Source organism: Thunnus thynnus, chromosome 15, assembly GCF_963924715.1.
Source record: "Thunnus thynnus chromosome 15, fThuThy2.1, whole genome shotgun sequence".
Lineage (NCBI taxonomy): Eukaryota > Metazoa > Chordata > Actinopteri > Scombriformes > Scombridae > Thunnus > Thunnus thynnus.
The window spans coordinates 17,380,124-17,668,481 of record NC_089531.1 but is presented as its reverse complement, the minus strand read 5'-3'; the positions used below and the strand labels follow the sequence as shown (position 1 = coordinate 17,668,481).

The following is a 288,358-nucleotide window of genomic DNA, read 5'->3' as shown; positions in this document are numbered from 1 at the left end:
AAGTTCAGAACACTTTCAGATCATTGCAGCAGATTTGCTCGTCCCAAATGAACGACCCGTCTTGTATTAGACTAGCATGAAAGAAAAAAAGGATGATGATGATGATTAGAGCAGATGAAAGAGTATAATGAGTGGTATGAAGAAAAGTGAGGGGGGAAGAGTAGAAAAAGTGGCAGATACAAAACGGGGAGGTGTGAGGAGTGAAAGGATGACAGGATACAGATTTTCCTGTCCCTGTTGGTTTTGACAGTGGTTTGGTGGGAGATTTAGAGTGGGTGTCCAGACTGCAGACTCAGCCCCTTTGTGTGCATGTGTGTGAGTATATGTGTGTGTGTGTGTGTGTGTGTGTCTCAGGTCCGTGCAATATACCGGTCAGCGGTTGAAGTTCCCGACTGAGGAACCAGAGAGCATGCCGACGGTTTTCAGGCCGACCAGAGATCAAACATTGTGGTGCTGCCATGGCAACAAAGATAACCTAAGAACACAATAACCAATGTTATAATTTAAATTTGAGTTATTATGAATAGTTTGAAATAATCTGACTGCTGTCAGTGTAATGCAAAATTATTATTTTTTTCATGAAAATTCAATCAAAATTGTTATTAGATTTCTAAATAACTTGTGGAGTTGGAGCGCCAATAACAGGACTTTAGGTAAAATCTAAGGCTGGACCACATGTTCTAATATGTGTATCATAATAAATTGTTGTATTTACCTTACCTATAATGATAAATGTAAAGTGAGATATTCATCAGTGGATGATATTTACTTTCATGAGTTCTGATGTTTGTCCTGACTGTAGATTTGTATGTTTCTGTAATATTTACACTTGCTGTTTCCATAATGTGCCAAATACATGAAATACACACAGAAAAATAGAAAAGTTCCAACAGTAAAAAAAAAAGGGCAAATGTAAATAAATTCAAATAGCCATGAGAGGGTTTAAACTTAAAGATTAGAGTTTGTAATTCATGTGATGTATAAAGATAAACTGTATGGCAATGACTTCAATAGAAAGAGCTTTATTGTAGGTGTGTCAGTGTTAGTGGGTGTTATCTAGTAGACAAGGTACTTTATGGTGTCGTCAGTTGTAAGTATATGTCCAACTTTCCAAAACATCCAGTGTTCTCAGCTGGATTATAAAAAGCTTTTTTAGATGTGTTTTCTAATCTGGTTATGAAATAAGGATTTGGTGGATTTGGGTTTAGTCAAAAACAGCCAATTTCTATTCCTAAATTCAAACTGATAAAAATTATTTCCACATTGTGGTATCTGAGAGTGGAGTAATGATCTAGTGAGGTCATGGGAAATAAAGTATCTGTAGAATTTTTTTTTTCTTTAATGATGTGTTTTATGTATTTTTACATATTTCCAAGACCTTAATGGTCCCAAGATGTTAAAAAAACATAACCCCTCCCCCAAACACACACAAGACATTCAATATAAAACTAAATAATAAAATCCTGAAATCCAAAATCATATCACCACAAATTAAATAAAAAACAATAATAATGCTCACATCAAAACAACAAGGATAATTTGATGGCTTTTGTTAAAATGTCCTTGAAAAAATTCCTTGTAAATCTGTGACCAACACTCCTATAAGTCCCTTTCCTCTTTCAACAACTGGATGTGTAGCGGAAAGCTTTTCCACAACACCATACAGTCTGTTTCTGTAAATATGAACCTCTGACTATAATAACTTTCTGTTTCAGATTGTAGCATAACTGGTGTCGAGAAAATGGGACATATCTCTCTTCACCAGGACAGTCGAGCTCGGTTGATATTAGACATTACCTCTTCAGGTCTTACACAGGGTCAGCTAATCTCCACTCTACTCAAAATCTACTCCACTGCCTTTTACTTCACCTACCACTCCACACTGCTGTTGAAACACAAGTACTGTACTCCTGTCGTCAGCTTTTGTCCATGCTTGAAGACTGAAAATAATCATAGAGAAAGTTAAAAATACTGAGATTACATTTGGGATCACTCGAGTTACATGCAAAACCATGAGCACAAGATTTGAAAGAAAGCAAGTATTAAAAAAGGAAAACAAGAAAAGTGCTACTATTTCATCATGTCTGTTTCTTCTTCATCTCAAAGTGCCTGATGAGTGTGATGTCAGGATGAAGTGTGTACTGTGTATGTGTTCTGTAGGCCACAATAAACTCCTAAACATGTGACTATGGGGTTATTATTACACTGTACACAACTTTGTGTTTTTTATTTCTGTCAGGTTCACACATATCAGATCATGGTCACTTTTGGTGACATTACATTGACTTACATTAATTTCCTGGAGACTTACCTTAACCCTAACCATCACCACTACTTTCCTAACCCCAACCTTAACCACTCACCCAAAAATCATCTTTTTCCCAACTGAGGACACGGCTTTTGTCCCCAATTGGTCAAGTCATCCCCAGTTAACTGGTCCTAAGTTTGAAATTTGTCCCCAAAAGTAGCCTATGACAGACACAACGGACGCATTCACACACACTGTATTTCAGATTTCACCAGTGAGTGTGTGTGTGAACAGTGCTTGACCTTTTGTCAAATCTCGAGGTGTGACTATGACCTGTGACCTTCACTCCTGACAATCAGGCTTTTATCTTAATTTTTAACCAATGTCCGTTCCACCAGCCATAATCGTCTACTTCTCTGTGACATGTTCCAAAAATGTTGAAAAACAATAAATGAAAGGAGATGATAGATAAGTACGGGCGAGGGAGAAGTAATAAAACACATACAGTAAAAACAGGCAGGACAGAAAGCGGACGCAGAGTCAGAGAAACAGTAAGACAGAGGGAATGTTCCTCTGTGGGTTTTTAACATCGCTGTGTGATAAACTGCACAGAGACTCAATGTTCAAACATTATTAAACAACTCAGTGTTTCCTCTGGCTGTCTCTCTCTGCTCAGCACAGCCCTCCAGACCTGATCAAGTCTAAAAAGGACCCATGCTGTTCAACTCCATCCGCTCCTTTCTATCATCTCTCTGGGAATTTTTATTGGCGTCTGAGTCAAAAATCAATTATTCCCAACTAGTCGCATTCCCAAAACCAGTAACTGTAGTATTGTGATGGTTACTCATGAAATCTGATGTTTGGGAAGTTATTTTATTGTAAAAATGTCCATTTACAACATACACGGTTCACAGTGGATGAATTAATTCATAAAACAGTAACAGTAACAGTAAAAATATTTATATCTCTATTACCATCGTTCTTGTATCGTTTAGCCACTATGTTGTATGTAAATGCCTCTGAGCTGCATATTTAGTGCACAAAATAAGAATCTAGAAAAATATTCAGGATGTGGAGCTGCAAGTAAAAACACAGTGACCAATCAAAGCCCCTTACAAAACCCAATAAACACGAGCAGTTTTTTTTTCCAGTGTTAAAGCTTGCTTTCCAATGTGGGCTCTTCATCCATTTCCAAGAACTCATCTATAAACTCCACCACCTCCCCCTGCAGACACACAGACACAAAAAAGAACAAACCAAAGATAAGCATCTGTTTTATTTCATAAGTGACATTTGCACTAAGTGAATCAGCAGAAATCCTCCCACTCATAGTTCTATCTCAGATTTCTCATACCTGACATTACTTAAGCGATTACAGTCAAGAAGTGAACAGTATTTACCACATGCAGCATGTAATCTGGTTTATGCTGGGTTGCCCTGATGGTCACACTCCTTGTGCTGCATCATAATAATTTAAAGAAATGCCAGTGTCATGCTGCCACCCCATGGAGCTCTGTGATATCGCAGCCTGATAAAAACAGGGCCCACATTGTACTGCAGGGAGTCATGTGACCAGATGGAAGAATCCAGGGTTTTTCCATCATTTACGCAACGACAGAGCTGCAAACAAACTAATCAAAACACTAACTGACTTCAAGCAGGTGTATTTTTAAGGATGAACTGTATATTACCTTCCCTTCACTTGACCAAAGATAATCTCTAAGGCACAAACACACTAAACTATGTAAACACAGGCACGCACCTCATCGTCGCTCACCAGGCGCTGTTTGGAGAACTCCAGCATCTGTAGCTGCATAGTGGTCTGGTTGTAATACCGCACTGCCTCCTGTAGTACACAGAGGCACAGCAGACAATGAAGAAACTGTGTTCATGTTTGCATTTTGTAAACTGAAGTAGGAATATGAACTGTCTTGGTTTGAAGTGTGTAATCATTAATGTGTCTCACTGATCTCGGGAGGAAATCCTCATCTGTCAGCCCCCACTGCTTTTTGTGGAACTTGTAATAGGCAACATTATTGTTCATGACATCATCGCTGGGGTCAAAGAGCATGTAGCTGGCTGCGCATGGCACCGCGTTTTTCAGGTCATTCACTGAAAACACAACAATTAGAGCTTAATACAGGGATAAACTTTATAACTCCAAAGAATAAGAGTGCTCCAGTGTGTGCCAAATGTGCGTCAGCAATGGCAAAATGGTAACAACATGATACTCACGTTTGTAATAGGCGAATTGTAGGTAGTGGTACATGGTGGCCACAAACTTCTCAACGATGAACCCCCCTACGACAGGTGTCAGCTCACTCTCACACCTTACCTTCCTCTCTAGGACCTCTATGTAGTGATCTGGAGAGGAAAGAAAATAAAACTGTGCATTAGACTTTCAAAAAAAAAAAAAAACACCACTAACTGCAGAGATAACCAACTTATTGACGAAGTGGTCAAATGAAAAACAAAAGAATGAAATGCAGTTATGTACTGTATCAACCGAGGAGGGGGCATAGAGGCAGGACATGATGGGGATTAACTGACCTGCTATAGAGGGGTAAAAATCTTTAAAGTCTTTGACGTCCCTGGGGCCTTCAGACGCAGCAAGACACTCATCGTAGACCTTGAAGAAGTCCCGCAGAGCCAGCTCCATGTCTGACACAGAGGTACGGAAGTTATCTCCGTTATACGCCCTCACGGCACGAACGAACAACATCTGCAACAACACATGACAAAAAACAGTCAGAAATAACTTATGATCATTTTGGGTACGATTGTATTATTGGGGCAACTCACATGGTTAAACAGGACTTTCTTGTCAAATTCAATATCATTTAAACCATATATTAAATTATTTTTATCACTATTGTTGTCTGTATCAGCAGCACAGATCTTCCTTTGATGAGATTTTACTGAGAGACAAAAATATGATTGAATTTTTGTATTTGCGTAATGGAGCTGAACACCTCCTTATTCACTGGGGCCACTGATGTTTCCCTAAAACCACTTCGGGAAGCACTGGTTGTGTGTGACTCCATATTACCACAAGCTGGCATCACATTATATCTGGCACAACCATCTCACAGAGTCAGTGACTGGATGGTTGTTTGTGTGTGTGTGTATGATGGCATGTGGGTATGAATGTGCCTTCCTGTGAATACCAGAGATCATAAAGGGGATGTGTCTGTGTGTGTATATTTATACCTCATAGGATTTCGTTTCCAGGTCTTTGAGGTATTCCTCGGCCCCGGGCATGCTCTTGTAGTACGCCATGTTCCTCTGCATCATCTCATCATTGGGGTGCTTCAGCAGGAAGGTGTGGGCAGCAGACACCGCCTTCGCCAGGTTGTCAGACTGCGAGAAAGAACAAAAACACGTTGTTAACAGCTACTTTACATTTGAACTCATCAATATAGAAGAAAATGAAATTGGTAAAGTGAGATCCTCAACTGATTTCTAAACCTACTCATGCGGAAGACATCAAAACAGATGAGCACAAGCATTAGATGGTGATAATATCTGATCCAAAGAAGCCCCATCTTAAGATTTCTACTATTATAATATAAATGTCTATGTAGGAGGGAGGAAACATCAAGTTATAGTCTATCACTATCTAAAGTGAGATTACAAAACTTACATTAGAAGACTACATACTGACTGGTGACAAATTAAAGAAAAATACAACTTAAACTGTATCAGTCAACTACTGGAGACCTGGTCACCACTCTCCCAAAATATATTCCGTCATTTGGTATTTTGATGATGGAAGTTTGGACCTGTGGGCCTAAAATCTCCCTGTTTTGAAATCAGGTGACAGCAAAGGCCGTAGTTTATGATTCAAATAATTTTCATACTCATCAAACCAATTCAGTGACCAGTCTAAAGGAGCAAGTGGGTGTCACACACCTGTATGGAGGCATGTTAAGGTGTTATGTTTCTCTATTAATTTGCACACATCTGTGCACACACTGTATGATCGTTTGAGTTAATTAAAACAATCACTGTTACATAACTCTAAATATAATTGTAATTCTAACCTTTGACCTGAGATTTTAAGAATAGATTGACTGTGATCCAAAGTTTAAAGCTAGATCACAGTGAACCCTTGTAGAAGGATCAGCACAGTACTAATCTTTGTCCCCTTCTCAGGACTTTATTTCCTCATAATAATAAAAGAACACGAAAAAACAAAAATAAAGGGTTCCCTCCCCTTTTGCAGGACCGAGCCTCTGTAGCCAACCTGTGTAGCCGTGGCACGTACGTGACGTCAGAACGTATTTCAGGAAAAATCACAAAGTGAGGTTTTGGAGAAACTCTGGATGCACTAGCACCCACAATGATTTGGTATGACATTAAAAAAAACAACAAGAGTAAACCTGTCACCTAACTGTCGGTGATCACTTAACATCCTTCTATGGATTTAACCCCACATATTAAACATGTTTGCTTACTTTGAAGTAAGCGTACTGCAGGTATCTGTACGGCTCCCTCCTCTCAAATTCATCTATGGTGTCCCGGCTAGGCATGGCCTGTCTGAAAGCAGGCAGCCCCTGTTTGCAGCGCTTCAGGCACTGCGCCCTCTTCACGACGTTCCCAAACGCCCGCAGCTCTGGAAACTCCGCAAACTTCTCCTCGTCGTCCAGCCGGACTGAGCTGCAGTTAAGGTTGCAGAAGGCCTCGCTGTCCCGCAGCAGCCTGTACAGCCTCAGAGACATCTCCATGTACTCCACCGTGTCCTTCCACTTCTCTCCGGTGTACTGGTCCAGTGCGTATTTGTACGCCGACTCCAGAGGCATCAGCTCATGCTTGGGAAAGCTCCTGAAGCTGTATTTTTCATATTGCGAGTTCACCGCAGCGATGGAAAATGCGATCAGCAGCGCAGACAAGAGTCGAGAAGAAGTGGAGGGTGCCATGTTAAAGTTTGGTAAATGGTGGAGGGGCTGGCTGGGATGATCCCGGACGGTCGGCATGCGTAGGACCGCCTCAAGTTCCACCACGTATCCGGATAAAGCCTCACCTCCCCCGGGCGCAGGACAGGAGCAGGCGCCCCCCACCCGCTGGAGCTCCTCCTCCCACTAGATCACAAAAGCATAAATCACTGCTGTTGTTCCTTCCACAGACAGTGCAAGGAAAACCTCACAGAGAAATGACCTTTTATAACTTTACATCATAACTAAAGGATAAATTAAATTAGTTTTTAGGGAAGGGGCAAGTTGAGTTTGCAGTTTTGTTCGATTTTAAGGACCAACCAAAGCATTATTCCAATAAAATACTTCTCTTTAATGTTTAAATCTTCTAGGTTACTAATTAGACCCCTGGTGAGAAGCAGTGTCCCTCCCCCCCCTCCCACTGCCACGTAGAGACATTCCTGCCTGCTCTGCCCCCCCTCTATTCTAAAGGCCTACACCACCAACACATCGGGATCCATGCGTAATATCACCCAAGAGCAAGCTTTATAAGTCCTGCTCATAGTTAAACTTTCGCTGCAATTCAGAGGTTTAGCCAGATGTGCGCGTTATCCTTCAATGGATCCAGAGGGGGATGTGGCTGCAGGTCCACAGAGGCCCCTACGTTACCACGTTGACACATCGCAGAGGGAGGCTTCACTGCGCAAGAGCAATACGTGGTGCCCAAAGCTATCCCATTCAATCCCCAAAGTGCGTCAGTTTAACAACAAAGACGCGGAATCAGACAGGAAGTACGCATTGCAGTTTCAAAATGTGAGCACCACTGCCTACTTAAACTTTGTTTTTATTTGTTTGTCTCACGCACATTGGTTCATGCATCTCGCATCCTTATATGTTTTGCTTTTAATTGATAAAACAATGCAGAATGTGGTGTTCAGGTGATCAGTAGAAGCTTTATTTTTAAAGTGTAACAGGATGTGGTGTAGTATTTTGCCTGACTTGACACGTGATCATTCCTACACTGGGACCGGGGGCAGGACTTCTTATCCAAATCCGAGTAGAGGAAACCAAAGTACCGGAGAACGGGGAGACAGCGCGCACACAGTTTACAGGCCGTAGCCACACTTATCTCCATAGTTTAGAAGTTTGTCGGTAGTGAACATGATCCAGTGCGCGCGGGCCGTGTTGTATCTGTCGGTTCTGGTGGCGTTCGCCGCCTGCAACGCTCCTCCGGTACCGTTAGACGACATCTTAATTGAGAAAACTTTCGTGCCAGAGCAGTGTGTGCGCGCAGTCAAAGACGGGGACTATGTCAGGTATCACTACAACGGCATGTTTCCGGACGGCAAGAAGTTCGACTCGAGGTGAGTATGACGCAGCTGATGACTTTATATTGTCGCTTTTAATCTCAGCGTGCAGGTCAGACCGGGTGCACGGTGGGAACTGCGTGCGCGATGCGTAAAAGTGCGCGTTTAGTGATTCGTCCCTGTGAGCCACGCAAGCAAGCAAGCAGGCTGACTGCAGCTCTGGATCCACTTATGCTTAATCCAGAGGCTCCAAAACCTTTTAATATTAACGACCCGCAAATGGATTGTACAAAAAACTCTCATTTCATCAGATGAATGATTTTGCAATAAGATGAGAGTTTGTAGAGTTACGTTCACATTGGATACTCAGTCCTCATTCATTTAGATGGAACCCACTTCTCTGAAGGTCCCTTGACTCGACTTTGGGAACCATCACCCCTAGTTATGAGTAATAATAATGTAACTGTATGATACACTGAAAAACTCAGTTAGTTGCTGGTTCAAATTAAATCTCTCATTCTGAATAGTTTTTATTTGATCCCAAAATGATAATAAGAATAAAAAATATTCTATGCATAAGGGCTGCAGCTAACGATTATTTTCATCATTGATTAATCTGCCAATTATTTTCTGTTTAGTCTATAAATTGTTAAAAATTGTTGAAAAAAATTCACCTTCACAGTTTCTCAGAGGCCGCAGGGATGTCTTCAGTATGCTTTTTTTGTCCGGCCAACAGTCCAAAACCTAAAAATGTTTAATCTACTGTCACATGTGCCAAAGAAAAGCAGCAAATCCTCATTTATAAGAAGCTGAAACCAGAGAATATTTGGCCTTTTTGCTTGAAAAATGACAGAAAGGATTATTCCATTATCAAAATAGTTGCAGATTGTTTTTCTGTTGATCGACTAATTGATTAATCGACTCATTGTTGCAGATCTAATATGAATGAGACAGTGTAAGAAGATCTTGGTGCATTTGAGAGTCTCTTGATGAACGGTTTGCCCAAGCGAGGTTCTAGTTACATTTGCAGTATCTGGAATAAGGCGTCAGATGTACTATCAGTCACCAAAGTCCTCACAGGTGCATATAAGGAATGTGCATGTTTGTGTGTTTCCCAGTTATGACCGTGGCAGCACCTACAATGTGTTTGTTGGCAAGAAGCAGCTGATCCAAGGGATGGACAAAGCTCTGGTGGGGATGTGTGTCAACGAGAGACGACTGGTGAAAATCCCACCTCACCTCGCCTACGGAAAACAGGGATATGGTAAGTATGTCGGGTGTGTGTTTTTAACTTCCTGCTACTCAAGCACAGCCCTTTGTCCCATCAGTTCACTGAGCGATTGTCTGGACAGACTAAAAGATGCTCATTACAAAAGTTTGACGACAGACTGGAGTTAATTCCTCTGGGGAGTCATTATAAATACACAGATGAGTGAGCACACGACTGGCGCAACTCACCATGACAATGAGAGAATTTAGTCAGACATTGGCAGAAGTATGAGCGACAAAAATGACAGTACTGTGTTGTGTTATAACAGAGTCAACCGAGGCAGAGAGGAAGTAGGCTGTTCCTAAGCGTCCATGTTTAATGATGTCAGAGGGACATCACAGACCAGGAAGCAGGTCAGACGATCAAGACTTTCAGCTCTTAGTGACACTAACACTGCAAAGGTCAGAGCATCCCTCTGGAGACTTGAGACAATTCAATTTTGTACGATCTGTAAGTGAACATAAACTATCCACAGTAGCGGATGTTTCTCTTAGAAATAATGTGTTTTTCATGTGATTGTAGTGATAAGAGGAAAAATGTTAAGGCTCTGTTTACATGTTGAGACCGGTGTGTCTCTGTGTGTGTGTTTTAAATAGTTTGATAATGGGAGAAGCAGGAGAGAGGGGGGACATGTGTAGACAGGTAAAAGCTGAGGCTGTGTCCTCTACCACCGGTCTGTATTAGAGGGAACATGAGAGAAAAAAAGAAGAAAATAAAGAGAGAGGGAGAGGGAGATTTTGGAGGAGGGAGACAGATTTAAACTGGAAAGAGACCTGCCACCTCAGCAGTAGTAGAGAATTAATGGCTGCTACCCCCACTGTCCCTCCTGCTTCACCTTCTCCTCCTCATCGGTGTCTCCTTTACACTCTCGAAGCTTCTAAAGGCTCTCAAGGCACATTCACATGATGGTGGATCCAAGCAACATTTAGGGATAAACCGTTTGAAACATTTTATATGCAGAAAAACATGCGAGCTGACATCAGTAAACTGCTCATGTTTGTGAACAGCTGGTTAAGATGTTGCATAAATCCTGGTGAGAACAGCTTTAACTGGACAGACATTGATGTTCAGGAGCTTCCACTGAGGACACAAAGGTCATTTTTAGGCAGTTTTTTTAACTAAATAAATTAAAATATAAAGGGTTTAGTATTTACCAGACACATGTACCTCGCAGTGTAAAGAAGAGATCATACAATTTAACTGTTAAATACATAAATAAAATGTTAACTTTTTTGCTTAAATAGTCAAAAAAAAATTGCACACAATTTGGTTGATGGCTCATCAAAATTTTCTTGGGTGGGTGGGGTTATGCTGAGGGGGATTTTGACTCATTTAAATTCAAATTTTATACATAATCTATATAAAAAGATTTGTCAGGAAGCTTAAACAAAAAACATTCATCTCAAATAAGAAGGGGGCAGAGATGTTTTGTACCAGATATTATCATTATTAGCTTCTTTCCTTCTGCAGTCAGCTAAACACAACCTCATGATCTGAGTATTTCTTAGTTTATATTCAAGTTTTAAGGTCTGTTTTACCAAATGCTATTAATCCTTTAATTTGGGCCGGTAGGGTGATGAGTATTTACACATAAACCATATCTTGTTTAGTTGTAAGTTTAAGTAAAATCACCCAGGTGTTCAAAATTTTAGGTAAAACTTGTTAACTTTCAAAACCCTGAAAGTTGTCAAAAGTTGGTGCATCTGAGAAAAATAAAGCAACAACCTAAAAAGTTTTTCAAAATGGATGGACACTCTTGCAAGTACACCATTTTTGTTTGAATGTAGAATATAGCACCCACATCTCAAAATGTCTCATTTCATTAAGGAGAACTTGCTGATGTAAATCTTCGTTTGCAACGCAGCTGTTTTAATCAGCGTCTTCCCCCATAGCACTCAGTCTTATTTTCCAGAATTTTTATGAGGTAGGGTTGGAAATTCTGGCACAACTTCATCAAACACTTGCAAGTTGCGTGAAGAAAAAGAAGAAAAAGCAGTCAAAACTCAAGCAACACTTGTAGTATCAAGAAAAACTTTATTTTCAAACCGTTTCAGCTTGTAGCCTTAATAGGAGTCAATAGACAATACTCAGAAAACATTTAAATACATTTTTAAGCGGAGACGCAACACATAGCCTAACGGGTGACAAATTAAAGGAAAAACCAGTACAGGTCTGAATGCTTGACCCCTACAGTGAGGGGATCTGGTGGCTCTGTTATGCTGTTGGGGCATTTTGCTGACATGGTTTGGGTCCACTTGTCCCCTTAGAGGGAAGGGTCACTGCTAATCAATACAAAGTTGTTCTGAGTGATCATCTTTATCCTATGATGAAACATTTCTATCCTGATGGGAGTGGTCTCTTCCAGGATGACAATGCCCCAATTCACAGAGCACGAGGAGTCACTGAATGGTTTGATGAGTATGAAAATGATGTGAATCATATGCTTTGACCTTCACAGTCACCACATCTCAACTCAGTTGAACATCCATTGGAGATTTTGGCATGACGTGTTAGACAGCGCTCTCCACCGCCATCATCAAAACACCAAATGAGGGAAAATCTTTTGGAAGAATAGTGTTCATCCTTCCAGTAGAGTTCACAGACTTGTAGAATCAAGGCCAAGAAGCATTGAAACTGTTCTTGTGGCATGTGGCGGCTCAACATCTTACTAAGACACTTTATGTTGGTTTTTCCTTTAATTTGTCACCCGTCTGTGTATACCAGAGGACATGCAGTAATTATGGTTTCTCACACAGTGATAGTTTGTGGCCATATTGTAAACAAGAATATAAAGAGGGAACACAGAGAGGGCTACGTATTTGGAGATTTATACTGTATATGCATGTATATGTGACACTAGACTAGACAATAAACCAAATACAGTAAATTGATTTACTGACATTTGAATCTCTTAATATATTTCATAATTTTTATCAGTTTCAATAAATGTACAGTATATCACCTGACATCCTTGCTCCAATAATCAATGGCATCTAACCAGATGTTCAGCCAACAGCCCAGTATCTTTAACTGGTCATTCTGTAATTAAACAGGACAAACATTACAAAAGTGAGCCAAATGCAAATACATGACAAATACATGCACTGATGTGTGAAGAATAACAAAGAATTGTTACATTTAGTACTGCTGTTTGAAATAGAAACTGACTGACATGTCCTCCTCTCCCCCATCAGGTGACATCATCCCCCCTGACTCCATCCTCCATTTTGACGTCCTGCTGCTCGATGTGTGGAACCCCGATGATGGCGTCCAGATCAACACCTACCACACCCCTCAGACCTGCTCCAGAAAGGTGGATGTTTCTGACTACGTCCGCTATCACTACAACGGCACCCTGCTGGACGGGACACTCTTTGATTCCAGGTTTGTTCCACGTTATCCCTTATACACACACAGACATTCTCACATATCACACACACACACACGCACACACACATAACCTCTCTCCTCTGCTTTCCACTACAGCCACACCCGCATGCGCACCTATGACACTTACGTTGGGATTGGCTGGCTGATCGCAGGTATGGATCAGGGCCTTCTGGGAATGTGTGTTGGAGAGAGACGCATCATCACTATGCCACCATCACTCGGATATGGCGAGAATGGAGACGGTAACGACTTCTTTATTCTGATTATTTGTTTCCTTTTGAGTCTAATTACACTGCTGACAGTGACTTCAAGTCTTTAAAGCTTCCACTGCTTGGGGAATAACTTGACATTGACAATTGCAGTGGAAAGCAACAGGTGCTGTAGTTGCACACTTGGAGCATGAGGGGGCAGTACAGCACACACATCATGCATCTCCAGAGTTTTATCACTCTTGTCACACTTAGAAACTTTTTTTTGTTTTTGTTTTTTGCAAAAACAGCAACTTTTCACATCTTCTTACCTTCACAAACTTAAAAAAAAAGTAATTTCCACAATTGATTTAGTCCATTTTCCAGCACATCACACTTTCTTAATTTGGGTACTTGAATTTCTAGACTCCAATTTGCTTCTTGCTCACCACAAATTAACAACAGTAATAAAATCAGGAAGATGCTTCCTCTCATGTTCCCTCAGCACACCTCAAAGCTTGTAACATGGTTGTATGACCACTTTAAGTGACAGTATTTACTCACAACAGACAATATTTTTGAACTTGAGTGTGAAAGTTAATTTTTTAATTATTATTTTTCCCAGCTCTACCATATTTCCAAATAACCTCCATCAGTACAGGAGCAAAATATAGTCACATCCGGAATGAGGGAGCGTATCAAAGTGAAATAAATTATAGTCCAACATTAAAATTAGGCCTTCCTTTATACAGTTATGCCAGCACAAAACATAAATAGATAAAAATATGTTTATACATAAAAGATCCTCTTTATCTGCGTCTCCGTCTCCTAACTGTTTTTGTTTTGTCTCCTTTTCCCCGGCTCTCCTTTCATCTTCCACCCTTTCTTCTTCTTCTTCTTCTTCTTCTCTCTCCAGGTAGCGACATCCCAGGTCAGGCGTCTTTGGTGTTTGACGTTGTACTCCTGGACCTCCACAACCCCAGAGATGGGATCGTCGTGACCAATCAGATTGTACCCAAGTCCTGCACGAGGAGGACTGTCGCTGGAGACTTTGTGCGCTACCATTATAATGGCAGCCTCCTCGATGGAACATTTTTTGATTCCAGGTGTGTGTGATTAATTTTAGTTATCTTACTTAATTACAAAAAAAAAAGGTTAATAGTAAATCTTTGGGTCACAAATAGTCTGTTGTTCCTCAAGTAGCCTCAGGGTGGCAGCTTTTCTCTGTGCACTGAAGACATATTGAGAGATGAATCGAAACTTAAAACCACCAGTGGAAATTTTCTGTGTGCATCCTCTGAATAGTTTCCTTTCTTTTATTAAGTTTTTCCACCTTAATGTTTTTGGAGCATCAAAGAATACAAGTCTGAGAATAGATTATTAGAATTCTTGAAAAGTATTAAATATTGCAGGTATGCAGTTATCAACGTTCTTGTTTTCTTCTTCAAGTAACATTGTGCATGTCAGCTACAGAGAGAAGATGCAACAGTATGTACAATATGATAAAAAATAGGTTGAGGACTCTCGATACACTGATCATTTCCAATACAGGTAGAAAAAATATCACAAAAGTGCTGCAAATATGTATGTATGCAGAAAATATTCACTGACTAGTTCACTTTTTGAGATAAAGGAGTATTTGCTTGAAACACCTGCTGAGATTATTTACAGCTCAGGAAGTTCTCCACATTTACTGAACACATTTGAGATCTTTTTTCTCATTATGACCTTCACAGCCTTGTAGCCTTTCTTGTTACTTTTAAGAAATTGTTTTGCACAATCTGTACAGAAGTCAAGGACTCTCTTGCTGCACACTGAGACAAGACCAAACAGGAGGCATCTTTTCGCAGAAAGCACATATGTTTCCTTCTTGTCGCCCACAGTGTTAATGCCGTCATACAATTATTTTTCTTAGTAAGTCGAAGCTGTTGGCAAAATTCTACCATATATCTGTTTAACTGTAACATGCACATACAAACCACAAATGTTCGCACCTGAAACACAAACTGCTGGTTGCAGTTTAGTCACAGTGGTTTTGGGGGTAATAATTTCTCCAAACCTGCTACTGACAACAGACTCATTTTGCATCCTGTACTTATTTATATAAGATTTTATATTATAGTACCCCGAACATGTGATTTAAGACTGTGTACTGTCAGCAAAAGGCAATCTTGATCTTCAGTTCCTAGCTTGTCTGTGATTGTTTTCTATATGATGGTGTTAGTATGACTTTTATCTTACCCTATGTACTTTACTGATTTTAGGTGTTGGACATGTGACATAAACATTCCATAGTCTGCATGTCACCTTATGTAATATGGTATAGCCCTTCTGGGGGGCCTTTTAGATACAAACAATGGATCCATGGTCAAGATTGGAGCCGTTCCAGATGTGGTATGTTATGATACATAATATGTTGTAAGGTAGCTGTCAATCACTTGATGGATGGCCCCTAATTGAATTAATGCCCATGGAGAACCTATGTTGTTCATGTGATAAGATACAGATGTGTAACCCTATATAAGTTATGCACCGACAGTGGTACGGTGCCCAGACCATCTTTGTACATGGAATGGACCCGATGGCCATCGTCTAATAAACGTCTTCAAAATAAGAACTTCACCAGCTCTTCCTTTGAACGATACATCATCACACATCCTTCCTTTCAGATGGTATGATGATAATATTTTTGTTAATATTTTTTGTTCCACAGCTACTCTCGTAATCGTACCTATGACACCTATGTGGGTCGGGGCTACGTGATCTCTGGCATGGACGAGGGTCTGATTGGAGTGTGCATTGGAGAGAAACGCACCATCACCATCCCCCCACATCTTGCCTATGGAGAGGAGGGCACAGGTGTGTGTGAAAGGCTTCCATATACAGTTATATGTATCAGAAACAGTTGAGGTTTTTCATATCTGATCCTTTCTTTATGTCTTATTGCCTTCTATCTCTCAGGCACTAAGATCCCAGGTTCAGCTGTGCTGGTGTTTGACGTTCACATCATCGACTTCCACAACCCATCAGATAACACTGAGGTCACCATCGTGTTCAAGCCAGATGAGTGCGATAAGCAAACGAAGAAGGGAGACTTTATCAAATATCACTACAATGCATCTCTGATGGACGACACATCCATCGACTCCACGTGAGTGAAAAAAACAGAGAGAAAAAGAGAGAATGGTAACATCATCTCACATTAAGTGGCTGAAGTCTTGTGTTGTAAACAGTGCACGAAGGTCAGTTGATAGCATAGTTGGGAGTTTAAGAAAGGACGATCATAACTCATAACTTGTGTGAATAATAAGCGAGGTGTACCAGCTCCCGTATGAGTCAATTTCTCACTGTATACTCTCATGCACACTGCTTTTTCCTCAGTGCCTTTAAAACAACATATGCACTTTCTTAAACATCACCGTTTAGGGTAGTAAGAAATCTGTAGACCGCTGTACTATGATGTTGTACATAGGATGAGGTAAAAGGGTTTATAAATGTTAAGGGGAAGTTGTGTCGGGTTACTTTTATTGTTATTTCAACAGATAACACTGTAGTGAGTGAGCTCATAGTGCAAGCAGGACAGACAGGACAACACTGAATACTTATAACACCGTCACATGAATAAAAACATTAAAATACACAAAATGTAATAATTATGAAAGATAATCTACATCTTTAAAGAATGCTTTGAAAGTCTTAAGCTGTCCTTGACAACGGTTCCACCCCAAAACTATTGCGGTTTCTGGATTCAACCCACGCTGTGGCCTCTGACTCACTGAAACATCTGATAAGATGTATGCCTGAACTCCTCCTCTGACCTGGTGTCACAAATTATCATCCTGCCCTTGACAAAGCAACAAAATCAACAAAAAAAGTTATACTGACTTGATGTAAATTACTATGGGATGTCAGGAGAATAAACCTGTCACATTCTCACACAGAGAAATTTAGGAAGGAGTAAGAAAATTATCAGAAATTATGATCTGGTAAGTGCATATAAATACAGTTATTCCATATGTATCTGTTTCACTCCCACTCCATTTATTTCAGGTATAATTATGGAAAGACGTACAACATCGTCCTGGGAGCCAACCAGGTTGTCCCAGGGATGGAGGACGGACTGATGGACATGTGTGTGGGAGAGAAGAGACACCTTGTTATACCTCCTCACCTGGGCTATGGGGAGAGAGGAGTCAGTAAGTAATGCACACACATACTATACATGTACACACACATACATATAAAATTTATTGCAGTTATTTGTGGTGAAATGTGTCTCTTATTGGAGAGATAGTCGCGTTGCATTGCTTTTATGTGAGATTACCTTAAATTTACCTTATCCAGCTATTAAAATAAGTTATAACCTCTAAAGGTCTCAGAGATATCTCCAGAATATCTCTGCACAATCCTCTAAATTTACTATTTTTGAGAATAGAATATGCTTACATTTGGTAGGGATTTACATCAAAATAAACATAGTGACAAACGCATTTCAAGTAAGTTCAGTCGGTCATGAAAAAAATAGCAAAAATCTTCAAAAACCACCTGTTTTGCAACAGCGAAGCTTCTATGCAAAAGAGATGAGTCTCATTTTTCTACAGACAATGTTTTTAATAATAATGTAATGATAATTTGTTAAAATTTTCAGAAATCTCTCATTCCTTCATTTTGACTGAGAGAAAAGACTCGTACGGCGCAAATAATGATTCTTGAAGAAGAAACAAAACACTCGACTTTTGTACAGTGGACTAAACAAGACATACTTAAATGTTAAGAGGAAACAGATGCTGTCTCTTAAAAAGAGAATCAAAGAAGAATTGTTATGTTAGTTATAAAGTCTGCAAGATTTTATGAACAGCAACCATGATTAGGGTAAAAACAGATCTATGACTCATGTTGCTGAACAGACTTCTGTGTCCAAACACTTTCTTACCAATTAAGAAGTTTTAGCATCATAGCAATAGTTTGACATTTTGGTAAATGGGCTTATTCACTGTCTGTTGTTGAGTTAGAAGATCAACACCATCTGTCCATTAAATATGAAGCTATATCCAGCAGCTGGTTAGCTTAGCTTAGCAGCTAGCCCGACCCTGTCCAATACATCTGTACAAAAATCTAAGTGTAAAAACAACACGTTTTGGTTTTATGTGCTGGTCTATTTCTTGGAGGTTAGTGACTTCTGTGGTAGAAAATCTTCAGATGGGCCAATACATCTTCAGGTCTCCCACAACATTTTTAAAACTCACAAAAACTCACAAAAATAAAATTGGGCCTGCTGGCCTTTAATCATACATCATAAGCAGTTTACCAAAATATCATATTACTGATGAACCCTTCTGTGTACTGTCTCTACAATGACTGCACACTGTTGATTCTTTAATTAACTGTCCTGTGTAGTGTCTTTTGTGCTGACACTGACATGACTATTTACACACTTCCTTGAGTCTTTTCGTCAATTGCCAACCAGTGAAGTTGTTACCTTCGGGCAGAGCCAAGTTAGCTGTTTGCTCCTGTTCCAGTGTTTATGCTAAACTAAGCCAGAGGAGGTCAAAACTCCAGCAATACCTGTAGTGTAAAAAACAACCTCAATGTGAGACCAAAGCGTTTCAGCTTGTAGCCTCCAGATAGCTGAGCTAACCAGCTGCTGGCTCCAGCTTCGTATTTATTGTACAGACATGAGAGTGATATTGATCTTCTCATTTAACCCTCATCAAGAAAGTGATTAAGTGTACTCCTCAGCATGTTGAACTATTCCTTTAACGACCAACCCGTCACAGTAAATTTGTGTGTGTGTCTGTGTAGCTGGTGAAGTTCCAGGGAGTGCTGTGCTTGTGTTTGACGTCGAGCTGGTAGACATGGAGGAAGGACTTCCTGAAGGCTACATGTTCATCTGGAATGATGATGTGTCACCTGACCTCTTCACTGAGATGGACATGGACGACAACAAGCAGGTGGAGCCCTCTGAGGTATGTCCCAACATATATCTGAAACATTTTACCTTTTGGCTCCTGTCTGTTCATCCTCAATTTACCCTTTTCCTTTCCTTTCTTTGTCTCTATAGTTTACTGACTACATCATACGGCAGGTGAACGAGGGTAAAGGTCGCCTGGCTCCTGGTTTCGATCCCTATCGCATCATTGACAACATGTTCTCCAACCAGGACCGTAATGGAGACGGGAAGATCACAGAGGCAGAGTTCAAACTTAAAGCAGATGAAGCCGCCGCCCATGACGAGCTATGACGGGAATGAGAGTAAAACTCCGATCAGGGTGTAGGGTGAAGGGTCAGACAGTCAGCGAAATGGGAGGGGGGCTTCAGGGATACGTACTGTATGTGGGTGGTAGAGTAGAAGAGGAAGGGGTTGTATTTGTAAAATAAGCAAGTGTGGAGCGGGAAATGTGCCAAGAGAGATTTTTTACTTTGAAGACTGAGATGATGGTCTAAGGACATCTTGTCCGTAAAGGATAAGGCTGGCGATTGTCTATATTTTTCTTATTGTCAACAAATCTCATGTGCAGAGCCAAACCAACAATTAACTGATCTACTAACAAGTATTGTGTGTTTATCCAAAGCCTGATATATTGTGTTCCTCTGTGAGAAAAACACTGCTGAGCTGGGTGACATGTTTCTTTACCCCGAAGAATACGGTGACGGTAGTTTGTTTTGAAACGGCTCCAGAGAGTATCAACAACGATCACATTTCCAGTCTCTAGAGAGTAGTTCTGTGTACTGCAGACGCCACTGCTTGACTTTGTGCTACATTATAAATTTATAAAAGAACTTCAGTACAAAGTCAAGAGGTTGTGATATGTAGCACAACAAGCTAGCGAAGCTCTGTAAACAGAACCACGTTGAAGCGCATGCACAGTGGCGTCTGCTGTACATACAACTACTCTCTGGAGATTGAAAACATGATCACTGTTACTGTCTTTGGAGCCGTTTCCAAACAAATTATGCTGCTCACTCTCTTTGGGTCAAAGGAACATGCCACCCAGTGTGACATTGTGGCTCATTAATGTGTTTTTTATTAGTTTTTGGACAATAATGGAGGCCTACGGGACAGAGGAATAAGATGTATCAGGCTTTGGAAACACACACAATACTTGTAAGTAGGATCAATTCATTGTTGGTTTGGGTCTGCACATGAGATTTGTTGACAATAAGAAAAACATAGAAAATCGCCAGCCTTGTCCTTTAAAGAGCCAAATGAGTCTGAGAAGAAAGAGGGAAGATTAACATATGAGAAGATTGTTTTGAGAGCTAAATATTGGAAAGAAATCACCTTATTTGAGGTCAACAATGATAGTGAATGACTTTTTTTACCTCCTCTCTCATCAAGTTCTTTATGCCGTGTTGTATGTGACTTATTTTTTTTTGAAGGGTACAAAAGCACTCCTGTGTGAGAGAACAAACCAAGGCCTCACCCCACAAAGTCCACATTCAACACTCCTGCATCCTTCCTGACTTTTGTTGTTTTTATTGTTTTGTGGTTTTGCATGAAACATTTCATTTCTGTCCGCTGGGTATCAGCTTGTCTCTGAAACATCTGACAGTCTTCCAGGAGCAATGAGTCAACCATCACTCACTGTAATATACTGTGATGGTGGAAATTTAAATTGTCTCTGAAGGTTACCACTCATTTATTATTGAAAATAGGTGATTATTTTAAGTGAGAGTTTTAAGTTAGAGTAACATTTTATTTACATGGTTTACAGCTGAAACCTTCCACTGTTTTACTTTCAAATGTCAAGATGCCTTCTGTGTTTTCTACTGTTAAAAAAATCCTAAAATGTAGTTCCATGGCCTGTTTTTGTCTTCATCCAATGTCAACACCCGATTGCAATTTAGGACTTTGTGCTTTTGTGTGTGTATGTGTGTGTGTATGTGTGTGTGTGTGTGTGTGTGTGTGTGTGTGTGTGTGTCAGAGAGAAAGAGAGAGAAAAGTGTGTGTAAAGGTTGTTTTTGTTTTACCTTTTCATTCAGGAGAATACTGAGGCTTGATCATGAGAATGTCAGTGCAAAGTTTAATTTGATTAAATGACCTGACCTAAAAGAAGACTAGATTGTGTCTCTCCATTTGTCTTTGAATTTGTGCCTTAAACTCTTATCTGCTTCAGATATTTTTCAACTTTAGTTTTGTTGCATCAACAAACTTAACGCATAACAGGACAACTTTAATTTTTTCATGTATTTATTTATGAGGAAGTTAATTTTCAACTGCAGTCCTTTGGCGAGATGTTCTGAAACCAATGAAGTGATGGTTAAAAGTTATAGACAGAAGACGACATGATGCCGTAAAGACAATAGCAACAAAATAAACATTCTCAAGACAGTGCACGAGCCATGTAGTGCAACAGGAAACAGCCAAACATCTGTACAATAATACAGCAACAATATTCAGTGCATGTAGCCATGCAGCAAGACAAAGCAACGAAACACAACCAAGTAATACTGATAATAAGTTTATCCCTAGCAAAGTTCATTATAAATTTGTAATCTAAATAAATTTAAATCTCATGTCAGCCATATCTCAAGGGGGCACCCTCTAACCTGGAAGGAGATACTAGAAGACCTCAGAGATGAGCACAAGTCAGGAACTTTGGTTGGAGTGTACAAAAATACAAACCAGTTTTATTTGGTTTTTATAAAAATGAGTAATACTGTAGAAGCGTGTGGAATTGTACCAAACAATACACAGAGTACTTCAGGTTAAATAAACAGCTGCATAACCAGAAGAGTTAGATAAGGTGTTGTTTGAACCAAATACTACACAGAGCACCTCATGAAGAGATAGATGAGTTGTTTTCGAAAGGTCCGGTTACAATCTCTGGAGAAGCAAACGCTCTTGTTGCCAGGTCACTTTTACCTATGCCGATCATTGACACACCCAAAGAATGTCAGGCCACCAGACAATCAGGAAATATCTGGGAATAGACTTTGCACACAGCGTGCAAAGACGAAATTAAGAAATGTCCTACTCTTATTGGTCAAAATCCAAGTGATCATTTACTCACGAAAGTGCCAAAAGTCACATCCGTTTTGTTATAAATACAGGTTGGGTGTGAGTTGAAAGGCTGCTGCATTGGTGATTTTCTGAGTTTTGTATATTTGTGTGTAATGAAATGAACTCCCGTTGGTTGTTTGCGCAGCTCTCTAGTCTCAGCATTTGGTGTGAACATCTCAATGTAGCCTGATTTGAAACCCCTGTAATACAAAATACAAAAAGTAAAATACAAAAGCTTGAGTAAAAAGTCAAAAATGCAAAAAAAAGGCAAACTGACAAAAGGACCTCAAGTGACGACCCAAAAAGGAAGCCCAAAAAGAGAGACCCCCAGTCTCTCTTGGCTTTTCTTTTTATATCAGTACATCTCCCCCTTCTTACATTCCTACACCCATATATGGTCTTCCCCCAGGACACCTACCAGCTACATGCTCATGACTTTGCACAAAACTGTGACCTTTCTTTGTCTGTCACTTACAACACATTCTGTGGAACATTTGAAACTTCTACTTTTCTAGGTTTGAGGTTAAAATTTTAGGGATGTTTGGCAGTTGCTGGAAATCACAGCTTCTCTTAGGGCCTCAAGTTCTCTACCGGTTGTCTATGTCTTAGGTGATTGTTAATGTTTGTTTAGTCCACTTGAAAGTTCAGATGTAGTTCAGTAAAAATGGTGTAAGACATTTGGCCATGTTTTGACTTATCACCAATTATAATTAAATAATTTAGTCAGAAGTGGGTTTGAGTGGAGTTTGTCTCGGCCACTTATAGTGGAGCTTTCAACAATATCATAAATTAAAGGGGCTTTTTTTGTGTGAAGTTTTTCCAAACTTTAATTGACAGTCTAAGAATAATAAATGTTGTGATTTTTGACAATATGAATACGCTTAAGTTGACATAAGTAATAAATTAACATAAAAATCTTGTGATTATTAATGGAGAGTGGTCATTTCTTCATTAATATTTATGTTTTTATGAACGTCTCCATGGCATAAACCATCTTAACCCCTTTTTCTCTCCAGTGCTCAATATTTGAAGATTGTGGCTTTAACCAAGAGACTGTGATCACTGTCTTTGCTATCCCATGCACTAATTTTCTGTTCTGTATCCCTTTAGGATATTCCTCTGCCATTACAGTCTTCTTCTTCCTTTCCATCCTCTCCTTTGTTCTCTTTTATTTTTCTCTCAGTGAATTTTACTGTTTCTAGGGAAGAAATGTTTACATATAAAACGAAATAATCTGATCACTGGCCTCTAAGAGTTTGATTGTGGGGAACTACAGATGCAAATTAGCTTCAAGCTAACTCCAGTGCAGTGCATCTTTAATGTTTAAAACTGCACACTGTCCCAATCAATAAATCAATAATAAATCAATTTAACTCAGTAATGGAAGTTCATTTCCTGCCTCCTTTGAAGCAGTAATGGCAGAGTCATCCTTGCCTCACAAGCAGACATGCACAAGTGCAATCATGTGGAAATGTTAAAGATCAAAGCTTAAGAAGTGTATCTTCTTGTTCGGTAAACCCAGGTGCCAGCCACAAAAGTGCAAACAGGAAGTGGGGGAAGAACCTTTATACAAATGTCTATATTATGTCTAGTTACTGCATGTGAAAGAGTGAATATAATTATTTTTTCCTCAACCTTTAAGGAGAAGCCTTAAAGAGGTAGAAGTTAGTGGTTTTTAACTCAGCTAAGCAGGTTGCTAACAAAGGTTATGACTCATGATGAATTGAAAAGATAATTACTTGACTGTGTGTGTGGTTTGCAGCATTCAGACTGTGGAAACTGAGTGGAAAATGATTCACTGTGTGTCACCATTCACTCTGGCATTAAAGATGCGGTTTCAGTCTGTTGCGAATTCAGTCCGAAATTAGGCCAATAAAGGGTAAACGCTGTTTGTCAGTTAGCTCAGCCACCGTTTATCTGCAAGTGGTTACCACGTCATGGTTACCTCTGTCTGTTCTGAGGTTTTTCACTTAGGTTTTATTCAGGAAACACATGTATCTGTATCATATCGGGTGATGCCTTCAAATACTGCCTTCAGTCACCAATGAACAGATCTTGAATGCGAAGAAGCTCACTGCGTAGGACTATTTCCAAGTGAATACAGTCTTATCAAGTGGTTTATTCAGTTTATAAATCTCTTAGAATATGTGAGATATTCACTGATCATATTTCAGGTGTTTGAAATAAAACATTAAGAATTTGTGTCTTATTAATCCCTTACTGCCAAAACTAGATTTTCTTTGACATAATTAGTACACAGGAGTAGTAGTGAGGAAAAAATGCCCATTGTGCACTGCATTGTGGGACACTAGTGTCAGCATCACACACAATCATCAGAGTGATGTGTAATCAATGGTATGAAAACTGACAGCTGAGTTTGACCTGTCTATCACTTCATTCTTCAAACCTGCTCAGGATTAGTATGCAATATGAAATTGGGACACAAATGATGTGCGACAAACTTATGACGTCGGTTTCATCTACATATAGCACCAGTCAAAGGTTTGGACACACCTACTCATTCAAGAGTTTTTCTTTACCTTTACTATTTTCTACATTATAGAACAATACCAAAGTCATCAACACTATCAAAAAACACATATGGAATAATGTAGTAAACAAAAACATGTTTAACATACCATGATATGTTCTATATTTTAGATTCCTTAAAGTAGACACTGTTTGTTTTGATGACAGCTCTGCACACTATTGGCGATATCTTAACAAGCTTCTTGAGGTAGTTACTTGGAATGGTTTTCAATTAACAGGTGTGCCTTGTCAAAAGTTAATTGGTGAAATTTCTTGCATTCTTAATGCATTTGAAACCATCAGTTGTGTTGTGCTGAGGTAGTGTTGGTATACAGCAAACAGCCCTATTTGACTGCTTTTGTAATCCATATTATGGCAAGAACCGCTCAGAACATTTCTCTTTACCGCTATGTAAAGAGAAATGTCTGAAGTCCATCATTCCTTCAAGAGGTGAAGGTCAGTCAATCTGGAAAACTTCAAGAACTATGAAAGTTTCTTAAGTGCAGTTGCAAAAACCATCAAATGATGAGTCATCAATAATGGAACTGGCTCTCATGAAGACCACCCAAGGAAAGGAAGACCAAGAGTGACCTCTGCTGCAGTGGATAAGTTTAATAGAGTTAGCAGCCTCAGAAATCACCAATTAATACCTCAGATTAGAGCCCACATCAATGCTTCCGAGAGTTCAAGTAGCAGACACATCTCAACATCAACTGTTTCAGAGGAGACTGTGTGAATCCAGCCTTCATGGTCAAATTGCTGCAAAGAAACCACTACTGAGGGAGACCAATAAGAAGAAGAGAATTGCTTGAGCCAAGAAACTCAAGGAATGGACATTAGACCAGTGGTCTGATGAGTCCAAATTTGAGATTTTTGGTTCCAACTGTCTGTGAGACACGAAAAGGTGAATAGATGGTATCAGCATGTGTGGTTGTGATGATGTAGGATGCTTTACTGGTGACACTGTTGGCAATTTACTCAGAATTCAAGGCACACTTAACCAGCATGGCTACCACAATACTTTGCAGTGACACGCCATCCCATCTGGTTTGCACTTAGTGGTCCCATCATTTGTTTTTCAACAGGACAGTAACCCAAAACACACCTCCAGGCTCTGTAAGGGCTATTTGACCAAGAAGGAGAGATGTTGGAGTGCTACATTAGATGACCTTGCCTCCACGATCACCCAAACTAAACCCAACTGAGATGGTTTTGGATGAGTTGGACCGCAGAGTGAAGGAAAAGCAGCCAGCAGGGGCTCAGCATATGTGGTAACTCCTTCAAGACTGTTGGAAAAAGCTTTTGTAATCACCAGCTGTTGTTGAATCACTCTAATTCAGGCCTATTTAGTCAGGAATGCCTGACAGCTGGATTACAACGAAAATGTGTGGGTGCAAATAGGTGTTGGAGGTTTGAAAGTGCCACAAGATGACCCTTTCACAGGCTATCTCTGAAGGAGGCCCACTCTGTCAGCTGAAGGCACTCGCCCAGTTTTATAGGGTGGCTTCATGCCCTGACCCTAACATTTTTTACAAATTCAACACATATAGTAAACCTTTCAATCAGAATATGCTTATTATAGATTCTGTACTGAACTTACACCTCTATTACAGGTGCAGGTTTCAATCAACAGATCTAAAACTGTCCAAAACTGTCAATTAATAAACACTGCATGATTATCCTTATCCTTATCCATGATCAGTTTTCAACACGAGCCAGGAACTTTGGTTGGAGTGTATAAAAATACAAACCAGTTTTATTTGGTTTTTACAAAAATGAGTATTACAAAATATAAAAAGTAAAATATAAAAACTTGTGGGTATGTACTGTAATGTAATGTAGTGTAATGTAATGTAATGTAGAAAAGAAGAAAAACTCTCTAGGACTTCAAGAAGTCAAAAAAGCCTTAGAGGAAAAAAGACAAAAAGGCCAACTGGCGAAAGGACCCCCGAACACCACCAAAAAATACCCTGAGGCTGTCCTGGTTTTCCCTTTTATTTCAAAATATCTCTTGCTTCTTACATTCCAACACTTATATGTGGTCATCTGCCAGGTTACTGTTTGCTGGCATTACACAAAATAATGATACTTCTTTGTTTGTCACTCACAACACAATTCGTGGAAATCTGGTAGTTAAGATACTTCTACATTTTTAACAATTGAGGATAAGAATATAGGCATGTTAGCAAGGTACAGGAAACCACAGCCTCTTCTAGGGCCTCAGGCTCTCTACCGGTGTTTGTTTATTTGCACAGTGACGGTTTGTGCCTTGTCCATGCCTTGTACAGTTATAGTTCAGCACAAACTGTATAAGACATGTTTCCATGTGTTAATTATATCAATTTGTCATCAATTTTGTCAGACGTAGGTTTGAGTGGAGTTTGTCTCGGCCACTTATGGTGGAGCTTTTAACAGTTTGACACTTTTGTGTTTACTACATGATTCCATATGTGTTACTTTATAGTTTTGATGTCTTCAGTACTGTTGTACAACGTAGAGAATAATAAAAATAAAGCCCTTGAATGAGTAGCTGTGTCCAAACTTTTGACTGGTACTGTATATTTGAACTACTTGGCTTTCCATACACACACAACATCATTCAACATATTTCTGACCATCATGCTTCCTGCAGCATGACACCAAATCCAGGGAACAAATGGAACAGTGGCTTTCAGGGGAGCCCTATTTTCCGGTGTGCTACTAACCATGTCACATGCACACACATACATGGACATGTGCAGTCAATTGAAGGGTTACCACAAAAAACATTCTACTGTTACTATATACACACAGTCAATAACATTTCACTTCACACAGAGAAAATCTAGCCATGCAGGTACCACAAGGAGACAAAAACATGTCACTGTTGCAGTGTTTTTATATCACTTGAGCAACAACAACAAAAAAACTCAACACAGGGAATCAACCAATGGTTGTACATCTAAACAGACCAGACTTAGGTTACATCACATGATAACATCAGAACACCTGTTGGTCTTACACGAAACATAGGCTAGCAAGACAACAGCCGCACTCTACACAGTGTAGAGTGTCAGAGCAGCACCAAGAACAAGGAGGTGTTATTTAACGCACTGTCTGTAAGAGGCCTTTTCTGTCTCTGTTGACTACAGCCAATGTTTGGATCTATTATCTGGTGACAGATCTCTGACTTTCTTAATGAGGGATGGCTCCGCACTATGTGTTGAAAGCTCTGGACTTATCAGTTGAAGAACTGCTATCAGACATCTTTGTATGATGACATGTTTTCGACACTGTCAATTTGACATGCAGTTGCTGTGTTCAACCATTATTAATTACAACTGCTGCTAATCGTTCATGTTCAGGGTTTTCCAGAGAACAGTATACTTCTGTCTCAATGAACTGAACGACAAGAGGATCTTTGTTTTAGTCACTATTGTAAAGATGGCCTTTTTGATCTTTTTCCACATTAGCTTCTTATGATATCATCCTTATGTATATTTTTGAATATTATAATGTATGCATGTGCCACAAAACCAATTAAATGCTTTTAAAAAATATATGCATGATGTGTGCAGATATTTGATAGGACAATTGTAGGAAGACCTCCCCTTTAACCCTGAGTACTAAAGGACATTTATTCTTTGGGGAGAGGAGTTAGAAGCCAGGCTTTGAGTTTCCAGCAGAGCTCTTTGGTGGATTTTTTGATATTTTTGCTTACTGTTTTTTGTACTTTTGTGCTGAATAAGTTAAAATAGATCATTTTTGATCTCCTGAAAGACAGAAACTTCTCATATTTTGAACTCCTAAACTTTACTCATCCAAGGCTTCTTCAACTACATTCTGTTAAGGCCTCTTGCATACTAACTATTCTCTAATGTGTTAGTAGTGCTGATTTGGATCTCTCAAGAGAAGGACCAGCGTTAAGAAGGGTTAACGTATCGGGGTAAAGCCTAGAAAGAGAGGTGTACCTGCCTGTGATGCTGGGGCTCTCTATCAGATTGTAACACACTTCTAGGAGGAGAAGAGACCTCTTTAACACATACTAATTTCACTGATAATAATAATTTACTGTGCTATTATAATTATTTTATTCAGTGATTGGAGACACTGGAAGATGGTACTTGTTCTTGCTCACCCCTGGTGCGCTACTACATTTGTGTACATAAATTCTTGACAAACCTGACAATAAACAAGCAGGCAGTGTAGTAACTCAAGCCTCACCAATAGGAACAGTACTTCACTGGTCTGTGACCTAGGCTCCTAAACAGTGCCCAGATTGACCATCAGAACCAGCTAACAACATGTTATTTTTTTTCTCACTGGGATTCTGCAAAGACCCACCCCTACTCTGCCTCTGATTGGCTCTAACCCTGATATTCAACAGGTTTACAATGAATCCAATGCTATATTTATCATGTTCAAAATGTGTAATGACATTATTACACTCAATTTTAATATTATAATTAGTTTTACACAATATATAATCTTTCATTCAAGTCCAAAAAGTAACTAATGTATACAAAGGTAAAATAAATGCATTAAAGATTCTGGTTCATCACTGCAAAAATTACATTTGTTTTCAATATCTAAAATTTTGGAGAAATATAGATTTGTTGGATACATAGTGTGTAATATTTTGAGGTGTACCTCTTTAATCTTATTGGTAATACAGAATGTAAATGATAAAAGCCTCTGTCAATCAGTAAAAATGTCCCAAAAAGCTTTTCCTCTGGGTACACACACACACACACACACACACACACACACACACACACACACACACACACACACACACACACACACACCTACTGCATAGTGAAACATCCTGGAGGCAACGTAACAATTCACTACCTCACTGCTTGAACGTAGTGACGTAAACGCACGGTAGCTATTTGTCCCATGGATGTATAATAAAAGCTGGATAGGGCGCCGCTGCTCAGCCTTGCAGCCAATTTTCCCCAGTGGCCAGTATTGCAGCGAAAAATCCCCCTGCGGTCCAAAAGGGATTTTCCCAATAGACCACCATTGTAAAAGAGACGCCTGTGAAACTGCTGCAAACAGCGTTAAATATGACTCTTTCTGTTATGAACTTTTGATCCATGGAGATTTTATGTTTGTAAAACTTTCCTCGAGCCGAGAAAAGCGATTTAAAAATCCGTGACTTCATCACAATGTAAAGTCTATGGGTCGAGCGGGAGCTCGCGGGCGGGGCCAGCGGGGGAAACACTGTGGCGCACATTCAGCATGGATGTATTAGGAGAAGAGAGGTTCTATAAATCCATGATACATCCATGATATTCAGTGGACCGCACAACGCGGAAGCAAACCCGGAAGCTTGAAACTTTTTTTTGGCGTATGCGCCAGGGCACCAGGTGAGCAATTCCTATAGGACTGAATGTGCGCCATCATCCATGTCATGCACTGATGACCACAGCAGGAATAGACACAGCGTTGTGTTTATTATAGTGGAGACAGATGTTGGGGGACTAGAATGTAATGAGCCAATAAACACAACATTGACATATTTTTGCTAGCCTATTATTATTTATTTCAGGAACCTCAATATGCAGAAAATCAAAATCTATTACCTGTTACACAAAAATCGACGACTTTTTTTTTTTAGAGCTCCCCCTAAATTTCTCAAAGTGGCTTTCAGTTGCTTTTGATACTTGTAATTTGAACCCTGCTGACCTGCAGCATGACCCCTAATGTGAGGTGAGCTTTGAAGGAGGAGGAGTCACTCATGTCATCTCCCGCTTAGAAAACTACAACAGCTGCAGCGGACCTGATTTACCTCACTTGTTTGAAGACTGTCACGGAAACTTTCAGTTGGAGTCCCGCCCGGGCGTTGTCGTACGAGGGTATTTTTCGTCTCTCCAACCTTATTGCATGAGGCGATGTTGTTGCAAGTGTCAACTTCTTTAAGTCCATTTCCTCTCTGGGTAGAAGGGTTTGTTTTCTGCATGGTGCTGCGGCAGTGACTTCAGAAGCAATGGAGCACATCGGCTTAGCCTGTCAGGTGGGTGGAAATGCGCTCGCCATATTTATTTACTTAAATAAAAAATTGTAGAGCAGTGGTTCTTTGAGTGGGGTCTGGGGACCCCCAGGGGTCCTTGAGGGGGTTCCAGAGGGGGTTCCAGAGGGTCCCCATCAAAAAGGGAAATGGTTTATTTTCACTATAATTTCATCCATAAGTAAAACAATAACAGAGTGTTTGACTTTTGGTCATGGTTTTCATACACTTCCTGTAATAAAACATCTGAAGGCAAAAATCTTCATCAAATGGGGGTCCGTGGTCTAGTTTGTGTCAGTTTAAGTAGGGGTCCTTGACGTGAAAAAGTTTGAGAACCACTGTTGTTGCAATGGAGCAAATAAATCCCCGCTGAGCATTTGCTCAATTGCTCAGGACCCTATGACCTCTAAAACAGTGGTTCTCAAACTTTTTCACGTTCAAACACAATGACACAAATTAGACCACAGACCCTCATTTGATAAGATATTTACTTTCAGATGTTTTATGACAGAAAGGGTATGAAACCCATGAACAAAATAGTCAAACAGTCTTTCATTGTGTTAGGTATGGATGGAATTATAGTGGAAATAAATTATTATTTATTTTATTATTTTATTTATTTATTAATTATTATAATTATTTTTGCTGTGGACCCCATTGAATACCCTCAAGGATCCCACATGCATCCTTATTATTCAGTCAGGATGCATTTGGGGAGCAAAGTTATGGTTTTGCTACCTCACTTTTTGTCTCTTAAAATGTATCATACAGTCGCTGCAATCAGATGATTGTACTTAAGCAATGATACTATTTTCAGCAACTGACAAAAACAAGTAACGAAAACATCACACATTTGTGGATCTCCTTTGAGTTATTTTAGTCACACCGTCACAAATCGATCAGAGGAGAGTGATAGCTCAGTAAGAGGCAGGCAGGGCGGAGCTTTTCCTGTTTGATTTAACAGTCTGAAGTGGAAAGTCACTTATTCAGACTTCCACAGACCACTTTGCTTTAGTTTAAGTTTTAGTCAGACTTAAGATGGAATAATTTGTAAATATGAGGATGCATCGCTGCGTGTAATGATCTCTCCTTTTATCCAGCCGCTCTGCACTGTGCTTTCATTATCAGTCGTAAGTTAACTCCAGTAGGGGGTTCTTGCAGTAAGGTCTAGTCCTCGACTAAATTAAGTCTTGAGGAGCAAAAGTCACTTGAGTTGTACATTAAAATAGTCCTTGATTTGAGATAATGTAGGCTAAAAATAATCTGCTGTTGAAGTTATGATAATTAATTCCTGTATAACATTACAACTACATCAGCTAGTGGTGATATTGAGAATAGCTCCCTGTTTGTCCTTGTTTGACCTTTTTGAAGATGGCCTAGTAGCCTGCAACCTACTACCGTTTTAGGCTACGTAATGTTTTTATAAATATAATTTAAAATATGAAATAGCCATTCTTTTAATAATCACTTCCTGTCATGATCGACCTAATTATATACTGTTCGTGATGCATTCTTGTTTTTCATAGCACTCTCAATCTAACTAATCTACACTAGTGCAGGTGGCTGTTTCTTGACTGTTGAATATCAATCGAGAAACTGGATGTTAAAACTGAGAACAGGAGTCAGTGAATTAGTGGCAATGTTTATAGACTAGTCAGACATGGGGTCTATTCCAGAAAGCAGGTTTAACAAATTCTGAGTATAAACCTGAACCCTGAGATGGGGAAACTCTGATTTTGGTTCCAGAACAGCTGATCAGAGTCAGGTCAATCAACTCTGAGTATGTTTATTCTGAGTTAAGCATGTGTGTGGTGAATGGGGAAAAAAAACACTATCAATGGAGCTCTGATAATATGAGTCACCATGGCGACAGGTGAATAAAAGGCAGAGTCTCCATTTTAATCCAGTGGACGTAGAGATATTAATGCATGTGTATGCAGATGGTGCACATTTATCTTAAAAAAAAAAGAACCTGAGTCAGACCAGGAAAAGTATCAATAAGTTTCATAAAGTTTCACTCGGTATTGTCCATTAATTCAGCATTTACCAGACTTACTTTTAAATATATGTGTTTAGCTTTAATCTGAAGGGGCCAAAACACAGGAGGAAGCAACTGAGATGAAAAATATAGTCGAAGATTTAAAAAATATATAGATCAAAGACACAGAGACATGACTGTAACCTCTCAGTCTGATCCAATAATCTTTGATGATTTTGCATTTTAAAAGGCGTCAAGGTTAAAACACAGTAGATTTTAAAGTTTTAGACATCTATTTGTATCTTGGCTCAGTCTTGCTCACTCAGAAATATTAACATATGATCTCCAATATTATAGGAATTATGTTCCATCGGTGAGACCAATCACATTGTTAAAAGCTCCACTATAAATGGCCAAGTGCCCTGAACTGACAGACTGGACCTCCTCTAGAGAGAGCCTGTTAAAGGGTCATCTTGGAGTACTTTCAAACCTCCAGCACCTGTTTGCATCCGCACATTTTCGTAGTAATCTAGCTGTCATGCATTCCTGACTAAATAGGCCTGAATTAGAGTGATTCAATGACAGCTGGTGATAATAGAAGCCAAGCTGAATATTGCTCCCCTACGCGGGCTAAGGTGGTCTCGTGTGCAGATTTTGGGAACTTGTTTGACACCTAGGTCAGAGGTAAAAGACAGGCGTCTGCCGGTGCCTTATCCACACTGGCAGGGGGTATCGGTTATACAAGGCAGACACCATTACAACCTCATGAGTGATACAAATAATTATCAATTGATCCTACATGTCTAAAGCTTCATACCAATTTTCTAAATTTAAAGTGAGATTATTCATCATGTGCTATAAATGTTTCAGTGCAGGAGCTGCTCTGACAGACTGACAGCTGTCTTGTGTGCACAGAGTCACAGTGTTATAACAGAAGGACATGCTGAGGTTTTATTCTGAGCTGAGGGAGACTCGACACTGTGTAATATTTGAATGTGAGGGCAAAAATCAGTATTCAAAGAAATGACTGTATTGGGGTTTCAAACCAGGCCATATTAAAGATGTTCACATCAAACGCTGAGACCAGAGAGATGAGCAGACAACCTACGGGAGTTTATTTCATTACACACGAACATACAGAACTCAGAAAATCATCAATGCAGCCCTCCTTCAACTTCATTCCCACACCTATTTATACCAAAAGCGTACGTGACATCCTGCCTATGTTTTTGGCACTTTCGTAAGAATAATGATCACTTGGACTGTGACCAATAGGTGTAGATGTCTCTGCACCATTTGGACATTTCTTAATTTCTGCTGTGTTTGTGTGGTGTACTTTGCTCCCCCTTTCCTAATATTTCCAGGTGTCTCCTGTTTATCTGGAGACCTAATGCTTTTTGGACGGGTCAATGATCGGCGTAGGTCAAGCCGATCTGGTAAAAGTTCTGTTTCCCAGAGATTGTAACCAGATCTTTCGAAAACAACTCCTTTTTTAAAGGAGATCGTTTTCACCTATTCATTGGTGTTGTGCAACCCTTAGTGTTTTGTGTATTACTTTCCCACATGCTCATCATATTTTCGCTTCTACAACTGATGTGCATAAAAGCAGTTACTTAGATAGTCCTTGAGTAACTGATGGATAAATTATCAATAGACTGAGGTTGGTTGAAGTCAAGCATCTCTTTAATTCAAACAGAACATATGTTGCAGACACGGAGAGTCCGCAGAGTCTCCGTGGAGAATTCTGACAAGACAAAGGAAAGTCACTAGTATATATTGACGGCCTTGATGCCCTTGGGAGGCACCTTTTAGTTGTTTACAGATTCCTTCTAACAGACCTAGACAAAGCTTTACAGAGCTCTCCCTTCCACATGATGACCATGATGTCCATATGACTATCATAGTGTTCCCCTCAAGGCCCTGCCGCCAAATATATACATACATATGACCATACCTACTTAACTAATACATGGATTTTTCTATCATTTCCCCCCTGTTTATACTTTGTGAAACAAATGAATAAAATCAAAAACATAGAAAAATGTATAGTGAGGACTAAATGTGTAATTGATTAGGATATTCGTAATACAGGACAAAGCAAATCAACATCAAAATCATCATAAACGAGCATGGTTAAAGAGTCGATTCAAAAAGTGATTACATGGTTACATGATTAAATACTACAATCATAATGAAATCAACTAACAGTAGCTATCTCTAAGTTAGTAATTAATTACTAATTATTAATAATGATAAAAAATTATGACATTTTCGATTATGCCATCATAATTGACAGAAATGATTAAAATACATCACAGTTGTAAGTTACGTTTCCATCAGAATCATCAGTCAAAGCCATAGCTACAGACTTCTTTATCAGCATACCATGGACCGGTTACAAACCAGGACCTGCCAAATTTTGAATCATGATCAACAGCATCACGCAATGAGGTCAGATTAGCAACTGCCTGCTGAAATGGTTCCTCCCTCGTCATCATTAGCAGGAATATATGTGCGGCATGAGGCACCTACGAGTGCACACACACCTCCAGTGGCTGCAGTGAGCTGATCCAACACAATGCGGTTCTGAAGGACAACTGCCCTAAGGCCTTGCAACTCCTCTGGTTCAGCCCGCCACATAGCCAGCGTGGTGTTTACAAAGAGATGGGAAAAGTGACAGCATGACTTTTTCACCCATGGACCACAACTTATGGTCTTCTGGAACATTAGAGCCCCAGACAGGATCATGCGGCTGACTTAAATCTCTCCTCATACGCTGCTCACCCGGAAGTTCACCAGAGTGGGGCATAGCTGAAACAACCAAGGAGTGATCAGTCGGCTCTACAGCCACACAGCGACCCACCCAGCCCGGAGGAAGTTGAGCATACATGTAGGACCCACAGAGAAACATTACATCAGTCTGTGGATATGTCCCAAGGACATCTGGCAATATCATCAATATCAATATACATCCAGGATTTTGATTCTGACATGCAGTAAACGCTAATTAATGGATAGACTTCGATACAAACTGAATGAACGAGGAAGTGAAACTCTGAGGGGAGAGACAGAGAGACACTCAGGGTTTGTCGAAGAAAACCTGCCAGTGAGCAGGTTACGTTCACAGAGTCAGTTTTTTAAAATCTTGACAACTATTTGATTGCTAAATTAGCTTTGTTTGTAGTTAGGAGAGACAAGCTGATGCCAGACTTTGTGAGAGTTCTGTCTCCTTATTATTGATCAGTGCTAGTCAGTGCTACATATGAATGGGTGAAGAAGAAAAAAACACCTGAAGTTTGTTAGTCAGGTATTGAAGAGCTTCAATGCTCCTTGACATAGTCTGTACAAGTCTCTACAACTCCACTGCAGGATGAAATATCATTCTTCCAAAAACACATCCTCTCATTTGGGGTTTTGATGATGGTGGTAATGTCAGTGCAAAATCTCCCATTGGTTTTAACTGGTTTTGAGGTCTGGTGACTACTAAGGCCGTAGCATTGGGTGTTGATTACCTCATTCTATGATGCAGTACAACTGCAGGAAAGCATCTGCATTCATTATGTTTCTCCATTCCTTTATTCAGGGTTTTTCCTGTTTATTTGTCACCTGTCTGTAATAAACCTGATAGGTAATGTCAAACAAAGCTTGAATTGACGGTTAATGCGTGCAAGAGAGAGACCAAGTTATACTGCGCAAGAGAGGTTGAATTGGCGTTTAATGCGCGAGAGACTGAGACCCCGTTTACACTTGGTTTTAAAATGCGTCTTGGGTGATCGGATTACAAGTGGACAGCGCTAAATACAAGTGTAAACGACCACCAAGACACATTGTGATCCGGTCACTCAAACCACTTGCCGAGGTGGTCTGTGACGCATTTGACCACATGTTTTGTAGTGTGAACGCTAATGCGTCCTGATGCATCCCCTGCAAGGACGTAACAGGAAAATACATCATCAATGCAGGACGTGGCGGTTGTTTTGGTAAAAGCGCGCCAGTGGTTGAAAAAATGGAGAGAAGTGCAGATGTACATGGTTGAAGTACAAGTGAAACCAGATGTCTAATCTCCATCTGGGTAGAAAATTCAGTCCAAAGAAAACTAGACAACTCCTTTCGTAACTGGGGCGTTTAAGAGGATATTGCTAAGAAGATGGAAGAAAATGGCTACAGCCGTAGCTGGCAGTGATGCCAGCGTAAAGGCCTTTACACACTGGATGCGATTTTTTTCGTGCGATTAATTCGCACGTCAATATATTTTTTCGAACTGTTTGTGTCATGAGTACTGTTGAGGCCAACTTTCAGCCAACCTCCCCGAGTTGGTTGATGCGAGAAGAACGAGACCACAATCGAGTAATGTCCTTGTAGCAGCTGGATTTATTTATCGAAGATATTCGGAGAACACTCTACAGAGAAAATCTGCATTTGGCCAAGCGCCCTGTGTTCTGAGATTTGTCTTTGTGCCAGAGCATTTTATACCTTGTCTTTACCCCCTTTCTGGGTGTATCTCTTGTTTGGACCCCAGTTGGCTTGTTGTCTATCCTCTCAAAAAAAGGAGTTGTTTTCTTCCTTCCCCAATTCACCACCCACGCTTGAGGTTATGTTTGTCTCCCTCATTCTGGTCTGAACTGGTTTTCTATACCTCTTTTTAATTCTAATCCCTAACCACATCCTTCTATAGACATGCTTATGCGCCAGATACTCAGAACACAGTGTACTTTTGACTTCTATTTATTGTTGCATAACTCATCCTGTTTAAAGCGACAGTGGCAAGCAAAGCACGCGACCTTTTGATATCACACATAGCAATTGAATAAGGCATATGATGCATAATTGATTATCATATGGTTAATCTAGTATTGTAATTAATATGGCAGTGTGTGCTTCCCATCACCTCTCACAGTACTTTCACACAGAATGCGAATATTATGAAGCGAAAAAGCGACGTGATTTTTTTTCGGAATGAGGTCGATTTTTCTGAGTTTTCACACAGCGAATAAAAGCATCAACCAATCACAAAGCGTAATCTGCACAGACAGCTGTTTCTGGTGACGGCCCACGTGGGGTGTTGAGTATCCTGCTGTATGTGTTTTGAACTTATTTACCGTATCTACATTGATTGATCAGCTCCCAGTCTGTCTGTGAGCACTGCAGGCAGACAGGTAGGTTCACTTGCTACAGTGGGCGGAGAAATAAAGCCAATGAATCAATATATTGATGTATCATGTATCATATACATCATCACCATGTATTTATAAATACAAACACTATGGATTTATTCCCATGGAGCCGACATGCAAACTGTTTTGGTTCAGTAACTCCCTGCAGTCAGTCAGCCTGGTGAAGGCAGTTTGTCCTCTCAGCTTCCCAGGAGCTGCAGCTGACAGGCAGCTGCTTCTGTGGACATGAGATGCTGAACGCAGGTCAGAGATCATCATCATCATCACTGGAGGATGATGTCAAGACCACAGGCAACATCACCTCCAGTGATGATGATCTTGTCCTTCTTCTCCTCACTCGACAAAAGAAGAGGAGAGCGTTATATCCGTTCAGTCCACACCGGCTCCGACCTGTGTTCAGTGTCTCTGTCCACAGAAGCAGCCGCTGGACAAACTGCTTTCACCAGGCAGACTGACAGCAGAATGAGCTGTCGCAAATTCTTTCACAAATTCGTGTTTCTGTGTTTCTGTCGCAAATTAGTATCACTGCCAGTGTGAATAGTTTTGATGTGAACTATTCGCAGGTGATTATTTCGCAATTTCGTGTTGTTTATTCGCGTCGCTGTGTATGTGCAAAGGCCTTAAGATCAAACATTTGAAGCGAGCATACCGCAAAGCCAAAGACAACAATAGCAAGTCTGGAAGGGATCGAATAACTTGCTTATTTTACGAGTGACGAGTGCTCAAGATCATTATAAATGCATGTTTGCACACAGTCTCTTCACCACCTTCACCTCTTCACAGGTTTTTAATTTCAATTAAATACTGCTGCAAATCATTGCATTGTGTCATGTGAACTAGAATGAGTAGAGAGAGACACTTCACGGCTAAGGTGTAGCTGTTTCACCCACAAGAACTAAACGGTCCGTCAACCTCTCTTGTGCTCAATAATAGCTCAGTTTCTGTTAAAAGAATTTCTTCGTAATGACCATTAAACAATAGAGACCGGAGCCGAAGTATCAAAATTTAACAGAATTTATTTCTTGTACTAGAAGGAGCATTTCGCAGTGCAACACACAGGATGAGGTTACAAAGAAAAAGGCTCTCCGAGGAGCGCCTACAACAGGGTTTTATACACCTTAAGTGGGCGTTACAGTTCTTTTCTTAATCTATCAAATACAGACTCATAGATAACGTTGTTTCCTCTCGCAATTTTCGCTCTGCTTTTGTCCGCTCTGGCACCTCATACTCCTGCTGCTGCTGCTGGTCTCAGACCACGGATGTATTATAAGAGCTGGATATCAGATACCATTCAGTCGTATAAGAATTACTAGCCTGGTGCCTACGCTAGAAAAGATACTGACACAGACATTGAAATGAGGGCAGAAATATAAGATCATGAACTGAGTTGGCACTGTGAGTTCAGATGTTAACAGGCAGTGTAATATTGGCTTTTGATGAGGACATGTTGAAAAAGTATGAATACTTTGGGATATTGGTTAAACAACTATACAGCAGTCTTCATGGAGACTATAAATTCAGTAGAAAGTAGCTCCAAGGAAAACTGTTCTGAGGATTATTCAGTCACCAGAACATCTTTCTGGAAAATGATGGTGCTGTTGAATTGAAAGAAAAATGTAACTCATAAATGTTGTAACTACCACAAGCAAAAATTTAATTCACACAAAGCCAGAACTGTCTGCATGGCTAGATACCACTAGAGGTTAGTGACAAAATTAACGTTTAAACCGTTTGCCAGCAATGACGGATAACTGACCAGCGTCACTCAGCTGACCTGAGTGCGAGGCTGCCAGTGTTTAGAGGGAACTTGTATATAAACAAATGTAAGTGAGCAATTGACAGCACAATTTGAACTAGGTGAAGAATGCCACAGTATCTGTGCACCAAATGCCCCAGAGAACAAATTAATTTCACAAAGTATCAACTGTTAAACACTAAAAATTCCAGCCTGCTGTTAGTGCACTTATTGGCCTGCCATCAACATTGTAACTGAGGGCAAGAGGGGGAAGAAATAACTAAGATTGAGATCATCTTTCAAAGGCAGAATAACAAAATGCAATTATTATTTGGTGCATTTTCCTTACAGGGTACTCCAGCAATTTAGTATTGCACTTCTGTAAAGTGTTGAGGTAGCCTTTCAGCCAACCTCCCCGAGTTGGTTGATGCGAGAAGAACGAAACCACAGTCGAGTAATGTCTTTGTAGCAGCTGAATTTATTTATCGAAGATCTTCAGAGAACACTTCACAGAAAAACCTGCATCTGGCAAAGCACCCTGTGTTCTGAGCTTTTGTCTACGTGCCAGAGCATTTTATACCTTGTTTTCACCCCCTTTTTGGGTGTATCTCTTGTTTGGACCCCAATTGGCTCTTTGTCTATCATTTCTCCGAAAAGGAGAACGGAGGAACACGGTAGCGCTAAATCTATTACAGAACAATTCCTCTACCTGCTCCACTGGCCAATTTGAGCAGATCACTCTTGCCTTGGGCCAGATGCACCAAAATGAATGCCTTGCTGAGACTATCCTTGGGGGGAGCTCTCTGCTTCTATTTGACCCAATTAGGAACCCAGTTACTTCTGCGTCGCAAAAGATCGTGACAATATTTAGCATTAGACTTCCCAACTTCTTTGCACCGTTTGACCTGATCCAATCGATATGCTCCAGGGACTTCTCCACTTGATATAGGGTTAAGAAAGGGCATGCCTGAATGATGATAGTACTGATAAATCAAATGAAGATGTAAAGGTGTTGGGGGGGGGGGGGGGGGAGGGGATGTCTCTGGCCGTTTCAAACTCTTCCTGGTAGTTTGTTAGGGTTAGGGCTCTTTCTCTCACTCGTCTCGTTACGAGCTGCATATAGTTCTTCTTCCTGTCGTTGGTTGGATGGTGCGTGATCTCTCCTCTTCGGGACATAGGGGTAGACTGCCCTACGTCCCCAAGGAGCTTTCCAGGGGATTATTTTGCTCCTTTCTGGGAAAGCTCGGTCTCAGGACCAGCCGGTCCTGAGCTCTGGTTCAACAGGTCCCCCTGGACCTGTCTCGGCGACCTCCTGGGCTCCTCTGCTGCTGTGCACTGGCTCCAATGGAACCAGGTGTCTCCTTTACCCTGCAAGCGGACCGCGTGGGATGTCCTCTCTGTAACTCGATATGAGCCAGTCCACGTTGGCTCCGGCCACTTCCGCTTGATGACTCTCAACCGAACCCAGTCGGCTGTGGGCACCACCTCTGCTCTCTCTTGGCCCTGATCCTTCTGGAGGGCCTGGGCGGAGTATTCTGAAAGCAAAGCTTGGAGATCATTAAAGTAGGTCCTGGTGGGTATTATGTTCTCAGTTTCTGCTACTCCTATCATTCTTTCCCCAGGACCTTGAAACATCCTACCGGTCTGTAGCTTGAATGTTGTGTGCCCCGTACCCTGGTTAACTGATGCTCTGATGGACATTAAGGCTAGTGGCAGGGCATCAACCCAGTTGAGTTTTGTCTGATCACATATTTTTGCCAACCGTGTTTTCACAGTCTGATTCATTCGCTCTACCTCTCCCTGAGAGGTCCCAGCAGTCTTTCTACCTTTTGTAGGTCTTGGTTTTTGAAGTGGGTCCCATTATCGGATCTTATCTTTTCGGGGAACCCGTGTCTTGGTATGTACTGATTGATCAAGAATTTCACTACTGATTGGCTGTCCTCTCTTTTCGTGGGAATTGCCTCTGGCCAACCTGTATAAGCGTCCACACACATGAGTACATACCGATAGCCTTTGTGCGTTTCAATCATGTCTGTATAGTCGATAACGATCTCTTTACCTGCCTGAGTAATCAGAGGGTACCTTCCTGCTTCTGGTTTAATGGTGGTTCTGGGGTTGCGTCTGCTACACACTTCGCATGTCTGTATCATTTCTTTTGCCATTTCTTTCATAAATGGGTGCCACCAATGTTTCAGATTTCTCATTATCTGAGCTAGTCCTACATGACCTACCCCATGGGCTTCCTCTAGAACGGTGCTTCTCATACCGGGGGGCAGAATTAACCTTCCGTCAGTGTTTCTCCATACCCCATCTTTCTCTATCACCCCCCTCGCTTCCCACATAATTTTCTCTTGTGGCGAGGCTTGTTTCTGCATCTTGGAGACGTTTTCTAGACTCATGTCTAACCTTTCCTCGTCTTCTGTTCTTACTAACATTGCCCTGTCAGTATATCCAGCGGCCTCTTTTGCAGCCCTGTCTGCTGCTGCATTTCCTCGTGCTACCTGGCTTCTACTGGTGTCATGGCCTTTGCACTTGATCACCGCCACCTGAGATGGTAACATTAAGGCTTCCGCTAATTCTTTCATCTCCTCTTCATGCTTTATTGGTTTGTTGGTGGCTGTCAGGAACCCTGCTCTCAGCCACTGTCCCAGTTCTACATGCACGGCTCCTGTTGCATATGCTGAATCAGTATAAATATTTACAATTTCTCCCTCTCCTGCTTTCAGAGCTTCGATTAGCACCCTAATTTCTGCTCTTTGTGCTGATTGTTGTCCTTGTAGCCTCCCTGCTGCTCTCACCTGAAACACCCCTTCCTGCTCCTCCACTACGGCGTATGCTGCTTTGAGTCCCTCTTTTTCATCTCTGTAACAGCACCCATCTGTGTAGTAGTTTCTTCCCCCTTCTATGGCTTCTGCCTGCAGGTCTGTTCTAGGTTTAAGCTCTACCCAGACCCTCTCTGTACACCTGTGTGGTTCTCCAGTCCCTATTCTGTCTGCCATATTGATGCCTTCATGTGTGTACGTAATGTTTGGAGCGCCGAGTATTTTGCTTAATTTTTGCTGGCGCAGCGATGTGAGGGTGAATGCTTGTGAATTGACGTAGGCTACTACGTCGTGTGTTGTCAGTACTTGTAAGCCATGTCCCATCACTATGTGAGCTGATGTGAATCAGTTTTGCCAACCCGGCCGCATATTGTGTGCATGTGGGATGTCTTTGTTCCATGTTATCTAGCATGACACTGGCGTACATTAATACCTGTCTAAAGTTAGGGGACTAACAAGAGACAAATTCAGAAAAACAATGATTAAAATTGAAGCTGAAGAGGCCGAGATGTCCTTACTTTTAGTTTCTGGTTTGGGTCAAGCTCCAGAAGCTGGATCCAACAATTCCCAAAATGCAATGTAGTACTAGAATAACCTTTTAATGACATTTATGGGCAATTTTCAAACAAAGAAAGCTCCCACCACAGCCATAAAAGAAATGATACTGTTTTCACAGGCTCAGTATTATCCCCCATGAAGAGTAAACCGCATATCTTGGTTAAAATTGTTGGAGTCCCTCCTATTATTATTTGTCCTTTTGTTCTTGTTAGTGTTTTGATATTTGCATTATTTCTGGATTTAGAGCCCATTTTTCTTTTGGTTACTATGTGTTGGATTTCTGTTATTACTCTGGCGTTGTCTGGTGCCATTGAGAGCATCTTGATGTTTCACGTTGCTGCGTGGTACAACAGACGGTCTGCTGCCAACAGGACGGCTTTACGACAGAAGTGAAGACTCTCCAAAGCATCGCCAGTGTCAGCCTACGAACCGTGACGGTCATCTGCACTGAATGATCTCAGAGGAGGGCCGACAACATCATGAAGGATCCAACCAACCACACTCATCAAAGAGCATCAACGCCAGGTTCAAGAACAGTTACCACTCTCAAGCAGTCGGCTCCAGCCTCGACCCCATGATGACTCTTACAGCAGCTACTGGACAACTTCTTGTCTCTAGCACTACTACACCCTTCAAGCACATGCATCAGCATTTTGTGTGCTTGTCAGTATCTCTGCCATAAATTGACATTTGTATCCAGTTTTTAGGCCATATTTTACGCTACTGGCTGTTTTACCCATATGTTTTTATCACAATTATCTGTTATGCAGGTATATATCTTTAAGCTTGTATGTGTATACATATGCCTGTCTTTGTGAAGCACTTTGATGCAAAACCTGTTTGCTTTTAAAGTGCTATATAAACAAAACAAACTTGAAACTTTGTTTTTGAGACACTTTTGCTTTATGGACAGTTTACTGCTGATTTTATGCACATCAACCTTGTGAGCACAGAACTTGATGTTGTGTGTTTAATATTGTTTGTGTTCTTTGTTTTGATTACACTGTCACATGGTTACGTTTTAGTTTTCCTTTGTACAGCTGCATCTTGAATGTTGATCTTTTCTTCAGGGTGAGACCACTGATGCTGAGACCGTCCAGCTTCTGGTGGGAAGGTGGAGGAGCGTTGTAGTGCAGTTAAGGACAATTGTCTTGGAAAAGCTTATGAACAGTAGAACAAATGCACAGGAGCAGCATCTGTAGAGTGAGCAAACCATTTGCATTGGAGAGCACCTCTGTACAATGAGCCTCCTTTATTTGATAGATAGGCAAAGCATTGCATGAGACTCGTTAATGATTTTCTTGTGACAGCAGACTAACACTGGATGGATATAGTATATGCAGTCAAGTTGAGAGGTGTGTGGCTGGACACGCAGAGCTGGCTAAAACGCTCAAATTTAAACTTAATATTGATGACAGGAAATGTACAGATATGGAAAAGTATGATAACTGTAGTGATTCATATCTGAAAAAACACCATTTTCTCCCACACAAGGAGGAGAACAAGTTGCACATTTGACAAAGATGATGATGATGATGATTGGTTTACTTGTGACTATAAAAAAGGGACAAAATTAATTGATTGACTTAAAAATTAATGAAGGAAGACAGGGAATGAAAAGATGGATACAAGAGTCACTTAAATTTCCTTTTATTGCATTTTTTGGAGATAATTATAGTCTTACACTCACTGGATGAACCAGAATTGATCAGTTTCCAGTTCAGATCGTCTGTTACTGCTCTGTATCACAAAGTAACTTCCTAACTTTGAGAACTTACTTTACTATTCAAATAAAAAAGGAAAACATGTCATACAACTCCTCTCCAGCACACAAAGCTTTATTCACCAAACTTGTCTTGTACGGTGTTCTGGAGAATAATTGTGTGACATGTTTTAAAGTAACGCCATTAATTTTGAAGAATTAAATGCAGTCTCAGGCACTGTGTGAAGATGATTTCTGGCGTTGGATGTGAACAGCCTCCTTGATCTTAAGTCATTCACTGACTCTTAGTTGAGCTTTTGAACTCTGTCAATGGAGTGATGTGATTCTTTGTGTTCAGGCAGGGGACTGCTTTATTCAGCAAGACAGTTGTTCTTGTGTCACAGAGTGCAAGGTGAAAAAATACTTATTTCAGGTTTTTAAGGAGATGCAGTGCAGATCAAACTGCAACAGTCAATGCAAAATAAGAGACTGGGAAAACCAAATGTTTTGTCTCCCCCTCATGTGATGTGCCTACGGTCTTCACTGGGCTGCGAGCCCTGCTTTTCTGCCCTGCTCAACAGGATTAAAAGAGGTGGGGCATGGGTCCCCTATTTCACTGACGTCTACTATTAAATGAAGACCTGAAACAAGGAATTATCCACCATGCACTGTAAGTGCTGGTAACCTCTCCGGGGTGGAAGGCTCTCAACTGCGTGCAAAAAACACATGGGCCAAGAAGAACGTTACAGGAAGCCACAGGAAAAGACCAAAACAGACTTTTTCACACATGCTTTGCTGCTGTGTAATGCAAGTCATGTGAAAGAACCCAGAAGGTTTAATGTTCCAAGAAAGTTGGTAACTTGGTGTCTTTTACAGTTGAAAGTAATAAGGTTTCAAAGAACCATTGTGGAAGGATGTGAAAAACAATATATGCATTGCTTTCCCATTTATCCTGCCGTACACTATACCTATGCTTGCTGGGAAAATATAGTGTTGTATATGACTGTTTAGTTGCAAAGAGGGGAATTATGTGGAATTGAAATAAAATATAATTTCATTTCAATTAACCAAAAAGCATCATTATCATGCTTGTAACTCTGTGTAAGGTCAGTAAAGGTGCAATTATAATGGAAAACATATGGAAATGAAATTCACTTCATTACAATGTAATGAAAAAGGCTGCACTGTGTAACTAATAGAAAAGTAAAGGGTGCCACAAAATCTGGAAGAAGGTTGATGAAGTTCATGAAAGACAGGATGTTCAGAATCTGTTAACATATTGTACAATCTACAAGTACGTGACAGGATGCAAGCTGTCAAGTTTGAGCAAATGACATGATTAGAGGTCTGTATTTGGGAGAGATAGCTCACAAAACAGTAAGATAATGGGACGCAGGATTAAGGGTTACATTGAACCTGACGCCACACCTGGCAGACAGGTCAAATAGAGGAAGAGTGAGGGGAGGTCTGGTCACCTACATGGGATGGTCTTATGACAGTATGAACAATGAAGGCTGTGAGAACTCACTCACTCTTAAGACCAGCTCAGTTTATTTTATTTTCTACTAAGACCTACCAGTGGACTGGAAACCAGCCCGACTCCTGATTCTTCTTTATTTAAGGTGACAGTTCTGTCGGCGTTAGCAAGTCAGCACTTAGTAAAGATTAGATGTGGTAAGAGAAAATCTTCCACATTTCCTAGATCCTAAATCACCTGCTATGCTGTTTATGCCAACGACAGTATAGAAACAGAAGTGTAATGTAGAGCTTTACCAGTGGGGGTTCTGTGTCATATAATACCAAAAACACAACTATACCCATTTGGAGTGAGCATGAACAAGATTTGTAGAAGGATATTGTCCAAATCCTGGCACATGTAAACAGCAAACAAATGTCCCTTATCTGACTCTCTTTCTGAGTGCCTGATGTACTTTTTCCCCCTTTTTTTCTTGTTGCAGGTCTGCCTCGTGAAGTTTAAATGTTTTTTTGATTTGAAAAAACATGTGCGCTCAAAGGAACATCATAAGGTGGGCATTAAACTTGATGTAGACTCAACCTGGTTATGCTCAGTTTATTTTAGTCAGCACAAAATTCTGAACCATTTAACAGCTTAGATAAAAACAAAGGTTTTTCCTATTAGCCACTTTATACCCTTGAATTAGTGATGACATACTCATGGGGACTTTTTGAGTTTCCATTTCACATAAATTGCATGTCTTTGAACTGTTGGGAAAACCAGAGTGCATGAAGCAAACCATGTGAACAAATGTAGAACATGCAAACTCCCCATAGAATGGGTTTTTTTGTGATGTTATAACCACCTGATGGCAAAATACACTCACTGGTGCATTAGTGGCTACTTCAAAAAGTTTTTTAAAAATTTGTCTTATAAGCAGTATTAGAAGTTAGCTGGATAACTGTTTGAATTAAAGCTACATGGAAGCCCTGGACCAGGGAAGTGGAAAGACCGTACTGTTGTTCAGTTAACTGTAGTCCTGCATCATGAGGTTTCTGTTGCTGTGTTTGCCTCGGCTTTAATAAACCGCTCTGTATGTTTTCTTCTTTACCTGCAGAAAATGGAAGAAGTCTTTCAGAAAGGTAATTCTTATTTTTCCTCCTTCCTTTCCCTATACATTTAATTTCTTTTTTTTCTGCATGAGTAAATACTAATAGTCAGACTTTATGTCCACTTCATTAATCTTTGTTTTGTTCTTGTTAAACATATAGACTTGTAACATCTTGCATTTTTTACCTCTTTGTAGATAAGTTCACGGGTCCTGGTAAGCATGCTTCTTCTCATACCTTTTTGTTAGTGTTCAAGGTTGCCTGTGGAGTTTTCTGTTTACATTCAGTGTTACCCAAACACATTGTGTGTACCCTTCAGACCTAAGAGACGTGTTGAATATATTTTACTATTTACTAGACAGGTACTATCTGTAATTAGTACCTGTCTGTAATTACCTGTATCTGTAATTAGTACCATCTGTACCTGATGCCAACCTACTTTTCAAGACGATCCAATGATTATGTTGTGGCAGAAAGAGGTGGATGAAAGAGGAATCAGATGGTTGAGACACAGGTGTCAGATGGGGAATCTCTTTATTCATGACAAACCTACAAACAACGTAGTCAGAGATATCTTCCAACGTTACAGAATGTGACATGCCTTTTTATACTGAAGACAGGCTGTGTGTGTGTATGTGTTCATGTTGCGTGATAGGTTTCATCCTGTTTACCAGACTTTTTGACTATCCCAAATTCTAAAGAAGAATGGGACATTTCTCAATTTCACTTATCTTGGACTTTGACCAAATGTGAGTGGGTGTCTCTGCACTGTGTGTGTGCGCGTGTGTGTGTGGAACTTCGCCATTCCAGATGTCTCCTGTTTTGGTTTGGTGGGCTGACATGTTTGGCATCGGTACAGGTCACAGTGACCTGGCTCTCATCCCCCTACATTTACTTGGTACTATCTGTAATTTTTCCTTTACAGATAGTAGAACTGAAATGGTTCAAACCGATAACTAAACTAAATTTCAGTGTCATTGTCATACTGCCAATGTCTATTATTCTACCTGTCAATTTGAAGTGTAATATTTAAGTAACGCTGGATGTCCTGAGAAGCGCAACTGTAATCATTTTTTATTTCACTTTATTTCACTATGTTTTCTCTACAGCCTCCATTCCCTACATTATTTTTATGGATAAACTGGCCAAATGTGACATCAAACAACCCATTATAGGTTAGTAAAGTATCTTTAAGTGCACATGACAAATCTTGAAATCTATACTGAAACAGGATTGTCCACCTTGTGATGAACTTATTGTATCGTGTCATTCTCATTACAACAAATGTAAAGATAAACCAGTGAGACGATGTACAATGCTGCTGCAGATATGAAAGATTCATCATGTTTGGTGTAATTTTTTCTATATTTTCTCCTAGGCTTGTCTCTGCTGACTCTGTGCTTCAGTCCACGGTCGTCGACCTATTTTTACCTGTGCCATGTCTGTGAGGAAAAGTGTTCATCAGACAATATAGTATGCCACCTCAACTCTGGTGACCATGGCGTCAACTACTTTGTGAGTGCCTGACATCATTAAAAATGAGCCCATGTTTAAAATTTGGAAGCACAATTTATATGTGTTTTTCTAAAAAATTTATTTTAGAACTACACAGACCCTAATGTGCTGAGTTTCAGCTGGATGCCCAGCATGGATATGAGAGTCATTCTAAGGCCTCACATCACACAGGAACCAAAGCACAGAGGGCCTGAACACCTACAGGTTTGTACCTTATGTAAATATATATTGAAATTAAAGTAATTTTTTTAGGGATACATTTTAGAAGTTGTACCAGGTTAGAGTTTTAAAGGTGTGGTGTGTTCTCCTATGGTAACTGATCTGCACATAATGCTCATGTTTTTTAGTTTATGTCTTCATATAGCAGCAAAACTGAGTGTGTGCTTTAACTTTGGAGAAACCCTTACATGGTCATGCTATCCTTTATGGTTACTGTCAGATAAAGAGACTGTGGTCCAATATTTGTGTTTGTGGGGTGGTAGTATTTTTAAACAATAGGCGAAGTTATTTGTTTACATTGTTTTTTTGTCTCTTTGCAGTTGTTGGATTTGCCTGATGAGCTGTTAAAAAAGTGTGAAACAAGCACCTATTCTGAAGGTAAATAATCCTGAAGATTTTGCTGCATAATATTTGCTTATACTTTATAAAATTGTATGTTAATGAAAGTGATCTGATACTTCTCCCCACAGTGATGCTCTCTTTCAGTGAAAATGAAAAGCTTCTCAAGCTGTTCGAAGGTGTGTGCACTTTTTTTCCCTCAAGATTAGTCTCAGGATTAGGGCTTAAAAAGTTGCAGAGTTCAATAAACAGTTCAATCTACCCCCTTCTCCAAAGTCAAACATTATTTTGACCCCTTGATGTAATCACTATTTGTATGAATCACTCTAACCAGCTAATATATGTATGCTTAAATTCAAAGAAACCACAGTCAAGAAAACAATCTGACCACAAGGTCCATTGAGTTCTGGAGCTTTTAGCTATATCATGGTTATGATCCATGTTTGCTAAAAACCTCAGCTTTTATGCCAACATGGATGAGAAGTCTAAAAGTATTCAGAAAAAATGTTAATTTGAACATCTGCTATTCAATGACAACTGAGAAAATGTCATCTGCTGATGAAAATCATATGAAATGATCGAAAGCTCCACAACGGCTACTAAATGCACCTTGTGGTCAGATTGATTTCTCAGTCTCTATCTGCATTCATATTGTGGTAGAAATAAAACTTTCGGAGACGAAGTCTTCAGAGGAATCAACAATATGGCAGAGTTATTCTAAGCAGAGCAACTGAAAAGTGACTGACAGTATAGCATCATATATACAATAGATGAGAATACATCTCTTGACCCTTCCCATCAATTTTATTGGTCCTTTGTGTTGTTACAGTGCCTCTGCATCTTATTATTGGTCATAGCCAAGTTTGGATAGTGGCTACGCGAGCAGCCACTATTTAATTATGTTTGACAGGGTGTTAATGACCTGGGAAGGCTCAGGTTCTCCTTTGGCAATACAAGTAGTTACACAATATTTAATTCATACAAGGGCTATGTGAGATTTAAAAGACATGAATAAGGCAATAGTGTATAAGAATATATATGTATGGTTATATGAATTTCCACCACAATATCATACATTCACTCTCCTCCTTCAGTCCACACTCCTTCACTTGTGCCTTATTTTTTTCTAGCTGTCAAGCCAAAGAAGATGATGATACAAACATACCACAAATTGGGCAACAGGAAGCATCCACTTCTCGGTCAGTAAATCACATGACACCTTATACAACAAAATGACATTTCTTATAGTTTGAATTAAAGCAATACAGATTTTTGGATGCAAAATTCTGCTGGTAATGACTTTTTTTTTACGACATCATTGGCCTTCTTCAGTTTTCTTTTTGTACTAAAATTTTTTCCCCTGTTGTAGGCCTGCAGCACCTTATTGAATGCATTTGTGTTGGACAGACTGAGAGGAGACACTTCCTCTGCACACTCTGCAACCTAACTTTAGCTGCCCACATGATCATCAAACATGTCCTGAGCTTCGATCACATCTTTTGTTACTTTGTAAGTAGCTATGACACTATTGAGAATATTAATAAAAACAGATATTGCCACACAATCTTGAAGAGGTCTAATGAGGCAAAATAAGCAAAAAATCTGTTGTGGTTGAGAGACAAATGTAATGAAAATGCCAAATTATATACATATTATATACAATAACTAAATAAAATCTAAAAAATATAAAATAGAATAAAATAAGAATAATAGAAAAGAGAGAAGATAGGACTATAATGTTAACTACTATATGCTGAACACACACAGTGCAGTGATGGTAACAGACTATTCATTAGTGCAAGTCAAGTAGATGTAAAAGCTGTACAGTAAGGTGCAGAACTGTCACTGTGCTTGTGTTGACGGATGCAGTCATACCTCTCTGCCTGCAGACACCTGTTTCCTGCAAGATAATCAATATGGAAGTGGAACTGGAACTGGTTGTCTTGTACAACTTCCAGTTCTTGTATTTAGCTGCCCTTTTCCAACAATGACCTCACTGAATCGGGGTTATCGTGTATCATGCAATTCAGGTATCCTTTCCTGTTTCTTCTTTCCTAACAAACTAGACATTAATTTGTAGGGGTGCACCGGATCGTACTTGATCCGGGATCCATACGGATTGCCCCCCACAGTTCGGCACGCATCTGAACCGCGGGTTAATTGCAAAAGTGAATGTCTCATTTAAGACAACGTAAACAAACTCCTGTAAGTAAAAGTCATAGACAGACAGCGCGTCGTTAACAGGGATTTTGAAGAGCAACGACCAAAGCATTAAACGGGTCCGTAGTGACACCTGCAGGTATGTTTACACGCTGTTTAACGTGAGCAGCTAATTAGCATCTAGCTGCTAACTGACGTTAGCTCGTTCAACAAGCTGCAGGACAAGACGTGTGTTCATGTTTGTAAGTTATCAAGTTTTGATGATGTGGATACAGGCTGTTGTTTCATTCACTACCATGTTTAAAAGAGGAAGGTATCAGACCTCATATTGCAATTTAATTTAACAATTGAGCATTGAATATTTTATATATTTTAAGATTTTATTTAAACATTCGACATCTTGAATGTTGTTTTCATTTAAGACCATGGGCAAAAGTTACTTGCTGTAAATGTTTTACAGAATATATGGAAAGCAAAGTTTACTAGGTACTAGATTGATAATCATTAAACATTAATATCATAACACTGTTTTCTCCAATAGTACACTTCTAACTATCATTCTAACTATCATAATTTCCTTCACATATGCATAATATAGGCTACATAATTTACACAGTATATACTGTATACAGATGGTTATTAGAAACAGATGGGATTGGAAGCATTAACAGCAGATCAATCAGTATTATAGAAAGATGATGACTAAATTCAAGCAAGGAGCAGTCTGTCCTTTTCATATACAGTAAGTGAGATGAAGCTTCACTGCTAGCAGAGTCCCCTGTCCCAACATACGAGGAGACTCGTTGAACAGGCTGATGGCAGTTGGCGGGAGGTAGCAGATAGCTTTCTTTGTCACTGCAGAGCTGAATGAGTCTCTTAATGGTTGTGTAGGACCTTCAGAAAAGTAGAAAAAAAAGTATATAAGGAATCATAATTCAAAGGAGGAAACCATAAGATAAAATTGAAAAGAGTTTCAAAGGAGCACCTTGACTTTGCACATATCAAGACGCCTGGCAGCAGCATTCTGTATTGACTGTAGTTTGCTGAGAAAAGGAAAAAGTGCATCAGGAATAAAGACCATCACTGACTGAATCACTGTAGTATTTGTTGCATGAATATACCCTTAATATAGCTGTTTTGTTCCGGTGTCAGCAGTTTCTGGTATGTTTGAGTAATGAATCTACTGATGAATGATGAATCTACAGCTACTATTGGTAATGTTAGTCTTTCTGTGGGGCAATTGTGAAATTCATATTGGTTTTAATTTGTGCAGAAAGCATGGCACCCCACCACTTTGCTGTCAAAGGAATCCTACATACGTTACAGCAGCGCCTTTGCCGCAATGATGCTCAATTTTGCAAAGCAGGCAGAGAAAATTCATGGATCTGCAAATACTGATATAAAGGTAATATTGCTTACAAAGTCCTTTTAATGTATGTACAGTCTAATACTCCCTTGTTTTACTATTCCCTAATTGATGCTTTTGTTTGTGTTCATGTGAAACTGTATGGCTTTGTGTTATAGCAAGTGAACCTGGAGCCTGATGTATTCACATTAGTAAATTCCTCCGGTTATGCAGAAGGTTGGTATTTTACTTTTTATGCTTCAGCTATGTTGTATTTCTCTGGATGTACTGGACCTTCAGTGGAACCTAGAATGATGTTTTTACTAATTCAACCTATGGTGGTTTTTAGCTTTGAAGAAACTGGAATCCACCATGAAGGAAAAAACGGAGAGCAGCTTGATTACAAGCGTCACACCAGGGAACAAGCTGAGTATGTATTATCTCATCGCAGACTAGTTGGAGTTTTTCCACTGGACCAGTTATCTTGTTTGGGACTTATCCTACATCGAGATAGTCAAGACAAATTGTTTTTCTGTTTTCTCTTCAAAAAGTTCAAATTAAAGACAAAAGGTAAACTGTAATTGTATTTTTTTTGTTTGTAAAGTGCACTTAAAGGTTGTGAAAGTTGGCTTAAACACAGCCCCTTTTGCAGAATGGATTATGTATATTAGGATCAAATTGAAGTGATAATGTCAACAGTTTTTGTGGGGATGTTCAATACTTGTAATTGTCAAACCAGTGTCAATTAAATTGTTAGGCTTTTAATTACCATTGAATGAACTAACTTTGTTTTTTCTTTGTAGCGCTTTCTACTGTATCAGTGTGGCCTGTAGCATCACCGTACACACTACGTTGTCAGGTGAAAATTCTTATTTCCCTACAATATCCTGAATATTGTTACTGTACCAACTACTATCCATGTTGTGGAGAACAAGCTCGTCCAATACACCGCTTGACTTTTCATTAGTTTCACCCTTGTTGTCTCATGACAGAACTGCAACGTGGTCTTAATGAATGTGTCTCAGTATTTCAAGCATGTGTTTAAGTGGGAACACCAGCAGGTATATCAACATTTTTATATGTTCCAACAGAAAGTCTTAATAAAAAGATTTATTATTCATGAAATACTACAAAATATGACCATAACGTAAGATCTTTTTGTAATGTTCTTCCCCAGGTGTTGAAGAATTTATTTGGCAAAGGTATCATTCACTTTTCTCATTTCCTGTATTTTGTGTGATTTGAAGGTGATATAAGTGTGACACAGTGTTCATTGTTTTCACTCTTACTTACAGATGAAATAGCAGATGGTTACGACCAATCAGGTACGCTTTTCTCCTTTTGTTAAAGCAGGCTGCAACACTTTATTAGTTAAAAACAATACAGAAAACAGTGTTAAAAGGTCTGAAAATAAATTTTATCATTGGGCTGAAGGTAGCATCACACAATGGGCTGAATTTTAACATTATTCTTAAATATTGTCTCTGATTTTTTTTTTTCTCTCCAATGATTAATGGTATCACAATTTCCAGAAATTGATCTGTGTTCATCTGAATCATCTCTGTTAAATGTTGGAAAATGGGGCACAAAGTTCAAGTTAATTTTAAAAAGTTGTTCATGTATTAGCTCTTCTTCACCTTCTTTTCTGTCAATGTTATCAGGTCGGAGACCCAATCTGGGCTTATTGAGGTACCTCAAAAATAGCGAGAAGCAGGATCGGCCAGTTATTGGTGAGCTGACCCACTTGTTATCGTTGTGGCATTTTTACGAGTTTAGCTGTTAAAGGAAATAACAGAAATATGTAATTTCTTACTTTCATTTGTATTTTTGTGTGTTTAGGCATATCCCTGGTTGTGACTTGTCTGTGCGCTCAGGTTCCACATGAACCTATTTATGTGTGCTTTGCTTGTGAGGAGAGTTTCTCAGACTCGTTTCTCACACAACACCTGGAAGGCCGAAAACATCTCATACACACATTGGTGAGCTTTCATTAAAGTTATTTCCTCAAATGATTTGTGTCGACCACAATAACGTGCAGGCGATGCAAATGGTGTTGGAACGGCGTCACAAATGTGTGTGGATTTGCAACTGATGTGTATGTGTTCTTATATTTATACATTTATATTACATATTCAGTTAACTATATTCAGTCTGTAGCTGCCACATTGTTTGGTGGAGTCAGTGTATCAAAGTAAAAGGTCCAACCTTTCCTCCTGCTGCTGGGGAGTGAACTGCTTTCAAATGCATTAGGTGTATGTAGTCTTTATTAAGTAGTTTTTAAGTCATCTATCTATCCAAGGAGAAGTAATCCATCACAGTCAGCAGTATATAACCTGTTATTTTTGCATTATTACTATTGCATGGTAATACGGTTCAGACTGGCTTAAACACATGATATAGTGTGGGGGGGGAAACAATGCTAGTTTGTCACAACTGCTGAACACAGTAATGTAATTGACCAGCTTTTTTACTCATTTCTTAGTTGTACCAGAATCCCTGGCAGCTGCCGTTTGCATGGCAGAACCATCTGGATGTGGAAGCCATGACTTTAGTGGCATGGGAGGAGGAGAAGAAAAGAGGACTACACCATTTGACAGTGGAGGTAAAAGACCAATTCATAGAACATGAACAGGCCTGTTTCTTTTTTCTTTACTAAAGTGTTCACATCTGTTCAGGGATGTACAAAAGCTTGTTAATGTAACTAACAATAACTAGGTTAGTCTAACTTGCAGTCAGTCATAATTTTCATGATTGAGAATCTTTCCTTTCTCAGATACTTGATGTTCCTTCCTGGCTGTTTAGGAACCTTAACCCACTGAGTTACCAAACAGGTAGGTACCCTAAAGTTAATCACAGCTAGTTGCTCGCTGTATCTTTTCTCTTGTTTTAGACAGAACAGCTTGTGTTGTGAGATGCCACTAATTAATGCACAGACAGAGGACTTGTACTTTTTACCCACATTATTTTATAAAGTAAAGAGAGTGATTTGTGCTCAGCGAGATTATATGAATTGCCTCCGGTCATGCATCCAAACATGAGATATGAAGCTGAAATTGTCTCATTCTTTACTGTGTCTGCAGTGATAGAGAGACTTGACCTACACCGCACTTTCTTAAAGCGCCAAGGTCAGTGGTAAAAGCATTGCTTCTCTGTAATTAGATAAATGAAATTCTTTGCACTTTGATTACGTTTATCTGACTTTTTGCCTGTTGTATGTCTGTGCAGTTCCACCTTGTGAACCCTACAGCAAACTCAAAGAGAACGAGAGATTTCCTCTGCTGGGTGAGTACTACAGGAAGGAAAGTCCTTCCTGCACTTTGAAGGTGATTACTCACTGATGAATATGTTTTCTTGATTTTGCCTACTAATTTCACACTCATAAACAATAGTAAGTGTCCAGTATGAGACGATGACAAGAACAATGAAAAACACCTCCAGCTTGCATTTCAAAATGCAACAGATGGAAAAGTAGTATTAGACGCACTGAACACAATCCACAACCTTCCGCGTGGATGTTTCTGACTCTTCTTCACCTCATTATTGCAGGTAAGCAGTTTCTGGTCAAGCACAACGCGTATATCAGACAGCATCAATCCACAGAAGTGAGATTTCTGTGTTTGCTCTGTGAGAGGAGGCTGTCAAAGGATGAATGTTACGCTCATTTGTTCAGTTGGGAACACGTTGCAACATTTCTGGTGAGTGTTTTTTTGTGAACATTTCTCAATGCATTGTTTCTCTATTAATGGTGATTGCTTGCTCTTTTTATTGCTCAGTGCTTTGCAGTGCAAAGGCAGGCAAAAACAGCGAAGTATGTCATGTCAGAAAGAATCCAATAATCTTATATAAAATGACACATAATGTCAGAGGCACTGCAGTGCAACTGCAGTGGTCCATTTGAGCCCCTGACGGTGCCTCATACTTTATATTGGTGAGAGAGTTCAGCATCCTGACAGCCTGATGGATAAAGCTGTTACACTGTCTGGTGGAGCAGGTTCAGAGGATCTTCTCCCAGATGGTAGGAGACTGAAGAGGCTATGTAAGGGATGGGCTCGCAATGGTGGTGGGTGTTATAAGTGTCCAGGAGGAAGGGGAGTGAGGCATCTGTGATCTTCCCAGCCATGTTCACTATGCCCCGCAGGGTCTTATGATTAGAGGCAGTGCAGCTCCCAAACCACACAGAGATGCAGCTGATCAGGATGCTCTCAGTGATGCCTTGGTAGAAGGAGCACATGATGGGTGCTGGGGCTCTTGCTCTCTTTAACTTCCTGGAAAAACTAAAGAGAGCAAGAGCCCGGGCAAGAGAAGAGGAAGTAGAGATGCTGCTGGGCTTTCTTGGCCAGTGATGCAGTGTTATCAGTCCAGGAGAGGTTCTCGGTGATGTACACACCCAGAAATTTGGTGCTGCTCACCTGCTCCAGAGTAGTACTGTTGATGGTCAGCGGGGGTTGTTGGGTGTGGGCTCTCTGGAAGTCAATAATAATCTCCTTTGTTTTCCCTACATTTTGTACCACATGGCCAGTTGGTTCACCTCATTTCTGTAGTTCAATTCGTCATTGTTGCTGATGAGACACAAAAAAGTCATTTAAAAAAAAAAAAAAAAAAAAAGATAATTCAGTTGGCTTGTTTTTTGTTTTTTTTGCCAGTAAAGTTATTATCCAGATATTTCTCAAATGATTATTAACCTAGAATTACTTACCCAATTCATTCTTTCTCTACTGCGAAATGCATTTGAAGAACAACATTTGCAATAAATGTGACCTTTTTGTGACCTGTGCAATACTGTAGAAGCTACAACAGGTTGCAATAGATTTGCAAGGTATTTTGGGAAATATTTCATGACACCTCCCTTTTTTTACCAGTAATTTCAGACAAGGTTCAGCCACCTACACATCATTATACTGATGCTCTATGTACTAATATACCACCCACTCACCCACATGGACTTACAAAACACCAGAATATAGTTGTATTTTCCCCAGCACTGGGGAAACATTTGTCAAGCATAGACAAGAAAAAAACATCTTACATTACAAATATCTCCGTTGTCTGCATCAAGCTCTACAAATAAAATGAGCCACAAAAAAGGTTTTCCTCCTGAAACACAGCTCAGGTTGTTTTTTTTTTTTTTAGAATAAGTATTCATCCACAAAAAATCATCAGAAATTAAGGACATTTTACTAGATAGTGTAGCCCTTAATCATCATATAATGAGCAATAAAACATAAAATGTACTTTGTCTTCATTCTTTCCTAAATCACACAGTAAACAGTCTTTTCTCTTCAGTAAACCTGGCTGTTTCCATAGCTGATGGTACCTGAACCAAACTGTGCACACAGAGATCTTTATCTTTTGAATAAATTCTGCTTCACAAAAGCTCCACGCTGTAGACAATATCTGCAATACAAACAGATGACAGAAACTTACTATATTACAGATCAAATCCATAAATTTGATTCCGTTTTTCTAATTAGAATATGAGTAATGACCTTATGACTCTCTCAAGTGTTCATCCTAGTTTTGAAAGAAAGTAAAACAAACTGAATCCATCATGGATATTTGTAAAATATACATTTAATGTATTTCTTGTAATCTTTTGAAGAGACTACATTCTGAAACACTGGAAAGTCATAGAAAGGTGTGTGAAGATGACAACAAAGCCCAACAGAAAGTGTGTGTATTTTATGTTGGCCTGATGGCACCTTGTGTTGTGTGAAGTTAGTCAAGCCAATTTTATTTGTATAGCCCAATATCACACATCACAAATTTTCCTTAGGGGGCTTTACAGTCTGTGCAGCAATACAACATCCTCTGTCCTTAGACCTCGATTAGAATAAAGAAAAAATATATAAAACCCGTTTAACAGGGAAAAAATGGAAGAAACCCCAGGAAGAGCAACAGTAATGGATTTATAACAAATATGAATGAATGAATGTGATGAAGAGGAAGCTGAGCAGTTTCCACGTGCCACCGATAGGTACCTAAGGAACGCGACGCCCATCACCATGGAGAACTGTTATATTTCATCTTTTCCAGTAAGACAGGAAAGGAGGTACAACAACTAACGTTAGTTAAATCAAAAATGACTCTACTAAAAAAAAGTGCCAGCCACAGTTTCTCCTAGGTGAGTCTCAAATCGTCATCAATGTCATCAATATTCATCATACCAATTTATGGTTAAACCGCATTGTGATGCGGAGCTAAGCTAGCTAACGGTTAGCACTTAAAGTATTAGCTAACAATGAGTTGATTTCTTTATCGTTAATCAAATAGTTGACAGAAAAAATAAATTGGCAACAGTTTTTATAAACTATGACTATGTAAAAATCCATAGCTTCATAGGCCAAACATTTGCTATTCCAGCTTCTCAAATGTGAGTATTTGCTGCTTTTCCCAGGTGCAACGCGCTAACGTTAGCATCATCATAGTAATGATAAATTTAATAGATCTGGACTCTTGGTTGGGTTAAAAAAGAAGCTATTTTCAGTCTGCTTGTGTGCTGGAAAATTAGCATTTTTCGCTATTTGACATATTATATACTAAATGATTAATTAGAAAAATATTTGAGATTCATATATGAAAAAAATAATCGCTAACTTAGCTTAGTTAGCAGTAGCTTTAATTGCTAGTTTTAAATGTTAACAGGTTCTTGTATTTTGCTTTAAATGATGCAAGATGAGAATCTTGTCCCATGTTTCACATTCTGTTATAGTTTTGAATTATGTTGGTATGTAAAAGAGGATTATGGAGTCAGAAATCCAAGCGCAATTAGGAAATTATTGAAATTGTCAGCAAGTGTTAAGAATAAAATGTCTACTGACAGGAATGAAATGGATAACACTTAGGTCAAGAAAGTCATTGATGGTATTATAAAGCCAATAACTTACATCTGTAACTTGTCAGTCAAAACTGGTACATTTCCATGTAAGATGAAAACTGCTCAAGTTATCCCATTATATGAAGCTGTAAATTATTAGACCACAAAATCTGCTGGAAACCTCATAATATGAGATATGAGATAATATGAGATATGAGATAATGTGCCAGCAAAGTTGGTGTTATGAGAAAAACAAGGCACATTCTGAATCATAAAGCATTGTACGTTCTGTATTGCTCACTTATATTACCGTATCTGAATTACTGTGCGGAGGTGTGGGGCATCACTTACAAAAGCAAATTACAATTGTTAAGCATACTACAAAAAAGAGCCATGAAGGTAGTAAACAACGTAGGATTTCGTGAACACACTAACAAGCTTTTCAAGTCACATGCTTTGAAGTTGATGGATCTGGTGGAATGTAACACTGCACAAACAGTGTTCAAAGGAAGAAATAAATTACCTCCTGGAACATACGAAAAATGTTCAAGCACTGCTGTTGCTATGTGCTTGCTCATGGGGGAATTGTTTAGGGATGCACAATATTATCAGCACGTCATCAGTATCGGCCCATAAAAGCTCTAAAATGAAATATCGGCATCTGCAAATTCTACCGATTATGAGAGGCCGATATGTCGCGTTCCCCTCTGCCGCCTGACTGTGCTTCCCTCAATGGACTAACGTTAGCCCCGGCTCTCCTTGTGGATCTCCATGTGGATCCAACCGCAGCACCGAGCCCTGGTTTGTTATTCAGGTTAAAGTGGGAAGAAGCAGCGGGTCTGACGGGCAGCTGAATGAAATTGAGCCTGCGGAGGATGCACCAGGACCATCAGGGTGACACAGTCCGCAGAGGAGCTGCTGTGTTCAGCTGCACAGATAGGAAAGACTTCGGCTGCCAGGATGTACCACTCTGTTTGAAGAAAAAAAAAAATCTTCTTTTTGGTTTATACCGGCAGTTGGCAACCAGCGTATTAGGTGCATTACCGCCACCCTCTGCTCTGGAGTGTGGACCAGAGATTAAATCCTACACATTAATCCTGTCTGTCTAATAAACTCAAAGAAAACTCTACTGCTCCACCCACTTTGCAGGTTCATTAAAGTTTTAATGCTGAGCTCCTGAACTCCAGTCTTCCTAAGTTCTTCCTTCACATATTGTCTTTCTTGATCATACTCAGTACAGTCTATGCTTGCATGCATAATAGTCTCCTCAGCCAGCTGGAAAAAAATATGTGCATATATCGGTATCAGCATCAGCAATCGGCCCAATGAGTTGGAAATATCGGCATATTGGATATCAGCAAAAAATCCATTATCGTGCATCCCTAGAATTGCTGGGTCTCTGTAAATTAAAGTAAGGTCTAGACCTGTGAAAAGTGCCCAGAGATGACTTGTTGTGATTTGGCACTATATAGATAAAATTGAATTGAAAAAATTGAAATGTTACACTCACCAATGGTGACGTTGTTATTGGCTTTCTTTTTTCCTTTTTTTTTTTTTTTTTAAATTCTTGATTTGGTAGTGTTTAATTATGTATGAAGAGGAGGAACATAGAGACCTAGTTGTGTATGATGGACACTGAGCCGGATAGTTGGACTATGTGAATCTTTAAGTTGATTTGATTTGATTAGAATAGGAGCAGGACTAGACAAGCATGCTTCTTTCTTCTCCTTAAAGGACATGAAATGTTTATTTATTTTTCATATTGAGAGTCTGTTATATATTTTCATTTTTAATTTTATTGGTTATTTTGTTTTATTTATATAGTTTATTCAAATTTTATTGTGAGAACAGATATTTCTATCAACTTCATATTCAAACGCCTTGCCCACAAATGTTAAAATTGTAAAGGAGGTTAAAGTAAGCTGCATTTGTCGCAATACATGTACTGCTTCATTACATCTTATTTGTTCATCTTTCTCACTTTGCATCCATAGCTGAGTTGAGCTGTAAATACAGTAATGATTATGGACGGTGACAATGCTGTGGTTAATTTAACAGGGTGCTTTCTAAACTACTGTAATTCATTGTACATGATACATAAACCACTGAATATTTGTTTTGCACTGCTCTCAATCATAATATGATTATTCGCTGTGTATACAGTTGGTTTCCCAAATAGAAAAAAATATCTACACTGTAAAATGTCACGGTCTAATGCGAGATATATCATATATATTGTTTTATATGTGTATTCTGTTTGTAATTGCTAGTATTTTGAAAACACGCATATAAATACAGTAATGGAAAGAAATTAAAGTCTGAATATCTATGGTAATTAGACATTGTATATGGATATTGACCAACAACAAGTTTTAACATGCAGCCAAAACACTGATGAATATGTATGTGTTTGTGTGTGTAGAAGCTTTTCCACCCAGGCTCGCTGAATGCCAGCACTGAGAACGCAGAGACATTACTGGACTTGGCAAAACAGGCAGCGAGTATTCATTCCATACTACCTGCACAGGTATTCTGCTGCAAACATTGAATTTGTGCACCAGAATTGAATTTTAATGGACTGTAGCAACTCCTCTAGCCATGTGCTTATGATTTTGTTTCAATATTTTCTGCCTTCAAAGGAAATATGGTTGGAAAAGCCCATTTGGGAGCCCTGCAAATACCACAGAGGTGAGTATTTGTATTGCAATGAATGTTCCACATTGTAAAGTATATTTTGAATGGTTTTCCAGACTGTTCTTGTACTGGTTTGTTCCAGCAATATCCATCCTGGGATTTGCAAAGAAGAGAGCGGGCAAAGGAAAGCTTAAACCTCCAATTATCCGTAATGTGAAGTTGGGTAAGGCAAGCCATATATTTTACGTAGGTTGTCTTATGTGCATGCTGTACCCTGACCCCAACTAGTGCAACTATGGAAACATCGCATTTAGTAGTGTTTGTAGGAATGATTTTTCATTTTTAAACATTTTAAATGAGTGTACATTTGCTTGCCTAAAAATCTACAATATTCTTTAAATAACTGATAATCACTAAAAAAAGAACACCACAGTGAATCAGTGAAGATAAACATTGCCGATGATTGTGATTAAATGCATTTCTAATGTTTGTTTCTCAGTCCCCAGAGAAACTCTGAAAGAAGCAGACAAGAGCCCTGTGAGAGAGGACAGTCCAGAAAACAGCAGGATAATGGAGGCGTCTGATAAAAGCAACAATGAAAGTGGAGAAAATGCAGAAAAGGGAGCCGCTAAGGAGACTCATCCAAAGAGTGAAAAAGAATCAGAGAAAGGAAGAGAGGTGTTGTCAAAAACCAGTTCAGAGGAGGTTAAGAATGAAGTCAGTGACAAATGCCAGACGATAAAGGAGATGATGCAGGAGCCTACGGAGCTGACATTAAGAAAACCAAGTGAGGAGACCCCAGAAAGCTCGCAGAAGACAGGCCAAGATGACAGAGCAGTGACTGGAAAAGAAGGGAACAAAAGTAGCAAAGATGTCCTGACACAACTGAAGAATTACGTCTACAAAGAAAATAAAAGAGAGAGGCCAAGCGATATGTCTGAATATTCACAGGTCCATAAAAGACAGCGACCCAACTCCGAAGAAGACGCATCTTGTGAAGAACCCCAAAAAATGTCAAGTAGTGGACAAAAGGAGGTGACGGCAGCAGACAAGGGAGAAAGTTGTAAATCAGGTCAGATCAATAAATAAATACCATATTTAAGTTTGTAGAAGTTTTCTGAGTGTTTCTGTGAAAATATCTCAGCTTGTGGTTGTCTGTGTCTCACTTACAGTGACTTCTAACGGGAACCAACAGGCAGCTCAATTGTGGCTGTACCTCAAGAAAAAGAGCCGAGAGCCTGTGATTGGTCAGTGTTTTCTTTTTCTTTCTTTTTTCTGTGCTCTGAGACCTTACTTATGAGGAATAATTGTGAGATCTGAATCTTCCTTTGTCTTGTGATTGTAGAAAACTCTGTCAATAACTGTCCACTGTTAATGCTGCCATTACAGTACATTCATTGTCAAGAGTTGATGAACCTGGCGAGTTCATCACTAGGCGAGTCTCATCCAGTCCATTAAAAGGGTCAATATGGTGTTAATTGTTGGTTTGCTGGTTTGTGAAGAGGCAAATAGAAGTTCACGGAGGAAAAGAGGAAAATTTGCACTTTTAGTTTCTTTATTTTATTAAATGTTTACATATACTTGAGCTTAATTCATTTTCTAATCACGTCATTTCTGTGAAGAAATCTTCTACCCGGTGAAAGATTGATAACACGACTTTAATGGTGAACAATATATCTTCAGGCTTAGGTGCACTTCTTGAATGCTATGGTGATCAGCATGGCCCCATCTACCTTTGTGAGTGCTGCTCTATGAAGATCCAAGAGAAGGATATCGTCAGCCATGTTACCGGATTTGATCACCAGAAGATGTATCTGGTGGTGAGTAAATGTTAGAGGATGAGATCAGATGCTGTCCATAGTACAATACTGTCACATGTACACTGAAAGAATTATTGGTCCATGTAGTCATTCCTCCTCTCCACACCGGCCATGAAGAGATCCCTACGTAAAGCAACTGCATGAATGGAGGGAAAAATCAACAGTCCTCTGCAAAAATATATTCCAAGTTAGCAAAAATGACAGGCAACTTGAAAAGTTCAGGTAGTTTTAGTCTTGATGTTCCCACAGACAGTGTTTCTTTGCTGAAATGCGACTGAGGAATACATTCTGGCAGTTATGTAGGTTTGTTGCTGGGAAAACCTCCATGTGACTGCCAAATTGGTTTGGTATCTTTGTCATGGCAAACTGACACTGCTGAGGCCGCATATTAGCTTCAATTTATCTTCACAATGTAGTCAGTCTAAGCAGATTATCAATCCACGGCCAGTAACAACAGGACAACTAATTGATGATCAATAACTCTTTCAGTGTACATATAGCATTTTAGTATTATATTAAGATAGACTTGAGAAAATCCAAATCTATCCTTTAAGACACTACTTCCCTTTCTTTGTTGGGTATATGTTCAGTCATTGAAGTCTTCCTGTTACCACTCTTACATGGCAGATAAACTGTATATTTCATAAATAAGAGTGGCACACTTCATGCTAGGATAAATGCACAAAGGGGATATGCTATTGTAGCACCTGAGTGGTATAGAAGCTGTAAAAAAAACTGATAATGTTGACTCACAGAAACGGTTTTTGCCTGTAAGGAGCTTTGGGGTTTCACTTGATCTTATTTTACACATTGTACAAAATTGGTAATTTGTTTACTGTCAACTTATTTTATGAGCTCATATAATATATAACCATATAATTTAACATCTTCATTACAAGATTAAATGCATGCAAGAACAAGACAATAAACAATATGCAAACCTAAAATTTACTATTGTTGTCTAGACTTACCAAGCAATTGCAGAACTTCTTCCAGTGCCTTGTTTCTACCATGTGCCATACATATACACAGGTGGCAGCCATATTTTTAATTTAATCCCCTGTATATGTTCCTGACATTAGGGGTTTCAGAAAATCCCGCCTCCACAAGGGAATGACTGGAGGAAGAAGATGAGAGATATGGCTGTTTTGTTTGAAGAAGATAAAGGATATGGAGAGGCTCAGGTTTGGTCCTGGTCTAAATTCTTTCTCTTGTAGAAATGGTTGTAAATGTCAAGCTGAGATCAAATATGTGACCCATCTCCTTTGGTCAGTCCTGGACAGAGTTGGAGAAAAGATCAAGGCAAAATAACAGAAGTGCTAGAAGATTAGAATGTATTTTTTAAATGTTGTTTATGTCTGGATTTCAGGTTGTTGATCTGGATGAAGAGCTTTATAACAGCATCTCAAAACAAAACTTTCAGGCAGGTAAGGGTACATTTTCCCTTTATTTTGAGCCCATCTAGAAAAAGTGTGTGTTTCTTTTTTAATTGAAGCTAATTTGGTTAACAGGTGACTACAAAAGTGTGAACTTGTACGAAACAGTATTTCTTCTTTATTTTCCATAATCTTCACAGCCATTAAGACTGTGAAGGCGCATCAAGCTCAGCTGGACTGTGGGTGTGAAATCTCTTCAACCTCAACTCTGTCAGGTGTTCAACCTGTAGGTACCTCCGTCACCCTCATTACTCAACATGAGTCCTACCTTGGGATGGACAACCACCAAGTTAGTCAAGTTGTCATTATTCAATCAGAAAAATCATTTTCTACTTGTTCCTTTTGTCATTCAGAAGTCAAATTATGCACTGAGCTGATGAAACACATAACAGTAAAATGTAGGTGTTATACTTGATGTAAACGTAATTGTATTGGAACTTTCCATGTCATGATTATGAAAAGGAAAGCCTTTGGTAATCTAAATCTAATAATACCAGACAGTCAGGTTAACAATGCATGTTTAAATCTTGAATAACAACAATGCTGCAAGTGGAAACAAAATGTCATTTCTTACTGTGTTACAGTAAAATAAAAGCTTTATACCAAACAATGAGATTTAATTCAAGTAGAAAACATTTAAAACAACAAACTCCTGCATTAAAGGATACCTGGCATTTTAACTCTCAGTCCTAAATCTTGAGGACATGATTGGAGGTCAAAGAGTCAGAAGCACTTAGCGCAGACACACATTTACTTTATTGTCTTAGTAACAGAGTCTGTTTTGTCTCACACTTGTTTGGAGGCAAGTTGTCTAAATGTAGCGGATGGTGGCTGGCTTGTTTCTGTTTTCTTTATCTTTAGCTGTGGCCATTTGTTCAGGAGGAGATCTGTTAAATGAACCCCCTCCTCCAAGTGCTGGGGATGAATTCTCTGTAGCTCAAGTCATGGGCAGTAAATGTTTTGGTCTGTAGCTCCTTTGACAGTGTTCTAAATATGGTTGTTTGATTTCAAAGGTGTTGCCAATGGAGATTGATAATGATTCAGAAGACTCAGAGAGAAAGCCATCGTCAATATCTGCAGCCACGACTGTAATGACTGAAAACACCCCCAAAACTACTGAAGTCCCCCCTGAACCAAATGAAGATGTCAAAATGACCCATATCAAAGTGCCTGAGTCTGCTGACAACACAAAGAGCTGTCTGACTGCATCCAGAAGTAGTAAAGACGCATCAAGTCTACACGTGTCCAAAAGTGGGACAAACACACTGTGTTTGCATCCTGATTCCACAGGAACCAACTCCAAAGCTGAAATCACTCCAACCACAAGTGATACACCATTAAACAGAACCACCACATCCAAAATAACGGGGACGTGTCAAACTGCAGTATCTTCAGATTCTATAGTAACAACTCCCGCCAAATCCATGACAGCCGTCTCCAAGTTTACAGCTAAAACCTCCGGATCTTCTCCAGACACCAACAACTTGACAGCAGCCGTCTCCAAACTTGCAGCCACCACCTCCAGTTGTACTGCAACCACCACCAAATTGGGAGAAACCACCAACAAATGTACAGCAGCCACCTCTAGTACCCCTGCAACCACCGCCAAATCAACGGTACCAACCTCCGTCTACACAGCAACAACCTCTAAATTTACAGCAGCCTCCTCCAAAGTGACAGGAACCACCTCCACCTCTAGTGCAACCATCTCAAATACAACTTTATCAACTAAATCAGCAACAGCATCCAAACCAATGGATCCCAGAACTGGAGCTGCACCCAAAGCTGCAGCCACTTCACAAAAAGCTGCACCTGCCCCACATGTAGGATCCACAGTGAGGCGCGAAGCCACCTGCAGAGCTATGCCTGCCTCCAAGATTGAAAACTGCTCCAAAAATTCTGAAACTGCATTCAAAACCACAGTCTCATCTCAAACTGTGGTGACATCTGCTAAAATGACAAAAATGTCAATTAAAGGTGAAAATGCTGAAGCCTCCGCCAAGACTGTACATATGAAGAGTTCAGTGGGGTCAAAAGCTGATGTTGCACCACACATCCATAAGAGTAACCCACCTGCTGCTCCCCATGGGACCATGCCCTTGTCTGTCAGTTCTGAACATAAGAATCCACCGACAGAGCCATCACATACCTCCATGAGTAAGACCAAGTCAACTGAAGGCCCTCCTAAACTCGGTAAGTGTTATTTATATAGAAAAAACACTCAGTAAGTCTCTATGAATTGGTCTCCTTTTGATTTGATTGGATGTTTGTGTTTTTGTCTTTATAGGCGTAAACCACCTAATTAAAGTGTTCTGCAAAGGAAGGACGCAAGTCTACTGTGAGCTTTGCTTAGTCAGGTTGAAACGGTCCACTCATGTATCAGGCTCCAGCCACCACTATAACTACGTGGTTAGTGCTTCATGAATCTTTTCTTAGAAAATGTTCTTTGAAGCTTGTAAAGCTGTTAATATCACTGATGTTGTCTTAATATTCTTACTAGAAAATGAAGTACCCCGGGTGGAGTCCCAGGTCGTCACAGTTTGAGGAACAGTTTGACAAGATAGTGGCCCACTTGGCAGAGGTTGAGAAAGGTGAAGAACATCAGGACATCCAGGTGACCCACTGCAGTCTTCTCACAGTCTAAATTGTTCAAAATTGACTGTCTGTATGAGGTTATTAATTTTTGTACAAATTTGTCACATCATTGAAGCAGACTTTATAAACTTCAAGATATAAGCCGTGAATTACTATTTTAGTAATTTAATATGTGGGGGCATGAAAAACTCATGACAGAGACTCATCAGCTCTCTCTGTTAAAGAGCAGCTGACATTGACACTAAAATGAAAATTGCTGGTCCACCTTAAAAGTCAGTCCACCTTAAGAGAGCCTGGTCAAGTTAAGCTAACACATTGTTGCTAACTTCAGGGCTAACCCCCTTTGATAGATGAGTATTTTCTTTGTCTTGAGGAGCTGCAGCATTTATTAACTGACACACAGCCTGTAATGTACATTTACTGCCAGATTGACAACTCACTGATAAACCTTTCCTCTGCTCCGCTCGCGTTCACGTCATGTTTCTGCCGCTTGCCCTCTGCGCTCGTACAACTGCACACGCACGTTTACACACACATACACACACGCACTGCCTTATTCCTTAAGGAGCTACGCTACTCTTGTACCTTTCATGTAGATGTCCTTTGAAGAACGAAGAGAGGGAGGATGACTAAAAAAATCCACAATAACGTAGGGTGTTATTGTGCTCATACAGTGTGTGAGTGAAAATCTAGCCTGTTGATATTAATAATCGTCTGAAATTTTAGCAGCGGCGCTCATAATTTTCAACGGCGGTGCACCGCTGCTGAATGAATGTAGGGGAAACACTGTGTAATGATAAAGGACTGTTACATATTTAGGTCATTATTAGGAATGTCAGTTGTGGTTAATTTTGCCTTTAATAGACTGACATCCATTAACCAGTAACTAACCGGTTCATTTTTAAGAAAAATTGAAATGTAGCTTTCGTTTGTGAGAGCTGTCCAGCAGGTGGTCATAGCTAGCATGTCTGACCTGTCTAGCTTGACTTTTAGCTCTTCCTTCTTCTGATCAAAATGTTTTTCAGTGGGTTCAGTCACAGTAGCTCTCGATGGCAGGTTCACCAATGATGACAAATGATCTAAAGTCTTTAGTTTTTGATCGTTTAGAGTCATCAATATTTTATTAGACTCAGTAGTAGTAGCATTTCCCTGATTTGATTGGTCTGAAATTTACAAGGTTTCCTTTAATAATCTCAATATTTCTTTGGGAGAACTCTTCTGTGTTCTTTGTCGATGTGTTTTGAAGCATAGTATTTCAGATAGTTATACTAAAATGAGGTTGTTAAATGTGGAAAAATGAAAATGGAAAATGGATGTGCTGAGAAAACCATTTGATTGATATCAAACACTGTGACCTTGAATGAGAGCCAGGTCACTGTGACCTGTACCAATGCCAAACATGTCAGCCCACCAAACCAAAACAGGTGCCACACACGCACACAAATAGTGCAGAGACGCCCACTCACATTTAGTCAAAGTCCAAGATAAATGAAATTGAGAAATGTCCCATTCTTCTTTTAGAATTTGGGATAGCCAAAAAGTTTGGTAAACAGGATGAAACCTATCACGCAACACGAACACATACACACACACACAGTCTGTCTTCAGTATAAAAAGGCATGTCACGTTCTGTAATGTGGGAAGATATCTCTGACTACGTTGTTAATAGATTTGCTGTGAAAAAAGAGATTCCCCATCTGACACCTGTGTCTCAGTCAACTGATTCCTCTTATCCACCTCTTTTCTGCCACAACATAATTGACCTTGACAGTGTCAATACTGAGTGTTAAGGGGTGCATGCAGTTTTCAGCAGAACTGATTGATGCTGCCGAGTAATGCATCGCCTATTTTTCAGCTTAGGTCATTATTATACATTGGTGGGGGGTATTAATGTAAATAGTATATAGTAAAACCAATATAAGAGATGATAAAATATCCAGTAGTAGCTAAAAGCCTTGCTGGGACAACAGAAAGAACTGGTAGTAAAACAGATGCATAGAGCATACATCAGTAAAGCAAGATGGCCAACTTGTATATTCGTATGTTTTTTAATTACCATTGTATGAGTGTTTTTGTCTTTCTTTCTGCTAGACGTTGATTGTAAAGAGCGACATGTACGAAGAGCTGGCTACTCTACCGGAAGAAAAAGGTAAAGATGGACTAATATTCCTCAGAAAAATGTTGTTCTATTTGACTTACAAAGGTAAAGATTAGTTAGAGCAGGCCTGATGCTACAGTACCAGTCAAAAGTTTGGACGCACTTTCTCATTCAAGGGAATGGGAAGGTGTGTTCAAACTAAGTGTCCAAACGTTTGACTAGTACTGTATTTTGAACTGTTTTGCCATGTTAGCAGTTGGGCCAGAGGGAAACAACAGAGAAATTATTCTGGCAAAATAACAATATTGCAGGAACTTTCAATGTTTTAAATCCAGAGAAGAAATTAAATATTTCTATTGAATTTTGAAAACAGAATCAGACTGTTTCTCAGACGTTTTGTAACTACTAAATTAGCTTAATTCTAAATTACATTCGTAAATTGAATTGGTTTAAATGTAAAAAAACAAACAAACAAAAAAAACTATATTAGTTCCTCCAGGAAATCGCAATCTTGTGATGGCAAAAATTAATGTAAATTCAGCCAATCTCTTCAGTATTTGTGAGGACTTGCAACTTTGTAAAATTCCCATGATTTCTCTGCTTTAAAGGTGCTGCTGGGAAGATTTTGACTTCAATATATCAACCCAAATTTAATGTCTATACCTTGTGATGAGAATGAAAGACAATGTGTTTTGTATTGATATTGTGTGTGACCGGGTCGGATCCACAGGAGTTCTGCTGAAGACGTCAGATACAGTAAAAAGGCTCTTCAACCTCTTCTCTCATCATCAAAACAAACCCCATGCTGGTTGACCGCAAAAAAATGCAAAACAGGAAGTGACTAGGTTTATGGAGAGTGTGGTCTTGAGAATTAGGCTACCTATCAAAGTGCTTCCCTGCGTCAGTCTAATCAAAACAACCAACATGACATGTCACTGCATTCAGGTGAAATTACATGACGAAAAAAGTGAACCCCTCACATTTGGCAACAAAAATAACTGTAAAAGGCCATAAAAAACAATTTCCAAATGTTTTACACAAAAGTGGAGGCAACTTGAACTTGAAACCTTTGCCAATTCACACAACTTACTGCTATATATATTAAAAGAAAATCACTCAAATCACCCAATCATATAAAAGTAACAAAACCATAAATAGTTTCTAAGCATATCATGTCAGTAAGTAAATTACAATCAATTGTCTCAGATCAGCCTCAGAGGACAGCTGTTCTCCAAGTTGTCAAAAAAAGATGCTAATAGACACAAATATTTCTCAGAAAAGACTCCCACTTAATTTCCCACAGTAGTAACATCCCTGAACTCTTGCCACTGTGTCCATATATGGACGTGGTTTTCTTCTGGATCTGCGTGCATCGGCTTTGTGTGTGTTCTTGTAAGCAGCAAGTCTTCATTGGGTTCATACAGAGTTCAGTCCACAGCAAAGTTGCATGTGACTGTTTCAAAATGATCGGTCAAGACGAGCACTTTCCTTCCTTCCTTTGTTGAGCTCTTGCACCTACACTCTCCCCAAATGAGTCAAATGCGCCATGAGGTCAGATCCCATGGTGCTTTGCAGAGCAGCTGTTAGGACTTGCAGTCTCAGCCCTTGTTGTTCAATGTAATGTGACCCATCTGAGGTGTTCACTCTCATCATGTCACATACTTCTCATTATTCATTGTTAATGAACGGTGGGTAATTATGCAGATCCATTATCAATCTAGATGGCAACAGTTGAGATGTGGGAACAGTTATGTTAAATTTTGCAACCAAAAGCTAATGCCTATGAGGGGAATTCCAACAATGTTACTCACCAAAGTCTGTTTATGGGTCTTGGGGAGAACTACTGCCGATGTGGGAAAAAGTTATTTAAAGCCTCTGTGGCTTCAGAGGGAGCTGAGTGAAGTCTGATATATTTCCTCAAGCGATGTCACTCCTGCCAGCGTCAGTCAGGGCTGAAGACTGCAAGTGTGAAAATGAAAAGAAATCTGGAGGTATGGAGATAGAAAGTAGTGAGGTTACCAGACCTCTGTAGTTCAATAATTATCTCTGCCTGAGGCTAGTGGCTCAAGACAACATTAGACACTTTTAACATAACTCACCTGACTCTCCGACTGAATTGTCGGCAGTAGAGTTGCGTTGTGCATAACGCAGGCACCAGGTTTTGACCACGAAGAAGAATGCGTGAAATTAAAAATAAAACATCTCTGGTTCTGCTGCATCAATTTGATTTTTTTCTTCTGATAGTCTATAATATCCCACGGTGTAATAGGTCATTACTGCTCTATGGACAAAAATACTTTGCTCTGTGATGAGGAACAAGAAATTCCAGACTCATTAATAACACTGAACTTTATCTCAGATTGAAGGAATTTATTACAGAGTATCAAGTCAAATTAATATGAACAACGAACAGCGATCAGCAAACAGAGACAAAGTCTCACTATTCGGCCCAATAGGGTGCAGTCTCTCTCAACCAAGGTGGCATCAAGAGACTGAACACAGGTCGACTGAAATGACTGACTGTCCTTAACCCTGCACACATTTCAACTCCATCCACCGTCCCAGATGCAGGGGTGTCAATTTGTTTAAGACCAGTCATTGAGTTCAGTGCTATTTAGTTGAGCAGTTCATTCAAACATACATTGTCCTTACAGAGAGTACATCATTCTTACAATTTATAACACATCAAATCAGAATAACAGATTAAGAAATAAGATTTCCCCTACAACTGCAACAAAGATTTGAACTGTTTAAGATTTTCTTGAGTAAGTGACAGCACAGACTTATGAAATATGTTGTCACGGGGAGCTGCACCGAAAACAAATTTTACTTAAATGCATGCTACAAAATATAACCATTTAGTTTAGAGCTGAGTAGTAAGTGTCCTGTTGAGCTCTCATTGTTTTGTTTTGATGTGTAGGTCTGAAAGTAATATACTCCTCTTCTTATCATGTGATAAATGAGTATTGGACACAGTGCATGCAATGCATCTGTTTCCGGTATTTGAGATCTTTTCATTTTGGAAATGGATTGATTGTTTCGTAAATACAGTCATGTTTTTGGTCTTAATTCCCTCCCTCTTTTTTCTCTTAGCTGTTGAAAAACTGAAAGCATTGATGAGACAGATGGGCATGCAGATCTCATCATCCTCCACAAACAATACTGCAGAGGCTTTAGGACGGCACCTTGCCTCTGCCAGTCCATCTTCAAGCCCAGATGATGGTAAATTCAACTTCGAAAAACAGACACATTGTACCATGCAGGGGATTTCACCACCAACACAGCATACGGTATACAGGGATTACATGAATTATGTAGGAGAGGGGGAGACAATTCATCCATATAATTTGAGTCATGGAGTGGGGGGGGGGGGGGGGGTCATGAGCTTGAACTCCAGGGAAGGCCAAGCCAGATCCAGGAGAACCAAGAAGTATATTGTATAGCAGTATATTATAAAACAAAGCAGTGAGCACAGAATGATTCATACATGACATACAATACATGATATTTTCATATTCCTTCCACATTTTCTGAATGGCATTTGTAAAATGAATGGGGTTTTCAGGAGCATGTAAATTAATTTGAACTTGAAATTTTGCACTGGCCTGCACATGGTTCTGAGTAAATATTGCTATCTTTGGTTATATTGTAGCTGCACTTAAGAGAGTGTAACTTTGTATATCTGATGATCCTGAATAGAGTGAGACACACAGAGAAGCAAAGGTTGGATATGGCTTTATTTCCGGCCGGGGTCCTGTCACATGCAAATACAATGAACAACAAGCCAACCTGAGCTGGGATCTTTTATACCTTGCCATTTCCTCACCATATGTTTCCCATTATCAGTGGATTTCTTCTTCGGACAATGAGTTATGATATGTACCTCTCAACCTGTCAGACATCTTGGCGCCGTTCCTATCAAGCTAATGAACTTACACATTAGGGCCCCCACACCAGATGTAATTCCACATTTGTCTTTATGACACATGAACATGGTGCCTCAACTAAAGGTTTCTTACATTCCTTAAGATGCATGCAACACAAGGAAAATACCTCATATCAGAGATTTTCTGGGTCTCTATTTTGAATGACTTCAGAAACTCATCATGTGTCTCTGTGATGTGTATTAAAATACTGCAATTTTGTCACTTAGGGATGCACATGACACACAATGAAATGCCAGTGAGAACACAAATGCCTACACACAAAGAAATGTTTCCAGATTTTTAAGTCTATGCTATAAGATGTTACAGTACAGATAGATAATTATTCCTCAACAGAAAATCTAACTATAACAAAATTAACATGTTAACAGCTAGACTAATACTCTGTTTGTGTCCGTGCTCTGTTTAGTCATTAAGCAGGAGAATTTTAAGCCTGATGTGGAGACGGAGGCTCAAGTTGAAGTCACACCTGCCAGTACGAGTCCTGGTAAATACTGAGCTTTCCTTTCAGCTTTTGTGCCTGTAACATATATCCTTTACCATACAATCAAATATTGGACTCTTTCACTCTTAGGTATTTTTAGTCACTTTTATGTGTTTGCTATTGGTGTGCTGCTGTTTTACAGAATTAACTGATTGCAGATTCTGTACATAAATTTAGATTTACAGGGTCTTATTTTGTCAGTCTGTGAAATCTTACTATTGGTATGTTTGTCTCTTTCTTCTACATCATCACCCATTTTCACCATCTCTCTCATTCACAGTCACTGTGGAGAAACCTCATGTTTGTGCAGATCCTCTTGCCACTGACTCAGGCACATTTGACGCAACTGCTGATGCACACCAAGAGACTCTTGAGAACAGACAACAGCAAGTGAAGAGTGATCCAGAGTTACAGGACACACGGAAGGAGCTGGAAGGCACTCAGAGGAAGTCACCTTCAGTGTCCGTTGGCCCAGACCCGGTCTCTGCTCCTGCTGCTGCTGCTGCATCATTGACCACAGAACAGCAGAACCCATCAAGTTCTAACGAGGAAGCAGAACATGCAAAGAAAAACTCAGGATGCAGACAAGGACCTGAGCAGCACAGTCCATTACAGGTGGTCCTAATAGGTAGGTGTTGAGCATTTACAACTGTATGAATCAGCTGTAATGGAAATCGTCTGAAAACACTGAACACACATATGAAATAATACACAAAACACTGCTGTAATAAGGTAACAAACCTTAACTCTAAGTCAACTGCAAGTTAGTCTCAAAGGAAGGAAAATAAAATACACCTTATATAAAGACAAAGAAACAACATCTGATTGGATAACATTCTAAAGTTACATATATTCAACCAATTGGCATGAAACCACGAGATTCCCATGAGAGATCACACACTGTCCACACACTTCGTACATGCAGAGGAGAAGAATACCCCCAAGAAGATTAAAGGTGACAGGGCCCATGGTTTCCTGACAAAAGGCTCTTGGTAAAGCACAACATAGTTTGGACTCAAATAAGAACAAGATTGGACAAGGTTGAATAAATTATAAAACTATGTTTTTAGCTTACTTTACTTTCACACAGCAGCTTTGGTAATATTTTACTAAATATGTTGTTGAACTGATTTGTTATTATATGGCTGTTACAGGGGAAAGAACTCAGGACTGCAGTCATTTGTCAAAATTCTTGAAGGTGGTTAACAAGGGGCCAATCATAGGTGAGTGTGTCTATCCTTCCACAACAATCACTCCCATTATTTACAAAAGCATGCAATACATTTAAAGATAACGTCTCCTCATCAGGTCAGAGCTGTGTGTGGGAGTGTCGAGGGCTGTCTCAGGACACATTCTACTTGTGTGAGAGCTGCAGTGAGACGGTCTCTTTCAGTGATATCTGTCAGCACATGATCAGCTCTGATCACCAGTACAATTACATGGTGAGTGTCTCACACACTCATACAACCCCTGCAAAATGACTCGTTTGATTATCTGAATTTGATCCATTTGGCCTGATAACATTTGGAAAGTCTAGAAAAGCCACACAATTAAATTATTTTATCCCCATTCAAGTTAGCAGAAAGCTAAGAGAAAAGTTAGTCGATTACCATAATTACCAGTAATGCAGCAACAAAAAATTAACAGAGTGAAGAGAAGCAGATGAGAAAACAAGGAGGCTTCATACTAAAATATGAGGAAATATCGTTATCAAACAGAGGGAATTAGAAATGCAGCCTCTCTCTAATATAAGCCAGCTTCCAATAAAGACCTAATACCCTCTGCAGTTGATGTGAATAAAGGCCCTGGCCACTATTAGAGGAACTGCGGTAATTTTGTTTACTATTGTTTACACTGGTCTTAAGAGAAGTGTTTTTTATTTATTTTTGTTTACTTAGTTAATATGTAGACTGGTCCTCAACAAAATGTATTTATTTTTGTTTACTTGCTTAATCTATGTGAAGTTAATTTATAAAGTTAGTCTACCTTCAAATTGTTCTTGATATTACAAATTGTAGTTGAAAAAACTGAGAATTGTTTCACCCCTAGTGAGTGGCGTCTCAGTAATGCATTGAAAACCTCTAAATAACAAGATTGTTTAAAATTTCAAAGTCATTGACATGTTGCTTCCAAATATTTTTTAATATGATTTAAATGTTTGTCTTTCAGCAAAGAGAGTACCCTAATCATCTGTCGTCATTGTGGAAAGCCGATCTGTTCCAAGAGATGAGATTGCAACTTTTAAATGAAGTTGCCAAGATGCTCGCAGAACGGGAGCGTTGCGAAAACATAGATGTGCAGGTACCCTATTAGGTCTTTGTGTCCTTGTTGGAAAAAACACAACCAACCAAAGATCTTGAGGGCAGAGTTTGTCTTAAGCAGTCTTCTTGGAGAGTGCTCGGGAGACAAACTGTTTCAACAAGCAGTGTAACAAAGTCAAAGAAAATGGCTGAGAAGAGGGTAGATTTAGGAGCATGTAAGGGAGGGGGAGTGATGTCAGTGGAGCGTGATTATCAGCGCAGGGGAACATGATGTGGGGAAAGTCAGGAAGAGCTTTGCTATTTTGATACCTTGACCTTCCTCTTTCAAAGAGCACAGACGCTCCTGTCAGTGAACAAACATCTTGTCTTATTATGCAGAAAAACATGTTTTGCAGTTTCAAAGATACAAATGTGGTCAAAAGTTCATGGCATCAAAGATCAGTTACATTTAAGTAACACATAAAAAATACTTTTTATGTATGTTCTCAAATGTCCTTGAGCTAATTCAGACAAAACATGGTAAATTATGTGTATGTATGTATTATGTGTATATATATTTGATTATATTGTTTTTTTGATTAGCAGAGAAAGGAATCACATCCTTTGTGGTGAACATGATATGTTTAAAGGTATACTCTGCAGAATTTCCCTACAAAAGAATGAATAGACTCATACAAAAATAATCTCTCTCAATCATCACTTATGACCCACTAGAAGTGTGTGTCAAAAGTGTGTGTTGCTGTGTTGCTGTGTCGCTGTCTCCCTCTCCCTCTCTGAGCCAGGGAGGAGGGGCCAACTTTGAATGCTTTGTTTACAAACTAACCAAATCCTGCATAGTATACCTTTAACTGCTCCTCTAGGCAGTTAAAACAAATTTGTGAAATCTTAATGTACAAAGTAGAAATACACATTCTTTATGCTAATTGTTTGTGTTTTCTCTTTCCAAGGGGGTCATTCTGGGCAAGGACTTATATGACTATGTTCAGAAAGCTCCATTCAGTAAAGGTAGTAGTCAACTTAATCTTCAACAGTCTAGTTTATGGTGTGTGTGGGAGTATACAGATGAGTATTGTGGGGGCAGTTTCTGTAATAAGACTCACAAACCAGAGAATTTCCGTCTGAGTTTAATATCACACTTGCAAGTGGGTACAATACCAACAACAGATAGAGAAAGCTGTCTTAGGTAAAGTACAAAATCTGGTTCTGAACAATCCATTATTATACCTTCAGCAGATAGGTGCGGCCAGCCTCCCTTTCCATTATCTTTATACACACACACACACACACACACACACACACACAGTTTGTTATTGTACTTCTCAACAGACAGTGCAGCTGGCCTCCTTTTCCTGTGTCTACACACACATACACACAGTCCGTCATTGTACTTTGAACGGACAGGTGCAGCTGGCCTCTATTATCTCTACAAAGTAGTAGCACCCATACACAAGATCATAGAATATCACCAAAGTATAAGTAGCAAAGTATCAGAATAAGTATAACATATTGTATTTAAGTATACATATTGTACTTTTCCTTTACAGTAACAACTGTCCTTTTTGCTTTTTATAGCTCTAGAAATGGTGCAAAACATCAAAGAGCAGAAAATGAACATCTGTCTACCCCTTGGCACTCCACAACAAAAGGGTGAGTCTCTCTAGCCCGGTCACAAGGTCTTGTCTTTTTATTATTCTTATACACAGCTAAACTTAAGTGATTAATACAGAGAGCATATAGGTGTGAGCTGCTGTGTGAGTTTTGGTTTCTGTTGCACAGACAAGCAGCCTGAGGACTGGCAGAGTCAAGAGGAATCTTTTCACAGAGAGATGCAATCATCCCCAGCATCTAAGACAGACAAGAGCAGTGACAACGGTATGCATTTTCACATTTCTTACAATGTTGACATTACATGATTGAAATAATTTCTTGTGATATATGCAGGACTCAAAAACAGGGCTTATCATTTTCTTGCTCTCACCTAAAAGTGTAGTGTTCTCTCATTCTTCTTCCAATGTTTTTTAGGTGTAAGACAAAGAAAAAGGAAACATAGGTTGGAAGAGGTTGCAATGGTTGGAGATTTGGATAGCGTCAAACAAAGAAGAATCTTGAGTCCTCCAGATGTGGGCAGTGTCCCCTCAAAGGCCAATTCTGTTGATCCTTCTTACCCTGGTGCTAGCACATGTCTGAGTCCCCAAGAGACGTGCAGAAAACTTTCTACGCAAACTCACACACTCAGATCACTGAACAACCAACAGCAAAATCGTATCTCACAGCCTGATTTGCAAGGGAAACAGGCAGAGGTGTTGTCAGAATTCTCATCTTCTACTGTTTGTCCAAAAACCAGTCAAACACTGTCCCTGTCTCCTAGTGATGAATACTCTCCAACCAGGAAAAGGCCAACTGTTGCTTCTGTTGAAACACTGGTCAGACCTTGCACCAATAGCCCCAAACTCCAGGATCCTTTAGCAGCCAAACGAACAGACAGCTCACTGCAACCTATCAGTCAGCCCAGCCCCAAATCAACGTCTTATTCCACTTCTGTTAACCCTGCTGCGACCCTTGCACCACTTTCTTCTACTGGCCAAGACACATGGCTTGGACCTGATGGACTAACCATGTCCATGGTGGACTTGACAAAGTTTGAAGGCTTAAAAGCTCTGATGAGAGAGAGGAAGTCTAAGATGAGCCCTTGCAAGTCAGATCTAGATAATGCTGAGATTACTACCTCTTGCGCTACCAATTTTTCCAAAGGTGTGACAAATAGACAAGACTCAAAATGTGTACTGGCTGGATCTCAAGTGGCAAAAAACCAAAAGAGATGGGATTCAAAGATTCAAGTGGTTAAAGCTCAAGTGAAGAAATGTCCACCATCCACTAACTCATTGGAGGGAATGATTTCAACAGCAGCACCTGTGGTCTTGGGCTATGAGAACCAACGAGTCAACCCTAATGGCAGCTGTGCCATCTCTGCCATTAACTCATCTTTTGAAGGCTATTTAACCGAAGGCAACCAGGCTGCTGGTACCATGTTACCTACTGCTGGCACTGCCAACTCCAGTGACCAAAAACACCAGGGAAGTGATACTGCTCACAGCATGTTTGGAAATGTGAGCCAGATCACACCTATTCTGGGTTATGGTCGTGTAGCCACCAACCATAATTCAGGTCAGATGCCACAGCCAAGAGGCAACACTTATAGCACTGAGGTTTGTCAGTTTCCCATTAAAACCATCACAACTGTCATGCCAGACCCTACAAACCAGCAGTTTATGGGCGGCTATAACAAACAGGATCACACTGAGGTGCACAGAGGTGCTCAGCCAGCCTCAGGAGGTTATGGTCATTTTAGCTACATGGCATATGTCACAAATGGGCATTCAGGTTTTCCTTCATCTGAGGCTGCTGCAGGTTACACGACACTAGACACCCCTTCTGTATACTCTGGGAGTTTACACCAAAGTAAGAATTACCCAGAGCAGGAAGGAAATGGGTTTAGTCTGCCATCATTTGGACACAGTTTAGCAACTCCAGTGCCCCCAGGGTGGATGAGCCTGGAAATGCAGAAGCAACTGATGGTGATGCAGCAGCAGCAGCTGGTGACACAGCAGCAGCTGATGACGACGCACCACCAGCAGCAGCAGCAGCAGCAGCAGTTGATGACGACACAGCAGCAGCAGCAGCTGATGTCGACGCAACAGCAGCAGCAGCAGCAGCAGCAGCTGATGACGACGCAGCAGCAGCTAATGACACAGCCGCAACAGCTGATGACACAGCCGCAACAACTGATGACGGTGCATCAGCAGCAGCAGCAGCTGATGACGACACAGCAGCAGCTGATGATGCAGCCGCAGCAGCAGCTGATGACACATCAACCGCAGCAGCAGCAGCAGCTGATGACACATCAACCGCAGCAGCAGCAGCTGATGACGCATCAGCAGCAGCAGCAGCAGCTGATGACACATCAACCGCAACAGCAGCAGCTGATGACGCATCAGCAACAGCAGCAGCAACAGCTGATGACGCAGCAGCAGCAGTACTACTCATGGACACTTGCTGCCCCGACTGGCTGGAGTAGTGATTGGAACACCGTCTAAGCAGGCATCATCATTGGTCACTTTTGCATCTCCAGCAAATCAGCATTCACCTGAATGAATACAGCAACCAACAGAATCGTTCCAATGCAGAACAGTCACAACATAATAACACAGAGCACTCCTCAGGTTTTCCTTGACCTTCTAGTCATTCACTATCCTCCTACAGCCAACCTGTATCAGTATTCAATACAGGATATTAACCAGTGCACTAGTGTCATCTCAGGAAAAGATGTCCCACCATGCCAAATGTGGTGCAAATGATTTATTAGTGTGTTTTTATGTGTGGCTAAGAAGGCACTCGTGCTTCTGAGCTTTTTATCTGGATGTTGAAAGGAGAAGACACATTTCCATTATTCCTTACCCCTTCAGCTTGTCAAGGTGTAACAGCTGGAGCTGTGACAGATACAATTTGTTTCAGTGTTCAACTTTAATTTCAATGAAGTATTACATTTTTTGCATCTTCGTAGCATTAAATGCTCAAGTTTTATTTGTTTTCAAATATTGGGTAGTTTTTCTTTCTTGCCACAAGCAGTGTGTCATGTTTAAATGGACAGTTTTCATTTCACATCTGTCATTCAAAGGGACAACATTGTTCTACTGTTCTTTTTGAACTTTATAGTTGGAAAGATTGGTACAAAATCCTGACACACCTTAAACTGACTTTTTAATAGACTTTTTTTTTTTTTTTTAAAGTCATCTACTGTTATTTTTGTACTTTTATATTCATATTTTGTTCATTTTAATAAAGTTGCTGTAAAATTGAGATCTTTTGTTGAATGTGAATATATTTGTATACTTGTATACATAAAAATGGCTAAAATTAGTTTACTTAAATTTCTCTTGTATTTTGTTCACTTGTATTTTGTATGTTTTTGTAAACAGAAATTACACTGAACATGAAGTAAATCTCATTGTTTAAAGCTCATGAATCTTGCTATGGTAACATCTGCTTTCTTCAGGGCAGTTTGATTTAGAGATGTAAACAGATGCTTGTTTGATGAAGTGGGATTATAAAATCATAAATCCTCTGCTGCCTTTAGTAGTTTTCCAGTCCACTGCACAGCCTCCACTCTTTGAAAGAGACTCCTGTATTTAATTAGAGCATGATGTTAAAAAGAAAAAAAAAGTAAATGAGTCTGATGAATCGGATTTCTTCGATAGAAAAAGCAGGACTAAAACTTTCTGTCAATGCTCATGTGCCCATCATATGCACCATTCAATCTACACAGACCCTCTCACTCATTAAATGTTTGTCTTGGATTTCTTTCCAGCCTTATCTGTCAGATTTTTCATCTATAATTCCTAAGATTGCTCAGCTACAACAAAATATTTAATTTTGATTTAACCTTGTGCTCTAGTTACTAAGTCTGCATCACAATCAACCACAGTTTGCAGTTAGTTATTGGTCAGGACTGTAAAAAAAAAAAAAAACGAAAAAGGATTATTATTATGAAGACTGTAGAGTGAGGAAAAAATTCTATAATCACAATGCTAAGACTTAAAACTGTGTGTGTGCAGGATGGGAAAGTGTGGAGCATGAGAAAGCTGTCACCTGTGAGATAACGGGAGTGGGAGTAACAGACAGAGTGTGCACAAGTTGACCTCATGGTGTCAGATACTGTGTGTATTGTTCAGCTCTGTGGGAAAAGTTTCTGAAATGAAGCAGCTGTCTTTCCCCAAAGAATTTCCCCGAGATTAAACAAGAGAATCGGGTTGTTGACAAATCGGGAATTAAGGATTGGTATTGAATCTCATGTGGTCAGTTCAGGAGCGATAAAACTGACTACATATCTAAGATGTTAAATTTATGCAATGCTACATATGAAATAAGTCATTCTAGCATATGTATTATTAAATATGCTGTTATGATTTTGACATAAGGCAGGAGAAGCACAGGTGGAAGATATGCATGTATGACTGTGTATGAATATTCCTTTACAGTATATGTGGGGACGTCTGGTTCTAGACTTCCTCATATTGAGATATATGCACACAGTCCCCGAGAGTAGCATAAAAGTAATGGTGGGGAGTAGAAGAAGCATAATCTGTTCATGTTTTGTTTCATCAGTCAGGTTTTCAGGTTGAGCCCGTCCTGCTCCACATGTGTGGTATTTGTCAGAGAGTCAAAAAAAAGTCATGCAAGGAATCGCATCAAGGCCAGAGCTCTACAAGAAATTAATCATGACTGGTTTCCTGATACAGCTACTGGAAAATTGAAGATCAACGTGTGTGTTGTGGGATGAAGACCCATATCTAAATGTGTGTTCATGGGCAACAACCGAGATACATGAATTATCACAGTTCCTCAATGTGTGTGGTGTATTTTTTAAGTCAATAAAATACAAGTGTGTGATGCAATATACAGTAAGAGGGTTGGGGTCAGGGGTCAGGAGAGAGTAACTTCCTATGGAATACAATAAGGCAGGAGATGAGAATAGAAACTCATGGTAATGATCATTAAAGGTCCATGTAGCATGTGTGTAAGCAACTCATTGCTAATCATACAGGACAATGTATGTGTTTACTGATGAAGAATATTTTCTTGTTATGATTGATACCTTTGCTAAAACATAATTGCAACAAATAAAGTCCTTGATTTGCGATGGATTTCTCAATTTTTCATCAGTAAAATTAATAACATCCGTTCCACTATTTCACCTCCTGCCTACAATGCCCCCGCCTTCACTTGTTGGGCCCATCCTATTCACCTTATACATGCCCCCTCTTCGCTCCATCTTCAATAAGCACTATATCTCCTATCATTGCTACGCAGATGATACACAGCTATACCTCCCATTAGAACCTGGTGATTGTTATGTGGTGATGGAGGGAAAAATATGAGAGCCCAACAGCATGTTTTCTGTTGTTTTCTTCCAAGTAACTTTATATTCCACAAAACCCTATTACAGGACACTTCCAGTCTCTGACCAATAGGTGGCAGAAATGTACCAAAACACAACTGATAACACTACATCTCCCTTTCTGGGTACTGTACTGTACTGTACAGTCAAATAGCTATATCTGGGAATGCATTCCTTTTTAATAACTATGTTCAGCTAATTAGAGTCCCACATCAAAGTCCTGTATCTGCCGAATGGCGGGATAAATGTTGTTAAGAGCGCAGATTCTTTGGATAAGGGGATCTGCCAAAATCCAGAGTTGGCGTCGAGCTTTGAGAACACCTTAGCACCCTCTAGTTGTCCAAGTGTATGCTCGACTGAGGGGAGCATGTGCCTCTCTCTCTTGACTGAGTCATTCAGTTTTGTTAGGTCGACACATCTGCGCACTTCTGTGTTATTTGGTTTGGGTACAGGCACCATTCTGGTGCACCAGTCTGTGGGTTGTTCAACCCTTGAGATTACACCCAGGTCTTCCAGACGAGCCAGTTCCTGCTTCACTTTGGGCAAGAGAGGTAGAGGGATTCTTCTTGTAGTGGTCAGGGAAAATGATTTCACATCTGGCTTGAGTTCAATCTTATATTCCCCCTCCATTTTGCCAAGCCCTTCAAAAGTTTAGGATACTGCTCTTTAACTGATGCAGTGGAGTCCAGGGAATGGCATGCACTCTGGCAACCAGTCCAAGTGCTACACTTGCTGTACCCCCCAAAAAAACCTGACTTCAGACCTGAGACTACATACACATCTTCCACTGTGCTCTTGTTGTGTGTTTTCAGTGTGGCTGTGAATTTTCCTCTCACCTGCAGGCGGTTCCTTCCAGCTCCATAGAGACTTTTATCTGACTTGGCTGTTACATCAGCGCCTGTATCTATTCTGAACTCAGATTCATGGCCATTTATTTTCACTTCTGTGAGCCAGCTTTTGTCACCACCTGCACCCACTGAGCCCAAAAAGGCAATGTGTCACTATATGCTCTCCTGCTTCTTGTTGTCTCTGATTGAATTTGGCTTGCTCAAATATAATATTTCTGTGAACTACAAAATGTCCTTCTAGCTTAGCTTTGACTGTGCTGTACTCACTCATCTCCTCCGCTGTCAAGCGAAGTGAAGTTATCATGTCCTCAGCTTCTTCTCCCATGGTATAGATTAGAGTGTTTACCTGGTTTTCTTCCACCTGTAATTCCAGACCAGAAGCTATCCGGTAGGGCTGTAGTCTGCTGGTCGACTGGTTGATTAGTTGGTTGATATGCTCTCGTCCGACTAAATTCTCATTGGTCGAATAATCTCCGTGTTATTTTCATAAGGAGAAAAGTGCTACATCAGTAGCCTTCCAGGAGTAATCCATTATTTCCTGCGGCGGGAGGGACAGACTAACAAATTACCTGTGAAAACGGGTGTATTCAAAACACCCCCATTGTTTTCAAAACTTTGAACTCGCCCAACCTAAAGGAGACCACTGGGTCTAACTCTACTGAACGTTTACTGAATCTGTTTCTCCACAATGATAACAACGAAAACCCCCGCCAGGCCAAAAAAAATATTTAATATTTGATATCCGAATGAATATCCATTCATTTAGAAATCGACAGCGTTTGGGAGTCTCTGTGCAGCGCAGTTCCGGTACAGGAGTCAACCTCTGTCGTTGCCTGGGAAGCTATTGGTAGCGCGGCTCCGTTAAGGAGTATGTTTGCGTAGCGAGTGGGAAAGAGCGAGGGGCAGAGAAGTGACGGTGGATGCAAGCGGGGCAGAGGAAAAGGTTAGTAGTAAGTTGTCAGTACAGTACAGTCAGTTAATAAATGCTAAAAAGTCACGTCTGTTCGGCTCTAAAATTTGATAAACAAATTAATTCTGTTATGAAAGGTTGTTATTTCCACCTACGAAACATTGCCAAATTGAAACCACTCCTCTCATTCAATGACTTGAAGACTGTCACAACCGCTCTGATTTCCTCCCGTCTGGACTATTGCAATGCCCTTTATTTGGGTATTAGCCAGTCTTCCCTGTCTCGTTTGCAACTAGTGCAGAATGCTGCTGCACGGCTAATAACTGGCACAAGAAAGAGAGACAGCATCACACTTATACTGGTCTCCCTGCATTGGTTACCAGTCAAGTATAGGACTGAGTTTAAGGTACTTTTATTTGTTTTTAAGGCTCTACATGGCCTGGCGCCCCAGTACATGTCTGAGCTCATCTGCCCCCTTCACAACACCAGATCTCTTAGATCCTCTGGCCAACTGTTGCTCGCTGTCCCTCGATCGCAGCTGAGGGGTAAGGGTGACAGTGCATTTGCTGTAGCTGCCCCAAAACTTTGGAACAGTTTACCTCTTGGAATTAAGTGTTCCCCTTCCCTAGACACTTTTAAGGACAAACTAAAGACTCACTTGTTCGCTAGGGCCTTTGACTGTCGTTAAAACCCAGTGTTCCACTATTATTTGTTTTCTATTTGTTCTTGTTTCTTGTTTGCTGTTACCCTGTTGTGTTGTTTTAATTTATTCCTGATATCTTATTGTACAGCACTTTGGTCAACTGTGGTTGTTTTTAAATGTGCTTTATAAATAAATTTGATTTGATTTGATTTGATTTTGATTTGCTTTTTAGCAAAGAGATTTTATAAGCTTATTTTTAATAGAGGTGTTTTAGATATTAGATCCATTTTTTATACTGTGTGAAAGAAAGCTTATTATACTGTATTTGAACATTGTGGACTGTGAAGTGGAAAAGTACTGGACGTAAGAAACTTACAATTCACATGTTCCCAGAATTTAGTAATAGGTCAGCTTAACTTCAACTTCTGCTCTCAGCTAACAAAACAGGAAGCGTGGGAGTGGGGTGCATTCAACTGTGAAAAACAATGCCACGTGTAGCCTCAAGTTTTTAAGCTGTGCACTCTAAGAGACAGGTGATGTTGATCCATAGGTTGTGCAAAGCAGGATGTTTGTCTCTTGACGATTGAAGTTTCAGATCACCTAGAGGCGTTGCCGAAGGTATGGAGTCAGATACCACGAAAAGGAGAAGCAGGATGCGGTCAACCAATGAGAAGACGACAACACCCCGGTTGCACATTTCTTGATCTATGTATTATAAAATACTGGGTCAGGGAGATATAGTGAATCAGACTTCGTGAACTGACAGACACTCTATTGCTTGTCAGGGAAACTATAGTCAGACCCAGAGCTCTGTAATATTGCATATTCTACTGGTATTAAAATAAAGCTGATTTTGAGCCTAACAATATCTTCTCCTATTGCTTATTTAAAAGAACACGCGAGGACCAGATCAGGCAGAATAGCATCAGTCCTCAACACTGATCATAAAAGGCCTATAGGCCCCTCATTTATTTTCATAGTAAAGACCAGAGATAATGGTGGAAAATAAGGTTAAGTTGGACTTCTGCCAGCATTCCTGACCTATGAAGTCATTATGGGCAGATTGTCAATTTGGAGGAAATTGTAACTAATGGTGGATAATTCCTAGAATCTGGAAAATAGGAAGTACCCTATAGGGAATAGGGTCTACATTGGGAGGAGCTGCATTAGGTATATAAGAAATTGTTCTGTTTTGCTTTAGTGTCTGTGTTCATGAACCAGCCTCAGTTTACTTGTATTTGCTTGAATACATAGCAAATCTATTATTGCACGGAACTCTGCTTGATTAAGTGTTTTTCTTCAGCCTTGAAGTATTTTTTCAACAGATTTTCTTCAGGACGTGCTTCGTCTAATGTTGTGTGGATTGTGGACACAGATTTGTGTTTACAGAATGGAAATATGTTGGACAGTCTCCAAACGCATCACAACTGTTGATGAGGGAGTGAATTTGGCCTGTGTTCTAAAGGATTCTTCGATCTCTCACCATCATATCTCCTGAAGTGTTTGATTTAAAGGTGTAGTGTGTAGAATTTAGTGGCATCTAGCAGAAAAGACTTGGCAGAAATGGAATATAATATTCATAAGTATGTTTTAATTTGTATATAATCACCTGAAAATAAGAATCGTTGTGTTTTCATTGCCTTAGAATGAGCCCTTTATATCTACATGGGGAGAAGTTCTTCCATGGACGCCGCCATGTTTTTACAATAGCCCAGAATGGACAAACCAAACACTGGATCTAGAGAGAACCTTTTGTGTTTTTCACGAGTTTCTCTGCCATCGTAGGTCCTCCTCCATGCTTAGAAAGGGAGAGGGAGGTGTATTCAGTTTGTTGCAATCTGTAACCTCACCACTAGATGCCATTAAATCTTACACACTGGTCCATTAACTAATAACTCCTGTAAGCACCTGATGAAAGCTATGCCAGCCTAAGAGGCAACATAACCTCTCATAACCAACTCTGTAGATAAGGACATTTGTCACAGTGTATGTATCCTTGAGACAAAGCAATCCGACACCACTGTCCTTCAGCGTGAGTTTCTCTATTTCGTGTATTTATTCTGATCTGAGTTCAGCTGTGAAAAGAATCAAATTTTACACTGCACTGTTAGATTTCAACTAATGTATGACTCTTTAGCAAGTCTTGCATCTATCTGAGAATGAAACCTGCCTCATAAAAAGTTTTCAGTGATCTCACCCCAAAATGTTTCCTGATCCGGACAAAACTACAAGAAAACTTTGAGTCTCAGTTAACCTTTTTGACATTTACATTTACAACCTTGTGTTATCTTTCTCTCACAAAACCAAGACGCTGTACTCTTAACATATTGTCTCTGTGCCAATGCCAAAGAAGACATCTGGTCAAACACTGTAAAAACTCTGCCTTTTCCTTACTCAGCAGCAGACACAGGTGTCTGACTCTATACTGTGTGGTACCAAAATATTACAGCGGGTGTTTCCTCAGTCGTAACCCGAGACCCAAGAATTTCATAATATTGGAGAAGAATGTTTGCAATTGGTGACCGATATTTGTTTTTTTCTTAAGGTTAAGACTTTGCAGGAGATGCTTGCTGAAAAACTGAAATAATGTAGGAATTAAAACTAGAGTTTGGAACAAAAACAGAGACGTGTAAGTAATCAGAATGTGGCGGGTCAGTTTAGTTTTAATTATGCCTGTAAGTTTAAAGTTCACAGGGTCAATACATGCAGGCTTTCAGCTGTCCAAGAGACAAGGAACAGGAAACAGATTGAGATGCCTGAACACAACTGCACCCATTAATCCTGACCGAGAAACAAGATGTCTACATCACAGGAGAAGTCGTAATCCAGAACCTGAAGTACTCAGCAGTTCCCACAAAGAAACATGTCTACATAGTGGCCCCCCTCATGTATGTTAATGGGGTGGACAACATGTTAGGAACACCATTCAATATAATGCAATCCAGTACACCACCACCACCCACTACAACCTCAATAATAAACATTAAGTAGAATTATCACCTTTCTGACAATGTCAACAAAAAATGAAAATGTATAAGCTTTGTAGAAAGTAGAATTTATGGCAGATCTGTTGTTTTGGATTGCATCAGATTGTACAGATGTTCCTCATAAAGTGCTTGGTGAGTGTTTAATTAAAACTGGTGTGAAAGTAAACTAACATGAAACACTAAGAGTTATCATTTATTCATTGTATATTGGCCAAATATATCTTAAGGAGGTTGTGTTATGTGGTTTCAGGGGATAGATGTGCTGTCTTGATATACATCTCGTGGATAATTCTTCGAGGGGCCCTCAGTCTCGTGTTCTTGTTTGCCTGTGGTTCTATAGAAAGCCTATTTGTATCGAATTCTAGTAGTTTTCCCTACTGTATGCAGGCATTTTTCTATAGGTTGGTTGTCTTTAAACACCAAGAGGCTAATCATGTAAGGCTTCTTTGTGTTGCTGAGGATTATAAAGACACTGAGCTCTTCTCTCCTTTGAGACACTTCCCTCTGACTCTTGTATCAATTTATGGTCTCCAATATATTTGTATATAATATATTTTAATCTTCAACCTGTCAGTGTTTTGTGCGTTATTTAATGATTATTGAGTGTTTGCAGGCAATTTCCACAACATTCCTTACTCAGCGGCAGATACAGGTTACTGACTGTATGCTGTATGTGTTCACAGGGTCAATACATACAGGCTGTGAGATGTTCAACAGACATAAGGAGCGGGCAAACAGATTGGGATGCCTAAACACAAACCTCCCAGCTGCAGCCATGAATCCTGACCGAGAAACAAGGTGTCTGCATCAAAGCAGTAGATGTCGTAATCCAGAAGAGAGTATCAGAACCTGAAGTACTTAACAGTTCCCATACTGTTTACATTGCATTAGATTGCACAAGTGTTCTTAATAAAGTGCTCGGTGATTGTTTATGAATAAGACTGGAAGTTAAAATATATCCCTCATCTAAATATCCCCAATAAAACTTTTACAGTATAGCATGAAAACAGCAAGCAATGTAAAATGTGAAAAACACACAGGGGATCCTAACTGCTAGCCTTTAATTGGCAAGAAATTCTTCTTCATCGACTGTCTTGCATTACTAGCTAGTTGCTATTTTTGATATATTTTTATCAACCCTTTTCCCTGTTGTGTATTGTGACTTTGTGACTATTTTGGGGTATCAAGTATGATGACAATGGTCAGGGGGATGGAGGGTGTAGGGGTAAATAAAAGTCTTAAATAAGTCTTAGATTGGTAATTAGCGCACACACACACACACACACACACACACACACACACACACACACACACACACACACACACGCACGCACGCACGCACGCACGCACGCACTTGATTGATTTGATTTGATTGGTCGAAGAGACAGAGGTTGCTGCGACGTTCATGCCCACTCGGTAAAACTGGAACGTAAGCAGCGGTTGATGTGTAATCACAATATTTGCATGCTCTCTGAGCGTGTTTGGCAACGTCGTTTCGCGGACTTCACCCAACTGCACAGATTTCCTTGACCAAGCAACAAACAGACACTAACTTTCTTTCGGTAAGTGCCTTTACCTTATCAACAAATTAACGGTAATTAGATTTGTTTCGACGGCTGAAGTTTAGTTGGTTTTGATTGTTCAACTGAAAAGTTGGTCTACACTAGACAACTGGAACTTGTTGGGTGAATAATCGTCACTTTCTCTTGAAAACAGTTGGCAAGGAGCATATCTAAACATAGTTTAATATGACAGACAATTGACGCTAACGTTACGTTTTAGATTGTTACTAACAAGTTAACTTTTTAGCGCTAATAATAAAATTAGCTAACGTTAATTGGCAGTTGAAGTCAGTGAACGGCTGTTGAGAACATTCACCGTTAACGTCAGTTTGCGCAGTGAAAAAGTGAATAATTTCAGTCCAGCTGGGAGCACATAAAACTAGTTTATGTCTCGGTTTAACAGAGAGTACAAACAGAAAAAAGCCAATGACCTGCAGTGTATGTAACTTAAACTAAATTACAACTGTTAGATTAACGTGACACTTCATATTCCTCTGTAAATTACAAATTAGGGGCTATTTGTTTAATTCGGTGACACTTAAACAACAACAAGCTAAAGTTTGTGAGATTCGGTGTCAAATGCATGTCTGTCTTTTTTTTTTTTTTTTTTTTTTTTTTTTGAGAATACACAACATAAAAAATGTCTGACATCCTGATTGTAGGGGGGACCACTATCTTGTGTATCCTGTCTTAACAGTCTGATGTTATTGCAGCGCCATCTGGTGGTTATCGTTCAGTTTGGAGCCACAGTTTGCAGTATTTGTATCTATGGTTACGGATTTAATGTCCAAATACAAGCAGGATAATATGGGATGAATACTATGTCATATTTTGAAACTGAATAAAAGCTTTGAAAGGTTGACACTCAGTGTTTGAAAGCTTGAAATCTAATTAAAGGTTTTGCAAAATTGAAATTAAGGTTTGAAGGCTTGCATGATGTTTTGATGGGCTGAAAAAAATACAAACACGATTTTGTATTTGAGTTTTTCCTTCTTCACAACTGCAGCACAGTGTTTCTCCAACACATTTTCAGAGTTTCAAATTTGTCACTGTTTTAGGTGTATTACTTTGTTTTCGAGGTGACATCCGTGGTCTCACAGCTCTGGTGTGAAACTCTGAATCCGACAGTCTGAAAAAAAGGAAATGCTGTTGCTCAGAAGCTCGAAACTGTGTGGGTAGATGTCTGAAAAGTGATTGTTGTAAACTCAGCTCTGAAAGAACAGTCTGCTATTTGGTCGCAAAATACATCCACAGAAGTCTCAACATAAAGATTTGTCCTTCAGAGAGCCAACGTTTCAAAACCTAACATGTGCGCACCAGTTTTCAGATCACCATTTACAAGGTTTCAAACCTGGAAAGTGCACTAATACTGCGAGAGACCATTGACAAATCTGAAGCTCTGAAAATGTGTCAGAGAAAAAGAGTGCTGCAGTTATGAAGAAGGAAAACTCAAATACAAAATAATGTTTGCAGACATTTCAACATTTTCTTTCAGCCTATCAGAACATTATGCAAGCCTTCAAAACTTAGTTTCAACCTTGCAAAATCTTTTTTTTATTAGATTTCACGCTTTCAAGTAAGAGTTTCAACCTTTTGATGCTTTTTTTCAGTTTCAAAATATGACAAGATATTCATTCCATAGGATTTATACATAATCCTATATGTATATAAGATTACTATACAAAACTAAATATTTTCATTTTCTAGTATTTTGATATAAAATCAACAGATTTCAATACAGCAACATCAAAGTTGCTCACCGTTAGTTGTAAAATTAATAACATAGTATGGTAACATTAATGGTAACGATATTTTTTAATTCATTATGTAAAGGTGCTTGGTGTTGTGTGTTGCATCTTTGATCATGACGTTAGGGCACTATGTGGTGAGAAAATTATATGCAAAATATTGTTTCAGCCTTACTTTTTGTTTGATCATTTAGAGCTGTGGTTTTGTATTGAAAGTATATATTTTGGTAAGCTTTGGTGAGCGAAATAGAGACATGCACAATATGAATAAGTAAAATTATATGGTATAGTGATTAATATATGAAGATAAATTACCATGCTTCTACATAGGGACTGGTGTAGTTGGTAGAGTAAATAGTATGATGACGATGATGATGGTCAAAGATGTTTAATTGCATTCCTGTCATAGTAAATTTAGAAGGTTTCCTTGGCTTGTAAAGGTAATGAAAGACCAAAGGATTGGCTTATCATTTTAATATGCATGGTTGTGCAAGGATGATCATTTGCTCTGTTAATGAGTGCTTGTCCTGGAGAGAAGGAATGTGTTTTAGGAGGCCAATTCCTCTCTTTCCATTCTGGCTTAGGCTCAGATAAGGTAACATCCTGGGTCTTGGAGTAAACAGGACAGGTTAAGGGGTCAAAGGCCACACATAGCTTATGGTTTTTGCATTCCTGTGTCTTTGGGAGATGTGGCTCTTATCTAGCTTACATGGGCATGAAAATGTATACCTCATGGCTGTTTGCCATTGGCTGTAATCATATAAGCTGATACATTGACCAATCACAGATCATTTCTCTGTTCCCTCTGCAGCTAAAATAGAGTAGGGTCGCTCTTTGTTCAATGAGACGAACATGCAAATCTTTGTGTGTTCTGTCTCCTTATTGTACAATAATATTTTTTTAATCTTCAACCCAGCAGTGTTTTGTGTATTATTTCATATGTGTGTTTAGTTTCTGTTTGTTCAGACAATTTCCACATTAGGCTGACCCTGGTTCTTTCTCCTCTTACCTACTTTTCTGGTGCATCTAACCCTTTCCTATAAATTTCTATACTTTGCCATATTATTTTAGGAGAAAAATAAACATTTTCATCCCGACACAAGCACATGAATTTTTCCCTCAGAAAGAATAATCTGAATTTGAATCCTCATAACTTAAGTTCCAATTTCACCTTTGTGCAGGTTGTGATTCTACAAGCATGCAGCGAGGTGGGACTCAAAGAGCTAAGTATTTCACTCTGTGCATGTTGAGCTACCATTCTTAGACCATTTAATCATGCTTTTTTGTCCTGTAATTATGTTTGTTTTATGCATTCTCTGTAGGAGTCTCTAGCGAGCTGTTTGACTCTCTGAAGGTGTATCTGAACAACAAGAACAGACTACAACCCATTATTGGTTTGTAGCAACAAATCTCTACTTTGCGTGTTTGCTCTGTGTGTCCTGTGTGCATTGAAACAGTTTGTGTCATTTTGTGCACATTCAGGCCTGAGCAGCATTATAGAATGTGTGAAGACGGGATCAGACGGCAGAGAAGCGCTGTACCTGTGTGAGGTGTGTGTGTGTCGACTTAGTATGGCAGACATGCGGAACCACATTATGGGAAGTCTCCACAGATACAACTACATTGTAAGTAGTATTGTAGAAGTCATAATGGCAAGTTTATGAGCTGCTCAGTGATTTATAGATTATGAACTGTTGGTATTTTACTTGACAGAAAGCCAGGCACCCCCACTTTGCATCTGAATGGAAGGAGAACGCGGACCTGTCTCTGCTGGCCTGGCCACTGATGGAGACGGCCAAGGTGCTTGAGGGAAAAGAGGGACCTGGGGACATCAAGGTATATTAGCTTGACTGTGAATGTCTTTGTTTCTATGTGCAAACAGATAAGAGTTTTGGATATGAGTGCTCATATTTTTTGCACCCTCATATGAAGTTGTTAGAGGTTGGAGACGCTGTGTTCCAGAAGATGGCAAGACACAGTGACAGTGACGGTCAGTCTTTATCTGTAACGATTCACTTGTTAAGAACAACGGTTCTCAACTTCTGCTTTGTCCACCCCTCCAATCTCACCCTTGGTCTTCTCATTTCCTGTCTGTCACCCTTTTTGTTAACATATTTTTTGCATTATTTCCATTTGTGCCTCAGTCTTACTTGATATGTGTCTGTTCCTCTCTCAAACACCACAGCAGTAACTCTGATAAATTCCTTAAGACACGGACAGGGGCAGAGTGACCCTGAGAGAACGCAGCTGGAGCGCTACACTGTCCAATCACAGAGGATTGTATTGCTTGGCCAGGACCTCCGGAGACAGTCCAAGAGATCACATAAGACATCAGCACAAACTAACAAGCCTCCATCTCTAATCCAGTCAACTGTAGCTTCTTCTGTCAACTCAAACAGCTGGTTAAATAACATCTCTACATCACAGTTAGACAAAACTCAGATGTCAGCGAACAGCAACAGCTTTCTAGATGGCTACACAGGAACCAAGCCTCTTATTGGTGAGCATGAATAAAGAATAGCAACTAGAGGTGCTACAGTTAATTAAAAGTTATTTAAACATCATGAAAAGTTCAAATTTTGGTTGTGGGATTAAGAAAATTGCATTAAAATGATATTGATCATTTTAATGCACCGAAGCTGTTTAGAATTAACAAAAAAGTATATTAAGATAAATAATTGTTCCTTGCACCATCACCAATAATAGGTGTTGGACATCAGTACTTCATAGTGGATTTTCTGCTGAGAATTCTACTGATGAGTGCTACTGCATATATATTATGAATGTGGATCATTTAAACAAATAGTTTGAGTTTGGGAAATATGCTTATTCTCTTTCTTGGCAAGAGTTAGATGAGAAGATCAATACTACTTTATGTCTGTACAGTAAATATGTAGCTAGAGGCAGTTTAGCTTAGTTAAGCTTAGCTTATTTCTTGACTGGAACTAGTAACTTGCTGGTTTCCTGGCAACCACTTTTTTTGTACAGACTAAGCAAATTAGATATGTGTCATTGAGTTAACTCCAGAAGTGCTGGTAGGCATTTTGTAGAGAGCCAAGCTAGCTGTTTCCCTGTGTTTCCAGTCATTGTGCTATGCTAAGCTGGCTCCAGTTACACATTCGTTGCGGTGTCAATCTTCTCATCTAACTCTTAGTAAGAAAGAGAATAAGCGTATTTTCCAAAATGTCAAACTATTGCTTTAAAAAAAGCTGCTTTTACATGTTTGCAACAGGTCTTTTCAGTGTGGTTGAGTGTAGAAGTGAAGATGGCCGTACATACTGTTTCTTATGTCACTGCTGCCGCATCAGAGTCAACAAAAAGGACATCATTGATCACCTAACCAGCACTTCTCATCTTGTCAACTCTTTGGTCAGTTTGTAGTGTATTAATAATTGAAATTGAAACAAGAACAAAAATCATTAACCATTAACCAAAGGCTGTAGGCAACATGCTAGAAGTAAGTTTCAAGCTCAGTGAAAATGTCTGTGTGTAGATGGAATCTCATCCTGAGCAGGTGGAAGATATTAATGACAATCAGCATCTCCAATCACTGGCCAAGAAAGTGGAGCAAGAGGAGGGCCGAGGAGAGCTGGAGGTATCTTATGTACTTTTATGTACAAATTATTCTGCCTTGGTTATGCTGGGTGTTAAATGGCTCTTGAGTTCTTTAACAAAAAGGTCTTTACTTCATTTGAACATCTCATGTTCTTAGGTGGTAAACGCACCAGAATCCCTCTGTATCCTACTGACTGGCAAAAGTTACCACTGGTGTAAGTACAGATGCATGCCCATCCACTGTTTTCTTGTTTGGCCATAAACCATTCACCTCTTTAGCCCCAACTCTCTGTTCTTGAGGAGGGACTCGTGATGTAAGTATCAAGATTATTTTACTCTCTGCCCCCTCGCATTATTAGTTCTTATTACTTTTAATTTTTTGAATAGGTGCTCTGCATAAAAATGATACTCCACAAGGTCTCAAGTTTGAAACATTCTTCCTCCTGGAACTTATCCTTTTAGTATCTATTGTTGTATCATTCACCCCTTTTTATCTGCTTCATTCTTCTTCTTCTGTTATTGTTCTTATCCAGCATTCAAACATGCTATTTTGAACTCCTTACTTACTCTCAAACTCAGTGCATTTTGTGAACACACATATGCTTGTTTGTATTTTTTCTTTGTATACCCCTTGTATTGTCTTTCATTTTTCCCAGGTATAAAGATGCTGTGTAATGGATGGACACACAATAACATTCAAAAGAAGAAAATGGCTGTCAAAGGTGTGTGTGCTTCAAAGCTACAGTTCATCTGAAGAGAGGAAAATGTTTTTTGTAGTTTTCTGCTGCTTTTCAACCTCTCTGTGTTCAATTTACACTTTTTCTTTAAGGGCAAATTGTCAACAAGACCTTCAATCAAGGCATGGCAGAGAAACGCGCTCTAGTGCAGTCAAAAGAGAGAATGACATCAAAGAGAAAGATGAGGAAAGGTACTAATACTGTGTTCAAGGTAAGCCTACCTCTCACCAAAGGTGCAGTACTGCTGGAGAGGACGTCTTTCAGCACGGACAGCCTCCCTGTGTCATCATACTCCCCTTCAGCCGACTCAGATCTCATTCCCTCGCCAGAGACCCAGACAGAGGAATGTGAGTCGGACTGTGACTCTGGTACATTTGCCGTTAACCACTCTGAGCACACCTCAATGTGTCCACCCTCGCAACTTCAGCAAGGCTTGGATAGTGGAGATACAGACTCTGGTCAATACGTGGGACCAGAAAGAAACATCACTGTCACTCAGTATCAAGAAGTGGATGGTTACCTTGATTACTTCAACCAGTCTGAAGACCTAACTAATACAAAAAACCAAAAGGCTTACGAGGAAAGGAATTACAACAGATGGCATCGTTCACAAGGAAGATCAAAGAAGAACTTTTCTAAAGAGTGGCAAAATGAAGGGCAGTTACCTGCTGCGTCCTGCACGCAGGAGGAGTCATCTTATCACTCTTTCGACAGACGTGAGGAGGATTTCTCTGAGCAGTGGTACAATTCAACTTTCCAGAATGAAGTTGGCACAAGAGTGGATGTACCTAGAGGGGAGAGACACGAGATTAGCACAAATGCTACCCAACACTATTACCAACAACAGCCCATTACACAGTACATGGCACAAAATCATACATGTCTTCCTGTGGGAAGTGTGGGGCACCGCAGTTTGTCTGGTGAACTGGCTCCTCATTTAGATGCTACTAGGATCAACACGCATCCTCACATAGGAGATTCCCATGTTCACAGTGATGGCATTGCACCAGACCCTAGAGTACAGTTTCTTGAGATGGAACAGAGAGGATTGCAAACCTACATGGAGTTCATGATTGGCCACGTCCAAACAGCGCCACAAAGATATATGACGCAACCCTTGGCCTATCAAGGCGTCCAAATAGGCCACGGGGGGGTGATGTCTAACCCCGGTTACAATAATGGACAAAGGACAAACCCTGATCAGCTCTTTCGTCATCCAGTCAGTGGCGACAGCGGCGGAAGTGGTGATATGTCCCATTCAAATGCATTCATCCCACCTGGGCAAGCTCTGTGTTATGAAGCATGCTCTCATCTTAATTTCAGAGGCACTGGTTTGTCAGGTGGGATGATTTCAGGGAATGTAGCTGGAGCACCTCCATATGTGCTTGCATATCCCAGTTCTGCATATAGCACCTCACATCGCTGACGCCACATATCCACTCACTTCCGCCTTGGGTTCTAATGGCGCTGTCATACTTTGTGTTTTTCTAAAAGAAAACTTGTATAGTCATCTCAGAAATGTCTCAGAATTTTCCCCTTTGACTTTCAGTTTTAACATTTATATTGCATGATTAAATACTCGGACTACTTTACTATGAAACTGACACAAGGCTTTTTTTTTTTTTTAACTTTTCATTCACCTAAATTGAGAAAAAGGTCAGATTTTTGGACCATTAAACTAAAATGAGCCTAAATGGTGACAATGTTTCTTTGACATGCTTGGAAACAAGGGGAGGCCACTTTAAACTTAAAATTGTGATGACTCAATCATTTACACAAGCATGGACTAAACTGCAGTTTAAATAAGGGACAGAAATGAAAATGCTGTGCTTTTACATTTTTGAATGTGATTTTTTTTTTTTTTTTTTTTTTACTTCTGAATTTCAGGCTCTAGGTCAATTTTAAGTTAATTCCATTAGTATAGCTCAATTTTTATAATGTCTGGTTACATATAAACAAAACCATTTTTGATTTATAATGAAGCATATCAATAATAACACCTGAGGAATAAAATTGACTGAAGCCATATTAGCAGATGATAATTAGATAATTTTAAGTGAAAAGTACCACAATGTACTATATTACGAGGTTTTACATACATCCCCAAAACAAAGTGAGAATAAGAAACACGCTTAGTAATGTTATGCATCAAACTTTATAAAGCTGTTGGTTTTTCAGTGCTTTATATCAGTTAAGAATAACAAAAAAGAGAAATCATTGAGGTTTCAAATCACACTGAGGTCGTGGTTTATGATTGTCAATAAATATATTGAACTACTTTTGGCTGGATTTGTTATACAAGTTGTACCTGAATAATTCGAACGGGACTTTACTCTTTACATCCTTGAGTGGATTTTCTGAAATTGTGTGACCTGGTCATGAAACAATGTCAGATATATGATTTCACTAAAAGTTATTGGAAACTGCTGAATCCTGGATGATTTTGACTCATTTAGATGATTTAGTGCACTGCTAGAGACATATCTGTGTTGGCTGGTATATAATCAAAGGATGTGAGATCAGATGTTGATTTCTTTTTAGACCCCCCCCCCCTTGTTTTTATGTAGTGTGGTTTGGTTTCAGTGTAAGGCGACATTGTAAGGTTTCTCCTTTTAATTCACATCTCTTAATTTGATGTGTCCTGAGTCTGCTGCACTTGAGTTTCAAAGTTAAAAACACTTTTTACACATTCACTCAACATTTGACCACATTTGGGTCTGTGTAGTACACCTGTTTCAATGTCCAAGTCTTCTAATCCTCCATAGGTAGCATCAACAAGGAGACTGCTGAAGATTTCTATAGACCATGACTATTATGGTCTGTGTCCCAGTGCATAATATGTTTTCAACCAGCATATAACCAGCATATTAGGTGCATTACTGCCACCCTCCGCTTCGGACTGTGAACCAATGATTAAATCCTACACATTATTCCTGTCTGTCTAATAAACTACAAAACAAAACTGCAGGTCCATTAAAGTTTTAATGCCGTTTTAATGCCATTCTTGATCGTTAGTACGATATATGATTGCATGTGTAATAGTCTCCTCAGCCAAGTGGGGAAAAAATATGTGCATATATGAACATCGGCGATTGGCAAAAATGACAGTCAAAAAGGAATCATGTTAAATAATTGTGATCTCAATATTGAAGAAATAATCGTGATTATGATTTTTGCCATAATCGAGCACCCCTAAAAACAACATAAATTGTGATTTACATACACACACACACACAAAGAGTTGAAATATGTGTGTGATAAATTGTAAATATGTATGTAATGAATTGTTTTCTTTAAGAAACTATTACTTGAACATTTTTCAGTGTGCTCCTAAAGTTATATGTATGCTCCTAATTTTTTTCATTCAGGAGCACTTGTACTCCTTGAAAATAAAGTAAGTATTGAACACTGCTGTCAGATGTGTAGAAACACTAAGTAACTGGAGTGTGGTGCAGTCCAAGGGTGTCACAGGCATATAGATGTTTTCAGACCTGGGCTGACAGGTCTGACTTTACTCATCTCCCCCTCCCATTCTCTCTCTCTCTCACTTCTTGTGAAATATCCTCATAAATCCCATGACTTTGGCCAAATCCTACATTAAAAATCACATTTTTATGTAGGAAATTTCGTCGCTAATCCATTGATACAGGTTTCAAAGTGGTCGGACTTATAGTTTAGACATCAGAACCATTTGTTTGACACAAAGTCCATGCCTAGAGATTGCCTCCCCATTGGTTTACATTGTAAGGTGTGATGTGGCACCACAACTTTCAGGGCTTATTATATCTAAAGCGTTCGAGTTAATACAAAGTTTTTAATAACTTTTGTTTAGCACAGTGCGATTAGTCATGTATCAAAGTTTGAAGCCGATACCATTAACGCCCTAGGAAGAGATAGCGTTTCTTGGGGGTCCAAAATTGGCGCAAAGTCGTACTTTTATGGGCATATTGTGGACTTCCTGTTGGATTTAAGTCAGGAGTGTCAGCGTATGATTTGTAGGTCTTGATGAGACGAATAATTGAGTTTTGGTTCGATCTCACTACGACATTCCTACGGGCCGTGGCAGCCATATTAGATACATAGGTGGCGCTATAGGGCACATTTAGGCACTTTGAGGGATAATTTTTACATTTTATCAAATTTTTCACTAGACCTGATGTGTGTGCCAAATTTGGTGAGTTTTTGAACATGCTTAGGGGGTCAAATTAAGGGTTGAAGTGGCGTAATAATAAAGAAAGAATAATGGGGAAGAAGAAATAAACAAACACACGAAATACAATAGGGTCCTCGCCCTTTTGGGGCTCAGGCCCTAATAAAAACACATCCAATATACAAGACATCTTGGAGACATTAACATATCTGACAATATCTGAGCTAACGCTTATAGCTGCCAGCTGTGCCAGGTGGATTTTAATGATTAAACCTGTTATTTCCGTGGGACATGAACGCAGCATAGCGGGCGTACGGAAGCGCCTCTTGCAGGCTGCTGTAGTTTGCCCGAAGCAGAGCCAGCTAGCTAGCCTGGTGACCCTTTAACACCACCGAGAGGGCAGTGCGTTAGCATTAACAACCAGTCTTTAACACAGCAAAGGTGGCGTTGGATATGTAATTTGGATGGATGCGTTTTCTGTAGTTACTGGCTAATTTATAACACATCTGGGAGAACCTTAAAGCTGCCTCTCCCAGTGCCTCGTACTCTCCCCCTAATCTCGTCGAGATGTCAGCTTTCTCTGAGGCAGCTTTAGAAAAGAAACTATCCGAGCTTAGCAACTCTCAGCAAAGTGTGCAGACGTTGTCGTTGTGGCTCATTCATCATAGAAAACACTCGAAGAGTATTGTCAATGTTTGGTTCAGCGAACTGAGAAAAGGTAAGGCTGACATAATAAGCTAGCTGGTTCCTCGTCATAAAGACTGCCATAATGTTCCTACAAGTCAAACAAAGACTGCTAACATGCTTCTACAAGTCACAAGTTAGCGTTATTGTAAATGTCAAACTCTTAGCTAACGTTAAAGTTACGTAGCTCTGGTCGTTGCTCGGTAACTGCTAACGCTAGCTAACGAGCACGGCCAGTTTAAATCGTGTTGACTCACATTGGCTAATAACAGTAACGTGAAGTTAGCGTTTAATCACGTTATCTCTCGTCTGTTTATGTGTTGGCTATGTTAAGGCTAATAAAGTTGCTATGCAAATTAACTCTGGGTTTTAAAACTGCACTACATTAATGTTAGCCTCGGTAAACGAGATTATAACAGGCTCTCATAAAAGAGTCATACCATTTATCAGGGTCCTTAGGTATTACTCATGACAGATATTAAATGCTCCTTAAGCCAAATTCCTTAAAGCTACACCAATATATAGTTTTTACACTAACAGTTGTGCTAATGACTATATGAGGATTATCACCCAATTTATATCTGCAGGGCGTTTTAGCCTCTTTCATCTCTTTGTTTTGTTTTTATTTTTTTATTTTATTTATTTTTTTTTTTTACCGTCATTAACCTCTTTTCTAGCAGTAATAGGCAGCTTTCAGTTTAAAAGCTCCCATTAAGCCACTGTATGCTAACTGACCAGTACCAAATGACAGGCTAGAGCCAGAGGGGAGTAGGTGAAGACCAAAACAAAGCATTCAGGTGACTATAAACACATTATCCAAACATCTGTCTATTGTGTGAAAAAGCAATGGACAGATGTTCACAAAACTATCAAGAATGACTGGTTTTGATGCCCCCCGAGTGCACAAGAAAGCAATTATTGCAGCTATAAAAGACAAACACATTTGTTTGTAGTTGCTGGGGATGGATCCACATTTCTATTGGGATGTAAAAAACCCCAAGCTAGGCCAAAAGTGGTTTTTCCTTAATTTCTCTCAAGCAGTGTCGTAAATATACTCAGGTTGACTGAAGTTTGAAATGTCTTTTGAGGCCCCTCAGGCTTCAAATGTCCCACTGAAACTATAAGGATACAAAATACAACTCTTCTACTGCCTATAAGAGTGGAAGAGTCTTTCACTGCAAAACAGAATATTGAATGTGTTGTTTGACAAAAATGTAAGGAGTGACCTATGGATTTGTTGTTTTTTTCTTTAGTTTTTCTATACTACTGTGCCATTAAAAGCGTGTCAGATGGAAGATATTCATCACTAACCTGCCATTGACACTGTAAACAATCTTGGTGAAGTTAAATGCTGCCTCTAAATGTATTGTGTAGGTTCAGTCACTATATAACCACATAATTGAGCTGTTGTGAATATATTTTTGCTGCAGCCTGTTGTATAGATGGCAGGTTTTGCACTACTTGAAGCTAATACTGGCACACTTTTCCTTAGGGTGCAAGTCAGCAGCCTAATGATACCTCAAGTGGATGTTGTATTTTGGGAGCTCGTCTGAAGGCTGAAAGGAGCGTTAATAGCAGTGGGGATAGAGATGGGATATTTCTCTGGAGCTTTGTGCTTGGCATAGTGTTGACTCTGACTTGTCCAAAAAAACAACAAAGGCGTATACATCATTAAATGTATAATCTGACTGTGCCACTGAAGTGCATATTGGTAGATAAAACCTAAATGAAAAAGACACATAAAACAAGCTGTGTCATTAGAGAGAGAAAAAAAAATATTGTGAAATGAATTGCCTTTAACGCTCTAGCCCTTTGTGTCTACATGTTGTTGTAAAGAATGAGCTGTGTGACTAAATGTTACTGGATAGATTTTGTCCTTAGTTGTGACCAATTACTGTGACGTGATTTGCGTTGATAAATAGAAAAAAGTAACTTAAATACACAATGGTCTGGCTTGGTTGGAAAAGCATGGCATTGCATTTACAATGTAGTATTTTCTTGTGATAATTTCTCTGAATGTCACTAATTAATTCATTAAATTCTTAAATCCAATGTACAGTTCTGTCATGTAAATCATATCCAAAAGCCCCTCAGTCAAGCCCCTGTGTGATGTGTGTGTGTGTGTATGTGTGTGTATACACATTTGGATACATGTAGCTCAGGTGTCACGCAAGCTGACCTTCCTGTACTTGGCCAATGACGTCATTCAGAACAGCAAGAGGAAAGGACCAGAATTCACCCAGGACTTTGCACCAGTCATCGTCGATGCATTCAAACATGTGTACAGGTCAGATTTAATATTACCTATCATTAGTATGTCTACGTTGTCTAAATATCTGTAAAAGGTTCAAGAAAATGCAGTGTTTAATGTGTTTGTTTATTGCAGGTTGCTTAAGTTATGGAATTTTTTATGGATTGAGTCATACAAAATTTTAGATTTTAAATATTAGCAATACAAGAAATTGATCAGTCAAATTTCTTTGAGTGATTTCTGAAAAGAATTGCAGGTGATTTTTTTCCCCCTATACCTAAATGTGTATATTTACATATACTGTATATTGACACTGAAGTTGTCACCTTTTCTTTCTGTTTTATCCAGTCAACATTAGTTGAGTTTCTCAAAGATTTTTAAAGTGTATGTGTTTGTTGTATGTATTATATGTATCCAGAGAGGGCGAGGAGGGCTGTAAGAAACAGCTGGGTCGGGTTTTGTCCATCTGGCAGGAGAGAACTGTGTACGAGAACAACCTGCTGGATCAGCTCTCACAAGTCCTATGTAAGTTCACACAATACTATCCTGTACCTTGTCTACATGGTTGCTCTGTAAGAGATAATGTGACTGCGTACCCTGCCAGACTTGTCTGCACACACACATTGCTCACATTTTTAAATAACACTTGACACTTGTGTGTGTGTGTGACGTAGTCTTTTGCCTTGCCCTCTTCTCTTGTAAATCCTAGATGGAGAAAAAAAGGCTAAGAAGAGGTCATATGAGGAGACCCAACCAGATGACGAGGACTTTGCTTCTCAGAGTTCCCCCGCTGAGCCCCCACAGGTTCTGGCCAAGACAAACTGTAGTCATAAATACAGGGTTTAATTGAAATGATACTTGTAACCACACTGAGGTCATTTAACAGTAACACAGTAAACACAGCATCTTCTAGATGGATTCTCATCTTAAAATGCTGATCTAATGTTTCTCATGTGTTTCAAGTGTCTTTGTCATTAACTAGGCTTCTCTCATTAACCTATACCCCAATTTGCTCGTCTCATCTCCCTTTCCTGCTCATCACCTTCTCTCTCTCACACAGACAGCGGAGTTAATCCGAGCTCTGCAAGAGCTGGAGAATGCAGCCTCTGGCGATTCAGTGCTGCGTCAGCGAATCTCCTCTCTTCCTGCTGAGGTGCAGGACACGTCACTACTTCACAGGATCACAGGTAGGAGGCAGGACACAACACAGTATTGTGTACTGTGTGTATATATACAAACACACAAACACAAGTCTTCCCCACAGCACATAAACACATGTACTGATTAGTTAATTGTCTTCATGGGAAGCGGGGTCGGGTAAATACTATTGGAACGGCTTTTGATCTAGAGCACCAGGGTTCACATCTCACTTCAGTCACTTCAGGCAGTGCACTTCAGTCTTTTTGCTTTTCAGTAAATTGAACAGTGTAAAACAGTGAAGCATAAATAAATGGAACTCTTTCTTCTCTTTCTTCTTCACTCTTGAATGTGGTTTTATGCAAGAGTGAAGAAGACTTCACTCTTGCATAAAACCACATTCATTCTTCACCTATTACTCACCTCAACCCTGCGGGTTGAACAAACAAAACAAAAAATGACAATACTGTTAGCTACAATGTTATTGATATGGGTGTGAGAGGAATTCAGTGAACAAGACAAAGCAGATGAAAAGACACCCAAAACACACACGCTATATATGTTTACTAGTCAGTAACCTACAATGGATGATTCTTCTAGATATTTAAAGATGGTTCACTATCAATATGTTTTACTAATTTTACCACTTTTTAAAAGGTTTTTTTTGCCTTGATATGATTTTCAAAGTGCAGAGACACAGGAAACATGGGTAGAGAGAGGTATAAATGTGCAACAAAGGTCGTCAGCTGGAAACAAACCACAGCTGTTGCGGTTATGTGGTATGTGTTTCAAACAGCAGGGGTGCCCTTAATTTTACCACTTTGACATATTGTACATTAAAAGACTAAATGAAGCATTTAACTCTTGCTTTAATCTCTCTGCCTCAACCAACAATGAAAACTGAAGTGCTGTTGAGCAGGACAATGAAACTAGAGGAATAAAAAGGGCTAAAAATGCCTCCATCTACCATACAAAACAGTATCTGATTTCACAATAGCTATTTGCATTTTCCCAGTTTTGATGGATAACTGAGTGACCTCTAGCTCAGTCCTTCCTTGGTTATATTTAAGCATGGTGCCCTGCTCTTTGTATGCTTTCTGTGCTTTAGATAAGGAGTCAGGGGAGCGGCTTTCCCGCCTGGTGGAGGAGGCCTGCATGCTGCTAGCAGACTACAGTGGCCGCTTGGCGGCAGAAATAGATGATAGGAGGCAGCTCACGCGCACACTAACGGTCTTCCTGCAAAGCCAGAAGGACGGCTTGGCCCAGAACGAGCAGAAACTTGAAGTGCGTGAATCACTTTTCTTCTTTCAATTACCATTTGTGTATCTGTGTGTCTTGTCTACCTCACCTTTGTGCCATAATGATTCATTCTTGGTGTTCATCTGTCTACATGACTGCATGCTCACACTTTGAAATAACATTTCCTCTCATGTATTTCAGCATGTTGCATACTTCCTCAGAGTGCCTGTTTTCATATAGAACCAAACTGTAGATTATAGTTTCAGTTTAAGCCTGCTGCATTACAAACAGATGAAATATTCCTAATTAAATACACACTTGACATCCAAGTCAGGTTTTCATATAGCTCTGTTCACTTGGTGTGTACCTCCCACAAGGTAAGTATTGACTAAAACGCCCAGTGTTAGATCTTGAAAAACTAAACTACAGACTGTATTGTTTTCTCATAGTCATGCTTTGACAATAACTGTCCAGCCTCTATCCACAGGATACCAAGAGTATAAAGTATTTCATATTTGTATCTTCACACAGTCAAGTCTCTGTAATAAAAAACTGGAAATAAAAAAGAAAACTGATCTTGTGAGTGCTTTTATTTTGCTGTAACACTTGCAGCTCCTGGTGATGCATGCATTGTACCAATTTGAATTTCAAAGATGGTTTGTACTAACAGTATTTACACTTTTTTTGTGGTATCAACACAGTAAATATTTGCTACACACTAGATAATTTAGCTTCAGATAGAGGAAATAATTACATGTTATCACAAATTAGCAAAAGAACAACAAGATTTCAGGAATCTTTGTATTTATCAGGGTTATTTCTTATGTTCACAACACTCCGTCATATTTTTGCAGTATTGATGAAACAGTTTTTGAGGTTTGTGATTCATGATGAACTTTAAAACCTCCCATAGCATGAAGAAATGTGTTCTGCTTGCACAACACCCACACATGCACCAGCTGTTTGTTCATATACAATAAACACAAAAGTGAAGCAAAGCTGGAGCAGAGAATGAAACATGACTGACTTCATATCACTGTACCTTTTTAAAAGTAATCTTTATATATATGTGAATTAGGAGAAATCATTTGTCAAAAATAATTTTCTCTTTTGCTGATTGATTTCTAGCTTTGTGGCACAGCCCTGATCTGTGTAAATTTCATCCACGTCTTTATGGTCCACTGTTTAATTTCTTTACTACAAAAATGTTAAATAAACCTAAATACTTCAACCTTCTTGCGCAGTATAGTCTCTAAATCAAATAGAAGAGGTTTTTTTTTTATTGTTGATCTTTCATAGATTTTTTAGATGCAAATGAAGAAGTCATAACCCTGCAGAGTAAAAATGTATAGATTGTTTAAAGAAAATCAAATCTCATTATACATCCAGTGGTTTGAGTTTGAGGAAGGCTAGACTTAATTGCAAACTTAACAGCCTAAAACATCCATTTAACATGCTCAGAATACCTTCACGTATTTAGATTTTTCATTTATGTGGTGTAGTTTTCTAGAGAGATTAATGTAATGAAAGAGACAACACAAAATATGTCAAGTCTTTGATGCAAGTTTTTATCCAGAAATCCAAACTTTTGTTATTAATCTTCAGTGAGATCTTTAACTGTATGTGCTGTTAATATCCTTGACTTCAATTGTCTAATTACATGATCTCAGTTCTTTACTTACATCTGTCTACTAGCCCAAAATCACAACAACACTCATCCAGACTATTGATCTTTGAACTCTGATGGACCTTTTCTGTGGTGGACTTTTTCAGGAGTACAAACGCAAACTGGCGAGGGTGACCCAGGTCCGGAAGGAGCTGCGTTCCCGTTTGAACAATCTTCCAGGAGGACGCTACAACTCTTCAAACTGACGTTTCGCCACCTGACCAGATACCTAAACCCTCCTGCTACTGAAACATCTCAACCTGTCTCTTTAGATATTTGATCAGTGACATTGCCATAGTCATTTGTTCTTGATTTTCGAAAGTGTCAGTGTCTCCCTGTATGGCGTCCTGAAGTTCTCATTCTGTCTTCAGCAGCTTATTTATTTGTCCTGCTTTTATTAACAGAGATATGAGCAGTAAACTGTAAATTAAGATTTATAATCATCAGACACAGGCCCCTCATGCTTTTGCGCCTGCCCATCTAACTTTCACAGCTTTAAAGTGGTATGGATGATGCTGGTGTGATATTTTTGTATTTATAGTGACTTAAGATAATGCACCAGAGTATATCCCCTTACTGTGATACTTCATAATGATTTGCAGTATTTTGGATTGCAGTCACAACTTTCTTTTACTCTTTCTGTAAATGCATCTGTCCTAACTCTTGGTTTTGGTTAGATAACTACAGCAGGTATTGAAACTGGGATTTGTTTTATCTGCAGTGTGATAATGGCCTTTGAAAAGAACAACATACTTGTGAAATCATTAGGAAACCAGATTCTGAAGCTGAGTAGTGAGCCATGTTCCTAAAAGCAAACCAATGTATGTAATTATAATTTACATAAAGCCTCCTAAGGAGAGGAGGGTGTGGATCATTGGTCAGTGTACATATTCAAAATTGCATGTAAATATGATGGAGTTATACCTGTAAGTCCTTATTTGTATCCATGTCAACATGGCTTGTGAAATGAAATGGTCATTTAAACTAATTACTGAGGTATCTGTAGACTGATATCTTTGTAGTTACTCAGACCTCCAATGTACTGAAATAATATATGAAGGAGTCCATTGTGGTCTTGTTTACTGGATCATACAGCTTCATGGTTTTATCCTTCAAGCTACTGAATGCTGTGCAAATGCCTCACACAGCTTGAGAAGTGCCCCATTTTCCAAAAAACAGCTGTTTGTTTTTTGTACATATGAAGCAAATTCTTCTTAGAACCAAATAAACCGAATATGTACAAATCTTTGCAGCCTTGTCTCCAGTATGAGCAGTTGAATTTGATTGCAGTTGAGTTCCCAGACAACAGGGGGCGGACACGGGCATTCACAATGTGTGTGTTTTTCAAAAGGGTGCATACGTTTCTGATACCATGTAGGCCTGTCTTGGTGGTGACCCTAGATTTGTGAAACTCTCGCGAGATTAATTGTTTCTCCATTGTGCGAGTTGTTCAAAATCATTATGTTTTATGATGTGATAGCGCTGTGGTTAAGGTCTGGTTAGGTTTAGGCACCAAAAAATAAAAACACTTAGTTAGGGAAAGATCATGGTTTGAGTTAAAATGATTACTCTCGCGAGATCTCTCACCCAACGAACGAACTCGGTAACATGAGCGTACAGGAAGTAGTCATCACTGTTGTCAAAGCTGTTTTGCCGAGCCAAGTGCTATACAATACAAACAATATAAACCATACACACACGTAAATTCGTTAGTGTTGTACGCTAGTCGTACGACATTAAACAATGGACAGTTTCGAAACACCGTACGAAGATGAAGCTTCGACTGAGTTTATTGAATGCACGGTAAGCTAACGTTACCTAGAGAAGTCAGTGGATGTAAGGTCCAAGTAAGAAACTGTTTACTTCAGCGTCTACACTAGTGGTTGCACCTGGCTACAGTTTGTCTAAATACAGCAGCCCTGAAGTAGTAATGGGGGAAACGAAGCTTCTTGAAGCACTGAGTCAATATGAAACAATTGCTGGGAAAATGGTTCACTGTGCATTTGATAGTCAAAATGGCGACATCTACTGGGCAGCTATTGGTATTACACTTGTGTGGTTGAATTAAATCTGAGACCGAGATTGAACAGTCAGATTATAAATGGTTTTACTGCTTTCATTGTTATTTTGTTCAATACAGTCTATATTATTAAAACTGATCACTTTTAAACAGTCTACAGCTCTGTTTTTAGATATCGTGGTATCCTTTTTATTACTTCATCTCTTTATTCATAGAAACCGTCACTTACAACATGTGTGACATCAAGACAATAACAGAAAACACTCAGGTGTCATAATGAAATAAAGATAACATAACAGACATGACTTCACTTTCTGTTGAAGTCATGTTAATACATTCAACATGGTTACAGGACAAAGTGTAAAAGTAATAATAATCAAACTGGAGCACACTGTGTGCACATTATTGTTTATAAGTTTGACAGACTCAAAATACTTTTTAAATTCATCATGATCATGAAAAGATCAAACGATGGGCAAGATCTCGAGAAAAATTTGGATTTATGGATGTGAAATTTTCCCAGTAACATTCATAAATTGACAGTCTGTTGAACTTTCTGTTTTTGGTTTTCATAGTATTGTATTACATCCTCGGCTTCCAGCTTAATTAAATAGTTGGTTTGAGTGTCAAAGAAATCCCCTCCCCCAGAATCCTGATATGTACTGACATACATAAAATAGATGTTCAGTTGTTTCTTCTTCATTTTTACAAAATTCACATTCATTATCAATATCTTCAAATCTTAAGACGAATTTGCAGGTTGGATATATATTATGCACAATTTCGTAATTTACTTCTTTCAGTTTTTTGGGGATAACACGTTTATATGGGAGAGGCCCTGTTGTTTCCCATTGAATGTTAGATAAATCCATGTGGAGTCATTTTCCTTTTGCTGTAGAAATAACTTCTTACATGTTTATTAGTACATTTCTGACTTTTAATATTTATTCTGTTAACAGAGAAGGTAGATTCCAATTGCAGCACACCCTGTATCCAAAACCAGCACCACACCTCTCTAATACGAGAGTGACGTAATGAGGTCTCGTTTGGGGTGGTCATGTGATTTTTGGTGTGGTGAATCGAGGCATCGAAACATCTGGCCTTGATTCTTTTGCTTTGAAAGGTCAATACAGTGTCAAGTGGTCTGCTTCCAGCGTAAAATCACTACTAGCTACAGTTTATCTAAAGCAGTCTAATACAGCAGCCCTGAAGTGAGCCCCGCCTTAATGGTTATTTGTTTAGCAATGAGGGAAGAATAAAGACTGCATTAGTTTAAGCTACATGTACCAAATAATCTGGCAGCTGATTCTATGGCATACCATCATGTGTGTCTATGATACTGATTTATGTTTTCTCTTTTTCTCCAGGTCTGCGAAAAATCCATAAGAGGTGACACCTTGTACAAGATACACCTGACTACACCAGGACATATAAAGGTACACAGCACAATTTACCAGTGCAGAAAGCTGTGCAACCTGTGACAGTTGTACTGTTATTGCTAAAACACCCAGCGATAGATTTAGAGGTTGTCAGTGAGCTCTTTACTGTAACTAGTGTTGTTTATTTGACCTGCTGATTTTTCTTTCCATTTAGTCACAACTCCTCCACAGGTTCACGATAAAAGGCACAGCTGGAAACAAGGAGTGTCCAAAAATTGTATTCCATGCCGCTGGCAATGACTGGGGACTTTTGGACTTTTTTTTCTTTAAAAGACCGATCCAGGCTTATTTCTGATGTTTTGCCTGCTTGTATATCCTGTGACCTTACTTACAGTTTGTACCGGATCCCTTTCTATTCTAGTCAAACACAATGCATCTTAGTATGTCAAAGCCAGATGCACTGGTGGTACACCAAGTACCAGATCAGTGCCAACAACAGGCAAAGTGTTTAACATTTCCTCTGAGTCAGACTTCAAGCTCAAATCCTGTGCACATTGGCATTTTGTGCATATGTTCTTACATTTTACATTCTTGCAACCATGACTGAATACCTGTTCAGTCGCGTCTTTAGCAACAATGAACAACCAGGGAAAATTGTTGCTTACCAATGTTTGTCTTTGACCAGATTTATAAATGCAAGCTTGTTTCCCTTTTATAAATCACAATCAACTTGAAAATGTGCGCACATGTACGAACCTCATATCCCATGCCTTTCACTCACACAATAAACCATAAATGGTCAATGCAAAAGCCTTCATGAATATTGATGTACATGCTGTTCCTGTTGAGAACGGCAGCAGTAACAGAGAAAGTTTGAGAGGCTGACGGCTGCAGCAGCTGTTAATGCAGTTAATACATGGAGGTAGATGCCAAGAAGCGCATTGCTGCACACTTTCAGGGTATGGACTAGCGGAGGCACGGGGACACCGAAGCTCACCGCTTGGTATTTAAGTATCTACTATATATAGACATATACATGATTGACAGACCACACAATTTATATCCAAAATAAACACAGTTTTCATTTATTTTTTATGTTTTTATGTTTTTTAAGTTTATGCATTAATGTTTGCATAAAATATTGTTTTTTTCCATATCCTAGAGAGGCTGTGTTTTACATCTTTTCAAAGAAAAAAATCCCCAAAATATGTTATTTGTCATGGGGTGCCTAAACTTTTACATACAACTGTATATGCACAGTATTAGAAGATACTAAAAAACTGTCCTCTTTTCTGCAAATCTTTAAAGTTATTTGATGTCATCTTGGATTTCTACAACTGATGATGATAATTACATCATTTAGTTAATGTGGTTGAGGTGAAAAGGAATCATTCACGCTTAATATCAGGGAAAGGCAAGCCAGACTTTCCTGAATCATGCCACCTGCAACATCCTGGTATTTCAGCAGTGCTGTGCTGCTCCACAACTGACCATGAGTGTCAGTACCATACAGCCTGACTCTCTCCTCTGCTCTCTGGGGGTTTGGAATGTGATGGTGAGACAGAGCAATGCGCTCAGTATTTCATTTATAGTTCAATAATAAATCACAGATGTAATTGATTAAGATTTGAGTTGGCTTATATCTTTTTAAAGTTGAAAGTTGCTTATGGAATATTTATGGCTCACTAGCACAAGTAACTGCTGGCTTGAATGTTTATGATAAAGTTGATCTGTAATTAACATTTGATATTAAGGGAAATAAAATGTGTGAGAGGCATCATTATACAATCTGGCTTCAGTTCACCACCTCACCATCTGTGTTGCAAATTTCCCCTGTCTTCAAAATGTTCGTATGCATGGGTCAGAGTTTCCAAACAGGTGCGCACATTCTCCTGTCAAGTTTGTCTTTATACATTCTAACTTTTTCGTAGGAAGTGACGTACGTATCTTTCAAGCCCCGTTTTGTGCGTAACAACAGTTCTAAATGAGGCCTCTGGTCATTCTGGAAGGAGCATTGTGTCTTTGAAGACTGCACCTAGCAGTGTGTTTATGGCACAAGGGAAGGCAACACGTCGACACATTTTGGTCTTGGACTTGATCTTCATTTCCTTCATGTTGTTTCACATCATTGTATGTGGACGATTGTGACGCATGCAACTTGTTTTCAAGAATAGAAAAAACATGCTGCATCACAAAATTTATCCTTTCATTTGTTTTCTGGAGGCCATCACCTATAGATGAACTTTTATTTGTCTTGGTCCACCTGAGTCAAGTATTGAGCATCAAGGCAACAATAAAACAGCTTGAAGCTATGGTTCTTATTCATACCATGCCGCTGAAATGTTTATTGATGGTTTTGTACATGACAACCAGATATCCTGGATAATGAACTTGGGTCATTTGGTGAAATGACCGTAATCATTCTGTGGAGCAGTATTCTGGTGAGAGATCCTTGTGATAGCAGATCTATCTAGTGGTTTCTTTCATGCGGAGGATGTCCTTGAGCCACTGTCTCACATGCACTTTGAAGTAGACAGTTTCTGGCAATTTTCTGTGTCTGCTTCATATGGAAAAATGTGTTTTCCAACTCCTGGAAATTTACCCGCTCTGTGCCTTGAAAGATTTCGGGAAATCGTCTGCTTGAGTGTTGACCAAAAGCTGCAACACTCACAGGTAAAGCACATGTGACTGTGGTATGGAGACTCAGGAGATTCTTTTGTTGTTGGGAAGGTCTGACAACTGACTTCAGACTCAGTGCTTCTACATGCCATACTGCTGGAAAATGAGAATCAAAACAAATAAACATGGACAATGCTTTGACAACTGATCATTACAGGTGATAACACCTTGTCCACGGTGGCTGTATTGCCACAATAACTTGTCAGCAACTGAGCAGCTGCAGTCCTCCCTCAGTGTGTGTCTACACCAGATGCATTCAGCTGCAGCACTGCTGTGTGATCAACCGTGCGATGGCAAAGCTCACAGTCCAATGCACAATCACTGTAGTTGCACGCACAAGAAGAAAATAGACTGGAATCATAAAAATAATCTTAAGGTCAAAGTCACACAGTCTGTAAGTCTTGCATGAGGAAGGCCTATTCCATCCCTAAGGGTAATGTTATATGGTAACAAACTTTACACTATATTTAAACAATGAAACCTTCTGTCTTATTCAGATAGTTGAATCCAGTGGCGAACATGTGTAAAAGAAGCTTTTGAGATCAACTAGTTTCAAAAGCTTCTTGAACACTGGTCCATGTCTTGGTTATATTGAAGAAAATTGGATACTGCTTCTCTGTATACAGATATCCATTTTCACATTTAATTTGGCCTCTTACAGTCAATATAATCTTCTCCCAGTGAGTTCATTAGACATACTTCTTACATTGCGAAGGCCACTTATTACATTCAGTTATGTTTATACATGACATTTGAAAAAGATAACTCCTTAACTACTTTAACTACACATACTCAAGTAAATGTGTCAAAAATATGTTTCTTTCCATGATATAACCCTTTCTCTGTTTGTGGCAGTGGTGTACACTAACCAGTGTCCAGTGCTGATTGACTTAATTTTCATTGCTCTCCTTTCATTCCTGGCAGAAAGAGGATGCCTTTGTTGCTGCGGGTAAGTAGATTTCATCTTCAGTCTGGTCATTTTGTTATATTATGACCTCAAGTTTATTTGCTGTCTGTTCTGTCAGGTAATTCAGTCTAATGAAGGTAACAGGAGGTCACTCTAATCTGTTGCCTGGTTTTAATGGACAGCAAGCAAGGTCTTAGCGCTCAACCTCCCTAATGCTCTTGTGGCTGAATTGGAGCAAATCCCTGTAGCAGGTCCCTGTAGCCTTCCCCGAAGAGGTGGCTATAGCAACACATTAATGCCCTTGGAATGAGATGTCGAACAATCACACAAGTGTAATATTTGGTAGTCCACCTACATGCCATATAGTGTATGTTGGACATTTATACAGCATAGTTGGTTTGCAGAGAGAACAGTGTTCCAGGCAGCCAAATGGTTCAATGGTTGCATAAATCTAGCACATCTGGTTGCCAGACTAATGCAGGTCTGGTAATAAATGATGTGCCTGACCTGGCCCAGTTACACTGGTGTGTTTCTGGGTACTGAAACTGGCCAAAGCTACTTAGAGTGTAGTTAACTGGAGCTGATTGTCAGTTCAAATCTTCCGAATCTGCACCCCAAAACAGTGGCATGGCCAGAAATATCATGATGGATGGGCCTCATATATAATTGGGTGGCCCAAGTATAACTTGCATCTGTGAGCCAAAGATGAGCTTGGGAGAGGCAAACACTCAGTTATGTCCTAAATTAGGGCCTTTTCAAACCTATATATGATTTGCTCTGGTCTGAATCAGTGGAAGAGTTGGTAAACTTATTGCTTTTTCCCATTGGTTCAGTTTCTTTTCACACAGAGAAAAATCCAAGTGAACCAAAAGCCACGTGAAAATGTTCACTGTGCTCATTGTTTAATTGTGTCTGGGGTGGCAGCAAGAAGGCAAACACGAGAAGAAGGTCCTGAAAAAGGTCCTATCTGCCCATATCAACAAGCCAATGTGCTTCTTTGCGCCAGGTGCAGATTGGAATTCGATTCACTCTCTGGCTTCTTCCTTGCTGATTCAGCATGCAAGGAGCACCGTTTAGCTCAAACTTGTGGAGTATGCTTTGTAGTTCAAATCAAGGTTGGATCACGCTCTGACCACAAATGAACCACAAGATCTAACCAAACAAATCATACCAAAGAGGAAAACCAACCAGAGTCCCATTCAGCTGGACTAAAAAGGGCAGATTTGAAAACGCCCTTAGATGGCTTTACAGTACAGGACATTGAGGATTGGTCTCCAGGGATGCATTAATGTCATCATAGTTCAGTGTTGCTGTCATCTCTCTTTGGAATGAAAGTAGCAACAAACAGTTGAGACCACTTGTCAACATGTATGGCCTGTTGGGTTTTTTATCTTGTTCATGGTGGAGGACAGGCATTCCACTGTGCACCTTGTCATGGCCAGTGTGATTATCACTCTTGATGGTTGAATCATGCTGGGGAAAAGACAAGAGTGTTTTCTTCGTTTCGCAGTCCCTTGAAGAAAAAATCTAAAGAGCTCTGTTTCACCATCTGTACAGGAAGAGCATGTGGACTTAACAATTACACAAGTTGGCTACCTTCATCACCCACAATCTTCTGCTAAGAGTTTGAATGGAGACCTATTGTCACTTGCTAACTAAGAGAGCACCTGCCTTCCGCTGGTGCTCTTTGACACTTTGTTGGTCATGTCATCCATTCAGCCATCTTTCAAATGGATGGCAGTTGCCCAAATTTGGTGGCCCAGTCCCAACTGTGCCTATAGGGCTGCCCCATAAACTACTGTAGCCAAATTTGATGGCTATATATGGGGTAGAGCAGGCTCAGAGTCAATCATTCTGGTGCTGGAACATCAATGAGTTCACCAACACTCAGCTGCAATCATCCTGATGCAGCTGGCTACTGGCAATGGCATTAGAGGATGAAAAGACAAAAGTAAACATCTCTGCAATTCGTCACAAAGAAGGGTAACCACAGGTTGCACCACAGCCGACACCCACACCTAATATCAACAACATGTGTTTCATGTCCTGCGCATGAAATAAGCTGATTTGATTGTTTTATTCACCTTTCTGTTGGGAGGTGGATTCAAAACAGAAAAGAGAAACTACATTCATGTTCCTTGCATGAATAAAAGAAACATCCAAAAAAACATTTTCTAAACAGCACCACATTTGCTAAACCTTGTTCCAGCTTTACCTGTTGAGGAATGTGGTGTATGCTTAAACAAAGAAAACTTGGCTTCTGTTCTCATACTTCAAGTATGCAGAAAAAAAAATTCTATTCTATTCTTTTTTTTTCTTTTTTAATTTTTGGAGGTTTTTTTGGACTCTTGGAAAAAATATTTTTCTTCTACTGTTGGTAATGTGGCCAACATCAGCATTTAGGTCTTTTTGTCATACGATGGATGTCACAGGAGGTCAAGACCATAATGCGTCACCATTTTTTTCTTTCTTGCATGGTACTGGTAGACGTTTCAATCAATCAATCATGAGATACAGAAGATTGTACCACATTTTCATTTCAGAGATCACTTCTGTGCTGATGTAAGTAGAGCAGATTTTGAGGACCCAAGTGTTCAAAGCTGAAGCAGTGGAGATCATACATAAAATGTGTGTGATTGCTCATTTTCAGTAGTCAGATTTGATGTCTGTATGTGAACTGAAGAATTCAACCCGTTGAGCTGCAACTGCAGTAACCGTCTTTGCTTATTACCTCCAAAATATTAACCGGTACACCTCTTGGTCTGTCATATGCATGGAATCTGAGATCATCCACTAGTATGACTTGAGGGCGATGGCAGTGACATCAAGTGCTTAATGAAGCAATTAATTTAGCAAACTCAATACTCATTACAAATCTCATGTAACGAGACCTCTATCTCATCAAGCACTCAAAGGTCTGGAAAAAGCTGAACTCAGTAGATGGTTAGAAATGTGCAATGACACATTGGGGTGTTGCTGTACCTTAAGCAAATAAAATAAAAGTATACTGTGATCTAAAAAGTGAGTTAATCTCACAAGATATTTGATGTAAACTGAACAGCACAAAAATATTTACTTAGGTTAGCTCATACATTGTACATAATACTTTATGATCTTAAAATCCCCCTCTGTCGTAATGTTTTCTTTTGCTAACCACGAGTGTTTGGGTTTTCCAGGGCTTGGTGGCAGGGAACACACTGTACCATTATTTGAGGACATATTACAATATCTGGAATACCTGAAGCTTGATGAGCCTATCATTGGTGAATAACTTGACAATTTTTTTTACAATTTCCATTTTGTTCCATGTTAATTGTATGCCTGTTAAAATTCTCCTGCTTTTCTTTCCTAGGTTTGAAATATTTGGATGAAGTGCCAAATAATATGGCTGACCAACACGCAGGGCCCAGATACACATGTAGGCTATGTAATGTGACTGCAAACCTACCAGATATGGTCCATCATGTGATTGGACGTAAACACAGACAGAAATACATGGTAAAACATTGTGAATGAACATTTTCAGAAAACTCCAGTGGAACTTTTTGAATGTCTGATTTGCTTTTTAATTAAGAAAACAGTGAGAATGTCTTACCTTTGTGTATATGTAGGAAGTGAAACGGCCAGACTTGGTGACCTGGGATAAGCAATCCATAATGACCCAAGGAGGAAAGATCATACGTGCCAGAGCAGAGATAATAGAGAGACAGGATGGAAGAGGATCTCCATTGGTGGGGCACGCTGATTTTAATAACCATATGACATGTTGAATATTATTAAATATTATGTACTTTTAAAAAATCAAAATTATTTTGAGAGTAACATATGTTCTTTATGTTATAGCCAATGAAGAAAAAGGGGACTGTGGGAAAATTAAACATCTCCAGAGGTACATTCATACAAGAATAAAATCAATAGTTCTCACTAGCCTGTGTTAGCATCCATACATGCATAAAAATGTCAAAGACAAAATTTCAGAATGTTTATGATAATACAAAAAAGTGTGGTAACTGTTCCTAAACTTGTCAACATGCATGTCAGAGGTTTTTTTTTAAACTAATAATCATAGCCCAGCTGAAATAGGATTTTTCTGCCTGATATTTATAATGAACACATGAAATACATGACATTTTACAATTGGAAAAATAAAATTGTCAGTGCTCTCTGGTGGACAAACTATGTAATGGAAACACAATTTCTAAATTTAATTCTTTCGCATTTCTCTGCTGGAATTTCTTGTTACTTGTCAGCCAACATACATACCAGTCGAAAGTTTGGACACACTTTCTCATTCAAGTGAATCCAAACTCTTGACTGGTACCGTATATACCAGTACTGATATATCTGTAATAGAAGTGCAATATAAAATCTGCAATTTGGTTTTTTGGAGTTCTCATAAAGTTGTGACATGCATTTAATACTTTTAAGGGAATCTAATGTGATAGATCACAGTCACCTAATTAAACAGCTCATACGGCAAATACTATTTGTAATATTTTTCTAAACAAATGATGAAATGACAGCTACTATAAATCAGAAGAATACTTGAAGACCTCATTTTACCTGCAGTTGAACAGTTTACAAGTTACTCTATGTAGCAAATGGTTGAGGACCATTGCAACTGTAAAGGAATTATTTCTAAGAAAGGAACTGTTTATAAGAAATATGCAAAGTTATTTTTTTACTTAAACTATGTTTACTTTTGTTTCCTAGTTCCCCCAAGGCAGAAGCAAAATAGGGACCTAAATATTCCACACAGTGTGACCCAACGACATGTGTCACCACATCCACCAGAACTCAAGAACTATCAAGATGAGTACTCTCCCCGAGGGAGGAGGTATTCCCCAGGTTTCCCAACTTCATCTCCATCCCATTCAGATGACCGTTACACTTTGAACTCTGACAGACAGATGTACCCACGGGAGGACACATTCAGCTGTGACCGCAGGGAAGAGGAGCTGTGGAGGGCAGATTACAGGGAAAGGAATATGCACAGACAACAGTATCTGGACAGTGATCATCGTAGGGAGTATGAAGATGAATATGTTGAAGAGCCACAAACAAGAGCTGTTCTTGAGCCAGGTGATGTGCACAAATATGATTCTGGGGAGGAGATGCCCCATGGCCAGGCTCAGCATGTAGAGTATTACCCAGAAGAGGCTCCTCCATACAGAAGGCCCTACCCAGAAAAAGATCAGCTGAAGGAGTTCTACACTGAGGAAGTCAGGCGTGGGCGAGTTCATTCTGCTAGTAGCGAGTATCAGCCCTTGCAGCCAGTGTATCCAGAAGACAATAAACGCCAGTGGTCTCTGGACAGGGAATCTGGTAGGCATGAAAGCAGGAATAGAGCAGGAAGGCAGGGATCGAGTGAACCAGAGGCCAAGAGGAGGAGCTTTCCCACACTTATGGAGAGTGAGCAGACACATTTTATCAGAGATTATCAGCATAAAACAAGAGAACCATATCAAGAGGAGGCATTTTCCAATGCTAGGCCTAGCAGAACAGGACCGCCTACCTTCCAGAGACCAATGGAAGTTACCAGGTCCACATCTGACATCCCAGAGCCATTCAGGAACTTCCTGAAAGGGACTGCTGATGATGAGGGATATGGTAAAAGAAAAAGAAAGAGTCGCTTCTCTGATGCCACTGCAGAGGAGATGGAAACCGCAAACGAGATGTGAGTGATTTAATGTACTTTGTCATTTGTCTGTAACGATTACTGTTCATGAAACTGGCTGGCTGATACCTTTTTTAAAAATGCAAATGTTTTCTATTATTTAACTGAATGCGCTGTGTTTTCATCTTTATACATCATTTTATGTTTGATTTTTTTCTTTAGGTTCCATGATGACTCTAGACCTCCAAATCCAAAGTTTGGCGGTCGTTCTAGACCAGGTGGTGCACCATTTGAACCTGAAATCCATGGAACACAACATCCTGACCTCTACACAGAATCACAGGTAGTCAATTATAAAATCAGGCTATTTGTTGTGATGAACTAATAACATGTCAGTAATCCATACTTCTGTCTAATTCAGAATGTGTACTCATTTATGCAGTAAAAAGGTTGTAGCGATGTCAAACCTGTTGTTTTTCAGAGCCCACATGATACCGACAGCTACCAAAGAGGACGCTCTGAGCCTGGGGGGGTTTTTGATATGCTGGTAAGATTATGTATTAGAATTTGCAACTCGCATAGCAGTGATGTGTTTGTGCATGCAGCCCTTCATTGAATATGTGATCTTAACTATGTATTTTTCCCATGTCACTTTTCCCTAATAGAAAAACATTGAAATTGAGAATGCAGAAGAGGCTGAGTTCCTTAAGAACAAACTTTGCAATCTTCTGAAAGAATTCAAGGCCAAAAAATCTGAGAAGATTGTGGTATGTGTCACCCTGCAAAGGGCCAGTCTTTGTAATGCAACATGTTGTTTAATTCTCTTTTTCTCTGCAAAGTAGTGGAAATGAATTAAAGACATATGTGTTTTTGTTGTTACAGCAAAATAGCCATAGTCGTGCAGTCATCTCCAAAGATTACAACAGCTTAACGCCGGACATGCAGCTCTCTCCACAACACCAGTATAAGAGAACCTTTAGAGAAGATTTAGACATCAGACAATCAGAAGGCCTCTACGTTGAAGAAGATCACAGAAGAAGATCCCGGAAGCAGCATGAGCATAAACCTGATGAGCGGCATCAAGAATACCACCATCCTGTGCATGGGGAACCCAGACGCTCAAACAGACGCCGTTACGAAGGTAAATTGTATGATGTATAACATGCAGTTACAGTCAATGTGCTCCACATCAAACATAAATAAATGATTTTCTATATGCTGCATAGCAGGCATTAATTGGTAAGTTCACTGACACCTCTGTAAGTTCTGAGTTTGGGTCTTTGGTCAAATATAACAAAATATTCTTTATTAAAAGCATTGCATGGAAGAATTGTTTATATTGTGTAAAAACCGATTTGAAATGATTTGTCTCATAATTGTACCATTGGCTGTCAAGTGTATGTGTAATAATTGTGGAGGCAGTGTACACAGTTGTGTAAGTTCATCTTGTTGTTTTATGATATGATAAATGAATCATGTGATGAACAATAAGCTACGTATTCTGTTTCCCTCTGTCAAAATAAGCCTGCATTTTTTCCACTTGGAAAATCCATTGAAGTTGTTTCCCTAATGTTTTTTTCTTTCAGAAGTTTTCGGGATGCCAGAGATATATCAGGCACCACATGCTACGCGTTCAGAAGAGCCAGCACGTTATCCTGAAAGGTTTCAAGAACACATGCAGCCTCGTGACTACCGACCTGATGCTGAGGAGCTATTTGACTCCCACTCTTTTACACCTCCCCTCCACATGGAGCGAGGACCCAGGACGAACAGGGGCCCTCAGTACTCCAACAGCCTGGACAAAATCACCTCCACCCTCCTGGAACTTGTGGCCAGGAAATAGTCATATTTATAATAGTCATAGTTCATAATTATTAAATATTCATACTTTTAATAGAATATTGGGTCTGAAAACATGATTTGATTTCAAGATTTAGTTTGTCTTTTTCTTTTTTCTTTTTCTGCATACACAAGAAAACAAAATGCTGTTCCTCCCAGCCCACAGCTGTGCAACAACAACAGAGAGGATAAAGATATACTGTATATCTGTTAAATTTCCTTCTTTTCATTTGTTTTTTACGTTATTTGCTGTAGAAATCTATGAAAAATGTAATTCTTAAAAACGTGAGTTTTTATGTAGACATTAAAACATTTGTCTACTGCAGCTGTCATCTCTTTCAATTCTTCATATTACTATTATCACCTGCAGCAAGAGTAGTATTATTATTGATTTTCCATATTAGTCTTGAACTGTACAGCGCATTTGATTAAATTCAACTTAAATTTAAATGAACCTAACTGATGTTTATGATGAAGACTGTTACCAGAGACATTTGTGAATAACATCGTCCAATTGAGTTAAATGAACATCAAATCATTTCATGTCACATCAGTGCTACTTGTTGTTATTAGCAGAAGTCAATTCAATTTTCCTCCAATCCGAAGGCTGTAAAAACAAGGTATATCTGGGGTTTTTCGTTGTTGTTTTTTTCATCTTTATATGATCTTTATATACTTACAAACATTCCAAATAATGTAGGGAAGCTTTATGCACTATCTGGAGAATAAGTTACTCTACCAACTTTGTACTTTCAGATTAAGTGATTAAGAAATGTACTTTATGTATGACAGTATGTTGAACTAAGGAACTATATACTGTATACAGTGCGTTCAGAAAATATTCAGACCCCTTCATTTTTTTCACATTTTGTTGCGTTGCAGCCTTCTAAAATCACTTAAATTCACTTTTTCTCTCATCGATCTCCACTCAATACCCCATAATGACAAAGCGAAAACAGAATGTTAGAATTTTTGCAGATTTATTAAAAAGCAAAAACTGAAATATCACACTGACATAAATATTCAGACCCTTTGCTATGGCACTTGAAATTTAGCTCAGGTTCCTCCCATTCCTCTTGATCATCTTTGAGATGTTTCTACACCTTGATTGGAGTCCACTGGTAGTAAATTCAATTGATTGGACATGATTTGGAAAGGCACACACCTGTCTTTATAAGGTCTCACAGCTGATAGTGCATATCAGAGCTAAAACCAAGCCATGAGCTCGAAGGAACTGCCTGCCGAGCTTAGAAATAATATTGTGTTGAGACACAGATCTGAGGAAGGCTACAAAAAAATTCTGCTGCATTGAAGGTTCCCAAGAGCACAGTGGCCTCCATAATTCATAAATGAAAAACTGTAGAACAATCCAAGACTCTTCCTAGAGCTGGCTGCCTGGCCAAACTGAGCAATCAGGGGAGAAAGGCCTTGGTAAGAGGTGACCAAGAACCTGATGGTCACTCTGGCTGAGCTCCAGAGATCCTGCGTGGTGATAGGAGAAACTTCCAGAAGGACAACTGCCGCACTCCACTGATCTGGGGTTTATGGCAAAGTGGCCAGACAGAAGTCCCTCTTCAGTGAAAGACACAGGAAAGCCCACTTAGTTTGCAAAAAATGCAAATAAAAGACTCTCAGACTGTGAGAAACAAGATTCTCTGGTCTGCCAAAACCAAGATTGAACTGTTTGGCCTCAGTTCTAAGTGTCATGTCTGGAGGAAACCAGGCACTGCTCATCACCCGCCCAATACCATCCCGGCAGTGAAGCTTGGTGGTGGCAGCATCACGCTTTGGGTTTTTTTTTCAGTGGCAGGGACTGGGAGACTGGTCAGAGTTGAGGGAAAGCAGAATGGAGCAAAGTACAGAGATATTGCTAATGAAAACCTGGTCCAGAGCACTCAGGACCTCAGACTGGGCTGAAGGTTCCCCTTCTAACAGGACAATGACCCTAAGCACGCAGCCAAGACAATGCAGGAGTGGCTTAGGGACAATTGTGAATGTCTTTGAGTGGTCCTGTGAGAGCCCTGACTTGAACATCTCTGGAGAGACCTGAAAATGGCTGTTCACCAACGGTCCCCATCCAACCTGACAGAGCTTGAGAGGATCTGCAGAGACGAATGACAGAAAATCCCCAAATCCAGGTGTGCAAAGCTTGTTGTGTCATACCCAAGAAGACTTCAGGCTGTAATCGCTGCCAAAGGTGCTTCAACTAAGTACTGAGTAAAGGGTCTGAATACTCATGTCAGTGTCAGTTTTTACTTCTTAATAAACTTGCAAAAATGTCTAAAATCATGTTTTTGCTTTGTCATTATGAGGTATAAATGTAGATGAGGGGAAAAATGAATTTAAATGATTTTAACATATGGCTGCAAGATCACAATGTGAAAAAAGTGAAGGAGTCTGAAGAACTGTATATCATTTTTCTTTCTTGTATTTTGTTCTTGTTTTATGAAGTGTCCTCCCTCTAGCTCAGTTTTTTTACTCTGCAAACCGTAAGATTAATATTTTAGTATTTTGTGTATGATCATTTTGTGGAAGAAGAAATTGTAGTAGTTTTATGTTAATAAAGACAAAAAAAAGCAGAAGTAGTGTTCATTTCTTATCATACAAACACCTGGCTTGTGTTAAAAATCCCTTCTAGACATGTTTTAAGATGTATATAAAACAGTTTAGTTTAACTAATAATTTGTGTCTAATATCAATTATTTTGTTAAAATCCTTAAAATTGGATGTACTATTTCTTCTTCATTAAAAATTCAATAATCTATAAATATATTTCATTTCAGAAGTTTAACCATTGGACACAAGATGTCTCTTATTTCACTGTAAAGTTGAAATATTGGACTAGGATTGGCTTCCAAACTATTTGTGTTGTCACAAATCATGCTTTTAGGTCCACCCTTTGAAATTGGAGTTTCAATGAACTCAGAGAAATTTTCAGCAGATAAATGTGAAAACAGCCTTCTAATGTAAAACTCTGCATATATTCTGAACAGTGATGTTCAAACATTCAACAGTAGGGACAAAAAAAAGAAACAAAAAAACATTTTTGAATGGAGGTGGGACTTTAACTGTTATATTCAAAGTTGAGTTACTGTAGTTTTTAAAAGTTCACTCATGTTTCACTGTGATTTATAATACTTTAGGAGTTAATAGATCGTCTTCTCCATTTCAACTTAGTGAAGAACGCTAAAAAATAGACGTCATCGCTAAGGGAGCGTCATTGCAACGTCATCACGTTCGTGCGTCAAAGTCTTTCCGGTTCGAATAGCAGCCATCTTGTTTCCCCTTGCTAGCTAAATAAAATAAATAATACGCTGAGCCGGACTTCACTTCGACCCCGTAAAACAAAGTGAGTAACAAATTAAAAATTCATATGTATGATGAACGTTTACGAGAAAGTGGTCCGCGTTAGGTGGAAGCGGGGACAATTATTTCGCTTCTTTTCATTTGCTGTTCTTGACCAATAGACGATTGTTTTGGAAGATGAACACAGGCGCCATTTCCCTCCCCGCTCTCTGAGGCGCTTATTGGTGGCCCGCTGAAGGGATCACGGGCGGTCAGGAAACTGGTGTTCTGTGTCCGCCATATTGGCTCTTGTCTGAGTGGTTTTCAAACGGATTGGCCATTCCTGCTGGACCCCCGAATGGCGTCAGTTGCAGAAGGAACTTAGCCCCTAAAAACCTTGATTGGTGGAATCTAGTCCGAGGTTTGATTGGTCTGAAGGACAGATCCAAACGTTGTCTTTATTGGTTAGACTGCTTCTTCATAGCTTTGGAAAGCTTTACTAACTTTCATTTGATGGCAGGGCTCGTTGTCCAGTGGTGATGAAAATTAAGACACGTTGCGGATGGTCTCCTGTGCTGTGCAACTGTCACCAGTGTTCATCTGCGACAGGCTCACATTAACTTCACTATCGTTAGCATTAAAGTCACGGTCAGCAATGAGCATGATAGCGTTAGCTTCTAGCAGTGAATGTGCCTTTTAATTGTTTAAGCTGCTGATATCTCACAACTTAGCTCTATAGCTCGCATAATGATAGCTAGTTTATTTCAGCGAGCCCAGACTCTGTTGACTGAAAACTGACTTCTGCCTGCTACGTTACCTCAACTGGGACATTTGTTTCGATGCTATCATCTCCTGCTAGCCACTTTGTTCATCCTAACTGGCTTATAACGTTAATGTATCATCTAACATTATTTACCGTTAACGGTCAACAGCGTATTAACTGATAACTCAAGAGCAAAGTTACTCTAACTTAGTCCCAGTGCTATCAATGTGTAAATATGAATATGAGTCTTTGTTTTCTTACTCGGGTCAGTGCTAGCAACACTTGTTCTTGATAAAACTCCTAAAGCTTAGATAATAAAATGATTGAAACTCAGCCACAAGATCAAAACAAAAGAAAACACCCAACATGAAGCTGCACTTCTGCTTTTGCCCCTTTTTTGAGTCATTGACTTGAAAGTAAATATCTATGAGGAATGTGCTTATTGCATATTAAAGATAACGTTGAATAACAAAGGATACTATCTCAGTGCTGGTGAATCTAATAATTTGAAGGTGCCATTCCTACAGTTTATTTAACTTTATCAATCTAGAAGAGGTTCATTATTGTTCTCTTCTTAATTTACTCTACTTTTCCATTACACTATATTTAAAATGACAAAATGAAGGTCACTCATACAGTAGGAAACTTAATCTGCGTAAAAGATGTCATATGCAGGTGTACATGTGTTTTTGCATGTTTGTGGGTGAATGCATGGTTTGGCTTGGCTACCCTCAGGAAGCTGTGTGTTTATGAAACCAGCAGTCTGGCTGGTGGATGTTTATCTCTAAACAACGTCAGTGAGAGCAAACATGTCTCTGCTACGGGCAGCACGGGTCATGGGAAGGTCTCATTTGTACGGTGACCTTGCCAGGTGTCATTACTGAGGCATTTTGGGTAACCAGAATGTACCTACAGAGAACTGCTCTGAAACGGCAGCCATGCTGGATGGATTAATCTTTGTGCAGCACCACTTAAATCATTAACTGGACGGCTGTAGTACCTGCTCTAGTCCCCATGCTCCTCACAAAAATAGAAAAGGGAACATTTAGCTTTGTTTCTCTTGAGTCTCTATCTTGTTCTCTCTCCACTTGTTCTACCCCTCCCATCCTGTAACAACTCTCCTCTCTGTCCTTCTCCATCCTTCCGGTTCCCCTCCCCCTCTAGGTTTTTCATTGATGGGGCAGGTTTGCTCTCTTTCGCTCTCACTTAAGCTGGTTGTGTTCCTCACTACAGTCAGGATTTGCAGTAATATGCTGCATAAGCTTCAGGTCGCACCTCCATCCTTTGCACAAGTTATCAGTTAAAGGCTACTCTGTCTAAAATTTCATTACCATAACACAAAGCTTCTGTCACCTCTCAACACTTTATCGTCTAGGCTTTACTTGGTCTTAATCAGTTTGCATACACGATGTGGAGCCACTGATGTAGTTGGTGGTGCATTAACACCATGAGTTGTGCACATGAGCAGTCGTGTCCTGCCTTGGTGTTCTAAAGTAAAGGTTACTGTGTTGGAGGTATGCACATTAAACCAGTGGCGAGTTAACAAGAAGGGCATTGTATGACATTGCTGACGTGGTTTTTTGATGACGTTTTAATTGTGGAAGTTGCTGTGAGCGTCGTTTTTTGGGGTCAAGACAACAATGTCTTTGTTTACAGACTTTCACTCATATCTCTTAAGTCTTGTTTATCCACAAATAGGACGAGAATTAAATGCACTCTTTTTTTCCCCCCCGGTGGCTGCTCACGAATCAGCTGATTTTTCTTCGTTTTGTGCAAAGACACTGCGATGATCTGTTTTGCAGTAATTAGTGTTTGTGTAAATTTGATTGACACTATAATAAGGATTTCATTGGATTAATGTTGTGGTTGCGGTAAGCAGAATAGCTAAATGTTTCTGTGAGTCATGAGAATTGTTGAATAAAGTCTAATTCAACTAAGTTCATATTTTATGCAGATAATGAGTGACCACGCATGTAGACAATTTTGTTCCTTAGTTAGCATAACATTACAATGAATCTCAATATAACAAGTAGCCTGGTTAGAGGCTAGATGTGCGCAGTGTGTACCTGTGACTGTGAGCAAGGATGAATGAGAAAGCAAGGGCAAAATGTGTATGTGTGTGTGGATGTGCATGTATGCCTGTGCACACGTATGAGACAGCGAGTCTGCCCAGTATGCTTTTGTACTTTAAATCATGTGGATGCAACATGCGGCATCCTTTCTGGCACTTCTTTTAGCCAGTGAGGGTCAGCGTGGCTGCCTGCATCACTGTGCTGTCAGCCTGTAGCGACAGAGCGGAGGCGGGGCGGAGGGAGACATTTAGTTTGACATTGTAAATAAGCAGAGAGCAGTTGTCAGAGAGCAGCCCGTGGAACCGTTCTCATCCGTCCAACAGCAGGAGAGGCAGGGACCGCCTGAGAACAAACAATGCCGAGGCAAGCCACCACTAGCACACCCTCACACACTCCCTGAGGAGCTTTCCACAACTTTATTTGCTCTTTTTCACCTATTCTCCTCTCTACTCTCTCTTCCTCTTTTCTTTTCCCTGACCCCTATCCTGCAGCTCAAGGTAACTTAGAGCAGGAAGTTGGCTGTCGGTAAAAGGGGGTTGGGTGGAGGAAAGGGGAGGAGCGGGGGATGTGTCAGCGCTGACTGGTGTGTTCAACAACCAATGGCATAGGAGGACACCGTGTTCTCATTGGTTGCAAGTGTCAGAGTGAGGTGGGAGCCGGGTGTGAGGCGGGGTTTTAGTATCATGTAGCAAGCTAGATTGATTACTCTTGAATGTTAAAGGGGAAGGAGGCTAGAGATTTTTGTCTGTGAGTCGGGAGTGCCGCTGTACTGTTTGCCTGCTGTTGCGCTGTTGCCTTCTGCTGTGCTGGCTTTTTATTCCCACTCGCCCTCTTCTTTGCGCCGGGCCAGGGGTCAGCTCAAAGACAAACGCACGGGTCACTGGCTAGAGAGAGGGAGAGGGGTTAGTGAGTGAAAAAAGACAGAGAAAGAGAAAAGGTCAGCTAGTTGAGGGGACTTGGTCAGAAGAGAAACAGAAGAGACACGGAGCTTTATGTTTAGGCAGGAGTAGGACGTTGGGGGGCTGCTGAAGGAGACGGGGCAGTGGGAGAGAGAAGGGGGAGGGGTAGAAGAAGGGGGGGGGGGGGGGGGGGGGCTTGCCGGGCTGAGAGCCTTTTTAAAGCCATCCAGTGGAGCTAAAGTGCCTTTTGTCTGTTGATACGATCAGGGGACTGGAGGAAGTGAAGGAGCTTGATAGAGTTTTTCTGTCAACCTCTGTGCCTCTTCTTCCTGCTGCAGCTGCTTCTCTCAAGGAGACTTGAACAGGGCTATCAGTTTCCCTCTATTCTGCTCTGCTCCAACAGGGTAGACCGTTCACCATGAAGGGCACAGGGGTAAGTCTGACCGCTGAAAACACACTTAGAGAGAAGACCTGTCAAGTTGGTTAGGCTTTGAGTTTTTGAAAAAAATAGTTTGCCTTGGTTCACTTTCTGTTGTCTCTCTCTCTCCATCATGCTCTGCAGTGATGACAGTGTCTGTCCTTTACAGCCGTCCCCAATCCCCCTCCCTTTCCTATCTTGTAGTACTCTCCTTGGAAGATTGGAGTTGTATGTTGCGTGTGCTTGTGTGTGTGTGTTGCTCTCATCCATGTCCTTCAGTTCAGTTACATCAGTACAGCTTGGATGGTTTTACAGAGTGGACTGTGGTAAAAAAACCTGTGATGGTTGTTAATATTGTGTGTTTGGTGTATTTTTTTCACCCTCAAAGTAACAATATATAGTGAAGTCTGTTTTTCTTTGGCTGTCACTTGTTGTGTATTGACTTTGGACCACCACTCACACAGACACGCACTTAAACACTTACTCTGTGCCGGGTTATCGACTGCATGGAAGTGCAACGCTTCCAGACTCTGACTCTGAGCTCACATGCACTTCACTTTCTTTGTGGTGCTGATGTCCTGGAGGCCGCAGTGCCTCAGTGTGCTGGTCCCGACCCCGCTCCCCCCCCCCCCCCCCCCCCCCAACGTCCTTGTTTACACGTTAGCGCCAGACAGTGACGCAGAGCTGAGCAGCAAAGATGGCATCCATGTTGAAAGGAGATTTGTTGTATATGGGGGGTCTCTGGGAGGATATCTCTCAGTGTTGTTGTCACTGTCGGTGTCAGGGGTCCCCAGGGGTAGAGGTGCAGCTGGTTGCAGTGACCTCAGGATCCCCCAGGCCCCCGGCCCCAGCAGTGCCAGACGCCCAGATGGGACAGACTGTCAGCCTGTCAGCTTCAGGGGCAGAGGAGGCTAATAGTTTGATCTGATCTCTTCTGATGGAATCTTTGGAGGGCGCCTCTTCTCTCTCACTTGCCTCTGACTCCCTTTCTCTCCCCTCCCTTGCTCCCTAATTGAAAGTTTCCATTGGTGCCTTTGACAAAACAAAGTCCCGTTGGGGGAAAGAGAGAGAGAGAGAGTGTGCGAGAGATTGAGCGAGGGAGACTAAAAATAACTCCTAAGTTGAAGCCCTTGCTGCCAAATCCCAGGGTTGGCTGCTGTCTGCATGAGATTTGAATATCATTTGTGCCCCACACTGTACCATAGGCACACCAGGGGAGGAAAAAAGTAAACCAAACAAACCACTTACACATAGCTAGGCCTTTCAGCTTATCACTAAGGTGCCCCCTCATGTGGTTTTTTTTTTTTTTTTTTTTTTTTTTTTTTTTTACATGTGTACACTGTCACTAAAGACAAGTGTGGGCAGCCAGGGGGGAGTCAGCTGTGTTACAGTGTGTAATATGCAGGTAGCTTTAGCCCTGCCTACTTTGACGCCAGAGACTGGGCCTAGCATTGGATGAAGGTCACAGGAATGTGAGATTGGCTCCTGCAGTCTCTCTGTCAGCAACGAGAAGGAAACATGTAGAGGGAGATGAGAGGACGCAGAGGAAGCGAAACTCAAAGCGGGATACGGAACACAGCTAATATGTGCAGTATGTGATGTTTTTATTAAGCTTCTTAGAAAGTACACAGCCTGAACCACTGGGGTCACTTAAGTGCTGCAGTGAAAGTTGAAAAGCCTGTCCTTCTCTATTCTCCCCCTCTCCCTCCCCCTCTCTCTTTCATCTCTCTCTCCTCTCTCTCTCCCTCTCTCTCTCTCTCCCTCTCTCTCCCTCCTCCCTCTCTGGTTTCTCTCTCTCCTCTGTTGAATGACCTTGGGAGATCAGTGACTAGCACTTCCTGGAGTTGGCTTGAAGCAGAACCAAGGGCAAAGTTTGCAGGGCTGTTTGGTCGGTCGGTTTGGTCCAACCATGCCAAAGGGATGTTGCACTGCAGGTCACAGCGAGCGTGTCCATCATTATAACCCCGTCTGTTCTTTTTTAATCACAAAACATTTGTACCAACATCTGTGAAAATGTTGTGCGTGCCCCTGTAGTTAATCTGTAATTCCTGGCTGGGAACTTCTTGTTTTTTTGTTTTTCCTGAGTAGATCATTTACCCTGCATGCTGTAACTATGCCAGTCTGTTTCTGTGTGGTATTTGTGATTGGGTTCATCAAGGTGAACGCTTTAATAGTTCAGGTTTTGTAAATACACCCCCTTTGACTTATGGCCATCATTTAAAATGAATGTTTGTAAGTATAACATTTACTACCCAAACTGTGTTTATTTAATCTATTTGGGCACAGTAAATCAGAATGAAGCTGTCATATTAAACACTAAAGGTTAAACATTAAGTTTACTTATTTACTCAGGGTTATGGTAATGTATGTTGTGTAAACAGAGTTGCATTCCCTTTTCTGCTTAGGAAGCCAGTTTTAAAACCTAGCGGACTTCAACCTTTAGTGACCTTCCTAAAAACTGCCCGTTTTACATCATTGACAGTATCACACAGGGGCTTGTGGAAATCTCTTGCTAAAGACATTGTCAGTAAGGCAGCACTCATCCCATAGTTGGTACAATATTGTATAAAAATATCTTGTGGTTGATTTCATCATTTATAGTGAAACAGATCTATCAGTAAGCATGAATCATAATTGCGTGGAAGGTTACTTTAAGGTCATGATGTGCGGGAAGAAATTATGTACTTCTCTTTTCCTCTCTGTTGTACTCTCCCTCTATCTTTCTTAACATCGTTTATGTTAATTCGCCCATATACATGTATTGCTAACAGTCGCTGGGACTGGAGAGGCAGTTGTAAAAAATTGTAAAAGGTTTTAAAATTGTGTCACAATCTGGAAATAACTGAACTATATTCTTAACAACTATGTAATATAAAATTATTTACAGCACTGTAAAAACTGTAAAACTGAAGCCGTGATCTGGGTTGTCACTGCATTAAATCACAGCTTACGTGTTAATTGTTAATCGTCTTTCTCGCAGCTTTTCACACTAATAAATTAATCAAATCGACCAGACACATTAACTAAATGGCTACACTGATGTGTTTGCACTGACAAAGTTTCTCAGTGATCAAGGGGAGGAAAAAAAATCGCACTAGATGCAAATTCTAATACTTGCCAACATTTTCACAATCATTTGGTACAATATGTGCTTCTTGTATTTCTGTGTGGGTCAAGTTCTCTCAGAGCACATCTGCCTCAATGTAAGGCGTCAGTCCTGCTTCAGGGGAAAGATCTGGGATGAGATGAGTTTTTCTTTACCACAGCGGCAATGTGATACTGAAACTCCTCAGGGATAAGTTCACTCTTCTGCTTCAAATAGGCCTTCAGGTTGTCCCAGACTGCCTTGCCTCATTATGCATCAACTACACTCAGCAAAATGAAGCTCAATTTACACCAACTGTCAGGTCATTATGGGGCAATTAACTGCAGAACATTTCACTTTAACCAAAGACAAATTAATCCATTCGCTCAACTCCACTCTCTTCAGACAATGTGCAGTTTTAGACTGAAACTTTTCTCTGCCACTTTGTCTTTTCTGTCCTCCTCTAGTAATCTTAAAGAGCAATTGAAGAGGCATACGGCTAAGTGATACTATCTTGTTGTTTTTCCGGTCTTCTGCACTGCTATCAGGTTTATTTGGACAGGAATCGAAGGCTCATGTAAAGTGGTGTGATGTCAGAGTTGGAGCGAGTTGCTGATGCTGCTGTGAGTGGCCACTTAATGTGACGTGCCAATAGGAGAGGGGGGGGTGGGGGAGGGAGGGATGGGAACGAGAGAGGAGAGGTGCAGGAACAGGCTGGCAGAACAACATTAGCGCTGATTCAGCTGCTGCAAGCGGAGCAGCATTGACTTTCTCAGAGAAGTTGGAAGGAGGGGATCAGCCGAAAGTAAGTAAGACAGAGGAAGAGAGAAACGCACGACCACGAGTGACAGAGAGAGATGGGAAGTACTGGAGAAGAGACAGGAAGAGAGATGTTGAGCTGCTTCAAGGAGGAAGAGCAAGTTGCTGTGTGCTGTGACAAAGCACAGACATCACATTTATCCTCAAAGACATGCAGAGAGAGAGAGAGAGAGCGAGCACAGTTTGAAGGAAACCCAACACCGTCATCTCCCTGTCTCGATGACCTGATGAAGGACAGCACAACTGCAGGGAAGAGGAGAAGAGAGATGTACACTGCAGAACAACACAATGTACCCTAATATAGCATACAGTAGCAGCTTGGAGCAACACAGGAGCGATGAGCTTTTTGAGTTCATTGCACAGTACAACAGAATAATTATCATGAAAACAAGCACACATGACAGTACAACACATTCATAACATTTATAGATACTTTATCAATATTGACTTGCAATGCTGTGACCGATAATGCTACAGGAAGTGAACTGGACAAGCTAAATTCTTTAGTATAGATTTTTATTTAAGTAGTTCTTCAAAGCTCACTCTGGGTTAGAAACCTGAAATACAGAAGCAAGTTGTACTTATCAGTGCAGATAAAATAAGCCATCTAGACACTGGTTTTCTCAAGTCTGCATCAACCTCCAGACCTTTTACAGCTTTGATAATACTGACATTTATTAGCTTTCGGGGAGTGTCATGATTTATTTCCTTTGTGCAGAGTTTTTGTTTGACTATGACTAGACCCAGACCATAGCAGGTGTGTTGCACAAAGTCAGCAGAAAAGATTATGTTATGCACTCGTGTGTCAGACATCGGCGTGCTCCCACGCAAACTTTCCATTGATACCAAGCCCTTGGAAATATGGTGATATTGGTACACTGTAGGTTTCACACACTTGCTGGAGGAGTAAGGCTCAAGGGCGTATTGATACTCAGCCCTTCTCTTTTCTCACATATGTCATTTTTGTTTCTTTTCCCCCTTCTCACGCCTCAGCCTGCCTCTCATCACACTTGCTTTCTCATTTCTTCTCACTTATTGACTCCACCACCCACCACCCCTCCCCCCCATCCTCCATCTCCTGCCGCTGCGGTTGGTGTGCGGCTGTGTATTTAGATTGAAGGTCACAAGGTCACCAAGAGGGGGTTGGGGTGTATGTGTGATTTTTAATAACAGCTCTTGCTCTCCAAGTGTTTTGAAAGAAAAAGCAAGAGTTTACGAGAAGGGAAGTGTGTGTGTGTGTGAAAGAGAGAGAGCAGAAGAAGGATCTGGGGTGGCCCATGTGTTTCACTTATCTACTTGTCAATCGAATCATTTGCTATTTTAACTCCTTTATCCTTCTGTGTTTCCTCTGGGCCATAGTGTTGTAACCATGGTAATTAGTCTGATGGTTGATTGTAATGCTGTTAAGTGAATTGCTCAATTATTGTTTCTTGACAGGCCACCAGTAGCAGGAACCACACAAGCTGGCACACACAGATACACAAGGCTGTCTTGTTCAAAAATTATCACAAGATCAAGTGCTGATACAAGTGGTAAAATGCTGTTTAGCTGGAAAAACAAATGGCTCTCATTGCTCTTATTTTGTTCACCCTATTTGCATGGTCACGGTGCTGTTCATGGTCACGTTGTTCAGCTTAGTGGCAGACTACACAGAGACCACGAAAGAACCGGCAGAGGGGAGTTCACCCGTCGGGCAGAGGGAAAAAAAGACTACAATTCCCATCTGTCATTCCTGCCACGTGGAATGCCGGGATTGTTCTAGTGACTGCAGGATTTCAATCAACCTTGAAATGCAACTGGACACTGGAGCGTCTGACAGAGAAGGGGAGACATTGTCAAGGTCAATCACTAGCCTGGCATGCCATAGCTACATGCGGCCTGATTGATTTATATAAAGCCGCCCCCCCTTTCCTCCCCCACTGCCATTCTGTCTCATTGATTTAGGCTACACTCTGTCGAAAACTCAACGACAGAACGGGATGCAGCAGTGCCTCTTCTGTATTATTCAGTAACTTCCACATCTGCCAGTGAGGCAGTCTTTCCTGTCAAAAATCAATCCGGTAAAGGGCCTACATTCTGAATTAGTGATTTATCAGTGTAAAATATTTACAGCTGCACTTAACTGGTATGAATAAAGGAGCTGACATGGACCCAAAGTCAAAACCATCCCCTGGTACACCACCACTGTAACAGAACCTAGAGGCGGGGGGACACTGGATGTAGGGTTTGAAAGGCTGTCTTTTGTTTTGTAGTGGTCTGTCAGCTGGACCAGAGCTGCAGCCATTCATGCTTGTTGGCCCAGAGTGAGAAAAGAAAGGATAGGAGACCCCCCCCCCCCTCTCCTAACACTCTTTTTCTTTGTACTGTCATGTGTCTCTTTCTCTGTGTGTCTCCCTCTGTCTGTCTTGTTTGACCCACATAGCTAGTTTGCACAGCAGTGTGACTGTGGCCCTGTCTGTCTCTTACCACCCCCTGTTAAAGCCTTTGGCACTTTGTCTTAGCGCTGGATTAATGCTGAACTGGACAAGGCACTACCCCTCCCTCAGCAACACACACAAACACACCCCGTCTCTCCTGAGTAGCTCCACACACACTCATCTCTTGTTCTGTACCCCCCCATGTTTCTTGTTTTTTTCTCTCCCTGCCGAATCTTTTCACTGAGGTAGGGAGAAAAACGGGAGAGTGAAAGAGTGCGATCCAGACACTCCAAGCTCTGCGTGCTCAGACAGGCAGCCCAATATTCCCCCAGCAGATTCCTGGCATGCCATAGTAACCTGCTGGATCCTCTTTCCAGCCGTCAGACCCCTTGTAGAAGCTCTGGCGCTTATGTGTGTAAGATTTGCTTTATTTCAGTTTACAACTTTTGGTTAGTTTGCGAGCATGTGTCTGTGTTGTTGGGAGATTGTTTCTCTATGACACAAAATTACACATGTCTCCTAGATCTGTGGCTTCAGCACTGTCCTCAGTGTGCGGGGTCACCAGCAGATATTGACTTGCACATAACATGCTTGTGTTGGCAAAGAAGCTGCAGCTATGTGCAGAAGGTGATAGAGCCATTCATAATTAGGCAGCATGCAGCCAGTCTGGTGGTGCGATCTTGGGTATGTCAACATCCCGCAAGGACAAGAATAGAGCCTGCCAGGGCCTTATTTTAGATTTCACTGTATTATAATTATAGGCTATGATAGGATATGTGGTTCTGACACACGGGAAGCGCTGTGGGCAGCGCAGGCCTGGCTTGGACTGACACTGTATCCCGTGTCCTGGTGTCTTGTGTCCTTGGCGAATGACCTGCTTTGAGTGTCTGTGAATTTTAACATACCATGTCTTTGTTTTTGTTTTCTAATACTTAACCTTTTGCTTCTATCCCTCCCCTTCCCTCCTCCCCTGTCATCCCTCCGTGCAGCAGAGTAGAGGATGTCTGCAGATGCGTTTGGAGCCGGGGGCAGCGATGCCCAGCAAACTCTCCAGTCCTTCTGGCCTCGTGTCATGGAGGAAATCAGGAACCTGACTGTGGTACGCTCATTGAAACACACACACACACACACACACACACATACCAACAGAATGAACACTAAAATTCAAATGTTTAATATTGTCTCCCAAGACTCATGAAAATCCCTTTGTGCACTATTATTTGCCACCAACCGAACACCCATCTGTTCATTTCAGAAGGATTTCCGTGTGCAGGAGTTGCCTCTGGCTCGAATCAAGAAAATCATGAAGCTGGATGAGGATGTCAAGGTAAGAGGAGAGTCAAAATAATTGACACATCATTTGAAGAAAATATTTATTATGAGGTGGGTGTACAGTAATGAAACTATAATATTAGATAAATAATAGAAACTACATACAGTAGATAAACTATATTGAGAAAAGGAGAGAAATGCACTACAATGTGTTTGGCTTCCTCATTATTTTGAATAACTACAGACATAAGATCAGGCAAGTCTGGGAAAAGCAAGTGCCTTCTACGAGTGCTCAGACCACTCAGTGCCCATGAATGGTCTGTTGGACTGAACAGCAAAGATTATTATATAATGGAAATAATATTATCAGCTCTTATGCATTCAGCAATGTCTGGTGATAAGAAGTCCATTATTTATATCAAATGGGTTTACATCAAAACATTGTGCATAGAGAAATAATCAAGCATCATTAAGTAAAATTACAAAACAGATTGTGTAGTAAGTAGCTGTTAATACCACTTAGTGTAGCCATTAGCAGTAGCTGTTGAGCTGATTTGACCTTGTGTAGCTTCACATTGCAGAGATTCTGGCTGCTTTTCTAAACATATTCCTCATTTTGACAAGTTGTGGTTAAAGTTGAACAACTGGGTAAAGTAAAAGAAGGATTTGATTTTATTGGGCTACCAATCACTTAAAATATACCTTGATATTAATTCACGAGCTTTATTCAAAGAAACTAATCTGCTAACATTTGTCAGTTGCATTCAACTCGACAGTAAAGGCACATGGGGGAGTGATTATTTTTCCCTCATTACAAGAGATTATCAGCCAGGACTGTTCGTTCATGGTCTCTAAAGACAGAACCTTGGAACATGTGTGTGTATGTATGTGTGTGGCTCGAATGTGTCGTGTGAAGAGCGCTATCCCCTTAGTTAAGCAGCAGCTTAAAGTGGTAAAGAGATCAGGAGATCACTAACATATCTGAAGACAAGACCCTTCTGGCAGCCCTGACACAGCAGCTTTTCACTGCATGTGTGCGTGCACATGTGAGCGGAGTGGCATTATTTCAGCCCGTCTTGTACATTTAAGCTTCACATTTATGTCCGTATACTTAACTAATTATATTGTGTGGCCTGGTCTGAGAGTTCAGTGCCACTCAGTATGAGGAAATAGGGTTTCAAGCTATGCAATTTGCCACTTGAGGCTGACATAACTGTGACTTTACAACTGAAGAGGTGTGAAACAGTTTTGTTTGAGTGATGTTTTGGAGTTTAAACAAATGAATGAATTTATTGCTTATTTTGCAGCACCTGTGAGATTGATGCATCCATTTGTTAGTCAGGTTCTGGTTGATTTATGTAGCATATAGCATGTGGGCGTATTTAACCAAATGTAACTCCATCTCGACCGTACAGATGATCAGCGCAGAGGCTCCGGTCCTGTTTGCCAAGGCAGCTCAGATATTCATCACAGAGCTCACCCTCAGAGCATGGATCCACACCGAGGACAACAAGAGACGCACACTACAGGTCAGGCACACACATAGTTACGTGACCTCTGTTCTCGTCGTCTTCTTTTTACTCCTTCATATCCTTCTTTACCTGTTCCTCCATATCAGATCACACTTGTGTTTCCCTGCCTCTCTCCTGTTTCTTTACACATCTTTATTCTACCACATTTTTCTTTTCAACTCTTTGAACTCCAGTCTCACACCCATGCATCATTTTTACTTTTATATTCACAAAGTACTTGTGTCTGTGTGCATATACAAGCAGAGGCCCCATACCAGCATCCCCTTGAGGAATATCCCTCTGTTTGAAAGCAAAGCCATGCGGGCACCGGTGACCCACTTTTCCCTCCGGTGCCATTTTGCCTGCTCTGCTGTCCCAAAGTTGAATAAGATGGACTCTGGGAATGATGCGAGGGGAAGAAGGAAACTGGGAACATGAGAGTACTGATGGGAACAGTTGGGAAAATCAGACTAGAGCTTGTCTCACCTGGATGTCAAGAGGGGAAAAACTGTGGAGTAGAACATAAAAGTCCTTAAGTCCACTTTATCCATTCACATACCTCTGAGAGATTAGCAGCCCATGGATATGCGTGTGTATGCCAACGCAGGTAGAAAAAGAGGCTGGAAAAAAAGACAGCGTAATCGCTTTCATCGCAGCGAGTCTCGGAGGAGTCTTAAATTGAAGACCTACTTTGGAAGTGTGTTCACTTTGCTGTTGTTTTGGCTTATCTCTGTCCCAGGGTTCAATTTTTTTTAGATGAAACTCTCAGTTGGAGGATCTCTGCACCGCATGCTTAAAATAGAAACTCCATTTACTGTGAAAGTTTACATGAGAATTACATTTTACACCACAGATGACGCATTAGATACACGTGACAACTCATGAATGTGTGATTCACTTGTGTCTACGTGAGGGAAGACAGTGCTCTCCGTTTCCACATGCTCTCAGTCCTATTGTGAAGAGGGCACGCCAATTGGTTTCACCATAGCAACGCTCATCAATAGAACAAGTGTAGATGTGACCTGGTGCTACCAGATATTAATCAAGCGACTATAAATAGCCTCTAGTGCGGGGAGGGCCACAATGGGGGGTCCTGACAGCCAATATCCTGTGGAAAATTCCACAGAGACAGCACACTGCCGTGGATATGGGAAGGGGTATAGCAGCTGTGATCATGAGGGCAGGAAAACGTCATTCCTGTTAATTTCCACCCGTCTCACACACAGGTTTATGATTGTGATGCTAGGGTGTTTGGTTTTTATTAATCCTTAAGTGCCTTAAGTGACTGTTGGGTAAAAAAAAAAAAAGAAAGTTGTTGAACTTTCATGCAACCTTTCTAGAGCTGCAATTCATTATTTTCATCTTTGATTAATTTGCCAATCCATTTCTTTATAGTTTTGTCAATAAAATGTCAGGAAATTGTGAAAATGCAGATCACAGTTTCCCACAGTCCAAGGTGACATGATGAAGTTGTCCGACCAAAAGTCCAAAACCCAAAGACATTTAGTTTACAATAATAGAAGAAAACCAACAAATCCTCACACTTGAGAAACTGGAATGTTTGCCATTTTTTGCTTGAAAAGTGACTCAAATTGTTAACTGATTTTCAAAATTGACTATTCGTTTCAGCTCTAAACTTATCCTCTCTTCCTTTGAGCTGAATTATCAAAGCAAATACCTGTTACAGTGCTACTGGGAACTTAATTTCAACTCCACAGTAGTAGTTATTTCTGGGGAGTTGACATTGAGGCCCTTGAGGCATGTTTATATATAGGTAGCTGTATGTATTGAATTAGCATAATCAAACTCTGACCTTATCACTTGACCTTTTGTGTCTTTGTCATGTTAACAGAGGAACGACATTGCCATGGCGATAACGAAGTTTGACCAGTTTGACTTCCTCATCGACATTGTGCCCCGCGACGACCTGAAGCCCCCTAAACGACAGGTAGGGAAGCCCGCTAACACTGACTGGCAAACAGCTGGTGTATCCAAAGGTGATCTGAGTCTTGTCTCACACATGAAAGTTAGGCTGATTATCTGTGTCTTCATCTTTGTTGGCAACCTGGAGGTGCTGTAAACATCCTTGACTGGAAGCTGGGGTTTGGATAGCAAGGGCTTTCAGTCGGATGTTTGCAGCATCTTATTGCCTCTGACAGCCAACAGTAACCCCAGCGATGACACTGTAGTTTGGAATATGTCCTGTACCCGGGACATTTCAGACAAATTCAAGTGTCTTTTCTTAAGGAAAACAGAATATTATGTTTAAGTTTTGCTCAAGCTGGAACTTGATATACCGTATGAAAATTAAAGATGCCAGATGGAGGCGTGCGATATTTAAATTTGTTGTCAAGTAGACTGTCTCCAGGCATGTAAACATCCTACACTCTCAGCTGTGTTGTCATGGAGCTGGGAGAGGGGTGTTTACGCTTCTGGTGATGGAAAAACCTCATCAAGATGAAGCCCTGCTCATTAGTCAGTTATGGCGCAGGACGACACAGGTCAGTGTTCACTGACACTTAAATTGTGATAATTGTTAGACCTGGACTCAAGCACCCGTGCCAGCAAGCATCCAACCTGCTGAAGAGCGCTGAGTAAGCTGAATCCCAACACGCTCTGACGCTGCATTTCTGTGGCTGACCCTGGAAGAGGACGAACAGAGAAAGCATTTCCATACATAAATCAATAACTGTCACATTATTCAGTTTTTGTACACCTACAATACCTTGGAATCATAAATGTTTGGTACTGTTTTTTGTGTAAATTGTGCAGGTTGATCAGAGTTAACACCACGTTCAGTCTAGCCAGCCTCCAGGCCTGAAGTCTATGGTATTGACTTGTATGATGCTTGTAATGGATCTTAGGTCCAGATTACATTACTCTTCCCCAGCCGCAGCCCATCAGTTATTTATCAGATGTGCCCTCCTCTACCGTTACACCTACAAAAATAATTCATGGAGATGTAATGGACTGATAGGCCTCCTTCAATGTGTGTGTGTGTGTGTGTGTGTCATTTTCAGGAGGAGATGCGTCAGTCAGTAGCTCCAGCAGAGCCGGTGCAGTACTACTTCACTTTGGCCCAGCAGCCCGGAGCCGTACAGGTGCAGGGCACACAACAGGGCCAGCAACCTGGCGCACAAACAGCCACGACCATCCAGCCCGGACAGATCATCATCGCACAGCCACAGCAAGGACAGGTACTGCTAACAACCTGTTTCAGGGTTTGACACAAAGCACTTCACAGAGTGCGGTGGACTTGCACCAAAATTGAAACAAGCAACAACAAAATGAAAGCACAGCTAGATATGAGAATATCAGGCAGTGTGGAGAACCAAGTGAATTACAACTACAGCTAAGAGGCTGAGTTGCCCCCACAAAAACACACAAATAACCAGTCAAGGACGCCTCTGCTGAACTTCCAAGAACAAGATATTGTATATGTGTGTCTGTGTATCACGTGAAGGATTACCAGTCTCCCAAATAATGTTAAGTAGCACATTCTAGACTGCACCTGATCCCAGGAATCCTGCTATAAAAGGCTTGTTACTGAGGTAGTAACACCTGGCTTTATTGATATTAGTCTTAGCTCACATTTAGGAGCTGACCGCTCTCCCACCAGCAGGAATAACTGAACCTCAGAACACACCCAGTGAACATAACTACACACTTGCACACACTCCTCTGAAACCCTGCTGAGGAAACATGTGATCTGAACACTTTGTTTAGATGAATATTTCCTTATATGTTATTTAGTATATAAATTATGTTTATAGACACATAAAATACTTTCTTTAACTGAAGTGAGTGATGTAATTTGTGTCATTTTATTTTTCTTGCAAAATCCTTGACTCCAAAATAAACACATATCATCAGCTTTACTGTGTGTGAATCTGGGCTGAGATCCTGGTTCATATAAGCATGAGGCACACACAGTATGTGTTGCCTTATAAGTTAATAATACAACAACAAAAGAAAAAAAACTTTAAGAATTAACTATCTAAAGCTAGACACACTTTTTTTTTCTTTTTTCCTGTTTGTCATTCTCACTAGCGCAGTGTGCTTCAGCTACAAACAAATGAGCTGAGAGAAATGAAAACAGGGAATTAATAGCTGTTTAATAAAATGATCCAAGTCCCTCGCACATGCATATAAACACACACTCAACCTCTCACACGCACGCACACAGTATTGGGGAGTGAACATTCCCCCTCAGGATCATAATGCTTTCACTACCCAATAAGCTCACAGATATATTTGGGGAAACCTTTCAATTGTCTCTCTCTCTCTCTAATTGTCTCATTCCTACTACTTTTGCTCCTAAGCACTCTCTCTCCAGCTTGGTCTCTGCATGTCATGTAGTTATGCTGCTGGGTTGCTGTGGTGCTTCATGCTGCTTCAGCAGACTGCCTTTAGCTGAGCTGTCATACTCGTTTAGACCTGGCCTGATTCACTAGCGCTGCTACTGCTGCAGTCCCTGCAGAGAGCAGGGAGGTCACACTTTGACACTCACCTTATGTAGACTCCATTGTAAGCTATTTACAAGGTAGCACTTTAAAAGGTGGGCCTTACGGGAATAAGTGAAAGGTTTACATTTAAATCTTCAAAGAAGGTTTTTTGTTTGTTGAAAGCTGGAATTTTCTAAGCTTCACCACAACTCTCTGTCATTGCAACTTGGTAATTGTACTTTTTGTACCTTTTAAGTATCTGGTTTGTTGTCTACCAGCTTAATCCTAGTGCACCTTTGCATCCTCATGATCCCTCTTTTCAGTATTCAGATTCTATAATTCCTTTTTTTTACTCCTGTGTTAACTAATGTAAATAAAGCTTAGCTTTCCACTACCCATCAAGCACATGTCATGTTTGGTGCAAGAGATTTGGTCTGTGGAGTGAGGTGCTAACAGGAAATGCTTTACAATACAGACAGACAAAAATAAAAAGAAAAGACAGTGAAAGTTAGAATAGTGAAAGGTGATGGGCTCATTTCACACACTTTCTTTTTGTATCTGTGTCCATGTGCAGAGCTTTCAGTGTCACTAGTTGTCACTGTTGTACTGATTCTGCCATTTTTCCTCTCAGGTCACCAACTCTCTTATGAAACCACCGCTGACATTACTTAAGCTGCCATAAATGTCACTGTGGTGTACATGCATTTTTTAAACCTGTCTAAACACCACCATGATTGTTATTACATGTTTTTGTCATTTCACCGCAGCCCCTTTATCATTTCCCCTATTTTACTTGCATATCTGATAAACATGCTCCTAAATGTCATTTGCTGCTTATATGTCACAGTTTGCCGCTCTAACATTTAAGCTTTCTGCGCATACACTCCACACATGCTTATATTCATGTGTTAAGTTGTTGCAATCGCTGCTTTCTCACTGTGTGTCTTTCTCTCATTTTCTCATTCTCCACCGCCTGGTCGTTTATTCTGTCGGCCATCAGATGCTTCAAGGTGCCACCATGCAGCAGTTACAGCAAGTGCAGGTGCAATCACAGGGCACACCCATCACGGTAAACACACATGCACACGTCCATTTATATGTATCGCTGCTTGTTGCCACAGCCCTGTAGGTGACAAGCTTCGGCCCGATCAGGTGACTGAGGTCTGTAAAGCCAGGCTCAGACTACAGTTTTAAAAGTTAGTAAAGTAAGAGTTTCAACCGATTTTTGAAATCAGGTTGCTCCACGCACATAAGGAGAAACTTCACAGATGTTCTTCTCTTTAATCTCAAACCTGCACACATTACGAGGTTTGAAAAGAATGGCGCATCACACACTACAGGATATTAAGATATTAAGGATGTTAAAGTTATTGTGCCAGATGTAGCAATGCACCACCTCACGTGATCTCACATGATCTCATGGGGAAGCAGATGTAGACAAAATGCTTTGCAGTGAGAAAAAACAAAAGCAGAACATTAAATGAGTCTGGATGAAAAAGTGGTTGGAGAGAAGTGGTCATCACGGGTTGTCTGTTCTTCAGCAAAAACTGGATGTGAGATGTCAGTTGTAATATCTGTCAACAGTAGTATGCTAGCTAACGTTAGCCTCAAGGGCTAGAATGTTTACCGTTGCTTGGCAACACCGTCAGCTCTCTCTCATTGGCTGTTGTGGTCCCGCTCGGAAAGTAGTGATGTAATCATCCAGATTTTAACTCCTAAATATCAAACATGTTTGAAATTATCTGGGCTGCTCCGATGAGTCTGCGAGCAGTCCTGGAAGTTTAAGATTGGATCTGCAAAACCTTCACATTACCAGACAATCTGGGCCGAACATCAGTACGGACCAAGGTCGAAGACTAGATTTCTCCTCCGATTGTCGGGAGGGGTGAATCGGGGATAAAGAGGTCCGAAACTCCTGTAGTCTGAGCCCAAAGCATCAGATCAGGTGGCCTTTCCTGGATGGTGTGACAGATAGAGGAGAATGAGAGGTCTTGAAATCTGCTTTGTCACCTCATGTCCTCGTGTCTTTTGTGCCTGCATGATGATCTTTTAACACTGTTAAAATGAAGGGACACATGAGCTTCATACTGCTGGGTTACAATCCTTTTCCAGGAAAGTTCGTGATTTCCTGGGTCTTTGCTTTGTGTCAATCATAAACCACATGCCTGTACTAGCTGTTGTTAAACAACTAATATGTTACTTCTGTCTCTGTGTCCCTCTTTCTTTTTTCTGTATTTCTGTATTTCTGTCTTTCTGTCTCTTCTTTAATCTCCCTCAGAGCGCTCCAGTGGCCATGCAAGTGGGTGAGGGCCAGCAGGTACAGATTGTCCAGGCTACAGCCCAGGGTCAAGCTCAGACAGCTCAAGCCCAAGGCCAGACCATGCAGGTCATGCAGCAGATCATCACTAACACAGGAGAGATCCAGCAAATTCCGGTAAGAAATGGCGTTAAGCTGGAAAATAAAAGTGATGGGCATTAGAGGAGGAAGCATTTGGTGATGAAGCAAGCAGTGGAAAGTAAGGTCAGAGATTGGAATGAGAGGAAGAAGAGAAAGCCCCAGGTTGAAACAGACAAAATGCCATAGTAGCGTGCTTGCTGCATGTTGTTACTGTCATGGTGGTTGACATCGTGGTACTTAATTAACACTGTGTTTTTAGTGAATTATTTATCCTCCACTGTTTATTCAGAGTTATCACACATTCGTTTTAGAAAGTTAACAATTCACCAGAGGCAAGTGAATGATTATTGTCTAGAATAGGAAAATGGCTGTGACCTCTGCGTTCAAATGACATTTGCTTTAAACCAAACTTTGTCTCCCCCCTGTGTCGGTTGGGTGTAGGTGCAACTAAACACAGGCCAGCTACAATACATCCGTTTAGCCCAGCCTGTCTCCGGAGCACAAGTGGTTCAAGGACAGATTCAGACTCTCGCCAACACCCAGCAGGTGATCACAATGAGAGAAAAAAAAAAAAAATCCGTGAATGAAATTAAAAGAATCTACCGATCAACCTGATATCCGAGCATTCACATGGTTTAATTAGTTATGCGTTGAAAACGTACGGTAAATTAATAACTTGTTTTGTTTTCAGATCACGCAGACAGAAGTACAGCAAGGACAGCAGCAGTTCAACCAGTTTACTGATGGACAGGTAATGAATGCAAAAAACATAGATATGTAATGTGTAAAAGCTTAAACTTTGACAGACACATTTTGAGATACAAAGTCACTTTTATATATGTAGACCAAAATCACAAATTATGGTACTAATTTGCCTCAAAGGGCTTTACAATCTGTACAGCATAAAACACCCTCTATTGTAGACCCTTGATTCGAAAAACGAAAAAACTCAAAAAACTAACCCAAAAATAACCCTTTATGGGGTGAAAAAACAAAGAACCCTCAGAAAGAGCAACATAGGAGGGATTCCCATGTGTATTGAATATTGCTCTATTTTCAGGCATGTGATTTACTCAAGTATGTTCATTTCTGTCTTGTTAGCATTATTAGCATAATTTTAATTAGTACACACAGGTACTTCCTTGTAGGAAAATGAGAAAAACTCCAAATGTAACTCCACATCTGACTACACCCACACCTTCAACCTCTTTGTCTTTCTGTTTTTACAGCAGTTGTATCAGATTCAGCAGGTGACGATGCCAGCAGGACAGGAGCTGACCCAACCAATGTTCATTCAGTCCACCAACCAGACAGCTGACGCACAGGTCACGCAGGTCAGCACTGACTGAGCCCAACCAGGAACCTTTTCTTCACACACACACACTCACTCACACACACACACACACACACATACATACAACACACACACCAGCCCATGTGATGCCGACACATGCAACCGACTCTGTCAAAGGACACTTGATAATCTTGATTTTAAGCACTGCTCATTTAGACGAGGGACCTGAAATCTTGTAACACTCATTTTTTTTGTAACAAATTTAGTACACTGGATCAAAAACCAAAGGGATACTGATTGACTCGCTCATGAAAACATGTTAAATTGCATCAATGCATAGTCACAGTTTACGTTTTTGTACATCTGTAACCCCACATCTGTGCCGAAAGTGTGCACCCACTGCCACAGTCCCTGACAACAGTCTACTCTTCCTTTCATCTCATGTCCAAACTTTTAAAATATGAAAAAAAAGTGTGTGTTTTATTCCTTCCTGTCTGCTCTCCATTTGGAAATGATTTGGGAAAGTGTCCATCTCTGTCTACATGACCTGCTTCTGGCCAGCTTATCTGTGGTCGGAGGAAGCCGTGGGACTCTTCACCTCTTGCTTTCCTTATGGGAAGACATGAATCATACCCTCTTCATTGTTTGTCATGTAGTTGATGGATGAAATGAAGCCATATACCTCAGATATCACTTTTTACAACAAGTCAATCTAAGGGATTGCCAGAAGAGGTTTTAAGATTCAATGATAAATTCATGTAGTTGTGTTGTTTTTTCCACTTTGATGATGAAGCATGACGTAACATTGTAAGGGCTTCAAACTGTATAGGTTAACTGTATGTGACACAGTCGTCTTTACTCTTCTATTTTGTTCCTTTCATTCACACACTCTCTTCATCCCTCTGTCTTGAGAGCGGGGAAGCTCTTCTCTGTCTCTATGCAGTTTCACTCTACTCGGGTGGTTCTGGAGTCTTGTGCCCTGGTTTAAGTCTCATGTACAAACACATGACTCCGTCTGGAGCAAAAAAAAAAACAAAACAAAAAAAAACACCCTTTTTATAGATATCTCATTTTTTTCAATACAAGTGTTTTTCTTTTGATTTTGAAATGATGTTTGGCCTCATATCTATCTCATCATTTTTTGTACAGTAATGATTATTATCAATGTTCTTCTTATTGTTGTTTTTGCATGTAGTTCAAACTGCCAGCATGACATGCAATAGATAGGTACAATTTTATTTTTGATGTTCCTTTTTGTAAACAAACTTTGTTTGTGAGAAAAAATAAAAACCATAACTTGTCTAAGAGTCTTGTTTACATCGTATTTTTTTTGAGTGTGTCTTGGTAGCTCATCTTCTTCTTTTTGTTGTTTTATTTTAGGTGAATTAAGCACCTTACTGGTGTGGGGAGAGTAGACAGGGAGACAGGTGAGAAATGCAACAGCACACCAGGAGATAAGACTGTCACCTCCTACTGTATTTACAGGTAGACACATCACAACAGCACAGCCCAAAGTATAATGTCCTTTGTTGCTTTTATAGGTACTCTGATCTTACAGGTGTGAAATGAAAGCAATGTCATAAGACAAAGATAAGTCTTTTAATGCTCAGGACTTATTTTAACTAAGGACACAAGAAAACATTGATAGTGCTCGTGCTTGTGTTGTTTTTCCAAATGGCCATAGGAGGGCAGCACTCATCCAGTAAATTCCACTGTTATAATAAGAACACCTGATTTATTGCCAAGCACAGCTTTAACATTCTTCATCACTAGCTTTGTTTTAGCAGCATGGACATATCAAAAGTGTACAACACTACAATTGTCTGGCAAAAGTGTGCAATCAGTATCTACACATTGCACCCAAACCAGACTATATGAACACCACTAATCTTATTTCTGCTACCTTCCTTGAGTGCTGGAAAAGCTTCATGTGCCAGAAAGGGCAAGCGGTTAACAATAGAGTCACGAGTTATTTGGCTGGAGACTGCTCAGCTCCTGTGAGATCAGACTGCATTCCTTATCCGACCTAAATCTTAAAAGGAAGAGAAGTAATTATGGTGGAACAGAAAATTAGGTAGGCAGAGAGATGCACACTGTTCATAATGTTCCAATTTGCCCCAAGTAATAGACCTCACATTCAACATTGTGTCAGTGCTGAAAGTTCAAAGATGGCAAGTATCTTATCTAGCAGTGTGAAAACAAATTAATTTCCTCACATATATGCTCATAGTGACTCCTCGCTACACAATTGTCTGGTTAAGCCACGGTAGTCAGTGCCACAAGTAAACATAACTTAAACCGGAGGGCCCTTTCTTAATCGACTTAATCACTGAACAATAACTGCATTAATGAGTGCAGACTCATGCTTGGCTCTTTCTAATAAGAAGAACGAGGATTGTGAGAATGTTTGAGCTTAAGTCAAGCGTGAAAAGGATTGTCTGCTGGTATTTTTCTTGGCTGGCTCGTCTGGTCAGATCAAGGCAACCATGGCCAGATGAATTGGGGCTGACCACTTTGGCCGTGGTCTGCACCTTGTGATAGGGCCACAACACCAGTTGGTCTCACCATGTTAGCAACATAACACCAGTGAAGAGTCACTAAGATGAGGTTTGTTTTTGATCCTCTTTTCTCTTTGTCTGAGGTGTTGGGATATTTTCTTTTAATCATCATCAAACCATAATGCAAGCTTTTCCCAGGTCCTGGCATTACAGTGTTGTGTAAGAATAATGTGACACTTCTATGATCCCTGTAGCAAAATTCTCTTATCTTGCTTATCTCCCTTCACAAGGAGCTCAGAGTGCAGGGTCAGCAACAGAACAGCACCTCTGGAGGTGAAACAGATTCACAACCAGGTTGTCCAGTTTCTGGCTCATTAAAAGTATTAAAACACAGTACATCAATTCAAACCTCAAATGGTATTAAATGCCCCAGAGTTTGTTGATAAAGATATTAAACCGTTTGTTTCAGGTAAGAAAAAACTTTTTGTTGTCAGCTCTTGTTGTAAAAGGCACAATATAGTTAAGTTTGAATACGTTTTAAGTTAAGCTTATTTTATTTGAGTCGCATGAATAGCATTGGAACTGCAACATACAATTATGCACAAGCACCAGGTGCACTATATTTAATGTTTGTAGCGAAGCGCTAATTCACAACACCTGTCCACAGAAGGCTTTTTAAAAAAGTTAAAATGGAAAAAAGAAAAGGAAAAAAAAAAAAACCATCCACAAAAATACGAGAACAATATTGTGTCTCTTTTAGCAATGTTTTAACATCTCTATTGAAAAAATTGTGTTGCATCTTTAACTCAGTGAGTAGACATTTCCATAGTTTTGTTCCTTTAACAGAGAAGTCTGATTGTCCAAATGAGGCTTTGCGTATTGTTTTTTTTACATTTAGTGAGAGGACTCAAGCCATTGTGACACAGAATGTAAGGATTCAGTAAGCTGGTCAAACTTAAACTAAAAATGAACTATTTCCTATTCTTATTGCATGCCACATGGCCAAAGAGTTCACAATCTGGTATGAACCTCAGGGCCTTTATTGCATGTCATACCCTTATCCGTATCTGTATGTCTCCATGCTATCAACTATCAAATAAAGGCAAAAATGCCCCCAAAATGATCTAACTACCTTAACAGATTCTTGAGCTTTTATTGCATTATGATTAACATGCTCTCCAAAAAAAGGCCCACATTTCAGTAGTTATTAATTATGATGAAGATAAATATCTTCCACTGACACCCTGTCAGCAGCTCTTTAGCTGCTGACAGAGCCTCAAAGGTGGGTCCAACAGTTGAGTAATGTCCTTTTTAATACACCGCCTTCCAAATCGTTTCGGTCCATTCAGAACAGTTGAGAAACATTTTTTCCATGAGGCAGAAACCACTCAAATGAAACTTTTAGTTCAACACTTGAACTGTAACAGCTGAGTGTTCTTCCTGCTCTGAGCTCTTCCACATTCAGAAAGACTTCAGTTTCAGATACAGAAGAATGACTTTTAGGACTTATTAGGAATTAATTATTGTAGCCTCACTTAATAGACTGGAGACAAATCTTTTAACCCTGCAAACTTTAACCTTTTACCTTTCATGGACTGGATTGAGTCTGACTGTTAATAAGAGGCAGGGACTTTTGCCTTCTGTATGTTTCAAAACCAGCCACTTTTTCAATATTTCTACTTCATTGTGTATCTTTTTATAGCACAGTTTGTATGGGCCAAGGAAGTGAGGTAGTGTCTACACTGCAGTCCCCTCCACCCCTCTACAGTAAATGGTTGTCTTTAAAACGCTGCTTACTTCTAGGAGGAGCCTGCTCACTCACTGCTGTAAAAGAACTAGTGGTAGTAAGTTACAAAGGATCTTTTGACTAGTCATGAATGGGCCACTGAGTGAGGTCTCTACCCAAACTACTGTAATTTCCTGCCTCAGTCACTTCAGTCAGTCACACATGCATATTCATCACACATAGGAAAACTGCATCATGTCAGCTGATGTTTTTACAGCGTCTACGTGATGGTTGGAGTGCGTTGTACAGCGGGGGTTCTTGCTCCAAACACGGCACTGTTTGATACAATGTCATTTCATCTCTCCAAAGACTATAACCAGACGTATCAGAACAACATTAACCCAACACAACAGACATTGTGTCAACAACTCATCTGCCCCCTCCCTGCTTGTCCTCTCTCAATGTTCCTCTGATCTTTTCCATTAAGAAAAATTTTTGTTAAAGAGGAGGAACCAGATGAAAAAAGAGAGGACAAAAGAGATTAAATAAAGGCAAACAAGAGTGCGGTCTGAGAAAGCCATTAAGTGGCGTAAGCAAACGTCCAAGCGGAAATAAAAGGTTGGTGGGGGTCGGATGGAGTGAGTTTATGCTGTACTTTGTATAGTGCACAATTGCTGATGTGAGTATTTTTAAGTTCCCATAGATTCCCTGAGTGGCTGTCGAGTCCCGGAGCTCAGCGGGCTCTGTGGGGCGTGAGTGAATGCTTGGAGTGAAGAGTGCAGTGGAAAAACAACAGAAAGGGGAGAAGTGGGCGTAAAGGGAACACAACAGCCGCCTCTTAACACTGGGCCCCTGTAGTCCACCCTGGGCCATCCCCGACTGTAATTCCACCCTCATACAAGAGTTGTTGACGAGTTTTTAAATGTTTGTATGAGTGTGTGAGATCTATGGAGGTGAGCTCCTCCTTATGGTCTTTCCACATTCACAGTTTACAGTCTGACCTTGCTCAGCTGTTGTATGTTGTCATGGGGTGGCCTTTAGCCCAGAGCCCACGTTGGATCCTCAGCCCAGCTGCAAGTGTTGATTACTGGATGAAAGTAACACTGCAGCAGGGCTGGTACTATAACAGAGAGCGGGGTTGCACGGCTTTGCCTCTGTGAAACTTTGATGTAAATCCCTGAGGCTACGAGCAGGGCCGACCTATCCATCGACACCTTCCTCCTTTGTCGCCCCCCTGGCTCGGTGTGGACTGGTGAGAGACGGAGAGGGAGGAGGGAAGGCAAGGGAAGCCAGGGGAGGAAAGGAAACCAGGCTAACAGAGAGAGAGTTGTAGCGGGAGATCCACAGGATGCCGTTGTGTTGATGTTTTGATTGTACTTCATCCTCTCATTGCAGGGTGGTTAGGGTCCACAGGACTCTACTGTTAGATGACCCCCTTCCCAAATTAGATTCCCCTGCCCTTTACCTTTCTATCATTCATATCTACACTCATTTTTTAAGAGGACAGAAATATCTGTTACACCTTTGCCAACACCTGTGGGAGGTGTACATTTCAGCTTTGCCCTTCTGGAAGGCCTAATCCTTAATTTTTCCACCATATAAAGAGCTAAATTCACTTATAATTGAAAGTATTACATTTATAAATGAAATATTACCATTTTATGCGCTTGACAACCGATCATGATCACAAATGTAATTCTGTTTGTATTTCCAAATACCACTGAAGTCAACAGACTTGTTACAGTAGCAGAAAGTGATGCTGGTGGACTTAGTTGCTGGCTCTGTGTTAAAAGAACCATCAATCAGTTTAGGAGTGGTAGCCAATCCAATGTTCCAATGATCTCATTTGAAGCCTGATAATCAGACTGAATTGCCATTTTGTTATTGAAAACACTGAAGTTGAAATGTAGGCAGCAATTTAGATATCTGGAACCAGGCTAGGGCCAAAACACTGAATTATAAGAGCGGATTACAGATTGTGTCTTTAAAAAGTTGAATGGCAACCAGGACTCTTGCATAACAATTCTGATAATCGATTATTTGTTTAAGTCAACACCAGGTCCCAGTTTCTCAAATGTGGGGTTATTGCTGCTTTCTATATTCACCATGATATAAAACTGTTTTTGGACTGTTGGTCAGACAAAACAAGCAGTTTAGCCTTAGGCCTTGGGAAATTTTGATGGGCATTTTTTGCCAATTTTCTGACCTTTTATAGACTAAACGGTTAATTGATAAATTGAAAAAATACTTGACTTGATTAAGGAATAATGTAAATAATTGTCAGCTGCAGCCATAAAGTCTATTAAACTCTTGCTCTTTCTAAACGCAAACAAGCTAAAATCTGGCAACATGCATTCTGCTCTTTAAAGACACAAGATCCATTTGGAAAAAGTCACATAACATTTCAGACTGATTCATCTGTATTAACACAGTACAGCTGTCAACAGTTCATTCCATTTCATAGCCAACACTCATCCATCAGTCTATATATGTGATACTAAGTAAAGAGTTAAGGATTAGTGATGTTAAGTTATGCAATAGGAGTGAGCCCTGGGAATAATGTCTAGATTTGTGACTTGTGAGAGACTCCAGCCACATTCCCACATGTCATTCCACAGACCTGCATGTTCCATAAACTGCGGCAGCCACAATGGGCAGGAGCGCACATAGTCAGCATGAGTAACCTCCCTCTGCTGTTGTTATGGAACACTTTAAAACTTGTATAATGCCAAATGCATGTCAGCGCTACACAGTCAGTTTCTCTATTTGATGCAGGCAGTAATATACATTTTAATAATATAATAATATAGTAATTTAGTAATATTGTCACTGAGGAGTGCGCACTTCAGTGGGGGACTGGACATGTGAGTGATGAGGTTCTGCAGGTTTGTTCTTCTTTGTTTTGCAGAACCTCTCCACTCCTGTGGAATTTAACTTCCAGCACATCCAAGTTAACAGATGACCTGGTGCTTCTGTTTTAGCTGAACACAGATATTGTATGTTCAAAGAAATAGATCATTGTTAGTTAGCCTGGCATTTTGCTGATGTCACATCTGGTGGTTAGATGATACAGTGAGGCCAGCAGGAGTTTGGGGACCACCTCTCACAATGCATTCCCCGGAGGCCCTCGGACAGGTGATCTCTCTACAGGGGCACTGTGCTCCATAACCCTCAGTATTTATGTCATAACCGCAGGCCAGTGTGTGTCACAGTCATAGATTTAGAAAGCTCTGTCTACTGAGGAGGCTGTGGTTAGTGTCGCTGTGTCCCCCAGCACCTGTCCTTCACTCCTGTAGCCATGGATTTAAGCCCCCTCCCACAATAAACACAAGTGGCCTTTTCATTTCAGAGCAAAGGAAAGTTGTTATCTCACGCTCTGGTCATTGAAAAAAAAAAGCATGTTTGGGTTTCCCTAATGACTCAGAGAAAGTATCCGGTGCAATTTGATACTTATAAACTTCTCCTTGGATCATTTCATAATGATTATACAGCATTTAGACACATATGCATCATCAGCAGCTCCTATCAAACTTAGTAGATCGACCAGAGATATTTCATTCTTCCGGAACAGACTCATAAACAAGAAAACCACTGTCCGGTCTCTCTCTCCCCGCCACTGCGTGCATCCCATGCTCATACCCATCCCGTGCGCAGAGTCCTCGCCTCTCGCCAGCGCTTCTGTTTCTGCACGTCAGCTCGCCACAGAGGGGTTTTTCCGTCTTTGCAAGCTTTTACAAACCAGATGCAAACATCAGCAGGCGTTTTTTTATTCCTGGCCTTTGTACAGAGTTTTAGAGTTGGTCGCTGGCGATTCTTGACATCATACTGATGGTCTTCACTTCTGCGCGCTCCACCCCGCCTGCCGGAGCGGAGCGCTGGACCAGAGAGACGCACACGGAGGGGAGAGCAGGCTGATGTTAGCGGCTGTTGCGAGTCTCAGTCTGCCAGTTTAAAACTGTAGAAACAGCTAAGACGAACTTAATGAAAGAATGCTGCTTACTATAGTTGGATATAGTTGGTTTAGATAACGTGGACCCACATTGCGCTCGCTTGCTTTGTAGCCTTGTTTAGTGGTTTATAACTGCACGCTTAAAGTGTATTTATGGTAATAGATTTAATGCTTAATAGGGGCCAGTTTGTGCTATCATTTCTTCAAAGTGATGGCAGGTCGTTAGCAGCTCAACTTCATTGTTTTCTTGGAGTTGGTGCATGTGTAATTACTTCTCTGCACCCAGCTGATTACCTCTCATATCTGACTCTTAACAATGATCGCTGAAGGTCACGTTTCAACGCGACGCACTTGGCCAATTATTGTATATCGTTTCTTTGGCGACCGTGTCTTGATTTACAGATAACTTTTACATCTTAACAAACCAAACCGAGACCGGAAAAAATAGCAGGGATGACATTTACTCATGTGTTTTAGAAGTTGACTGGTTTAAGTCCACTTTATAGCCGAGACAAACCGGACTATGACTCGGTCACAACTTTGCTCTGCGCTCCTGCGGATGACCCAGTGAAAAGTGTCAAATCATATGTAGTTAAATCGCGTCGGCCTGAAGATGTTAGGAAGTCCGTCAAACAACGGCGGCATCAGAATGCTGGTGCCCCCTGCTCCGAACGACGACAGGCGGGTAGAGTTCGTGGCTCTCACCGCTGTCCACACGGAGAGAAGCGAGCCGTCCACCCCGGAGCGCGGACACCCGTCTCACCGCACAGGGCTGCTGGGCACCCCGCTGCCCGGGCCGCCCGGACCCCGGGCCAACGCGTCCGCCACAAGCAAACGCTTCAGAAAGTTGCAAAACTGCCTGTACAACGTGCTGGAAAGACCAAGAGGATGGGCATTCATCTACCATGCATTCATGTAAGTTTAACATCATTGTTGTTTTTATCTGTAGCCTAAGTGACACAAAATTGAGCAAAAACTCAGCATTCTGCTATTTTCTGTTTTGTTTTAATAAGTTTTTAAAGCCTCGTAAAGTTAGAGCGCGCAGCCACATGCTACTAGACAGGCAACTCTGACTTGTTTTCACTCGTGTTTTGATCACTATACGCCGGCAGTCCTTTGATGAATTTTCCAATTAACCAAGCAGAGTTGCTTATGCGGCAATTAGCTCGGCCATATGCCATACATCATCTCAACACGGGGTCCACTGTTCAATTTCCCCTTGTCTCTGTCTGATTAAATCATCGAGAGGACGTTGGATATTAAATTGAATTTATCCAAATCCACAGGGGGTAATTGTCATTTTTTAAACCAAAGTCCCCCTGTAAACAGTTTTGATGCTTGCTGATAGTCACACTTTTGAAATACTATTCAGTAAGTTTTTGCTTTTTTTATGAACTGGCATGCTTGACTAATGAGTTAGAATAATAGAGGCTGTAGGTTTTTAATGGCAGTAAATTAAAAAGAAGACATCACTGATTAATTATACGTGTGGTTAAAGTAACTTTATTCTGACTGGACTTCTTGTTGTAAGATTTTTCTGACAGGTAAATGATGCATAGATGCCCATGACTTGTCAGCAAAATCTTACCAATTAAACACATGCAGCAAACAGAGCTCAAACTAATGCAACTCTTCCCCACTGCAGAAAGTACTTTGTCAGGGCTTCAAAGTACCTTGTGCCATATATTTTATAACATAAACAACATGTAAACCCTGGAATAGTATGAATAGTATGAGCTCACTAGTAGCAGTGCGTGCTCCCCCCTGACAGACCAACAGCTTAGGAGTTATATTTGAAACATACAGCAATCACCAGGGTATAAAACACGGCTATCAACACAGTAAAACTGAACAGAATTGTTAGTGGGTTGATTGTGAACCTGTTAGAGATTCAAATTTAGTTCACAAAAAGCATGGTGCACATTGCAGGCCTTTGTGTCCCATTAAAAGTCAAAGTTCACTCAGTGCGTATTTCAGTTTCTTTTATGTGAAGCCCGGGACAGTTGTGCAGCAGCAGTCTTGCAGCTGTGTCTGTGTCTGGTACATAGTAGACAGAGCATTATGTGTGGGAGCTCCTTGGCTTTCTGTGTCGTTGTTTAGACAAGTACAGCTGTCTCTCTGCCAATGCCATCATGTGTTTATATCAGAGGGAAATCCCACTGTAGAGCCGCAACTCTCATATGCATTCTCATCATATACTGTCGGCACTAGGCCTGTCACAATAACTTCTTTTGTTGGACAATATATTGTCCCAGAAATAATTGCGATAAACGATATTATTGCCATTTTAAGACAATTTTATGCCACTGATATAATGATAATATAATAGCATAATAATGCATGTACATCCTTTTAAAGAGCAATGAACTTTTTTTCAGAATATTCTGACATTGGGATTGGAATGTGAAAAAAATCTTTCCCATGACATGCAAGGTTAGTCGGGATTGCACACGGCTCCCTCCCTCCGACATCGTAAACATGGAAGTGGCCGGGCAGTAATGGTGGCGGGGAGGGACCGGGGCAACATGGGCGGGGGGATCAGAGGGTGCTTTACGCTTGCGTTAAAATTATTCACGAATAATGCCATATAAGCGGCGCCGCTCACTTGCACTTGCACTGTATTCCCCCTCGGGACGTGCACAGCGAGCAATGGCGGTGACTACTTACTTAGCCAATATGACATGACTAGCCTATCAGCCGCTAATGCAGAGTGTAGGTGATCTGCCCTTCAGACTCACGCGCCGCCTTCCCCTTTTTTAATTTTAACAGCAGGAGAGAAAAGTGGATTTTATCAAAATGCTGAAACCTTCCGGAAACAACCTGCTGAAATAAGTAGACAGATCATTTGTCTCAAATAGATAGACCACAAACAATAAGTTATGATGTTTATTCTGGTATCATGTTGGTGACATTCTTATGTAAACAAACAAGCATGTAAACACAATGAGTAGTATCGAGGACAGCAAAAATGATCAAGGTCATATATCGTACGATAAGTCGATATACAGACATGATAATGCCGATAATTATGTTATCATACGATAAGTCGATAACATAATTATCGTGACAGACCAGCATGCAACTGTAGTCTCACTTTGTCCTTCACCTCTTTCACTTCTTTCTTTTCTATTCCCTCGACACGAACGCTCAGCACACACAGAGCTACATGTCATGTACTGTGTTCCTCATTAAGAGCTATGTGGCCTTTGCAGGGTAGCTGCTGGTGGCATTCTCCCTGACATTACTGGATGGCAGGCGTGGATGGCAGCTCTGCCATTGTTGTTATTTCTCTGTTAGGACGGCAGAGCAGGCGCTCGGAGGTGGCCAGATCACGTTTCAGATACCACGGCCTCAAAGATGGAGCTGGACTGACTTTTGAAGTGAGAAGCTCCTGTGATGGATTGTTCTATGCCGCTGTCTCCAAAGCTGGCAGAATATACCTGACACTAAAACCTTAGCTAGACTTTTGTGCTTGCTCGTTGATATGAAATACGTCGGGTGCACATATGTCTAGCTGAGTGCATCATTCCCTTGATACTGTATCACCCTGAGCTGTGCATTTGTTTTGATTAATTACATGTAAGTCGCTCACCACGCTGAGAACTGTAGCATGTGTGAGGTAAATTCATTGTACATTGAAGCTCAATTAAAGCGGCGTTGATCTGTTGTAATTACATTGAGCCATACACTGCTGTGTATGGCTGCCGCTAACTTCCTGTGATCCTTTAATTAGTCCTGGATTGTAACTGGGGACGCTGGAGCAGATGCGTTGCTTCTAGAGAGCCTCTCTTTGCAGGTGTGTGTTGGAGTGTGTATGGAAAAGGGGTGAAGTAGCTCTCTACTGTAATGTCTCTCCACGGGCACCCACTTAAGTCCTACCACACCCCCCACGCTTAACCCTCGGCGTTGCTGCCACAGCTGCACAGAAGATGCATCCCCACAGAGACAGATTTCCTTCTTAGATAAAGGTCTTAGGGTAACTTTAACATCCTGCCTCCTGAACGGCTCAGATTACAATACTGTGAACTGTTTCACATTTTAATGTTTCCTGTGGATGAGACACTTCTTCAAACACTCTCTGCTGCAAGTGTAACAGCTGTATGCTAATTCAGAGCTTGCATTTAGTTCCTCTTCTCTCCTCTCCTCTCCTTTCTTCTCCTCTCCTCTCCTCTCCTCTCCTCTCCTCTCCTCCCCTCCCCTCCCCTCCCCTCCCCTCCCCTCCCCAATCCTTCCCTCTCCTCTCCTCTTCTCTCCTCTCCTCTGGTGGTAGTTAGTAGAAACGTGAACAGTCTCAACCAAAAGCCTTGTTTTCTACACTACCAAGAAAACAGGGAGGGATGAGGACACAGAGACTTGTTAAAAGAGACAATAGTTTCCCAGTAAAGTTAATCATATCTGTGAAAAACGGCCAGCTACAAAGAATTCCTCTGCTCGCCAACCCGATCGGTTGCTTAGACACCGGTTCTTGCGTTCGCTAAGGCTCTGATTTAAATGGTGGGTGGCCGGTTTGAAATGTTAAGTGTCTCTTGTCCCTTCACTCACTCACAGTAAAAGCTCAAGACCTCTTTGTCACATTTGAGTCCTGTTTCTTTGTTTCACCTGCTTTAAAAACTGCAGTGCTAGCAGGAGGGCTTATCTGCGTCTTTGAGCCAGTTAAGCACTGACAATTGCAGTCCTTCAAGTTTGTACAAACACCAGCGGCCCTGCAAGAACGTTTAGCTTGTTAGAAAGTGTGAACGGTTTCAAGAATCTGCATAGTTGAGACTTATACCTCATGAAAAAACATTTCGTGTTGCACTTCAAGAACTTAAGTATGAATCAGGTGTAAACAGTGTCTGTGTGTGTTTTTGAGGAGCTATTGTATAGGGCTGCTACTAATGATTATTTTTTATTACTGAGTAATCTGTTAATCATTTTTTTGATTAACTGAATAATTTAGTCTATAAAAACTGTGAAAATATCTTCAAATGTTTTTTTTTTGTCTGAATGACAGTTTAAAACCCAAAGATTAAGTTTACAATGATGTGAAACAGAGAAAAGCCGTGAATAACTGGCATTTTTGCCTGATAATGATAAAATGATTAATCCATTATCAAAGTAGTTGCAGATTCATTTTCTGTCATTTGACTAATTGATAAATCAACTGATCGTTTCAGCTCTACTTATAGTTCTGTCATCTGTGAGTGTGTGTTTATGCATGCGGAGCGTCTGTGTGAAAACCACAAGCCCCATGAGCTTGGCAGATGACCGACAACAGTCAGAAGGATCAGTTTCAGTGTTTCCCCTCAACTTTGACCCCTCATCCATTTCCACCATATACTTGTCAGTGCCACATATAGACCATCACATATAGACCATAATAATTCATCCCAGCAGGGGTCCTTTGGGGCTGTGGAACTCATAGTCTAAAATTGGGTTACTTGTCTCCGATCAGGTCACATGACCTGGTGCCAACTAATACCAACACAGTTGAAAGTCTTGATCTTGGCTTCGGCTGCCATCTTAGTCTCTGGCTTGGTACAGCATTCCGCTGGACCCCAGCCTGAATATACAGTAATAATGCATGTGGATGGACAGGAAAAGCAGTCAAGACGAGTACTGACCAGCCAGAGTGATTGATTGGTCCTAAGGAGGGTGAAAATATACCGGCCATGTATTATTGATGTCTTACAAAGCAGGAGCAGAGACATGGGGCATAATTATAAATGGGAGTAATGTGGAGTTAGATTAGTTAGATTCTTACAGTATCATCAGCACCAGTATCAAGTAGTTGTTTTATGAGGTGCTTTATATTAAACCTCCGGGCAGGCTAATTGAGAATTTAGCAACTTTGTTTTCCAGAATATCATGTAGCTGTCTGTTGTAGTTAAAGGGCGACTCTATGAATCTAACACTAATTTAATAGTCATCATTATTCCGACTCAGGCTGTGAAAACTGCTGTATAATATCTGTGGCTCTGGAGGAGCTTTGTCAAGTCCTGGTGATGCCATAGTAATGTCATCAGGGTTATCTCATCTTGGAGACTACAGATTTATAACAGAAAGCCTGCGTTACAAACTGGAGTTTGCCAGGAAGAGATGATCTAACAAAGGACACCTTATCGAGTTGCATAACAGAAAGTGAACTATAAAATGCTCTTGGAGCTTTACCGGTACGGGACTAACAGTCAGGATATGCTGGCCTCCGCTGCTTTGATGTTGGAAGTAAACTTAAACAAATACAGTTATACACAACATCGCCGTGCAATCATTTAAGGTCAAAGAGAACGCTTTAGTGCTTTCAAATCAGTTACAGCTTTTAATAATGCATTGTTAATGCTTTTAAAGAAATTACTCAGTTATCATTAGTCTTCTTTCTCCCTCCCTTTGATTTCTGAATTGAAACAGCAGCTTCCAAAGTACATTTCTCATGCCAGATAAATCTTTGCCATATAAACCCTTCAGTCTCCTTTGTGTGTAGGAATCCTTTCACTTTAACCTTTTATGGCACGGGCACCGGTGATGGTGTCTGTTTATGAAAGCTTGAGCCTAAAGCAACATTATTTATAGATGTGGAGGGAGATACCCACAACAGGACTTGCAGCCTTATGCTCTCCTTAACCTGCCCGCTTATAGTTTGGTCAAAGAGGTTTTGAAATTTCTATATGGCGATACTTCATTCTCCACACATCTTTTATGCTAACAGTGCTGTACACAGAATTCATTTTGCAAGCTTTTCATTAAAGGTAAATTGCCTTTCTGACATTATTAAACTCGTTTAGGTCGGACAGGTTGTTGATTGAGTGTGTTTCCTCTATACTGTCTGTTCTTGCATTTTGCCTTCCCTCAGAACCTAGTTTGAACCTGCTAATCTGCTTTCTCACCTGGGTCATGGAAACAGTCCGGTCTGCTTTTCCGTGTTTTCAACCACGCGACACAAAATCCACTAAAATTTCCCCCCTCTGGCATCCTCCAAAAACCACTGACGCATTTGGTGTTGGACCTTTTTTTTTTTTTATTATTTATGGTCTGAGTAGTGTCAGAAAATAGCTTTTTGTTTTGTTGCTTGCCTTTTTAGTCAGCACATGAATGTGTTTTTATTGATGACTAAGTAGGAGAGAAAGAAGAGTGGGGTGGGGAAGTAGCACCATAAAATGGTGAAGGGAGAAAGCCACTCGGCACTTTGTGTGGGGTTTTAACCTGCTCAGGACTGCAGATTGGATGCTTGTTGTTCATTTACCGCTGCTGTTTTTTTTATCTGTTCACCTCAGCAGGTTGTGTAAATTCTGCTCCATTAAGAATCTTTTATGACCCAAATGCTTTTCCTTCACTCTCTCTCTCTCTCCCCTATCATTCCCTTCTTCTCTTCCCTCCTAAGTGGGAATATCATCCCTCATTTACCGTACTCCTCTGTCTAATTGACTTCCCCTCCCTCACTACCGCTCTATCTGTCTTTCTCCGACCCAGGTCTGATTGGCTGGACTCTTTTCTGAAAAAGACTCTTTCTGTAAAAGAGTATGAGGATTCGCTTCCCTGAGAACAGTGTTGAGGATAAATAGAGCTGATTATATTCATTCAATCTGTTGATTATTTTTCTTAATAATTCATAAATTGTTTATTAAATAACACGCCATGAAATGGTGAAAAATTCCTAACATACAGTATGTTCCCAGAGCCCAAGGTCATGTCTTTGAATGTATAGTTTCGTCCAACCAACTGTCCAAAATGCAAAGATGTTCAATTTACAAAGATATTAAATACACATAAATAAATTATAATGCTGACACATACGCACAAGTTACCAGTAGTGGAAAGTAACTACGTACATTTACTCAAGTACTGTACTTAAGTACAATTTTTAGGTACTTAACTTGATTGCTGTTTTATTTTTGTCTTATTTATTGGGACCATGTGCAGTGTTAAACATAAATGTTACCATTTGATGGACTGTACCAGAGTTAGCTTATAGCTAATTTTCATCTGCAGTCCCTTCGGCAGGTCACAATTAAAACATATAACAGCACAATAACAAACAGTACAAAGCAAAAAACAAACACAACACATAAAACAAAATGCAAAGCTACACTCAATAGAGCACCACTTACACCCACAATGTCAACTACTAATTACTAATGTAAGCTTGTCAAATTAAAAGTAAGGTTATTTGTGTTCATGAGATAAAATTAAGAGTCAGTGGTTACAGAGCTGAGTAGCTTTTAGCAGACTTTTTAATTTGGTTTTAAACTTACTGATGGAACTGCAGCTCTTCATCTCGTCAGATAGGACGTTCCACTACTTACTTCCGCTACTTTATATTTCCACTCCACTACATTTCAGAGAGAAATACTGTACTTTCTTCTCCACTACATTTCTTTGACAGCTGAAGTTACTTTTCAGATGAAGATTTGACAAAATGAATAATATAACAAGCTTTTAAAATACAACACATTGTTAAAGATGAAACCAGTGGTTTCCAACCTTTTTGGCTTTTGACGTCTGACAAAAGGCAGTGTGTAGTTGGGGTCACGTTTCAGATGTCTATGAGCTGTTAACAGCTCCACCAAATAGTGATTTTTCCCTCTAAACTTCTCACATGGTTTCATTTCAATAAATGTTCAAATGATCAATATTTCACCAAAAATCAAAGATTAGAGAAAAAGTCCAAAACTGAAAACAGATTTGGGTATATTTGCAAGAGCTGTGCTGACTTTGGTTTTAGGAGTTAGACTACCTTAAATTGTTTTCAACAATTGCTGAATTGTTATGAATTTCTGCCTTAAAAGCTCTTAAATATATCTTCAAAGAATGTCTTCAAATAGTATTTAGTCTACTGTAAAGACACACTAACACTACCGCTCCAGTAATGTTTCTGTGATGGAGTATCTTTGGCATTTCCTTTGATTTGAGTGAGGGAGGAACTAACATCCAGTCGAGCTGCTAATGAGATTAAGGCCAGAGTAACTGGATTGGGCAGGAACTCAGAGAAGATTGTTTTGTAGGACTCTGGCTGACTTGTGTTTTTGAGGACTTTAAAGACACAGTTTTGGAAACAGGCATGAGGTCAGGATTGAGTCAAGTTATCTTTATATGGTATTGCTGTGCTTCCCGAGGGGGCAGCAGTTCAATGGTGATAAAATACAATATTTAAAGGGGGGCAAAAGCATATTGGAAGTCATTTCAGAGATCTGTACCTTAAAGGACCAGTGTGTAAGATTTAGGGAGATCAATCAGCAGAAATAGAATATGATATTCATAAGTACGTTTTAATTAGAGTATAATCACCTGAAAATAAGAATCATTGTGTTATCGTTACCTTACAATGAGCCCTTTATATCTACATAGGGAGCGGGTCCTCTTCCACGGAGCCTGCCATGTTGCACCACCATGTTTCTACAGGAGCCCAGAATGGTCAAAGCAAACACTGGCTCTAGAGAGGGCCATTTGATTGCAATCTACAACCTCACCGCTATATACCACTAAATCCTACACACTGGTCCTTTAATTCGCCCCTTGAACATATGCCTAAAGCATCATTGCTATTCAGTTTAATTTTAAAAGCGCACATTCTTTAAAGGCCAGAGAGTTGACTGCAGATGGAATGTCTAAATAATAAGAGATTTATTTATTTTATTAATTATTCCCTAAATGGAAATTCTCTTTCTGGCTGAACGTATCCACTAATCTGGCAAGTGGGTGAATATTTAACCTACTTTATTAAATTACAATAGTCATATCTCACTGTTACATTAACCTGATTGTTGATTCCTTTAACTCTACTCATGAACCCCCTGTCCACCCGTCTCTTACACCTGGCCTTTGTATGTGTCACAGTCTCTTCACAGTGTCTTCAGTCCGTCTGAAGGTCTCATGTCATGTGTCCTGACTCTGTCTCTTTCGGTGGCCTGTCTACACCTGCTTAAACCTCCTTGCTTGCCCCCGCTGGCTCACACCAGAACCGTGGCTTTATTTATCTGTAGAGCATCTGCTACTTGCTAATGCTGTTGTGTGACACAGAGGAAAAGCAGAGGGAAGAGGAAGGAGAGCAAGAGAGAGCTTGATTTCGGTTGCTATAGATGAATGATAATGATGATAATTTGATACTCTGTTGATCCCAAGGAAAATTCTCTGTCTGCTTTCCAGCCCCAGAGCTGTAGAGCTGTCCTGTCTTGCTCAAGGACACTTCAGCAGGGCAGATGCTTGCTAACAGGGACTTGGTTCTCTTTAGACCCACTCAACAGGGAGAGAAAAAGATGGGAGGTTATGTCAGGCACATACAGTATGCACAGAAACAGTAGCTTAAAATGTAAAGAAAAGGCGTTCTTAGCCTGATCGTCTTTCAAAGGAAGGAAGGGCTTATAGCAGGACGAGAGATTTTTGTGCATATGCCAGAGAGAGAAGAATAGTAGTGAGTTGAAGAGAGGGGAGAGTTGAGGTTAGTTGCTGTATTAATTTCTCCTTTTGGGGCAAAATGTGTCTCCCTGGGGAGGGAACTGTCTGTCCTGGGATGGCCATTCAGGAATCAAGTTTCTCCCGATATCCAGCCCTGCTTTGTGTGCTCACTTTCAGCCAGGAACAAGACATGCACACACATTATCACCATTGGGTGGGAAAGTAAACTATTGTTATTTATTTACTTGACAGTAAACATGAAAAAAAAAAAAGCTTAAGGTGAAATTCAGCATACATGCAACCTCACGCACACACACACACACACATACAGACACACTCACGGAGACCTTGAGCCACAGACAATGGTCCTGCTTCATTATCCTGCAGATAGGTGATCAGCAGGGGTGTTGACACCCCCTAATCTGCAGTAATCTGTGTTTATGTAATGTTATTGTCGCTGGAGCGGGCCAGGAATCCTGTGGCATTTGGCCGGCAGGGTCGAAGGGAAATGCCAAGAGTTTATTTTGACGAGTCAAGAACCTCTAAACACTTCAGGTCTGCTTTCACAGCCAGGAAAATCTAGAGGCAGTCTTCCAGCTCCCCTCTATATGTTATTATTTCATCTCTCTATATCTCTGCGATATACAGCAGCAGCGATTTCTTCAGAGGTGGCGAGTCTGCTCAAGTAGACGTACTACTACAGGAGCTGCAAATACTGACAAATTGTTATGTCAGCTTCTTGTAGCAGTCATTCAGTTAAACAAAATCCTATAGGTGGGGGATTTGTTAATTTTCTGGGATTTTTGCCCATGTATCCCCAGTGTTCTCAAGAGACATATTATCCAAGCTGCAGACACATTTTGGCGTATGCAGTGATGCTGAGGAGGTGTGATAACTTCAGTTTGAAGGTTTCCATATTGAAAATGAATACATTACATTGTATTGCTTGATTTATTTTTATAGAATAATTACTGAAACTGTCAGAGCCTGTTTTCTAAAACAGATCATTTTGTTTCTTTAAATAGAAAAGTCCTGAAGTCCTGGCAGAAGGTGGATTTATACACACAGATGCAGATACAACCAGATGCATGTTGAAATTAGGTTTGATATTACTGATGTTAAAACATTCAATCCTGATTTGTGTTGAGTGATCAACATTATCTTCTCTCTGTCTCACTGAAAAAATTCATTTGACACCTCTCTGCCTGCTCTGGGAGCTTTCTCTTGAAATGCTTTCCTCTGCTGCCACTGCTTTTGTTCTCACTCTGCCCTGCTTTAACTCAATGTTACACTGGACTGTCAAAACCCAGTAACCCACCAGTTATGTAAAACAGGCCAATTAGGACTTTAGTGACGATAGACGGCCGTGCCAGTAATGTCTGACTCTCTTTTAACTGTAAATGTATTGTGTCACATGCCATTGGAAAGCGCAGTTGCTGGCAGTGAATATGCCACTATTAAATGCTGAACTGAACTGAACTGAACTGTCTGCAACTTGGGCACCCTGTCCCCTTCTGTACACTTACAATCCCTGGCAACTCAGTATGTTAGTGTTGACACAATCAGTTGCTTACTGAACCTCCGTGATCCACAGCCACCTTTTATTTATATATTTTTTTATTTTTTACAAAAAATCATGATCCAGGACTTCAGTGAATGTGGTGGTCATGGAGCTGTCTGTTCATCAAGGTCTTGTGAGTTAGAGTGTTGAAGAATGTTTAGAGCTGGGTCTGTGTGTCACCAGCAGCTGCGAAGACCATAAGGCATGCTGAAAATAAATCAATAGCTTTAGCCCTGCCATTATCTCTCAGCAGCACACTTAAGGCCTGGCCCTAATGGGTGGCTGCACCTGCATGCCGCTGATTATCTGCAGATGCTGAATAATGTGAAAACTAACTCTGCAGCTAACCGCTGATAAGGAATTAACTTGCTAGTTTATACAAATGTGGGAAAGGACGCTCTCTCTTATCTCATTAACTGGTCTACATGACAACGACTCTGAGGGATTCAAGGAAGAGTGATGATGAATTCAAAGGTGAAAAGTGGAGCAACTGGTGCAAGATAGTAATATAAATCTGATCAAAAGCTACAGGAATTGCCCTTTTTAAAGAGGGCAGAGACTAATTATATGTTTTAAAGGGGACCTATGATTTTTGTGATTTTCTGTTATTCATATGATGTTAGATGTTTATTTTAAACATGGTCAAAGGTCCAAAACTTGAGGTGAACATGCTCCCTGAAAGTCAAAAGACAGGGCTTCAGCCTGCTCTAAACACTTTGTTCGCAATGTTTTCTCTACTTCCTCCTCATGATGGCGATGTACGGATGTATTTGATAAGTTTACATTTCGAGTAAAGAACGAGAAAATGAAGTGAAATCCTACTATTACTGTTTGCTGACGTAGCCTCCCGACCTGCTGGAAGTCGGCTGAGATGCAGCTTCTGGAAGCTGGAGTGGGCTCATCAGGAGGGGGGCCTTAAAGAGACAGGAGCTAAAACGGCCTGTTTCAGACAGAGGCTGAACTGAGGCGCTGCATAAAGAGCCAGTATAAGATAACTAAGGAGTTTTTTTAACTGAAAATTACGCAATGATATTCCATCAGAGCCCTTAAATATTCATATAAACCTGGAAACATACATGATACGTCCCCTTTAAATGAAGTATAATATAACTCCAATTATTTATTGTCAATCGAATTAGGGTCATATGGATAAAATCCTCTATCATATTGTATTTTGTATCGTCATATGGATATACATTGTGATATTGTAAATTTCCTGGAAAATTAATTGAGAAACTTTAAAAAAAATACCTGACATACCAAGGTACTTTATCACATTGATTCAAAAAATCATATAAAATCCAATTAAGCAGTCCCTGTCATTGATTTACATCATTGCCCACAATTGCCTCAATTATACTCAGAGATGATAAAGGGCAAAATCTGTGACATTAGCCAAATGTATATAATCTTAGAGTATATATTATCCTATTGCAGGTTATTTATTGGATTTTGGCTACAAGGAGGCAGTGAATTGTAAACTCAACTCAGATCAGCCTTTTAAATGTAAGTAACAAAGCAAAGGTACATATTCGAACTGTGAGGACTGATCATCTATGTTGCACATTAGATGGGCCAGCCTCTCTGATGTGTTAAACCTCAAACAGTCTCTGTATATCAGACTGTGTCTCTCCGACTGCTTATTTTTCAGGTATTGGATTTTATTTTCTGTCCACGTGTTTGTAACTTTACCCCATCAGGCACGTGCCCTGCGGGTTTCAGTGAATGCCTTAGATATACAGTATATTCCAGGTTGAGGAGGCTGCATGACTGTGCAGGCATACCTGATGTGTTTACATGGATATAATGACATACATGCACGCACACAAACTGCCTCCATTAAAACACTCGCAGGTTTTTCATTCTACCTTTAGCAAGGGCTGCTTTACATCTTACTCACCTTTTAGAGCGAACCCTGTTTTCTCTTCCACTCTCTCTTCTCACTCTCTGTCCCTTGTCTCTCCATATCCTGGACTACCCCAGGTCTTTGTGTCTTTCTCCTGTTGTCCCTGCCTTGTTGCACCCGCATGCACAGCCTGGCCTAAGTGTTGTTAAGATCATTTTAATTTATAACGGCAGTCACTATAAACATGTGAGGAAGCAGCACCATGGAGACGGAGCTCAAACAAAATCACAATGTAGGACAGTATTTATAAGGTCTGCCTGGCCTGCAGAAAGCGCTTTGCAGTGTGTATATGTGTGTGTCTGCGTGTGTGTGTGTGTACGTGTCATTGCTCATGTGGCTGAGTGTTCATACTGTCAAAAAAGGTCTTGATTGGCGTGTGCACATTTGCGAGATGTGTGTGCATTCATGCATGTGTAGGTTTATGGAAATTGCGTGTGTGTGTATGCCTGGCCAGTGGCATTGTGGGCAGAGCATAAACAATAATCAAATGTTAACGACGCAGCCGTAATTACGCAGGCTGCCTGCCACTCTCATGAGATTGTTTTTTCCTGCGTTCTGTCCCCTCCTGCTCTAAAATGTCTTATTTGCACAATTGCGTCACTAAATCTCAGTGTCATTTCCTCTGTTCCTGTGTGATGGTTACGTTTGCAGCTCCTGTTGCTGTCATATGCTTCTCTGCTCTTGTATCTATTTCTATTTCAATCAGCACTCTATGCTCTCTCTCTCTCTTAGTTGCATTCGGTCGTCTTTTTTTTCTTTTGGACTGCTTCTCCCTCTGTTTCTCCTCATATTTTGATCCTCTCTGTCATTCACTGTCTCTCTTGGTTGCTCATCTCTTGACGTGATTCCATGTCAACAGGCTTCAATATGAGCGGAGGAGGAGGGAGAGAAACTTTGTCCAGAAGTCTTCCTGCCCCCCGTCTTCTGCTTTGTCTACTGCTGCTTCTGTTGCTGCTCTGGTGTCACATTACATTAATTCAGTCCTTTTTTACAACAGAGATTAAATATAATGAAGGGTTATTGATGAAGAAGAGGTTTTAACCTATGTTAAAATATGTTCTGGTGTAGAAACTACAGAAATGTATTAAGGCCAAGTGTGAAATACAAACATAAACATAAACCTGCCACATCAAACTGTCCTCATATTTGCCTGTTTTGATGTCATGCAGGAGTCCTGCCTGACTTTTTAATTTGTTTATTTCCTTTGTAATAACACAGCCGCTAACGATGCTCCATACACACAAACTGTAAATATGTCCCTACATACCAGCAACCATGTTCACTCTGCAAGTGTGTGTGTGTGTGTGTGTGTGTGTGCGTGCATGTGTCGGTGGGCCCTCTGGTCTCCTCTTGGCCCTGAGATTAAAGCAATGTCAGCAAGTGTGTGATGAGACCTCACAGACGATACCTCATCTCTCTCCCTTTTCCATTCTGGCTCTCCTCGTCTCACTGTCCCCCCATCTGTCCAATCTATTATTCAGCCACCTCTTTCTGTCTCTTGTCCACTATTTTTTCTCATTATCTCTCTCTCTTTCTCTCTCTCTCTCTCTCTCTCTCTCTCTGTCTGACTGATATGCCTTGTGGTCATTACTACTTCTCCTTTCTCCTCCTCCCTCTTATACATCTATTACTGTACTATTCTCTCTCTCTCTCTCTCTCTCTCTCTCTCTCTCTCTCCCTCTGTCTCTTCTTAGCACTCTCTCTCTTTCACTCTGTGCTACTTATCAGAGCTCAATCGGTCATTTTGGTCCCCAGCTGCCAGACCCTGTGGTGTCCTGTGACGTCTGAGCTGTGTCCTGTGTCCCAGAGTGCACTTCAGACAGGGCCAATAAAACCAAGTGGAGTAGTACGGAATACACATACAGTAGCAGACATAGCTGACCTTATGTCCACACTAAGCTGTCTAAATCTAAAAATGACATGGGTCCAAACACAGCAAGTGTTTTCAGTTTGTTGTCACATACATCACATACTTCACTGTGTGTTTTAATACAGACAAACTTCACATCTACTACTTTCATTTACATCTTTTTCTGTCTCTCTTGTCAAACAATTGAATGAGCATAAAATTGTAATTGAATCAGTGGTCATAGAAATAACCAGTTAATTGGGTAAACAAGATCTCCTTTTATAATCATTGTGAATGAGTCTGGCAAAATAATACAGTTAATGAAAACATCCGTCTGTGTGACATTTAAAATGAGTGAGGGTTAGAAGTTGGTTAACTGACTTTAATGCCATATAGTGGCTGACCAGAAAGCTTGTTCAGCAAGGCCAGCATTTTCAGATTTAACCACTGTGGAGCATATTTTTGAAAAGCTCAATTTCCTGTCATGAAAAACCCTTGCTTTTACGTGCTTTAAAACGTAGCTAGCTTAATCTTCATTTAGACCGAAAACAGCCCTGTGTCAAAAAAGAAAAAAAAATGCCAGGGGTTGCAGTGGTGGGGCTTTTTTGCTTCTGGTAGCAGGAAGATGATTAAATACAATTTAGGAAGTCCAGTCTGAGTGAAAGATCCTTGAATTTGAAGGCTTATGAGATGTAAAAACAATAAACAGTAGTTAATATTAGGAAGTCAAGTCAATTTATTTATGGAGCACATTCAAAAACAACAAAGGTTGACCAAAGTGCTTTACAGAGACTGAGAAATACAATCAAATAAAAATACAGACATGGTTATGAGGATCAAGGGGAAAATTAATAAAAGTATAGAATAAAATAAATAAAACTGATTGTAAGAACTTTGGAAAATCATCACAGTGATAATTATGTTATCCTTTGTTGCAACGACAAAATAGAAATACCTTGTTCACATGGTTCACAAGTAATCTACAGTGGATGTTAGCTTGCATGTATTTGATTGGTCACCGCAGGGCCTTGCTGGATGATGTTCCACTGCTGTCTGGTAATATTTGACCTGTTTTATCACTCAGTCTGAGCCTTAGTGTGGACATAGTCTAAACAGCAACACATGTCGACATCATATAGTGTGCACCAACTGGTTCCATTACCATAATATGGATGCTGCATTTAGACAGAAGAAATATGACAAGAAAGAGATTGAAGTGACAGCAGACAGAGAATAGCAACCAAGAGGAGAACTAAGAGGTCTGGGCGGTGAGAGAGCAGGGTGAGATTCAGTAGACGGATGAATAATTCAGAACAGTATTATCTCTCCGCTCTCATCTGCCCTTCCACTCCCTCGCCTGTCACCTAATTGGTTGTAATGAGTTAAAGAGGGAGCGGGTGTGGCTGAGAGGCCCACAAGTGGCCCAATCTGATCCTGGCTCTGCTTCAGCTACACTAAAGAGAGGAGGATGAGAGGCAAGAAACAGAGGAGTAAGGAAGTGAGTTAGAGTAAGAGTGGGAAAGAAAGGAAGAGGGTCAGAATATAATGACAGGGAGCAGAACATAATAAGTTTAAACCAAATGTTGACATCTGCAGTCTCGTGTGGGAGTTATTTTTGAATATCCAACATGGAGGAGGGACTTGGAAAGTGGACAGAATGCGTAAACTTAACGAACGCGCTTCATCCTGCTTCATGCTTTTAGTAGCCCACAGGGGGATATGTGTGTGACAGAAGGAAAAAAATAACACCACACTGTACATGGATGAGATATTTATGACCGAAAATTCCGGCAAACAGAAGGCAAACAGAGTCCAGGCGTTGACAACATGCTTCCTGTAATACATTCAGTAAGCGAACAAGGGTCAACAGTTTTTACAGATTTGTACCCTTTATCCTACAAGAAAATACACCATGTTATCTGTGCCCTTTCATCCACTGTCTTGCTCAATGTGCAAGAAGCAAAAAAAACAAACAGCTCCCCAACACTAAATGGTCAGAATTGGCTAACATATTTCGTCTGTGGCCATACTGTAGCTGCAGCTCCGGGAGCAGTTATGGAAAATTGCAACGGAAATGCGAGTGTGTGGTGTGTTTGTGTGGAAGATGGTGGTGTATGCAGGGCTTCACTGGGTGGTGATGTAATCTGCTGCACATGGCTCTGGACTCTGTCTTAAAATTGAACATAAAGACACTGACAGTTACACAAAGACAGACACACAAACATGTAGTCTGACAGGGAGGCAGAGCAGCACTCAGGCTGGACTGAGGAGTAACACAGTGCAGCCCCATCATGTGATGTGACCTCAGTACCAGTGTTTCACTTAAATAACAGCAGAGATAATGTCAGGGGACAGATAGCGAGACCTCAGTGTGGAACACCCCGCCAGCTACTGCGTATCTGTCCCATGCCAACAGAGGAATCTCCATCAAAAAGAAACTCCAGCCTCAGGGTCATGAGGTCGCTGCCATGGTAACCATCCGACAACAGAGCAGTGGTGCTGCAGCGAAAGTTTGCTGTTTTTTAGGGATCTGTGTTTTAACAAAGTACCTGTGTTGACTTTAACACTTGCACGGCTCTGGTCAGAGAACATAAAGAACAAGTGTGTTTGTGCGTTTGAGAGTTTCTGTGTTTGTTTTACGCCTGTGTGTGTGTATGCTGTTTGTTAAATTACTGTTGGGCTCTACACGCCATTAAAATAATGTTTTTTTTCCAGTTAGCACAATGGGTATGTGTATGTATAAATAGTTAATGTTTGTTTGGCAGTTGGGTGCAGGAAAAAGATGTGATGGAGAAGGCACAGATCAGTTTGTGAGGAAGTCCATCCATGTCAATAAATGACGGCTGTCAAACTAGAGCTGGACTGATAAACTGGCTGGACAACATATCAGCAGAGATTCACTTCAAGATATATATATATGTATGTATATATATATATATAGATGTTGGTACATACAGTACGTCAGCTGAAAAGTAACAAGAAATTTGGGTGTCCGGGCGTCTGGGATGTGTGCCATGTGGATGTGCTGTTTCCGGTTCGGATCCGGCTTTGGACCTTTGTTGCATTTCAACTCCTCTCTCTCACCTCACATTTCCTGTCAGATTCTCAACTGTACTCTATCAAAAAAAAAAAAAGGTAAATAGATTTTTTAGAAAGTAACAAGAAGTTGCACTAAAGAAAAGCCAAAGATAACGCAGTCATTTAGAATTTAGGTGGCCAGTAAATGATTTTTAACTCTCAAATATCGACATTGGTAACAGCCTCAAAAATCCATTATTGCCAGTCTCTATTGTTTGCTGTCAAAAACACTATTGAATTTTGAGAATTATCACAAAATATATGCCCTTCAACACGTGTTGCACAAACAGCAGGACCGCTCTATTCAGATGGGATCATAGGTCATTTTCGCACAGTGTTTTAAATGATCTCAAACCTCGGTATTAGTAACGGTGGCCTTCGCATTACTACAACATTATATCCTCTGTAAATCCTGTCGGCTTCTCGAGATCCGCTGACCACCGGGGTTGTGTATGACCCTGGCTCACACCCCTCGACTCAAGTGCCGGGCCAATCCCATTACCCTGAGTTCAAATGTTACAGCCGCCGCTTTCTTTTTGTTGTTTCTCAATCCTCTAAAGCTGCCCCCAACCCTCTGTGATCCATCACTGGAGATCCCCGCTGCCATGGTAACAAAATTAGACCTGTCACAGAGTAATGATGATTGGCCTGAAATTCACTCCTAGCCCTGGTCAAGGAGGGGGGTAATGGGGTGTAGGGTACATGTGTGTTTTGGGTGGTGGAAGGCTCACATCCAATAAACCTCTGAGAAGTCACATGGTTGCATCCTAACTGCTGCTGGTGCGTCTTTGAAGGGTTTTTGTGCAAAATACTTTGATACAGTTAGAAAAACATGTAGAAGAAGTGCTTAGATTTTCGGCCTCCCTTTTTCCGTCTTTAGAATCAACAAAGACCCTCCCCAACCTCCAAGACTGCTGATCCAAGCTGTGAAAATTTCGTTCAATGGTGAAATATCAGCGTCACACAAGCACAATGGTGTGTAAAGTGGCAGCCCATACACCTACTAAAGGGTTTGTAGACTCTGTGCTAATTGGCTAGCTGGAGCTAACAATACCACAGCTAAATGTCAGAGCTCTCTCAGCACTTTGCCTCAACCACTCTCACATCTCTGACTCTGTATGGTACACTTCACTGACAACAAGTCCATAAGCAGCAAAGAGCAGGAATCAGAGTGGAGCGGAGTGTGAGCTTGAGCACATGGGTCAGTGCTTACGTCTAATTATAAGCTCACCCAGGTTTTTATGATGGTCACCATTTCTTCCAGCTTAGTAGACAACTGATGTCAATATTGTGTGTGTAAATCACACATGGTTTCGTTTTCCCAACCTTTTTTTCCCCCTGTAATCACGTACATTTTCTATAATTTATTTTAACAATTTCACACTGAATTGTGCTGATGTCATAAACCCCATCCCACCAGGTCAAAGCACCACCAATCACAAAGAAAATTGTGTGCAATTACTATTAATTCTGTTCTCGACAGACAATACAGACACACACATACACACAGGCTTGTGCAGCCATCATGAATTTATCCGTCCTCTGTGGTTACACTTTCATTTCACTCCATTTACTGGTTAGATATGTGACCACACTGGACATATTTCTTCACTTGCTAACCATCCGGACCACATATTGGCATAGAGTCATGTCAGTGAGGCACAAGAAACCACCAGTGTCAATTACTGCACTCACTATAATGAATATGGTACATGAATCATTGCACCATATGTGTGTTGCCGGTGCATGAAGGTAAAAAAAAAAAATCAATCAAAATCCCATGATGGGTTGTACAATAATTCTGTGTATCTGCACAGATACAAAATTGGAGGATAAGCATGTCAAAAAACATGGAAATGCTGTTTAATTATTGTAATTATTTAATGAATCAAGGCCAATGATGAGTGGGGAAGAAGGCTTTTGTCAACTCATGAGGCAGACAAAGAGAGAGGATGAAATGTGTAGAGACAGTAACAGCAACACCTGTATAACAGCAGGACAAATAATTGTGGTGTTAGTGGTACTTTTGTACTGGATCACATTCCTCTATATTGTGGAGGTGTTGCTATTATTGTGTAGACAATCAAATTATATTCTTCTACCCTGCAAATACATTTTGATAAGTTCTGTCATGTCATTTGCGGCCCTCAGTGTTTTTTTTTTTTTTCTCGAAACAAGTGAAGGATAATGTATCTTGTTTGCAATGAATATCAGCTTTCCCTGATACTCATGGACTGATGACCTGAATTCCAAGATAATTGTTACTTATTTCAAAAAGATTCCCACAAGTGAAACTGCAGTGATGGCCGTAAATGCGACCACAGACACCAAAGTCACGTCCTCTGTATTTTTGTTGATGGATTTGTAGGTTTTAGCAACATGGGGTGTAGTCTACAGTACACACTGTGTACATTAGAGTTTCACCAAAATATATATAAACACAGTGCATATGAGTATATGAGCATACCTCTGCTAGTTGGACATTGTTCTAAGCAACAAGGCAAAACAATGCTGCTCTAGGTTTCAGTATGTTTGACATGTATTAAGTTGTACAATGTGTCATCTGACATTTTTTTCTGCTACTGTTACACTTATCTCACCGCACTGGAAAATTTGACACCTTTTTTTCTGAACCTTATGGTCGAGAAAATGACATGTTAAGTTGGATATTTTAAACAGCGTAACCAAGAGTGGGAATGTTTAACAGGGGAGTTTGTGCTCAAGTGTTTTCTCTCCTGTTTGTGGTCTAATTATTCCAAAATGATTGCATTTGGATTCATACCTTGGAACTAGAAAAGGCTGGAAAAACCATTAAAATATCAGTATTGGAAATGTCACTTGGAATTAACCTCATTCTCTGAAAAAGAGTCACTGAAATGTGTCTTTGTATTGGGTGAAGGCGCTGATAAATCACTGAACTCCTCACAAGTGGTGAGATGACTCCAGGAGCACTGCAGCCTTAATCCAAGTCATCTATTTACTCAGTGTGACACACACTTATATGAAAGTGAACAGAGTCCGAGGCGTTTATGTGTGAGTAAGAGCTGGGAACAAACGTCCAGTAAAAGGAAGAAGCCTTCTGTTTACCTGATATTTTATGCAACTAAAATAGTAGTTTCAATGAATCAAAAGCAGGGAACAAAGGACTCAGTTATGATGTGATGTAACATTAACTGAGAAAGAGTGCAGGCACTTTGTGTGTGTGTGTGTGTGTGTGTGTGTGTGTGTTGATGACAGATACTTTCATGACTGCTGTAACTGGGAGTGACATTCTCCAGCAAGGAAAATGTATCAGTCTAATTGGCACTCTGTTTGAAATGCGTCATTTGTAGACAGTGGAACAGCATGGCAGTGGATGTGTGTGTATGTGAGTTGGCCTAGCTGTACAGAAGGTGCGTGTCTGCAATGGAGAGCGTGCAGCCCTTTTTTACATGTGGAGAGCCTGTGTATGTAATAAAGCATATTATTTGTGTGGAAGTGTCAGGTAGCGCCGCTCGTGATGCAAACTACCAAGGTTGCACCTTTGCGAGCAGTGTGACCAACACCGTTTCACTCAGTTATGTAAATAATTGATCTTCTCACATAATATTCTTGAAGGTTGTGGCATTCAGAGGAAAACAAAAACATTCCTCTCGTTTTTACACAACACTCTTATGTCAGCCCCCCCCCCCCACACACACACACTCTTCCTGGGGTATGTGCCAGTACTACAGCCTCTGAATTGCTCAGTCAGCTTTTTCCTTGTTAAAAAGCACTTTTCATCTCTTATTTGTTTGTGTGTTGGTTTTTTGTTCCTGCTTTGAAAAGTTTGCCCAGAAGAAGGAGGAGGGGTCTAACTAACGGGCCTGTTCGGAGCTCTGCTCCGCAGCCTACCCGCACACGTTTTACCCGCAGTCGCTATTTAAGGAGAATGAAATGCTATTAATATCGTTCTACTGTTTCCACCTTTCTCCTCTTTTTCTCCTCTCCCTCCCTCCTCTTCCTCTGGTGATGACACTCTCACTCCTCCCTCTCACTCTCCAGTATCTCACCTTTTTGCTGCCTTACTCCCCTCCGGACAGTCCCTCCATTTAGTGCTTTTTTATTAGCAATTAGCTGCTTTTAGCATTGCGTGTGCTGTACTCACACTTTGTAAACACTGTAAAGGTGAAGGGCTACATTTCCAAGGTGACATTTGAGGTGACATACATGTCTGTCAGCTGCTTCTATATATAAATCTCATGTTCTAATTGAGCTTATTCCGTTTGTTTGTCTTTATGTTTACCTGTGTATGTCCTTGTGGAAGGTGTGCTCAATAACTGGACCCTGTGCGTGTGTTTGTGTGTGTTTTGTCTTTCTGTTTGCGTGTTTGTGCACCTGCTCGCGTGCACAGCTTGCAGGTCAATGCTTGAAAGCCGTCGTCAGAGCTTCATCGATTTGGGCTGGCGCCGCACACACACACACACATTACACGTGCATTTACACCTTACATGCACCGGTATGCACATTTGTGTCCAAGCTTCACACAGAGTGACATGACCCCAGGGCCCTTTCAGTTAATGTTCATCCCTTACCTGCGCTTTTTCTGCCTAGTTTCACTTTTTCCTCTTTTCCCAGCATGCCTCCAGGCCTCTCTTTTCTTTCTCTTCACAAGAATCATCTATCTTTACATCTCTTAACCTCAGTTTATGTTGTTCATGCCTTTTCCTCTGCATCTTCCCTCTCAGTCTTCTTCATCACCCTGCCCTGATCCCCTCCTCTCCCTCCGCCTCGTTTGTTGGGTGTAACTGATAGCTGCTTTATCATCCAGTGATGATTGAATCAAAGGCGCATTCTCCCACAGTCCAGATCCACTTCTCTCTGCCAGGCACACTGGCTGGCACAGAGTGGAAACCTCATAAACCAATACAGAAACACACACACAGGCACACACACAGTCTAATGCAGTAATACACAATTCCATATATGTTTATTAGCACTGGTAATACCTATTTATCACACAAAAATATTTTCACAGTTGAGTCAAAGTAATGTGAGATCTCCCTTTTCACTTATGTATGCTTACAGGAAAACAGCAGTAAAAGCACCCTGCCTAGCTTCCATTAAAAGCAATCTGGTTGCCCTGTTGCTGCTGTACATTTATTTGTTTTCTGCCCCCTCCCACCCAGCAGCCCAATGGCTCTCTGGAGCTTTACAGGCCGTGAGCCAGATTGTATGCACTTTATACATACAGAGGGGTTGTGGTGTGTAGCAGTGATCGGTTAGAGTTTCAGGGGGCAGATACCTGGGACGTGAATGAATAAGAATTATTTAGATGAACATGCAAAGAGTTGTGTTCTTTCTTTTTCTTTCTTTCTTTCTTTCTTTTTTCTGTCTTTCTTTCTTTCTTTCTTTCTTTCTTTCTTTCTTTCTTTCTTTCTTTCTTTCATTCATTCTTTCCTTCTTTCTTTTTATATCTTACTGTGCCTGCATTTTTCTTGATTCTCCACAGTGTCCACGAGACAAATTACACTCTGCCAGCTTTTGGAGAAAAGTCAGATATTCTCTGTATATAGCAGTGCATGCATTATTCTTTGTAAAAGTTCTGGAGCAATTACTAATGTAGACAGCCTTACAGTAAACCCCCTGAGTGGCTGACTTTCATAAATTATTTTTTTATTATATCATGAGAGTCTGTTTGATTCGTCACACGACATGTGGTGCATCTATACATTAATAAGCCCATTTATAATGCCTATGATAAGTCAGGCACTCTTTATCCTCCTCTCACCCCTGACGGGCACTTGTCCAAGCTCGCACTGGATGGGACACTATCCTTTGTTGTAATATTTACTCCTAAGCAAATACTATATTTTCTCATTGTTTTGGCCATAAGGGTTATATTCTTTCTGATATTTACTTTGTCTCCTCTATAAATCCTAAAAGATGAATCCTATGTGATGTCTTGAAATATTTCAGTATGAAGATATTTTGCGGAGACGAGAGTAAAGCAGCAAGTAATCTGAGCAGATCTTCTTTCGATGTTCTCCTGAGACCAACACTGCTGATTTGGTGATTTTGACTGATGCTTAACTGACATTTCCCTGAACGATGTTGGATGGTGGTACTCGGATGGATGGCAGGCGGTGATGGAGCTGCGGCTGAAAGTGTGCCCTAAGTAGAAATGTGACTCCCTCTCCCCATGCATCACATACGGCCCCAATGTCTCCTTATCTGTTTCATGTGTTTGTTTATATATATATATATGTATGTATGTATATATGTATGTGTGTGTGTGTGTGTGTGTGTGTGTGTGTATATATATATATATATATATGTACCAGTCAAAAGTTTTGACATGCCATCCCATTCTCTTCAATGAAAAAGTGTGTCCAAACTGTATATTTATTAATTCATTTGGGACGACAAAGCAGATACGAGCTGAGGTGTCACTTAACGCTGTATGAGGAGGTTTAGCTGAACACTGAAGAAAAAAGGTCACGACATTTGTGGATTTCCATTCATAAATAATAAATGAATCAGCAAAAAAGTGACCCTCTACTTTAAAAGTCACTACAGATGTCTGCTTAAACAGACATTAACATTACTTAAACCCTGTGCATAGAAGATTTTTAGTAACAAAGTACAGCTGAGGCTGATGGGAATGTTAGTAGTTTAGGTGATATTGGACAAATTAAAAGTCAGAGGATGAACCAAGGTGATCACAATTCATCTTGTGGGAAACATGAATGTCTGTACTATCTTTTAGAGCAATCCATCCATCCATCCTGTTGGTGGCACTAGAGGATAAATCACTATAGAGTCAGTAGGATACATCATCTCAGAACCATAAATGTATGTAATGTGCTGATCCAGATGTTGAGATATTTCACAATTTAAGTGAAAACTTTGAGCCAATGGTGGTGCTCGAAGAAGAGTCAGGGGGTCACCAAAGTCACTAGGATTCATCCACTGGGCACCATGAATGTTTGTAGAAAGTTTCACGGTAACCCATCCAATAGTTGTTGAGATATTTTTAGTCGGGATCAAAGTGGTAGACCATCCTACCAACACTGCCATCTGTACAGCCACATCTGTATTATGGCTAATAAAAGTGGAACAATCAAGTTGTGACCCATTTTTAAAGATTTATGTCTTCAATAGAAACAAATTGGCTTGAGGCTGAGAGCCACAGACAGACTGGTTGGAGAAGTATTGAGTGCTGGACAAAGACATTGTTAGTTGTAGTCTTTTCATAACAAATAACAAAATGTACAATTTCACCAGCCTTATCCCTGAAGTACTATATGAAGATTATCTTTGGTACACACTCAGTGTCACTTGTTTTTTGAATAACACGGGACACTTGCAGGAATTCATGGCATAAGTGGTATTTTGCAGCCAAACGTGAGTTTTGGCTGGTGTTGTGATTTGAGGTCTGTCTGTGGCTTGTGGTCTGAATGAAATGAGGTTTGAGGGGTTTGTTACATGACACCCTGCAGAAATCTACTTTGTGATTATGCTAACTGGCTGCATAAACAGATCTGGAGAGCTGTGTTGGCAGTAACTCGTTGCAATGTTTTGAAATTACTGTACAGCATGTAAGGGATAGTATTATTTTCAGGTAAATGCAGAGTTGCTTTCATAACTTGTTTCTACGGGAATGTTGTGTCTGCATTTTGTAAAAGCCAAGCTGTCGATCCGGCTATCTGTGCTGTAACTCGCTTCCTGTCATAAAGCACAAGTCAATGAAAGAAACCACCTGAGATACTGCCCCAACTAATCTCCTCTTTATGGAAATACACACAGCTCTTTGAGTTAATTGAGGGGAAAAAGACAGACGGTTTAGTCAGCACATTACTCAGTTGATGAACGACCAAAATGCATTGTTAGCAGAGAGTCATCTGAAGTAACTCCGCCGTGGATGAAGCACAAATTCTGGTCCGTGCATGCATCACTGGGCTGGGAAATATACAGTAATTTGGGGGTCTCTGTTTATTCACGCTTGGTGTCCAGTGTCTTCCTAGCTGTCTAAGATCTACTTTATCTTGCTTTCTATTTGGAGTGTCTTACCATCCGGAAACTGTGGCCGGGCAGGCAGACGAAAACAAAAACAGTTGGAGCAGTTGCTCATTCAGTGACTCCTCACACATGTTATGATAAAGTGTTTTTATAGTGAGGTGAAGAAAATAGATGACAGATTCAGACTTATTAATATAGAATGAGATATCTGCATTACGAGAAATGTCCTTCAAGTATTATTGGTCACTTATCTCTAATATCCTGTAGTTATCAGCGTCTAATCAATGTGTCAAGCTAACTGGACATGTATGATGTAAGATGTAAAGACTGATACCAGACTAACATACTGATATCAACCAATAAGATGCAGAGGCTTTTAGTCTAACAGGAAATGTGTCTTCAATGTTTCCTCTTCTGCTGAATGATTGCTGATAAATGGATTATTTTATTTGTGAGTTTGTTGTTTTGTTCCTTATTTCCATGGGAATAAATCTTTATTCCCATGGAAATCTGTCTGTGGCATAATGATGTATAACCTTTATACATTTTGTATAGGTTACATGTGGATCTGTACAGCAGCTGTCCACTGCTGCTTTACACCCAATTTTTAAAGCAGCTTTTTAATGTGAGCACATAAAATGTATTTCATCTCACACACATTAGCCCAGTGAAAGACTTGTTGATCGCATTACTAATAAAAGAGAAAGGGCACCATTGTGTGAGGGCATGAGAATTGGTTTAGCGTCCAACAAGTGTTCCCTAACTTTGGGCTCTGACATCTAGACCAGCTGGACCAGCAGCTGCCACCTGGCTAATCCTGCCTCGCTGCTCTGGATTCACATGGCACACAAGGTTGGCAGTGGTGGTTTGTGTTTGTCTGCAACACTATCTCTCTCTCAACACTTATTTTATTTTTTTACTTTGCATGGCACAGATTGTTCAGGTGCTGTGGTCATGTCACTGAGGTGCTGTAAATGTGTCACACACAACTTTTTGTATAGTAAGAAAAAAAGTATATACTGTCACCCTGCACTGCCAACACTGTGTCTCAGTGTTGATAACCCAGTGTGAATGCTGATTTATTTATGAATTATTGAAAATAAGTGTTTTCACTCTTATCAGGCCTGGAATTTTTAGGGCAAGGCCACTTTGGCCTTTGATGAAAACACATTTATTGGGGCATTGCAGCCAAAATCAAGGCCAAAACCAATGGTGCAATAACAATAAGTGATAATTACATTGTATGAAGACAAAACAGTATGCAATCAACAATTACTAGTCAGTGCATTGAAAAAGAGTACTGAGTTTATTAAAATTGTACACTGAATGTCCACAAAATTCTGCCTGATTGAGTTTTAGAATGTGAACAATTCACTATATTAATTGTTAAAATAATAATGATCCAGTCTATAACTGGGAAAAGGGTGATCAAAATTAATCTGAGCAAGTTTAAACACACATGCAACTATTAGCATTAGCAAAAACACTTTTTTACACATTAACATTAAACACTGATGAGAAACTTCTCAGACTCTCCAGATCTGTCTTAACCAAGAAGTGACTGTCTGCTTACAGAGAAGTGGATGTGTGTGTGTGTACACATCAGATGTATACTCATAGTTAGCTAACACTATGCAGCAATATCCTGGTAAACTTTAAAACACAACGTGTATTGATACTTACACTGTACAGTGTTTAGCTGCTTGTGCTTTTCACATAACATTCATTGTTAGCTAATGAAATGAGGAATCTGCAAGGAAATTGGCAACTTTCTTTTAAGGGCACAACAACGAGTTCAAAACAGGGCATGCCAAACTGGCCATGTGGGTAGTTAATTTTAGAAGGGGTATTACAGCCACACTCCGGGGCATCCACAGCACTGGCCGTTTGGCTGTGGTATAATTCCTGCCCTAAAAACTTGGGCATAAATTACACGGTTCTTTCTTCTTCCGTGATTTAAGTTACAAGGCATTGTAGATACAACTATAAGGTCACGCTGTGATACAAAAATATAGGAAATGCAGAATAAACCCAGGAGAACTGTATCTACTTTATGTACCATAGAAAATAAAACTAAATGTATTACACTATTTACAATATTTGATGTTTTTTATGAGTTTTTATTAGCTCTTTTATTTGCTTTATTATGTTGTTTCTTGAATGCTGCTTGTGTGGTTGTCTGTAATATTTGATCTCAATTCAAATATCTGATTAAATAAACTTACCGTACCCAACATGTGATACAGTATTTACATCAATAGTAAAATATGGATTTTTTAAAAATTTTTTAAATTTTAAATTTTTAAATTTATCTTACCACATTCCCCTTAATTATTTTCTGGCCTGACATCACACGATGCTTGACAGATGAAGAAAATACAAAAATGGTATTACAGACCATATTTAAAGTTTAACCTAACCTAATTTACAACACAATTCCCGCTCTACTCTCTGGTAAATACTCTTTTTATTCTCGCTGCCAACAGTTCCACTGAAACGACGTCTAACAATAACTTTTTCCACTGGTTAAGTGGGACAGACAGTGGCTGTTGCCGCATAAATGCCACATATTTCCTTTCAGGAGCAAACCATTCCAAACATAAATGTTTTTACTTTGAGGTTAAAGTTAAGGCATCATCTTAACTGAGGAAAATCATTTTTAGCACCAAGACATATTTTCTATTTGACAGGTAGTTAACAACCTGTTCCCAAAAAGATTTGACCAGGGAACACTCTGTCTTTCATTTTCCTAAAGGAGGAACTCACATCATAGATGTAACAGCTGTGTGTGACACTTACAGTATGTGGTAACAGTTTTAGTAATTTGAAGAGATGTTGGACGGTGCTTTTTTCTTCAAAACCTTCAAGTCTGCAGAAAAGAAAATGTACATTGATGTTTTTCTCGTCTTGAGCCAGAGTTAATGATGAAGATTGTCAAGTGGAGACCTCTCAATTCTCCAGTGTCGCAGAAGAGCTGAAGTATTTATACAAAAATTTAACAGAATTTAGTAGTAGTTCTCAAACTGAAGTGGCCATTACTTTTACAGGACAGTAATTTCTGTCCCAGCAGAACTGCAGCATCTCGTTCTTCCTCTGAAATATGTGGGACATCGTACAGCACACGTTTCAACTGTGAATTTTAACGTTTTACTTTAAGATTCCTCCGGTAAACTGAATGTCAGTGTTCTGTTTTCTTTATCATTTCAAAAATGATATTAATATTGTACTTCTAGCACTTGAAGAATAAGGCTGAAGATAAAAAATTGTTGTTAGTCAACAGATAACATGAAAAAGACCAAAACCAACCTCCTCTCAGACCCAAAACCACATCATTTCTACTGAACATGTAAACATTTAAAGAATAATACCTTCATTAAAAAAAAGTATGAGTGAAGTAAGATAAAAATAGTAAAAAATAACACTTTAACTGACAGCAGCAAATGACCTTGGCAGGTCAAATCAGTGGATCTTTCTATCTAATCAGTATTCATCGTTTTTAAACAAACAAAATGATGAAAATATGTTGAATGGCACACTATGCAGCTGACATAACACCTAATACAGTAAATACTTTTTTGAAACTAACAAATAATGTATATAAATACTGTTATTTCTTATATATGTTTATTAAGACATACAGTTTGTGTATCCATTGCTCTGATTCTCGTGTTTCTGACTGTATATGACTCGTCATGCTGTGCTCGTATTGTGTTACCGATCAGCAAACGTTTTCCTGCGTGTGTATTTGCAGTTTTGTTTTTCCCTGCTGGTTAATCACGCAGTGAGTGAACAAAGCATAAATCAATGAGTTTTATTTAGTGCAATTGTTTTTCTCTGATGGGATTAATATAACCCAAGAGTGGTCTTATTTCTAATGTGTGTGTTTTTAATTTTGTTTACTGACCTGTGCGGGATGTGTGTGTTTCAGTTTTCTGCTGGTGTTCAGCTGCTTGGTGTTGTCCGTGTTCTCCACCATCCCCGACCACCACAAGTTTGCCAACCAAGGCCTCTTCATCCTGGTAAGACCCTTCCATCACACACACACACACACACACACACACACACACACACACACACACACACACTGACTACTTCAGCATCCATTTGCGTTTGATACTCCTTTTACGTACACCGTCTCACTTACTGCAGTGTATCCGTATGTGCTTGCATACGTGTTATTTTGTTTGCTGCCGGACGCACAGACAGCCATGTAAGCAGGTGGGAGGATTCAGGTGTTGTTGACTGCGCAGGAAATCACATACACAATCCACTAATCCTAATAGCTATCCCATAATCTCCACTCTTCCTCTGTTCTCCAGCTGCTTTAGTGAAGGGTAATGGACACTCGTTTTCTCCTTCTTAACCTGACTCGTCCTCTCTTAACCCCCCTTTCACCTCCTCTCACTCTGTCTTCCCACCTTGCTCATCTTTATGTGTTATTTAATGGTCAGACTCTTGACTTTCACATTCTCTCTGTTCACTCTTTCGATCAATCACACAGCCATTAGCAGGCAATCAGCCATTAGTGGACTCTACTTACATGAACATATGCTCTAATGACAGATTGCTTCAGTGCACCTTAAACTACCCGTACAGTCCAGAAACAAGAAAGTAAGAAAGAGATAAAGATGTATAGAGTGACATATTAATACGCTAGTAGAGCACAACTTTCATTTTTTTATTATCAGCAAGTACATTTTGTTTGTTTGTTTATGGCAATTCAAATAAATTCTCAATTACAGTGATGTTGTTGCACAGGTTTAACTTAGCCTGAGATGTCAGATGATTTGTTACACAGAACCATCCGAGAAGTCGTCCTTAGAAACTAGAGCAGGCGCTTTCAAAAAATACTTGGCAGGTCACTGGATGAACCATTCATCTATCACCATCTTACCTTGCGAGGCAGCTGGATTCGCAAGATCACCCGAGTATCCTCATAGGACGATGATTAGACACAAGCGCATAACTTGAAGCCTGACGAGATGGATTCTCGCCAGATTTTGCGAATCCAGCTGCCTCGCAAGGTAAGATGTAACTAATAAAGGAAAGGATAATGTAAATAAAGTGTAAATACTTTTCACATCAGTGTTTCCAACAGTCTGAGAAATTATGTGTGGTAGTCCGCAGTGTGGGGAGGTGTGTTCATGTGCTATCGTAAATACTGGAAAATTGACTTCCCAGCTTCAATGTCCATCACACATGACATACTGTAAGCTTTTTTACTTTTTATGTTGCCATATTCACTCTGTCCTTTCCACCACAGTAATATATGCATATGTATTGTCACCACAGAGCATCTCGCACAGCGTACGTCCCCTCTCCCATTCAGCACTGACAGGATGCACACAGATGCATCCTTAAATTAAGTCTCAAACCCGCTACAGCCTGAGTTGTAAAATGTAGAGTACATAAACATAAATATGATGCTTTAAATAAAATGGATAACTTGGAAATCTTGTGTAGAGGACACATTTGAGAAAATGATACACATGCAACGGCTAAGTTTGAATGACATTAAGAACAAAACAATGAAATGATCTTTTCCTGCTTCTGGTCTCTTTGTATCTATATCTTGTTTGCAGGAGTTTGTGATGATTGTGGTGTTCGGGTTGGAGTACTTCATCAGGATCTGGGCAGCCGGCTGTTGCTGCAGATACCGTGGATGGCAGGGACGACTGAGATTTGCCAGGAAGCCCTTCTGTGTCATAGGTTGGTGTGTTTGTTTGTGAACAGTATATAAGCACATATATACTTATGCTGTGTGTCTTGATCATCATTTCATAACTAACTTGTCCTCACCTCTTCCTCTGTCTCTCTGATCTTCTCTGTAGACTTCATAGTATTTGTGGCATCACTGGCAGTAATCGCCGCAGGAACACAGGGCAACATCTTCGCCACCTCGGCCCTGCGTAGCATGCGCTTCCTGCAAATCTTACGCATGGTTCGTATGGATCGACGAGGAGGCACCTGGAAACTACTGGGCTCAGTGGTTTATGCTCACAGCAAGGTGGGAATGCTAATAGTACTGATCTCAAAACTGCTCAAGTACAACGACACACTTTGTCTGATGATGATTTACATTTAAGATATTTGTAAGTTGTACAGACACAGAAAATTGAAAGTACACGTACAGTATTATGGATTATTTTAAGAGCAGGAAGGAGTCTGAGGGCTGGAGAGTGTTATTAAAAGGTTGGTGATAATGGTCATGATGGTTACCAGTGGGATGAATAACTTAATAACTCCAGATGTTGAGGAATAAGCAATGAGTCTGCTGAGTGCTGGTGAGTCACTGCTCTTCAAACACCAAACTCCCCTTTAGCTGCTCATTTTTGGCAATTAGTTGTTAGTTTTTATGCTGATTAAACACCCAACACTCACCAATCAGCTACAGAACACAGTTACACATGAGGTGATGATGATTAATTGATGCATCAGCTGTCTAAGCAAAGTCAAAGTGGAAGCCAAATGTGATGATGATGGGATTTTAGCCAATAATGATGATAGTGATACGGTAATGACAGCGGGGATTATGATGCTGCTGCTGCTGACACTTGACTGTTACCTCCTCTCTCCCTCTCCCTCCCTCTCTTTCTCAGGAGTTGATTACAGCCTGGTACATAGGTTTCCTGGTCCTGATCTTTGCCTCCTTCCTCGTCTACCTGGCAGAGAAAGACATAAACTCAGATTTCAACACCTATGCAGACTCCCTCTGGTGGGGGACTGTGAGTACTGCATGATGCACACCAACACAGGATCTTTGTAGATGAAGAAACAATCCTTTTTCATGCAGAATTATTATTTTTTTAATCAATAAAAAGAGAGATAAGCTAACATGTAGCTCAGAAAAATGATGCGTCACAACAATGCAGCACAGATGCCTCTTAAATAGCAAGAACACAGGTGATCCCCTTCAGATCTTACATGTGAGACTTGCTAATCCATGAAATCTTTTTTACATATAATACGATACTTCACCACCATCTATATGAAGCCAACTGGTAAAAACAATCTTTTGAATTTTGATAGTTGTCATCCGACTCCTCTTAAGACAAGTCTACCAATAAGTCAATGTTAAAGACTGCAGATTTCAAGTAGTTTTAAAGATAAGACATATCCAGAAACATGTCTGAAATCAGTGGTTGAACAGGTTTTTCAAAAAAAAAAACCCAAAAAACATGAAACCATCTGGGATCTGTATGTTCAAACAACAATAACATCGATCATTAGTACATTATCAGCTTTGACAAATGCATGTGCTTTTCAGTTCCTTTGAGATATAAAGTTTGTTATGTCCACTGTAGTAGATTTTCTGTAGTGGACTGAGCATTATTCAGTTGCTTTCGTACATTCCAGAGTTGCTATGTTCAGCAGATTATTTATTCAAACTGATCAGATGTCAGGAATAATTTAAGATTATTTTCTTTTTCCCTCGTATCAACTGTTGATTGAGATGAGATTCATCGTTAAAGGGTCACAGAGCTAACACTCCTCCAGGACATCACCCAAAACATATGAGGACATCTTCCTAAAAAAATAGAATTACATAGATGACAGTTGTAACTGGGTTGTAGTTTGATGTGGGATCTTTTGAAGGATGTGGTGTATTCTCTATGAAAAACTTCAAAAATGAAGGGGTTTTGGTTCTGATGTAGAAATGATCCTGGACCCACAAATCACTGTGTTTGAAAGTAAAGATTCCTTTTTGTCTTGTCTTGTTTGATCTTCTTGGACACATTTTTCACAGAAGACATTTGACATGTCACAGTAGGAAAAGCACAGGTGTAAATAATAAACACTGTCACACTGTCATGACTTATTGTGACACTTGAATAGAACAGAGACATTATTAATGTTATTGATATCACCTGTGCTTTTCCTATTACGACAAATCAAAATGTCCTCTTTGAAACCGGCCTATAAAAACAAATACAGTGCGCTGTGCCAGTGCTTGCACTTTATCTATACAGATTGAGTTTTTGACAGATTTATCATTTTTTTATTATATATGAATGTGTGATTGTCTGTAGATTACTCTAACGACTATCGGCTATGGTGATAAGACCCCTCGTACCTGGCAAGGACGGCTCCTAGCTGCTGGCTTCGCTCTTCTGGGAGTCTCCTTCTTTGCCCTGCCTGCTGTAAGTCTCTTATATTTACACACAGCCCTGTTTGTGGCTGCTGTCAGCCTGCTCAGAGTTGCATGTGTGACTTTAATATGGCCTCTGACCCTCAGGGAATTTTGGGATCAGGCTTTGCCTTGAAGGTTCAGGAGCAGCACCGACAGAAGCACTTTGAGAAGCGAAGGATGCCCGCCGCCAACCTGATACAGGTAAGTGGGATTCATTTTCATATGGTGTTTAAAGGGCTGGTACATTATTTTTTTGAGTTTTGAGGTTTTTATATCATTCTGTAGCTTCACATTAGTGCTCTATATGTATTCAAATTCAAGAATTCAAACCCCCTAGCTCACCTAGCCAGTAGCTAGATAGACGGAGCACTAACTGCAGCTGCTGCTCTGCTAAACGTGTTAACAGACACACAGACACACACAGACGGAGCACTCACTGCTGCTGCTGCTCTGCTAAACGTGTTAACAGACACACAGACACACACAGACGGAGCACTCACTGCTGCTGCTGCTCTGCTAAACGTGTTAACAGACACACAGACACACACAGACGGAGCACTCACTGCTGCTGCTGCTCTGCTAAACATGTTAACAGACACACAGACACACACAGACGGAGCACTCACTGCTGCTGCTGCTCTGCTAAACGTGTTAACAGACACACAGACACACACAGACGGAGCACTCACTGCTGCTGCTGCTCTGCTAAACATGTTAACAGACACACAGACACACACAGACGGAGCACTCACTGTTTCTGCTGCTCAAAGTTTAAAAAATAAACTCTGAGCTCTCCTCCCATCAGTAAAAGGCTCCGGATCTGAGCAGAATCTGGTGTGACTTGCGGATGTTATTTGTCCTGAAGCTCCGGCTCTGCTCCCGGCTCTGCGCCCAGCTCTCTCCTCCACAGCAGCTGCTTGTCCCGTCGCTCTGTCATAACATCTCACACATTCAGACTCAGCACTGCGACATTGCTTGTAGTATATCTGGACAACTTTTTGTGCTCTAACTTACAGTGAGCGAGAATGTTAGGAGGACAGCGAACTGTGTGTGTGTGTGTGTTTGTGTGGTGGCGGGGCATCAGCGCTCTGGCTCTAACCCACGTCATGGCATTTTGCTAACGGCTGAGTGGGCGTTTTCATTTGAGAAACCCAGAAAGGAACGCAGGTGGAGCTGTCCTTTAATAAATCACTCTTACTTGCATAGTGAGGTGCAATCTTTCACTTTGTATTTCTGTTTTGTGTCTTTCTTTAGGCTGCATGGCGTCTCTACTCTACAGATGCCAAGCACTCTTATCTAACAGCTACATGGTACTTCTACGACAGCATGCTGCCTTCTTTCAGGTAGGTGCTCCCATCAGTCTACATGTTCAGCACTGAGTGGATTCGACCATCAGAAATCTGTGTTTGCCTTTGGTCATTTGTTTGAAGTGTTGTAATTGATGCAGACAGAGATTTGAGAGTTGCATCACACGATTAGATTGTGAACTGTGAATAGTCAACAGCAGTCAGTGATATTTCGTTTTACCCCTGCTCATACATTCGTACCATTGTGAACAAACAACGCACATCGCACCTGTTACTTTTGGTCCATAAAGAACCCTCTTCAGTTGAATTTGTGCAGTGGTGGTTTCAATCAAATGGAATAGTGTTGATTTCCTCTCTATTCAAATTTTAAATTATTCTTTTATATTAAATTTGGGTCCAGCCCGTTCAAATCCCTCTGCCACCACTATTCAATTACATTTTCATTACTTTTTTTCTGCGCAGTGGTTTCTTATATTTTGCATTTATGTATTAATTTGACTAATTTTGATTTGCTTAAAAGGAGGGGAAGATGAGAAACATAAATAGAAACATGCTTACATTTATATCAAGTAAAAATGTTAACTTAATTTGAATTTTCATCTACATCTACATCTTATCTCTCTCAAGTATCCCTCTTCTTTTGAGCGTTCGGACCAATGATTTGGCCTTTTTGTGAGTTTTTCATCATTTGTTGTTTTTTTTGTTCATTTGTCATTTGTTTTTTGTTTATTTGTGCACGTGGGTGTCAGAGAACTGACGCTACTGTTCAGTCACCTCCAGCGACAGCGTAACAACAAGAAGGTTCTCCACAACTCCTACCACACGCTGCTGTCTGGGCTGCGGCCCTACAGCTCCCCCTACCTGTCGGGGGACAGGTACGCACCCTCTCACAATCCCACAGTACACTCAGACAGGTGGCCAAACCTACAGTCATGCTCATACACAGACGCCCATACACAGTCAAACAGCAACAACATGGACTTATAGAACAACACATTCAACAGGTAAACACAAACAACAATCAAGGCTGACTGCTTCTGGAGCTTTCTGCATGGATGTGTCGTGTCTAACGATATTTCACTAATGCTGATCTGAGACCACTGTGTTGCGGGCCCCCCTGCTTCTCTGCATCTTTGTCTGCTTAGCTCATGCTCTTGCCATCTCTGCCACCTCCCGTTGTTCACTCACTGGTTTCCTCTTCTTTCTTTCTTTCTTTCTTTCTTTCTCTTTGTTTCCATTGTGTCGTTTCCATGCCCTCCATCCTTCATCCTTCATCTGTTCTCAGGAAGGCAGAAGTTCCATGCAGGTTTGTTCTTCAAGTCATGAGCTGTGCTTGTTGATTTAAGAGCAGTTAGATGGACTTGCTACATACAATTTGTTAACTTTTGTAGCCTAAACTTTAAACAATAGCCAAGGAAATAAAAGACTAATTAAAGGGTAATTCTGGTATTTTTCAACCTGGACCCATTTTGATTTTCCCATCATTTGGGGTTTAAGTGACTAATGGGGAAAGAAATTTGTGGAATTGTTCCAGTATTGAGTGTGATCGCTTCAGCCGGCAGCTGTGAAATGGGCTGCAGTGTAATCCTCGGGGGCAATTGTGCCAATGTATGTCCAATAAAAGTGCTTCTTTTTTCCACTGACAGGCTCAGATTGTTATTAAAAGTGTCTGACAATGAAAATAAACACAGGAACTAGCTGTCTGTAGCAGCATTATGGCTAATTGCATATGGAACTACATCCGGGGCAGTTCGCATGTCGATTTGTTTACGTCTGAGGCTGTAGATAGCTCAGAGTCTGTTCATGCTAGACAAGTAGTAAATTAGGAGATGAAATAAATTTGTTCATGTCTGCAAGTTTCCAAATTGCAAGGATAAAATGACAAGATCCACACTATGCAGTTTTTATTGACTACCGCTGGACGATAGAGACTTATATACTGTAATTCCTCACACAATTACATGTTGAAATCACATTTTTTTTACCATGTAGAATTGAACGTATGATCCAGCCAGCCTTGCTCTTTTCATCCATTTGATTCTGTGGAGGAATCCATTTGTAGTAGTTACACAGGTGGGATTACTCTCATCTGTGGACACTAGATTTTCCAAGTTTGGCAGCAGCAGTTCCAACTCTGCAGAAAAAGTTTTTCTCTTCACTCATCAGGAGAAGAGAGCAGTGACTGCAGGAACACCAGTAGTTTCTCTGAGGTAACCGTTACTGTACGTTGTCTTTCCTGACGGTCCTGTTGCCTTTCTGCCTACATTCTTAGTTTTTCCTCCTTTTGTTTTATCTTCTCTCTGTGTACTCCGGCTCAAATTAGCCATTATGCTGCTGCAGACGGCTAGTTCCTGTGTTTACTTTTGTTGTCAGACACTTAACAAAACACAAAGCACATAACAATCTAAGCCTGTCAGTAGCAAAAACAAGCACTTTTAGTGGACGCACTTTTATGGGCGCAATTGCCCCCAATGATTACATTGCAGCCTGTTTCATGGCTCACTCAATACTGGACCAATTCCAAAAATTGTTGTCCCCATTAGTCACTTAGACCCTAAATGATGGTAAAATAGGGTCTAGTTTGAAAAAAAAAAGGATTACCCTTTAAGTAAATGATATATTCCAGACTTCTGCATGCATTAGATGAGACATCAGTGTATCTGAATCAAACAAGTTTTGCTGGTAGAAATGTCTTGGATTTTAGGAGCTGCTGTCACACCATGATGATTAATGGGCTGTGTTGATGAATATACTCAGGTTAACCATTACCTACTACCTTTGCATGATCCTTCCCCACCTACTGGTACAAACCCAATTCCTCAATCCTCACTGAGTGTGTCTCCATAATCCAAAATTGCCTCTCAGAGTACATTTCCCAGTTTAAGGCAAGGTAACAAGAGCAGGAAAGGAAGAGGCTATTTGAACTATTGAGATACCACACCTCACCCCTCCACCTCACCTTCTCTCCCCGGTTTTTCCTTTGCTACGTTTTATCCTCACGGCTTCACCATGTACCCAGGTTGTTTCCCAGAACTTCTCGTCCTCCCTCACCCACCCCCACCTTCTTCCACTCCTCTCTTCCCCTCACCCTCTCTCCCTCTGCCTTGTGTGTCTCCCCAGTCAGCTCCTTTCTAAAAAGCGGGGTCTCTTCCGGATTCACGCTGGCCGCAAGCAGAGGTATCCACGGCAACAAGCCTGTGCACGGGGCACGCTAGAACGTCACCAATAATAACACCTCCTTTTATACGCACATCCTGCTCACCTTGCCTGACACACGCAAACATTTATGGACCGGTGCAGCAGTTTGCTAAATGTTTTGAGTTATTGTTAAAGTGTCACACCACTTACAGGTTGTGAGTTTGACATGGCAGATGCCATATTTCTCTTATTTTTAACCAATTAAATACTTTGAAAGGGCACTGTACTCCGGTCCACAAATACTTGAGTGAATCCTTTACTGTAAAGAAATTTTGTGCTCCTTTTTCCCTGAGAGGAAGTTTCTCCAGCTTGTAGAAACTACTGTAAGGTTATTTTTTGCCTGCTTTGGCTTGAAGATCATGATAAACCATGTGTTGAAAACACCTTGATGGTTTCTGAATGTGTGTGTTTTTCTTTCTTTCCAACATGTTTCATCAAACGTCTCTGATGAAACAAGGAAATGAAATATTCACACAGTAAAAAAAAATCTTGTCTAATCCCAAATCGGAACAGTTGAAGTAGGATTTGTAGTAAGGATTTGCCCCACTCTTGACCTGCTTAATGTTTTCCATTCAGTTGTTTGGTTGTCTCTTCTTGGAGAGAAGAAGGTTTAAATGATTCAGCATGCTTTCCTGTCTCAGATTAGTCTTATATTGAAGACCTGTGTACCAAATCAGTATGTTTGTGGTATATTACTTAAAAGGTTTTTAAGTGCTAAAATGTTTCAGTTTGCACGCAATTTTCTTTCAATGTTTTGGAAGGATTCAGTGAAATTTATGGTCCTGAATGCATCCAAATCATTTACTTCCTTTCACCAACGGCATGAAAAGGTCTTTCACTCTATCCTCCCCATTTTCCTTCAATCTACTTGAAGCATTTTAGCTTGCTCGTATGAAATGCTTCCACTAACATCCCCTAACTATTTAAATTTTAATTTAAATGGCCGGCTGTGGCACACGCACAACAAAGAGTATATCATCGTAAGAATGTGGGAGTGAACGACTCGGCTGGAATTGCTCTGTGGTGCATGACTTTTGCATTGCCTTATGGATCCGTGATAGTGTCTTGACATGCAAGTGGCTACAGAGAAGAAGCGGTGTCAAGAGCATGCTATAACGAGAGCGTTAAGAGTCAATCTGTTGGAGAGAGCGTGGCCGTTAAATAGCTTCCCTCCTGTAAATAGATGACCTCACATTCGGCCCGGCCTTTGGTTTGTGGAGAGTGGTATAGAGTACTTAATGAGACACCTCTTGTGCGGCTGCGCTTTGAAGCCGATATTTTGATGCCTATTCACTCTGTTGAAGGGATTAAGGAAGCGTGTCTTTATTCTGATGGTAGGTGGAATATTTTCCGCCGTCCCAGCACTACTGCAAGACTTGAATCAGGTTTCAGTCTGATTTTGCTGAATCAGGTGCTATGATAGGCACATTAAATGAGCAAATCCTCAGGGCAGAATCAGTTTTTAGCTATACTGAGTGGTCCCTATGGTCAGTCTGCCTCCACGGTAAATCAGCTAGTCTGTCCTTCATTGAGACGAAATGTGAATGTCTGTTATGTCCATGTTTTATCTGTTTGTTGAAGAGCCTCTGTGATGATTGTTATGAAAGTCAGAGGTCACTTTTTTTGTGTTACTTCACAATTACTAACATAATCTTTTCTAACAAGCTCAGGCTGCCCCTCTGCTGCTTCCCAAAGCTCCCAGGATAACACAGCTTAGTTTCCCATTAAGGTCAATGGCATGGACATTGTGATCAATGAGGAAAAACACAGTTCCTATCATGATCCGAAAAAGAATATTGTGCCCACAGATATTTGACTTTTTTATCTTCACTGTTAGCAGTAAAATAGGCTTCCGGGATCGGATCAGGATGAACAATTCCCGATCATCCCAAACCATTCGGAACAAGGCGTCACCGCTGCCCCCCGGCTCCGGTGTCCGTCACTCTCCCAGCCAGGAGAACGTCCCCGAGGCCACCAGCCCGGGAAAGGTCCAGAAGAGCTGGAGCTTTAATGACCGCACACGCTTCCGTACTTCCCTTCGCCTTAAACCACGTCCTCCTGCTGATGGTAGGTAGCAGTAACACCCTGATCTGAACACTTTTCAATCACATTCTCATTGGTCATTTCTGTGTAATAATGCCTCTGAATATCTTCCTTCTACCTGGGTCCAGTGGAGGGGCTTGGGGAGGACAGCGTGGAAGACAAACCGTATTGTGACGTGGCCATGGAGGAGGTAATCCCAGCAGTGAAGACACTTATCCGAGCTGTCAGGTGAGTCCTGCCATCAACAATATTTGAATCATTCCCTCCGTGGAAATCTTGACACACTCCTTCTTTAAACTCCTTCTTTAAACTATATTTAGATGTGAAAACCTTTAGCCAAGAACTTTTCAGCAGTAAAAAGTGATTCCAGGTATGCTTAGTAGGCTTCACCTGGCACATCACAACCTTTAAGCTGGTCACTGAAAGAACAAGGTCACATTGGTCAGATGCATGCGTATCTGGACCATAGCTGCTTCTCATGGTATTTACAGCCTGCATTAATAGATGAACATGCTGCTCCTCCATTTAGGCGCTGGCGTGTGCACATTCAGCTGACTGAGGAGAAATGTCCACTTAGGAGACGTAACTGAGCCCTCCTGCAGGCATGGTTAGTTTCCCCATGTGACCTTGTCGCTCAGCAAGCCCAGCTCATTCAGGCCGGTCATGTGTGAGGTGGCGTGATACGGTGGCCTATTAGAGATTACAAACACACACGCACAAATATGGTACAGATGGAGGATCACAGTACAGTACGACTTTACAGAGACGATACTGTACAGTTTAGACAGGGACAACTGTAATAACAAATGATTGAGAGGGCCGCTGATGTTGATATTGATTGCTGTGTGCTTGTGTCATCTCTTCCTGTAAGTCATGGATTACACACTTTGATGTAATGTTACTGTATTAATATGTGCTTAGACGTTTGAATGAACAGATACGGCCTTCTTCAGCTTTACAGACAACAGTGATGATAAAAAGCAAAAAAACTAGTTAGCTGCACTCATAATCTAAGGACAAAAAGTGTGTGTGTGTGTGTGGAGGAACTGCTCTGTTGGCAAATTATTCCATAGTTATAGTAATTAATCATTAATCATTATACATAACACTCTGTGTATAAATTTGCAAATATCCCACAGGGCTACCAACAAAACCTTGAATGCAGACATATAGGGACATATAGGGGCATATGTGCACCACCCACACCACACACACACACACACACACAGTTTTTCACTGATGGTGGCAGAAAAAAACAACAATGACCAACAAACATCTGGTGTTGGGACCAAGCTGGTCTCCGGGGGGGTTTGATGAGAGCGGATAATAACGACGTCCCGTATGTCAGCGCTGTACTCTCACACCATTTGTCATGGTAGCGTGAAGCTGTTTCTGTGGTTCCATATATACTTCTGTTTCCAGGTCTGCTTACTACATACCTGGTGGAAAATTTTGTGAAGCTCTTAAATGAAGTGGGGATGTGTGTGGAAAATACAGAGCGTGTTCGGGGTTAATGTTAATGACTATTCAAAACGGTCCCAAAAAATTTAAGAAACTTAAGTTTGAGCTTCTCTGTGCAGTCTGTTTTCACATTTATTTGCTGAAAGGGAAAAGTTTCTCTGCGCTCATCAAAAATCTGAGTTTAAGGTGTGGTGCCTACGAGCATGATTTGTGACATCATAGTAAGGTTTGAGCCAATCGTTGTGCAGTATGCCACTTGCTTAAATGTGATGTAGAAACTTGAATCCACCAGTGCACAAACACAGAGAATGGACTTAGCAATGAAGAAGGAGACATCTTGTATACAACAGTTAAACTTCTGAGATGAAAAATATTTGCATATTCATAGAAGGATTTCAATGAGGTAATTAAACTTTTTTCAGTATAAAAACCATATTAGACACAAACTATTACTCAAAGCAGATTATATTTAGTCTGGAGGGGATCTTTAAGCTAGAAAAACCTGCATGCTATTGAAGTTTATTGTGTGTCTTTGCATCCTTATCCTGTGATTAATTTTGTTTTCGAAGCCGTTTCCCCTTTATTTATTTAGTATTAGCTCTTGTAAGTTTGGTTCAACTTTCATGTCCATCCCTGCCTTTATCGGGGTGTTCATTCATATGAAAGCTGTAGTGTTTGGACTGTTTTCGTAGCACCGCTGATCACAAACACTAACCCTACAGTATGTACTTTATATACTTGAACTTATTTTATATTCTCAATTATTATGCTCTTTAATTGTTGACTTCCATGCTGCTCCAGGTTACAAAATTGTGTTGATAATGTCATAATCTTCATAATAATTTTGAATGATCCAATATGATTATGAGTCATACACTATATCTTGTTTGCAACATGAGATTATTGTCATTCTTGATAAAATGTGTGACCTGTCTGAACCCGGCAGTTTGTTTAATTTAAACTGAAGCTTTCTTTATGGTAGATGTACAGCAGGTTTCCGTTCTATTGATGCAGAGTGATACGAATATGAACACTTTTGTCAAGAACATTTAGTGTGCTGTACCAAACTACATAGGATTAAAACATAAATATGAAAATATTAAAATATCAAATATAAATATAAGTAAAAAGGATATTCAGGCATGGAAAAGGAAGTGTCACAGTCTTAGGTGTCTCTGGATGTAACACTGAGCAATGGTTGTGATTTGAGGTGAGTTGTGACTTTAAAGTGGCAACACAGTATATGATGTGCAAACATGTCAGTGCAGTGCAGGTAAGGTAGCAGCCTTATAGCCCTAACTCTATGGTGTTTAAGATTTATTGCTCTGGGTTAGAAATGGTTCCTTAATCTAGCAGTGCGGGCACTGATGCACCTATATCGCTGTCCAGAGGGCAGGAGATTGAAGAGGTGGTGGCAGGGGTGTGTCGGGTCACTGCAGATGGTGGTGGCTTTATGGAGACAGCGGGATCTTCGAGAGGTGGCAGCTGGGCTCCAATGACTCTCTGGGCACAGTTGATGATCGACTATTATTGTCTGATCTATTATTGTTTGATATTGTTGTGCCACTGATAGGGTATTATATGATCTCTCCTCAGGTTTGCACTTGACTCAGCAGATAGCTCTGACCTCAGCTGCTCTGTGCTGCAGACAATAGGCGAGAGGGAGTGTCTATAGATAGTGCAGGTGTGTAAACAGCAGGTGCTTCACTGTGTTAACACACACACACACACATGCATGCAGCATCTCATGATTGATGTCTGTGAAACATAATTTCGCAGCAGGCCTTAGTGCTGAGACTTCACTTTAGAGATGTATGTGGTTTATCAGTGCCTGAATAAATGTATGGTGTTCTGTTTATGTATGGAGGGACTGGTAGAGGGTTCAAGAGGATGAAAAAGAAGAGAGAAGGGGTAGGAGGATGAGGAAACAAGGCCTGATATCTCTCTGTGCTTCCTCTACTGTGACTCTCATGCACAAATCTAATACTACACAGAACACAAAATGTCTGCTTGTTTGCAGTCTTTGGGTGAAGCTCCTATTTTATTAAATAATGAGTCATTGTCATCAGTTTTTGTAGCGTTTCAGCTGTAATATTTTTAAACTCATAATGTTTATGCAGTATATTTCTCTGTAAGAATAACTGAACCCACCTGCTGTAGCCTGTTTGTTAGATTTTGTTCACTTCGCCGGTAGGTAATCATATCCGGCAAAGAATCATTTGTGCCTCTGCATTGGCCCATCCTACTTGGCCCACCTATTTGTGTCAGCATTAGTCATCTTTAAGTCACAGATAAAACCTTGCAATCGGAGACTTCCAGGAATCCATCTTTGCTGAATTGCAAAAATATTTGCACTAGCTATGCAAGAATTTTGGGGCACAGATCACACTTCCTGTCCCTCCAATCATTGCTGTGTTTTTACGTCTCAACTTCCTAACAATAGGAAGGTATAATATCTTTCATTGAGCTGTGCCAGCTGTACTGTACCACTGCCAGGGACTGTTGCACAGTTGCTGGAAGTTTTCTGAGGGTAGAGAGGGGGCCACTCTCAAACCTGACCATGTATTATGAAAACTATTTTATCGACTGAGGAAGAGAGTCAGCATTTTGAAGAAACCCTTGGAGGATCCACATCAAAAGTCCCCCCCCCCCCCCCCCCCCCCCGTTTCCCCAACCTTTTCTTTACCCACACCTGAGACCCACCCTCATAAAAAAATCTGCATCTACCTGCAAAATAAGAAAAGACCGCCTGCAAAAATACCCCAAACGCAGGAGTCATCAAGAAACAGAGTGCTGCGTGAGGGGGAAGAGTGCGCTGACGACTGCTACGGCACCAGCTGTAGACCACCACTCCTCCTTCTCTCCTTCATTCGCACCTTCTCCTCTTCTTTGTCGCAGGGGTGGTCACTGCACAAAACTGTGCGCTGTATATGGCTGCGGTAAATGCAAGCGCTGCAGACCTCAACAAAGGTTACGGTGGTTATTTCAGAAACTGACCCTTCTCACAAGTTCAGATTTCACCTGCCCCTGCTTAGCCCACATGTGTGTAGTAGTGTTAGCGTGCGTGAGTGTGTGTAGCTATTCTCATGCATGCATTTGTGGCATTATATTTTATTGTGCACGTGTGTATGGTTATGTACATAGATATGTGTGTGTGATGTTTTCTTGGAACAGCTGAGCATTTCTGATCTTCCGCTTCCCCAGACCTTTGATGTGATTTCTTTTCTTCGTCCTGTGAAGGCAAGTGGGAGTATTATAGTGGACTTAGTGGTCTGGGTGTGAGAGATAGGATTTCCTCATCAAAAAAAAAAAAAAAACTGTCCTTGCTCTTCCTCCCTCCCTCATTCTTCCGTCTCTCCCAGCTTGACTTGTGGCGCAATCCATCACAGGGGTGAGATGACAGCTTGAGTGTGTATATTTTTTTTCTCGCTTACATTTGATGTTTCCGGTCCTTTTGCGGAGCCAGCATCTCTGGGCTGCCTATCGCATAAGTGATAAGAATGGAATTGACTGACCCACCCAACATAGAGAGCCAAGCACTTGCACACACACACACACACACACACACACACACACACACACACACACACACACACACACACATACACTCACATGCTTAAACTTTCCTGCACTCCCTTCCCATTATCTCTTGCACATCCTCTACTCCCTCAAGCATGACGTCCAACCAGAGCGACCAGAGGATGTTGTCAGGGATGCGTTGGCCGGGTACAGTAGTGCTGGGTCAACATTCCTCGGTGTGATTCCCCCACAGTCAGTGGGAAGTGGGTGGCGATGATGAGCTATGTGCACTGGGAGTGGGAGCAGCTTTGGTCCAGTAGCACCAACATGGCTGTCATACTGACAAAAGAGCAGAAACAGGAGGGAGTTCTGATAGAGGTGTGTGTGTGTTAAACATTACTATCTACGGATTTGTGCTAATTGCTGAAACAGCAAACACTGATAAGCAAATGGTTTGGTAGGGGGGGTGGCTCCCTCTGCGACTCTGCTCTCTTTATGGGGCTGTTTGTGAATGATAAGGTCACTCTGACTGTAATTAATCTTATTATTCTCAGGGTGGCCTGCATCCCTTTGATAGCTGTCTCACCCCTGCATTTTTCAGAAGGTTTACTGTACATCCATATACAGTATGTGGAAGTGCAGTGTGAGGCTTTTTAAAGGTGGCGTTAACTGTCTTTTTGTGTGTGTAGGATCTTGAAGTTCCTTGTGGCCAAAAGGAAGTTTAAGGAGACATTACGTCCGTATGATGTGAAGGACGTCATAGAGCAGTACTCTGCTGGACACCTGGATATGCTGGGCCGCATCAAGAGCCTGCAGATGCGGTAGGTTTCACATATACAGTAAAACGTATCGGTGTGGGCAGGGGATGTATTGTATGTTGTGTATTCATGCCATGCTTATTTTTTTCTCTTTGTCTTTATTGTATATCGTATTGTCTTCACTTTCTACTGTGCCTGTGAACCTACTTTATTAAGCTTGTGCAAAATTATTATTATATTATATATATATTAATTGTAATCTGTTTTTTGTGTGATAGGGTGGACCAGATCATTGGGCGAGGGACCGTTCAGCCCGATAAGAAGGTGCGCCCTGAAAAGGGAGAGAAGACGCCGCCAGAACTGGACCCACTGGATGAGCTAAGCATGATGGGACGTGTAGTCAAGGTGGAGAAACAGGTAACGGATGGGTAGTTTAGTTTGTATTGCATTTATGTAACAATGGATAAAGGAAAAGTGAGTGCAGAACTTACTTTGTATAATGGTGTGAATTAGTCACAAAAAACTTAATGCAGTGTTTTCACTCACTCTTTTGGAAAGCAAAAGTACTCCAGTAGATCTAAAAGAAGCTGCCATAAATTAGTGCAGGAAGTGAAATCGACTTAAAGCAATGAAGAGCTAAGTTCATGTTCTCTGTTCTAGTAACTCAATGGGTTTTTACTTTCATCAGTCTTTCTTCTGTACTGCCTAAAAGAGAATCAAGAGATATGACGTCTTTGAATTACAACAATTGACCAAGTGTTTGAATTTTAGTAGCTAGTATTGTAGTAGAAACTTATTTATCTTAGAATAGGGACAGAAAACTCCAGGAACCTGTTTCATCTTATCAGAAAAGAAATGTGAAAGAAATAGAAGAAGAACAGAGGAAATATGGATATGAGGGCTCTCAATTAATACAAAGTGTGGAGAAAAACAAATCTTGACACTTGTGTGTGTTGGTTTAGGTACAGTCCATAGAGAACAAGCTGGACCTCCTGCTCAACTTCTACTCCCAGTGCCTAAAGAAAGGCTCGTCCCACTTCACCCTTTCCTCCCTTCTGGACCCGGACCTGACATCTGACTACCACAGCCCCACGGACCAAAGAGACCTCTTCCCCTCCGTAAACACGCTCAACATCTCCCAGTCTGAGAGTGGCAACTTAGAATGACAGTGAGCTGGGGGGGGGGGGCTGTTCAAGCACAGACGCAACCCCTTTACATTACGTCTTCCTTCGGCTGAGTCTTCACTCCGAGCAGCTCGATCTAAATGTCTGTTTCCTCTCTTCACTGCATTTCATTTCTGTCTGCGATGATTTCTGGCGACTCCACCCTCCTCCACTCCCATCTCAAATCTGCATCCTCACCTCTTTTTCCTCAAGTGAATGTCTCCAGAGCTGATACAGACATACCCACCAGATGGCTCCACCTGACAAGGAGCCTCAGCCAAAGCTGCTCACCGCACACGCCTCTCAACCCGCTAAATGAGGATGGAGATAATTATTACTTGACTACTGAACCACTTTCACCCACTCACCACCTCATGCTGTACATATATATATATATATATCTACGCCTACTTTAACGCTTCAACTGTAGATAATCAGACTTTTTAAGTTTTTTAAATCTTTGGAGAAATCTTGTCTTTTTTTCCCCCCATCCTTATTTCTTTTTTCTCTTGGCTGCTTGAATCAACTGCCTCTGAGAGTTTGCTCACTCAGTTGACATACACAGTGCTGCAAGTGTCATTTGTTCAGTAACTTGCCAGTCACTGTTTAGATGACATCACAATTCTTGATACTGTGATGAATGTAATGGGTCCCACCTGCAATTATGCATTCACGTCACCAGGAAAACAAACAAGCACTGATGTAATCTGCTCTCTGGGACCTGGATGTGCAGACTGGGCTGACAGCCACCTCGCCAAAGCACCAAACTTCGACGGTACATATGCCCTCCTAAACTAGGGCCTTTTACTTCTGTAAATCCTGCTTTAATTGCCTGGACGTGTCACATGAAAACAGAGCTGGAGGAATGTGTTGGAGTGACTGATGTGTACTGTATGTTGTTGTTTGTTTTGATCTCCATTCCTTCTCTGAAAAGTTCTGTCTTCAACAAGCCCACTTGCAAAAAAAAAAAAAAAACCCAAAATACCAAAACAAGACATTATTCCCTTTTTGGCTGGCATTCAAGTGAGGAATGTTCATACTTATTTAGGATTTAATAGAGCCAAAATGTCCTTTCATGGGTCCAAAATCCCTCATTTGCAATATTTCAAAGGCTACTTTACCTCCTTGAGTATTTCAGTAACCTAACTGTGTTTTTCACATGCCATTTAAACCTCTCTGTCTTGCAGCCCACCCTCCAAACATGCATGTTCCTCAGACCAGTTCTGTAGAAAAAATGTCAATTTTCTCACATTTTCTGCACTGCTCCTCATCACTCGCATCTAGCCACAGGTCAGGTTTACCATGTCAGCTGGTTTCTTACAGGATGATAATTCTCACTCCCAGTCATCAGATGCTACATGCACAGCAGCTGTGGAGACAATGTAGAAACTCTTTGGCCAGTTTGGTGCCGTTTTTCACCTGCGAGGTGTTCTGGTCTAACGCATGGATTCTAGGCCATTATCCTCATGAATGCACGTGTCTTAGGTACGTTAAAAACAGAACAGACAGTAAGTTTGGGCACAAGTCGCCACCCAAAGGTGTTCCTGTCATTGCCTGTCAACTTTACTCTCTGCTGTTCTTCCCTCTTCTGATTCTTTCTTGGAGATGTTTCATGCACAGTAAAAGCTCTGTGCAAGTGGACAAAACTGGAGAGTGCACACACACACGCACACAGATGAACACACACACACACACACACACACACACACACAGATGAACACACACACATACACAATGAGAGCAATTCCTTTACTTAAATACTTTGGCACTTGATAAATATAACACGTTTTTTGTCATGTATAATTCTATCTTGTTTTGATTTCTTTACTGTAATTCATGCACTTGATTTTGTGTAACATATATCAGCAAATTTCTATGTTTTTTTTAAAAAAAAATGATTTTGATTGTTAAAGTGAATGTAGGATTTAAGTTAATATATTATAATTCAGCTAGATATGATCTTTAAATGTAGCATTTTCTTCAAGTTGAATCATGGATGACACAACTGTAACTACACATACAGCCGATCAGGTTCAGACACACACAACTTGCAGAGCTCATATGTATATTTTTTTAATGTCATCAGATAATAATTGCTGCCAGCTTCATCTAAGAAATCATTCACCATACTGTATTTGGCCAGTAAAAACATCTGTCCTGTCTAGTAATGAGACGTTGATTTATTTGGTCCATTAAAGCCAGTTGACTCAGGTGCTTCACTTTTCCATTCAAGCCAAGACTTCAAACAGTGAATGTACTTCATTGCTTTGTCTATTTACAGTAGATCTATTTATGATCTGATGCTCTTGCTGCCATAAGTTAAAAAAATGGCACTTGAGAGCTTGCTGTTGGCATCATACAGTTTTTGCTTTCATTTCATAGAGAAATGCTAGGTAGCTTTATTCTTTGGCCTAAAAATAATAATGAGATGCCTACTTATTAGAGGCATTATTAGACTGAAGAGTGCTGTCACTTCATTGTCACCTGAAATGTTGAGCTTCATAAATAATGTGAGACCACTGTATTGCATGTTGTTGTTATTGGTAGCCCCCAGTGTTAGAGAAAAAAAAAAAACTTAAGGATCTCTCCTGCTAAGTCTTGAGTCAAGACATGAAAGGAAATGACCCGTGCCTTCTACGTCCTTGTTCTATAACTGATCTGGTGCGACTGCGTTACATGACGACTCTGTCTCAGATATTATTTATGCTGCTTTGACGAAAACAGTGTTTCATATTGGCATCACATGATGATAGCCATGCTTTTTTTTTTTTGCAAAACCTTGATCGAACAAAGAAACACCATCAAAATTGTTCTAGACATGTAAGTCTTTTATGACTATTGCAACCTTTGATATTTTCTGAGACTATTACTGTATTTTTAGCATATCATTGTAACTCTAAGCGGACCTCGTTGCATCAATACCCTTACTGTGCTAACACCTGTCAGATCTGGAGGGCTGGAGGCATGGACATTTGTAACGTCACAGGAAATTCTGCAGGCATGTTTCCTTTCATAAGCATGTCACATACATCAGAATGGCTTCCACACAACTACCTCTGAGGCCACTAGGGGGCGCTAGTCAAGGAAACCAAGTATGAGAACCAGTAACTGAATGTCTAAGTGAATGCTATGCATGACTCAATCTGCATGTTCTCTTTCTCTTTTTCACCCTGCTCTTCCTCATGACTTCCCACCATCCATCATTCACTGACTTGCTGCCATTTGACATTCCAGCTCGTTGCCCTTTAACTGCTCTCTTAGGTGTTGGAATTGTTAAAATGAAACACAAACTGATCAAAGCAATAAACAAAACCTAAGTCTTCCAATTCCAATTGATGTAGCTACTTGTTGATGAAATATGGCGCTTATCAAAGTTCTTATTTTCTAATCTAGTGCACACCTTCTATTTGATCTTTGAAAGAGATGCACTAAAGTGTATCTGCTGAGAATAATATTAGCTCACTTGACTAACTTATTAATTTATTTGTTTCAATAAAGCTCTTTGGACTGTATGTTGTCTTTGGTCTCTTTTGTGTAATGTTTTGTATTTCCAGAGTAACAGATGTCTATTTAAAGGTGCAGTGTGTAGGATTTAGTGACATCTAGTGGTGAGGTCGCAGATTGCAACCAAATGAATACCCCTCTTCTCCCCTTCTAAGCATGTAGGAGAACATATGGTGACTGCAAAACAAAATCCGAAAGGCCCTCTCCAGAGCCAGTGTTTGGTTTGTCCATTCTGGGTTACTGTAGAAACATGGCTGTGGAAGAGGACCTGCTCCCTCTGTAGGTATTATGGGCTCATTCTAAGATAGCAAAAACATAATGATTCCTAATTTCAGGTGATTATACACTCATTAAAACATACTTCTGGACATTATATTCCATTCCTCCAGATGCCACTAAATTCTACACACTGGACCTTTAAGTTGAAATCAGGTGGAAAAATTTAAAATACATAATTATCTAAAAAGTTATGTTTTTAAGATACTAAAAAAGAGTTAAGTCATTTGTCAATAATATGGTAGAATTAAAAGTAAGAATTAAATTGAAGAATTAAAAAAATAGGATGTTCAACTATTTAATTGCTTACTTTAGCTTACCGACATTCACTTTAGGCAGGCTGCCAATGAACTGATCACATTATTGGTGGACAGTGAGAGAACCAACTATAGGCTCAGGGTGATCCGTATGACAGGTGTGGAGTCATTTATACGAGGCTATTTTCAAACATTTTATTGGCATACTTTAACATGACAAAATAGTTATTCCTCCCACTTTGTTACTCCATCTGGAAATCCATTTTGTACAATGCACCTGCTTTCCGGCGTGCTTTGCGTTTGACTGATTTTACTCACATTTCTCACACTAGTGAGGGAGGAAAGCTATTGACTGCAGAGTGAACTACTTCTTTATGCTGAGGTGCAAGACTGAGCTCTTGTGTTAGTTTATACAGCAGGAGACTGACTCAGGCAACAAGACTCTCCAAGTCTCCACTGTCAAAGCATGAACTTTCCAACGCCGTAACTGTGGTAGAACAAAGTCACATGTCGTTTGAAGGGGTCGACAATCATGTAGGCAAACGTCTGCTCCTCCTCCCGTCTCCCAGGGTAACATTGTCCAGACTCGTCCTACAGGGGATAAATAGTACAGTGTGATATTGCTCTGAAGTAGAGCTATAAAATATGCAATTCAAGTTAGCACTGTAACTACTATAATGTTACAACTTAATTCCTGACTGTGATCTGGTGGTTGGGTCTACACACGACACACCTAAAGATGCTGTTAAAAGTTGTTAGAAGCAAAAAGTAAAGTACTTTTTTATCAATCTACAGTTTCCAAGATCAAGAATGAACTTTCATGCTCAAAAGTCAGCGTGTAATACATCAGGTTAAATCAGTAATTGCATTATAACAATAACTAAACCCCCCCAAATATTTGTTGAGAGCAGTACCAGTTTAAATTGTGAATAGTGCATACATAGTGATAATGACCATTTATCAGGGTATTTATCAGCATTTATCAGGTATTGTACAACAGCTTTTAATATAAATAACAGTCAATCAGAAGAAAAGGTTTACAAGAAAAACACGTAGCCTTCTTTGTATATGTAGACCTGACTCAGACACTAAACTAGTCACTCACATGGGCAGAGACTTTGAGCACTGTGGAGACAACACTGATCTTCTTTGTCTCTGGATCCTTCTGAACACTACAGAATAAAGGATAGAGTTACAATGTCTTTATTAGATCATGATTTATGCAGGAAAGACAAGTGTGTGTAAGGAGATGTAGGTGAACCTTATTTTTAAAGTTGGACAGTATAAAGTCGAGTAACCTGATCAGGTCTTTGTAAATGTGCTTTGTAGTGTTGATATAAGGATCAATGGTGTCTTCATATTGACAAAGCTCTCCCCCGAGACACAGGTGTTTGAAGAGGCGAAACAGAAACTCCCCTCGCTCAGCTCTCTCAATCACATAGTAGTGCTCAGAGTCCTCTTCCTGCAGCATCTGGAGAAACAGAGAAAGACTTGGTCTGACCCAATGTCAGAGAGACAGACAGACAGAAAGAAGAAAGACAGATTCACCTGTCTGAGCTCATCATAGTCAGGGTGGACATCATGGAAGCATTTAACTACATGTCCAGAAGGCCTCAGGACGCCACAAGAGTAGATTGGGTCAAATAGCTCCATGGAGACCTTAGTGCACGGCACCACCTCCACATCAACAGACACCACTGGCCTTTCTACAAAACACACATAGTAATCAAAAACATTCCACAGACAGAGATCTGACTGCAAATATTGGCCAGCAGATGAGATCAATTTCCTACTATCAGTGATGAAAGGCTTTCTGGGGGACATAACATACCGAGAGGCACCCAGGCTCCTGTCTCCATCTTTCTCAGACTGGAAACCACATCTGGGTCTCTAAAGAAACACTGCATGGAAAGTGACGTTATGTGGATATCAAATGTGATTTAACAATTGAAAAGGTACCACAGAATGGTTAAACATTAAATATTTACTTTCATGAAATTGATGCGCTTCATATTAGTCACATCAGACTAGGTCCAGATCAAAAACTGCTATACTTAGGCCTGTCAAATCTGGACTAAATTATTAAGATTTGACAAGTCTAAGTATAGTAGTTTTTGATCTGGACCTGGTCTAATGAGGTCTGGATGGAAAAATATCACTGAAATCGCCATTTTTTCAGTTTTCACAAATAGAGTTAAGGTTTCCACAAATATGAAACTGTTTTAATGAGTCTCTGGAGTCTATTTATTAATCTAGTCCAGATTTGACGAGTCTAAGTATAGTGATTCTTGATCTGGAACTGATCTAATGTGGTTTGGATGGAGATATATCATTGATATCACAATTTTTTTCTGTTTTCACAAATAGAATAAAGCGTTCACAAATCTGAAACTATGTTTTAAACAGTCTCTGGAGTCTCCTTTTTATTCTAGTCCAGGTTTGACAGGTCTAAGTATAGTGGTTTTTGATCTGGACCTGGTCAAAAAGCTATAAAATATTTTCTGTTTTCATGGATAAAATAAAGATTTCACAAATCTGAAAGTGGGTTTAAACCTTAGTAGTAAGTAGTTAGTAACCTAACTTACTATGGTGGGTCTTACCAGTGCAAACTTTTCACTGCTGTAAGGGTAAAAACTCTGGTCAAAGCTGAAAGTCTGAGCTGAAATCCTCCCAAGCATGGACCTGAAATGTACACACACACATTCATTTAATTAGAGGCCCATATAACGTTACAGCGAGGAGCTTCACTGTAGCTAACTGACAGAAACAAATGGCATTTAATTAACTTGTAGAAGGTACATTTCATACGTCACCATTTCATTAGCAGGGCTAAAGTGTCTTTGCCCTGCAGGAAAGAAAACCTCTTGGAGGGAAGAGGACTGAAGGAAAAACTTTGCTCAAACGCGCATATTTTCTCTCCTGCCATGTTTTAGCTACTGTTGAGATGTTATTCACAAACAAACGGCAGGTTTGTAGGCGTTTACAGGCCAATCAGCGGCAGGTCTGCTCACCAACAGCCAATGAGCTTCTAGTTCTGGTTTGGTCACAGGAAATTAAAACAAAGTGACTCGTCTTACTTTTGCTCCCCATCTCAGATACGTGTACTTGTTGCCTTGACAACGGACGCGGAAACGTCCCTGCTTCTTACCAGAAGTTTCTTTTTTAAAACGCCAATATCATCGATTTCTTTTGATTCTGCTTTGTTAGTGTCGCCCTCTTGTCTCCAACAGCTTCTTCACCAGTCCAGTAAAGACATTTATTGTATCAATTACATCAAACTACCAGAGTGAGGGCAACATGGTCAGTAGGCGAACCTGTCTTCACAGCCACCAGGGAGCGACCTTGTCCTGCTTTTAGACACACACGTCCTGTACTGGATCTAGTCTGCACTGTTTTCTGTCAGATAATGATACTATGTCACCAACTCCATAATGAGACTATTAAACATTCTTTTCATCCTTACTTCTCTTCCATTCAAGAGGGTTTTCTCATAATGTGAGTGATCAAGTGGCCTAGAGATCCTGTGATCTCTAATCCCATAAAAGTCACATTTGAGCCAGGAAAATGCACTCAGCCTGACAGTTTCTTCTTCAGTTGAAAAAACAAACAAACAAACAATCTCTACTCAATATCGAACTGAGTTATAAACACCATGTGACACAATGGAAAGCATCAACATGGATGACAAGTGCTATTGTAGATGTGCACAGGATCATGAAAATCTGAACATCCACAGTTCAATGACCACTGAGCCACCTAAATGTGCTGATGAAGACCTTGTGATACAGTCAAAAGCATCTGAACAAGCAAGTAAGTGGACCTTGAGGTGAGATTGTTTTTCTAAAGGAAAATGTATATTCCTGCTGTATTCAGTCTTATGCTAATTCCTGTTAATCATTTGATTAATGATGACATCCCTCTTTTTTCTTTCTTCAAACCCTGATAAATCCTTAATATAATTAATACCTCCCTGTGTATCAGTATGATAACAATTTGTCAGTTTTGGCAACTAACAGAATAACACTTCACATCTGTTTAGTTTTAGTTTTGTTATTATTATTAATTTTAGTTTTTTTTCATTATAATTTGTCAGAGTAAGGGAGTATTTGTCAGAGGAAAGATTTAAAAAGCTCAGAATAAGTTTTACACTACAAACACAACACTTTGTGAAGGCAACTGACTCACAGTCAGTCCAGTCTCAATAAACATACGCACCAATGCTTCCTCATGCTTGTTGTGTTGTGAAATTTGACCAAATTTAAAAACTAAAGATATTTTTCTGTATATTTTTATTTTATTTTAGTTAGTTTTGTATGTACAAAATATAGTTTTAGTTTTAGTTTAGGTTTAGTTAACTATGATAACCTTAGTGCACAGGAGAGGGATGAATGGATGAAAAGTTGCAAACAAACTCTTGCACACTGTCTAACTTGCAATGATACATTTATATGAGACGTTTCGGTTTCTAGACCTTCATCAGGCAAATAGTTTGTGACAACTTTTGGCAGCTTACCAATGCACCTCTTTGTAAAGCCTGTAGGTGAAGCTCAGATGGACATTTTGACTGACCCGTTTGACTCAGATGACTCGATGTTCTCTTGTAAAATTTGTTCAATCTGACAAGAGCACCTGAGCATCAGGAACAAAACAGGGCAGGCTCCGTTTTATTATCAACATCACATTTATAGCTTCATCCCTGTTCATCAGATCGTTTTGACATCACCTCTGAAGGACACTGTGTTCTTCTTTTGAAGCTTCTCACCAGTTAAGGATGAATGGCGTGTGTGATTACTCTTGTACAACCTACACAGCATTTTTTTTTAAAAACTAGCTCTTCTTTAAACTCCCTGCAGATCTCTACAAATACTTTTAGTCATCCTGGCTCAAATACTCATTTCATTCCCCTCATTCCCAACATTCCGGGATGGCCGTGGATGTGGGATCCTTTTGATCCACATTCCAGTATAGGGCGCCTAGACCCTGATATTCCCCATAAGAGGAGCCAAGAATATCCGGTGTGGACGCCCTCAAGTCATGATTTTGCAACAGTGTTGTGTCGTCTCTTCAACGGCTTTGCCTTCGGTCTCATAAAAGCATCTAGAAACCCACAAGCTGAGCTGCATTTCAGATAAACCAGATTTATTACCACGATAAGAATCTGGTGTCAACAGTCGACCACGATTGAAGTCACAGTGCAATTAACCTTAAATTAAAACCTAAGAAGACAAATGATAGGATCACATTCTCTTTAAGAGTATTTTCTCATGGACCATCATATCGGTAGATTAAACAGTTTTTCTCAGAGAAAAAAATATACTGTGTAATTGTTTTTACCTTTGACCTTTTTGAATAAACCAGTAATTATGAATAACTCAACTGATGACGTGAGGGATGAGATGGTGGAGAAAGACAAGAAGTCATTATAGCGGGGTCAAAGGAGGCTTACAGACCTCCCAAATATCTTCAGCAGTAAATCTAATCATGTTAAGCCACTTTATATCTAAAGAGGTTATGAAATTTTATAATAGGCACTGGTTAAGAGCATTAATGATGCAGTTTCTTGTTATTTAAACTGATTGGAGTTACAGGTTAAAGGTATATATTAAAGTTATGGTAATCCCTTTATTTCATAGGTTACTTAATTCTATACTAATCTACAGCTGTGTAATGGTTCATTTTTAGGACATTTTGCAGAAAGGTTGGTGCAATTTGGAACAAATTATAAGAAAAATGGAAATAAAGTCTTAAGTTGGTTTAGTTGGTAAGTGCAAATTCAATATATTTGGTTTCATATGTATGCAGAAATAATATGTTCATATGTATGTATAATAATGCAAAAAGCTGCTGTAACTGCTAACTCTTGTGTAGTTTGACACACAGAACTACACATTGAAAAACTACGTATTTTCTTTCAATTGTTAAGAGTCTAATTTATTTAGACTTTCTGCAAATTAACAACTACATATGAATCCAAATATAGAGTGGGCACTTACCAAACAAACCAACTTAACACTTTTAGTTAACACTCTGTTTTTTCTTATAATTTGTACCAAACTGTACTATCTCCTCTGTTAAATGTCCTAAAAATTAGTTTAAAATTAACGGACCTGTAAAATAAGGTGTTAGCAAAGTTACTCCTGCCTCATTTCCAAATGGGAAGACTATCATCACTAAATGTATTATGATCTGACACAAATACACATTGTATAAACCTATAAGCCACAAGTTAACTATTAGACCATCCTTACAATACTGATGATAATTGGACTGATAAATTGAACTGTATTTAAATACATAATGAAAACAGACATCTGGGGATAATTTAATGCGTCTAGACAGTGACAGAGAGGATGTATGATGGGCCAACGATGGGGCCAAATCCAGCTGTTACAACCCAAAGAAAGGCTTGAAGGAGAGAGAGAAAATTGTGTCAAATTGATGTTTTGACCCTTTACAGACAGGGTATAACCTAACATAATTGAGTCAAATCATTAAAATAATGCTATTGTCATCGTCTGTTGATTACTACGTTGTAATTGCACTTGATTCTTGCTCATTAGATCTATTCGGGATCCAAACTGAAAGAAGAAGGCGAGGCAGGTGAGAAGATGTAACAGCTGAGGAATGTTGGGAGGTGTTTGCCGTCTGTGATCGTATCTTTCCGTGTCAGCAATACACATGCAATAGCAGGAATCGTACTTTTTCCAAATGCTACATAATAATCTGTCAAACGATGACAATAGCATGGTGGTGGGATCGCCTCATCACCTCCAGAGAGCAGCTTCTGTCAAAACATTCTCTAGAGAAAAGGTGCATGAATAAGCTTACACAAGGCCATGGCTACAATACACAACACTGAGGTCATGTCCTTTGCTTTTTTTTAAAGAAATTGGGGATTTTAGGTACCTTTGGAGGGCAATTAAAGACTCATAGGCCAACAAGAGAATAAGTTAATAAAGAATAAATAATGTGAACAAATTTTACAGACCTTCTTTTTGGTGTTTGGTCAAAGTTAAGTTGGAAAAGGGTTTGTGTTGGAGGGGATTATGATCTCAGTATTCAAAGTTAAATAAAAACAGAAATCAGACTGCAATTGATTAAAGTTCTCATTAAAACTCAATTATTCATTATTGTATTTTGATATTCTGAGGTGCTTTCAACTGCTAAGCTACACCACTGTTCCCTCATGCACTCCACTCCAACATAATCAAACTCTCTGATCTAAATATTAACTTAAAAATACTTGTCACATGGAGAGGATAATAAAGGAAGACGTGCAGAAAAGGGAGCTGATGCATGAGCAAAGCTGCTGAAGCTGCCACGGGCAAAAACCATTTCACACTCCAAATTCCTTCCTAAGCTTTGCTAATGTCAGCACAATTGCCTTAGTAAGTAAGTGGACTGAAACCTCGTCTCCTATCTCTGGATCACTCTACTCAGACCAGAACAAGAGATTACCGTCACAGATTTTCCTTGCTGGATGGCCGTCTGTACTCACCTGTGCCTCTGCTGAATGAACATGTTAAGAACGGATTTGTACAACAGTGAGATAATAGAAAGAAAGATAGACAGAAAGGGAGAAGAAGAGAGAAAATTAAGGAACTTGGAGTGATAATGTTTAGGCAAAACAACTCACAGGGTTGAGGGAGGCCTGTGGCAGCAGACCACTCAGTGTCAGTGGTGTCTCCTGCGGTTAAGTGCTACTGAATTGATCATGTTTCCAAACCCAATGACATTATCTGTCCTGACCTCTGTCAATGCAGGCTGTGTTTCCTATATTACTAAATGTCACTCAGACAATTAAGAGGCTTAATGTGGCTGCAAAACACAGCGTCCCCACCTAGAGAGGCCTGCAGGACCATTTAACAAAGACAAAAGCCACATGATTATTTACACCACCATCACCGTCCTCATAGGGTCATCTTTAGTTTTTGTTGTGGTTTCTTTATCCTCATCTTATCTCCTCGCACTCTTACGATATTTGAAAAACAGAAGAAAAGAAAAAAGTTGCCGCCACCTTTGCCCAATTCTCGATTGTATAGGAACAATGTTAAATACCCCTCGTTGATATTTTACAGAGACTCCATGTATGAACAATTGTTTGACTTTAAAGCAGATGTGGCACGGCTATGGAGAAGGAAGAAGAATGTCAAAGTGTTGTGACCAGACTTGTACAACAAAGGAACAATCCAGCTGGAGTATTTTGATAATGAATGAATCAGTATGAAACAGTAAACTTTTCCTAGTGATGTCATGGTAAGAGTGAACTTTGTAACTGAGCTCTTTTTATTCTGTTCAGGGTCAGCCAGTACAGCATGTGTGTCCCGAAGGAAGTGTGGTTATTTGCAGCTCCTTTGTTAGTATGGCTTATTGTGATACGGAGCAGCGAGGTTCATGTCAACATGAGATACAGTGACTGGAAACAAACACACTGAACCTGACGCCTGTACCACGAAGCAGGATTTGGGGTTAATGAGGTAACTTCAGGTTTAACTCTGGGTTACGACGATGGTTCACTTCTTACCAGGCTACATCACCATGGTAACTAATGCTGAACAGTTAATCTGCTCCAGATCAAAATCTGTCAACACCCCGACCACTGACCAATCAGATCACTGGAAAAAAGGGCGTGATCATTATATGGGATCCCGACATGGACAAAAGTCTTGAGTTATGATAAAGTGACAAGTAAAAAGGAGCAATATATATTTTTATAGGTCAATATTTTATTGTGTCAGGTTTTTTTATTTCCAATCTGATCTTAAATCAGAGCTTCTAACAAACTGTTTGGGACTCTAAACACATAATGATGATTTTAGCTGCATTTTAATTGTGCAAAGTTGATTTTATCTTTGTAATGGTAGCGGACAGCCTGATTCCATCACTGCAGCTCAGAATAACATGAGACAACTGTGTGATGATAACTGAAAATAAAAATGAAATACTGTCTTTTATTAGACAAAGTCGTTAACTACTTTTCCACTCTGTGCTTCAGTAGCAGAAACAGTCTGGCATTACCATTAAGTTTTTTACGTGACATGTTCAGAATGGTTTCTTCATCATCCAACTAAATAGCGATAACACAACTCACTCTATGTGTAAGTCATATATAATAATCTCAACATGTATTTTATGCCTTAGCCTACTTTTAATATGTGGAAATTATTTCTAGTGATTCTACATCTTCTTATTCTGTTGTATAACTTTGTTGAATATGACTTTTTGCTGTCCCTAAAACAAAAGTTTTCTGCAGGTACTTTGTATCAGTGTTTCATCTCATATCATATGAAGTACTTCATTCATGTTTCTGATGATGTCACTTGTAATTAATAACAACGCCGCCTCTCTCACATGAACGTGCTTGTAGCTGGAAAACCCAGAGCTGACTGAGCTGGTTGATAGCCAGCTTCATAGTACTGGTTGTCTGGACGGCCAATGTTAGGCTCAGTGAAGCCAGATAGTGAAAAGATATCTTGGGTATGTTGATCTTGCTGCATAGTACAGACAACTGATCTCTGTTGATTCAACAGTTAAGTATATTTGTGTTTGTGTGTTTGTCGTTCACTTGATGATAACAACTCTTACAACCACAATATTTGCTTTTACATAAGGTGAGATCATTGTTATGGTGAAAGTTTGTATATTTATGTTATAGCTGTATGTTTTTTTGTCAAAAGATCATTTCTTAAATTGTATTTAAGTGTTTATTATTTTTTGTGTTTTCGTGCTCTTTGTTGTTTTACTGTTTTATTGTGCGTTCTGTTTTCAAAATGTTCTGATAATTCTATTATTTTAGTATATTTTATCATTTATTAACATTTCACAAAACACATTTCAAATGTTGTGTTTTGCATCTCAGGGCCATCGTACAATTCCTTCTCATATTGTTTCATCTAAAGGATTTTTAGAGGGGTGAAGTATCCAAAACTTCACAAAAAAATAGCTAAAATCTGAAGTCAGAATAAATAAACATATTTTAATGTGTGATGGAGTTCCTGTGCTACCTTGTGCTTTCAGTGTGTTTTTTAGGATCCTTTTAACTTGTATCTTGAGTATCTTGAAAAGCACTCTATAAATTAAATGTATGAATATTATTATTTTTGTGTTACAGTAATACTTTGTTCCAGTCCCATCCATTATAATTTAGTGACCCCTCAGATTTATCTTTGGGTGGTCTGTAACACCAGGCTGGATACCAACACACGTACGCACATACAAGGAGTTTTTTTCTTCTTTAACTTTCAAGTTTTATTCTCTGCTTCAGAAAATATCCAGCCCAACTCGCTCCAGACAAGAACATCAGAAATCTGAGCAACTTTGTTATGTCTTCGAGCAAGCACATGCTCTTCTTTTATTTTCCATTGTTTATTAATTTTCCCTCCGCTGTGTGATAGTGTATCTAAAATATTCTGGGAATCCTAGAGGAGCCATGCAGAGACATGCCAAGGAGGAGGAATATAGAGGAGGGGGTGAAGAGACAATGGGGACGGAGATGGAGGTGGAATGGGAAGGGGCCATAGGTAGAGTGAGTCTCTCAAGATAAGACCCTCACTGCTGTGGCTGTCCTTTAATGTGTGTTTGATAGTATCTGCGGGACTGTCTGCTCTGCGTCTCCTCGCCATACTATCCCTCTTTAACCTAATGCTGTCAGCAACTCTGCGTGAAACGTATTGATGGATAACAGGTGCTGTCATCAGATGGTGATGGTCTTGAGGGATCAGTGTTGATGGTCTTACAGGATCAGTGTTGTGGTTTTACAGACAAAGAGGTTTTTGACAGCTGCAATGGTCAGAGGTCAGGACCATTATATGTACTGGTTCATGCATGGATTTGCAGCTTTGCAGATTTTTGTCATGAATGTGGTGGTTAGTAAAGAGATGACATGAAATAAGGGGAGAGAAAGACGGGTTATGATTTGCAACACAGGTCCAACCAGATGCATGATGGATGTTGCTGTTCATTGTTGTTGCCTTAATATCAAGACCACCAGGCCTCTAACAAGTATATTTTTCTCTCATCTGGAGAGCTGTCTATCAGTTGACATGGTTTTGTTTTCATTTGCTGAGGTTTAAAGATGTTTATTTGCTGTTCCCTCAGTATCACAGAGATCTGTATTAGTTGGTTTATGTTTTGCTAGGGAGTCAGTATAATGCAGCCAAGGGAGGAAGAGATATGGTCTCTGTGTTTACTGTTTGTCAGAGGCCTTGCTACTGCATTTGGTAACAACCGCACACCATGGACATATGTAAATAATGAATTGCAATGATCGAGCAAAGAGGAGATGAAGGCACAGACAATGACCTTGAAGGTAATGTTAGCTAAAATATTTAAGCCTATTGATTTCTCCTACTGGGACTAGGAGACACAGGATTTATGATCAATGTCAAAAACATTTAGTCTCCAAAATGATGTCCATAGGTCTGCATGTGATTTCAATTTTGTCTGATTTCACAAGCTCAGTGAAACAGCAAATGTAAAAGATGAAAATGAGGCTTTTCTAAAAGTACTGACAAAAGTCATACAATTACACAGACCATAATCTTAAGGTAATGTACATCCGGTTGAGCTGCAGTTTAGGTGTGTTTCAGCTGAACTTGTGCGTGTTTTGACAGAACAATCAGGTCCCATCTAGCATGCAGCTGTGTTTTAAATCTCTGCAAAGTCCAGTTTAGCTGGACCCATCCTAAACCACAGCTAAGCTTCTCAGATGCCAAGTGACAGAGCAACAGCTCCTCTATGTCTATAATCACTTTGTTGCAGCTATTATCTTTAGAGACTCTGAACATCTACTGCACATAAGGAAAGTGTGACCAATATGAGCACATCAGCAGGTCAGCATTTGGTCATAGGGTTGGTCATTTAAATCTGTATATCCCTGGGAAAAAATGTACAAAAGCATCTGCCGAGTGACGTAATGTACTGTGATTGGTCCCTGATCAAGTGTCGCTGTAGTTTGTTAACATCAGGCCATTAACAGATTCCATTTAAAAACATGTGACGTAACTGCATTTTATATTAAGCACATTATATTAACAACACTTTCCATTTATATTGTTGGCTGAACTTGTTCATCTCTTGCCTCCCTCACCCTCTTGACATTTGTCAGACAACCCAAACACTCTCCGCTCGTCGCACTTCTTGGCGCTTCTGTTAGGCCCGTTTCTGTCCCTGTCTCCATGGTAGCGGTCTGTGTACAGCCGCCCTGACAAGGAACATGAAGCTGGATGTTCCGCAGGCGTCCAGGAATGTAATCTCAAGTCTTTGCCAGCCTGCTGTAGCCTCTGATGGAGACAATCTTGCTCCTGTGACACTAACCGGCAAACAACAAGGGGCACTGAGGCTGTCTCTGCCTGCTGCCTGCATGCCCTGAAACCAACGCAGGGCTCTGCAGCAACACAAGCATGCACACGCACATGCACTCTTGGACATACATGTGTTTGTGTGCTTATTTTATGCAAAATGCACTTCCTGTACTGAGTGAGTCAGTCAAGTGTCCCACTGTGTCTGAACACAAACAACTGAAGCCAGAGAGTGAATGGTAAACAACTTGCTGTACTTTGAAAGGAGTGGGAGAAAGTAGAAGAGGGAGGAAATAAAGATCAAATTACCAGAGAATGTCTAATATTGGCCTAAAATAACACTCAGCAAGCCCTTTAAAAAAATCTTAATTTACCAGCATAAACAAAGAAACCAAATAGTTCCAAATGATGTTTCTTCAGTCTTGAGTCCCTGTGGATATCAATGGATCGCTTGTGTAACAACTGTGAAATTGAAACAGTATAAACAAATGATGAATACAGGAGAGGTAAAGAGCGCTGCTGATGCTGCTGTCCCCGGAGCCTCACCGCAGGCCCTCTGAACTCCACTCTGCTCCAAATAAAATAAAACCCCTTCCTCTGGGCCAAACCCACCTCTACTTTATTTGTAGAAAATATACTTTTGAGGAAATCAAGATGTATACGAGTCACGCTGTAATGAGTCACACAGCTTATCACTTAGTAAAGTATTTCTAAAATAAATTTTGTATTCACACAGCGACTCAGCATTTTTAGACACTAACATGTGATGCCACCATACATGAACTCTTTTGTCCTCAGGAATGGTATTTAGTGACTAGAATTATTGTGTATTTTGTGAATTTCTTTACTTCATACGAGCAAGCAATATATGCTTCTTTACAAAGGTACACCCAGATGAGTTAGCGGAAACGCCTGGTCACCCAGGTGTCACAGCAAACTTATTCTCTGTGTCTTTGCAAAATAGGTGCTGCCAGAGGTTTGGTGACTCGGGACTAGGTGGTGCAGGGCTAGTTGGTGAACTATAGCTGGGGAGCGAACACGCTAGCAAGCCTGGAACATTCAGGTGCTTGTAAGTCACAATAGCTCTCTTGGCTTCTTTGTATTTTCTATGTGCTGTTTACTTCCCATCTGGCATTTTGTTCTCAGAATTGTACATCCCTTATTAAATGGAAGGTGCAGTGTGTAGAATTGAGTGGCATCTAGTGGAATGGATTTGGCAGAAATGGAATATAATATTCATAATTATGTTTTAATTAATGTATCATCACCTGAAAATAAGAATCATTGTTTTTTTTTAGTACCTTAGAATGAGCCCTTTATATCTACATAGGGAGCGGGTCCCCTTCCATGGAGCCCGCCATGTTGCACCACTGTGTTTCTACAGTAGCCCAGAATGGACAAACCAGAGAAGGCCTTTCAATTTTTTTCTTGAGTTTCACGGCCACCGTAGGTTCTCCTACACTCCTGGAAGGGGAAGGGTATTCAGTTTTTTGCAATCTGCAATCTCGCCGCTAGATGCCACTAAATGTTACACACTGGTCTTTTAAGAGTTATTGAAGAAGAGAAAATCTTGCTAACTGTCAGTTAACTGGGGCTGTGTGCAAACTGTCCCCCTTTTTACCATAATGCACTATAGTGACTGTCCGCCATTTTATTTGAGTATCCAAATTCTGAGTGTGAAATTGATGTATTATATAGTGCCGTCAAAAATTACCCGTCAAAAAAAATAGTATGTAGCATGTAGCCTACACAACGTCCTGCTAAAAGAGATGCAAAAACTAATAGACACTGACTATCAGAGGGAATGATTTAGTTTTGGACACAGCCTGTGATTAACAGTTAGCAAGCATATTAGCTTGGTCGCTAACGGGACAATAATTTCATACAGTTTATTCAAAAGACATGTTTGTATCTTCTGCTGTCTCATAACTGTCCAAACCATTCCTCTTTTGAGGAGTAGTTTATAGTAGAACAGAGGAGATTAAAGAGGCTATAATCAATATTTTTATAATAACAATGTATCAAAAGACAATGTGTAATGTGAAAAGCAGTACTATAAACCTACAGAGAATCATAAGCCAACTCTGCAGCTCCTATTGACTTTACAGAGCTTTAGTGAGTTTCAGCTCATTGTTTATCTGTGTGGTCTGCAACTTTACTGTTTTGGTTCACTCTCAGTGCTCTCATAGCGTTGCTTTCAGAGAAAAAGCTCTTAAAACCCACTGTACACTACCTGCTCAGCACCAAACGGCAAACAGACACAGTGACTAGCTGGTGAACATATAGAAAAGCTAAAGAGTCAAATATTTCCCTTGGGAGTTGGCTGCAACGAAAAACAGAGCTAAAAGTAAAACAAACAAACAAACTGCTGGATGTGTAAATAAGCAACTGTTTGCTTAAACCTAAACTTGAAAGGTTATGATATGTCAATGTTGTGTTCACAACTTGTTTCTGTTGGCACCAAGTGGCCAAAAATCCTGTTATTGCAGGAAAGTGGATGAAGTCACATAGCTTTAAACTACAATCCTCCACTTTGGACTCTTACTTTGGATTCAATCAAAGGTCAGCACTTTCAAGTTGCCTTTCTATTAGTCAACAGTGCCTAAATTGATCAAAGCTCAAAAACAAATTTTTGTGCAGGTTTACTGTGTAATTTAACAGCAAAAATTCATCATTTAAATGCTGGTGTTACTAGGTCTTTACAGAGGACAATAGAACAAACCTGGGGGATGTATTACGCTCCACTGAGGAGCTGAGCACATTCAGAGAATGGATGGATGGATAAGTGCAGGGGTGGGTGACAGGTATTGAGCGAGGGTGTTAAGACCACCTCGGCCGGGTCAGTCCCTGTGGGGATGCAGGAATAGATGGATGAAGGACCTGGGTTGGGGGAGGTTGGGGGAATGAAACACCACCTGAGGCCTCCTGGTTTTTTGTTTTGTTTGACATGACATCATCGGTAAGGGAGAGGGTGAGCATTAGAAAGCAAATCTATGAGGTACTTCTCCTCCCTCCTCCCAGTGGACACACACATCCAGTGTTTCCTTCACTGTCCAGTGCTGTGTTTCCTCCCTTTGGAAGTCAAATAATCTGTTTCCTGCAAATGAGTCTTGAATAAATGAATTCCTTTTTGTTGTTGCTACATGTGATTGCAACACAGTTTAACCAACCAATAATTTAACATGTGATCTCATGCAAGTATGTCTCATACACCATGAGACGTGCATTTGAAAAATACAAAACAAACAAAGCATCAAGCCTCTGCATGCCTCATACAGCATCCTAATTAAGAAAAGACCTCCTACATTTTGTTGCCTGTTTTGTGGCAACAAAATTAGGTCTTTTCTGAATTAGAGACACCTTGAGGCACCGGCTCTGTTTCATAATATGTAATCTTTGGCAGTGAAAATACCCCGCAGTTTAATTTAGAGTAATAAAATATCAACAAGAATCTTTTTGAACAGATTTAATGCAACTGTATTTGATGTTGCGAGATCTGTCAAGTGATAGAGAAGAAGGTGTTTGTTGAGAGGTAGTTCATTACTCACTCTTCAAATTTTTTTTGTGTGTGTCAGTGCTTTCCTCTTAAGTTTCAAAATAGGTCATGACATGTCGGGTTTTACAGTATTTTTAATGCTTAGGTGTAAAGCAAATTGTCAGTTTTTAAACAAAGTTATAACACTTCTGTAATTCTAATCATCATCAATTAATGACAAATATAAATGTTTGCCATGTAGTCCTGGTATGATACCTAAACTATGATGCAAAGTGACAAATGCTACAGTGAATATTTTAGAACATGAACATGACATTGACTTTTTTCTAATGTAGTTTCCCCAGAGTATAGAGGCTTGCAGCATCTGCTGAGCTTGTCATTGATGAATCATATTGAAAACTTGTATTTGATTTTGCTGACATTAAGCTCAGATATTTTCAGCAATTAACTTTTTCCTATGATTAAGAATCTCTTCCCAGTCAGCAATAATTATTCTGCAAGTCAGTGGTTTCACAATCAATATGAATCTAAGGAGACAGATGGCCAGACATGTGTGGGTGGCAGAGGTGACAGACAGACTGACATTTGTGACATTTTGATTCTGTGATTCATGCTGAGCAAGTCAAAAATTATTTTGGGGGCCGTAGGGATGGCCAGACTGTCCAGACTGAAATACACCGACAATTATTGAATTGATTATCTTGAAATTTTGCAGACATTCATGGTTTGGTGATCATCTGACTTTTCCCTTAACGCCACCATGAGGTTGATGTTTCTGGGTTTTAGTGACAGGTTATTGGATGGATCGCCAAACCCAAAGGATGAATTCTAATTACTTTGGTGACCTCCTGATATTTCCTCCAGTGCCACCATGAAGATGACATTTGTAGTTTTGAGGGAAACGTCTCAACAACAATTGGATGGATTGCTAATGCCAATGAACTTTGGTACCTTCATTTATGTTCTCCACAGGATGAATTGTAATAACATTGGTGACTTTTCCTCCATCGTCACCATGAGGTTAGAATTTTATTTTGTCCAACATACTCTCAAAGACAATGACATTCCCATCAGCCTCAACTGTACTTTGTGTTTAGTGCTAGTTAGCAAATCTTGCAAATCAATCAGCATGCTGATGTTAGCGTTTAGCTCAATAAAAGCATAGTTGTGTCCAAGTACAGCCTCACAGAGCCACTGTGAACTTGGTCTTGCTAGTCTTTATTTGATAGCAACAGTGGAGAGATGACAGGAAATGAAGAGGAACCACATGCAACAAAGTACCTTGCTGGATGAGAACCAGGTATGTTGCCTTAACCCTTTGGCCACCAGGACACCTTGAGCACTATTCTTTCCTTTCATAACAGTGGATATGTTTGACATTAATGGCAACTGTGGCAAATCTACGCAAATTAAAGTCTACGCAAGTTAATGATACAAATAATAGTTACCACTCTTGTTTTCAGTATTAAAAAAGAACAGAGAGAGTTTATTATTTGATAATGTACAGTTATATGTGTATGCATGTCTGTGTGAGAGTATGTAATACATGCTCGTGACGAGAGGCAGTGCAGGTTTTTACAGTGTCTCATTTGCCCTTCAGTTCAGTTCAGTCATTCTCGGGAATTGACCTGACATCCTCGTTCCAAATTTTAGTTTCAAATCTTCAAACTTCTGCATCATAAGGACTTTGACATTCATGCATTCGCAGGGGAAAAAAAAGTTCTTCTTTCTACCATCCTTATCTTTTCTATGCTGATTAACAATGGGGGAGGTGTTTTGTCTTGGAGATAAGTAGAACAAAAGCAAATGTAGATCAGTATACAAGACTGGGACGTGTTTTACTCAACGTGAGAGGAAATTTGAGCCTGAAACAGACCTGAACAAGGGGATTATAGAGAGAAAAGTGGATGTATCTTATTTTCTGCTCCATGAAGTTACTTGGGTGAGGGTTATATTGAAGAATCCAACCAAAAGAACACTGACTGCTCGCAAAAACAAAGTTGTCAAAGCTGCAGCTGCAGAAAAAGAGAGAACAAACAGTACAATCATAATCTGATAGTCTCCCAAATGTCTGTGCTTCTCATCAACGCTAATATGTGGGTGTTTTTCCATACACCTGCTGCTCACTGACTCATGAACATCTACAGCAGAAAGATTGTTGATGTGCTATACGCCATCCACAAGTGTGCCGCCAGAACGCCAATTGTTGTTTACTATCAGCCACGCTCCTTCGGCATGTTCCTGGAACAGGAAATGCACCAGAGAGATGGGGAGGAATATGTGTTTACTCCTCCATGGGGTCAGGAGAGCAGACCTCCACCCTGACACAGAGCAGCTGGGATTCCCAACATCGCTTCGTAACATCATGAGAGGATTGTGATGCACCAATCGGGAGAAAGAGGGAATTGTTCCTCAAGATGACTCTCTCTCTATGCGTATGTGTGTGTGTCTGGCCCACGCAATGTGCCTGTCATCTCCAATCTCAAAGCTATTATCCCTGAAGTTTCCTTATTAAACACATTTAAATTCCATTCACATAAATGCGTACACATCTGTAAGCGGAGACAACTGCTTTTTTGTGTGCATGTGAGTATGTGAGTATGTGTGTTACTTTTCCCTGGAGTGCACCCGCGTACAACACTCCCTGTGTATGTATAGGCTCTATTGTTAACATGTGTGTCCTCAGCCTCCACAGTTCAGGCTATTTTCGGGAAGTGACCTCACAAACAGAAGCACTTGTGATCTGATATCTGGTTCCTTTTTTCTGCTTCTGCCCTGAAGAATCAAGTGTCACAGTTAAACATCTGGAGGGCTTGTTAAGGCCTGAGTCACTACAAGCTGGGTCGTGTGTACATATCGAATGTACACCCATACGTGAGTCTTACAACACACCACCCACAGATGTTGTGAAACACACTGCTAACTACCATCCAAGTTGATTCACTCATCCCGTCTTCACTGATGAAATGAGAATGAATCACACACACTCCCACATCTGGTGACTGCCTTTGCTGATGAAGGGGTCTATTAGGGATTATCTGAGGGTCCTCACATACACACACACACACACACACCTTCTCATACAGATGGCTACAATCAAGCTGTTGTGCATTTACCGTCAATGAAGAATCATAGCCATACGTTGGTGTATATGACTCATTGCTGCCAGTAGCTATGCAAAATAGCATTCTTTACATGTTAGTGCAACTGAATCAATCTTCACTGGAAGGTAAACAACTTGTACAGTAACAGGTATAATAATGATTGAGAAGGTGGTGACTATAAAACACTGTAAACATACTGTAGCTTAGAGCACATCTCTTCAGGAGGTTGTGTAATAGGGGTTCAAACCATAATTATAGAGTTTTATAGAAAGTGAACGTGTCACCTAGAACCATTTCAGCTTTGCTCACACGACTGACAGAAACTGTCTGAGAGCTTTTTATTTCTGTCATGTAAGTTGGAGACACTATTTTGAATCATGCAAATGTAACGTCACAATCAGTTTTTACACAAAGTTCTTGCACAGGAAACTTGGTGAAAGCCACAACTTTTGTTTCATGTCCAAGTGTAACCTAAGTTATTTTACAGGTGGTGCTCGCCACTCCAAACCACATTATGTAAACATGGAATATGTATCAGATCTCATCTCCAGAAACGGAAATGGTCTCCTTACCTTCTGAATTCTGGATAGGTCAACTCCTCCACATACCTTTCCAGCAGAGCACCTTAAACATTCAGCTGGTATTTCAAACACTCATTTTTCATCTCTATCAGACACCTGGTAAAATTGTCAGAAAGGGAAATGATACTGCAGTTGCCTTTCAAATTCACTGAACAAAAATCAAAGTTTAGGAGGTCATTGCTTTGACATACCAGAGTTTTTAATGTTGACAGAGTAAGCCAACATTTTGGAATCAAGTAATGAGCAGCTGCTATTTTACATTTTACAGCATTGGCAGAGATCAATCTGAGAAGCAACAAGTCATTCAAGCAACACCATCTGAAATCTGTGGAGTTAGACGTAAACTGTGTCAGACATCTGTTCAGTGGGTTTTGGCAGCCATGTTAAAAAAACAAAACAAAACACTGTTTAAGTGACATTTATTATTTATAAGTATATATTTTCTTCTCTTCTGAAAATTTGTAGACCATTGATTGAATCATTTTTTATTGATTTGATTTGATGAGTATTGGCCAATTGATACCGTTTATGCTGAACGAAGTGAAAGCACTGACAACACCTACAGTATCATTTGTTATGGAATTTTCTATCTTTAGGGGTTACGTTGGGTCAAGCCTTGGCCTTGAGGTCACACTGTAATTCTTAAGTAGAAAGGAGACATTCTCTCCTCTCCTCGAGACTCGAGAGCCCTCTGTGATGTTTGGGAAAGCAGAAGCCTCTCTGATAAAGGATAAATCAGCATTGCCATGGTTACCAAGGTCAGAGGGGGCCTTCCTAGACAAAACAGATAGGTGAATGCGTAGATTCTGTGATGTGACTGAACTAAAGCGGGTAAAATGCAGTTCCTTGCTTGGAAACTAGTGAACCAATTAGACTAATTTTTCATATTGTAGACTGATCTGTTAAGGTTAAAGACTAAGAGTCAGACCCTCAGGGGGCAGACGGGAAAGAGGCAGCATCGGAGCAGAACACTTCGATGTTTGCTGTTTCAGTTCCTCCTTGATCAAGTGCTTCAATAAGCATTTTCAGCATTAAGACATCAAAGGCTTGTGTGCACTTTCTCCACTGAGGCTCAATATTTCCACATCTGTGGTCAATGTATATCGATCTGTCTTATTTTGTCTACCTACAGATGGGTGACAAATTAAAGGAAAAACCAACATGAAGTGTCTTAGTATGGAGTCAGGTCACCACGAACCTCCAGAACAGCTTCTTTGCTCCTTGCTAAGTCTGTAGAACTCTATTGGAGGGATGAACACCATTCCTCCACAACATATTCACATATTCCCTTTATATATACAACCTTTATTTAATCAGGTAATCTCATTGAGATCAAGATCTTTTTTGCAAGAGAGACCTGAGTACAGCAGATACAAAGAAAAACAAACATAGACAGACATAACAAAATGACATAAAGCATCAGAGACAATCACAGACATCACTAAATAGATTTGAGGATAAAAGTTTGTATTATATAATTTGGTTTTATGGAGATGGTGGTGGAGAGCATTGTCTTACATGTTGGTCCAAAATCCTCTACAGGTGTTCAACTGGGTTGAGATCTGGTGACTGTAAAGGCCCTCACATTTTATTCACATCATTTTCATAATCACCAAACCATCCAGTGAGCCCTGGTGCACAGAAGCGTCTGCATTTGATATGTTTCTCCACTCTTTTATTCAGGTTTTTCTTTTAATTTGTCCCCCATCTGTACATCTGGCCTGCTGTTTGATAATTTCATATTTTCTTTTGTCCTAACAGGGTATTTTTTAGGGACCCTGCCCTCCACCCTAACCCACACTGTCTAACACCCTGCTGTGTCACAGTTATTGATTCAGCCCTTAGCTTATTGATCGACCCAAAGGGGGGTCTATGGCACAGCTGCTTCTTTCGGGACCACCATGTCAGTCTCCTAAATACCCATTCAGCATTCTTGTCTTGAAAAATGATAACTGAAATAAATCATTAACAGTTAAGCAGTAACCAGCAACAGTGAGAATTTAACTTGTTGACTTTTGCATCAAATATAAAAGAAGACATCTTTTCGGCAGACTGACTCATATACACATGAGAGGCTTAAATAATTCATGGTGACTATTTTAGTGCAAAGATCTGTCTGTATAGTGCTATATAGGGACGTTTAGTAACTTCACTGATTTGGAAAATCCACTTAAAAAAACATTATCCAATTTTTTTTTACTTATTGAACTGAATCTATTCAGGTTGGAAAGGAGGAGATGTTATGAAAAAGAAGCAGATGATGAACAGACAGATTTGAGACAACTAACATGTGGTTTACACCGAAGAAAACATCTGTAATATTTTGTACATTCAGAGAATTTGACCTCCCTAAAAACCACACCTGCCAAAACTTGACATCCAGAGGCTGGTTTGTTAGTTTCTAGAAACAGGGAGGTCTCCCATAACTTCCTGACTGCCTGAGGTGAAATTATGCATCCATGGCCACTAGATGGTAGGCAGGAGGTCAGTAGCCATCTACAATAGAAGAGACAAGGAGATGTGACCCAGCAGTGTAATCACACAATGAAAGGCCATAGATAGCAGAGGGGAAACTATTGTTGTCATTGCTGGTGTTAGGGAAAGTGAGAGCAGAAAGAAAATACAAGAAGAAGCAGTGGAGTGAATATAGATGTGTCTGAGTGCAAAACCATTTCACTTTCAGATTGGAGGTTCCAGTTCTGATAAGGAAAGGGAAGGCATGAAGAGACAACCAACCTGTGGGAGTCAGGGAAAGAAGTGAGTGTGTATGTGAAAGGGAGAGAGAGAGAGAGAGAGAGAAAGAGAGCACAGATTTGAGCAGTGAAGCAAGGGACAGGGCAGAGAGTGAAGGGGGGCGCCAGGGGGGGAGTGGTTTGCCTTGCCTGCTGCCTGTATATAGAGAAGACAGAGGGTGACAGAGCAGATCCTGTGTGTGAGAGAGAGGAACAGAGAAAAGGGAGACTGACTTTTTACCCAAAAACTCTCTACCTGTGAAGGACTTCCTGAGCAAGACATCAACACAGCTCTGCAGTTTTCTATCGGATTTAAAAAAACCCTCTGATTTCTCTCTCCAAACAAGGTAAAAGAAATTGTTTGCTTTCTTCGCTTTTCCCTCTCCCTCTTCTCTCCAGGCAGGTGCAGGCTGAACGTCACAGCGTGGCATACACTTTTCCTTATGTTACCATAAATATCTCTCTCTTTAGTCAAGTCTTAACTGTTACTACATATTTACTTTATAGGTGTCAGATTGTAGGACACAACATTCACAAGGTTATTAATAGATTTGACAATATGAGTGGGATACTGGTGAGATTTTTTTTTTTTTTTTTGCGAGAGGTTATTGAGTCCAGCGAGTGTGTGGCTGCTCCTCTTGTGTAATTCAAAATGAGACTGATAATGCACCAAGACCTAATCCCTTCACTCACCTGTTGAGGTGCGAGCCTCATTAGACACCTGTGCGGCATTAAAAATGTTCTCTGTTCTCCGCTGCCTTGACCTGGTGGGTGTTTTTGAAAATAGAGCTGGACAGAGAATAGTCAAGGACTGTGTGGAAGGACTTTTTACGAATACTATACTGAGCCAGGAAGGCTGGTTTATCTGGTGGGTGGTGCAGTGATATCTCAAAGTTCAGCTGTGTGAAGGAAAAAGTGTGGTAATAGTGCATGTCTAAGCAGGAGGAATTAAAAGTTTGGTTCACCCAAATTTTCAAGATTTTTTCACTCACCCCTAATTGTATCTATCCACACAGATAGTTTTAGTTTTAGATAGTTAGTTAATATCTGATGCCCACAGCATTGAGTTACAACATGTTGATCATGAAAGTACTTTCACTTTGCCCACATTGAGGTCTGTGTGTTGTTCAGACTAGCTGGAACACTGTTTGTGGAAAAAAAGGTGCTACTGTTGAATTGATTCTCTAAAAACCAGGGAAAAATAAAAACAAAATTAACTAGATGGCTAGATACCACTAGGGATAAGTGAGAAAATACATCCATCATTTGTAATTTGGGGTTAATTTGTTCTAATTTAATTTGCTCTTGAGTGTGATATATTCAGTCTTTGCACACATACAGTGATGCTCAATTCACTGAGATCAAACCAGTTGAGTTTGTGAGTGTGGTCCTGAAGCTGGGATGACGGTTGAGCTGGATGACACTGACTTCTCTGATGCACCATGTGTGATGAGTATATGTACAGTATTTGAATGTGTGTAAGTTTTTGAACCATGCTAAGGGTTCATCTGTCCCGCAGCCACAGTTTGGGATCAGTAGCTTGGCCACAGCTGTCTGGAGCACTGATGGGCCATATGGCAGCTTCAATGACACTCTGTAAACCTCAGAGGCAAGACTAAAGGAGTGTATTATGTGCTGAAAGGCTCCAATGTTTGTTGCTCAGCATTAAATGCTGTTCCTTATTGAGCTGACCATATAAATCTGTTAGAAATATTGAGTTTTACAGGATATTTTGGCTAAGAAAATTAGATAATGTATTAAACTTATCATTGTTATCTCACATTATCTGAGAGCTACTGGGAGAATAAGGATGATTTTTGGGGTTAGTCACTCAACAAATGCTATTTTGTCTGTATAGGGAAGCTACTGCTAAAGTACTGTCAGCGGGCAGCATTATGATCAGCAGTTTGACCTAAAGGCCTCAGCAGCTCGTTCAGCAGACTGGTGGGTGTTTTATTGCACTGCTGCTTAGAGTCTGCCACAACAAAACACTTGTGTAAAGGAGGAGACCTGCCCATCCCATGCTGCCATATGCTTGTGTGCGTGTGTGTGTGTGTGATAGTGTGGTATGTGTGTGTGTGTTTCAACTAAAGGCGCAGTCATGCAGAAAACAGCACAGCAAAGATCTTTTCCGGAGCCCCCGCTTTATGTGCAGAGTGTCTATTGTGTTCTGAGATCTGATTGGATAATTAATGATGCTATTTATGTAAGCAGCAGGCAAACCCCTCGCCTTTATCCGGCGTCACATAGACCGCACCATTCTGTAACCTGAGACCAATAAACACACACACATACACATGGATGATTGTATGACCTTTGTTAAGCCTGAGAGTGAGAGTTTGGATCACTCACGCACACACACATGCACACACACTAAGTCTGGTCACTGAAGGAGTTTCACGTGTATATACACACACTGGAGAGTAAATTGTTAAAGTTAAAACCAGTGGAGGGCTTTTTCAAATCTGAATCACTGACACTGTGGCCAGATGGAAATATTCCTTATCACAGTGTATCACATATAAAGTTGGAGAACAGGTGACACATAAGGTGAAATGTCCCTTTAATAGTAGTCTGTAAACAGTGTTTCACATTATTGTTTTTTCAAATTAGCCCTCATCCTCTCTGATTTGTTCTTAAACGCTCATTTCAAGATTATTGATACCAGAGTCTGCAGCACAAGTTTGTTCATATTCGTTTCTGCGACTGTGTTTAACAGGCATTTAAAGTAAATACATAAATTCCCCCTGTTTAGATAAACCTCATTGTCTCTGAGGTCAGTTATTACTGGATGTGGCTTGTGTCTGTTCACGCAGATAATTTCCTCAAGTGTGACAGATTAGTTTTGACAGCAGGACATTACTTTATTTCCGTTACTTTGATAACAACCTAATCTTGGATGATAATGTGGCTCCTTCATACTAGTAACTGTACTGGCAGGTCCCTCTGAGATAAAATATTTTATCACAAGTTGATCACAGTGCAGCTGCTTCAATATGGCAACCTGTGCTGCACGAATAAAAATAATACCAGCATTTATGAAGAAAAAAACCCAAACAGAAATATAATAAAATGTGGGACCGACACGTACATATGCAGAGACGTGAAATGACTGCTTCATGCATCATTCGACATTTAAAGAGCCCTGTGTTTCTATCATTGAACACTTGTTTTCCACTTTTTTTGCTGAGTGTATTTTCATATTTAGCTGCTGTTTGTCTTGGCTGCTTGAGAGGAAAGTTAGGAAAAAAAAATAAGCAGATGATCTCAAAGGATCATGTGGGTTTCTGCTTGGACCATTTGCTGGCCAGCTCTGTTTAAAGATATCTTTTGTGCGTATGTGTGTGTGTGTGTGTGTGTGTGTGTGTGTGTGTGTGTGTATGTGAGTGTGTATGTATGTGAATTTCATAGCGGGAAGTGGATGGTGTGTTGGCAGCAGTCATACCCCAATTATTCTGCTCACACTGTAACCTTTTCACCTCTTCTCCTGTGAAGTGTGAAGTATTTAGAGTGTCTCATCTTTGGAAAGCAAGCTGACTTTCACAAACATTTTCCACTCCATCATATAATTGTCCATAAGAATAAAGATTATAGATCTATTACCTGTATTATAAATATCTTATATCGCCTTCCCTGTCCTTTCCCTCTCACAGATTTATCATGAACCTCTTCCTGTTGACTGTGGCGGTGCTGCTCCTGGTGGCGGGAGAGGGAACTGCAGAAAGAATCCTGTCAAGAAGGACCAAAAGGGAACTTGCCAGTCCGCTCCATGTAGGTGGCATCAGGGACCCATATGGCTCGTACTGCCAGAGGAGAGGAGGCTGCTGCCCCGGCAGAGACGACCTGTGCACGGTGCCCTACCTGGACACCATCTGCTACTGTGACCTGTTCTGCAACCGCACTGTATCTGACTGCTGCCCTGACTTCTGGAGTCAATGTCTCGGTGTGGAGCCACCTTTCATTGGTAAGTAAGGCAGGGTGCAGAAGCGTGTTTGTGTGTGCATCGGTGAGTTTTACAGGAGTGTGTGTGGGCCTGTCGTGGTTTGTTAAGCCAGGCACAGCTCAGTCAGAGGAGCTAAGAACCCCACTGACAAGCTCTGTGCTGGACCACAATGCAAAGCAGCATGAGGCCTGAAAATGAATTACAATTACATACCTGCCCTCTTTCAACCTTACAAAACAGAAACATGCTTAAGATAAAGGACTACAAAAAATGTTTGAGGTGGGGAGCAGAGCTAAATCTCCAATTTGCTTTCAAAAATCAAAACCCTCCCCCCAATATCTCAAAATAATGTATTTATGAAAAAATACAAAAACAAAAATGGATCTATAGATAAATTGAATATTTCTGCCCCTCATTAATTTTGAATAAAGAGCAGTTAAATTAACAGTCATTACAGCCACTGAATGTGCAAACTGGCCCTTTTCGTGGCCGCTATTTTGATGCAGAACAAAGGAGTGACTGTTAAGGCTAGTGAAAAAAATAAGGCTATAGATAACTTTCAATTAGTAACTAATTAGCTCCACATTGTGTATTGTGTTTCTTAAGATGGACATATTGATAATCTCAGAAGGGAAGGCTGAAATTAAATATAAGAATATGGTGCAAGAGTAAAATAATAGACCCTCCCCTACTCTCCCAAAAAACATCCGACTACCCTCCCTTCAGGGAAGATTAAAAAGATAGTTTCCCCTTTTTCTAACCCCCCCCATTGCCCCCTGATAATTTTTGTACAGTCCCTAAGTGGATAAATTAAGATTTAGCTCATTTTCTCCAACTAGTTCATTACATTTGGCCTCCCTACACAGCTTTAGTGCCACTCTCCCAGAGCAGAGGTGTAAAAAGTGCCAGCGACAGCAGAGACCTACCTGAGAAAAGTGCAGGGAACAGTAGGCTTCTTATTAACCCAGACAGAAGGAAGGGGGGGGTGGATGGCGGGATGAATGGAGGTCAGGAGAAAGAATGTGGGCTATGTGGAGGGAGGGAGAGACAGACAACGGGTGCAGGACAGGAGGTAGAGGGGTCCTTGCAGGTATGTGTTCCCTGGACAAAAAGGTAGGGCTCATGAGGTGGGACGCACATATACAAGCTAATGCATGCACACACACTATGTGGTTGTGGACACATGTGCAAGAGTGTGCAGACACAGATATTTGACCACACAGTGACACAGCCTGGAGGAAGGCTTCGGCACTTCAAAAGGCGGCGGGATTTTTTTTACAATAGGCCGTTTTATCTTATCGCTGCCCTCCAGTCACAGATTGTTGCTGTCCATAACTCAATATCCAATGCTTTATTTACTGTAGCTGGACTCTACTCATTATGCTGTCAAAGTCACTATACAATTTTCTAATATTCACTCAGAAAAAAATGAACACGTCTTCATTGTGCTATATGAAATATGCCACAGCCACCTATTACATCAAATCACCATCAGTACAACAAGTTTCCTGTGTATAAAATTCTTTTCTATCAATGTGTAACTTGTCACACCTTGCAGCCCTGCCATAAATGAGCTGTGATAGACTGTCAGACAGCTGTGAGAGAAGAAGATGGGTATCTGAGGGCCCCAGTCATAAATCTTGCTATCTGCTCTGGGCCTCACAAAAGAGGCCAGGAAACCACCTCACACTGTAAATTCTCTGTCAGCTCATGCCCTAAATTCCATAAGAAATTCACACTGACAACACCTTGCATTGTAAATTACTGTAGGTTGTAGAAAAAAAGTCATTGTGAGCCTGTCACCAAGTCAATATAGTTTCCCTAATCTAAAGCGAGCAGGGTTCAAGCTTCAAGTGTAACGGGTTAAACTCATTCAAAAGGAATGCTACGGCTTTGTCACCGCCAGATTATTTTAGTATTTTGTGACAACAACAAAGGGGAATTTACTCCACCGCTGCAGCTTGTAAAGGTTGATGATTTTTTGGTGCTTAATTATGGATGTAATGGACTGGCTGCTTTTGAGGCCCTCCATCTTAATAGAGGTGGCGAAGTGGAGCGTAAGCTGGTTAAAGCATGACGAGGGCCCAGGAAGCCTGGGAAGGCAGGAAAGAAGCTAACGCTACATTCCTACACTGGATTACTGGAGCTCAGAACTCCTTAGACCTCACATATTCTGTGTGCACGCTCACACACAGACCTACAAACTGCGCGCACACACACACACACACACATACACACACACACACACACACTGAGAGAGTTACTATTAACACTTTTTATTGTGGTTGCAAGTGAAGGAATAAGGCCAGTGTGATTACATTATACTGATGCCTGTATATGTAAGTCTACATCTCTGTCTCTCATTTTTGTCTCTCTATTTGAGGCTTTCTTTGAGATTAGTGGCAAGATTTTTTTTTGTTTAGCCACATCAAATCCATGTATACTAAGTTGCCCCTCTTTGTCTCTTCTCAGGCACCTGCGAAAGAAATGGAAACAAGTTCTTTACGGGGCAAACATACAAAGAGAACTGCAATTTATGGTATGTAAACCCCTCTTTCTTCCCCCATCTCTCTCTTTCAACCTCTTAAGCCTGGGCTTCCCCTTAAATGTCCCTTTAAGTAGCTTAAAGTTATAAAAACATTTTTTCCATCACTGTTTGAGTGTTTCATCTATACTCTCTGTATCTACTTGTTCAAACACTTCACTGAAGCCATTTGATGCTTATAACATATAAAATGTTCAAGCGCACGAAGCTACATATCTATGCAACAGTTTTAACGAAGCAGATGTCTTGTGCATTATATTTCTCAAAATTTCACTCTGATGTATAGTACAGTACTTATTCTTAAAAAATTAATGATCTACTATAGAATTTAAAATACGGTTGAGTGGGTTTGAATAATGGTTGTCTGCACAACATATGTTTCTAATATGTTGCCACCAGTGGATTAGTGGGATAATATTTGCCTTTTATGTAATTTTTGATCAGTATCTTACATTTATCACATAATCTTCATATTTCCATTTACACAAACACACATACACTGCCCCTTCCTCTCCGTTTTAGCTCTTTGCCTATATGACAGTAATGAGATAGGAAGGGAACAACAATACACATATTTAGCAGATGAAGTGTTTTGTTAGCCTTAGAAATGTCCGTAACATCTACACCGAAACCTGAAGCATTTTACACAATAGGAAGCTGTAGAACTTTGCTCTTGTTGTTGTGAATGTTTGTTGAAGGAAAAAAATGTCCACATATTCTGAGTCAGCATGCTGTTGAGATTCAATTTTTATCTTGTCTATCTTTGTTATCTTTGTTATCTTTGTTGCTATAAAACTTCATGTGAAGAAGAGCCTGGTTGTCTGTCTCTGTCGCAGGACGGACAGTAGCTTCATAACTCAAAATAAATCAGAACAGGCCTCATCCTATTTCTTCAAATCTTTTAATAATGTTGTGTGAGTAACATAGCATATTTCATCTTTTTTCCCCTTTATTTAGTGCAAGATATGTGATTAACATGAAAACACATATGACACGGGACAGTACGAACAGAAGAGGCAAAGAGGACCAGACAGTAACCCATGATAACAATAACATGAATAAAGAAATAAATAAAAATAAATAGATAAAAGGTTGCATGTGGTGTGTGTGTGTATGTGTGTGTGTTAGTGTGGGTAGGCATTGTGTATGTTTGTGTGTAAGGATATAGAAGAAAGAGAGCAGAGGGGAGGAAAGAGAAGAAAGAAAAAGGAAAGCTACAGCGTTGTTATGGGGATCTCTGATTGGGCGTCAGGGTGGAACCAGGATGAGTCAGGAAAGAGTTTTATTTTATTTTATTTTATTTTTTCCTCTTCCCCTCCTCACTCCTATCCAACCACCTCTTTTTATAGTTCGTTTGCTTGTCTGCTTGCTTGCGTGTCTGTACTGTTGTGTGAGTAACATGCGTATTTAATCATAAGTGAAACAGATTTCCTCTTGAGCTTCCAAACTGCTCAGAGTCTACTACTTTGATAAAAATCCACTCTCATCTGATGTACAAAACTGAGTCTGGATATTGCAATACAGTGTCTTTTATCTTCATGGCCTTCTGCACCCTAGGGGCAACAGAGTTAAGTTGCTGTTGTCATTTTTCTGCATGATATAGACGGCAGTCAAGGCGATGTAGAACAGCTCTTGAGACACTGGAGGGAGGAGACAGAGGAGGTCAAATGAGTGAAGGCAGGAAGAAGAGTTATTGAATTCCTCACCTGCTCTCTACTTCAGTTTATCACATCTGTGTCATTCCTCACTCAGTCCCTGAGTGTGTCCACACTTGCAGACACGTTGGCAAATGTTGATTTAACATCCATTCGTACATCTGTAATATATTTATTTTAATACAACAAGAACACGCTGTGGCTGTTTGTCATGACATGTCTCGCCCATCCCACGCTGACCCCATCGATCTCCACATCATCTTTTTTAAGACTCGCAGCTGTTCGACTCAAGTAGCTGCGCTCTGTCAATTTGATAGGCCTGAAGTATGACTCTTATCAAGGCAGCTCAATTAGGTCTGACCTAAAGGAGCTGATGGGTGTGTAGATAGGCGTGAATGGAAGTCAGCCTGAGTTGATAAATGGCAGAGCTAATGTTTCTTCATGAGGAAAGACTTGTGGAGGTTGAGCAAACACAAGCTACGTGGTAAAAATAGCCTCCAGTGTTCCGGTTCAATAGAAAATAACATTTATGTGCTAACTCCCTCTTTCACCGCCACACAAAAGAGTCTTATGGACATATGCTATCACACGTGTATCTTAAGGCAATACACACGGACACTTGCATCACAATTTTGACGCAGAGGGACACACACACACACACACTCCCTTTTACACTCCCACTCTCTCCATTTATTAGCTTCCCAAATGTGCGTCCTCCCAACTGTTTTAGAATCAGGACTGCAGGCAGGGTGGAGAACAGGGTTTCCTCTTTGAGACAACAGGCGGCTCTTCCTCTTAAAAGTCTCTCATTAGCAGTGGTTAAGCCTCCACACGCTCTTATCTGTCCCACCTACTTGTCTAAACTGACCATTAAATAAAGGGCACCGAATATCGCAAATACAGCCAATAAAAACTGGTGCTTTGACGTCAGTGTCATAATCAGAATATAAACTTTATGTGTAACTACAGCATGATTGCAGCTTGAAATAACTTGTGGGCAGATTGTGTCAGCACTAGACATAGAAACACAGCACAGTGTGAGCGTGAAGTATTAAAACAACTCTTATGTTTTATCATAGTGTGCGTGTGTGTGTGAAGATGCACCACGATATGTGCGGCAGTCTTTTGTTGTGTTAATGGTTTCTCCAGCTGAGGCCTTTTCCCTCTCAGAGCTGTTGGCATCCTGATACAGTAGCTCCTTATCTGCTCCGAATGATCTGTAGCGTGGCGCCTCCTGCTCGCACCCGCAATCTCACACAGCCCAAAGGAGCAACTATCTATCCTTTGATTTGGCTGCGGTTCAGCTCTCTTCATGTACCTCAGATTGGCCAGCAGCCAATGCCAACTTGGGCTTTTTATGTTTCTGTACAGTTTTCCAGACTGTGTTGATAACATCATATCTGAACACACACAAACATGGCTCTGTTCCCACTGATCTGGCAGGATCGGTACATCTCAGGTGTGTATGTGTAGATAATATGTGTGAAAGTGTGTTTGTATGGTCTCTGAGGTGAAGAGGGTGTCTGCCCTCTAATAGGGAGTGTGACGGAGAATGTGAAATATGGCCGCCCACTGTCTTTGCAAACACTCATATTTCATTCTCAGTCACACTCTGTCCTCCTGTCTCCACGAGTCTGTCATTACGCCTGTTCCTGTGTGTGTGTGTGTGTGTCCGGTGTGTGTCCCATTCATTTACTGTGTGAATTTATTGCTGTTTTTGAACCACTGGCACTGCGCTGCATGCCTGTGTTCCTGCTGAAGCGAGGAAGAGGTGAGAGGTCATCGTCTCTTTCCTCCAATCGAGGCCATCAGACAGCCCTCTGTTGGGCAAACGGTCACTGGTTTAAACTCTGCTAGTGTGTAAAGTGTGTATGTGGGTGTGTACCCCAGCATTGTATTTACACATGTGACTCAGAGATCCAGCAGGGTGGAATAGAGTTTGCGATACACATTCTGTAGGTTTCAGTGTGACGAAAGAGGAATTTGGCCTCTTCATCATTGTGTGCTTGTGTGTGTTTAATGATCCTCTTGGGCAGGTTCCCCTCACTGTAAACACAATGTACAGTAGACTGAATGGGTGGCAGTCCATACATGCCTGTGTGGGAAACACCCCTCATACTTCTTCTCCCCGTAATGCACTCATTCATTATAATATTTCCAAAACAGCTGCTGACACTGTGGCTGACTGTAATACTCAATCATTTATAATGACTTTTTCAGTTTATTTATTCAGGTAGTCTTATTGAGATCAAGATATTACTTTAACAATTTACAGTCAAGTGACCAAGAAACCAAGAAAACACTGATAAAGCTTTAAAATCTCCAAATGGGAATGAAAGAATCTAGCTTGAGGTCTGTTTGCAATTCACTTAAAAGGTGCATAACATTTGTATTCAGTACTGCCAAGATTAGTAGACTTGTTGACATGTAGGTTAACTAGTAACATCTAGTATTTGGATGATGTACTGTAGTTACAAAATATTGGAAAAGAGATTGTTTTCAATGTTAAACAGTAGAGTCTTGAATGAATATTGTGAGCTGATTATCCCCCTTTTGTCAGTAACAAAGTCCATCCAACTTTTTGATAACGAGAGCAAAGATGAGTGTAAAATTTGTCATGACTGATAAACACACAAGGATATACTGGGTTTAAAATGTATGATGGAGCAACAAGACAGTAAACAAGTCTCTGTAGTTAAGTACAGACATAAAAGTTCACCCATCAAATTTTACAGTTGAGAAAAGATGTGTAAAAGTGCATGCAGGCATTTTAAATCTTTTTTTAATATCATTGTAATTATATAGTCATCAGTTTGGAGTTTCATTTTGTCTTAACAGCTGCTTTTTGGGATTATATGGGATGAAATATTCTGAAAATGGTCAAAGTTTCAGCAAGTTTATGGGACTCCGATGAAACTTAGGAACAGTAAAATTTTTAAGCAATTACCTTGAAGTATCAGTGGTAGATAAGCTTAAGTCATGTGAAAGGTTCCTTATCATTGACAGTCTGTGTGATTTGTTTGCTGTCTGTCTGGCTACACAAACACACGCACACACGCACACACCACACACACACACATAAAATCCTTCACAGTGAGTCATCATAAAGTACACAGAGCACAGGTCTCTATTTTTGAGCATCCCCGAAGTAAATGTCTGAACGTCATCATTAATATCCTGCTTTCTTATCCACTCCGTCATCTTGACTTCTACAGTCGCTCTTTCTTCTGACTAAAAAAGGATTTGCATTCTGCAGCCTTAAAAGGCTCATGTTCCCTTTAACCTCACTCCCTCGTTCTGTGTTTCCCCACTATTTTCCAGCTTCTGACGTTCTCCTCTCATTTAATTTCTTATTTAGGAATTCCACTGAGTCCCGGCATATTTGCTCCCCTTCGAGATAGCTTCTGATTTCACTGACCTTAACATGAATATTGAAATAAATTACAGCTGTAACGGAAATGCTGTGTTCAAATTAGTCATGATTGTTTCTCTCCTCTGTAGCACATGCGGGATCACAGGACGCTGGGAGTGTGAGCAGAATGCCTGTCTGATGGAGCCTGACATGATCCATGCTGTCAACAGAGGAAACTATGGGTAAAAGACACAAAAATGCACACATTAACATGCATTTGATGGTATACAATAATATATTTCCCACTCATGGTTATAAACATGTCTGCTTTCTTCTTTTTCTACATCTGTTTTGTGCTGTCAGGTGGAAGGCAGCTAACTACAGTCAGCTCTATGGCATGACTCTGGACGAGGGGATCCGCTACCGCCTGGGGACTCAGAGACCCTCCAGGACTATTATGAACATGAATGAGATCCAGGTACAGGGCAGTCCTTTTCAAAAAACAGCAGTCCAAAGAGCAATACTTAGTGCTTAGAGAATACTTAGTGGCTTGGTGGGGTGGTCAAGTTACTGAACACACAAGTATAAACCAGTGTTGGTGAAGTGCCCTTGAGCATGTCATTGAATCCTTGCCAGTTCCAGTGTTTCTGTTTTGTATCTGACCTCTGAACTCCGACTTTGTTTTAAAAAGGGGTTAAGAGAGAAGAAATCTTCCTACAGGGACTGGTAGAATATCACATTACAAACCATGGTTTTCCCCTTAGGATTCCACTTAAGTAGCTTTAAAGTTACATCACATTCAATGTATCTCCAACATTTCACTGAAGATTTATAATGCTTCAAGCCCAAGATGTCATGTTTTTGCAGCTGCAATGTTACATTAAATATTCCGTATTTCTTGTGCATAATTCTGCACAAAGTTCCCCAAAATTCAGGCTGACATAAGTTAAAGCTCTGTGTATTTAAAGAGTGTTTGTAATGATGGACCCAACAGTGAGGTAAAAGGGCCAATAAAACATTGTTTACTCATTTTTAATCCCTTTAATGAAATCACTTCCTTTTCACTGGGCATGGTAGACAGAAAATGTACCAAACTTTTTCTGATGTTTTGAAAAGTGAATAGTAAGCTGTAATGATAACACATCATTACATCACATTACAAAATGCAATATATTCAACCTAAATTTTTTTTTTTTTCATTTGGTCAACCAATGATTTAATCAACCATTTTGAGCAATTTTTGAGCGATCAAGGTCAATGTCTTATTCTTGAACTCAGCTTTTCAACTAATTACATAATTACACAATAAAAATATTATATTGTACTGTATGCAAATCAGTCAGAAGTGTGTGTGTGTGACAGATGTAGGGCAGATATGTGGGTGTTGGGGGGTTTGTTGTTGGAGGGAGGCAGGAAGTTCTGTCTGCAGGTGAGAATGTGGAGAAAATATCAATGGCTACAGTTGCTGTCGTTGTTGCGGCTTTTCAATTGACACTTTGTTGGAGCTTGCGATTTTGTGATATGCAGGTTTAACAACTGCTACAACAAGGGAGCGCTGATCAAAAAGTTTTTCACCTAATTATGGTGGCTTGTTGGTATGCAATGGCGTCTCCATCTTGAACCTCAGCCCATTCTGATTCGCTCAGTCTTTGTTTACATTTTACCCAGACAGATTACATTAGACTGAACCAAAACCTCAGACAGAGAAGATGGAGGGGATGGTGGCTGCTTGGAGAATAAAGAGCAACCTCTTTCTCAGTCTACACCCCTCTTCTGCCCTCCATCCTTTGCTTCATCCATCCACAGCCCCCCAGCCCCCCCCACACCTTAACTTTTCCCAGCATTCCACAACTTCTTCTACCCGAAAACCTCACAACTCCCCCTCCCTCTTCTTCCGCCGTTAGCATGTCCCTACCTGTGCCAGGAACCAGATCAGAGCCCATTCATAAATCTCTCTCCATCTCTTCTTTCCTGTCTGTCTGCAGAATCATGTGCAAGGGATGGGAAATTCATGAATGAATTTATTACACATGCACACACACATTATCTTTGCAGCCATTGCTCCTCTTTTATCACACCTTTTGGTCAGGTGTCTACATGTTTGGACTTTGACTTTTCACAACTGCAAATCTCTGACCAGCAGCACATTCCTTAGTTATGTATCAGGTGGTCAGTGTTCTGAATACATCACTATTAATCCAAGGAATGTGGTGCAGGCAGCCAGGCTTTTTGTGTGAGAGAGGGGTAGTCATTTGTACAGAAGTGTGTGCTCCATTATCACACATAACTGAGAGTTTAGGGGCACATCCAACCTCGAGTGGAGACTAATAGATTGACCATGTTTGGCATGTGAAAAGCACCTGTGGGTGAGGGTGCACTATCAGGAAAATATTTGCACTCTATCATGGGTGACTCCCTCTGATTAGGATTTATTATCACAGTGATATTGGTATCCTACATGGATGCCTCCTTGAAGAATGTGAGTTCACTGTGTCCAAATGACGCATTAGATTTAAGACTGATATAACTAAATGGCCTCATGGTTTCATGGTGGGGACCAGGATCAAAGGTTTCCGTCTATTTCACAACGTCAGAGATCAACACTGGGCCAAATGGTCCTAATCGTCTGTGAATAAGTCCCTTCTACTAGAGGGTTGATTAGCAGACTTATATAATCTGCCTGCCATCTAAACTTGTCATACAAAAAGCCATCCACAAGTATTTTAATTGCAGCCGTTCGTTTGTGTTCTGTTGTGTGCAAACAATAACGATGCACCACCTGACACTAAACTCACACACGTCTCACTACTAGATCTTTATGTTTGCTCTATTTTACTCTAAATCCCTGTTTTCACTTATAAATTAATGTTTTCTCAGTAAGAGTGTTGTTTGGTCTTCATGACTAGGATTTTATGCTGAAGCAGGACTGTATAAACTGTCTCTCTAACTTTTTCTCCATTTGTTCTTCTGTCAGATGAACATGGATCCTCAGAGTGACCGTCTGCCGCTCTACTTCAACTCAGCAGAGAAGTGGCCAGGGAAGATTCATGAACCACTTGACCAGGGCAACTGTGCAGCTTCCTGGGCTTTCTCAACTGCAGGTAGGTCCTCAATAGAATAAATTGAGAATTTTTAGGGAAACGTACGGTATGAGATATCATAAAACAGGAAAGAAAAAAAAAAGAAACTTCTTTTGCCCTTTTTGCTGCGATGCTGGCAGGTTTTGTAGTCAAAGTTTTGACCACAAAAGGTCTTCCTCAGGTTTGTGGTTGAAACGTTGCCATGTCCATGTAGAGAGAAAAAAGAATTGGGAACGAGAGAGCAGTGTCAGTGAAGTATTTTTTTTAGTTTTTCTGTGCAGATATTTGTTAACCAGCACCTGCAAAGGATCTGTGTGTGTGTCTCCTGATGATTAATTGTCATTTGTTATCATATTTTAGCTTGCTGAAGACCTCCAGTTACAAAATAGTAACAATCTAGAGGATAAAATCCTTAAATCTTTTGATTTAATTATAGAGCAATCACTTAACGTTTGAAAAGGTTTTGGGCATGAAACAATAATAATGTTGTCTATTTTTTTCACTAGCTGTGGCATCAGACAGAATCTCGATCCAGTCAATGGGTCACATGACTCCTCAGCTGTCACCACAGAACCTCATTTCTTGTGACACACGAAACCAGGGAGGTTGTGCTGGGGGACGCATCGATGGGGCCTGGTGGTACCTCCGACGTAGAGGGTAAAGACTTCCATTTGTATGATCTAGCAACAAAAAACAAATGCTGCATGCAAATAAGTAGTGAATACTAAAGATTTGGTCCATCTTTCCAATTCTCCTCTCACAGAGTGGTGACAGAAGACTGTTACCCATACCTGCCACCACAGCAAACACCAGCAGAGATCGGCCGTTGTATGATGCAGAGTCGCTCGATTGGCCGGGGGAAGAGGCAGGCCACGCAGCGCTGCCCCAACACACACAACTACCACAATGACATCTACCAGTCCACACCACCCTACAGGCTCTCATCCAATGTAAGCAATGCACAAACAGAGATAAAAAAGAGATGTAAGATGCACACATACACGCAGGTATTCTAACTCACCCACAAATATACGATCCACACCTCTCTTACATCAGTTTAAACCCCAACCATCATAACAAACCTTTAATTTCCTGTCAGCACTGAGCTTTCATAAGCTTGCTCTACCTTTTTCTGACTCCCTCGTGCTACAGTAGACTGTAATCTCTCTCACGTGTTTATTACAGTATGTGTTTTTGCACACTTTCCTCATGCATACTTGACTCTCTTGTGAATGAACATGGGAATGTACAGGATTAAGTGCTGGAAAGCAGTCTCCAGTGAACCCATGAAGGGCAAGAAGTTGTCTTTTACCTGCAGTTGGCAACTTTCTCGGTCCTGGCAGTTGTTAGGAGGGTGACTGAAATATAATACAGAATTATAAAGTAATCTATTCTGATTACCACTTTGCCTCCAAATATATGAGTGAATCATACCAATTTGCAGACATCACTTGGGATAGCAGCATAAGCATTATCTATTATGAACCAGCATGAGTCAGTTGATATTGTCCAATAGTAAATAGTGACTGATTAAGAAAATACAGACAACTGTGCTGTATTATTAGCGACATTAGTATATATCAGTATATATTGCACTGCAGTTATTCACAGCAATTGAGAGGTAAATAATAAATAAGTAAACATTTGAAAGTTAATGTGAGAATAGTGTGTAAACTTTATTTTTACAATTAAAAGCTTGATCAATTTGAGAAAAATCCGTCCTTCATGTCCGCTTCATGGACCCCTGCCTTTCCTTTGCAGAGTATCACATAACATTCACTAAAACTATTTCCAGAAGCCATCTCTGCATGCAGCTACTCGCATCTCTTCCATCTCAAGTCGACCACTGAGCTGCAGCCAACGTGTGGTTTATCAGCCAGCATCCATCAATGCTAAATGATGGCTAATGCCTCTCAAAATCATTACAGCCTGTTGTTTCTGCTTCCTGATGGCCTGTGAAGTCAATAAGCCAGGCATTAAGACCGAGGGGCCCCGCTGGACTCAATCTTATTATCTGACTCTTAACATCCAGGGGGTTGTTTTCATCCTCTCCATTTCACTGACATGTAATGATCTCTCTGTCTCTCTCTCTCCTCTGCCTATAAATCATTCCATCTATCTTTCTTTTCTCTTAGGAAAAGGAGATTATGAAGGAGATTATGGATAATGGCCCTGTGCAAGGTAAAGTGATACCTTTTTTTTGTGTGTGTGTGTGTGTGCTCCTTAAATAGACTTGTAGATAATATTTTAATGTTGACATTTGCTCCCAAGTGAGTGTTTCTTTTTAAAAATACACACAACACTGCACTCCCGAGGGACAAGCAGAAAAACACACAAATTTTCCAAACATGTGCGCCTCAAAGTCTCGTGTTGGGTATCTGACCTCTCATGATGTCATGTTTGACCTCATGATCCTGATGGTTTTGTCCCGGGTTTCAACTCTGACCCCAGTCACCTGGTCAAAAATGATGGGCCTTCATGTCAGTATAGTGGAGCTGACCTTCCTTTACTAGCATGCCTCACTGTCTGGTGCCCATCTGGACCATTGTCAAGTACACTTGAATAGAGGAGTCACATGTGTGTGTGTGTGTGTGTTTTCTGAGATTCTCTGTGAGTCTGTGCCAGCCTCTTGTTTTATTGTTTAGAGGTCCACGAAGACTTACTGGCTTCACATCAACTTTACTTTTTGCCTTTGTGTCTCTGACACAAAGGCATAGAGGTGTGTGTTTGTGTGTGTAATTGCTCATTGTGTATCATTCTATGATTTGTTGATAAGAGGGGAGGTACAAACTACTGTTCTCAACCAGGGAACACTGAACTCAGGTATACCTCCAAATAAGGGAAATTCTTAGCTGTACATCCGGAGAGATATTCCCATTGAGCTGGAATAGGAAAGTCACATGGAGTTCAGTTTTGAAGCTCACACCAGTGAACACATGTACACACACAGCTGCCTTGTCTGATGTCTGGGTGTGTGTGACTCTGGGGAGAAATTGGAATTTGTGTTTGGCGAAATTAGGAAATTACTTTTAGATTAATCAAGGCTTGATTTTTATCTTTAACTGCCCACAATAGATTCAGCAGCCCTTATAAAGTAAAGTCATATTATGTGTGTGTGTGTGTGTGTGTGTGTGTTATATCCACCTACTAATTCTCCCTGTTTGTTTGTTCTTGCAGCTATTATGGAGGTCCATGAGGACTTCTTTGTCTATAAGAGTGGGATCTACAAACACACTGACGTCAGCTTCACCAAACCTCCACAATACCGCAAACATGGTACACACTCAGTCAGGATCATTGGGTAAGTTACCAATGTAACACTACAGTGCACTTAATGGTTGCCTTGTTTTGTGAAACCACCAGCCTATTGGTCATAAAAAGGCCCTAAGTAGAGGTTTTGTTCTTTACCCAAACCTGACTGGACTCAACATAAACACTAAGCTAGGCTTTCATATTATGCCTTTGTGCTCTGTAATAAAAAGTTTTTCTTTATTTGGAGCGGTGATGAGGATGAAAATCCACATGTCATGTCACACAAAGTTTACATTTGCCTGTTAAGTGAATGAGGACTGGATAAAAACATCTGTCTTCTCTCATTATGAACCTGGTGTCCATGTGTCTGGCTTCACTGTTGCTACATGCTCAACAGATGCCATTTCAGCAGAAAAAGTGTTTCTAAAGGATGAAACAGGTTTTAAATGAGTTGGTCCTGGTAACAGACTTGAATTTTGTGAGCCTCATCAAAACCTTACTAGTCAAGAGTGTACCTGTGAATAAGCTTCCCTCCCAGTCTATTGCTCTTAAAGACACACCTTGGCTCCAGTCCTCCATCTGCCCCAGACAAGGCCCCCTCCCCCTTCCTCCTCTATCTAGTAACTTCAGCGACCACAAATATGCAGACGGGCAGACGGCTGACACACCTGGATTACCTGCCCCCACCCTCTGTCTCTCTTTTCTCCTTGCTTTCTATTCGCCACATCTCTTCGCACTCTGTGGGGTCTCCATCATCGCTCCTCAATTGGCCGTCTGACTCACTGAATGCAACCGCTTCCTCTTTTTTTTCTCTTCTGCACATCCAAGCCAAGATACTCTTGTTATCATTTAGACTATCCCCACACGGACAGGTAGTTGTTTGCTGCAGTTTTTGGCTGGACCGGTCACGGACCCCAAATGTCTGTCCATCACTGACTGACTGACTGACTGAGTGGTGAAGTTACACCATTTACACCAGTTTTCCCCAATTACACCAGTTTCCCCATTGGCCATTGCTCTTTTAAAATGAACCCCTCAGTGGGACTGAGAGTGAGCACAGCCTCCAGATAAGTTTTAAAAAGACACATTTACTGAACAAAGCATCACATGGAGGCTCTCACACTGACAGGAGCACCAACCTGCGCATACAAGAGATGCAATGGATCCATTTTAACAGCTTGCACGGTGGCTAGCAGCTAGTTAGCATGGCTAACATCATTAGCATAGCTGTGCTGTGCGGTGTGCAGCCCATAGACTGTATGAAAATAAGGTGTAGCCGAAGTGTTTCTGGTTTAACAGCACCATTCTGGGCAGGTAACAAGTGTGTTTATGGTGTTTGTGTGCTCTGAAAGATGTCACAGTGCGGATATAAAGTCACACAGCTGACGGACTGTTAGCCTAGCAAGCTAATCCTACGTAAACATATGGACGAGACCATATGTTTACAGATAGAAACAGATGACAGAGCAGGGGGAGTCAACAGATAATTAGAATACTCATAATTAAAATTAAAATCAGTTTTCTTTCAAATCAAGCATCTCAAGATATGAGTGGAAAGTATTGTTCTGGCAACTGCAATTATACCCTTTTTTTGACTCAAACATTGCTTAACCATGTCATGTGATATGCTACTTTAGTACACATTAACAACAAATATTACTGGGACCACTACAGAAGATGAACATTTTATATCCAGGAATTCACATTGTAGACACTACCACTGACTATCCCTGTAACACTGACTATACACTGTCTAGCCATATAGGTTTTGACCTAGTCTTGTTATGTGTCGGAGGGCAGTGAGAGGCCAGCAGAGGTTTTAACCTGTAAAAAGTCTTAAACATCCTTTTTACTTGTAAATATTTGACAGTGTAACTCATCCAGCTGGTGTCTGTTGTAGCAATGATAGGTTGCTGCTCACTAATCTCACTTTCTCGAAATGAGAAAAATAAGCAGCTACCTTGTAATGGGCCCTATAAGGGGGGCAAAGGAATGTGTTTTTGTAAGCATTTGACTGTACCTTAGCACCATAGCGTTTGAGCTTGTCTCTGACTTGAATAACAATTTCTAAAAAATCATGAAAAACTCCAGACAATGTAGTCGAGAGCTACGATAAAAGCAGCCTCTCTTCTTTTATCTGATCGGCCACTGATGAAGACAAAACACACAAAAGGATCCTCCGCTTCTCCTGTCCCTTATTGTGTGCATGTCTTGCACGTTCTGTGTATTTTATGTCGCTTCCTTTTATGACATCAAACAATATAGCATGTATTGGCATGTGCATGTCTAACCTGTACTTAGCATGTTTAAATAACATACTTCAGTAGCATGCACTGTTCATAAATGTCTTCATGCAAAACTGTGAACATGTTTGTACACCAGGATCACACTCTATGGGCTGTAATTATGTCTCTATACCTTTAGTATGTCAATAAACTGTGGAGGTATGCAGGGTGTGAGATGATGCTGAGGATGAGGATTCCCAGTTCCCTGAATGCCTCCTGCTCTTTGGCTCCTTCTATTGACACTGTGATTCCTCGCCACTCTGGATGAGTGGATGTACCAGAGACACGGGTTTAGGGATGGATAGGGTGAAAGGGGGGAGTCGGGGAACGTAGTGTTTTGAGCACCAACCTGCCAGCCACAGGCATCAGTGTGTTTACACAGACCAAATCCCATAGCGGTGCGTTCCTTTAAGCCCAGAGCCTGGGAAAGTTTGTGGAAAGAGCATTGAGGTCCACTGTGGTGGAAAGGGCATTGTCTGGGCTGCTGATCCTGACTGCACCGGACAGAGAGAGGGGGATCAGTCCCCCGGAGAAGAGGTCAGGGGTGGGCTAAGGGGCGTTGGGGAAGGGCGGGGCACATGGGCACGACGGTATGCCCATCATTGTCCCCGAGTGAGCAAGCGAGCTGATTGGAGGCCAGATAAGAGATCAGCAGTGGTCCGATTCTGTTTGGCTCTGTCCATACCGATAAATATGCAGACAGGCAGGCATGCATATGGAGGTACAGAACCACACATACAGGTGCTTTTACACACAGGCACACATCCATCCAGAGTAGCCCAATCATCTCTGTTTCAGATTGTAACTGACATCTGTTGTTTATATAGCTGCCTTTAATGTGTCTTCTGCTGGTCAATGTGACGTCTGACTCCAGTCAGGGGAACACTGGACTAATAAAGTCACTTGCTGATAGAAGGTTGGCACTATCTGCCAGTGTTGTGGTGGCAGGCTACTGAGTTGGCAGAGTCTGAAACCAGCCACACTATTTCCCAGCATTCCTTTCCCTTATAAAAGACAACAAGCGATTTGGGCACCGGGAGTCTCCTGGGAAACCAAAGGCCCGGAGTGCAAAAACAGGATGGGAATCGGCTTTGGGAGAATGTTTTGATCATGACGAGCAGAAACGGCAGGCGTCTAAAAGTTGGCAGCTGCTAAGCTAAGACCAAAGTGCAAGGCATGATGGGAATTTATGGGTCTTTGCCAAGGTTTCCTGAGAACAAAGCTGCTGGCGAGCAAGAGGGTAAAGATATGCCTCGTATGTATTTTTGTGTTTTTAGGTTTCATCCTGAGTGTTGTTGTCTCCTTTCTGTGCATTGACGGGGTTGAGGTGGTGTTCACTTCCTCATAACCTCCCTCTCCTTCCTGTTTCGAATCTGGAGTGCGGAAACAACAGAGGAAAAGGGGAATTCCGTGTTTTTGGATTGGAATGGATGTAGGAGTGCAACAAGGCGGTGTCCAGCCATAAATACTCTGATTTCAGGATGTTGTAGACGAGATGAAAGATTTTTTCCCCACACTTGAACACTACTTCTACCTCTTCCTGCCTTTCTTTACTAAATAATTCCAAGCGTGCCCTAGGTGAACACATTCCTGAGGTGTTTACATCAGCGTGTTTCTTGGAAATCCTCTGTATTTAAAAATAGCTGTGCAACTCTGACACAGCTATTTTGACATTTATATTTGAGGACATTTTGTTGTGCTCTTTGGCTTTTCACTCTCATGCATGTTGGGTAACTATCCTCTTGGCTTTGTGCACCAGGTGGGGAGAGGAGAGACACTATGATGGGACATCACAAAAATATTGGGTAAGATATTGTTTTTTTTTCAATGTGCAAAACACACGTACATCTTTCTTGTCCAGGAGTCTAAAAACTGTACATACTGTGAACAGGCAACACTGTTAAACACTTATCACATAAGAAAAAGTATAGTATATTAGTATAGCAGTAGTACATTTCAAGACCAAACTGGATCTTAATTGGCTCAAAACTGTACTTTTTTTTAATGGAATACAGTTTTAAAGGGTGTGTTTAACAGTGTTGTTCAGTTTTTTTGTGCATGAGTAGGACCAGGTATATGCATTCTTGAATTAAAATATGGCACATCTGTAGTATCCTTAACTGTATTTTACATTCTTTGTAATATATTTCCTTTTCAGATTGCCGCCAACTCCTGGGGAAAGAACTGGGGAGAGAATGGCTACTTCCGTATTGCTCGTGGGGACAATGAGTGTGAGATTGAAACATTTGTGATCGGCGTGTGGGGCAGGATCACGATGGAGGACATGCACAACCATCATCACCACCATCATCGTCGTCGACACACTTAGAGACATCTTTGTTTTTATCCCACTGTAGAGTTGGTTGTTACCCCAGAGAAGAACCACACCAAGAGAACTTTATAACATCCCCTTGTACACCAAGCTGGCTGGGAGAGCCCAAAGCCCCCGTGCCCTCTCCTTTTACACCTTACTTTACTCTGGGGATCAATACAACTCCTCTTCTCCACCCTCTCTACCCCTTTAATAGAACAACTCTCCCCACTCCCTCTGTAACTCAAGATTTATGGCACCAAAAAACAAAGAAAAACTCAGCTAAGCTAAAGCTCTTTTATGTTGCCTTGCCTGGCGTCATGATGCCACATTACGCACCTCAGGTACCTTCTGTTCCAAAGACCACACTTCCCAGAATCCTCAGCATAACATCTGGTGAAACACGTTCATGTCAAGTTGGGTGATGACAGAAGGAGAGGCCTAATCTGATCTTTTTTTATTCTTCTTTGTGTTTCCTTGTCAACTTGAACCTTTAGTCTTTTCTAGCTCTAAATCTATAATCTAGACAGGCGGAAAAGATGAAATCTGAGAGCCAGATTATCAGACATCATACAGGGACATTTCCCTTTGAGAAAGACACACCCAGGTTAACTGTGTAACATGATAATATATCATAGATGACCTTATTGACATTTACCTGTCAGCTCTACACTTGCACAGTTCGCCTCATTCCCTCAGTTTTAGAGAGGACCCTTGTATAGAGATAGTAGCTGCAGGCAGTAGAGTTTCTCACACATTCCAGTAACGTAGAATCTGACACTGGAAACAATAAGAGATTTAGTGCGGAATATTAAATTACAAATAACTTTGGGATTTTAGGAGGACTTACAACAGCACTGATACTGACCAACAATCAAAAAGCAGTATAATTTAACAATGAAACAGGCTAAATCTTTGCCCTCCAATTACACGTTTATACTGGGCACAGTGTCAGAAGATGGGATATGATAAAATTAAAGAGCCATTGCCTCGCCAGGCAAACATATATCACTTGTTTTTGGCTGCAGGTGAAAAATGATTTAAAAAGTTGTCATGATGACCAATTTAATTAAATATTCTCTGACCCCACCATCCCATTAAAATAAAAAAAGATTGTAATGCCTTAAAGAAGCAGAGTTGTTTTGACCACTGCGAAAGAAAGATAGTGTTTGTGTATAGTAGTCTTAATTTGATCTGTTCTGTGCACACTGTTACAATTTGAGCTACAGATGGTATTTTTTTTGTCGCTGTTATATTTTAAAGTTTTATTTTACTACTTGTTTTAAGATGTACTGTATGTAGTAACTTTCATAACACACTCATCACTTGGTTGCTTTTCTGTTTGTGCTTCTACATAGTTGTAACTGTTTGGCCACAGCGAAGAGGGTGGGTGGGAGACTACTGCTGAAGTCCAGTCTGTGCTAGTTTGATGCATTTCACGTGTAATAAACATTTAAAGCCACTTCTAACAAATACTGAAACACCTGTACTAATCAAACAGGTTGCAGATGCCCTGTGTGACTTGGTAATGTTCTCATTTTTTTATTTTTTAGTGTATTCTGCTGGAACACTTAACATGTTATCAGCCGTGTGCCTTGCTTTGCTACAGCATCACAGCACTTTCTGATGTCTTTATTTCAATCGATTGCAGGCTGATTGAGGGATTTTCAGATCTTTTTTTTTGAGCACAGCCTGACTTGAAAAGGAAAGTACAGTATATTATTACCACTTGCCTTAAACTACATCCTGGTGTGCTTCGACTGTAACTTCAAAAGGCTTTTCCATTTTTATATCATCATGTCTCATGATCTTAAAGTCCTTCTATCGTCTCCTTCAGGCATGGACAGGCAGATAGACATAAAAGCAAAAAGAAATGTCCGGATGGACAGGCAATGTGCAATGTGTTGGAGGGGCTGTGGACAGATAAGCAGTTATTGCATGTTTCTCCTTCAATGTACTGAAACTTGCTTTCACTTTGAAGTGAGCGAAAGTAGAGAAAGATCAAGAGAAGCATATCAGCATACATGACAGGTTTACAATGAATGACAATACACAGAGAACAATGTGAAACAGAGCTCCTTGCCCTGAAGAGAAAGTGATTATGTCAATCTTCTGTTAGCAGAAAGAAGGAGATTCCTCACTTCTATATTTTCATCTGTGGATAAGTTGCTCCTTTACAAGAGAGACATAGATCAGTGGACAAAATCTTAGTTGCTAGATTGGCTTACATTCTCGTGTTGCACTCACTACCTGTGCAAAAATTTGTCTCATTTGTTTCATTACAATTGCGCATATTTTTACTAGTGAAGTTGGGAATCCTTTAATATTAATTTATACAAGATATTTCATGACCTCCCTGCTCAAGAGCAGCATCAACATGAGTACTGTATATGTTGGACAAACCAAGATCCCGTTCCCTAAATGCATCGTAGAGCTAAGATGATCCTAGTTCCATACAGTGTAACTTAGTGTAACAGGTGTATATCAGGGGCCAGAAAAAAGTGAGTTTTGTTATGCAGAAAGTGAAATCTGACCAAAGCTGGAATCCTTTTCTTATTTTCGATGTCCATTTCTTTTTGCTTACAGTTTGTTGGATTAACAGTCATTCGGGTTCATTGTTAGTTTGACCAAAATGCTCCAGATGACACTGAATTTGCAGAAAAGAAAAGAAAGATTCTCAAGGAAATATTTGTAAACACACTGAAGCGATTTAGTTATGATTATTTTTATGTACAATAATGGTTCAGATGTAACTAATTACACCCATATTACAATTATACTCAAATCTGTTCCATATAAATTTATCTAACTCTTTCAGCCAAACAGTTTTCTCCAACTACACAACCCCCTCCCCAGGAGCTGCAGCAGAAACCCACTCAGAAGTTGTGTATTTTATGAAAATGAACCACTCCATATCCACTGATGTGTAGACTTTATTTATGACAAGATGTGTAAATTATATACTTTTATTCCTCTTTGTTTTCCTGTGCAATGTTTTATTATCTATCTGTCTCTTGTATTGTGTACACTAAGTGTAATACCACATTAGTGTTCACCTGTGCGGCACAATAAAGTCTTTCCAAAAACCACAATCAGTCTCATTGTTACCATTTCCACTTGAAATATTACAGCTTGTATAGATGGTAGTGAAGGTATGCGACCTTTAGGAACATTTGGGATCAGTGAGCCACAAGGGACTGGGTGCAGGGTGTTCAGGGAGAAGCTCAATGGCACGTAGCCGGGTGAGATGAGGATAGTTATTATAAGACTCTGCTGTGTCAGCGTACTCTTCCATCACTTAGAGCGGTAACTCTGGCCAGCACTCAGTGGAAGACCAGGTCAAAGAGTATGCGCAAGTGGAAAAATCTTATTAAAATTATTAAATTAAATGATAAAATACTCTAAGAAAAACTGTATCATTAGCATAGTGCTTAAATAAACATAATTTCCAACAATTCCTGCTCCTTCATTCTGCTATTATGTGTAAAAGTATGTCCATGTGCCTCCATGTCTCACATAAACACCTGGGTGAACATCTGCCTCAGAGAGGGACAGCACTCTAACCTTAAAAATGGACACCCTCCTGTTTGAAGTGAGAGAAATTGCAGGTCTGTAAAATTAGCCATATTGAGAAGATTGTCACATATATCAACAGGCTCTGTGAGTGAAAACAACCAGATGTTCTCACTGACAGCATGCCGAACAAACACTTAGTTAATAGAAGGGCAAGTAGACCTGCTGTGTCCAGCACAGACGCCTTGGAGGGGTAACCTTAACCTTGCATTCCTGCATCGGGCTGTGTATTAAAAAATCACTCACCTATGAAACTGAGTACTTGCATTGTTCAACTCCGGTTATACTTTAACTTTAAGTATGCATTTGGCCTGGTGAATTTCTGTTAGAAGCACATGGATGAGCTGTTTTAAAAAGAAAACTTCTGTGTTGTTGCAATTTTACAAGTTTTACAAGTTTCTGCTTATATTCAGCCTTAAAAGTGTATTTTTCTCAGAGAAAGAGAAAAGTTGTTCACTTGTTCCACAGGTTTTCAGTGTGTAGAGTTGCTCTAATACAGCAGAATAAAGAAGATCATGCAACTAGAAAAAGAAAAACATAATCACATATTTTCTCTTTTATTGCATTAATATAAAAAAAGTTATGTTTTGATATGTAAATCATACTTTGATGCAAAATGAAACACCCCGCTAACAATTTGTTAACTTTTATGTGGGTAAAATAATATTTTCTCTCAAAACATTATGACATTCTTGTGAAGATATGTTTGCAACATGGTTTTCTGAGCTGATGAAAAGCTCAGGACTTTGACCAGAAAACTGCTTAATACTTTTCAATCTGTTATTATAATCTTTGACAAAAATTAGCTTGAAGTATTCAGTGTGGAGATAAAAAAAATATTGTGATAAAGGCTAATCATTTACAAATGGATGAGTGAAAATGTCACCACCAGCCTTACTTCCTCGGTTTTTATAACCTCTGTGCTATAAAACTTCCCATTGCAGTTCTGCAGTAAATAAATATTACTAATCTATTAATGAGAGACAGGAGTTTATTTGACAAAGTGTGAAAATTTGCAACGTTATCTCTTAGAGCTAAAAAGGCCTGCCCTCAGTGAACGCTTTAGAGTGGGTTATGTAAAAATTTGGAGAAAAGCACAATATCACAGAGCTTATCTCTTCACAGCAGCCACGGAGACCAAGTATGGAAATTTGGATCAAGGGATCCGTATGTGACTGTTTACATTTCTCTCATTGTTTCTGCGTCACGAAGTAGCCAAAGAAGTCATTACTTCAGCTACTGCTCCTAACCCCCTGCCCCCCGATGGAGCTGATGGAGAGGAATGGACAAGTATAAAAAAAAGAGGAAGCAGTTATTAAAGACAGAGGCCATGAAACAATCAGTGGCTGAAGACCCCACCCAGGTTTCCCCCGGTCCAGGAACACGATCTTCTTCTCAGGTTGTGTTCTGCTGTGTTTAGCCTGTTCCACACACACGTGCAACAACAAACAGTCCCCTACCACTTTTCCATGTGCTGCCTGTACTTGAGTGTTCTCAAGGGGACGTCAACAAACATGTTGTGGAAGATTATGCCTGCTGCCAGAGGCAAAGCCCTTTCCCATAAACAACGACTTTATAAAGAACATACATTTCACTTTGGGGGAATCCTGGTCTGAAGTACTGAAGCAGTGCCAAATCAAATAGCTTAAGGGGGAATCCTGAGATAAACAAATATACTGTCAACCTTTGATGTATTGTTCTCTGCTGTGTAGAGTAATATTTCTACACTATATACCTTCCCATAATGCATTTCTCTTAATAATTTAAAGCCTTTCCAGAGGGAAACCTTTTTTTTCAGTTGTCTGTGACGCTGAATTTGCTCCAGTTTAAAAAGTGAAAGGATGATTGCTGCAGTTAAATGACAGATGTTTCCAAACATTCTGCAGTCTTATCAGGTATTTGATCCTGACTCATTCTATGATTCAAGGCCCACCTGCTTCATCAAATCTTGTTCTACTCGAGTACATTTTGTTGAGTGCTGCCATCTTCTGGTGACTTGTCAGTACAGCTGAAAAAAATCATGCCAATGATCGAGCACCAACTTTAACGCTAAACTGAGATTTTTAAAATTATCTTATAAAGGAAGTGAAATAATATCACATAACAATAAATGAATATAACAATAAAAGTTTTATTAAACTTGTCTTCCCTGCGCTATCATCATTAATGTTCCTAGAAAAATTCATGTTGCAATAGTATGACCTTTATAAAACATACAGTAAGTATTTTAAGCAGACCCTCATAGGCCTCCAGCAGCAGCATCCGACGTCATCTCTTCAGTAGATCAGTCAACATTGCTTTGATGTTTTCTGGTTCACCTCTGTTCAAAGTGGCATTGAACTCTTTCTTTTTTTTTTCCAAACAAGCTGTAGGTCACCCTTTAGCGTGGGCCAGTTCCTCTCCTGCATTCACACATTCTGTAGGCACATATGTAGAAAATACCTGCAACAGACAGAGGCATGCATGAGAACAATGTAATGGACCTATTAAAAGTAGTGAAAAGTGCTCTAGCTCTATATATTTCTTTTTGAAGGGTGATGTTGCACAGTTTGTACAAAACTAAACATCAGATTAGTTTTATAGGGAGTCCTTTCTTCTTGGCTAGCCCTTGAATTCTGATTTTGAACATTTCAAACATACCAAAAGGGCTAGAGAGCACATCAAAATATGTGGTAAATTAAAGTTATTGCCTGGAATGCTGGACAGTAACTTCTGTAGTTATTGTTTTTCTGAATCCTCTGCCAAGTTTGAACATTAATGGAGTTTATGTTTGGACACAAATTGACCCCTGGCCTTTGCTCTTACTCACCTGCAAAGAAGGTCATGAGCATGGCCACCCAGCCCAGTATGTAGGACCAGGAGAAGCGCCAGTCACCGAAGCGCCTTCCCAGGAAGTTGACTGTCACTCCAGTATAGATGGCCATACCCAGTAGAACAAAGAAAGCTGAGAGGGAGAGAGGAAGGTTAGTTATAGTTATAGTTAAGGTAAATGTAAGTGTACGGCTGTGTGTGTGTGTGTGTGTGTATGTGTGTGTGTGTGTGTGTGTGTATGTGTTTGTGTGTGTTTGTGTGTGTGTATTTGTGTGCCAAATCAAAGGAAATAAGACTCACTGGAGACGAAAAACATGATTCCTGCAGCAAAGGAGCGATTGAACCTTTCAAAGGAGGAGAAATGTGCAAAGGACATGATGCCAGCGATGATGCCTGCAAAGCATGACATCCCTGAAAGGATCATGAAGGCCCTGGTGGCATTCCAGTAAGCTGCAAGGAAACAGGTAGACATAACAGGTAGAGATAGTCAAACATGTCACCCTTAAAAAATGTCTTTCCAACTAATACGCTTTGTAGACTAATACTGACATGATATCTGTCAACATCATTTTCACATTGACTCCCCAGTTTTGATCTTTCAAAGTGTCCATTTAGTGCTTCAGGGAAACTTTGGTTTCGCTTTGAGTTATCAGAGGGCCTTTTGGTTTTTTTGCTCATGGAGACTTCAAGTTTAGTAAACTCAACAAGCAAATGAACAGTTTCGCTCTATAATCTTTTACAATTTGTGTATTCTAACACAAATTAACTGAATTCATCATTGAATATAGCCTCTGGGCAGTTCATGGCACTAAATAGGAGCTGAGAAAAGGAAAGGAGAGGCTGTCCGCACTCTGAAACTTGTGAGCTCCCAAATATTATTGCCACATTTCAACCTGTAACGTCTTCATTGGGCAAACCCAGGCAATCACAGGTCGAAATGTTGGAATAAATACTTGAGAGCTTGCAAATGTCAGTGTGTGGACAGCCTCTCTTTTTCCCTTGTTGCTGTTTTTTGTCCTGCACTTGTACCCAATACAGTTGGATATGCACACTATCCTCACACACAACAGTATCAGACAATCTGGGTGAAAATAAAACTCCCCACTCCACTGATAGAAACACAATCATATATGTGTTTTTGATTTATCTCGCTCTCCTGGCATAGACATCCCGAGTGTCTTACCTATGCTATCAGTCTGCATGTAGCACTTGTTGGACATGCAGTACCTCCACAGACCCTGGTGTGCATAGTTTCCAGAGAGGCGGTACTGCATCCAGTAGTCAGTTGCAGTGGAGACCACCAACAGGATATTACCCACAATAGCACAGAAGAGGCCCCCTCCCATGAAGCTGTACATCTTGAGCTGAGATAATGGGGCCACTGCAGAGCAACTATAATGTAGCAAAGAGAAATAATCAAAGTCAAGGGTACCACAATATTGTAAAACAACATTTTGCTAGCCATGCACCACTTACACATGTACATACAGACTCACAGTCAGCCAAGTCAAATTCCTGTTTTCATATTGTCTTAAGAGCTGCACCTGAAGAGGTTGAATTAGATTACTTAGATTACTGTCACAATCTAAATCACTGAAACTAAGATTTGAAAGGTTGACAGTTGGTTTTGAAAGTATAAGCTATGGTTTTAAAACTGGAAAATAGGATTCAAACATTCAAGAAATAAGATTTGACTGTGTGAAAGTTTCAGATCGTTTACCCGTGTGAAAATCCCATCAGAAATCCCAGAATGCAAAGCTGAAAGAGCAGATCCGAATCTCTAAAAAAGTGAGTTGAATCTCTGAAAAGACTGTTAAATGTCTGTAAAGCAAAACCCAAAACTTTGAAGATGCAGATTTGCAACATTTAACATTTACGCTGCAAATATTGTGTTAATGAAACAATTATTTCAGACATTAAAATCTTGTTTTCAAATGTTGAAATCCTATTTCTCAGTTTTACAACCACAGTTTATACTTTAAAAACCAACTTTCAACCTTTCAAATCTTAGTTTTAATGTTCTAGTTTGTGAAGGTAATCCAACTTCATAGGCTATACAGTCAACATCACACCTCAACCATAAAACAGTATGAAAACCAAAATCTGAATTGTGAGGGTAATCTAACCTCATACTAACTCAAACACACTGTGTGAATTAAAATATGTTGTTTCCACCCTGACACAACAGAACTTTGGACATCTTAAGAAAATGTACTGATACTCAACATGTTCATAGTTGTGAAAGTCACTCCAATCAAATACTTGTGATTTGAGTGATGAAAAACATATATGATGCCAGCCAATCAGAAAGCCAAAATACATTAAGGGAAATAATGAAATATGAAGCAAAGTCATTAACATATCGCTGCATTTAAAACTCAAGCAGGCTTTTCATCAATTATATTTACCTCATTTTTAGTGGTAACATCACTATTAGTTGAACAAGAGCACAGAAAAAACTATTCTTTATGATGTTACAGTTTGTTGTAGTTTCCCTTCCCAATCCACATGTCACACCAGTGCTTGTTCAGCAGTAATGAGGTTTTATCTGATTCCGCCAGCCTCTATCCAGTCACAGTCATCATAAATGTAAATGTATCGCTCCAGGATACACACACACACACACACAAAACACACTCTGAAATTTGATCCCTTACCTTGTTTCTGGAAATGCACCCTCTTTACTGCCCACCTTTCTGAGGTAAAGATAGAGACGGGCGGAGGGGAAGAGAGAGAGCGAGAGCTGGTGCTCACTTAGGGAGAAAGAGAGAGAGTCACAGACAATACTACAACCAAAAAGTTGTCCCCCTTGTTTTTTCTGTTGATGAAAGCAAAATCTTTTGCAGCAATCAGTCTCCCTGTGTGGGATGCGCTAGAACGAGACACCGCAGGGGCCACGGTGCATGTGACCCTGTACATTTGAGAGTGCATATGTGTGTCTGTGTGGGGTTTGTGGGGCCTTCGAAAAGGGGTAGGTGTCCATGTTTCTTTTTTGGGGAGGTTTTGTTTGTTTGTAAATGGTGTGCTCTAGAACTGGGGATATGCATAGGTATGCAGGACTGTGTGTGTCAATGTAACATGCTGAAACACACACTTTTCTTTCAGTGGTGTCACACTGTGTGGCATGGAGAGACACATATAGAGGGAGCGCTCTATAAGCAGTGCTTCTCTCTTTACTAAATGATTGTCTTGACTAAGATCAAATATTATTTAGAAAGGGGTCCTCCGCGCATCTTCCAGAAATATGCAGCTGAATCAGGTGCTTCTCAGGTCAGAGACGGCAAGTTTCAGACGGGAAAAGACTTTGCAGCCATTAATAGTGCAAACAGACCAAAGCAATCAATGTGCTCCAGTCTTGTCTCATATCAAATATCATTTACGTTTTTTTCTTCCCTGAAGTCTACCTTGCTGACTATAGAAGAGTAATATTAAGAATTTAAAAACCTTCAGAAACTAATGTAACTCATACTAACAACACTAACACAAAAAAAGTAAATATGCACTCTCACTCTCTCTCTCACTCTCTCTTACACACATGCAAATCTTTTATTTAATAGATAAAGTATTAAAATACAAAACATACAAATGTCAATGTCCATGAAACTAGAGATAAGACACCATAAACCAAATAAAACTAAAGAAAATGCAACATGATTACCGTGATTTAAATCTTTGGAGAAAGAGAAAAAAGGGTGTAAGAGAGCAAGATGGCAGGAGAGGCATGTCCATAACTCCTCTGGCCCTGAGCCCCAGGTAACAAAGAGGGCACCACCGGACCGCCCCTGAACAGGTCAGCATGGGTCAGTCAGGCTGGAACAATTTTATTTTTAAGTATATGTTATATTGGATCTGCTATTGGTGCCACCAAAACCATTGCATTGATCAAGCCTGTTTGGGGTTTGTTTCCTCCCAGAATTGTCCCTGTGATTATTAGGGATATATTTTTTTATGCCAGTGATATTCAGGAGCAGTCTTAATTAAAGAAACCCAGACCTGACAGGTAGGTCATCTACCTAAGTGTCATTATAATTAATCTGTAGATCAAAACTACTAATTAAACCTGACATTTGATGTAAATTGAATAGACACTGATCAGATGCAGACAAAGAATGATGCCACACTGATGTTGTGATGTGATGAAGACAGAACTTTTTGTCTCTTTAGATTTAATAACTAATGTGAGTGTATAATAATAACAGATCAGCAGTAGAAATTAATCATATGTACTCTAGTCTATACATTTTTTTGCAGACTTGAAGCTCTGGTGGGTGAATTGGATAGCCAACGGGTTAATTAAGCATGACAGTAAGGTTATTATCACTTTCAATTCAAATATGCAAAATTTACTTTGAAGATATGCTGCAATTTCTGACTAGTCGAAAAATATTTTTAATTTGTTCTGATATGATTCTCATTTTTACACAAAATAAATGACACAGTACTTCACTTTTGAGACATCAACAAAAAATTATTTTGTATTATTGATTCATCTGTAAATTACATTTTTGACCAATTAATTAATCATTTGCCGATTAAATGATGGTAAGTGCTGAAAAATGTGTAACACAATATGCCAGTGCCCAACATTCAAAAATCTTAATACATTCAACTTACAATAATTTAAAACAGAGAGAAGCCGCAAATCTTTACATTTTAGGAACTGGGAACAAGTCATTTGCTAATTTGTGTTTGATAAATGACTTAAAAGATTAATCTAATCAAAATTGTTCGTAATTTTTCCCACCATCCACTAGTTGATTACTACAGTACTTGACTTGTTCACTCAATTTTCAGAGGGTCTATTTGACTTTGATGTTGTAGTAGAAAAAAAGTTCAAAAAACTTTCTTGACATGTGTTCATCTGATTAGTCAAATTTGTTTTCTACATATAATATAACTACCACCTTCAGAGTCATGATGTAACTGGCAGTTTCTTTGTCAAACATAACATAAACCTATAATAATAATAATAATAATAATAATAATAATAATAATAATAATAATAATAATAATAAACTTTATTTCGCGAACATAGAGAACTAAAACAAAAAATTTAAAAGAACAACATATTGTACCAAATATTATACAATTGAGTACATGAATGAGATTAATTCTTGGGAACAAAATGCCAGGGGAACATTATTAGGGGGACATGTTGAAAAGAACTTTGAAGATCCCCTCCAGACATGTTTTAAGATGTATATAAAATACTTTACTTTGAATAATAATTTGTGTCTGATATGGCTTTTAATTTAACTGTTTCAAAAAACAGTTAAATTATCTTGTTAAAATCACTAAAATTACATCTACTCCTTCTCCCTCATTAAAAAATCCAGAATCTATAAATATGCAAATATTTTTCATCTCAAAAGTTGATCTGAAAGTTAGAGACCCAAGATGTCTCCTACTTCCCCGTAAAGTCCATTCTCAAGTTACCACATCACATTTGTGTAAATTTAATATTGGACTGGGATTGGCCTCCAAACTATTTGTGATGTCACAAATCACGCTCGTAGGTCTACCCCTTTATATCAGATTTTCAGTGAGCTCAGAGAAACTTTCCACTTTCAGCAGATGAAACAGCCTTCTAGTGTCAAACTCTGCAGATACATCATTCTGCACAATGAAACTCAAAACGTCTCAAACTGTAGGAACAAGAAGAAAAACATATTTTTTTAATGGAGGGGGACTTAAAAATAAAAAAATAGAATAAAATAATGACTACATAAAATAAATAAATAAAAACAATAAAAATTAAAAAAAAATATATAAATAAAATATAGCTAAAATAAAATAAAATAAACAACAGAAGTGTTAACCCTTTTTACAGTCTTCTTATTAGTGCAACCTGAGTGTAGCACACTGGAGTCTGACCTCTCTTGACCCGGAAGCTGACGTCAGACCCGAGCTGTTCCATCGGTGGAGTAAAGATGGCTGACCAAGGCGCCGCAGATCCTGGTAATAACAACAATAATAAACCTGACGTCTCGGAGGGAACCATTATTAAGGTCACAGTAAAAACCCCTAAAGACAAGGAAGAAATCGCCATCGCAGAAGATGCCTCTGTCACTCAGGTGTGTTGATGTCGCCGTGTTCTAACGTCATGCCCCTGCCCACAACTTCAGCTAGGAAGGCTAGCTAGCACTATTAGCATTTGTCGCCACTCTTACCGGCTAATGGAGAGTATGTGGAATTAAAGAGCCTATGTATAGTGAAAGTATTACTGCTTGTGTTAACAGTTGTTCGGCGTTATTAAAGTTGTTGACACCCAATAGGGAGATATAACCATGTTTTGTATTTCAAATGGCTAACCGGCTAGCCAGCTAACGGTAGCAGTTAGCTAATGAGCTAACTCGGTTTGCGAGCTTTAGCCTACGTTAGCTCACTGTGTAGCCAAACAAGTGTCAGCTGACGGGTTGTGTTCTGACTATTGCATCAAGCATTAATGCCCCGATAGATAGATGGTTGGTATGCTGAGTCGCTTTCATTTCCCCCTTTAGCTCAACAGCTCTGAAAATGCTAAAGCTTGCTGTCTCTCTAGAACATTCTCACAGCTACCACTGAGTCATTCAGCTTTCAGGGGAATATACACTACTCTCACTGCCACTGTTGGCTTGGCGACGTGTTGCAGTGCAATTATGGGGCAAGAATGAAATCATGGTTTCTTCAGTTTGTTGCCGTCAATGCAAAGCTAGCTTTTATCATTACTGTGTGGCCTCAAGTAGCTTTTTTGTCTGGTTGTCTTAAACAGATATGTGTCATGTGCAAACATTTGACTTGCATCTCTTAATTTCTAAGTATGCGTTATTGTCCTTTATCTACATGTGGCTTTATATTTGATGTTATGAAAGAGAACATTTGCATTCTTTGAGATGCACGTTTTATATACAGTGGTGTCAAATTATTAAAGATCCCCTCCAGACATGTATTAAGACATACAAAAGTAATATGCTTGGAATAATAATATGTGTCTGATGTGGTTTGCACACAAGTAAGTCCAGTTACCTCATTAAAATCCTTAAAATTAGATCTCCTCCTCCTCCCTTATTGAAAAATTCAGAACTCATGAACATGCAAATATTGCTAATTTCAAAAGTGAAACTGCTGTACACAGCATGTCTTCTGCTTCACTGGAAAGTAAATTTTCAGTGTAGAATGTTGTAGGTTTCAAGTTTCCGCATCACACTTTAAAAGATGAATTATGGACCAGGATTGGCTTCAAAACCAGTTGTGATGTCACAAATCCTGCTCGTAGGCCCACCCCTTTAAATCAGATTTTCAGTGAGCACAGAGAAAAGGTCTTCTTTCAGTAATTGAATTTAAAAACAGCCTTCTATTGTCAAACTCTGCACTGTGAAGCTCAAACATCCAGTTGAAGTAACAATAACCAAAACACATTTTTGAGTGGAGGGGGACTTTAAAGATCCCCTCCAGAGACCAGACATGTATTAAGACATACAAAAATACTCTGCTTGCAACAATAATGTGTGTCTGATATGTTTTTACAGAAAAAGTTTAATAACCATGTTACAATCCTTAAAATGGCATCTACTCCTCCTCCCTCATTAAAAATTCCAGAATCTATGAATATGCAAATATATTTCATCTCAGAAGTCTAACTGATTAAAGCATGATTTGTGTTCTCAAATCATGCTTGTAGGCCCACCCCTTAAAGGGATAGTTCACATGTTTTGAAGTGGGGTCGTATGAAGTACTTATCCATAGTAAATGTATTACCTGCAGTAGATTTGGGTCGGCACCCCTCCAGTTTGGAGATGCAGGAAGAAGTACCAGCACGGAAGCTAAGCAGTGTCCTGCTGTGGACAGGGCCAGCAGCAAAACATATTTTAGCCACCTAAAAAAAATCAGTCAGTTTAAGTATATGCTACATTTAGAATATTTTCACTGCTTTACCTTGCCTTCATATAGCCCTTTCCTTTGGCACTACATTTCTCAACCATTCCTACGATTGCCGCGCACTGTATTACGCCACAACAGCACTTTTTGACTCAAACAGCTGATCTGCGGTGTAATACAGTGCATGACATGCGTAGGGATACAGAGGTTCTACAGTTGAGAAAATGTAGTGCCAAAGGAAAGGGAGGTAAAGCTGTGAAAATATTCTTAATATAGTGGACATTCTAAATATAGCGTTCACTGCTGCAAATAGGATAAGTACACAACACTTACTTGGAAGTTTAAAGTCTGATGGTTGCAAGAAAACAAACAGAATAGAGCAGCGCTACTGAGATGTAATCAGCACAATCTCAATATTATCTTTGGCTTTTCCTGTTTCTCACCTCATATCCCTTTTTATATTCTCTTTCTCACCTGGTATTTTCATTATTTTTTGTTGTCTTGTAGTTTAAAGAAGAGATCTCGAGGCGGTTCAAAGCCAAACAGGACCAGTTGGTCCTGATATTTGCAGGGAAGATCCTGAAGGACGGCGACAGCCTCAGCCAACACGGCATCAAGGATGGCCTGACAGTTCACCTAGTCATAAAGACAGCACACAAGTAAGGCCACATCATTATACAAAGAATGTTGGTTCAACAGAACAACTAGCAGCAGGCTTGTAGGAATTATTTATTTGCCTTGCAGTATTATCTTGTTGTGGTATTTATGTTTAATTTCAATGTCCAGACACTCTATCATCTGACAGTGTGCACTGATTTGCTTATATACCTACTTCTTCCCTGTAGGGCAGGAGATGGTGGTAGCACCTCAGCCTCCAGCTCATCCTCCACCCAAGCAGGCAGTACCTCCACCTCTAGTCCAGGCACCAACCCCTCCTCCACAGCAGGCTCTACTGGTTCTGCCCCACCACCCACACAGACGCCTAACATACTGAGTGAGTCCACCTGTATGTAACTGTTTACATTCAAACACCCTTAACTGGTTGAGCACCACATAGAAACTGTGTGTAACTTTCACCCACCCATCTCCCTTCCCTCAGCTGGCTTTGGTGACCTGTCTAATCTGGCTGGACTGGGCATGGGCTCAGCAAACTTCATGGAACTGCAGCAGCAGATGCAGAGGCAGTTGATGTCCAACCCAGAGATGCTTTCACAGATCATGGAGAACCCGCTGGTGCAGAACATGATGTCTAACCCAGACCTGATGAGGCAGATGATTATGGCCAATCCTCAGATGCAACAGCTGATGGAACGCAACCCTGAGATCTCACACATGCTCAACAACCCTGAGCTCATGAGACAGGTAAAGGAAATGAAGAGGTACTGAATTAGCACAGACATGACTACAGTAGTTCCCACCTACATTTTGGTGTGTTTATTCAGGATTTGTATGAGCTTTTGGTTAAAATAAACTTTAAATGACCTCCCCCTTTTATCACACCATAGACCATGGAGCTAGCCAGGAACCCAGCCATGATGCAGGAAATGATGCGGAACCAGGACCGGGCTCTGAGCAACTTGGAGAGCATCCCAGGGGGTTACAATGCCTTGAGGAGGATGTACACAGACATCCAGGAACCCATGTTCAGTGCGGCCAGGGAACAGGTAGGGGGGGGTACTGAACAACAGGGGGGGTTGTTTACTGATCAAATCCGCACTTCTGTATTTTTGTGTTAATCCTGGTCACCTTTTTATGGCTGTGTTTGCCACTGTTAGGGCTTTTTATTTTAAAATATCCAAATAACTATGTTGACTGGTTTTTGTTTTGTTTTTTTTAAATTCCAAATGTGACTAATCTCTTTCCCTGTAGTTTGGTAGCAACCCATTCTCAGCTCTAGGTGGTGGCTCTGAGTCTGGTGTCCAGCCATCACGGACAGAGAACCGGGAGCCCCTGCCCAACCCGTGGGGGCCACCAAATTCTTCAAACCCCACCGAGAGTGGAGCAGGTACCACAGGAAGCACTAGCACCACTGGGGGTACCAACCCCAGTGTGTCTAACCCTCTGGGCATCAATCCTGGCAGTTTGGGCAATGGTAAGATTATGATTCTAAAAGATCTCCTCCAGACATGTTTTAAGATGTAAATGAAATAATTTACTTTGAATTATAATTTTTCTAATATGGTATTTCCACAAAAAATATTTTAAAAAATACATAAATATATTTTTTTTAATTTAATTTAAAAATTAAAATGAGATCTACTCCTTCCAGAATCTCTGAATATACAAATATTGTTACTTTCAAAAGTTTAACTGCTGGACACAAGGTGTCTCCTTTTTCAATGAGAAGTCCATTCTCAGTGTATGTGCACTAAAGGTTTCAAGTTTCCACATCACACTTGTAGTAGTTGCATTCTGGACCACAATTAGCTTCCAAACTAGTTGTGATGTCACAAATCCTACTCGTAGGCCCACCTCTTAAACTCAGATTTCAGGTGAACACACAGAAATTTTCCACCTTCAGTAGATGAATATGAAAACAGCCTTCTAGTGTCAAACTCTGCATACATCATTCTGCTCAGTGATGCTCAAACATCCAACTAAAGAAACAATAAGCAAAACACATTTTTGAGTGGAAGTGGACTTTAATGCACTTGCATGCTAAGTAATTTAATTACTTACCTGTATACACATTTACATAAATAAACTCCTTTCTTGTCTGTGCATTGCAGGCATGTTCAACAGTCCAGGCATGCAGAGTCTAATGCAGCAGATCTCCGAAAACCCTCAGCTGATGCAGAACATGCTGTCTGCTCCCTACATGCGCAGCATGATGCAGTCACTGTCTCAAAACCCAGAGTTGGCCTCCCAGGTATGTAACCCAAAGACATCTACATACACACCACCAAACAGAAAAAACACACATAGATATCGTCATATTACAATGGAAACCCTGAAATATTAAATTCAGAGTCTGCTCAAGAACTCTTTGTTATTCTGATGATGCACCACAGATGGCATCGATTGATTATATTGAACCCTGCAGTTTGTAATGAATTGTAAATAGTGGAGTCCAGCCAGGCCTGTTGTGCATTAGGCCAATGAGCCCAGTTATTTAGTGCACACTCAACAGAGTGGATTGTCTGTTAAGCTCATTTGCAGCAAATTGTAAGAAAGAATAAACAACGCAGCTCTGACTTATTTAGTTTTAATAAACAATACTGACTCTATGGCAAACCAGGACAACCTTACAGTGGGGTGCTGCTCATTCAAACAGTTAGAAGTTGTGATATGAATGACAAGGATTCCCCACAACTTTTATTTCTGTTATTCTGTTTGAAACCTATGCTAAGGTGCTAAACATATATAATTTAAATATGAACTCCAGTGAGTAAGCAGCATATCCTGATGTGGAATGACACATTACTTTGACTTTCTTTCCTTCTCTCTCTACCAGGTTTTGATGAATAACCCCTTGTTTGCTGGAAACCCACAGCTGCAAGAACAGTTCAGATCTCAGCTGCCCATCTTTCTGCAGCAGGTACTACACACACTTCAACTGCTTAACTCAGTCCTATCTTTTTATGTTTTTTTTCTAATAAGGCACAACGATAAATAGCCATAGTGACATAAAGAATTGTACTGGTTGGCCCACAGGGGGCAGTATACTGCAACAAGCCATAATCCAGGTATTGTGAACTATAGCACAGATATGTATTTGCACATGCTGAACATTTTTGTCTTGAGGATTATACATATCTGCCTATCTGGCTACCAGTTTAGATTTTTAGATAAGCCTCAGCCCAGGTCAAAAGGCAACTACATGGTGTGCCTTTTCCTGTGTAAATTATCTTTCAGTAAAATTAAAGTACATTAGATTGACTACTTATTGATTGATTGGTTAATTTATTGCTACACGGTCTGTTTGGTTGCAGATGCAGAACCCAGAAGCCCTGTCAGTGATGACCAACCCCCGGGCCATGCAAGCCCTAATGCAGATCCAACAGGGCTTACAGACACTGCAGACAGAAGCTCCAGGCCTCATGCCAAGGTACGCTCACGCTGACAAATACACTCATGAGTTGCATTTTCATACTTTGCTTTTATTTTTAATAACTCTTTTTTTCTTCTTCTGACCTAGTTTGATGACAGGTGGAATTCCCGGCGTGCCCACAGGAGGGGGAATGCCCACAGAGAACCCTGCCTCCCCACCTAGCAGTGCAGGAACACCGCCAAACGCCGCCCAGCAGCAGCTGATGCAACAGATGCTTCAGATGTTTGCTGGAGGAGGTGGAGGAGGAGGAAGTGCACCGGTACACACATACACACATGCACAGGGATTACATATTTCACACCTGTATGATTTCTTTTTTTAAGTTACATTCATTTTCTCCCTGTAGAGCCAGACCCCAGAGGTTAGGTTCCAGTCCCAGCTGGACCAGCTGAGCGCTATGGGCTTCATCAACCGCGAGGCCAACCTGCAGGCCCTCATCGCTACTGGAGGAGACATCAATGCCGCTATCGAGAGACTGCTGGGCTCACAGCCCTCGTAAAGACATACAGTACATAATGACACACAGACACGTGCATACATACATACTTAACTCATAAACACACCCTGCATCTACAGAGAACCAAGAGAAATTTAAATGTATCGTCCCAAACTTTACAGACGAAACTTGGGCAGGATCTGTAAGACCCTCATTCTACATTTGTTCTCAGATCATTCCCTATCCCCATACTTTCTCTTTTTGGCGTCATCCACCCAGATCTCTGTCCCAGAGTGCTGCTGTAGAGCCGGACTGAACCACTCTCATCTTGAGGGGTGTTCTGGTGCAGAGAAGGAACGAAAACCTCTCCTGAAAAGGGATTCCCAACAATTTTCTTCATTTATTGTGTTCTTCATATAAAACTGGTGTCGAGGGTGGCAGACGAGCATTTACATAATACAGATTAAACCCATGTGATGTGATTGGCTGTTGGCTCTGTTCCGCACGTGCCCGTTAGGAGGCAGTTTGTTAGCATTTATCAAGCAAACTGTGAGTGAAGATCTTCTGGTATACAGACAGTAACACAGTACAAGAGCAGAAAGATATTTTGTCCATACATACATTACACCTCAACCTCATTCCTCCCTCTTTCCCCTGTTCTTGAGATTCTACATAAATAGCTGTTTTTGCCCAACAACTTTCACTATTTATTGCAAACGCTTAAGAAATGACGCCCTCCACACTTCCCTAAACTTGCAATTTGTCATTCCAGATTAAAGTGCCCACTCACGGGGCGCACAGTGTCTTTTCTTTCTGAGGCACCACTGCTGTGCCTTCTGTCCTCCCCTGCCCTAAAAGAGCATTGTCGGCAAATTAACACCCCCCCCCCCACTCAGCAGGTTGATTAGAAGCCTCCATTGGGGGTCCTGAATAAATTCCACACATCAACATCTAGAACTTTTAACCATAATCAAATATCACATTGCAGCAGCGCCGAAGCAGAGGACGCTGTTAGAATAAATATGAATGAAACAAACAGGCTTTCCTTTCATTTTAATCTGATTCTTCATTTTCTTCTCTTTTTTTCTTTTTTTGAGGTGCATTTAGTACCTAGAGATAATTATGATTTGACTCGCATTAAATAAACATGGAAATCAAGTGAGTAAAAAAAAAAAATGGAAAGGCTTTAAAAACAATTCTGGTATGGTGGCACCATACATTTCTAAAATCAAGATCTAGGTTGTCTTATTATTTTTTTTCCTTTTGGAAATCTCAGCATTGTAGTTGTGGTAACCTTGGCAACTGCTTCTATAGCTTTGCTTTGTGTGTTGACCTCAGCTGAAAAAAAATCCATCTCCCAATTGAACATGTTGAAACTAACTTTTAACAGTACTGTACTAAAAAAATAAAACATGGTCAAAAAACAGACTAAGGCCTGTGTCAGTTGATTATAGCCTTGTGATGGTGTAGAGGGGATGGTGCAAGATGACGTCTGTAGCATGCCATCCATTTAAATTTTCTGGCCTTGAAGTTCCCATAAAATAATTAAAGTCCCCCTCCACTCAAAATTGTGTTTTGCTTATTGCTACTTCAGTTGAATGTTTGACCTTCACTGAGCAGAATGATGTGTGTTCAGAGTTCAACACCAGAAGGCGGTTTTGACATTCAGCTGCTGAAAGTGGGAAAGTGTCTCTGTGCTAACCAAAAAACTAAGTAAAAGGGTGTCCCTTTGAGCAAGATTTGTGACATCACAACTAGTTTGAAGCCAATTCTGGTCAAGTAAGCAAATAATACAAGTGTGATGTGGAAACTTCCACACACAATGAGAATGGACATTACAGCGAAGGAGGAGACGGCTTGTATCCAGCATTTAAAATTTTTAAATTAAAAAAAATTAGCATATTCATAGATTCTGATATTTTTAGTGAAGGAGAAGAAGTAGATGTCAGTTTACGGATTTTAACGAGACACCATTATTCAAAGTAGAGTATTTTATTTACATCTTAAAAGATGTCTGGAGGGGATCTTTAATAATAATTTGATGCTTTTATCTGTTTAGTATGAAAATGTTGCATATTGAAATGTAAGATAAAATAATCTGCTTTTGGGTGTTTTTGGGGGAACAAATGTCACACTGAGGTATGTAAGTACAGTTTCTTTGGTATTATTATGGGTAACACTGTTTCAGAATCTGTTTTATTAGCAAAGTATGGAAGCATACAAAGAATGTGACTTGGCGTTTGGTCCCACAAATGCAACAGAGAAGAATAAAAATAGAACAAAAGTAAGGTAATAATGAAATAAACAAAATAATCATTAAAATTAAAATCTATATACTGAATGGAATCATCATAGTTTTGAAATGGTATATTGACTGTACAAAGGAAATATGGACTGTGCTATTGTCAAAGAAATTGTAGTGTATGAAATAGATGAATGTGACAAGTGATAAAATTAAATGTGACATTTTTTGGGTCCCATAGTTCTCAATATTTTCAGAGAAACAAACTGATGTAACCAGAAAGGACATAAAGGTAATTTTTCCAGTGTAACCCAGAGTCTTGGTCAGCTGACACATGCACTACTAAAATGTGTCAACAGGGGAACACAAAATAAAATCAAACTTGAAGTGACGTTTCCAATGATGAATGAACATTTACTTTGGTTTAAATTGACCAGTTCTTGTAGGAAAATTCCGCTGAAAATCAAACAACTGACCCTCAAAATTGTGGACTTGTAAAATAAAGCATTTCCAAATTAAAACCCTCAATATTTTAAATATAACCATTATAATTTCCTGGTTTCAGCAGAGTGTAAAATGGCGACGTGTCCGAGTACACAGATCCACCTGTTAGGTGAGGTTTATTGTCAAACAATAAACAGAAGGGTTGAGTGAAAGAAGAGCATAAGAGAGGGCGGAGTCTGTTCCTGATGACTACCTGCAAGTGGTTGTACCTGTTCCACCTGCTCTCCTCCCCCCAGCACTCCCTTAGGTGTCAGCTGATGAAGGATCGGCAGGCCACAGGACTCCTGCCTGCCTGCCTGCCCTCAATCGGGATCTACCCTTATCCACAGATAAAGAAGGAAGCTGGTGGGTGCAGCTGAACCTGTTTTCTTTTTCTCTTCCATTTTCACCTTTACTCTCTCTCTCCAGTGTGGAGAGAGAGAAAAAGGAGTGTGGTTGTCTTTTTCTCTCTTTTCTTTGGGATCCAACACTGAAAGTGGCTTCAGAAGATTTAAACAGGAGCCCTCGCAACTGAACGCAGCATGGGGTCTGATGAGTCATACAACTTTGTCTTTAAAGGTGAGTTGTGTTTACTTTACTTGTGATTGTGTATGGAAATACTGTATGAAGCCTATAGTGTACATTTTCTCTAGACGTTAAAGCTGTCATGTGCAGCTCTGCTGCTCAGCTGCCTGCTCTGATTTCCGAGGAAAACTGGGAATGACGGAAAGGAGGAAGTGATAGCCTTCTTTCCATTTGACTGTAAAAACATTTGACCTTTGACCTTTCCATCGTCTTACATTAACATAAATCAGTTTCCTGCTTTCATAATGGACTGCTTTGTGGTTTGTACGCTTATTTCCCTGCTTGAAATAAACCGCCTGTTCCATTCATTCCACAGTAAAGTCAGCCACAGGGTATCTGCCACGTTTATGTGATGTCACTCTGTCTGGTGTCCCATAACGGTGACAGAAAGTCCACATGTGTTAGAGGAGATAAAGAATATCTGAAAGTAGTTATTTTGACCGATTAAAAGTTATATTTTTGGACTTCATGTGTAATAAAACAGTCATAGGAATTCTTTGCAATTAATGAATTTCTACTTCTTATGTGCCTGTGCAGTGGTTTTAATAGGAGAGTCTGGAGTAGGAAAGAGCAACCTTCTGAATCGCTTCACCAAGAATGAGTTCAATCACGACAGTCGCACCACCATTGGTGTGGAGTTCAGCACGCGGACTGTTCAGCTGGACAACTTTATCATCAAAGCTCAAATCTGGGACACAGCAGGGCTGGAGCGCTACAGGGCTATTACCTCAGCGTGGGTACACACACTCACACACACGCTGTATATTCACATAAGTAATAGACGCATGATTAAGAGGTGAGAATTATCACATCAGTGTCGGCTCACGCATGTGTGCCAGTTTAAGTAACAAGGATTTTAGTGTGTGCATTAAAAGTCACACCACCTTCACACATTTTACAATATCACTACCAGCTTCCAGTTTGAGTGTTAAGATCCAACCCATGTCTGTTTGGTCTTTGTGGGCTCAGGTATTACAGGGGAGCAGTCGGAGCCCTGTTGGTCTATGACATTACCAAGCACCTAACCTATGAAAGCGCAGAGCGATGGTTGAAAGAACTGTACGACCATGCAGACCCTCACATGGTGGTCATGCTGGTAGGAAACAAGACAGACCTGGAGAGCCTCAGGACGGTGCCCACGGATGAGGCCAAAGACTTTGCAGGTCTGTTATGTAGTAATGTCTATGTTTTCACCACAAGATGTCTTATTGGCAGCCTTTCTCTTGCTTATATTTATCTGTAACTTTCTGTAAGTTGGCTTTGTGCTTGTTTTTTTATTAATTCTTGTGATCATGAAACATGTATTAAATGCTCAGTACTGAATATTTTGCTCCCAAAACATGTCAGTGTTTGTTAATTGTGATGTTCATGATGAATCCAGAGAAGAAAGGTCTTATGTTCATGGAGACATCAGCGTTGGACTCCACCAATGTCGAAGCTGCTTTCAATGAAGTTCTCACAGGTACAGGAGTTCAGTCACTTGTGTCCAAACACACATCCTCACTTCAATGCATTTCTTTGACGTATTGATGCAAACATTGGGTCTGTGCCTCCATTATCTCCAGCGATCCATAAGAAGGTGGCCAGCAGAGAAGTGACCCGTGGCTCCATCAGTGCTGTGACCCTGTCCAGTCCCATCGGACCCACCAGCGAGGTGCAGGAGGAGCGCAGAGGCTGCTGCAATAGCTCCTAACACAGTGCTGTCTCTGTACATCTCGTCCTGGAACCAGCATCTCGCTTATCTGTCATCCAGCCTTAAGCACAATTTCATTTACACACAATTTGAAGAGCGAGGTACTCGTGTGACACCTAGGCAGTCATTGTTCAAACCTTTTCGTATATAAAGGCAATACAGCATATCATTCAAAAACAATTTAAGATGCAGGACAAAGCTGCACATTTTGATGAAATCCATATTCTTGTTTTGGTGGCTAATGGGGGCTTTCTATTATAGATGTTTTTTTTCTTTTTCATCTCATCTTCATGTTTTTAAAGTGAAGTTGTAAAGTTGTATTGCTTTTATAAAGAAATGCACTGGGATTAACTTGGAATAAATTATTTATGTTATCCTGTTTGCGTGTAATTAACACACAGAAACATAAATTTATTATCTGCATAAGACAGATAATCTAAAGAAGATGAGGGAATAGGAAAGAGGGCTGATGTGAAAAAAGGACGGGGTGGAAGAAATACTCGGATCCTTTACTGAGGTAAAAATAGTAATATTGTAGAAATACTTAAAAGTATTTCAAGCTTCAAGTAAAATTTCACTTAAATAAAAGTTCTGAAGTGTTATCAGTTAAATATACTGAGTATCAAAAGTAAAAGTATTCATTATGCAAACTGTGTTGTATTATTGAGATGTTATTATTGATGATTTACCACGTAAGCAGTATTTAATGTTGTAGCTGGTCTAGATGGGGCAAATCAAATTTGAACTAATTCATATGCTTCTGGGCAATTTAATCTAAAAAAATGTATCATATTCTATTTGTTAATTAGTGTTTCTTTAAATCTAAAATCTGGATCTATAAAGTAACCAACAACAACAGCTGTCAAAAAGATTAGTGGAGTAAAAAGTACAATGTTTTCCTCTTAAATATACTGGAGTTGAAGTAGAAAGTACTATAAAATGGAAATACACAAGTAAAGTACAAGTACCTCAAAATTGTCCTTACATACAATAATCGACTATGTACTTAGTTACTTTCCACCACTGACTAAGCACAATTTGTCTGATAGAGTCATACAGTACACAGCAGTGGTTGTCATCCTGGTAACTGACACAACAGTCGGGAGATGATTAATGGGATGGAAAAAAAGAAAAACTAAAATTCTGCCACACTGTTATTATGTATAGTTTTCTTGTATTTTGTTTGTTTTAGTGAATACTGCATAGTGTTACCTCTAAAAATTATCCAGAGGTCTGAGAGGACTCTTTTAAATGCTTCAAAACTCGTAGATGTGAGGGGGATTTGCTAGTAGACATTACTTCTTATTAAGGAATCACACTCAAATGAACCACTGGTTCTTGTGTGTTTATTTTCCACATTTCCCAATATGCAAACAATAGGACAGGATATTGAGGAACATTCATTATCACCTGTAAAACATCAATTATCTCAGTCCAGCTTTCTACCATTGCACAGAACCACAGTAAATGCATGAGTGTGCCAATCCTACCACAGCCATGCCAGCATCATTCAGACGCATTTGAGTCCTTTTTTGACTTATGTGGCCTAATATAAGCCCTATGTATGACCGTCAATTGGATAATTTTATATCTCACACAGCTGGACATAGATGTTGAATGCTTCAATATTGATTCGCAGTGAGGGGTGAACCAATGTCTCGTTCCCATTGTAATTTGGTGGGGAAAGTGCTTTCAGGGAGGGAATAACTTGTAAATAGCTGATACAGTTCCTCTGCCAGTAGCAGCATCCCTCAGTTTGCCATTAAGGACACCTTTCGATCCCAGTATGAGTCCCTTGGATGTGAAATTTTTAAAGATACATCTCAGCTGTAAGTGTTGTAGAAATGCAGAATCATTCAGGCCAAACTGCATTTCAGCTCATGGAATGGTATATTACCTCCATCCCTTGTAACCTGTCAGATCTGAGTGATATTTTGGTGTTGCCAAGTGCTCTTCGCCAGTGTTGTACTGCCTGCAGTTAACAGTGGATTATTCTATATTGGACGAGATGGTAGAGACACGCCATTAACAAACAAATCATTTGTGTACTGCCTTTGCAATATCACAAGAAAAATCAATTAGTGGATTATCTATTTTAGCATAATATTTGGGGTGGTACCATAATGACGTTAAATATGACCTTCTCCTCCAGCCAAATACTTACTGCATATTGATTCTTATCTATGTATGCTAAATAGTAAAGATGAACATCAGGAACACCCAGACCACCCTTGTTTCTGGGCATGACCAATTTTTATGGTTGTTTCTAGGCTTCTTGCCCATAGGAAACTTGAAAACAATTTGTCAATTTCCTTAAACAATTGCTAGGGAAACTTTAGAGCTATGGGTGATATAAGTAAGGAGAGTCTGGATCGAAAGTTCATCTTTATCACCTCTGCTCTGCCTCAACAGCAATAAAGTTAGGACTGTCCATTTCCTTATATCCTCTCTAATTACTTTTAAAATGCTAGTGCCATATAAGTTGAATAATTGGAGATCTGATATTTATTCTGAGGTACTTCATTCCTTGAGATTTATGTCATCAGCATAAATACTGTCTTTGAAATCATATCCAATCCACTATATTTTGATTGGCTCGAATGGCACAAGCCAGCGGTTCTAGTGCTAAAATGAGAACGGTTGGTGAGGCTGGACCGCTCTGCCATGTGGATCTGAAAGTTGGAGGGGATGAGATATTATACCATTAGTTTTAACATAAGCAGTTAGTTCATGATATAGTGCCTTGATCCACTGCATACGTATTTTCCCAAAACCAAATTTGGACAGTACATGAAATAAAAAAGGCTACTTTATTCTATCAGAAACTTTTTCAGCACCCAGTGATATTGCTTCTGCTGGATGCTTAAAAGCAGAGGCTCTTGACATCACATAAAGGAATCTCCTCATATGGTTAGAGGCAAGGAGGCCTTGAATGAAGCCCACCTGGTCCAGATGTACTAAAGAGTGCATTACCTTCTCCAGGCGCATCACAAGGATCTTGGCAAACAATTTATAATCATTGTTTAAAAGACTTAATGGTCGGGAAATGCTCATTTGCATGTCATCCTTTCCCGGTTTTGGAATTAGAGAAATGATAACAGATCGCATAGTTATTGGCATCGACTGTTTGGAGATAATATCATTGTAAATCAAAGTGAGGAGTGGCGCCAATATGTCCTGGAAGCTTTTATAAAATTTTATGCTCTGGTGTTTTCCCAGTTGAGAGAACTTTAACGGCAGATTTTACTGCACAAGATATTGTCACACTAGCCTTTCTCTCTGTAAAGAGGACAATACTTATGAGCTGGAAAATCCGTAAACCAGACTGTTATAATAAACATAACTGGCTGAAGGACTTCTTGGACTTATTATCCATGGAGAGTGCAGCCTCAACCCTTAAGGACTATGATAATAGGCCAGGTGCCCCATAGACTCTCATTAGAAAATACATGAATAATAGAATAATAACCTGACTCAGTAGTATGTGTGTATGTGTGCATGTGTAGCTGATGTAAGGTATAACCTACGGTCTTGACTCGGATGATGATGTTAGAGTGGCATGTTGGCCGTGGCAGATTAGTGGTGACTGGAAAGCTGCCTCGGCATCATCATCCCCAATGTTATCCCGTACCAGCCATCCCCCCTGCACCTCCTACTCTATGGGACTGGCTCTCCCTGGGGGCACTGGGCGCCTGGCGTGCTCTGTGCTACCACGGAAGAACGAGTCCTCCTTTCCCTTTCTTAATGTGTGTGTCATAACAACATTTTCAATGTGTCTTGTGGATTATGATGTTGTCATTATCTTTTTTGTCCTCTGGAAAACTAAAAATTATATATTTACAAAAAAAAAAAGAACCACAGGGAGATAGTCATGACTTGAAGATGTTGTGTCTCCTGTCAGCCTGTAGATGGCAGTGCTGATGTTGAAAGTTGAATTGGAAGCTAGTACTCAGCAGTGCAGTGCATTTGTTCCATCTCTAATTTCCTTATTAACTCCAGTATGTCTCATACTGCTATCACATTCCTTACTGTTCCTTCCATTAACAATCATGATATTAAGCTCATGTGGTGCTGCAGTATTGTTGCCATGGTAGCAACCTCTGATTTCCTCTTGACAAGCTGATCAACGTTCCAGTGAAGAAAGGAATTAATTTTCTAGTTCCCACCACAAATAGTAAATGAATTCACAGACTTTGTGTTTTATGTCGATGTGTGTGTATATTTGTGCGTATGCAGATAATCTGCAGACTATGGATATAATTGGACGGGCTCATATGGTATGACTGAAAGAGCATAAATCTACAGCAGTGGTAGTTAATGACATTCTGGACAGATAGTGCTCTATCTCTGGCTCACAGATGTGCATAAGGAGCCTTTACTGTGGTGCGAGTGCGTGTGCATGTGTGTGTCTGTCCCTGAGCAAGATCTCTCTGCCGGAGATCATTTTGCTACAGTGAAATGACCACAAATGCTTTTTTAAAGTTTCTCATATGAAAATATGATAGGGAAAGCTCTGCACCAGGCAGTAAATGTTTAATTATTTCCTGTGATTGAAGATATTTTTATGAACTGAGTAAAAGCATCTGGTGTAATAATCCACGCAGGCTGCACAGGTTGAAAGCCTGGTCATGAAATCTGTTAATCTCCCTCTGCCCTGAGTACCCCCGCTTAGAGGTAAGGGGATCATGTTTGCAAAAATCAAGAAATCAAAAATCTACGACCCTTTTGTTCTTTGTTAGGATGAGACGACTGAATGGTTTTCTTCTACCACTTCACAGATTCTTGCACATTCCTCCTGGTTTGTGTGTGGGTCAATTTCTGGCCTCACCTTAAAGGTAAAGCTCTCGGAGTGGTTGGAAAGAATTGGATTTAGCACATACATATGGTGGCTATTACCCACATGCTACTAGACATATGTAGCCTGTAAAAACAGTGTCTAAAAACAGGGCTCATACATGCTAAAGTGATGAGTGTTATGGCACCTTTGAGCCCAACATGGAGCTGTTTATCTCCCATTTACGATTCCTGTTCCTGCAGCATTTTGCCTTCTTGTGCTTTACAGTTGCAGCATCACATCTGTACGGGTTTTATTGTGACTTTTGTGTTCTTATGACCTTTGACCTCATGGAGCATGGATGGATCGTCTCTAAAACCCATACATATGGAGCCTATCATTTCGCTTGTCTTTCTGTATTTCTCTCCTCTCCTGCTTTCTGACAGACTTCCTGACTTGTTCTGACTTGGCTTCACAGATTTGTTTTTTCCTGTTTATTTTTGCTTCCTGTGTTTGTTTGTCTGTTTATATGCGTGGCTAACAGACTGGCATAAGGCTCACACACGAAAGAAACTTCCATTACCATGCACACAAGAGCTCAAAAAACATTTGTACTCTTGTCTTTTATTCATCTGTTTCTCTCTCTCTCTCTCACACACACACACACACACACACACTAAAACATTTTTGGGTATTTTGTTTGTATATTATAAGATTATGTTAAAATACAGAGGTCTTGAACTTGCACCTGTCATTAGCAGTTTGCAGCTGGACCTATGATTAGTTACTGCTGTGTCAGATCAGATGATGTGCCATACGTGGGCGTAATCATGTCTGCATGTGTGCTTGTTCCTGCATCTATGCACGCATAAACACACACTCACACAAACAAACCAAAGTCCAGACACAAACAGTGTTTGACAGCCTACATTCCTCCATCATGCTGCATCTGTCAGAGCACATCAGCAGCGTCAGAGAGCACAGATTTGAGATTTCCACGTCAGCTGACATCATCGCATAAATGGAATCAAAGTCGATGCACGCTGATTACCATGGTGATGTTGTTATGGCGACCAATCAAAGGGAGAGGTGAGCTGATAGGTGGATGTGTGTTCAGACTCTCTACTGCCCAAAATGCGCAGTGGAGAGAGAGAGAGAGAGAGAGAGAGAGAGAGCTGAAAACAAGCTGAGAGGTGGATTATTGCCTAGAAGTGATCTCAGGGAAAAGCTGTAATACTTGCACTGTTTAGTCTCAACTCAGCTTGTTGTGAGATTATGAGTCTAAAAACCAGTTTCAGTAGCTCTGTGTGTGTGTGTTTGTGTATCACCTCCCCATATACTCCAGTCAATTAACTCCTTTGAAAGCCTCTAATTTCATAACGGAGCCTGTTGTGCTTGGCTATCCGTATTTGAGGCCCAGCTGGGGTCACAAGATTCCTTTCCGGCATGCAATTAAACAGGTTGCCAGTGACAAACAGAGCCGAGAGCCTCAGCATCGGTCCACTTAACATATTACATACCTCAGTTGCCATGACAGCCACAGTGTTTGTCTGTGAGTCCACAATACCAAAACAGCTGCAGGTGTAAAGTGATGCACTGAACAATTATTGGAGTGCTGTTCTCAGCTGAAACCTGACAGACCGACAGAAACGGTGTAAAACAGGATTGTCATTAACATATTATCTTCTGTGTGACAGGTGATCTCTCTGCTGAGTTTGCATTTGTGCTCTCAAGTAATGACATCTGGACACTGGGAAGCAGATCATGTTTGCAGCTTTTTCAGTCACATTAATAGATTATGTGACATAATGTGTTGAGTCACTTTAGTATATTAGGTACTTTTATCCACAGTCATAGCATGGCTTTCCCCCGGTTTCATGTTGCTGCCTTAACCACAAATCCACTGACCCAGAAATTTCCAACAGCTGACCCAACATTTTACCCATCAGAACCAAGTTTCACACTGCTTCAAAAGCGATTTCATAACTTGGCATAACTCTCACACTCGAAGAGGAAAGACACCTGGCTAAGACTCAACCCTGAGCTTCCAAATGTGTGACTTTGAGACAAAGCTTTCCTCCAAGGCAAGCGAAAACTTTTCAGCTGTTCCTTCAAGGTAGGGGAAAAAAAGGCAATAATACCACCCAGCCCCTAAAAGTACTCTGCTCTTTCTCACAGGAACACAAAACGTCTGGCAATACAGTGAGTGACAAAAGGGGCGTTAAATTGAGTGAATGAGTAGATATTTCCATGTGTGTATTTTTCTCCTGCTCAGCTTTTGTTCTCTGGAGTGCATGGATGGAGGTACAGTCCAGATTAAACCAAGAGATACTCCCTGAGCATGAAGATACCACGATTGTTCTTATAAATGCACTTCACATACCATTTTGTTCCACTGAATCAACACATCTTCATTTCAATGAATGAATGCAGCTTATCTGAGTGCCAGGCTTTTCTCAGTTCACTTTATGGTTTTGTGGTGCAGGTCCTTGAGGTGACGGCTGCACTTTCTAATTATAATTAAATATGTTCCCCTTTTATGCGCATCTGTAATTAAAAGACTTGATAGTTCAAGCTCATGAGCGCAAAGAGGTGGTGTGTTTGCATTTTGAGGACAACAGTTGTTGACTTGATGGCCCTGGAGCTTTGGATTGTGAGAGAACACATGTTGGTGGGGGGGAGGGGGGAGGTTAACACGCTCAGGCTTGAGGACAACGAAGTTAAATCAAGGTCACTCTGCCATGAGATACATCAGAACTCTCTAGGGTTGTGTGTGTGTGTGTGAAGATGCAAGACAGAGAGCCAGAAATGAACATACTAGAGTCCTTTTAAGTGCAAGTGAGTACATGCATATATGCATAAGGCTGCATAAAAGCATGTGTGCATCTACGCCTGACAGCCTGATGTTTTTAGCTGGACTGTGCATCATGTGTGTGTCCTGTGTAGTTTCCTCTGTGCGCGGTGAAAGCTCCGGGATGAATCTAAAAATACCATGGGCTTGAGAGGAAATAGGAGCGAGGATGGGAAACCATTTAAGAAGCATAAGAACATGGGGCTGCTTCCAAAAGACAGCAGCCTGAGAGGGAAACCTGCAGACAGGAGTCACACTGCGGCCTCGGAGGGGAAGGATTCCCCCTCATTCTTTAAACCTGTAGTTTTGTGTTTAATAGCAGCTCTGAAAGCTGAATTAGTTGCTTTGATAAAGATGGGTTCCTCTTGTTTCTGTTTTGTGGTGTTATATTGAGTTACACGCTTAATCAAATGTATCTCTTGCTCTGTGTTTGTTGGCATTGAGGGTTGCTCTAATCCAGGATGGCACTGTACACTCATTAAGGTAATTTCCGTCTGTTTACCGAATAAAAACAGATTTCTGGGAGATGTTGATACCAGGACAGACTTGTACACGAATCGTGAGGAGATGAGGAGGAGGAAGAAGAGGATGAGGAGGAGGAGGAGGAGGAGGAGGGGGAGGAGGGGGCGGGTAGTTAGGAGGAGGGAATCCAGATGGGAAGGAGCAGCGTCGGCGCCGCAGGAGAGAGATAGAGAGGAGAGAGACTGTAGAGGAGAAGACTCAAGCCTAATCTCTGCCTGGAGATGAGAGACACTTCTATCAAACACTGAACAACCGGATATCTGTCGGAGCCGCCATGTATTTCGGTATGTAAACGACGCTTTATGCTTTTGATCCCATAAGAGTGTTTATTTTGTTGATCATAACGCGGCGGACGCACTTGTTGCTATGTTGAAATGGTTGTAAGCTTTGTGAAGTCAGTCATCTGCACTGTAGAAAAGAATGAGGCAGTGATAGTGCAGATAATTTAATGCATTTCTTAATTTTAAGAATTAACTGATATGGTCTATATATTTGTTTTAGTTTTTAGCCTTCTATCTGTGCCAGTTTTCCTCATGAAATAGCGCACAGGGCAAATTCTTCAATGACATGAGAGACACTTTATAAATATAATTGGGAAAAAAACTTATAAAGGATAGAAAAGAAAAATATTATAGTATAATTCTCATGTACATGCTATAAATATATATATATTGCCTCACTAAAACCAAAATTATTATTGCTTTAGATTATTGGATGCAAGTTATGGGAGTCCCAATTAGTGGTGACCAGCCTCATTTCAATATTCATTAAAGATCATTGCAGGTTAAGTGTGTGTGTCCACTTTACAGTCTCTCCACGGGTTTCTTGCAGCCTATCTCATTCTTTCAAGCCATTTCTTACCAAAGCAAACACTCAGGTCAAACGCAACATGACGTGCGTGCGCGCACACACACATGGCTTATGCTTGTTAAATGCAATCAGACTAATGGCAGAGCGGATGGGTGTGTTGTGATTTCTGATGATGATGATGATTACACATGCGGGTTGGTCCTGAATCAAACCGTAATCAAGCTCAGAGAACATGCAAACTAGAAAACAAGCCTCCTTAATCAGCACTCAACAACACAAACAGGCCGTTTATCACACAACACTTACTAATGGCCTCACTGAACCACAACTATGTGTGTGTGTGACAGGTTACAAATGTGTGCATGTTTGAGTGAATGTGTGTTAACATGTTTTGCGGTTAAACATTTGATTTTGATATAATAATATATTATATGTTGTGGGTGATTGCTTCCAGCCTGTGTGTGTGTGTCTGCACATGCACATGCTTGCTGCTCATATTAGTTTGGCACCTGTGTAGAGTATTTGATTACCCTTCAGTACCCCTCTGTGTGTGTGTGTGTGTGTGTGTGTGTGTGTGTGTGTGTGTGTGTCTGTGTGTGTGTGTGTGTGTGTGTGTGTGTGTGTGTCTGTGTGTAAAAGCCCATTTGGCCTTGGTACACCACAGACAGTCTGACGGTCCTATTTTAAGAAAGCTAATACTTAACGGCATGTCAAATATGACAAGCTTTCATATTAAGTAAACATCTTCATGTTCATTCAGAAAAAACAGATGTAGATGCTTATTATGGGTTCAACAGCTTCACATCAATTAATCAATTAGTCGATAGACAAAAAATGAACATAAGAATTTTAATAATCTATTCATTATTGAGATCATTTTTAAAAACAAAAGTGTCAAAAAATGACATCAGCTTTACTAATGTGAATATTTAGTGACTTTTTTCATCCTATAACTGAATGTCCCTCCGTTTTGGACTGTTGGTCGGACAAAACAGACTTGATTGAGATTTCATGTGAGCACATGAGACTCTTGACAATATTTTTGAGACATTCTATAGACAGAATTGTTAAATTATCAGCACTTAATTAATTCATATGAAACAAATCATTAGTTACACCCCTAATGAGTTCCGCTTTAAATTTTAGAAAGATTTTGGAAGAATCGATACATTTATACACAGCATAATTATACACATATATCAGCGGTGGAAGAGGAAAAGTGTAATTACAGAAGGATTATGAGCAAAATGCACTTGAATATTAGAAGTAGAAGCAGAGATTGTGGAGGCTTTCAGAGTGTTATATTATATACATTATACTATGATTGATGCATTAATGTGTAAGCAACATGTTAATGTAGCTGGTGAAAGTGGATGTAATTGTAACTACTTTATATAATGCGGTATACAATTAGACTGCATCATATATTATAAAATGCTCACATGTTTTGTACATAAAATCTTAATCTGCAAAGAATATTCACCTCTCAAATGTAGGGAAGGTGACACAAGTAGGAAAAAACAGAAATATCTCAGATTTGTGCTTCAGTGCAGTACTTTCTCTCCATATCTTCTAGTCATTCAAGTTCCATATTTTCTGTCATTGTTAGTGTAGATTTCAATCAGTAAAGGTGAGTGAAACTCAAATAAGACAAAGGTTCTCGGAGATAAAACATCATTTTAGTTTTTCCACTGAGGATTTGTCTAATATGTCTATGAGGCTCTATAATATGTTTTGCTGATTTGATCTATTAGCTTTCATCAGCATCATAATGAGAGATCACATCATGTCTATTGAGTCATTCCTCCATATGTTTATCTCTCTACCTGTCTCCTCCCTGCCATGCTGTCTCCTAGGCAATGTGTGTCACAGTGTTCTGCCACCGCTGGCTCGAACCACGCTGGGCAGGACTCAGCCCTCCCCAGACCCGAAACCCCTCCTCCCCTTCCACCTGCTGCCTGGATTCACTGACGTGAGTACTGTCAGTCATCATAGTTGTCATAGTAACACAACATCACACCTACTGCACTCTCCTGCCTTTTTTATCTCTAACCCCGATCATTCACGCACAACGCTTTTTCCTGCGAGTGGAGGAGTTTATTTCATGGAGTAATCTGTTTGCGTGGACTTACTTTCAATACACAGGTGTATGAACGTGCTGCCTACACCTTTCCAAATATATCACCTCTGATGCAGAGAGCTGTGACATTTCTACACAACGTGGTGGGGTGGAGCTGATTCCTTGGTATTCTTCACGCAGAGCTTTTCTTAGAGCTGTCTGCCCCTGTGTTTGTGAAGGGTGAAGGTGGAGAGAGCTAAAGCTGGCGGAGTCCAAGCCCCAAGGAGAGTTGATGTGTCAGGCAGGGCTGACGTCTTTGTGCTATATGTCTTAATATACTGGCTGTTTAGATATGTGTGTGTGTGTGTATGTGTGTCATTTTTTCTGGCTTGTATCTGTGTAGTATGCTGAAAGTAATCCACAAGACTTCATAGCTGAGACGTGGCCTATTCACAGACAATTTCCAACACCTCAGCACTAGAAGTGTCTTCTTTTGTGTGTGTTTTTAGAGCCAAGAAAACATGATGTGTGTTTTTGTCCTGCACTTTTGCTTATACCAAATCCAGCTCAAAATCTTAACTTGAGATGAAGTAAGAGGCTGAGAGCCACTCATAAGCCCATTACCGTGTCTGGCCCACTCTGAATCAAAATTGACAATTTTCCTTTTGTTCCTCCCTTCTCTTTACTTACATCTCATCTCTAAACCATAGTGTGCTCTTAGATGTTTAGAGGAGGGATATAGAGAAGACAAATTGAGGGTTTAGAAGAGAGGATTGTGTGTGTGTAGGACTATGTGTCTGCTTAATGTGTGTGCAGTCTCTTTTATTCTGTGTGTGATGTCTTTGTCTTTGTCAAAACAGCCATTCTGCCACCTGAGGAGAAATAAGAAGTCCGTCGAGGTCTCAGCCTCCTCCTTTTCCATTTCACCTCGCTCTCCTCTCTCCAGCTGTCTCATCCATCCCTTCCACTTTCTTGCGTTGCTCTTGCTCCATCGCCCTCTTCACTTCAGCTCTCTCTTCCTCTCCTGTGGTCATCTTCCTCATCCTTCACCTGCTCATGCGCTTCATCTTGCTCTCAGAGTTTCATTCACTCCGTCGCTCTCTCCACTGGCCCTCCTCCTCCTTTACCACAAACAATCAACATATAAATGTTACCGATTTTGATAAAATTATTAACACTTCTTTATGGCGGATAACCTTCCCGCTCAAGTC

At 40.3% G+C, this 288,358-nt stretch overlaps 15 protein-coding genes across 33 annotated transcripts in view; 12 read left to right on the top strand and 3 right to left on the bottom strand.

Moving 5' to 3' along the window:
- Positions 1-2,186, top strand: part of susd5 (sushi domain containing 5) — a 16,178-nt gene extending 13,992 nt beyond the window's left edge. Inside the window, exon 5 of the mRNA XM_067613136.1 lies at positions 1-2,186. This exon is cut by the window's left edge and continues 2,537 nt beyond it. The gene's annotated coding sequence lies outside the window, so the exon portion shown is untranslated.
- Positions 2,187-3,100: 914 nt separating this feature from the next.
- On the bottom strand, positions 3,101-7,336 carry crtap (cartilage associated protein). The gene is made up of 7 exons (XM_067613138.1): positions 6,706-7,336; positions 5,459-5,608; positions 4,799-4,970; positions 4,484-4,612; positions 4,215-4,360; positions 4,011-4,094; positions 3,101-3,473 (listed from the first exon to the last, which is right to left on the bottom strand). Exons 1-7 carry the CDS (start codon positions 7,222-7,224, stop codon positions 3,402-3,404), a joined length of 1,272 nt encoding a protein of 423 aa, XP_067469239.1. The 5' UTR covers positions 7,225-7,336; the 3' UTR covers positions 3,101-3,401.
- An 841-nt stretch (positions 7,337-8,177) lies between these two features.
- On the top strand, positions 8,178-21,374 carry fkbp9 (FKBP prolyl isomerase 9). The gene is made up of 10 exons (XM_067613137.1): positions 8,178-8,525; positions 9,587-9,732; positions 12,933-13,122; positions 13,225-13,370; positions 14,233-14,422; positions 16,030-16,175; positions 16,278-16,467; positions 17,367-17,512; positions 19,119-19,282; positions 19,378-21,374. The coding sequence occupies exons 1-10, from the start codon at positions 8,323-8,325 to the stop codon at positions 19,555-19,557; spliced, it is 1,701 nt and encodes a 566-aa protein (XP_067469238.1). The 5' UTR covers positions 8,178-8,322; the 3' UTR covers positions 19,558-21,374.
- Positions 21,375-30,545: 9,171 nt separating this feature from the next.
- On the top strand, positions 30,546-81,899 carry LOC137199046 (uncharacterized). Its single transcript, XM_067613135.1, has 49 exons — positions 30,546-30,692; positions 30,778-30,850; positions 46,772-46,840; positions 47,387-47,411; positions 47,576-47,593; positions 48,488-48,553; positions 48,757-48,893; positions 48,981-49,097; positions 49,433-49,490; positions 49,583-49,630; positions 50,582-50,650; positions 50,821-50,960; positions 52,885-53,016; positions 53,136-53,193; positions 53,306-53,386; positions 53,760-53,815; positions 53,949-54,017; positions 54,134-54,158; positions 54,252-54,281; positions 54,618-54,686; positions 54,796-54,935; positions 55,439-55,558; positions 55,730-55,787; positions 56,037-56,081; positions 56,182-56,238; positions 56,503-56,651; positions 62,193-62,297; positions 62,410-62,458; positions 62,547-62,627; positions 62,904-63,476; positions 63,577-63,651; positions 64,088-64,224; positions 65,307-65,408; positions 65,594-65,651; positions 65,801-65,949; positions 66,674-67,853; positions 67,948-68,069; positions 68,161-68,274; positions 70,347-70,404; positions 73,447-73,575; positions 74,707-74,784; positions 75,062-75,409; positions 75,936-76,004; positions 76,090-76,223; positions 76,951-77,082; positions 77,990-78,047; positions 78,615-78,689; positions 78,819-78,914; positions 79,065-81,899. Exons 2-49 carry the CDS (start codon positions 30,824-30,826, stop codon positions 81,134-81,136), a joined length of 7,857 nt encoding a protein of 2,618 aa, XP_067469236.1. The 5' UTR covers positions 30,546-30,692; positions 30,778-30,823; the 3' UTR covers positions 81,137-81,899.
- Positions 81,900-90,795: 8,896 nt separating this feature from the next.
- si:ch211-199g17.2 (uncharacterized) lies at positions 90,796-99,265 on the top strand. The gene is made up of 12 exons (XM_067613128.1): positions 90,796-90,947; positions 93,877-93,903; positions 94,018-94,089; positions 94,178-94,320; positions 94,409-94,531; positions 94,628-94,685; positions 94,881-95,195; positions 95,928-96,064; positions 96,189-96,290; positions 96,408-96,465; positions 96,907-96,972; positions 97,080-99,265. Exons 2-12 carry the CDS (start codon positions 93,894-93,896, stop codon positions 98,411-98,413), a joined length of 2,418 nt encoding a protein of 805 aa, XP_067469229.1. The 5' UTR covers positions 90,796-90,947; positions 93,877-93,893; the 3' UTR covers positions 98,414-99,265.
- A 1,920-nt stretch (positions 99,266-101,185) lies between these two features.
- Positions 101,186-109,275, top strand: LOC137199045 (regulation of nuclear pre-mRNA domain-containing protein 1A-like). 3 transcript variants are annotated; one of them, XM_067613133.1, is made up of 7 exons: positions 101,191-101,855; positions 103,979-104,108; positions 104,491-104,597; positions 104,782-104,876; positions 105,133-105,259; positions 106,318-106,493; positions 108,222-109,275. In XM_067613133.1, the coding sequence occupies exons 1-7, from the start codon at positions 101,705-101,707 to the stop codon at positions 108,318-108,320; spliced, it is 885 nt and encodes a 294-aa protein (XP_067469234.1). In that variant the 5' UTR covers positions 101,191-101,704; the 3' UTR covers positions 108,321-109,275. The 3 variants fall into 3 exon arrangements, with proteins under 3 accessions (XP_067469235.1, XP_067469233.1, XP_067469234.1); XM_067613134.1 differs by lacking the exon at positions 106,318-106,493 and having other exon boundaries at positions 101,186-101,855; XM_067613132.1 differs by having other exon boundaries at positions 101,186-101,855; positions 106,318-108,277.
- A 93-nt stretch (positions 109,276-109,368) lies between these two features.
- si:ch211-13c6.2 (uncharacterized protein LOC100000125 homolog) lies at positions 109,369-122,804 on the top strand. 2 transcript variants are annotated; one of them, XM_067613130.1, is made up of 13 exons: positions 109,369-109,917; positions 111,502-111,570; positions 115,117-115,141; positions 118,276-118,362; positions 118,452-118,597; positions 118,711-118,830; positions 118,943-118,988; positions 119,813-120,776; positions 120,939-121,059; positions 121,198-121,263; positions 121,382-121,483; positions 121,599-121,857; positions 122,303-122,804. In XM_067613130.1, exons 1-13 carry the CDS (start codon positions 109,858-109,860, stop codon positions 122,557-122,559), a joined length of 2,322 nt encoding a protein of 773 aa, XP_067469231.1. In that variant the 5' UTR covers positions 109,369-109,857; the 3' UTR covers positions 122,560-122,804. The 2 variants fall into 2 exon arrangements, with proteins under 2 accessions (XP_067469231.1, XP_067469232.1); XM_067613131.1 differs by lacking the exon at positions 115,117-115,141 and having other exon boundaries at positions 109,850-109,917.
- A 2,988-nt stretch (positions 122,805-125,792) lies between these two features.
- Positions 125,793-148,540, top strand: nfyc (nuclear transcription factor Y, gamma). 11 transcript variants are annotated; one of them, XM_067613122.1, is made up of 11 exons: positions 125,793-125,904; positions 137,303-137,412; positions 137,572-137,640; positions 139,001-139,114; positions 140,949-141,044; positions 142,117-142,293; positions 144,542-144,610; positions 145,820-145,975; positions 146,381-146,485; positions 146,631-146,690; positions 147,169-148,540. In XM_067613122.1, the coding sequence occupies exons 2-11, from the start codon at positions 137,314-137,316 to the stop codon at positions 147,286-147,288; spliced, it is 1,065 nt and encodes a 354-aa protein (XP_067469223.1). In that variant the 5' UTR covers positions 125,793-125,904; positions 137,303-137,313; the 3' UTR covers positions 147,289-148,540. The 11 variants fall into 11 exon arrangements, with proteins under 11 accessions (XP_067469223.1, XP_067469218.1, XP_067469228.1 ...); XM_067613117.1 differs by having other exon boundaries at positions 137,569-137,640; XM_067613125.1 differs by having other exon boundaries at positions 125,827-125,904; positions 137,306-137,412.
- Positions 148,541-155,089: 6,549 nt separating this feature from the next.
- Positions 155,090-204,710, top strand: LOC137199039 (potassium voltage-gated channel subfamily KQT member 4). 3 transcript variants are annotated; one of them, XM_067613113.1, is made up of 16 exons: positions 155,090-156,321; positions 186,077-186,167; positions 187,731-187,857; positions 187,980-188,155; positions 188,748-188,873; positions 190,179-190,289; positions 190,385-190,480; positions 191,534-191,622; positions 192,336-192,461; positions 192,872-192,892; positions 194,707-194,763; positions 196,622-196,851; positions 196,956-197,055; positions 202,497-202,628; positions 202,844-202,982; positions 203,528-204,710. In XM_067613113.1, exons 1-16 carry the CDS (start codon positions 156,020-156,022, stop codon positions 203,729-203,731), a joined length of 2,127 nt encoding a protein of 708 aa, XP_067469214.1. In that variant the 5' UTR covers positions 155,090-156,019; the 3' UTR covers positions 203,732-204,710. The 3 variants fall into 3 exon arrangements, with proteins under 3 accessions (XP_067469214.1, XP_067469217.1, XP_067469215.1); XM_067613116.1 differs by lacking the exons at positions 192,872-192,892; positions 194,707-194,763 and having other exon boundaries at positions 196,625-196,851; XM_067613114.1 differs by lacking the exons at positions 192,872-192,892; positions 194,707-194,763 and having other exon boundaries at positions 155,091-156,321.
- Positions 204,711-207,946: 3,236 nt separating this feature from the next.
- cfap300 (cilia and flagella associated protein 300) lies at positions 207,947-211,086 on the bottom strand. Of its 3 annotated transcripts, none has more exons than XM_067611819.1 (7): positions 210,914-211,086; positions 210,366-210,447; positions 209,597-209,666; positions 209,314-209,471; positions 209,064-209,236; positions 208,871-208,937; positions 207,947-208,356 (listed from the first exon to the last, which is right to left on the bottom strand). In XM_067611819.1, exons 2-7 carry the CDS (start codon positions 210,441-210,443, stop codon positions 208,225-208,227), a joined length of 678 nt encoding a protein of 225 aa, XP_067467920.1. In that variant the 5' UTR covers positions 210,444-210,447; positions 210,914-211,086; the 3' UTR covers positions 207,947-208,224. The 3 variants fall into 3 exon arrangements, with proteins under 3 accessions (XP_067467920.1, XP_067467917.1, XP_067467918.1); XM_067611816.1 differs by lacking the exon at positions 210,914-211,086 and adding an exon at positions 210,579-210,836; XM_067611817.1 differs by lacking the exon at positions 210,914-211,086 and adding an exon at positions 210,574-210,656.
- Positions 211,087-230,139: 19,053 nt separating this feature from the next.
- Positions 230,140-255,492, top strand: tinagl1 (tubulointerstitial nephritis antigen-like 1). Its single transcript, XM_067613112.1, has 12 exons — positions 230,140-230,324; positions 233,631-233,941; positions 236,393-236,459; positions 241,622-241,714; positions 241,836-241,950; positions 244,447-244,573; positions 245,059-245,209; positions 245,316-245,502; positions 246,688-246,733; positions 247,730-247,853; positions 251,849-251,894; positions 252,248-255,492. Exons 2-12 carry the CDS (start codon positions 233,638-233,640, stop codon positions 252,416-252,418), a joined length of 1,431 nt encoding a protein of 476 aa, XP_067469213.1. The 5' UTR covers positions 230,140-230,324; positions 233,631-233,637; the 3' UTR covers positions 252,419-255,492.
- A 2,592-nt stretch (positions 255,493-258,084) lies between these two features.
- Positions 258,085-261,526, bottom strand: LOC137198156 (lens fiber membrane intrinsic protein-like). Of its 2 annotated transcripts, none has more exons than XM_067611815.1 (5): positions 261,442-261,526; positions 259,968-260,176; positions 259,085-259,234; positions 258,783-258,917; positions 258,085-258,415 (listed from the first exon to the last, which is right to left on the bottom strand). In XM_067611815.1, the coding sequence occupies exons 2-5, from the start codon at positions 260,140-260,142 to the stop codon at positions 258,354-258,356; spliced, it is 522 nt and encodes a 173-aa protein (XP_067467916.1). In that variant the 5' UTR covers positions 260,143-260,176; positions 261,442-261,526; the 3' UTR covers positions 258,085-258,353. The 2 variants fall into 2 exon arrangements, with proteins under 2 accessions (XP_067467916.1, XP_067467915.1); XM_067611814.1 differs by lacking the exon at positions 261,442-261,526 and adding an exon at positions 261,193-261,356.
- Positions 261,527-264,674: 3,148 nt separating this feature from the next.
- Positions 264,675-272,556, top strand: ubqln4 (ubiquilin 4). Its single transcript, XM_067613110.1, has 11 exons — positions 264,675-264,858; positions 267,149-267,300; positions 267,487-267,635; positions 267,741-268,003; positions 268,147-268,305; positions 268,511-268,733; positions 269,371-269,510; positions 270,096-270,179; positions 270,574-270,689; positions 270,780-270,951; positions 271,039-272,556. Exons 1-11 carry the CDS (start codon positions 264,715-264,717, stop codon positions 271,189-271,191), a joined length of 1,755 nt encoding a protein of 584 aa, XP_067469211.1. The 5' UTR covers positions 264,675-264,714; the 3' UTR covers positions 271,192-272,556.
- Positions 272,557-272,710: 154 nt separating this feature from the next.
- Positions 272,711-276,505, top strand: LOC137199037 (ras-related protein Rab-25-like). Its single transcript, XM_067613111.1, has 5 exons — positions 272,711-274,432; positions 274,976-275,171; positions 275,408-275,601; positions 275,820-275,900; positions 276,004-276,505. Exons 1-5 carry the CDS (start codon positions 274,396-274,398, stop codon positions 276,129-276,131), a joined length of 636 nt encoding a protein of 211 aa, XP_067469212.1. The 5' UTR covers positions 272,711-274,395; the 3' UTR covers positions 276,132-276,505.
- A 7,902-nt stretch (positions 276,506-284,407) lies between these two features.
- LOC137199034 (zinc finger protein 385D-like) overlaps positions 284,408-288,358 on the top strand; it is a 13,112-nt gene continuing 9,161 nt past the window's right edge. Inside the window, exons 1-2 of the mRNA XM_067613108.1 lie at positions 284,408-284,562; positions 286,945-287,060. Coding sequence (XP_067469209.1) covers positions 284,553-284,562; positions 286,945-287,060 — 126 coding nt within the window. The 5' untranslated portion in view covers positions 284,408-284,552. The remainder of the gene's footprint in view (positions 284,563-286,944; positions 287,061-288,358) is intronic.

Excerpts from the sequence above, each read along its gene's own strand:
- crtap (XM_067613138.1), bottom strand. The coding sequence starts at position 7,224 with ATGCCGACCGTCCGGGATCATCCCAGCCAGCCCCTCCACCATTTACCA. Across the intron at positions 4,613-4,798 it reads TTTTTACCCCTCTATAGCAG|ATCACTACATAGAGGTCCTA; the intron begins GTCAGTTAATCC and ends TTTCCTCTCCAG. Across the intron at positions 4,361-4,483 it reads ACAATTCGCCTATTACAAAC|TGAATGACCTGAAAAACGCG; the intron begins GTGAGTATCATG and ends TTGTGTTTTCAG.
- fkbp9 (XM_067613137.1), top strand. The coding sequence starts at position 8,323 with ATGATCCAGTGCGCGCGGGCCGTGTTGTATCTGTCGGTTCTGGTGGCG. Across the intron at positions 8,526-9,586 it reads GGCAAGAAGTTCGACTCGAG|TTATGACCGTGGCAGCACCT; the intron begins GTGAGTATGACG and ends TGTGTTTCCCAG. Across the intron at positions 16,176-16,277 it reads CTATGGAGAGGAGGGCACAG|GCACTAAGATCCCAGGTTCA; the intron begins GTGTGTGTGAAA and ends TCTATCTCTCAG.
- LOC137199046 (XM_067613135.1), top strand. The coding sequence starts at position 30,824 with ATGGAGCACATCGGCTTAGCCTGTCAG. Across the intron at positions 56,239-56,502 it reads CGAGAGATTTCCTCTGCTGG|GTAAGCAGTTTCTGGTCAAG; the intron begins GTGAGTACTACA and ends TCATTATTGCAG. Across the intron at positions 76,005-76,089 it reads TAACAAGGGGCCAATCATAG|GTCAGAGCTGTGTGTGGGAG; the intron begins GTGAGTGTGTCT and ends TCTCCTCATCAG.
- si:ch211-199g17.2 (XM_067613128.1), top strand. Across the intron at positions 95,196-95,927 it reads AGGAACCAAGCCTCTTATTG|GTCTTTTCAGTGTGGTTGAG; the intron begins GTGAGCATGAAT and ends TGTTTGCAACAG. Across the intron at positions 96,291-96,407 it reads AGGGCCGAGGAGAGCTGGAG|GTGGTAAACGCACCAGAATC; the intron begins GTATCTTATGTA and ends TCATGTTCTTAG.
- LOC137199045 (XM_067613132.1), top strand. The coding sequence starts at position 101,705 with ATGTCAGCTTTCTCTGAGGCAGCTTTAGAAAAGAAACTATCCGAGCTT. Across the intron at positions 104,109-104,490 it reads GCATTCAAACATGTGTACAG|AGAGGGCGAGGAGGGCTGTA; the intron begins GTCAGATTTAAT and ends ATATGTATCCAG. Across the intron at positions 104,877-105,132 it reads CCCCCGCTGAGCCCCCACAG|ACAGCGGAGTTAATCCGAGC; the intron begins GTTCTGGCCAAG and ends TCTCTCACACAG.
- si:ch211-13c6.2 (XM_067613130.1), top strand. The coding sequence starts at position 109,858 with ATGGACAGTTTCGAAACACCGTACGAAGATGAAGCTTCGACTGAGTTT. Across the intron at positions 118,363-118,451 it reads GCTTGATGAGCCTATCATTG|GTTTGAAATATTTGGATGAA; the intron begins GTGAATAACTTG and ends TTTCTTTCCTAG. Across the intron at positions 118,598-118,710 it reads AACACAGACAGAAATACATG|GAAGTGAAACGGCCAGACTT; the intron begins GTAAAACATTGT and ends GTGTATATGTAG.
- nfyc (XM_067613117.1), top strand. The coding sequence starts at position 137,314 with ATGTCTGCAGATGCGTTTGGAGCCGGGGGCAGCGATGCCCAGCAAACT. Across the intron at positions 141,045-142,116 it reads TGAAGCCCCCTAAACGACAG|GAGGAGATGCGTCAGTCAGT; the intron begins GTAGGGAAGCCC and ends TGTCATTTTCAG. Across the intron at positions 145,976-146,380 it reads GAGAGATCCAGCAAATTCCG|GTGCAACTAAACACAGGCCA; the intron begins GTAAGAAATGGC and ends GGTTGGGTGTAG.
- LOC137199039 (XM_067613113.1), top strand. The coding sequence starts at position 156,020 with ATGTTAGGAAGTCCGTCAAACAACGGCGGCATCAGAATGCTGGTGCCC. Across the intron at positions 156,322-186,076 it reads TTCATCTACCATGCATTCAT|TTTTCTGCTGGTGTTCAGCT; the intron begins GTAAGTTTAACA and ends TGTGTGTTTCAG. Across the intron at positions 190,290-190,384 it reads CCTTCTTTGCCCTGCCTGCT|GGAATTTTGGGATCAGGCTT; the intron begins GTAAGTCTCTTA and ends TCTGACCCTCAG.
- cfap300 (XM_067611816.1), bottom strand. The coding sequence starts at position 210,691 with ATGGCAGGAGAGAAAATATGCGCGTTTGAGCAAAGTTTTTCCTTCAGT. Across the intron at positions 210,448-210,578 it reads TTAGCCCTGCTAATGAAATG|GTCCATGCTTGGGAGGATTT; the intron begins GTGACGTATGAA and ends TGTACATTTCAG. Across the intron at positions 209,472-209,596 it reads AGGAGCCTGGGTGCCTCTCG|AAAGGCCAGTGGTGTCTGTT; the intron begins GTATGTTATGTC and ends TGTGTTTTGTAG.
- tinagl1 (XM_067613112.1), top strand. The coding sequence starts at position 233,638 with ATGAACCTCTTCCTGTTGACTGTGGCGGTGCTGCTCCTGGTGGCGGGA. Across the intron at positions 236,460-241,621 it reads AAAGAGAACTGCAATTTATG|CACATGCGGGATCACAGGAC; the intron begins GTATGTAAACCC and ends TCTCCTCTGTAG. Across the intron at positions 246,734-247,729 it reads GGATAATGGCCCTGTGCAAG|CTATTATGGAGGTCCATGAG; the intron begins GTAAAGTGATAC and ends TTGTTCTTGCAG.
- LOC137198156 (XM_067611814.1), bottom strand. The coding sequence starts at position 261,212 with ATGTTACCACTAAAAATGAG. Across the intron at positions 259,235-259,967 it reads CATGCAGACTGATAGCATAG|CTTACTGGAATGCCACCAGG; the intron begins GTAAGACACTCG and ends GTTTCCTTGCAG. Across the intron at positions 258,416-258,782 it reads GCTCATGACCTTCTTTGCAG|GTATTTTCTACATATGTGCC; the intron begins GTGAGTAAGAGC and ends TGTCTGTTGCAG.
- ubqln4 (XM_067613110.1), top strand. The coding sequence starts at position 264,715 with ATGGCTGACCAAGGCGCCGCAGATCCTGGTAATAACAACAATAATAAA. Across the intron at positions 268,306-268,510 it reads TCAGTGCGGCCAGGGAACAG|TTTGGTAGCAACCCATTCTC; the intron begins GTAGGGGGGGGT and ends CTTTCCCTGTAG. Across the intron at positions 270,180-270,573 it reads TGCCCATCTTTCTGCAGCAG|ATGCAGAACCCAGAAGCCCT; the intron begins GTACTACACACA and ends GTTTGGTTGCAG.
- LOC137199037 (XM_067613111.1), top strand. The coding sequence starts at position 274,396 with ATGGGGTCTGATGAGTCATACAACTTTGTCTTTAAAG. Across the intron at positions 275,602-275,819 it reads TGAGGCCAAAGACTTTGCAG|AGAAGAAAGGTCTTATGTTC; the intron begins GTCTGTTATGTA and ends TGATGAATCCAG. Across the intron at positions 275,901-276,003 it reads TTTCAATGAAGTTCTCACAG|CGATCCATAAGAAGGTGGCC; the intron begins GTACAGGAGTTC and ends CATTATCTCCAG.